Source organism: Balaenoptera ricei, chromosome 12 (genome assembly GCF_028023285.1).
Source record: "Balaenoptera ricei isolate mBalRic1 chromosome 12, mBalRic1.hap2, whole genome shotgun sequence".
In the NCBI taxonomy this organism is placed as follows: domain Eukaryota; kingdom Metazoa; phylum Chordata; class Mammalia; order Artiodactyla; family Balaenopteridae; genus Balaenoptera; species Balaenoptera ricei.
Window position 1 is genome coordinate 7261946 of NC_082650.1, and position 267169 is coordinate 7529114.

Genomic DNA, 267169 nt, shown 5'->3' on the forward strand with positions numbered 1-267169 from the left:
TTTCTACCTCCTTCTACCGCTCACAAGTGGAGTCATAAGCCCACCCAGATTTGAGGGGAGGGGAGGGGAGGGGAAGGAAGCCCTGTCTCTCGATGGGGGATAGGGTGGTAAGTCACACTGCAGAGGAGCATGTGGGGTGGCAGAGGTTGCCATGGGCCATTTTGCAAAATACATCTGTCACATAATATGTAGATACCACTGATGTTAGCATGGTGACCTTGCAAAGCTCATTTATTAATTTGAATGTTATCTTCAGATCCTTCTGGAATTTTATTTACGCACGTTGTCCTCGGTATCCACAGGGGATTGGTTCCAGGACCCCCAAGGATACCAAATTGGAAGATCCTCAAGTCTTTAACGTAAAATGGCACAGTCCACACTCCGGATGGTTGAATCCAAGGATGCGGAAGCCGCATCTACAAGGGCCAACACTATGCAAATTTTAGTTGTCCTTTTCCAATCCTTACGTTTTTTACTTCTTGTTCAATACTTGGTTTCTTCATTGTCCCATAAGTGATTCTGTTACACTGTTGAGTTTGCTCTCTTTCCATTCACAGGCTACAATTGTTTTGAAAAATTTTCTATAAAAAGACAGACAGTGCTAAGGTTACAAAGAAAAGATGGGAGGGAGTGATGAACAGTGATGGGGGTGGGGACAGGGAAGGATTTATTTTCTTCCTATATCTAATTTTTGCAGCCCTTGATTCATTTTTTTTTTTTTAGGCCGAGAAGTATACAACTGGTTTGAAAAAGTTTATTTCACAATTTAACCAAACTTTCTAAGAGGTTCCTCTTAGAAACAAATAACTCAGATCCTCTTTTTCATCTCAGCAAATAGTTGATTTTCAAAGCCTGTGGGATATTTCCCTCCACCTTGCTGTTGGGCCAGCTCAGTTGGGGTCACGGGAAGAGCCACCTCCTGTGTCGTGAGCACTTGAAGTCTGGAGATCAATCCAGAAGAAATGTACAGAGGTAACTGAACACCAGCTCATGGAAAATATGATGTGAGTAAACCACAGGCCACAGATTTTAGGAAAGGGGCATGAGCACGTAGAGACCAGCCCTCCCAATGTATCGTATGCCGTTCAAAGGTGAAACCCAGCCCTCTGAGGGCAAGGACCAAGTTCTATGATTGCTAAGTGGGATGACAGAGCATCACTAAGTCGGTCCCAGGAACTCCAGGGCTTGAGATGCAGATGCCCAAGATGCAGACAGTGGAGGATCCGGAATGAGGGGTAAAGCCGTGCTCCCCGAGTCAATAGAACAACCTTCTGAGTAGGATTTGGAAAATGCCGGGGCGAAGCACAGCAACTAGAGAAAACATCCCAAAGGCCCGCTTCTCAGTGGACAGGCCAGGAAAAACACATCTGGTGGGAGCGTAGCCAAGACTACCAAGGAGGGAAACAGCAACGTCAAGTGTAGGGTCAGATGCCGCCCGTCCTTGTGTCAGTGTGGGAGAGGCCCGGCCACAGCGCTGTGCCCGGGGTGGGCTGGGACGAATGCTGCTCAGCCAGCAGCAGGGCGATGTCGGCAGCAGCGGGACAGACACGCCAAGCGGGCAGCCCCACACCCTCATCTCCCTTCCCCGAGGCATGTTTGTTTCTCTTCTGCGACGGCTGCGTCAGGAGCTACCTGCTTGCCTTTCTCCTCTGGCAAAGGTCCCTGCTCAGCCAGCTGCTTCAGATCTGCCTCTGGTCACGGGCCATGTCCATTGCCCTGGGCCACCAGGTCCTTTGGGAGATGTCTGGCTGGCAAGCAGGTGTCCTGCAGCTTCAACGTGGAGGAAGGCTCATGTCCTCCAGAAGGGGGCGCTCTGGTGTGGGACGCGGGCGGGGCAGGGGGTGCTTCCGTCTTCCTGATTGTCTTGCTGGGTCCCACACCACTGAGCCCTGCAGGTGGAGCAAAGGAGAGGGTGAGCTCTCCTTCCCAGGAAGGGCTGCACCCAGCTACCACAGGATTGATCTCCTCAGCCAGGGTCCTGACCCAGATCTGTTTTCTCCAAAAGCCCACACTCCTTCCATGTCAGCACACTCAAAACAGCGGAAGATTTATTTACTACATGGCAGGAGAGAATGGCAGTTGGCTAATATCTTAAACACCTTACACCATACACGATAGGTGAACTCGAAATAAGCAGTTAAATATGGAATGACAGGACAATGCATGGAGAATAGAATTGAGTGTTGAAGCAGTTGAGATCGTAGAAGAAACAATTGACAAATTAAAATGTACCTGCAGGGAATTCCCTGGCGACCAGTGGTTAGGACTCCACGCTTTCACTGCCGAGGGTCCGGGTTCCATCCCTGGTCGGGGAACTATGATCCCACAAGCCACACGGTATGGCCCCCCCCAAAAAATGTACCTGCAAATGATAAATACCAAGACGATAGCATAAACAGTCAATGCATAAGAAGATATCTCACACAAGAATACATGCAAGTGATAAGAATAAATAAAAGCAAACTCTGAAAGAGATTGAACTTTACACGTAACTTACAAAAATTAAAATTGGTATTATTTAAAATTGTGAAACTCGCCAAACACTTTAAGGTATTAATTAATGACAGTGAAGTGCAGGAACGAGTCACAAAATCCTCTTCTTCCGGGTGGTTATCTTAGGGCGTCACCCATGAGGAGCAAGGCGTGCTTGTCCTAGAGGTCAGTGGACCGCAGAGGTGAACAGTGTGCTCTTGGGAGCTGGGCACACCTCAGGGGAGAGCCTGACTCTGTGCTATTTACCGGCTATGTAACCTTGAGGCAGTGACTTAACCCAGCTAAGCTTCAGGCTCTTCGATTACCAAATGGAAGCTAATAATATCTGATACAAAGTTGCTAAGCGCTCAGTAAGTGGAAGCAAGCGAAACTGAGGACTGACCCACAGTAGGTGAAAGCAGGAAGCAGGCAGCATTCAACAGGAGGACAGTTAGGAAAATGATGTATATACTAAGTAGATAGACTATTTGGAATCCATTAAAAAGACAACTATGAAAACTCTGTTAAGGAAATCTGCTTAGGATGTGTGGAATAAAAATATGGAATTTTCTACGCTACTAGGATTATAGGGAAATAAACTATGCCTGCCTATGAGCAAAGAGTGGAAAAGAACAGGATAAGGGAAAATGAGGGAAGTGATTTCATGGAGAGTTAAAACGTTTTCTTAAGTGTATCTGCAATATATGAAAACCAAGGATAAAAAGGATTCCTGAAAAGAAACTTCTTGAGTTATAAGAGTGGAAACTGAGAGTCCCACCTGCCCCGTGGGAAAAGGTAACACAGAGATCAGGTCCACTGATTCAGTTAGTATTTACGGAGCCCTGTGACATGTCAGATCTTTGAAAACAAAGATCCTATCCTCACAAGCTAGTCGGGAATAAACCTATAAAAAGAACAACCAATTAGATGCCATTGTGGCAAGTGCATTAACACAAATACGCTCAGACCATTTTTCCTTTTAAAGAGTTGAGGGCTTCCTGGAGGAGGTGGTCAGCAAGTCTCAGAGGCTGGGAGAGGTAAGTCAGTTGATGAGAGGTGAAAGAAGGGGGGTCCTTGGAAAAGTATGGAAAGAGGCAAGAGATGAGACTGGAGGGAGAGGTAGGGCCAGATCATAAAGGGCATTGCGTGTTACCCAAAGGAGTTGAAGTTTCATACTACAACAAAAAGTTGAAGAGGGTTTTTTGCAGACAACCAAGAGAAAAGTGATGCGGCCCGGAGCAGCAGCAGTGGTAATCAGAGGAGAGGGCTCTTTATAAATATCTTTGAGAAGAGTATTAACAGGATGGTGTGGGGAGAAAGAGCTGCAAGAGGAACAGGGAAGAATCAAAGATAACTTTGATGTCAACTTTCACCAAAACAGGGAACCAGAAACTTGCAGGATAGGATTGCAGAACGTTGGCTAGGTTGGGGCCAAAAGTTTTTGGACTTGGTCAATTTGAGAAGCCTTTAGGATGTCTCCTTGGAGATATTCATCAGGTAATTAGGTGAACGGGTCTGAGGTTTAGGAGAAGGATGTCAACTAAAAATATCTGAAAGTCATCTGTATTTTAATGAATGGGGTGAGGACAGGAGAAAAGAATGATCATTTTTTTTTGGAGGTTCTACACTATTAAGGGGCTTCACCTACACTGTCTCATTTAAACCTCACAGCCACCCCATGAATTTTATGTAGGAGGAAGCTGAAGCTCCAAAACTTTACATGAAGAATTAGGACTCTATTGCAAGTAACAAAGGTAGCTCAATGAAAGATTTGTTGTCAGGATACAGGGGACTCTCAAGCACTCAAGGGCAGAGATGAGAGAGGGGAGAGTCACATTCTCTTGTTTTTTATTTTACAAAGCTCCCTTTTGCAAAGGCTGCCAGATGAGGAACAAGCAGATTGGAAAGTGGCAAGAGTAGAAACAAGGGGACCTGTGGAGCACATTTTCCTTTCTGTCGCCTCTTGCAAATCAGTCATGAAGCTAAGTTTTATTCGACGAGACTTGGCTTTGGCTTGAAACCAAAATAAAATGAGTGATCATGGAGAAAAGATGTCACCTGCTTTTTGCCAATTTTGGTCTGAAAGTTGCCAAATTCCAAGATTCATTTTCTTTGGGTAAAGCTGACTATGTATAAACTCAAATGCACAGAGTGTAGATTTTAATAGCTACACTTAGAATAATAAACATGAGTTTAAGTAGAAATTCTCTTTTTAACATTTTTATGCCAACAGATTTTCCTTCAGACTTGCTTTTCATCTGAAAGCTGGAGGAATACAGTGGAAAGAATTCCGTAGTAGGAATCATTAAAAACTGTGGTTTTGCTGCAGCTCTATTTCCTGTTTGTTGTGTAACCTAGGACAAGCAGACTCACCCTTCCTGGATTCTGAAGCGTCCTCTGTAAAATGAGAGATTTGGACTCAAGCAAGTTCTTCTCAAACTTTCATGTGCATGTGAATTTCCTGGGGATGTTGTGAAAACAGTTTCTGATTCACTAGGTCTGGGGTGGGGCCCGAGACTCTGCATTTTTTTTTTTAATTAAAAAAAGTTTTTTTTTAAATTTTTTGGCCGCTGCACAGCATTTGGGATCTTAGTTCCTCGACCAGGGATCGAGCCCGTGCCCCCTGCGGTGGAAGCATGGAGTCTTAACCACTGGACCTCCAGGGACGTCCCCTCCGCATTTCTAAGAAGCTCCCATCCTCATGGTCCATGACGACACTTTAAGTAGATCAACCTCCAAAGTGCCACTAGGCTATAAGCTTGCCAAATAAAGAAAAGCATTATGTCAACAATTGAGAACAATAAAGATTTACTTTAAAAAAAATGTTTCACATTTCTGTTTATAAAGGTAATCCATCTGATCAAAAATTTAAAAAAATTACCCAACATATAAAGCACAAGGGCTGAAAATCATCCAGAGTGAAACACCACTTGAAGTGGTGTGCTTTCTTTTTACTTGGTTACAAAGAATGCAAGGGCTAAGTCTCAGTAATCTTTTGTATGACCTTGTCTTTTAAAACCAGATAGTGAAGCTGGAAACTTTTTCCATTTGTCGCCCATCAGTCGGGCATTAATTGATTTGAATTCAGTTCCTCCTATTGGGGTAGATTTCCTCCTGCATTATATGATTTCCAGTTGCTCAGTGCCTGGATGCAAGAGGAGGGAATGAATGACTTTCCAGGGTCATCTCTGCCAGGCTGAATGAACCTGGAGTGGTTTAGAAGAGAAAGGAGCTGAGTGAACACTGAGAACAATTTGTAAGAGGTTTAAAGAAAAATTCTGAGTTAAGATGTGTTGAGAGCTGATCAACGGACATTAATGTTTGGGGAATGACTTATTGTAATCATTATTGATCAAGGAGGAATCTTGCCTAATTCCTCTGTGTTTTCCCCAATGACAGGTAATGTTAAAGCTATTTGAAAGTACTTAGAATGATTGCAATAATAACAATATAACCATAAGAGATTATTGGTCATTAAAAACATATATGTGACACATTTGTAAGGCTCTATTAGAAATGATTGAAATATACAACTATTAAATATAAGATTAAACACTCCAAATATCAAATTGAATTTATTATTTACACTTTTTCTCTGTCACCTCAAAGCAGTAACAATTCCTAATTTAGCATACAGTGAGGTTATTATAATTACAAGTCTGTGATATGTTTATATTTTATAACTTGAGGAAAATTTCAAACTGTGTATATAGATTTATATAGATGTATCTATATTCATGTTCATAAAATAAGCCAAATGAAAAGAAAGCAAAACTATTGTCATTGTGTAGCTAACAATGTGTTAAGAGAAAAGGCTGTTGGAAATAATGTCCTTAATAACTCAGCCATCTAGCATGGCAGTGAAATACATAGTATGTAAGTTAACATTTTAGATAAATGATACTCATCATTCTAAGTACCAGAATTTAGGTTAAAAGAAACTTTTTTGAAACACATAGAATTTTACCTTTAGTAGAGGGTTCTGAAAATATTTCAGTCTTTGGGATTGAACATGTTATAATCTCCATCGATTATTCTTTGCTTCTGTCCTAAATCACCTAAGACTTTAGAAACCTTGAGTCTTTTGTTTTTAAATCATGGTCATTTTCTTTTATACAAGTTACAAATAGTCATTGTAGAAAAAATATCAAAATGCAATAAAATATAAAAAAGCAAATAAAAATCATCCCCAATGTCACTGTTGAGAAAAAACCATTAGCAGACCTAGCCCCAGCCAGGGCTCAATCCTTGGGGGGCGCTGAGGAGCAGCAGGAGGGGGGAGGGAAGGGAGTCAAGGGATGGACATCTTGTCATTTTTTTCTTTTTTTTTTCTTTGAATAAATGTCACTTTTTGAGGCAAAAGAAGGAACCGTGAACATTTTAGACACCCTTTTCTTTGGGGTAGGCGCCGTCTCTTCTCCCAAAAACACTAATCCATTTCCCTAACCTAGTCAACCTCCAAACCCCAGAGGCTCTCCCCACCCCACCTGAAATCCTCTGAAAATGATTCAGTGGGGGCTACAATGTCACTCCACCTCATTTGCTGGACCAAATCTGGAGGGAGAACCCCCAAGTTAGGTGGCCCAGGGGGTTGTCCCCAGGTGGGGGGAGTAGGGGAGAGAAAATGGTAGCCATTTTTACATTGTTTTGTATAGTATTTATTCATTCAGGAAACAAAGACAAAATTCTGAATAAAATGACTTGGAAACTGAAAAAAAAAAAAAAAACATTAGCAGTTTAGTGACCATTTTGCACACTGTGTGAGTTTCCTAGGACACAAGTCATTGGACTTTGGGCCCATCCTAGTCCAGCACAACCACGTTGTAACTAGTCATATCTGCAAAGACGCTGTTTCCAAATAAGGTCACATTCTGAGGTTCTGTGTGGAGGTGAATTTGAGGGGGACACCATTCAACCTACTACACACCTAATATAATATATATAACTATAACAAGAGGTTCATGTTTTATAGATAACTTAGTTTCTTTTTCATTTAATATATCGTCAAGTTTCCCTATGTCTTTCAAATACAGCATTTTAATTTTTATAGTGTCCTGTCATTTGAATATCACGTCATCTACCTAACTTGTTACCTCGGACATTTAGATGGTTTCCAGCCTTCACTATTATGAACAGCTCTGATGAATCTATAGATGCCCGAGTCTTTGAGGTTATCTCTGCTTATTTCTTTGGTATAATTTCTTGTGAGGTGAATTATTGGATAAAGAGTATGAACATTTGAAAAGCTTGTGATATACCTTGTTTAATTAAATTCCAGAAAGAAGGCACCAATTCACTGTCACCAGGAAGAGAGGAGCCAGCCCATCGTACAGCATCCGCTTCACAGTGTACATTATAGTTTTCTGCATGTTTGACAAGCAGACAGGCAAAGAAAGGACATCTCTTCCTTTCTACTTTTATTTTATGTGAGGTTGCATCCTTTTTGTTGTTGTTATTTAATGGCTATTTGCATATCCTTTTTATGAGTTACCAGTTTACGCCTCTTAGCTCCAACTATCAGCATCTATTTCTTGCTGTCTCACTGGTGAGTATCTGATCATTATCATCCCTTTTATAGTTTGCTGTGAATTAAGAAACTATGTAGAGGGGCTTCCCTGGTGGCACAGTGGTTAAGGATCCACCTGCCAATGCAGGGGACACGGGTTCGAGCCCTGGTCTGGGAAGATCCCACATGCCGCGGAGTAACTAAGCCCGTGTGCCACAATTACTGAGCCTGTACTCTAGAGCCCACGAGCCACAACTACTGAGCCCATGCGCCACAACTACTGAAGCCCGTGCGCCTAGAGCCCATGCTCTGCAACAAGGGAAGCCACCGCAATGAGAAGCCCACACACCGCAACGAAGAGTAGCCCCTGCTTGCTGCAAGTAGAGAAAGCCCGCGCGCAGCAACGAAGACCCAATGCAGACAAAAATAAATAAATAAATAAATTAAATAAATTTATTAAAAAAAAAGAAAGAAAGAAACTATGTAGACATACACCCCTACTTCCCTTTTCCCATTCTTTGGATCATCTCTGAACCTTGTACAGACTTCAATTACTGCCTTCATATCTTAATTGCTTACAGGCCTCTTTCTTTCCTAAGACTCTGAGGCCCTTGGGGCAAGGTCCATGTCTTACTTGTGTTTTTGTATCTTCAGCAACCAGCACAGATACTCAATACCTATTTGTTGAACTGAATTGTTAGATTTTGATCTGGAAATTTTCACAGTTCCTTGTTTAGACAGAAATAGCTAAATCAGGATATCTAAAATAAGGAGAGATTCTAAATGGGACTGAGTAAAGTGCATAGGGTTTAATTCTTGAAGGTTGTATTTCCACTTTAAATTTTTAGAAGTAGTGTTTTTTCCTCCCATATTTCTCAGCTGTATTTCTAAGGTAATTGAGACTGTGAGTAACATCATCTAAATAGGTAAAGTGTTACTGTAGCAAAAATAAGCATAATAATAACAATAATCTTAAAAGGGAACCCTCTTGCACCGTTGGTGGGAATGTAAATTGTAAACAGCCATTATGAAGAACAATATGGAGGTTCCTTAAAAAACTAAAAATAGAATTATCATATGACCCAGCAATCCCACTACTGGGCATATACCCAGAGAAAACCATAATTCAAAACGGCACATGCACCCCATTGTTCATTGCAGCACTATTTACAATAGCCAGGTCATGGAAGCAACCTAAATGCCCGTCGACAGACAAATGGATAAAGAAGATGTGGTACACATATACAATGGAATATTACTCAGCCATAAAAAGGAACGAAATTGGGTCATTTGTAGAGACGTGGATGGACCTAGAGACTGTCATACAGAGTGAGGTAAGTCAGAAAAAAAACAAATACGTATATTAACACATATATGTGGAATCTAGAAAAATGGTACAGATGCACTGGTTTGCAAGGCAGAAATAGAGACACAGATGTAGAGAACAAACATATGGACACCAAGGGGGGAAAGCCAGGTGGGGAGTGGGGAGGAGGTGGGATGAACTGGGAGATTGGGATTGACATGTATACACTGATGTGTATAAAATGGATAACTAATAAGAACCTGCTGTATAAAAAAATAAAATAAAATTCAAAAATTCAAAAAAGAACCTGATGTATAAAAAAATTAAATTAAATTAAAAAAATAATGATAATCTTAATGGAATAGACATATAATAGTATTATGATCAGAATAAGACTTGCAATTGTCAAAAATGTTTATTTCATATTGTTTCTGTTGAAATCAGTGGCTCTACTTGTAGTAAATGTAGCACAAATTTATGCAATTTGTAGATTTTGAAATTAATCCCCATTCAAAATTCAAATATGAAAAAGCATCAGTCTAACTCTACTTTAGAAGTGCTTTGAAAAACTGGAAACAAATGAATTTTAAAACATAATTTGAAAAGTTATGAGAACTCTTAAAAATTGCATTGGCTGCAAGAACTTCTTACAAACATCTTTTATAAACATGTTTACATGGTCAAATTTCTTTTCCCATGAATATTAAAATAAACCATTGCCACAAATGGGTTTTCTGTTCTGGTCCTTTTTTATGCCTTAGATGTCTTTTAACTCCATTCATGCTTTTCCCTCTCTGCATCACAGACTATCAAAACGCCGCACACCCTATAGGACCCAGTCCAAACCATGTTTGCTGAATTCTGAATGCCTTTTTTTCGTTCATCGTAACCAAAAAGAGCTCTTTCCATCCTCTCTATTTTCTCATGGCACGCTGTTTTTAGCACTTTTGTAGCTCTTAGTAATTCTGCAATACGGTCTAGTTATTTGTGAACATTTTATTTTTTTCCCTGTGGATTGTAAACATCTAAAGAACGGCGGTGAACACAGGAATCATATGTTAGTACTCAAATATTATTTGTGGCAATGGCTCTAATAAAGAACATTTGAAGGGCATACATCTTAACTGTTTGGAGGTTGAAAGTGGTTTTTAGAAATGTTGGAGACCTGGCATTTCTGGAGGTTCAACAGCCCGCCCTCTTTTAAAATTATGAGGACTCTATCTTATTATAAAGATCTGCCCAGACCCTCTCTAACACTGCGCGTGAATGCCACGTGCATGTGCTTGCGTGCGCGCGCGCGCGCGCGCGCACGGGGAATCAACCCTGATAGCTGCTTTGCTGGGAGAAAATCCATCGACCTCCAAGCCTCTGTTTCCCAGTTCTCAACATCTCAGATCGCTGGAATTTTCAGTAGTATTTTGTCGAAGGTGCTTTGGGGCTCTTCCGAGTGGAATGCAATCTCCTTTCCGCACCGCCTACCAGTGAGAGGTGAGGGGGGATTGCAGAGTGCGGGTATTTTACCAAACAAAATATGAGCCAGTTTAGGGCAATTTCCAGGTCTCAGCACAGACGGGGCTGGATCTGTCCGAGCTGAGGTTGGAGGAGCCATGTCGGCATAGGGATGCAACAGGATTCGGGAGGCGCGGCCGAAAAAGAAAGGCCACCTAGCGGGCTTTGTTTCCGATTCTGGCAGGTTCTCCGGCCAGAGATTTCAAACGTGAAGCCAGCCGAAGCACTTCCTTACACTAATTGGAAGGGGAGGGGGAGGGACTCATGTTACACCAGCTCGTATCTCCCTCCCCATAACCGCTAAATTGTAGCTTTAAAAGGAAGTGACATGGGGTGGGGAGAGACGTCAGCTGAGGACCACTTTTTTTTTTTTTTTTTTCGAAGAGTCCACCCCATGGGTGGAGTCTCGCTTTTTCTTTCCAGTGTTGGCTGACTTACAGCTCCTATAAACTAGTGGCAATTTCTGCACCCCAGCCTGCTCCCTTTCAGTTTCTGATTTCTAAGTCCATGTGTCCAGGGCTGCCAGAAAGGAGGTATGTGCCGTTCGTGCTATTTCCAGGCGACTTCACCTCTGGGCGTGGCGGATGTTTGCGCCCCTCTCTCTATCACCCTTATTCTCTCCTGGGCTGGATTTCATTAAAACCTCTGAAAGGGGTAGGTAAGAAAGAGGAGGCGAGGAAGGCGGAGAAGGAAGTGAGGCGACAGTGGGAACGTGGAGGGGCAGCCGTGGAAGGCGGCGGGGGCTTTGCTGCCGCACAAGGAGCGTTTCTTTGTGCTCAGCTGGGGGGGGAGCTGCCTGTCCGCGCTGTGATTTCGAGCTGCCGCGCTGGGGTTCATTTCCCCCTGCCCAGCCGCCCCCCCCCCCCCCCCCCGCCTCGGGTGAAAGAGTTTTCTCTGCAATAGACGAAGCCGGGGAGAAGGTTCCTGTTACCGATCGGTCTCTTTTGTGTCATGCAACATGTTCTTCCGTCTCTGCCGTTTCTATGGCAACCACAAAAATACTACCCCAAGTGCAGCCCCGATATCCATTGCTTTATTTGTGATTGCTGCGCGTCGGCTGCTTTCCGCGCTGGTTCTCGCCCAGGCTCTTCAGAGGCAACCTGGCTTCGCGGCTACCCCTCCTCACCCCCGCTTTGGTTTTTCCCTATCACCGGAGGGCTGGGGGAGGGGAGTTGTCAAGGAAACGGGCATTTGTAATTACCTCTTTATTTACTGAATTTTCAGCCTATGACTTTCCTCATCATCTCTGGGAATTAGAAAAAGGAATGATTTGATGTTTATGTAGGTCTTCAGTTTCCGGTCTTTTTTGAAAACCTAAACTGTTCTCAAGACGTGATATTAATCCTGTGATCAAACTAAGTGGCGGGGGGGCGGGGAAGAGCACTTCTCTAGAGGAGGTGAGATCCTTGGAAAAAGTTGTAGAGGGTGTTTGAGAATTCACACTGACGTTATTGTCTGCCCAGGTCTGCCTAAAAGTCTGAATGTTTAAAAGAGGGGTCTTTGCTGTAGTCTGAACTTACTTAGCACACAATCCAAGTTCAACAAGTATAAATGAGTAACAAATGGTAACTACGAGCAGGATTCTGTTTTTCGGGCATCTTCCTAATACGGATCAGCTGTCCACTCTCCTTAAGGTGAGGGTCCATAGACCTTCTCTTTTTTAAAACTGGGACGAGATGAACCCAGCTGTGATTGTTAGTCAAGCATCCTCAGTTGGGAAAAAAAAAAAAAAAAGATATCATGAGATAAGGAAGAAAGTGTGTGTCTGCGGTGTGTATGTGTATCTGATGTGTGTGTATGTGTGTGTGATGTGTGGTGTGGGTGTGTGTAGTTGGGCAGGGAAACTACTGAATCTTCTAAGTATCCTCTATGGAGAGAAAAAGAGTTGATATTCAGGAAAAATATAAAACATGAGAGAAAAAAAGTATCATCTACATAGTATTATTAAGCAAAGTTAAATGTAATTAAAATCAAGTGACACATCTGTTGAACAGACATAGTCCAAATGGGCTTATTAGCAGGTAGGAGTCAAATTGATGCTTTTATTCAGTGCATCTGAGGAGATGTTTGACAACAGACACCATTCTTCTAATGGGCATCCTGAATTACCAAATTAGGCTTTATAGGACGGATCGATAGTAATCTCACCCTTGATTCTTAAAATTATCTGTAGTTTTGGATAAAGATTTGTGAAGGTGGCTTAGCCTTCACAATGCCTTTCCCCTATAAAGCCAAAAGCATCACTTAGAAACCTCAGAGTAACCCTTCCACAGGGAAGCAGGAAGAAGGGGTGGTTTAATGAGGTTCTGCTTGCCAAGATCTTTATCTCAACATGCTGTTGTCTATGACTTATAAAACTTTTTATAGTGCAAGAGGTCTTAAGTATTTCAGATACAAAAGTTATCTAAAAAGGGGGCTAAACAGCATGGCACAAAACTAACGGGAGGTTAAGTAAAGACAAGAGAACTAGTTAAAAAAGTCATAAAACACAGAAAAGTGTCATTAAAAAATATGACTATTGTTTTGGAAAGCACATGTTAGTACATATAAACAGTTGTAGGTTTATAGGTTTGCGATGTTTGCAAAGTGTGGAAACTAGTCAGACTAAGTTACTGTTTTTCCAGCCTGAGATGGTCCTCAAGGATGTAGACTTGACTACATGACCCATCTGTGGAGCAGATGGAAAGTGTGGAAGTCAAGTGTGTGGTGCGAATACTCTTGAGTTTCCACATCTAGGAGTTTCACAGCAAAAAGCCTTGTAAGATGGAGTTCAAAGGAAAAGTAGCAAGAATTGTTTGGAATTTCAGCCAAAAAAAGGGAAATCACTGTCCTATGATCGGACCCTGAGTAGAAGTTAAAAACATAATGAACAGTCTTGAGCCGGGGAGGGTCAGTGGAGCTATAGATGCAAAGCAAATTCTGGGTCCAGTGAAAGAGGCTGGATGGAGGTGATGCTGAGGAAATAACTGGTGAAGCTGGAGTCAGTCACCATCGTGTTGGGATTTCATGGCTCTGAACCATGTGCTGTCAAGTTTGTGAAGAAAACAGAAGTGGTGGTCTGTGCTCTCAAGTTTAAAATCCTCCAAACAGGGGTGACAAAGTGTGTAGATGGGCACAGAGCTGGAGAGAAGGAGGCGGGGCAAGAGGGAAATGAGAAGCGAGATGCCGTGAGTCTGGGAAGAAGTAGAGGATGGCGACATTGAAGGTTTGAAGGGGAGGGGACAGACGATTCAAGGGGAAGAGGCAAAGGTGTCTCAGGTAACAGGGACAGATGGTGAGACATGGGTCCTGGTTCATGGTTCTTGTCCAAAGCAGGAAGAAGTCCATCTTTAGTATGGAAATAGCCCAGGAGCAGTCTGTGCTGGTGGAAAGAACTAGTAGGGATTCAGGGACAGAATTTTGTTTAACCCAGAACGAGACTGGTAGAAAAGAAGGACTATGTACGTAGGAGGCAGAATCCTTCGTAATTCAGTTATTCTTGAGTTGAAGCTCTAAGAACTGCAATCAGACTTAAATCAGACTTTAAACAAGTCAGAAATTTGGAAGCGGGAACTCCGCACGCACCCACAACGTCATTCTAATAATACCGACCATTGCTGTTGCTTTAAATTGTGGGGTGCTCAGATGAGCATTTGGCAGACTTACTATGTTTTGTGCAATCTGCTGTGTTCTGAAAAGGAGGTCTAGTGGGTATGGGGAGACACTGTGTTCACAGTTCTGAAAGGTTTTTGATGCCTAAATGTTCATATGTAATCACGCCGGGCTTAAAAACTATCTCACATCACCCAGAACCTGGGCAACTCTAATTCAATAATCTTTGTCCCAGGACAGAATCCATTTGGAAAGTTTTGGAACTCGGAAATTTGGCTTCATGTATGGACCAGGGAGAATCACTGCTAAGGTTCTGGGAAAGAGGAAGCGTAAATCATGAACTTGTTCTTTTAATAGTATTTCTTGTGCGTTTATTATGTGCCGAGTGCTGTGGACACACTGTGAGCAAAACCGCATACAGTGTAAATAGCTAGTTTTCAAATACCCGAAGGGTTTTTAAGGGAGATACTGTGACTGGCTGATCTCCATTCTCTTCTAATGACTGAATAAGAGGAAGTATTTTAAAACAAGAGCAATTTTTTGGTGAACGTTATCATGGAACAATCTATCTAACCTGTCTTTCTTTATTTTTCAAGACGTGTTCCACAAAGATTTTCTACTTGTGTTTGTTTTTGTTCCTCCAGTGTGGTTTGCTTTACTTCTTCCTTTCACCTTTAGTCCTACCTTTCAGTCACCATTCATTCATTCATTCATTCATATATCATCCATCCACCCATTTACTCATTCACTCAACAAATGATATCAGTATCATGTGTCAGGTACTATTTATTATGGATATAGCAATAAATGGGAAACTATTTCTTCCCTAAAAAAGCTCAGGAACTATCAGAGAGACAGATGTAGAAACAGCCCCTTAAACCAGGGCGTATTGTTCTTTTTTTTTTTTTTTAATTAAACTATAGTTGATTTACAATATTGTGTTAGTTTCAGGTGTACAGCTTCAGATTCTTTTCCATTATAGGTTATACAAGGTATTGAACATAGTTCCATGTACTATGCAGGAAATCCTTGTTTATCTGTTTTATATATAGTTGTGTGTATCTATTAATCCCGTGTTTAAAATTTTTTCCTCCCCCTCCCCTTTCCCTTTTGGTAACCATAAATTTGTTTTCTATGTCTGTGAATCTGTTTCTGTTTTGTAAATAAGTTAATTTTTATTATTTTTTTAGATTCCACAAATCAGTGATGTCATATAATGCTTGTCTTTCTCTGCCTGACTTACTTCACTTAGTATGATAATCTCTAGGTCCGTCTGTTTTGCTGCAAATGGCAATATTTCACTCTTTTGAATGGCTGAGTAATATTCCACTGTGTAATATACAGGGGTAATTGTTTTTGATTGAAGCATCTGTTGGCTAATGGCACCAGATGCTTCTTTCATTGAACCATTTTATACATAGATTGTTCTGGGCAGAGAGGGAGAGAGTGCTTAGCAGTTGACTGTTCATCTTATAACTTTCTTGTCTCTTCCTTCATTGGTTGAGCTTATGTTTGATGTCAGTAAACATTTGTTGATTAACGATATGGAAAAAGTGAGGTTTTGACCCTGGGGACACAGAGGCACAGAGGGTAGAAGGCTTGTAAATTCTCTTCCTGAAAAATACAAACTGAGTGAGATAATCTCTCAAAGTTCCCTCAGAGTGAGTTACCTGTAGACTCTGTGGGACTATAGGTCCCTCCAGATGGACTCAAAATATAACATTTTAAAAAGACAGACTCCCAACTGCATCCAAATTATATGCCCATTGGTTTACTAGCTAATCCTCTTGCCATTAGATTTCCCATAAGATGTTGCAAGTCTATGTCTTGTTCGACAAAAGCAAGTGGGTTTCAACACTTTAAATCTAAATACCCCAAATAAATAATGTTAAAACCTTGTTGCAACACTTCCTGTTTGTATTTCCTGCTGTCGTGCAGCTCCTCTCAGCAGCACTGTCTGACCCCACGTGATTTCTACCTTCAGCAGGAAATTATATGGGCAACCTAACCAAGTTCATCCGGAATGCCCCGCCTCCGGTGCCCGCCTGACCTTCAGAGAAAAAACGTTTAGCAAACGTTTGTTTTTTGTTTTTTTGTTTTTTTTAAACATCTTTATTGAAGTATAATTGCTTTACAATGGTGTGTTAGTTTCTGCTTTATAACAAAGTGAATCAGTTATACATATACATATGTTCCCATATCTCTTCCCTCTTGCATCTCCCTCCCTCCCACCCTCCCTATCCCACCCCTCTAGGTGGTCACAAAGCAGCGAGCTGATCTCCCTGTGCTATGTGGCTGCTTCCCACTAGCTATCTATTTTACATTTGGTAGTGTATATATGTCCATGACACTCTCTCACCCTGTCACATCTCACCCCTCCCCCTCCCCATATCCTCAAGTCCATTCTCTAGTAGGTCTGTGTCTTTATTCCCGTCTTGCCACTAGGTTCTTCATGACCTTTTTTTTTTTTCCTTAGATTCCATATATATGTGTTAGCATACAGTATTTGTTTTTCTCTTTCTGACTTACTTCACTCTGTATGACAGATTCTAACTCCATCCACCTCATTACAAATACCTCCATTTCATTTCTTTTTATAGCTGAGTAATATTCCATTGTATATACGTGCCACATCTTCTTTATCCATTCATCTGTCAATGGACACTTAGGTTGCTTCCATGTCCTGGCTATTGTAAATAGAGCTGCAATGAACATTTTGGTACATGACTCTTTTTGAATTATGGTTTTCTCAGGGTATATGCCCAGTAGTGGGATTGCTGGGTCGTGTGGTAGTGTTATTTTGATTGTGGATGAGATCAGCTTCTCCCTTCAGCAGGAAGTTGTTTCAATCTCTCCCCTCTGACCTTGGGTCACACATGATGGCTATTTCATGGTCATTTCTATGTAGGATCCAACAAGAGAAGAGGCACATTGTGTACTTCATGGTAGTTTGAAACCGGACACTGAAATTCCTGCAGGAGATTATTCCTCAGCCTGGGGAATGACAGGTAACTTGTAGAAGCCATCAGGGACGCTGAGGTGACTGGCCAACCTGTAGGATATATATGAGAATGATAGCAGCCCACCTGTGCTGAGGGCACCCTATGGGCAAGTCTATTACACAGACCTCACATTTATTCATTCCCTTTATCCTCATAACAAACGAGCAGGTTAAAACTGTTATCAATTTGCATTTTAGATAAAGAAAGTAAAGTTGAGAGAGAGTAAGTTACTCCCCTAATACCATAATAAGTAACAGAGCTGAGATTGGACCCAAGACCATGGTACCCCACCACTGACCCCCTATTTCCATGGTATCGTATTTATGCATCTATGCCCCGGCCAGCCCAGTGCCTGGGACATAGACACACAGTATTTCTACAGTTGTGAACAGCTCTCTACCGTATGGACCTTCCCTTGCATGCCTTCCATCCTACGTTTTAGGAGCTTCAGAAATTTTGGAAGAGAGAGTAGTATTTTAGAACTTGGGCGGGTGTGGGGGGGAACTAATAGCCATACTTCTAAGACAAGCTACTCTAATAGTTTTCAGGGGGCTTTATTATTTTGTTGTGGTTTAGCCAGAAAGGTGATACGGTGGGGGAAGGGAACAGGTCCTGTGATTAAAACATCTGAGTGACAGTGCAATTCATACATCAAATTAAATATGAACTGTTCGCAAAACCAATTTATAACCAAGGATTGAACTTTGCCTAGAAGTTGCTGTTAAGGATATCTGCTATTGCTGCTCTCAGTGGTTCCCAAGGCCATGGGTAGATGGAGTCAGCGTTTCTTGTCTGTTGTTGATTGTTAACAGATCAATTAGCAAGTTTAAAGGCAGAGTGTTATCTGAAAAGATACCACCAGTGCTTATCTTAGACAGACTTTGAAATGAGAATGGGAGAAATGCATTGAGTGAAGTTTGGTCTTTTTCCCATCTCTGTCAGCTCCCTCCTGAGCTGTCACCTCTCTGTGGGCAGAGGTTAACCCAGGCTGATGAAATTTTAAAGAGTCTGTCCATACCTAGCACTTCTTCCCAGGATGCTGCAGCCGTCAACACACAATCAATGCCATCATCTGAAACCTCCCCTTTCCTCTCTCCTTTGCTGTGGGGCAGGGTAGGTTGAAAGGAGACGTGGTGGGTAGCTTCCTTCCCAAATGTGTGTCACCCTTTGGGCCTGTCTCCCAAATCTCTGGCCTCTGCTGTCTTGACATTCTTCCTCTATCCCGTTCATTCTTCCTAAAAGTCACTCTTTCCAGATGCTATTACATTATAGACAATTCTTTACAGTTCTAGCCTCATGACTGCACTGGGGGCTTCTCATGAAAGTTTCTAGCACAGAGCAGCACACCTGGCACTGAATGGGTGCTGTAGCCTAGACAAAATAAAAGTGTGCACAAGAGATCCAGGGTCAGATATGCCTGATCTGATGCCTTCCAGCCAGGTCCTCCCAGGTTGACATTCCTTTAGGGCAAGTTTTTTTTTTTTTGAATTTTATTTTATTTATTTTTTTATACAGCAGGTTCTTATTAGCCATCAGTTTTATACACATCAGTGTATACATGTCAATCCCAATCTCCCAATTCATCCCACCTCACCCCCACCCCCACCCCCGGCCCCCCCCGTAGGGCAAGTTCTTAATCTCAGCACTGTTGACATTTTGGGCCAGATAAGTCTGTCGTGGGGCCATCCTGTGCGTTCCTGGCCTCCATCGTCTAGATGCCACCACCACCCCAACTGTGACAGCCAAAAATGCCCCAGACTCTGCCAAATGTCCCCTGGAAGGGTGAAGTCACCTGCACTTGAGAACCACTGCTTTGGGGAATTGCCACGTCTGAGCTCACGTGGTCAGCTCCCCCATCCAAGCAAACGCGTCCCTCAGGATTAACCTGTACTCCCCAGGTTTACAGACATGAGTCCAAACCAAAGGTGCAATTCATTCACTGAAATTAATAAATAGACAGGAATTGGAAAATAATAATAAAATAACTGAAAGGCAGACCTGTAACTGGAATGTATTCAAAGTTTAGTGCCCTTTCTCTGGCAAACCTGCTGCAGTCACCTTGTAACCCGAGGCGGCAGGGAGGGAGCTGGGCGGGGCTGGGTGGGCGGACAGTATCTCAGAACTGTTTAGGGAGTCCCTGCCCGTGGGCCTGGCCGGGCACGATGGATTAACATATCTATAGAAAGATTGGGAGCTGCTCAGCATAACTGACGTCACCTTTGCTGGGATTTGCTGATTTACCCCATTTCCTGGGTCTACACAGGGAACCACGTGCTCCATGCCCAGGTCTCACTAGTAATCGCTTGTCTCTGGAGCACAGACCTCCAGCTGTGGTGGGTGTTTCCAGCCTCTCCCTCCTTCTGGTCTCTGGTCTCCAGCGCTTCCCACTGGGTTGGAGGCCAGCTTCCCTGTTCGTCCTGGACCCCCCTGCTTCAGGTAAGGCCCGCTCCCCAGCCCCATGCCTGGGGCTCACGTGGTGTCTAGTCTCTGCCCTGTCCCTTCTTTTTGTCTGCCCTTCTCCCTCCTCCCTTCCAGGACCTGAAAGATGGGAGTGAGTGGGGTGAGTCTGTTATTCCCACGCCCCACACAATTCCAGAATCTTCTTACAGCGTTTCTGAATCCTTGTGTCCAGCCTATTATTGGCTGGGCACTGAGGGTACACGGATGAGCCAGACAGGGTCACTGCCTGGAGGACAGGACAGAAACCTCAGTGGATCATTTTAACGCGCTGGCGGGAGAGCGCAGAGCGCTGTGGGAGCATAGAAAGGGGGGCCCCTGATCCCCCATCCAGTCTGGGGCTTCAGAAGTGCTTCCTAGAAGCCGGGTGCTAATGCTGGGGTGCTCTGTTTACAGAGGGGCAGGATGTGAATCAGGAAGTGATCAGAGACGAGAGTGTGCCAGGTGGTGAAGGGGCCTGGACGGCAGGGACAGTGAGGTGGGGGACACCCCGTTCCTTGGACCCTGTGAACTGATCTGGCTGTCATCGTAGGCAGGGAGAGCCCCGTCAGGCTGGTGCCTTGGTCCAGGAGACCAAGGTGGAGGCCAGGCCTGGGAGGACGTTGCAGAAAGAGCCGGGCTGAGAACTCCGGGAGATGGAGCCCCAGGATTTTGTAATGGGTTGTACAGAGGGCCTCTTTGATGCTCTGGGATAGTAAATACAGAAAGAAACCTTTCCTGTAATACTCTTCCCAAAGGGTCACCTCTATTATGCTTTGTAATGTAGTCATTTATGCACTTTAATAATATCAACCCCCCTTATTCAGCATTTACTACTGTGTTGTGTGCTCTGCCTGGCCGATCCCATTTTGTCCTTATCCAGCCTTGTGGGTTGTGAATTCTTTTCTCTAGACTGACTTGAAACTGAGGCATAGAGTGGTTAGCTAGCTTTCCTGAGTCACAGAGCTAGCAATACCTGTGGGTGGAGCAAAGACTGTGACTTTTGATCAAAGAAAGAATTATAAAAGCATCTTATTTACTTATATAATGTATTCTTTCCCACCGTTTCCCTGGATCTTCTTTTAGGGGGAAAGGATTTCCATAGCTTCAAAATGTTCAGAAATTCATCTTAACCTCCCAACTCATGCGGAAGTTTAAGAAGTTACTTAAGACCAAACAATATAATGAAAGTTTCATGGTGTCTCTAAAATCCTCATTTGACCTCCATTCCTAGAGGAATAATAGAGTTAACATTTAAGGGAAACAGAGAGAGAGGACCACAGAGATATTTTAGGTGTGCCTGATTATTTTAATTATTTATGTTGGTTCCAATTTTAGCCAGATTGGCACTTCCTCCTTTCTCCCACTGGTTCTGTCTTCTGAAACGGCTGAACTGTGATTTGTCTTTAAGACAGTCTGGTTTAAAAAGCTTCCCTCTGGCCTGATTCCCCAGAGAAGACGTACCTTCTGTGCTTTGCAAGGCTGGGAGCTCGCTGTGTCCTGTGGGTGCTGGGCGGGCCCTGAGCTGCAGTTTCCTAATGAGCACGTGACATAACCTTGCCTGCTTCTCTGGGCAGGGAGAGGATTCTCCTGGCGGTCAAGGTGTCCTGCCCTTGTCAAAGGCCACAGGAACGTTTCATTAATGAGAGTCCGGAGACTACCAGGCCCCCTTCTCTAGCCGCTCTCTGCTGTGCCTAGTAGACTGGCAGCCTTTAGGACCACAGCGAGCAGCGTGGCATAAGGGGGAGCAGGACTGTGCCACGGAGCCTGGCTTCGGCCCCAGCTGTGGCCACCTGCTTACTCTCTGTGGGACCTTGGGCTCCTTGAAACCAGGGACTGTCTTAGTCTGTGCTGTCCCCTGGCACTGGCAAGTGGCCTGGCACATCCTGGGTCCTCGTTTCCCGATCCCACTAAGGAGGAGTCCAGGGTGGATGGAAATTCTTCAGCCACCTCATCCTGGGGCCATCTGGGGCATGTGCCAGCTGCAGGGTAAACTGGGCCCAGCTCACTCAAGCATCAGTTTTGCCAGAAGATCCAAGGGAAAAGAATTTTTAAAAAGAAAACAAACATGGACATGCCATGACATAACGCAAAATTTACATGAACTTTTAAGACAATACAGCAGACTTTTCAGGCCGGGTTGTTTGGATGGCTTTAGGCCATAGCTCCAGACCCTTCACAGTTGGTTTCCTCTGCTGAAGGGAATATTTCTGTGGACATTTTTGAGAAGAAAACACTGAGCTGGATAATCTCTAGCTGACTGTGGGAAGGAACAGTCCTTTCCCTTCCCCTGCTTCCTACTCTCTCCAGTGGTGAGTCTTGGGGATGGGATGGGATGGGGCCGGGCCTGAGTAATCCCTGAGAATTTACCCACCTTGACTGTTTTCTTCTCTGTGTCTGTCTGCTCCTGAAGGTCTAACTGATGGAAGGTTGCTTGGATCTTGCCCTTTTCGTCTCTGGTCACCCACCTTTTGTGCCCTCCCTCCCTTGATAATGGAGTAATAGCTTCTCTGGATGAGCCCACCCCTTGTTCTTTTCTTTCTGATCTCTTCCTCTCCCAGTACCTTGACTATCTCTTGGACAAGGAGTCAACTCTTATTGCTGGCTGATATCTGTTATCTTATCGTCTTGGGGTGAGTTATCTCCCTGTTCTCATAAAACCTTCCTGCATGGGGTTATCTTTTGAAATCTGACCGAAACAGTCAGGCAGGTAAAATTTGCCAATTCAGATACTAGCAAGCTATCATAAAGGTACCCCTCACTCGAAGGGTCTCACATTCTCCAGAATAACCTCACCCAAACCTCCTGCGTGAAATGAAAAGCTTGGATAGAGCTCATTGTAAGAGATGGAAAGAGAGCCCAATACCTAACTACCCCAATAAACCACTTTTTTTTTTTTTCCTTTACAGTAAGACGTTGGAGGAAAAAAAATCTGAGCTATGGACTTTGCCCAGGCACAAGCAAACCAAGTGTTTTTTTTAATGTATTAGAGAATAATAAGGAAGAAGGGTGGGCCTCTTTTGTGTGTGTGTGTTTGTGTGTGTGTGTGTGTACATGCTCTTTTTAAAATCATGTTATTAAGTGCATATATGAAGTGTCACTTGACCCAACATTTCATAATAATCTTTTTTTTTACTTTTTGGCCACGCCCCTCGGCATGTGGGATCTTAGTTCCCCAACCAGGGATTGAATCCGTGCTCCCTGCGTTGGAAGTGTGGAGTCTTAACCACTGGACTGCCAGGGAAGTCCCCATAGTAATCATTTGAAAATGGAAATAGTGCTGTCAAATTATCAAGGTGCTATGGGGTCTGTGCATTAGAAGTACTACCATCTATTCCAGGGAAATTCACATTAGAGTATTTGTGTCACACAGGCGATGGGATTGGCATTCTGGGGGGAAAGTGGAGAAGAGGTACTCTCTGACCACAGGAAGTTTATCTAATTCAGATTAAACCAAAAGTCTGCTGAAACATATCCCATTTAAGAGATGGTAACATATCCAGCCATGTGGAACGCAGCCCCAGATCTGAAATACAAAGTGAGAAACATTATTGTCAGAAGCCTGTGTACTTCATTTAGGCTTAATCTGATTTTTCCGGAAACCTACTTAGCACGCAAAACACTGAAATGACTGGCTTAACAAGCTTGGTTCTCTGTTTTCCTGGGTAAATGGTAAAAAAGCAGCAATTGATGGCAGGGCAGGAAAAGAAAGAACGGGGAACTAAAAAGATGACTACTGGTTGAGACTCACGGATGAACAGCAGAGCCATGGTCCTGAGCTGCCCGTGTTGTCCCCAGTGGACTTCATTTCTTAAGGCAGGAGAGTCCAGGTGACACTGGAAAGATTGTCACCAAAACAAAAGTTCTGTCAGTTTTACCTTTTGGCAACTTTAGTTACACATTTTAGCTTTCCAGAAAGTTCCTTCATTCAGAACATGTCTCTGGCTGACCCAGGTGAGGGAGGAGATTGCTGTAGTGGGGGTCACGGTGGCCTGCAGGCTGCTCCCGGCTTGGCCCTCGTTTCAGAAGCTGCGCTCTGAGCTGGCCTTCCAAGCACGAAGTGGAGTCTTTGGCATTAAAACAGAAGCAGGAGGGGGTTTAATCAAAGACAGGAGGAGTGAGCTGACGTGGAGCTGCGGAGCTGCCGGTGGAGGTCTTGGTGACCTGTGCAAACACTTGGTCTTTAACGCAGAGTCAGGGGACCAGCCACGGCTCCTGTGAAGGGAGGAAGCGGCTGCTGTGGCGAAGGGGCCGCGTCTCATTCCCTGAGTCCAGGGCTCGGTGGCAGCGTCTCGGCTGCGGGCTCAGCCTGCCTCTTCGTTAGAATCACCTGCCTTGGACCGGCTGGTCGAGTCACTGGTTCCTCGTTTTTGCTTTTAAGTTTTCTAGGTGTTTCCAATGGGCTGGGAGAACTTGGACCACTGATGGAAGGCGGGTGACTAGCAGGAAAGTGATGGGACAAAAGGAAAGTCAGAGCCATGACAAAGGCAGTGGTGATGGTGATGGTGATGGTGATGGTGATGGTGATGGTGATGGTGATGGTGACGGTGACGATGATGGTGACAGTGATGGTGACGATGATGGTGACGTTGACGGTGATGGTGATGACGGTGACGATGATGGTGACGATGACGGTGACGATGACGGTGATGACGACGGTGATGGTGACGATGACGGTGACGGTGATGGTGACGATGATGGTGACGATGACGGTGATGATGATGGTGATGGGGATGGTGAAGATGATGCCACATTTAAGATTACCATGTACTAGGCAGGGCTCTAGAAACAACTGATCCTCACCACAACCCCATGATGTAGGAACTATTACTGTCTCCAGTTTACAAGTGAAGGAACTGAGGTTAAGTAATTTGCCCAGGGTCAAGTAGCTGATAAAGGCAAACCAGCTCTTGGCTCCTGAGCCCCTGCTCAGGCGTGAAGGTTGCTACCTTTACACGATGGAGCCCTTCAGATACTCAGCATTCAAGGTCCCCTATTATAAGAAGGCAGCAAGAAGCCACAGGCCTCCTTCATAACTAAAGACAAAGACATAAAGAGGATAAAACCAGTGGCAGGGAAACCCCTTCTCTGATTTTGTTTTATTTTTCCCGACATTCTTGGATTTTACTTTAATGAAGTGGTGGAGTGTTAGGGTAGAAAGAGTCTGGAAGTTTCTGTCATCTCTGACCAACATATATTTCTAGAAAAGAGGTAGAGTTAATTAAATTACTGAGTTTTCCCACATCAAATACAGCTTGGAACATTACATTATTAGCTGGATTTAGGGAAAGTAAGATATCCCACCTGCCTGTTTGCTTTGTTTATGATGATGCCCTGATCTGGGCACAGGACAGCAGCCACGTTCCACTGACATGGTCGTCAAGTCACTAATACACCACAAGCTGGGCATTTCTCCGCAACATGTGCTGGACGTGACTGACTGTTCAAGTCGTTCATATTATGAATATTTACTAACTGCCTGTCGTGGCCAGGTCCCTGCTGGACTCTGGATACCAAATGAGAAACACTTTAGTGCCTAAGGAGTTCAGGCTTGTGGGAAGGCAGACATACACAGGAAGGGAAGCATCATTTACGGATGTTATGTGGCCTTGGTACTGTGCTGAGCCTTTCACATCATTAGCCCAGGCAGTAAGTAATCACTACTGCACGTGGTTAAGTTCTGTAATGGTGAACGTAGCAGTGAGGATAGAAGGGGCTGTGACAAGGCTGGGAAGGGTGCATCTAACTGCTCCGGAGGAGGCCGGAGGAGGCCGCAGGATGGTACAGGCGAGGGCAGCTTTGTTTGTTGGTTGGTTTTGGGCCACGCCGCGTGCCATGTGGGATCTTAGCTCCCCGACCAGGGATCGAACCCGCATCCCCTGCATTGGAAGCGCAAAGTCTTAACCTCTGGACCACCAGGGAAGTCCAGCTAGGGCAGGTTTTGAAGGATGAGCATACATTGGGCAAGTCAGTGATGAGAGGGAGGGGGAGGGGGAGAGGAGGGCATCAGGCAGATGGGACAGAAGACATAGGGGCTCAGAAGCATGAAAGTGAACTCTGTTCAGAAGATTCCAAGAGCTGGGTGTGGTGCCCTCTTGCACAAAGCCTGTCCCGACCTCACCAGGTACCTTCATCTCGCTTTTTATTCTGAAGACACGCTGTGCCTTCCAGGAGAGTAGCTCCTAGCCTTCAGCTTTACAATTTGAATTTTCTTACCGTCTGTCCCACAGCATAGAAATCTCCTGAGGACATTCGGTGTCTCCACTCCCCAGGATGGTGCCTCAGTAAATATTTGTTCAAGGAGTGAAAGGCATCCTCTGAGAAGGGGGCTAAGAGAAATAGACACTTAGGTGGGAGTGGCTGCCATCCGCAAGGCTTTAGTGCTTTGAGGTCCGTCACTGTGCTTCTTTTTTCTTTTCTTTCTTTCTTTCTATTTATTTATTTATTTGTGGCTGCATTGTGTCTTCGTTGCTGCGCGCAGGCTTTCTCTAGTTGCGGCGAGCGGGGGCTACTACTTCGTTGCGGTTCACGGGCTTCTCATTGCGGTGGCTTCTCGTTGCGGAGCACCAGCTCTAGGCGCATGAGCTTCGGTAGTTGCAGCACGTGGGCTCAGTAGCTGTGGCGCGTGGGCTTCAGTAGTTGTGGTGCACGGGCTTAGTTGTTCTATGGCATGTGGGATATTCCCGGACCAGGGATTGAACCCATGTCCCCTGCATTGGCAGGCGGATTCTTAACCCCTGTGCTTCCAGGGAAGTCCCTGTCACCGTGTTTCATGGGTTGGTAGTGTGTTCCATTGTTTTGCTGAGCTGTGATCCATTGTATGGATAAACCACGTCTTATTTACTTGCTTAACTGGTAATGGACATTTGGATGGTTTTCAGCTTCCATGTGAATTTAAATTTACTACTTTTATTCCTGATCCAAAGCACAGATTAGAAATAAGTCCCGTTTTCCTTGTCACTTTATCCCTATCCCAGCATCCCATTTGGGGGACACGAATTTCCATAGCAAGAGTTTAGAGGAAAACTGGGGCAACTGCCCCGACCCCTCCCTGGCCACAGGGGCTCAGTGACACTAGCGCAGCGAATGTTTTGAATTTGATGCAGGAGGTTGATCAAATTCACCACTCTGACTTTGGGAAAAGAGAAAGTCTTCTGGAGCTAAAATTGGAGGCCAGGGACATAAATTATTGATTTCTGTCTTCTTGCTTCGTTTGCCTTCCACCATCCAGAAAATGTGAAGACTTCGATGTTGACAGACTGATGGATCCATTTCTTTTCCTTCAATTACTTATCTCCCCACTGATTTCATTAACCCACTTTTGGCAATTCTCCAGACTTCATTCACGAACTCTTTCCGTAATGTCTGCTGTGGTGGTCGGGGTGGGGGCGTGCTAGCTCCTGGGGGGACTGTGTGAGCCCCCAGACACCACACCTGCCTCATGGAGCTCTGCTCCGGGGAAGCTTTGTCAGCATCTGCTCTGCTTGGCATTAAAGGGCAGCTGATCTTATAGCTCTAAGTAGCATTTCTTCTGCATATTTGAGCCTTGAAATTTCATCCGAATTTAATCATGGTGAGTCTGCTATAGCAAATACGGTCTACTTCCAACTTGAGTGGGTTTGACCAGAAGCAGAGTATTCAGTCTCAGGTATTCAGAGCAGCCTTGCATGAAGGGGAAAACACCTTTGATCCACTGAAGCTTTCCTCTGGATCTTAAGCCAAAGCCTAGATTGTGGCAATAGCTGCTGTTGGCCTGAGTGTCTGGGGGTGAGTTCCCTCTCCTCTTTGAGGCTGCCTGGAAAACTCAGAGGTGGTGAAAATCCTTCCAGCCTTTCCCACAGGCTATACTCAGGATCAGAGGTGAGGTCCTCTCCTACCTTATTTGTGGCCCAGCCTCACAGAAGTCATGTCAGTGTCAGAAGACCCGCTCTACACCCCGACAGCGCTCAGGCTGGCACCAACATTGCATCAGCAGACCTGGGCCCCGACATCTTGCTCTGTTCCCTGGGTGAGGGGAGAGCCCCTTTTTCCTGCAGGCTGGAACTCCCCTCGGCCTCATTCACTCCTTCATTCAAACAGTGCCAGGACATGTGCAGTTCTATCACGTGTGGACTGAGAGGTGACTCTGCTTAGGTTTTGTCTTCTGTAGGGCCAGGAGTTTGCTTTGTGTTTTTAAACAACTATGAGACATAATTCACATGCCATAAAGTTCACCCATTTTAAGTGTACAATCAGTGGCTTGTAATATATTGTAATATACGCAGGGTTGTGCAACCATCACCACCACTATCTACTTTTAGAACATTTTCATCACCTCAGAAAGAAACCCCTTACCCATGGGCATTTCCCATCCCCCCCTGCCCTCTGGCCCTGGGCAATCACTAGGCTACTTTTTGTCTCTAGATTTGCCTATTTTGGTCATTTTGTATAAACAGAATCATACAATGTGTGGTCTTCTTTAACTGGTTTCTTTTACTTAGTGTAATGTTTTTGAAGTTCATCCATGTTGTAGCATGTATCAGTAATTCATTCTTTTTTGTGGCTGAATAATATTCCACTGTGGGGCTATCCATGGGTCAGTTTTTTGTTTATCCATGTGTCAGTTGATAGACTTTGGGGCTGTTTCCATCTTTTAGCTATTATGAATAATGCTGCTGTAAACGTTCGTGTACAGGGTTTTGTGAGGACTTATTGTTTTCATTTCTTTTGGGTAGACACCTATGAGTGTTCATTTCTGGGTCATACATATGACAGATCTGTTTAATATCTGAGGAACTAGAGCTAGGTGTTTTTCATTCACTTCTTTCTCCAAGTTTCCTCTGAGGAAGCATAATACTTTGCATAAACGTCTCAGATTTTCAAATCCAATACCCTTTGGTATTCAGACCTATATCAAAATGTTGTTATAGAATTAATGCAGGAGAATTTGATCTGTGAGATACCACAGGAAAGGAATGAAGAAGTGACTGTCAGAAGGGTTGTTGGTTCAACTCATATAGCGGCGATTTTATTGGGTTTTATCAGGGAACCAAGGCTGTGTCCCTTTCAACCTAGAGTATTCTTGGACTGGAAGTGCTGTGCCGGTTAGCTGGCCCTGTACCGCCCGCGGAACAGTACAAATGGTTTGCTGCGTGTGTGCAGCAGTTTGTGCTTTTTCTTAACAGTTTTCGGGCACTAGCTTTTTTGAGTCCAGGCGTTGTATTTCCAGAGCTCTCCACTCTGCCAGGATTTGCTTTCTTAGAAACCAAGAAGGAAGTCGTGTGAAGAGCGTTATCTGAAACCAAAAAGTACTTGCTTTTAGTACTGAATCCATTTTTTTTTGTTCTGTCATTTGAGTCTGTATTTACTCATCTCTAAGAATTAAATTACCGGTAGAATGAAGCTTAGATCAAGGACTAAGGAGTAAATCTCCCGGCGGTAAACCACTGGCTAACGAATACTTCTTTCCTTGGGAAGGAACAGTTGAAATGGTACCCGACGTTTTGTAAGAACGTACTTTTTCCCATATTCCTCAATACTAAGTTATTTCTCACTGTGTACAGAGCAGGGACAGAGATGTAAAGAACATAATCGTGAAAAAAGGTAACCAGTGGATTATATATTTATAAGTCATTTTAAAATTTTTTGGTATTTCAAGTCAGTTGTCTTATTTTTCACCCTCAATAGTTTTGTGAGGTAGGCTGATGGAAATAATAAAGAGGAAACTGAGACTCAGAGAAGGTACAGGACCAGTTTAGTGACCAAACTAAACAAGTCATAGAACTTCCCTAAGCCTCCATTTCCTTATCTGTAACATGGGTACACTAATAAATCAGAGAGCAATATCAAGCAATATATGTTAACATACACAAGTAATCTGAAAAATATAGTGTAAAAATTTGAGCTTTTTTTTTTTAACTTAAATATATTACCAGAGTGGTAAATACTCTTGGTTGAATAATTAGAATATACAGGGAAGCATAAAGAAGAAAAGTATTATTGCCCATTATCTCTCTAACCCAGGGGTCCCCAACCCCCGGGCCACGGACCAGTATTGGTCATGGCCTGTTAGGAACTGGGCCGCACATCAGGAGGCAAGTGGCGGGCAAGCAAAGCTTCATCTGTATTTACAGCCGCTGCCCATCGCTCACATTACCACCTGAGCTCCATCTCCTGTCACCATTATAGTGAGTTGTTGTATAATTGTATACAATTATACAATAGTTGTATAATTGTATAATTATTGTATAGTTGTATAATTATTTCATCATATATTACAATACAATAAATACAGTATTTCTGTTATACAATATAATAATAGAAATTACAATAAATGTAATGTGCTTGAATCATCCCGAAACCATCCCCCCCCCAAATCCATGGAAAAATTGTCTTCCACAAAACCAGTCCCTGGTGCCAAAAGAGTTGGGGATCGCTGCTCTAACCCGAAACATCTTCCGAGTGTGTTAAATTTTGAAAAGAAATTTGTTACTATCTAGTGAAGCTGGAGGATGTCACGTCAGAATGATGCAGCAATTCCAGTCCTCATTAGTGCACTATCTATAATAGAGAAAAAAAGTGGAAATACTCTAAATGTCCATCAGTATGGTAATAGATTAATTTTTGGTGTGGCCATACAAAAGAATACTCTTCCAAAATTAAAACGACTAAACTAGATGCATAAAATTTCAAAAATTTAGTGTTGAGTGTAGAAAGGAAATCCCAAAAGGATTCGAATATTATTTACACACATCTTTACAACATAAAAAGTATATGTTGTTTGTGAATACATATACAGTAAAAGAACAAAAACATTGAAGGAAACTCACCAATTTCAAGCTCAAATAGCAGAAGTGGCTTCAATATCTACATATTTTATTTCCTAAAAAAATGAAGTAAACGTGATTAGATATCATTGTGGTAAAATGTTTTGTGTATTTTAAATATTTTTGATATTAAAAAAAAAGTTTGACTTACCAACCAACTACTTCCTAAGCATAGAGATGCACTGGGGTTTGTTTTTTTTTTTTTGGCTTTAAGATTTGGCTCATATGGTGCGTGTTTTTGTTGACTTTGTATATTGTAAACCTCTTTTTGTCACTAAATATATTTCCTCATTGTTCTTCCTGGCTCTCCCAAGACTTTCTGTTCCAATTGAATTATTTTCTCAGAGAAATTTTTAGAAGAAGTAAATGCTGGGGCTTCCTGTTAATATCTTATAATTATTTATTACTTATTCATTTGTAATTGTTCATAATTATTTCTAGTTCGTTTATGATATATTTGTTCTCTGACACTGGAGGAGCTCATAACCTAAAAGCAGAGGCAAAATTAAAGTCTGGTTTAGTCAACACACAAAGAATCCATTAGGAGTTAGGAACTCCTCAAAGTTTGGGAATTCACATTGTAGCTTTTATATACTATTACGAAAAATACCAATTAAACAAGTGCCTGGCTTGGAAAGGATTCTCTCGTCCCTGTTTCCAGACCTCAGGCATTGGCTGCTGTTCACAGCTCCCTTCATTTTCCCCGTGCCCTGGGCCTCCCTTCATTTTCCCCGTGCCCTGGGCCTCCCTTCATTTTCCCCGTGCCCTGGGCCTCCCTTCATTTTCCCTGTGTCCTGGGCCTCCCTTCAGTGCGTCTGTGTCTCAGGCCTCCCCTCAGTGTCCTTGTGTTCTAGGCTGTTGGTCCCTCAGCAGAAAGTGGTCCAGGGGCCTCGTGAGGCTTTGGCGTCCTCTCTGTTCCTGCGGAATTCTTGTTCTGGGTTCTTGAGATGCACCGTTGAAGAAGACAGCCTAAAATTCCCTGCCTTGCTATGGCTTCCATTCCCTAATCACACATTGGTAAGGAATCCCTTTTAAAAACATGAGGTACTTTTCCTGTCTGCTTTTCTTTTTTCTCCTGCAGAAACCCTCCCATAGGTAGATTGGTACAACATCAGAGAATCCTTCTGGTCTTTGAATGGGAAAAATAAGGCCCAGCAAGTGGCTTCTGCATCCACCTTGGTTTCCCTCATTCCCATCTGAGATTATGTTGGCTCGAATGTAGTTCTAAGGTACAGCTTCCTGATTTCCTGCGGATCTTTAACCAGTGATTGGGGAAGGCTGTAATGCACAGTAATATTTTACTCCCTCTAAGAGAGTAAATGTCAGGTGGGCGGGAACACAAGGGACAAGGGGAAGAAAGAATGCTCAGAGCTTTGTCCCTCCCGTCGGAGGGATCGAGCTGGTCGCTGACTCTGTAGGTACCAGTTTTTCATCTGTTAAATGAGTGGTTAGTGTATTGATCTCTACAGTTCATTTCTTCTCTGTTTATTGGTATTTAATATATGATTATAGTATGAATTAATGGAGCGGGGAAAGATCTTCCAATAAACGCCTTGGATACAGCTCGTTAAATATTTGGAAATAAACCCATTTAGATTCTCGTGGAGCACCATAGCCAAAAAATAAATGTCAGATCTAAGAGTTAAGAATATATAAAATTCATCATGGAAAAAGGAGATGAAATAAGTGAATGTGTACCAGTTTTCTTCAGGACAAGAATTAAGGGTAGAAGGAAGGCCTTTCTAAGCCTAAACTTTCTGAAAGAAATCACAGCTTTTACTCCATAATAATTTAAGGCTTTAATGAGCTAAAAATACTGGAAAAATTGGTCACTCTAAATGGAATAGTTAAGATGTTACTCTATTTAATATATGAAGAGCTCGTGCAAATCAATATACAAGAGATAAGCGGGCAGTAGATAAAATAGACAAGTCGTGACAGAAAGCAGTAGTTTAATAAATGTTAAAAAAAAATCCACTGCACTTATTACCCCCAAAATGCAGATTAAAACAGAGACACAACTTTTACTGTATGAAATGTTAATCGGGTTTTTGTTGCTTTTAGATGAGAATTCTTATTGCCGACAAACGTGGTAGAATGTGTGTTTTTGTAAATTGCTGGTAAGAACATAAATAGCTATAAACTTTTTGGAAATCAATTTGGCAAAAGTCACTAGATGCCTTGAAATGTTTGTTCCTTGAACCCAGAAATCCTGCATGTGGGAATTTATTCCAAAGATATTACCCAAAATTAAGGGGGAAAAAAAGGGCTTTATACCCTGAATTGTTAATTGTTGCATTACTTATTATTATTTTTTAAAAATAAATTTATTTATTTATTTATTTATTTATGGCTGTGTTGGGTTTTTGTTGCTGTGCACGGGCTTTCTCTAGTTGTGGCGAGTGGGGGCTACTCTTCATTGCAGTGTGCGGACTTCTCATTGCGGTGGCTTCTCTTGTGGCATAGCACGGGCTCTAGGCTTGTGGGCTCAGTAGTTGTGGCACGCGGGCTCAGTAGTTGTGGCTTGCGGGCTCTAGAGCGCAGGCTCAGTAGTTGTGGCGCATGCGCTTAGTTGCTCTGCGACATGTGGGATCTTCCCAGACCAGGGATCGAACCCATGTACCCTGCATTGGTAGGTGGATTCTTAACTACTGAGCCACCAGGGAAGTTCCTTGCGTTACTTGTTATTAAAAAGACAAAAGAAGCCTAAATAATACAACGATGAGGCAATAAGATAACAATTATGATATGTCCAGTGTAACTACTAGAGTATTTATATTGGGATAAGGACATTGAAAATGATCTCACTAAAGGTTAAGAAAAGGTCATGTAAAATTGATTTAACAGAAGATAGCAACTATATTTGAAAACGAAAAGCCTCTGCAATGGTTATTTATTTATTTATTTATTTATTTTTGGCTGTGTTGGGTCTTCGTTGCTGCGCGCGGCCTTTCTCTAGTTGCAGCGAGCGGGGGCTACTCTTCATTGCGGTGCCCAGGCTTCTCATTGCGGTGGCTTCTCTTGTTGAAGAGCATGGGCTCTAGGCACACGGTAGTTGTGGCTCACGGGCTTAGCTGCTCCTTAGCATGTGGAATCTTCCTGGACCAAGGCTCAAACCCGTGTCCCCTGCATTGGCAGGCGGATTCTTAACCACTGCACCACCAGGGAAGTCCCTGCAATGGTTTTATCTAGCAAAGAAAAAAAAAAAACAAAAAACAAAATAACCAGTGCCTTCACTGAAGACTAGAAGAAAATAAACCAAAGTGTCAGTGGCCGTATAGGTGGTAAAATTTCTACATTTTAGACTACAAAATTTTTATAATGAATGTGAATTACTGTTATAATGGGGGAAGTTACCTTTAAGAAAATTCATGACTTTGGTTCACTAAGTGACTTACTCTATGAGAGTAATTTCCTTTACTTTTACCAGATTTTATTTGAATAGAAGATTCTTTGTTTAAAGAAAAGTCAACTCTGTTCCCCAACCAACATCTGAACTCCCCTACGGGGGTTTAAGTAGGTAATTTGCTTTCATTTTAGTTATTTTCATGTCAGTTTGATATATTGCCTCATGCAATTTCATGAGGTAGAAGAGGATTCTCTGCTTGGTTACAGGATGTAACGGTTTAGAATGAAATCGTGTGGGTTTATCTGCATGGCTTCTGTAGGGAGAGTAAATTGTTGGGTCATCTGCTCTGTCCTTATTATAATGGGAAAGAAACCTAGGACTTTCTCAGTTCATGTTATCCCTTTGTACATTGGTTTTGACAATTCAGGGTTATTGGTGTGGAGACTAAATTAGGTCGTCTAGAAATTTGGATTCAATCAACATGTATTAAGCATCTATTTATTCTGTAAGAAGTGGAAGGGGTTGGAGGTTCATCCCGGGCCTGGAAATAATCACTCAGTAAATGGTTTAGTTTATTGGGCATGATACTCACCCACATAAAACACAGAGAGGGGCTCTGTAAGAATCCCCTGTGCTTTCTTTCAGAAGTCTAATGCAATGGTATATAAATAGAGCTGTAACAATAAATATGAATCAGTGAATTTTTGACTTCATGGATGAATGGGTAGCTTGGTGGACAGACGACCTAATGAATGAATAAAGTTGTCAGTGGATTAATGAATGTTTGCATGAATCCCAGAATACCTGTTCCAGATTCTACTTAACAGAAATTGGAAGGAACATCACTGCTTTCACCAAGCATCCTCTATTCCTGAGCTTTGTGACTCAGGAAAGTAGAAAAAGAACAGGAGAGAGAGAGAAGGCCCTGTTTTGTGTTTCATCACTGCTGTTCTTAATGAAACTTTTCGAGGAATAGCCAGTCCATAATGACCCCAAAAGCATCGTTCATAGCTGAGTACTTCAATATTCTGTGATCGTATTTCAGATCTATCTAGAAACAAGGATACTGTAAGTCAACTTATTTTGGGCGCCCACAGCCAGCAATTCTGTCTTCAATAAATGATTCATGTCAGGAAAGCATTTAAGTGCATTTGTTTTCTAATAAGTCTCTCTTCGGGTCCATTATGCATGAATCAAGTCGGGGCATTGGCATCCCTTTATGAAAATCAAAAAAATGAAAGATTTGAAATCTAGTCTTATCGATCTCCCACTGTCCCCTACCCTCCTTACCAGAACATGAGGTTGGGCAACAGCAGGGTCTCCAAGAACTCAAGGGTCAAAGGCACTTAACGAGCAGTGAGGACAATGGAGAGGGACCCACCGGAGAGAAAAGAGCCTGGTTACTGGTGTCTGTGATGCAGAAGAAAAAGAAAGATCACTTGCTGGAGCTTCCCCGGTGGCGCAGTGGTTAAGAATCTGCCTGCCAATGCAGGGGACATGGGTTCGAGCCCTGGTCTGGGAAGATCCCACATGCCGCAGAGCAACTAAGCCTGTGCACCACAACTACTGAGCCTGCGCTCTAGAGCCCGCGAGCCACAACTACTGAGCCCGTGTGCCACAACTACTGAGCTTGTGCTCTAGAGCCTGCGAGCCACAACTACTGAAGCCCGCACACCTAGAGCCCATGCTCCACAACAAGAGAAGCCACCGCAATGAGAAGCCCGCACACCGCAGTGAAGAGTAGCCCCCGCTCGCCACAACTACAGAAAGCCCATGCACAGCAACAAAGACCCAATGCAGCCAAAAATAAATTAAAAAAAAAAAAAAAAGATCACTTGCTGTCCCCGCCCAAATTAGCTCCTCTGAGCAGACCCTCAGGGAACCACCCCACCTACAGTGAACTCTTGATCATGACAGAGCCAGCAGGGTGCTTCCTCCAAACTCTACTCCCTGGTAAGTACCCCAGGGTACTAAGGCCATGTTAGTTTCCATGAATCAGAGCATTCTAGTTGAGGACATCTGGACAAGTGGCCCCGTTTTCCATTTTCTGAGCCATAGAATTGAGAGTGGTTACAGGTGCCTAAGCGTCCGCCCAGCAGAGCCTTTGTACATTCTTTTCTTACCTCACTGACCTCTCCCACCACCCTTGTGGGGTCGGTGTATCTGGCAGAGCCTCCCACTGACAGCTGAGGAAGCTGAGATTTCTAGAGGCCAAGTAACCAAGGTGATACGGACACACAGATAGATGATCAATAGTCAAACCCAGCCCCCAACTCAATACTGGTGCCTCCGCTTCTGCATCTATTTCTTCAACCACTAGTAGAGTCACGATTTCTGGGTTCCCAAGGAGGGCCGTAGTCCAGTTGACACGTCCCAGTGCAAAATCAGTTCCCAGTCATAATGCCTCCTGACTTGTATTTGCACCAGTTAGCTGCTATATAGAGCTTCCCATGTCCACGTGGTTTTGTGACATGCTCTTCAAGCTTTGGTTACTGTCAACTTCACATCTGCTTTCTGAGATGGCCTGTCTCTGATGCTTGGAGCCCCCCCAAGACCTGGCAGTTTGGCCATTCGTCCAAGGGTGGTGACCTCTGCTGGTTACGTGCCCTGATCACGTGGCCACAGGCAGTGTGTCGTCCTCTGCACAATGGTGAGAGTCATCGCTCCTGATGGAGCTGGCGACCCAGACAGACTAGGTGGGCTAGGCCGGAAGGAGTGGAGAGATTTGGGCGATCTTCTCAACTTTACTGGAAAACGATGCCGGAGGATGTGCTTGGCTGATTCTGTTTGGTGGTATCCCCACGGTGTCCTGGCTTGGCCATTCACAGACCACGTGCAGTTGTTTGTCCCTAGGGGAGCCTGCTTAAAGGTTAGAGCTCCTCAATACTGAAATGGTTAGGGTTGTACCCCTTCCCCCAATGGGTACTGAAAACGAAAATATTGAATTACAAAATAAGTTTAAGGAAATTTCCAACAATGTTTTGAATTTTGCCATAAGTCTTAATTTTAAAGGCTTTTTATTATTATTGGTTTTCGGTTTATTTTGAAATATTAAAGAGCAGCTTTTATGAAAAAAAATTAGGTGCTGTGATTTGCTGGGGACCCAAGCACATGTCTGTCTGCACTGGTAACCGGCCCCGGCTCCACACTACTCAGAAGTCTGCCCACTCCAGTCTGCTCCCTTGGTGATGCAGACACACCTTTTATCTGCTTATCCTTTACATATAACATCTGGCGAGAATTGTGTCCTCAGCTCCTTATTGTAAGGCTCTGTGAGGTCAGGGAAATACTGGTATATTCACAGGGCACCAAACTGGTGAGGGTCTGGGTCTTGTCAATACCAGTTTTTATTTCTCCTCCATGAAGTCAGAACAAGGTTCATATTTATTGTATTATGTTCAGCTCTTTTCCTTTTTTAAAATTTATTTTGTTGAAGTATAGTTGATCTACAATGAAGTGTTGATTTCTGCTGTATGGCAGCAAAGTGATCCAGTTATACATATATATACATTCTTTTTCATATTCTTTTCCATTATGGTTTATCACAGGATATTGAATAGAGTTCCCTGTGCTATACAGTAGGACCTTGTTGTTTATCCATCCTATATATAATAGTTGGCATCTGCTAACCCCGAACTCCCAATCCATCCCTCCCCTACCCACCACCCTCCTTGGCAACCACAAGTCTGTTCTCTATGTCTGTGAGTCTGTTTCTGTTTCATAGATAAGTTCATTTGTGTCATATTTTAGATTCCACATGTAAATGATATCGTGTGGTATTTGTCTTTCTCTTTCTGACTGACTTCGCTTAGTATGATCATCTCTAGGTCCATCCATGTTGCTGCAAATGGCATTATTTCATTCCTTTTTATGGCTGAATAGTATTCCATTGTATATATGTACCACATCTTCTTTGTTCATTCATCTGTCGATGGACATTTAGGTAGTTTCCATGTCGTGGCTATTGTAAATAGCGCTGCTATGAACATGGGGGTGCATGTATATTTTCAAATTATAGTTTTCTCCGAATATATGCCCAGGAGTGGGATTGCAGGATCATATAGCAACTCTATTTTTAGTGTTTTGTGGCACCTCCATACTGTTTTCTTCAACTCATTTCTTTAATATAATTTATATGGGAACTAACAGGTATTACCCATCATTATAAAGAGGGCCTCAGAACAGATGACTGTGAACTGCCTTCCTTTAGGTTGGGAATGGAGACATAATCCCTTCATTAAAGCTTGTGACTGGACTTCGGGGCGGTCTTACAAGTCACGTTTGGCTCAGAGGCATCCTGGATTGTGCGGATGTCCGAGAAAACGTGTTCCGATGAGGAAAATCTTATGAAAACAAACAAAAGAAGTGGATCATGGGAGCCACAGGCGGAAAGTTTAGTAAAAAAAAGATGGTAGCTGGTTTTGGGGCGGGGCACGTGGGAGAAGCAGCTGCGGGAGGGGCATGCCACAGGCAGTCTGGGAGCCCCGGTGGACACTGGTACCCAGGACTGCCCTCCTGAGGCCTCAGCTGGCTGCTGCATCTAATCAGCACAACACCCCCGGGGACCGGATTATTACCTCCATTAAACAGATGCAGAAACTGAGGCTCAGAGAAGACAAGTTCCTTGCCCAGGGTCACACAGTAGGTAGATGGGCTTGACACCAGTGGCCACCTGCCGAGGTTCCCCTTAGGTGGCGTGCCTTGGCCACGCGGCTTTGTCACGGCCCACGTGGGAAGGAGAGAGGTGGGCAGTGTGAAGAGACCGCTGTCCTGACCATGTTGCCTTGGTGACGGTAGGACTGGAGTAGGAGGTGGTTTCTATACTGAATAAAGCTCTCTTTTTTGTTGCGGGTGCCAGCTGGTGATGCATGTACCTCACGCCTGCTCCTGGAGGCCCGAGCTGGTCGCAGGCCATCTCCCTGCTTGGATGGGAGGGGAGGGGAGGGGAGGGGAGGGGAGAGCGGCCCCTTCCTCTTCCTCAGCCGCCATATATTTTCAGCCTTCACAGGTGTGGGACTGAGTTGATGGCCATGCCACGTGGCAGCAATAATGATGTGAAGATCATAACAATCTCCATGCAACCTCCATCAGTCTTCCATTTTTGAAAAGGTTTCAAGATTAATTGGAATAGACTCATTTAAAGCAGAAATGTGTCTGCTTCCCCACTTGGAAGATTAATTTTCCTTATTTCATTTCAGTTTTGGGTTTCATGATTTCATGATATTCGAGTTTTATCAGGACTTCATAAAATTTTTTGGAAACTTCCAGAGATCGAGCATAATTTAAAAATATATTTTCCACTGAGTATCTTATAAAATAGTTCACTCACTCTTGGTTGTTGGAAATGCAGCTAGGCACCAGCTCGCTCCGACTGCACCAACTCTGTGAGGTTAGAGCCCTCCGATCCCAGGGACCGTGGGAGAGCTGGATTGGGGTTTGGGGATGGCAGACCTTCTACCTGGAAGGAGGGCATGACTGGGTCTCTGCAGGACTGACTGGTGGGGCAGTGGCTCAGAAACTCACGATCACCCCAACAGTCAGACAGAGAACCATGAGGTGAAATATGGAACCAAGTTCATGAAATAAGGCCATGTTCCTGTGGAGTCTAGCTGCCGTGGGCTTCCTGTCTTAAAAGCAGCCTAACCTGAGCTTAGTTTACTCTCTATTTGACTTTTGCATGTTCCCTGGTCTCACTAAACCTCAGTTTCCTCATCTGTAAAATGGGGATAACAATACCTTCCGTAGTAGGTTTCTGTGACAGTTAATGAGACAGTGTGCATGTAAAACATTCAGTGGACTTATTCTGCTGCACTGGGTACCATTCAGAAGACCTGATGTTTAACTCTAGATATTTTAATCTTGTAGCTGTCAGAGCTACAAAAGGCCTTAGAGAATACCTCATTTAATTTCCTTTATCTTTGTTTTTTCTTATGACAGAAAAAGTTACCTGGGTTATCCATCTGGGTTTACCTGATCCTGGTTTCCTTGGATTAGATTTAAAACTCTTTAGAATTTCTTTTTCTTTATAAGCTGCTCAGAAGCAACTGTTAAACATAAACTTAGAAACCTCAGTTTTCTATAGACTTATATTTTTATTATCCTAAAATTAGATTTTGGAGAGAGACTGAGTGAGGGTTATTTATTATCGGATGTAATGAAATAGTTGAGTATGATTTATGACTTCTTTGGAGTTTTCGTTTTAATGGACTTCATGTATGGTACAGGGGTATTAGACAAAGGACTGTTCCATCAAATTTTTTTTTTTTTTTTTAATTTTTTATTTTTATTTTATTTATTTATGGCTATGTTGGGTCTTCATTTCTGTGCGAGGGCTTTCTCGAGTTGTGGCAAGCGGGGGCCACTCTTCATCACGGTGCGCGGGCCTCTCACTATCGCGGCCTCTCTTGTTGAGGAGCACAGGCTCCAGACGCGCAGGCTCCGTAATTGTGGCTCACGGGCCTAGTTGCTCCGCGGCATGTGGGATCTTCCCAGACCAGGGCTCGAACCCGTGTCCCCTGCATTGGCAGGCAGATTCTCAACCACTGCGCCACCAGGGAAGCCCCCCATCAAATTTTAAAATAAGCTAACTTTATAGAGGCTTCTGCCAACCCATTAGACAATGATGATTTTTTAATTGAGGAATATTTTAGTAAGAGATGGTCCCAGAGACAGTTAAATTCAGTCTAGAACACTTTCTCTCATGTTTTGTTTTGGGCCTTGGGCCAGTATAACTCCCGGGAATCCAAAACTAAATTTATCCATGTTTCTCAGGAGGAAGTGCTAAGTGGCTGCCTCGGGCTGCCACAAGTTCGTTGCTGCCCTCTTGGAGATTTTTGCTAAATTTATTTAACCTGAAGTAGAATTCGAGATCTGAAAGTTGGGCCGCCGGAACACCCCGCCGCTCATTTCACCTGGGACGGCACCCGCAGCCCTTTCCTGCAAGGCACCTTTGTGCCTGGGCACTCTCTGCCTTACAGACCAACAGCATTGGTCCAGAGACAAAGTCCACCAGCCAGCGCTACTTGAGGTGTGCGCCCACGCACATAAAGATAACTACTGGTAGTGTTTTTTAGAGTTGTGATTATTCTCTCTCTATATAATTCGGTGACCTTTATCTCCCAATATCATAACGAAAATGTTTCCATCTTCCTACAAACCTTAATTATAGCGATACTTTCTTCATTCGATTTTGTGGGTTTCCCATAATTCACTTGATGGTTTCCTCATGTCAGAAAGGTAAGTGGTTTCTAATTTTGGGTGCTTATAAATAATACTGGTTGAATATCTTGGTGCAGAGAGAATTTTCTAAAAGCTAGTTTTATCCTTGAGAGAGATGGTCAGAGGTTGGCCTACGAAATCAAGTGGTGTGAAGATGTTGAGGTCTTTCTGTGTATGCCACGTTGCTTTCTAAAAAGATTGTGTGGTTGCTCTCACTGTGAGAATGGGTCCGTTTTACCCCAGCTCTTTTAAAATGGCGTATTATCAGTTTTAGTTTGCAATATAAAAAGTAGTATTGTTTCAGTTAGCATTTGTTAGATATCTTTTCTGTTTTGTGAACACTATTCTGGTGTTTGGGATTCAAAGAGCCTAAATAATGGGTTGTATAGATTTCAGTGATGGTTCTAAATTGATCATGGGCATTATCTTAGCAATTCCACTTGGAGTGATTTCTTTGGAAGGAAGCTTTGGCTTCTTCTAAAACCCTGACCTGGAAAAAAACAAACCAAAAAAACCCCCACCAAAACCTTTAAAAACAAGCTAGTGAAAGAGTTCATCCCATTTCAGGTTTAGTCTCTTCCTGAGTGTGTCTGAAGTTCACGCTTATTTAATAGTTGCAGAATATTGACTAGGGCAGAAGACCGAAGTCTTAACTCAGGTCCTCCCGTTTGTTCTCTAATTTGATGCTTTACGTTGAAGCTGCATCTTTAGAGAAGGATGCACCTTGAATTCTCTCATGGGGGTATTCTGAGCTGCTTTTATTTGTTTATGTTTCCGCTGACGGCGGCCGGGTGGCATACGATGCCATCTGCGTTCCCACCCCTCACCCTGCAAGAGTCCCGGGGAGCAAAGCTCCACCGGTGTGTGCACGCCAGCTTCTCTGCATCTGCCCAGTTTCAGGGTAGAAATCTGCATGGGAAACACAAGGCTAATGAAAGCATCCTGCTGGCTGGCACTTTCCCTTATTCCAAAGTCCACTTTGTCATCTCCATGCTTTGCCAAGGCTATTACCTAGTTAAAAGGGTACCGTCCCTGTGAGTTTTGGTGAACACATCACTTCCCATTTCAGAGTCACTAGCAGTAAAGGACAGATTAGAATGGAAACAAATGGGGGAGGAAATGTTTTAACACACTTCAAGGTAAATTAAAGAAAACATCAGGATCTATCAATAGAGAGGGAGTGAGAAGGAAAACTGATTTATATCTCATTGGCTTTCCCAGGGATGCCAAAGTAATACATCTTAGCTGCTCCTTCTTTGCTTCTTTCTTTTCTTGAAATGAGAGAAAAATTCTCCCATTATTGTGTGCTCCCTGTGTTCCAGGCATTGTGTTAAGTGTTTCAGATGCTTTATTATACGTGAGCCTTGCAGCAACCTTGTGTTGGCGGTCTTGTTCTGGTTTTGCAGAGGAGGAAGCTGGGGGCTGTGGAAGTTCAGTAACGGATGGAGCTAGGCAGTGGCTGAGCCTGGATTTCTAGCCAGAACTGCCTGATTCGAATGTTCCTGCAATGACCCTTACCCTCTAGCATCTGGCCTGTATCACCCTCACCATCAGCTGTGCTTGGATTCAAGGTGGTCTCAGGTTGCCTTCACGTTGCAGAATTTCTCTTGTCTGTTGCTGATGGGCTGGATTTCCACCTTTCTGCTCACCTGACAGGGCGAGCCCACCCCGTGGTCCTTCCTCCTCAAGTTTGCAAGCAGCCTGCAGGGACCACCTTCCTCATCCCGTGTGCTCCATCCTCTGACCACATCTAACCAATGGCAGGGATGCTGGGAAACCTGTCCATCCAGCTCTGTGCCCAGGAAGGGGGAGGATCTCATTCTCATTATAGAAAAGAACAATAAAACACGGGGAAGAAAAAAGAAACCACCTGTAATCCTTCCACCAAAAATTAGAGGAAAAGGCAAGAATTTTAAAATGTTTTCTCTCTACCTGTTTTTATCACTGGTCAGATCTTTACACCATCTTTCCTCAGTATGGTACCAAATTGGCAGATCACCACATTAGAGAGAAAGCTTGCCTTTAGTCAAGAAGGGTAGGATGGTCCCCCCAAACTTCTATCTGGAATAAACTTAAGACATGCAACACATATTCACCCACTAGACACCCCCCCCTAAAAAATTTAGCCTGTCTCTCTTTTAATAATCAGTTAAATTGTTTAATAAACTCACAGCACTTCTTACCCTATTCTTCATCATGCATTTCCTTTGCTATTCTTGTGGGTTTTGCTCTTGAATATAAATTTGAGAATCAACTAAAGTTTTGCAAAAAACAATAGCCTCCTTGGAATTTTGATTGCAATCTATTAGCCCTTTTTGTAGATAAAGAATCTGAGATTCAGAAAAGTTAATTTACCTGAGGATACACGACCAGTAAGAGGTATAACAGAGCTTCAAACCCGGACAGTTGAACTCCAAGCCCACACCAGTCTAGGAAGGGGATCTGGGGCAGAACCAAGCCAGCCGAGGCCCGCCTGTCTGTGACCCACCTCGTGACTCCTAAACGTCACCAACGTTGTGTTAGACCCCTGGTTCATGCAGTACTAGCGAGGGTTTTAGTAAAGGGCATGCTGGTCCCTGGACTTATACAAGGAAAAAAAGAAAATCTTACTTTCTCTTCATCATGCCCTACTTCTGACAGGAAACCGAGGAAGGCAGCATTCAATCCCCTGCATTTCCCGTATCAGCTGACTTCCATTTCTTAGTGTTAAATCAGCAAAGCAAAGGATTTGTCAAATACTTTCCAAACACTAGGTCCCAGAAACCTAGTGAAGAATCACACTTCTCCTGGCCCAGATTGTCTGGAAGCTTTTAGAGGCTAATCCAAGGACAAATGAATACAGCACGTGAATATTCCACCTCAAACTATAGCTGCTGCTGAATCGTCACCGACGTACGTCACTTCTATTCATGTAGCTCCTGAAAGTCAAGTGCGTGGAGGTGAGCTGCCAGCTTAATGTCTGTGCCTTCGAGAGAGACTGGGTGTGTTGAAACTAAGTGAAGAGTTTGACAACTTGGAGGTGTCCCAGGGCAGTGCTTTCTGAAAAAGATTGAAGAAGGGCTGCTTCAGCCCCTGCAGCGTCCTGGCTTTGTGCTAGAGAGCTCGGACGTCAGACTGAATCTTTTTAAGCACTTTTTAAATAAATAATTAATTAATTATGGCTGTGTTGGGTCTTCGTTGCTGCGCGCGGGCTTTCTCTAGTTGTGGCGAGCGGGGGCTGCTCTTTGTTGCGGTACGCGGGCTTCTCATTGCCGTGGCTTCTGTTGTTGCGGAGCATGGGCTGTAGGCGAGCGGCCTTCAGTAGTTGTGGCACGCGGGCTTTAGTAGTTGTGGCGCACGGGCTTAGTTGCTCCGTGGCATGTGGGATCTTCCCGGACCAGGGCTCGAACCTGTGTCCCCTGCATTGGCAGGCGGATTCTTAACGATTGCGCCACCGGGGAAGCCCCGTCAGACCGAATCTTAAGGTCAGTTACTGACGGTGGCAGCCTCAGGCAAATCGCCCAACCTATGGGGCATCTCAGTTTCTTACTCCGAAAAATGGGATAATAATAATACTCATGGGATTTATCTGAGGCTTAAAATGAGATCATATATGTGATACTGTCGTACAGATTTTTTGGGGGGGAGTGTTATCCATAAAGGTTGTAATGACGTCTAGGATCTCTTCTCTATTACCGTTAGAAAGTTCGTCCTGCCGTTTGAGCTGCCCCTGAGGTCATTTGCAATGACGTTCTGCTTCTGGGAGAAGCTAGGCTGCTATACATCACGCTGTCAGCCTTAGTTTTTCTCCAGCAGAGTATTTGAACCTCCTGCCTTCAGGCTGTTCCTCAAAGGCTTAATTTGCCAAACTGGACAGTTATTTCATTATTCCATTCTGGGGTTGGAGACTGATGACAGGGCCATGAGTTTGGCTGCTGTGCATGTTTTGAGTTTCTGTTCAATTTTAGAACTCTTAAGCGTGCGCGCGTGTGTGTGTGTGTCTGTGTGTGTGTGTGTCAGGAGTGTGGTGGGGTGTTCCTCTTGCCTTCATAGTTGGTTATTTGTGTTTACTGATATCTCAAAGTTCATCCCTTGTTTCCCTTCGTTAAATCATTCCACAAACATATATGTATTTTTAATTAAGTTCCAACTCTGTGCCAGTGACTGCTTCAAGGCTTGGGGAGACAGGGATGATCTTCAGGATAGTCGTGTGCCCCGGAGAAGTGACAGTCCGGTGTGGGAAGGCGAACAGGCGAACAAGTAACACAGTAACGGCAGAGAGTGCCGCCTGGGCGCCCCCCTCCAAACACCACCCCAGGGGTGGCTCCCAGCCTCCCAAGGGCAGGCTTGCATTCGGGGAGGTCTTGCCAGAAGAAGTGCCATTTGGGCTGAGATCTGGAGATGACGAGTGGAGGGAGGTGTGGAGGGGTCGCTGGGGGCAGTAGGCCGGCAGGAGGGAAGGTCCAGAGATGCGGACTCTGGCCACCAGCCTCTCCTTAGCGGTGAGGCCTGTGGAACCCTGACCAAGTTGCTTAACCTCTGTGGACCTCATTCCCTCCTCTGTAATAACAGTGCCCGCCTCGCAGGCATTAGGGCAGTTAAAGGAACTATTCTTTTTAAAGGACTGAGACTGTGCCGGACCTTAAGGAAGCGCTATATAAATGCTTGCTGGAGTTCCCTGGCGGTCCAGTGGTTAGGACTCCGTGCTGAGGGCCTGGCTTCAGTCCTTGCTTGCGGAGCTAAGATCCCACAAGCTGCATGGCTTGGCCAAAAAAAAAAAAAAAAGTTTTTGAAATAAAAATAAATCAACGAATGTACAACGTGTTTAAATTTTTTTAATTTTTGGCCACTTGGCTTGCGGGGACCTTAGTTTCCTGACCAGGGATCAAACCCGTGCCCCTTGCAGTGAAAGCTTGGAGTCCTAACCACTGGACCACCAGGGAATTCCTTGTAGAATGTGTTTAATTTCGAGAGTATATTTTTCTTCTAAGAGTTTTTTTCCCCTGCCTATAAGAGCAGATAATATTTTTTCTCACATTTGACATGGGTGTGTGTTTCAGGCGTATTCCTGAGTGCCGGCCTTCCTCCCCTCTGTACGTAGTCTGCGGCAGGCGTTTGTTGTTTGGTGGAGGAGCTCCCACCCAGCATGGACCTCATCGCGCTGCTGAAGTCTCAGTTCCTGTGCCATCTCATCTTCTGTTACGTATTTATCGCCTCGGGGCTCATCATCAACACCATTCAGCTCTTCACTCTCCTCCTCTGGCCAATTAACAAGCAACTCTTCCGGAAGATCAACTGCCGGCTCTCCTACTGCATCTCCAGCCGTAAGAGACTTTCTCCTGTTTCTCTATTTGCATCTTCACTGCCAGTGTGTGTGTGTGTCACAAGTAGGACTTCTTACATGGGTTCACTAAGGCTTTAGTGTGTGCTAAGATTCTTTGGTTTGTTTCTGTTTGTTGTAGGTTTGAAATGTCTATTTTGTCCTCACTCTTAAAGAATTATTTTTTGAATGAGTAGTGCCAATAGCACAAAATTCAACAGCCACAGAGGGGTATCCTGTGAAAAGCAAATAAGCATTCTGTTTCTGTTTCTTTAGTTTTCCTCCTCGGAAACAACCAGCATTAGTGATTTCTTAGGTACCCTTATAGAAGTAGCATATATATACACACATATATAGAAAGACATATACACACATACAAAGACATATGTATGTATGGCTCTTATGTTTGTACATGTATGCAGGTAAGTCTGTATATGTATAGATACATAAGACATATACGTATTTTTAAAAACTGAATGGTGATATAATATATTGTTGTCTTCCTTGCTTCTTTTCTTTAAATTTTTGAGATAATTGATGCACATGCAATTGTAAGAAATAATACAGAGAGATCCCATATACCCTTCAGCCAGTTTTCCCCAGTGGTGACCTCTTGCATGACTACAGTGTTATACCCCAATAAGAAAACTGACATTGACACAATCCACCAACCTTTTTCAGATTTCTCCAGTTTTATATACATTCATTTGTGTGCGTGTGTCTGTGTGTGTGTGTGATTATACTAGACTATTTTAAACATGACTAATTCAACTGGCCTGAATTTCAAAAATGAAAATGATACAAGATGAATCTGAGTATTGGGATGTCTAGAGATGAGTTTGGTATTGATTGACCAGAAATCTGTACCTATTCTCAACAGCACAGAATGCAGTGCACGTCATTACCAATTACATATAGGAGTGTGAATATATTTTTAAAAATGAGCTCTTTCAAATTAAGCAATTTAAAAATCTCAGCTACCTTAGATTATGCCAAGAGTCCAAAATTATGGATATCTTTTTGAAACCCTTAAAATGAAGCGATCAGATTTAAATTTGAATTAAAATAATACAAGCTGTATACAGTTATCCAAATGGATTACTACTGATTCAATGAGTTGTTTTTGAAACTTCAAAGTACGATCCTGTGAGGAACAAATGATAAAAACATGCTTATTCGTAATTTCTATCACCAGCTCAGAACTGGCAGATATGTCTGATACTATTTCTCATGTGGTTTGTGTGCTAGACCTACTATGTCTTGGATTGTAGTGTTTTACATAAATGTCTTGAGAATGTTCATAAGATCATAAAGTCACAGTTACAAAAAAATGTATCTTTAATCCATGTATCTGTGGCCTATTGGGTGCAGCCACTCGTTCAACGCAATCGTGGGTAATGCAACTTTCCTTGTCATACATTTTACCATAACATTGTTTCTAGTATTTAGACATCTTCCATGGTATAGAAAAGGAAACAATCTTTCAGCGCAGGGCAGAAGCAGTAGGAGATGGCCAGAACCTGGTTGTAGCTGTTTGAGGAGAAAAGAGTTTGTTTAGTCAAGAGAAGGAGATAATAGCCTGAGACTTACTTTATGATTTTAAGTGTCTTTTTACACTTAAGTGTCTATTTAAAGAAAACTTAAATTTAACAAAGCAATGCTGCTTGCACTTTTCATCAAAACCTGCACTTGTATGATTTGTACACACCTATGGAGATTCCCAATCTGTCAGTTTGCAATCTGAAATCATGTGTATTTGCCCTGTCATAACCCCTATTTAAATCTCAGACAGGTGGTTAAGCACTGACTTTCTCATTTGGAGTCCAGAAATAAGAGACAGGATTTGGGACGAGAGTCCCTAAGAGTACTCTCTTTCGCTTTTGGTAGATGGTGACGACATACCAAGGTTACAGCAAGGCCAAGTCAATATTCTTCTAAGGGCACCGTAGCCTATGTGCCTCTGGTGGAAATTAAGATGGGGAACAGATTCAGAAAGCAAGGTGGATTTTTCAACATGACTAATTAATTAAATTATTTAGAATGGTTCCAAATGAAACATAACCATCCAAGCCACTGGCATTTCCCCACCCAGGGTGAAATGGAGGGCAGGCAGGCAAATTTCACAAAAGATTCAGAAGCACATCTATCCAGGCACATCCTATCTCGGGACGTCCCACAGTGCCGTGTGCCTGCTGCCCCGGACGAAAGCTTCCAGGGGCTTGGGCTGAGCAGAAGCAGAAGCGACCTGAAGAGGGAAGGGAGGGCTTCTCTCTGGAGGAGAAGGGGAAGGCAGTGCATCCTGGGTTTGGCTGTGGCGCTCACTGTGTTGAGGAAAGCTCCCCCATGCCTCCCCCGGCTTCTCCATTTCTGGTATCCCAGCATGTGTTAGATACAAAGCTGTTCTCCTCTCTCTCTCTTTGAACTTGTCCTCTGTAGTTAATAGATTTCCTTATACCCTGAGTGTTTCACAGCAACAACCAAAGACATGTAAGAGACAATGATCAACTAACTGAGCTGTTGATCATCAGAGGCTGCAGTGCGTGGGCTACTGAACAGCTTGGAATAAGAGATGGTCAGACCCCTTCTGTTTGCTTTCACTCTCTTCCTCTTCCCTCTGAGTTAAGATAAAAGCTCTTCATGGGGTTTAATGAATCACTCTAAAGCTTAGAAAATCAGTAGCATTCATCATTTGCAGCTGATTTTTAAGAAAAAAATTGTTTCCTAGAGACTTGGATCCCCTCCATCACCTGCTTACATTTTACTAATAGAGCCGTGTCGTCACCCTTTTTAAAAAAATGTTAAGAGCTTGCTGTTGCACCAGGTGAGTCCAAAGTAGTCACCAGCCCTGGAGTGTAAAAGGCCACTCTGATGTAAATGACAAATAGAGACGGTTTCCAGCTTGACACACACAGCAGAGAATCTTAGTCTGGTGGCCAGGACCACCATCAGGAATAACAATTTGAAAGTTTATTCGATCTAGGTGGCTGACTTTGGGAGGGTTGTTTTATTTCCTTTTCGCCTAGCTTTGTAGGCCCAGGAGGCTAAGACAGGCTGGCTTAGCATGCTGAATGAGGAAGGGGGGATGGAGCGAGCTTTTGCAAGGTGAGGAGAAGGAAGAAAGTTACGAGAAGCTGAGTAGAATTGTATTACCCTTCCCTCGCGCAGGATGTGTCCTTTAATCTCTTGGGAAAGGTGGCCAAGACCAGCTGCCTTGTTTTCCTTCCCCTCTGACACTGTGGGTTTTAAAAAGCAGAGAAGAATTTGGAGAATCTATTAATGGCAGAGTTTTTTTAAAAGGGGAGGGGGTGGGGAGGACTACACTGGACCTTAATGTTCTGTGCAGGACTGGTGACACAGAACCGCATGGAGACACCACTCCCAATCCACCCACCAGCCCTGGTGCCTTGCTTCCAAATTCCGTGCTGTTGCTAACCAGCTCCGTGCATTAAGCCTGCCACTTACTTTTTCTGAACCGTGATGCTCATGGATTCTCTGGCCGTCCAATCCACAGGTCCACTACCTAGTGGACCTCTAATGGGCAAGGCCATGTGGTGGCGAGGAGGGGTCAGATTCTGGAGTGCTGAGACGCGACATAGGACATCCTGCCCTCCTGTTTACAGGCTGTCCCCTTGGACAAGCCGCGCAAACCCTCTGAGTTCGGCATAGAGTAGCGGGACGGGTCACCATGACCGGTTGAAAAAGCAGGATGAGATGCTGTGTACAGAAGCGCCTTGTGAAGAGCTGTTGAAAGCACGTCAGATTTAGGATGAAAACGGGAATTTGTGTCTGTGGAGGGAAGGAGCATTGCGGGGGGTTGGGGGAAGGGATGGGAGGTGGGGGACAGGCAAGGGTGTCTTCCTATTATGGCAGTTAACCTGGTTAGGTAACTTTAAAAAATGAACTACGTTTGAATAAAGGAGAGGGAGTGGAATTGACCAAGATTCCAATATTTTTCTAATAAAGATTTTGGTTCTTTTTGGTTCTGCCCTTGGGAGATTTTTTTTTTTTTTAATTTTTATTTATTTATTTATGGCTGTGTTGGGTCTTCGTTTCTGTGCGAGGGCTTTCTCTAGTTGTGGCAAGCGCGGGCCTCTCACTATCGCGGCCTCTCCTGTTGCGGGAGCACAGGCTCCAGACGCGCAGGCTCAGTAGTTGTGGCTCACGGGCCTAGTTGCTCCGTGGCATGTGGCATCTTCCCAGACCAGGGCTCGAACCCGTGTCCCCTGCATTGGCAGGTAGACTCTCAACCACTGCGCCACCAGGGAAGCCCACCCTTGGAAGATATTTACTTCTCTTTTCAGCACCTCTCTTCCGTGTCCCCCCGCCCTGACTTGAAGGTTATTGGCTACTTTATTTGTAGTAGGTAGTGGTGGAGCACGAACGGAGAAGCAAGCTTTAGTTCACCACCTATAATACCGCCCACGGGTCCTCCCTTGAAACAGATGTCAATTTTCCTGCTGTGACAATAACGGACCCCAGGATGTAGAAGTCCCTTCCGAGTTGTGACCCACGGGCGCGCTCAGTAGCGTGACTGACAGACGCCCTCCCCGGAGCCCCAGTGGGAACCGGATTTCACTGAAGATGCTTCCTCGTCCCTTTTGTCCTTGGGGCACCGCCCTGCTCCCCGCAACTGGGACCACACCATCGATCTGATTCTTCTGGGCTACAGGCTGGTCCCTGGGGCCGTTTGGCCAGGTGTGCTTTAATACAAGGCCATCTCCCATAGTGTGAATTTGGCTGTTCTTGTGCATTTCTTTCTTTTGTCTCACTCGAAATTGAAGAACGCTTCTCCTACCGTAGCCCCTCCTGAAGCAGGATGAGAATTGTTTCTTAAAGGTCCTGATATGAGTTCCCGATTCTTGGCACGTATTAGTTTCCTTTCTTTGAGATTAGCTGGTGCGGGTGTGGCAGGGGAGACTGCAGCTGTTGCGAGGCAGTAGGACAGGGGCCAGGAGCCCTGGATGGGCGACAGAGAGCAGGAGGGGCGAGGTGGGCATCAGGTGTCCTCAGTGCCTCCCCGCCCAGAGTTGGTCCCCGGTCAGTCCCCCTGAAGAGAAGGACAGCACTGGAGCAGCTGAAGTGGAAGTGGAGATGGAAGGGGGCCCCTCCCCGGGGAGGGTGGAGGGAACTCCAGATGAGCGAACACCCCCAGGAGCCCCCCAGGATCTGTTCCTGGACTTCCTCCGTGGGCTGCTTTCCAGATGGAAGTTGTTATTGATCCATTTGGCGGGGGATTTCTCAGAGGCACGTGGGTCCCCTGGGAGCAGGCCCTGGGGAAGCAATCCTCCCCTTTTACCCAGAGGATCCACATAGGTATGGATCCTGGGCGGGGTTGGGGGGAAAGGGGGAGGGGGGTGTCTAAGAGAAGGGAGGAGGGATTGGTGTTCCTGAGGTTTCTGTTTCTGAGCACGACCAGGAGAAGCGGGGAGTAGACACATCGCTGTGTGTGTCATGAGGCGAGGGCCACAGCTGCGTGTACCCCTATGCCAGGAAAATACAAGGCCAGTCTAGGGTGTCTTTGGTAAGAAAGCGATCCATCAAGGAGGGGGTCGCTGTGGCATTTTCTGGCGTGACCTTGGGAGAAATAATACGAGCTGTTCGCTCGGCGGCCGGCTGATCCGTGTCTCTTCCCAGCTTGATTAATGGCACGGCTGCTTTTTCTTATTTTAGTCCAAGCTGACTTTTCACTCTTTTCTGTTACAAGCAGGTTTGACTCCTTCACTTGTCACAACAGTTATCACCCCCAAGATGTCAGAAAAGGTCATTGTTAGATTGTCCCCAGGCCCCTGGCCCTGACCCTTCCCAGCGCTGTCTTTGATCCCGCTGAAGTGTGGACCTCCTGGTACCTTTGCTGGGGAATCGCGACCCAGGACCTGGGTGTTCTCTCTGAAAGTCTGCAGATTCACCCTTATCAGTACCAGGTGGGGATCACCTCCCAGAGGGAGTGCAGGTAACTGGCTGTCAATTGACCAAAGCAGAAACCCCAGGACTTCCCTGGTGGCGCAGTGGTTAAGAATCCGCCTGCCGATGCAGGGGACATGGGTTCGAGCCCTGGTCCAGGAAGATCCCACATGCCGTGGAGCAACTAAGCCTGTGTGCGACAACTGCTGAGCCTGCGCTCTAGAGCCCGTGAGCCACAACTACTGAACCCGTGTGCCACAACTACTGAGCCCGTGTGCCACAACTATTGAAGCCCACGTGCCTAGAGCCCGTGATCCCCAACAAGAGAAGCCATTGCAATGAGAAGCCTGCGCACCGCAACAAAGAGTAGCCCCCACTCACCGCAACTAGAGAAAAACCCGTGCGCAGCAATGAAGACCCAACACAGCCCAAAATAAATAAATAAATAAATATATATATATATATATATATATATATATATATATATATATATATATAAATAAAAATAAGCAGAAACCCCTAACGTTGGCACCGTCACCTTCACTGTATTATGTAAACAGATGGCAGCTTTGCTGAGTAGGGTCAGATTGAAAGGGATTGAAAAGACTTTTTTTTTTAAATTGTAATTTATTTATTTTTATGGCTGTGTTGGGTCTTCGTTTCTGTGCGAGGGCTTTCTCTAGTTGCGGCAAGTGGGGGCCATTCTTCATCGCGGTGCGCGGGCCTCCCATTATCGCGGCCTCTCTTGGTGCGGAGCACAGGCTCCAGATGCGCAGGCTCAGTAGTTGTGGCTCACGCGCCCAGTCGCTCCGCGGCATGTGGGATCTTCCCAGACCAGGGCCCGAACCCGTGTCCCCTGCATTGGCAGGCAGATTCTCAACCACTGCGCCACCAGGGAAGCCCTGAAAAGACTCTTGATAAGTCCCTCGGTGCTGCCCCAGGGCTCCTTTTTCCTGTGGGTTAAGATTCTGATCCAAAGGCGAAGACTTACCCCCTGGACAGAGCATGGGGCACCCAAATTTCTCTACTGGGACAACCTTTTCCTCTTCTCACTCTGTTCCCTGCTGGTACCCTTTCCTTCTCCTGACGTGTGTTGGTCCCCACACCCTCACAGCTCTTAATGAGCAAGCTCCGCTTCACCTGGAGCTACAACTCTGATGGCGTGACCTGGGAGGTTCTGCAGCTTCCACAGGTGATGTTCAGTTGGTGCTCTCAGGAGCTGGTGAAGAGTGCAGGCGTGTACCTCCCTGTAGACCCCAGGTGATGACAGCGGATTCCGTAACTGGCTCCATGAGAGGAGAAGGCCACATTGCATCCGGCAGCAGAGATCGTGCTCTGAGTAGTGTTTTGGTGATTTATTCAACAAGTATCAAGCAACTGCTGTGTGCCGGGCACTGTGTTTGTTTCTGGGGACGTAGTGGTGAGAAAGGCAGCTACGGCCCTGCCCCCAGGGAGCTTGCAGTCTTGTTGCCTGAAGGTCTCATAACAATCTGCAAGAGCATCTTGAATGAGTCATTGTGAACAGACCCAAACCATCCCGTTTGTCCCACGTTTGGGCAAAATGGACCTTGTTTCATTTTGTCCTCACTTAGTGAGGCCTTTTGGGTGGCACAAAAAGCAGCCAACCACCCAAACGAAGAAAAAGCCATAGCTGGTTAGCAACTCAGCATTCCAAAAGGAAGTAGCAGAAGCAATGCAGAAACTGACTTAGGATAGATCTTATTTACAGTTTGTTACAGAGTCAAAAAACTTGAATGTCTGAATTTAAATGTACCGAAATGATAGGAGAAAAAGAAGAGGTTCACAGCGTGGACAAGCTGAGTGGAGTCAGGCTTCTCAAATCTGTCCCCCGCCCCCGACCCATTTCTTCTCCTGATAAATATGCTTTCTTTCTTTTTTTAAAATTTGTTTTATTGAATTATAGTTGATTTATAGTGTGTTAGTTTCTGCTGTACAGCAAAGTGATTCAGTTATACATATATATTCTTTTTCATATTCTTTTCCATTATGGTTTATTACAGGACATTGTATATAGTTCCCTGTGCTAGGCAGTGGGACCTTGTTGTTTATCCATTCTATATATAATAGTTTGCCTCTGAATTCTGCCCCTTTTATCCTGTAGACTTTTAGCCAGCCAATACTTAGTGAGCATTTACCCTTCCAGGAGCTGTTTTGAGTACTAGACACAGAGAGGTTAAGCGACTTGCCCGGGGTCACACAAGAAGCAGAGGAGCCTTGCCCAGGGTCACACAAGAAGCAGAGGAGCCAAGACTGGGGCCATGTGAGAGCAGAGCTTCTCTCTGCAGCACTACCCAGCAGTGGTTGAGGCACCAGGCTCCTGAGCTGAGGCCACGTGTCCACTGGCAGTTGTAGTAGGTGACATTCCACGGGGCTACAGAGAGAGGAAAGGAGACTGTATATTCACAATACGCAGCTATTTTCATTTCTGATCATTGTAATCACTGTAGTGTGTGCTGTTCACAACGTATTAGCCATCATGCTAAACCTTTTGTGTCCTCACCTTGTTTAAGCACATAACCACCCTGAACAGGCAGTCCCCCATTTTGTGGATCAGTTATCTGAGGCTCAGAGAGGTTGGATGACTTGTCTAAGGGCACACAGTAAGAAGGAGAGCTGAGATCCCTAAATCCATTTTTCTACCACATTTTGAAGCGAACAAAATAGAATGCGATTAAGAGTTTTTATTTTAACACCTATGGCTGATGTGGAGCAGACATCTGCTAGGGTCAACCCTGAGCATGTTCCTTCACTGTCTCAGCCCCAGGTGACCATGCAGGATGACTGTCACTGCTCAGCGCTTCTTTAACAAGCGTGCATTTGAGTTCACCCGGGGGCTGGACACTGGGCCGGCACCTGGAGCTCAGAGGTGAAGGGGACGCAGCGGCTGCCCTCGGAGAGGTCCAGTCTAGTGGGGAAGGCGTGTGACACAAACCACCGTAGAGCAGCCAGACAAAAGCCAGGATAGAGGTACGCAGGGAATGTGGAGAGAGACAGTCCATCCTGGGGAGGGGTGGAGCCTTGTTCCGCTGAAGCAAGAAGGGGGAAAGGTGGTCTGATCTGAGGGAAAAGCATATTCTAGCATCACCCAGGGGCTACACTGGTTTATTCAGGCAGCCAGGCATCAAAAGGAGAGGGACCTACCACGTGTTGTCATGACCTTGCTGAGTCAGGAGGCTGAAGTTCAGATGTCCTCCACACTGGGCCTGGAGGATGGGGAGGGCAGTGGCCCCAGCCCGGCTCACAGCCACGGACACTGTCCATGGATGGACCCCGTGTATTCATCCTCAGGAATTCCAAGCACTGTAGCCATCAGTTTACTTCAAGATTTATTTTGTCTTGCCCTGAGCAGCTCTTTTTGAAATGTGCCTTTAGAAACCGTTAATTTGTTTTTTGAAAAGATCTGTTCACACATGATCTTTTATAGGAAGATACCCAGCCGGGTCATTATTTCCTTGAAACATGTTATACCCTAAGTATAATATTAAGTAAAAATAGCATGATGCAAAACTGTACAATATAATACCAATTTTATAAATATAGACTGGAAATGGGTTTATTTATCAGAGTGCTATTTTTAGGAATTATAATTAGAGATGATGATGATGATGATTTTTTTTGCTGCGAGGCTTGCAGAATCTTAGTTCCCCCACCAGGGATTGAACCCGGGCCCCCAGCGGTGAAAGTGCAGAATCCTAACCACTGGACCACCAGGGAATTCCCTAGAGATGATTTTTTTAATTGCCTTTATATTTTCTGAGTGTCTTATATGTCATACGATAAGCATATATTCCACAAACTGAAAATAAAAACCCAAGACAAAATAAAAACCCAAACACCAAAAAGAAGGGAAGGGAGTATAAAGTGGGTCCTTTGCACATTTTGTGTGTGTGTGTGAAAGTCTCCTCCAGGCTGGGTGGGGTGGCCATTCTGGGACCAGGGGCGATAGGATGCTCAGGCCTTGCCTTGCAGGGCCTGTGTAGGGCATATTCAACTCTCATCACCGGTGCCTCAGTGACCGAGGACAAAGGCGGTGAGAGGAAATTGCCCCAGAGCTGCATCCTCGGGGTTCTGGGTTGAATCGTGTCCCCGTCCCCAGAAGATGTTGAAGTCCTCACCGCGTGCCTGTCAACAGGGCTTTGTTTAGAAACAGTCTTTGCTGATCATCAAATTAAGATGAGGTCATGTGGGTGGCCCCGATCCATGGTGACTGTGTCTTTGTAAAAGGGTGGAACGTGGACACAGAGGCAGCAGACACAGAGGAAGATGATGTGAAGACACTGAGACCAGAAACCAGCGGGGGAGGCCAGAGCGGATTCTCCTGCAGCCTCAGAGGCAAGCAGCCCTGCCCACACCGTGATCTCGGGTTCTGGCCTCCAGAACCCTGAGACGTAGTTCCCTTCATAAGCCCCCAGTTTGGGGTACTTTGTTACAGCAGCTCCAGAAAACCAATGCACTCTGCGTTCTAAGTCTTTTTTCTCCCACTGTGCCTGTGAAGTGCAGCGTGAAGGCCGCTGTGTGGCACTGACACGAGGGATGCTCTGTTTATTTCTCCCTTCTCCCTCCTCCCCCCTCGCCTGGCTTTTGCTCCCCTTCTCCCCATTGTTTTACTGGCAATACAGGGAATGAGAGATTATACAGACTGAAGACCTTGCTTTTTATTTATGGACCAAGCCACAGAATCCCCTCTTTCCTGCTTCTTAAAGTCAGGGATCTCCAATGAGTGAAGTGGGGCTGGTGACACTGGACGTGGAGGAAGGTGGCCAAGTGTAGAAGCCTCACCCGGAGGCAGCAGTCACACTGGTCCAGCCAGTGACCAGCACGTGTGTGTCCAGGCTGGCCCGTGGGGCGGATCTTCTGATGAATGGAGACGAAGGCTTGTAGGTTTCTTTCATCCTGGTTTCCTTGTATCTTCAACTGGCCTTTATTTTTCTCTCTCTGAGTACTCTCTCTCTAAGTCCAGAACTGCTTTGGCTAATCACCAAAGCAGTCTGCCTGGGAAAACTGGAATGAAACTGTCCTTCGAACCTGGAAGAAGTTCTCCGAGGTGAATGAATGGGGTAAGGGAATTGCCTGCCCATAATGCAATGCTCAGGTCTGTCTTAGTAACAACCTCTCCTGGCCGTAAAAGGGGCACAAATCTTTTCTTCCTCTCCTTGCTTTGCGTAAAGAAGTAACGGGAATGAAGTCATCTGGCCCAGGCAGTCTGCTTCGCTGGCCCGCGCACACCTGGATCTTTCATTCTGAAGGATCCCGGAAGCCGTCTCCCCAGCTCCCTTCGGATCCCAAGTCTTTTCTTCCGGATCAGTGTTACACTCTGGCTCAGTTCTTAATGGACCGATTTTGTTTAGAACTGGGTGTTTACTTTGCTGACCTTTTCCACGCAAAGCTTGTTACAAAATTAGCCTTTTGTGTCAACACCCTTTTGTTTATATAGGGGAAAAAAATATTGGCATTGAGAGCTGATGATTACATCAGTGTGTTATTAGCTCAATTCATCAATAAATATCACAGCTATGTAGTTGATATGCCTGGCGATTGGAAGCATGGTAAATATACAAATGGCCTCATTTTATGCAACTGATTCTGTGAAAGGAGAGTGATAGGTGAGGATACTGGAATTTTTTAGTTTTAAAAACGAGTAATATGACTATGCTATAGCATGCCTTGTTTATTTTGAGTAACAATCCATTTCTGTATCTTAAATATATGTGTGTGTGTATACATGTAAATATATGTTTTACTCATAGTACGGGATATATATGTGATTCTTCCTAAGAAAAAGTGATCTTGTATTTTAAATAGAGAGCTTAATCACTCAATTTCAAATAGATGTATTAAGACGTATTAAAGAAACAGCAGATTTAGGAATACAAATGTGATACTGAGTTGTGTGAGCAGATGCTTACCTTAGAGCAAGGTGTCTTCGCTGTTGATGTGGTTTATAAATAAATTAATTCTCAGCCAAGGTGCCCATTTGTTTTTGCAGGCATTAAATTGCACTTGTGACTTAGGTTACAGCTTTCAAATTAGGTTATAAGTTTGACTTTGGTGTCTTGTAACTTCATGAGACAGCTGGGTGAGATCTTCAAAGTGGGCTGGGTATTCCCTAGGAGGAAAACAAGATGAGCCATTAGGATATAAAAAGAAAATCTTAGAGCTTCCAATTTATGTTTCTTTATCATATATATAGATAAGATTTTTAAATTGTATATATTTTATAAATTATATAAAACAAAAATTTATTGTGTATAAAATTTGCATATGCTAATTGTGCATATTTTTTAAAAATTTAAACAGTCAAAATCATTTGAAGACCACTGTCTTAGCCTATGGGTTTTGGTGTCAGCATACTGGAGATAGAATTTAAATAGCACAGTTAGAAGCAAGGGGGAAACAGCCTTCATAGAAATAAGCTCCAAAGCAAAGGGAATACTAATAGCCAAAAGAATTTCCATATTTTCCTCTATTTCAGTGTATCTTGGGTCCAGATGGGATTGGAGGCTTTTCAAACATTTTCGAGCATCCCTTCTCTGGTCCTATCCCAGTTCTCCAGAAAGGAGGGCAGATATTAGATTAAAAGTCTTGCCCACTTCCACATTTTGTTTTGAAGAAGAAAATCCTAGAAATGCGTTGGTGTTCTATCACAATATTTTAAAATATATCCTGTCCCACTCTCCCATCTCAGAATACCTGGCTACCTCCTGTGGAAAGCACTGTGCAGAGTAGGTCTTCTCGGACATTCTTAGGCTCCCTGGTGGTGCCCATGTAGCTTTTCTGGAGGTTTGATATGAGCATCCTGTGTCTAGGGCCATGGACGGGTAACCCGCTCAGGTGTCCCCTAACAAAATGGCACTGGCCTAGCCACTTTGGTGACTGCGGCTTCATTTTTTCATTTGTAAAAGGAGGGAAATAAATTTTAATGTGCTATAAAAATCTAAGGTGAAGGTATTCCTGCCTTAATCCCCACTTAGTCAGCCAAGAGTGGGACGGCTGGGGTTGAGCGTGCTTTCAATGGAGCTCTGATACCCGGAATGCGTCAGGAGGATGCGCTTGGGATGCGGGACGATCGTGGGAGGAGACGCTGGGGGCTGCGGGGAGACGGGCCTGAGAGGCCGCGTGGCTGTCGGTGCTTGAAGAGGGCCCAGGTGTATCTCATAACCTGTGAAGGTAGGAGTTGAGCATCTGGGGAAGGTGACCAGAAACACGTGCAAAGACCGCTAATGACAGGAACCATCCAGGAACAGAGCAGGGGTATCGGGAAGCTGGGAGTCCCTCCTGCGAACTCGGTGGAGACTGGGACTGACGTTCAGTGGGGGGAAGGCGCTCAAACCGCTGACCTGCGGGGGGAGCTGCTCAGAGGACCTCTAGGATCCCTTCCAGCCTTAGGACTCGGGCTGGGAACAGTCACGTGGTAGGTAGGGTGCAGGGGGCCTGCCACAGTCTGGGTGCCGAGGGGAGTGTGGCCACGGCTTCCTGATGAGGCCACCCTCAGAGTTTCAAAAAGAATATGAGGATTTGTCTCAGAAAAAATGAGCATAGAGTAGATAAAGCGCTGACCAAGGTGCAGGTGTGCTTAGGCAGGGCTGGAAGGGGAGGCTGGCGTGGCATCACTTAGACGTGGGGGAGGGCATAACACATCGTGTTTAAAACGACAGAATTAAAAACTTTCGGCAATAAAAATGTTCTGAACTGGCCAGAAGGTTAGGAACATGAGTTAGAAACGAGGCCTGCTTTGGCGACCACTTTGCCTGATACATGTCCGTAGAGCAGGGGCTGGGCACAGGGGTGTGGCAGATGAGGGCGCAGCACGTTGGTGAAGCTGTTCCCCATCTGCCTCTTCCTCCTGTGTGGCCCCCGTTGGCCCCAGCTGGTCTGGAGGGTGACCGGCCTTCCCGGTTTGCCTCCCGCTGACAAGATTGGGACGCCCCAGGCAGACTGACAGGTCGGTCACCTTACTGGTCCAAGTGCAGGTGCCCAGACCTAGACCATCCCCAGAACTAGTCACCCAGCTCATGTTCATTTCCTGCTCCTTGTGGGGGATCTTATGCCATGGGCAACACGTATTATGGCGCTGTACACGCCCAGGCATTAGTTTTATACTTAACCTGCCTTTTATCCTAAGAATTCACCACTTTGTGTTTTACAGGGAGCTTTTTTGACAGACACTCTAATGGGACGTTTAGGTGGAATGTTCTCTGGGCAAACACTGCAGCCATTCATCCTGTGTTGTGTAAATACAACGTGTGTGTGTGTGTGTGTGTGTGTGTGTGTGTGTGTGTGTGTTTAGCTCGTAGTCTTTCTCAGGGAAGAAAGGAGCTGCATCAATTCGGCAATAATGAAAAAAAGTGAGGTTTGTTTGGAGGGCTCACCTGTCTGCTGACATTGCGTTTGGGGTCATGTTCACGCTGTTCACGCTCATTTTGGCTACTGCCTGACTGGACAGGACATGTGAAAGGAGAGACTCTCTTTCTTGTCATTTACATCAAAGTAATGCGTGTATGATGCTTATGATTATTTTCTTGGCGTTAAAGGAGGGGTGACCACATTCAGGGAGTAAAGTGACACCCTCCACAGAAGGCCCCTGGCAGGTGTACTTCACTAAAGGACCTGAGGTCTGACTTGATGAAGCCCCATCCAGTCCGGTCACAAAGCTGCCTTCGCTGCTTGTAGAGCCCGTGCCTGCTCCTCCCCTCCAACCCTGGGAAGGTGGGTCCCCCTCTCCCCATGCTTCCTGGCGCTTCCCTCCCTGCTGACGGGAGTGAGGTGGGGTTACGGGTCAGCCCGTGAGCCAGCCGCCCGCACCGTCCCCGCACGGAGCAGGAGCCCCATCGAATGCGCGAGCGAGGTGACCGCTCGGGGCCTGGACTGAGCCATCGTGCCACACCAACTGTCCAACTTGACCCTGGCGAGAAGTTTATGGAACCTGCAGGATGTGGCTGATTGGAAGACCCAGATGGACGTATTGCATTTTTCTAAGTCATAATTAAGTAATGAGCCCAAACCTGTTTATTGAGTACTAACCTCGATTCAGCCATGAAACCGAATTAACACACTTAGGGGAGACACAAGACTGTAGCTCATTCCTAAGTAATATGGTAGAGACCCAAGGACTGCAGGCTATCAGAGGGGAAAGAAGAGTTTACAGGGGCTGGACCAGCCAGGGAGGCTTCAAAAAGGGGGTGTCATCAGCTAGACCTCAGAGCACAGAAGTCCTTGCGTGAAGGGTGAGAGTGGGCGCAGGGGGGACGTCTGCCAGAGCTCTCGGTGCTGTGGTGCTGAGCACAGATCAGGGCCTCATTAGCTCGCGGCGCCAGCCACAGGGAGGGTGATGAGCGCCGGGGTCTCCGCTGGACGCAGGAGCTGGCGCGCTGTGACGCCCCCTCCCCCGCTTAGCGTCTCTATGCTGGTGGCCTGGTTCTTCACTCCCGCTGGTGGGTGTTCTGCACAAAGCACAGCTGCCTGCAGCTTTGAGCTCTCCTTCCCGTCACTTCTGCCACCAAGGAGGACGGGGGCTCCCCCCCACCCCGGCTCCAGCACCTGGCCCAGTCTGAGTCACGATGCTATTGCTACAGCTGGTAGTGTCACCAGAGCCAGCTTCTAGAATGTCAGGACTTCTCCAAGTCAGTTATTAAACACCATGAGAAACTCACAATAAATTATCTTATGAAACAAAGGCAATAGGTGCTCAACACTGGCTTTTCTCTCTCCCTAGTTGGTTTACTGCATTTGACTCTTACTCTGGAGGTTGCATCGATTGTGTGTGTGCAGTAGAAATGCTACACAGCTCCGCAGTCAGTGATCACGAATTGGCAGCCTGACATCAACCTGGTGAGAGTATTTACACCATGGAAATTGGCAAAGCTGTGAATCAGGGCTAGGATTTTCCAGCACACTACTTGGTTCTTCAGCATGAGTGTGTCTCTCACACAGTATGGGTAAAGAATTATATTCTAAACCCATAATAAACGTTTGAACCTCAAACGTTCTAGTCTTTATATCTGGGAGTCAAGCACACACATGATTCCTGAGACACTTGCCAGAGCTAAGAGGCCCACTCACTGGAACCATCAGTACAATGACTAACCCCCCCCCCAAAAAAAAAATGTTCCCAAGGTTCCCACTGGTGGCTCGAACTCTGAAAGTCCCAATATACAGTCACCAATCCACTATAACGTCTCCTTTTTAGGTATATGTGCCCACTCCTTTGTTATTAATACAGCATTACCACTCAATGTGCACCTCAAATTGGATGGAGTAGACAAAAGTGAGTTAATCTATGTCTACAGGTAAAACTTTTCTATGTGCATCCTTCTGAGAAGGGCCGCCAACCTTTCCCTGCCCCCAGAGACGGATGGCTGTTCTGTGTTCTGGTTCAGACCCACTTTCTTCTCTCTTGCTCCATGACCTGTTGACGGGGATTACAGAAAACTAACGAGAAATGACATTCAGCCAAAGCCACATTCGTGAGGCTGCCGAGAGCTCGCTTCCTCCAGATGTGACAAGGGTCCTTCAGAGTCTGACAGAGGCGGCCGGGAGGCATTTGAACCCAAAGACACGTTGGCGCTGCCTCTGTTTGAGAAAGAGTCCTGACCCCACGTTGGGGGTGTGGGCTGAGGTGGGAATAAATTAACAGTTGCCGGGAGCCGGGGCCACGCTGTCAGGGCTCCGGGGGGGGGGGGGGAAGCTGTGAGGAGGAGGAGGGGGACCCGGTGCCCAGTCTCTCCTGCCCTGGGGCAGACAGCTCTCCAGCTGCCTTCCTGCAGCCTTGGGCTCGGTTTCATCCGTGCAGTGCAGTGGCTTTCACACCACCCTCCCCTCCCTGTGCTGCACCGGGGAAAGCTCCAAAAATGCTCAGGCAGCGTCTGGTCCCCCAGCTCTCTTTGAGGAAACCATTCCTCTGTGATTCCATCCTGAGTTCACCTCCCCCCTGACCTTCTAGAGCGGGCTGGTTTGGATCTTCTCCTCCACCTGCTGAAAGCGCTGTTCTCATGTTGTGCTTTCCTCGCCTTCAGGCTTTCCTGTCATAAGTTCCTTGTCACGGTTTCATCTTGGGCATCTCATGGTTGTGGCCTGACTCATAGCATTTCCACCATGAAAGATGGGAAGAGTATAAATCAGGAAAAAGAGGAAGAAAGAAAGAAAGAATAAAGGAAGGAAGGAAAGGGGGGAGGGAGGGTAGAAAGAGAGAAAGAAAGAGAAAAGAAGGAAGGAAAGAAAGGAAGGAAGGAAAGAAAGATGGGAAGGAAGGAAGGGAGAGGGAGGGAAGAAAGAAAGAAAAGGAAGGAAAGAAGGAAAGAAAGAAAGGAAGGAAGGAAAGAAAGACAGGAAGGAAGGAAGGAAAGAAGGAAGGCAGAGGGATGAGCAGAGAGAACAGGGAGGCACAGGGGTGGTGACATGAAAGCACAGGCAGTAAGTCCCCAAGGAGCACGCCGTCCTTCCACCTGGAGCTGAGGGTGGGAAGTGCAGCTGAGGAGGGATATTGGCAGCGGGTGGAGGGGAGGGCGGTACTCAGTGCCTGAGGTCAGAAGCTGGGGCTCCTTGTCACTGTGTGCCCCACCCCAAGAGCACAGCGCCTGGGCTCAACAGAAGGTGCTCAATAAATGCTGAATTGAATGAAAGGGCATTCCACTGTTTGAGTGTGCTTTTAAAAGTGTATCGGGTGTCAGATGGAGGGTGCACTGGGGGAGGGCTGAGGGGGAGACCTGTTAAAAGCTTACTGCAACCTTCCAAACCACATCCAAGCCCAAGATGGAAGCCTTTCCCTGCACCTGTTGCTACGTGAGCATCCAGCCAGGCAGATGCCAACCCAGTGCGAAGGGGCTGGACTTCTTCCCTACGTTTTGTCCCGCTCATCCTGCCCCTAGTGGGAGAAATGGGAATGTCATCTGTTCCTTCCTGCTTGAAGAAGTTGGCTGCTGGGATAAACATTGTACACGAATAATCACGTATTTAGGAGCATCCTAATTATCCTGGTGGGAGTGATTGGGAGGGGCAGCTACCCAATTCGGCACATGAGGGTCTCTAGCGAGAAATGACTCAGCCCTGGAAGAGGATGAAGGAGCCCAGCCAGAAAGCTCCCTTCCAGCCCATGCAGGCTGTTGCCTGGCCAGGGGCTGCACCAGCCCACCTCGAGCGGTCCCCACAGCCAGCTCACAGTCAACGCTGCCCGCTCCCCGCGTGACCCGCGCTCCTACCACGTGGCCCCTTCCTGTCACTCACACAGTCTCTCTCCCACTAAGTTGCGGTTGGGCTTTAGGACACGACTCAGTTAATAATGAGTATTACAGTTGTTACTCAGGTCTGTAGACATGAGAAGACTCTAGAATTCCCTTTGGGGGATTTAGATCAGTATTTAAAATATTATATAAAGGGCATAGTTACAGCTTCACCAAAGAAGCACTTGTTGGCATCAAGCTGGATGTGAACTCTTTTACAAAACTGCAGTGGCCGGTCCTGTTGCCTTTATCATAGTCCTGTCTAAGGAAAGCCAGCAGAATAGGGTTGGGAGGCAACAAGGGCATACTTTTGAAAGACTACAACTAGAAACACAATAGAGTTTGAAATATTGTCCTTTTCGCAGGCACTAACCCAGGAGGGATTCTGACGGCTGAGTGCAGGCACCAGGCACATCACTGCTGGCCTGAGGATTGAATGAGCCCTTGGCAGCTCCTCTGAGGCCAGAAATGATGCTGATGGACTTCTTCCAATGCATAAATAGGGAAACATAGAGTGGACCAAAGAAGTGACTTTCCCCGTATTCAGCTCAGCTCAGGCAGTTGCAAGGCTGGGATTGGTTTCTGCCTTCACAGGATTGCTCCGACGCCCCAGGGCTGTTACCTGGGACTCTGGTCTCATCTTCCCTCAGCGACGGTCTCAGTGCCCTCCTGCCCTGTCTAGTTCTGACTCTTGTTCTCGGTCTCTCCTGGCCTGTGCCTTCAGAGTCCCCCTCTTCTGCTGGTTCCAGCTCCTCATCGTTTGTAAGGTTGGGCGCAGGCTGTCAAGATGAGTAACAAAGGGGACAGCAAAAATCCCCTCCTCTTTCTGCCTTTGTCACCACCACAAACACTTTATAGTTAAATCTGCAAAAACTTTTTCTAGTGGCTCGGCCACACTTTCCTCATAAATGAGTGGCCATTAAACCCTTTTGTCCAGCCCCGTGACACACACTGTATCGCAAGCTGTCGGAGAAACTGTTGTGAACTCGCGGATTAATCCCAGCAGTAGAAGAAGAAGCAGCCAATCCCCTTTGAGCCAGGCTCTGGGATTTCTGGTCTGTCCTCTGGAGGGAGGGGACTCCTTTCACACATCAGGTTTCCACTTTGATGAGGAATCTCCCTCATTCCGGCCCCATTCTGATCTCTTATAACCAGGTTTCAAGCTGATTTATGTGCACCCCAGCTTTGCCCATTTGGTTTGCATTTCTGTTTCCTTGACAAAGCCAGCCTTCCCTGTTGGATGTGATGCGTTTTCCCGGGAATTGACACACAAGGTCATGGTGATGTTTGCAGGGATTTCTTCCAGTGCGTACTCACGCTTTTTATTTTTTTAATTTAACTTTATTTATTTATTATTATTTTTTAACATCTTTATTCGAGTATAATTGCTTTACAGTGGTGTGTTAGTTTCTGCTTTATAACAAAGTGAATCAGTTATACATATGTTCCCATATCCCCTCCCACCCTCCCCATCCCACCCCTCTAGGGGATCACAAAGCACCGAGCTGATCTCCCTGTGCTCTGCGGCTGCTTCCCACTAGCTATCTATTTTACGTTTGGTAGTGTATATATGTCCATGCCACTCTCTCACTTTGTCGCAGCTTACCCTTCCCCCTCCCCGTGTCCTCAAGTCCATTCTCTAGTGGGTCTGTGACTTTATTCCCGTCTTACCCCTAGGTTCTTCATGACCTTTTTTTTTTTTTTCCTTAGATTACATATATATGTGTTAGCATACAGTATTTGTTTTTCTCTTTCTGACTTACTTCACTCTGTATGACAGACTCTACCCGCGGTGGTTCTGGTTATATTGCTTCATCTGATTATTAACAATTTTTTCCTGTTGGTCAGCTATACATTTCATCCAGGCTTCTGTTTGAATTGTTACCAATTATGAATTGATGGAATTCAAGTTAAGTATTTTTGTGCCTTATGTAAATACTTGGGAAAGAATTCTTTATTTAAATCCATCGGCATTCAATAGTTTTCTTTTGAGCATGTCTAATTATTTTCTGTTTCTTCTAATTTTTTTCCTGTAGCTATGAATCTTGAAAATCTGAGTGATGAATGATAGTCACTTTTTCAATCGAGTTGCCCATTGCAAGCATTTTTGTTATTGTTATTTTGAGTGAACTCAAATCGGCCTCTAGAGATAGGAGTTGTTGCATGCCTTACTGGATTCTGTCTTAAATTTTGAGTGTTGTGTGTCGAGGGGAACCCTCAAATCTGCAGATGTTAATACCGTCTGGCATGTGTGTGTGTGTGTGTGTGTGTGCACGTGCGCATTTGTATAAGGGGTGTGTATATGTGTGTTGTGTTGAGCTATTAAGAACAAAGGACTTTAAATGAAATAATGCCATTTGCAGCAACACGAATGGACCTAGAGATGATCATCCTAAGTGAAGTAAGTCAGACAGAGAAAGACAAATATCATTTTTTATCACTTATATGTAGAATCTAAAATATGATACAAATGAACTTATTTACAAAACAGAAACAGACTCACAGACATAGGAAACAAACTTATGGTTACCATAGGGGAAAGGGGGGGGAGGGATAAATTAGGAGTTTGGGATTAACAGATACACAGCACTATTATATGAAACAGACAAACAACAAGGTCCTACTGTATGGCACAGGGAACTGTGTTCAATATCTTGTAATAACCTCTAATGGAAAAGAATATGAAAAAGAATATATACGTATATACTTAACTGAATCACTTTGCCGTACAACAGAAGCTAACAGAACATTGTCAATCAACTATACTTCGATAAAAAAAATTTTTTTAAAGAACAAAGGGCTTTAATGTGTGAATAAAAAAGAAAGGTTGCCAACACTGCAGAGATGACAGACATACAAGCACCTGTTGGGAGGGTAATTCCATGTAGAAACATCTTGAGAGACTTATCTGAATATCGCGTAGCTTACTTTTTAGTACTACAGTGTTTTTCTTGGTAGCTAATTTCATATTAAAAAAAGACTGAAATGTAAAATTGGTTTTCAGAAAAATCTGATGTTTAAACTAACCGACAGTGTCTTTTGTCTTAGAATTTGAACCCAACCCAGCCTCGTTTTGAGCGATACTAACAGGGTGATGAGCTGGGGAAAGTAGTAAGTCCTCAGAAATGATCGCTCCTTCAGTTCTCATTATTCCACCTCTTCTAAGAACACAAAAGATAAAAATCCTCCCGGCATCCCTGGGATCATTCTAAATCTGTACGTCTTAGTGTTGAGCTCTCACTCAAGCCACGGGCCGCGTTTCCCTCTCCTGGCGGGGGCACTGCTGACAGACACCACGTAGTGTGGCGCTCAGAATTCACCCCTGCCCCCTGAACCGCTGCTCACACTTGCCCTGCTCTGCCAAGAGGGTCACCGCGTTTCACCCCCAGCCACCGTCCATCTCCCTGGCCCAGTAACCAACCTCCACCCATCCCCATTCTCCGTACACTATTCTGTCATTTCTTTTTTGTAGCAGGGGAATGTCACGTGCTAATATACTAATTCATTTTTTATATTGATTGTTTATCATCATCTCTCTCCACCCCTCCCTGCCCCCACTTCACTGGAATTTGAGCTTATTTCAGGGATCTCTGCCCCGAGGTCATAGCTGTACCTCAGCCGTGTAGAACAGTGCTTGGCACCCAGCAGCACTAATAAGTATTGAAAGAATGAATTCATTGCAATATACTTGTTTTATCAAATATGTTTACCCAGCTTTATAGCATCTCATAGAATAGCCTGGTGCCCTGAATAACAGTTGGTACCAAAACAAAAAACAAAAAAACCCCCTGGGTACTGATCACGTGACCTGGGAGGTTTGTTTTCCCTGAGAACTGACCTCAGTGCCGGGGGGAGGGGAGAGGTCCTGGTACTCACCAGAGAACAGGTGGGCACAAGCCAGTACATTAGGAGCAGGAGGGGCTCTTAGCTCTTCAGTGATTCCATTGCTACTTTTTTTTTTCCAATAACTTTATTAAGATATAATTCACATACCGTACAAATCAGCCGTTTAAAAGTGTACATTTTTTTTTTTAATTTATTTTATTTATGGCTGTGTTGGGTCTTCGTTTCTGTGCGAGGGCTTTCTCCAGTTGTGGCAAGCGGGGGGCCACTCTTCATCGCGGTGCGCGGGCCTCTCGCTATCGCGGCCTCTCTTGTTGCAGAGCACAGGCTCCAGACGCGCAGGCTCAGCAATTGTGGCTCACGGGCCCAGCCGCTCCGCGGCATGTGGGATCTTCCCAGACCAGGGCTCGAACCCGTGTCCCCTGCATTGGCAGGCGGACTCTCAACCACTGCGCCACCAGGGAAGCCCTAAAAGTGTACATTTTAATGGCTTTTAATACAGTCGCAGAGGTGTGCATCCTTCCCCATAATATGTCAGTGCTACTCTCTCACTTCATCCCAGCTTCCCCTTCCCCTTCCCCCTCCCTGTGTCCTCAAGTCCATTCTCTACGTCTGCGTCTTTATTCCTGCCCTGCCACTAGGTTCATCAGTACCGCTTTTTAAAATCCCTGTATATGCATTAGGATACGGTATTTGTTTTTCTCTTTCTGACTTACTTCACGCTGTATAACAGATTCTAGGTTCATCCACCTCGCTACAAATAACTCAATTTCATTCCTTTTCATGGCTGAGTAATATTCCACTGTATCTATGTGCCACATCTTCTTTATCCATTCATCTGTTGATAGACATTTAGGTTGCTTCCATGTCCTGGCTAGTGTAAATAGTGCTCCATTGCTACTTTTAAAGTGGCAAAAGACGTTTTAGCAATTATACTTCCAGAGGATTAGTAGAATCACTGATTGAGTGCCCACTCTTTTTTGCAGGAGGGATCAACTCAGCCTACAAAGATTTGGGGAAATGTAAGACTCTTAAATTCACATCTGGAAATAGTGCCTAGATAATAGCTTTATACTTTCTAAGAATGCTGGAATTCCTTGGAATATTCCATTGAGTGACTAGAAGGACTATCTTAGTCTGTCTTTAGCCTCATTTCTCTCTGTTGTTCAGACTGGCTACCTTCTACTGTTCCATCTTCGAGTTCACCGATTCTTTCCTCTTTTGAGTCCATCCGTTGTGTTTCTTATTTTGGTTGTTGCTTTTTCAGTTCCTAAATTGCCCTTTGGTTCTTTTTTGTATTTTCTGTTTATTTGCCAAGACTTTCAGCTCTTCATTTACTTCAAGTGTGTTTGTAATTGCTGTTGAAGCATTTTTACGATGGTCCCTTTAAAATTCTTGTTACATAATTCCAGTGTCGGTTTTGTCTGTGTTGCTCTGTGTCAGTTGTCTTTTCTCATTAAAGTTGAGACTTCTTCGGTTCTTGGTATGTACAGAGATTTTTAATTGTATCCTGGATGTTTGGGGCATTATGTTTTGAGACTCTGGATCTTATTTCAATCTTATTTTAGCAGGCTTCCTCAGACACTGTGTTAGAGGGGAAAAGGGGTATTGCCTTGCTACTGCCTGGCAGGGGTGGAAGTCCAGGTTCCCCACTATACCTCCATGGACACCCTGGATGGGTGAAAGGTGCCTCGTTACTGCTGGGCAAAGTGGGCGTCTGGACTCGACGTCAGGCCTCCACTGACACCACCCTGGTGGGGCGGGGCAGAGGGGGTGCCTTATTATGTCTGAGGCAGGGGTACTTGTTCCCACTGGAGGATGGTGAAAGTTCCAGCTCCCCAGTCAGCCTTCTCTGACACCACCCAGCAGGTGGAGGAGTTGGAGGGATGCCTCATTATAGCCTGAAAATGGTTCCCTACTTGGGCCTTTGCTGACGGGGGTCAGGGTGCGGCCACGGTTTTTTTCCATGATGTTTGGTAGGAGTAGGGCAGTTAACATCTAGAAGTTTTCTGTCTTGCTAGACTGCCTTTTCCCTGGTCTTTTAGGTAGAGAGAGCAGGCTTTTCCGGTCATTGGCATTTCCAGCATCTACAGCGCAGCCTGGCATATATGAAGAAGTGTATGTGAATGCCAGGGACTCACCAACGTGTCTTCACTCAGATCCTGAGCTGATCCTCACCGTCTCTCCACCTGCAGAGTCTCCTTATGTTCCTTCTGTGTATAATGCCCTCTAGTTAGCAGAACAGGAAGAAGTGTGTCTACTCCGTCTTGCCCAGGAACTGGACGTGTAGAAGGACTATTTCAATGTCCTGTGTTAGAAGCAGCTACTTTGAAAAGGAGGCCAAAAAAGAATAGAAGGTTTTCTGTTAGCATGTTTGCTGTTGTTTTTGTAACTTCAACTCTTACAATGGCTTTTTTCCTCTACTATTTCTCAAAATTGATTTACCTTAACTTGATGTTTTGTTTTTTGCCAATAGCGAATTTCATGTTGCCTTTTTCTCTTTTTCTTCCTTCCTTCCTCCCTTCCTTCTTCCCTTCCTCCCTCCCTTTCCTTCCTTCTTTCTGTCTTCCTTCCTTTCTTTCTCTCTCTCTTTCTCCCTTCCTTCCTTCCTTTCTTCTTTTTTTTCCCCCCTGAAACTGTTACTGCTTCTTGCTTTAAAACCAGGTATTTATCTAGTTAAACTTCCATGCAAGTTGGGGACATCTTGAGTAGAAATAACTGGATTCCTTTTTACTTGAGATGCACTTCAGGGCCTCTGCCCTCTCTGGCTGGGGAGTGTCGCTCTTTCAGGCTTTTAACCTTGAAGTGTCCCTCTGGGTCATCCTTGATATTGCCTGAGTTATCGCCCAGAGTTGATGCAGGAAGAGAATGCTCGAGCCTCAGCGTCAGGAGATAGAGGTGAAAGGAACTCGGGGCTGGTTCTGGCCATTTGGCTCCACGGCCTCAGTTTCCCTGGCCGAGCCTGGAGAGCAGCTTGCACGGGACCCTGAGGTCAGGGGGGCGTGCATGCCCCCTGTGTGTGTGGGGCAGCCTGGAGGGAGGCGGGGTAGACTAAGGGTGAAAGGTATGCGTTTTGCGATCAGTCGTGCCAGTAAATCATTTATCTGTTTGACCCTGGGCAAGTCAGCATTTCTTCACAACCTAGAGTGTCCACAGAGGGACCGTCAAGCTCTCCTGCTCAGTCGCTGGTGGTGAGGCTGAGGCCTGCTGCATCTTTCGATTCTCCCCAGTGCTTTTTAATCAGCAGTGTCATGTAGGCATTCACAGCAGGTGTATTTTTAAACTTGATAATCTTTCAGATTTGGGGGTGATTCTGCTTTTTTTTTTTTAAACTACAACTGCAATTATCTGACTCTAATATTTCCAAGGTAGTACAATAGGGAGGAAAGGAATGAAAAAATCATTCAAAGCTTTTCTTCACTGCAAACATGCGTTTAATTCGGGGGATAGATTATTCCCGCCTCTTCTGTCAAGCACAGCACAGCATACATCTACTACTATGCTTGACACCAAAGCATATACATCTTTTGAATTTGAGAAAACACTTCTTTTTTTTTAAACAGCTGCTGATGACAAATAACTATAGATCAGTTTTGACTGACATTTTGTTTGCTTTTTTAGATTTAATTAGCATTTGTAAAATTTGGGAGAGTTAAACTTAATCATGAGATAATGCGATGATGCGAGCTGAGTGCAGTTTCTAGATAATTGTCTGTGCCTGTGGGGTAAATACAGATGGAAAGGGAGACTTGGTGGGGGATTAGTAGTAACTGGAGTATTTACCTTCAGGGCTGGAGCTGGTTATAAAATTGGTCATTTAACTATTAAATTGGAGGTATTTGTTGTTATTAAATCCAATAAAATAATTTAAAAAGGCACTGGAGCAAGTGAAAGACATTTTGAAAATGCAGTGGTTGAAACATCCATCCAGACTAACTTCGAGACCATTTTCTCAAACTTCAGGCATGTTTACAATATATCCCCCCCTCAAAAAAAGAAAAAAAATAATAAAATATATTCCACATTTATATAAAGATATACAAAGTGTTAACAAACACGCTATTAATCCCCTTTGTATGCATTTATTAATATGGAGAGTAAATGCATTCAACTCCTGAATGCAACTGAGAAAAATTTTTAATTTTTCAAACACAACTTCCGGCCTGTATATCTAAATATCTAAAATTAAGAAGGTAAAATCAACTCAAGAGTTTGAAATTGTTTTCCAAACATTTAACAACCTAGCATCAAAATTAAACATAAATATCTTTTTGGCTTTGTGGTCACAACCATGTTTGGAATCATGATTTGTTTGTGTATGTTAATGATATGCATCTTTGCATGGAGCAGAGAGAGTCCCTGATTAAATGCTTTCAGGGTGAATTTCAAAGGTCACAAGAAAGGCAAGATGAAACTACAACAAACAACTCTACAAGGGCTGGGAAGATGGGTATCTCAGCTGGACAGGCGCAGTTCTGTTCCAACCGTGGTTCTTCTAAATTCCCGCCAAAGAGAACTATCCTGGCAAAACTCCGCAAACTCTTATTCATTCATCATTCACTTAACAAACATTTGTTTAACACATATTACATGCCAGGCACTATTCTGAGTGCTGGCTTTATAAGAAGGAGTAAGACACAACCCTGTGCCCTAGAAGAACTTGCAGTCTAACGATCTAAGGGGAGAGAGAGAATAAATAGACAGTTTTAAGGCAGTGTGTGTTCCAGTTACTGATTGCTGTGTAACAAATTACCCCAAAATTTAGTGGCTTGAAGCAACCGTTTTATGCCTATGGATTCTGTGGGTCAGGAATCTGAACAGGGCCCAGTGGGAGCGCCTAGACTCTGCTTCAGGACATCTGGTTCTCAGTGGAAAGACCTCAGAGCTGGGAGCCGGAACACTGCGGGTGTCATGATTCTCAGGTCTGGTGGGCTGTTGGCTGGGACCTCAGCTGAGGTTGTTAATTGAACACTCTCTCCATGGGGTCTGGGCTTGCTTACGGTGTGGCAGCCTCAAGGTAGCAGGTTTTCTTAGCTGATAGTTCAGGGCTCCCAGAGCGTGCTAACTCACGGGGTGACGCGTGCTCTGGATTTTATGACCTGGCCTTGAAAGCCAGCCATTTAACTTCCACCACATCCTGTTGCTTACTGCACGTTAGTGGCCCTAGAGGAGCATGCAGGATACAGCTATCTTTGGGAAACACAGTCTGTCCTGGGACGGTAATTCTAAACGTATCTAACAATCCTTCCTGCAAAAAGCAGAGCCTAATTCCTCTAACTCTTGAAAGTGGGCAGGGCTTAGTGACTCTCTTCTAGTGACCTGAGCACGGAGACAGTCTGTGACTTCCAGGGCGAGGCCATGAAAATTGCATCTGCCTGGCTGACCGTCTGTCGCCGCCCAGCCTCCACCCCCGTGGCGGGGGCAGCTCACCACCACGTCGTGAGGACATTCAAGCCGCCCTGCAAGAGGAACGGAGGTCTCCGCCCACAGCAGGTCTCCGCCCACAGCGTCTCCGCCCACAGCGGCACCAGCAGACCAGCCCCTTCAGTGGCTGCCTTGGAGCCAGATCCTCTACCCCAGTCAAATTTCTTTTTGATATTTCTTTCTTTTTTAAAAAGTTGAAGCGTAATTAATATACAGTGTTGCGTTAGTTTCACGTGTGCAGCAAAGTGATTCATACATATGATTTCATGCATACATATAGAGCTATATATTCATTTTCAGATTCTTTTTCATTATAGGTTATTACAAGATATTGAGTCGAGTTCCCTGTGCTATACAATAGGTCCTTGTTGTTTACCTATTTTATTTATTTATTTATTTTTATTTTTGGCTGCGTTGGGTCTTCGTTGCTGCACGCGGGCTTTTCTCTAGTTGTGGCGAGCGGGGGCTGCTCTTCGTTGCGGTGCGCGGGCTTCTCATTGCAGTGGCTTCTCTTGTTGCGGAGCACGGGCTCTAGGCGCACAGGCTTCAGTAGCTGCGGCTCGCGGGCTCTAGAGCGCAGGGTCAGTAGATGTGGCGCACGGGCTTAGTTGCTCCGTGGCATGTGGGACCTTCTCGGACCAGGGATCAAACCCCTGTCCCCTGCGTTGGCAGATGGATTCTTAACCACTGCGCCACCAGGGAAGTCTCCGTTTTATGTATAGTAGTGTGTATCTGTTAATCCCAACCTCCCAATTGATCTCTCCTCTCCACCCGCCCATTCCCTTTGGTAAGCATTAAGTTTGTCTTCTATATCTGTGAGTCTATTTCTGTTTTGTAAACAAGTTCACCTGTATCATTTTTTTTAGATTCCACATATCAGTGATATCGTATGATATTTATCTTTCTCTGTCTGACTTACTTAGTATGATAATCTCTAGATCCATCCATATTGCTGCAAATGGCACTATTTCATTCTTTTTTATGGCTGAGTAATATTCCATTGTGTGTGTGTATGTATATATATATATACACACACACACCCCACATCTTCTTAAACCAGTCGTCTGTTGATGGGCACACCTCCTGAGAGACTCTAAGCCAGAACCGCTCAGCCATGTCAGTCCTGAATTCCTGACCCCAGAAATTGTCAGAAATAATAAATGTTTATTGTTGTTCTGAGGCATTAAGTTTTGGGGTACTTGTTACAAAGTAATAGATAACCATGCATCCAGTACAGGATATAGGAGTGTGTATTGGGCGTATATAGGAAAGCCAGCTTATCCAGGTTTGCCAGGCCTGGAAGGCTTCCTGGAGGAGGAGACACATGTGATGAGCCTTCAAAGACTCAGATAGGGAATGACAGGCTGAGGCATGTGCACTTAGATATGCCACTGAAGAACACTGGAAAAGGCATGAATTATAGGTGAATAGTGACCAAAGTCTAATTGATTACCTGTAAAGTGGAGACATCCCCTTGGACTGTTCAGAGACTGAATACAGCTAATGTATTTACAGAGTTAAGAGCAGGACTGGCGTAGTTGGGGCGCATTAATTCACTTACCCCTGTCCCCCAGGTCAGCCTCAGCATCACCCTGGAGTAGTTAAAAGGCAGATTCAAGCCCCTCAGAGCTAAGAGTCTGCACGGCTAGGTGCGGCCAATGCCTGCGGGAGTTTCAGAAGCTCTGCTTCAGAGTCCAGGCTGGGTGCCCGCTGTGGAATTCCTTGCACCTCTTAGGTAGACAGAGCTCGTGGTGGGGAATTCAGATGACAGCCTTGAAAACCAACCAGTGTGACTAACACAAGAAACAGAAGACCATCTTCCCTGGTTGTTACAAATGACTTTCTAACTGCTGTGTTCTATTTTTAACCCAAAGTACTCTTTGAATAAAAATGAGATGTAAAAAAAAAGTAAATTAATTCCTGTACTTTCCTTTTCTTTTGGTACTTTGACATCTCCCTTGGGACCATGACGCTCATTAATCTCATACGGAGGAAAATGGTCCTTTTTCATTAATGACTTCTTAACCTTCGCCTTATCTGATTAGGTGGAGAATTAAGTCTCCCTTGAAAAGTCTCCAATCCCCACTTCCCTGCCAGCTCATTTTCTCCAGGAAGGACCTGGAAGATCAATATTGCAGAGGAAGCTGAGTTGATCAATGGGGCAAGATTTCCTTTGTAACACTGTTGAATGGGTGATGACTTCCTCGGCTCGGTGGTTATCTCTGCGGTGGGCTAGAGGGCAAGATGCCTCTGCAGGGGGCTGCAGTTCTGCTCCTGTTCTTGGGAAGGGGCGGCTGGTTGGCTCAGCCTTGCCCGTGTCAGCTTCCCAGGCTGGAATGTGTTGTTTCAGCCCGGGCAGTAGGATCTCTCTGCTTACGAGTTTGGGTAGATCAGAAAGTGGGGACACGTAAAGAATACACTTCTTAGAGGCTAGAGCCACGGGATGGCGACACTCCGAAGGGCCCAGGGACAGATGGGTCTTCGTTTGAATGCAAAGTTGCAACTTGCTTGTCCCTGATTTCTTACAGAGGGTGAAGGAGGGACCCCTGGTGTACCCAGTCAGCATAATGGATGTGATTATTGAAGAGGGCAAGTGGCACAGATAATTCCCTCCAAAGTATTCCTGAGCAAACAGAAAATGAGATTATGCTGCACTGTGACATATGCTCAAGGACACACACTTTTTTTTTCTCCTTGTCCAGCCTAGTTGAGGTTAGACTCTGGGCAGAGATGGACAGAGAGAAAGAGAATGCAGCTTTTCCCACAGATCATGAGCGTTTTACTTCAGTTATTAGGGGATGAAACGGAGTATTATTTAAGATAAAGCTCTCTGAATTCAGACAGCCCATACCATTTATTCAGTGGCCTGTAAATCCTTTATGATAGTATTTGGCACATAGACCTAAATTTAAAATATTGATAACACTAATTGAATGCCTTCTAGGTGAGTAGTAAATAGTCCAGTGTTAACTATCATTAGCATTATGCTACTGTGATTTTTTCCGTAGAAGTGATGCACAAGTTTGCATTTTTCACTGGGGTCTAATTGTAGGACTCGTGCAGAATTTAATTTTTTCCTTTTTCCTTCTTTCCTTATTTCTTCCTTCCACTTTATGCCCTGATTCATCCCAATTCAAAGTTGGGTTCCCTAGAAACACTCTTCAGTAGCTTTTCCTCTCCCCCTTTCTTTGTTTCCACGTCACTCTGGTAGCGCTCAAAGGAATCTGTGGCAATTGTACGGGGCAAGCTGGTGTTCTTGGGAGCCAAGAGGCATATCTTCTTTATGCAAGAATTCACATTGTGCAGTGGGGCACGACCCCAGGCGATGTCCCCAGAGATGGTGGTGAACGTGGCCACTGTTCTCTTGCCCTTGGCCAGTCACCATCATCAAGGGGCTGGCGGGCTAGCTGTGTCCATCAGGTTCTCCAGAGGAACAATATACGGATATATATTGATACACGTAGCCACATCTACAAAGTACCTTCACGGCAGCCCCTAGGTTAGTGTTTGATTAAATAAGTGGGTTGGTATCACCTAGCCGAGTTGACACATAAAACTAGCCATCACCCCAGCCATGGCCGGAACCAAGCCAAGGTGCCCACCTATGGTTGGAGCCCTTAACCTTGGCCTCCTTAGGCCCTGAGCTTTGAACAGTGAATGAGTTGTAGGAGAGGCGAGCATGACCCAAAGATGTGTGGAGGAGGTGGTATCCAGATGCCCGCCAAAGATGTCTGCAGTCCTGTAGAAAGGTTTTTATAGGTTTCTGCAAGTCTGATGCACAGTGTTGTAGCGTGCTGTTTATGCAGAAGAGGCTAAGAGGCCAATGAATGATTTTTGTAATTTCTCTATAATTACCAGGCTAGAATCCTTTAAAACCTGCATTGGTAGGCATGTCATATCCAGATGTTCTGTACCAGGCCAGTGAAAAATGTTTAGAACATAGATAGTCTATTCCAAAGGCTTACTGCATCGTGGATTTCAAAAACAAACTCTATGACTTTAGAGAATGAATCAGTGTTAGCAGTAATTCTGGTATAGATTGTTTTGAGGATTTTCTAGAGTTTAAAATATAGAATCTTGGATAATATAAACAAGGGATTTTCCCCTCAACAGGCTGTGTAACCTTGTATTCATTTGAAAACACCTACAAGTTCTAGGTCAGTTTCTCTGTTGGTGTTGACACTTACACACAGCCAAAGTAAAGGGGAAAAGAGCAATAATGCGTAAAATGTTCCCAGCGCTATCCCAAGCTCTTTTCACATGTTAGCTTATTTAAACCTCAGAACGACCATTACAGGTGAGGAAAACCGGGTACAGTGAGGTCGAGTAACTGGGCCAAAGTCTCACAACTAGTAAGGGTTGAGCCAGGATTCAACACAGACTGAGCAAGTCTGTATCTAAATCCAACCCTAAAACTGTGCAAACCTGGTTTATCTTTCTCAGTGTTGGGGGCCATAAAGCAAGTTTCTCAACCTCAACACTATTGACATTTGGGGTTGGAAAGTTCTTTGTTATGGGGGCTGTTCTGTGCATTGTAGAATGTTTAGCTGCATCCTTGGCCCCGACCCTCTGATGCCAGTAGCAGCCCTCCCCCAAGTTGTAACCACTAAAAATGTCTCCAAACATGGAAAAAAGGTCCTGGGGATGGGGGAGGAGACAAAGAACCAACCCCAGCTGAGAACCGTGGCCATGGAGGGAAAAATTATTTAAAGATTACAATTAGGTATAAAATAAGCAGTATAAGTTAGAGGCTTTTATTATATTTTGGAAAGACTGTATAAATCATTTTACTTATCCACTTTAAAAATCAAGAAACATAAAACTTGGGACTTCCCTGGCGGTCCAGTGGTTAAGACTCCGCGCTTCCATTGCAGGGGGCACGGGTTCGATCCCTGGTCGGGGAACTAAGATCCCACATGCTGCGCAGCGCAGCCAAAAAAAATAAATAAAATTAAAAATAAATTAATTAATTTAAAAAAAGAGAAAGAAACACAAAACTCTTCCATAAGCATATCAGTAAGTACAACAGAAGTATATTCCCATTCTTTATTATAGAAGAATTAAGGGAAAGATGTAAAAATATAAAAGAAGAGTGAGGGAAGAAAGAAATATGGGACATTGAGGAAGAGTGCGGGTAAAAACAGACATGACAGTTACGTACACACCAAAAAGAGAAAATATTAAGCTAGAACTAACAAGTTGCTAGCCCTGAGGAGTTTGCGTAAATGCTGTGCATAGTTTATCAATTCTGTTGATGGTGAGGCCAAGACCATATTTCAGTCAATCAACAGTGAGTATTTATTGATTGGGACTTTAGTTTCCTCTAAAGCCCAGATAAGCACTTTTATTCCCAGAACTCGAATGCCCACAGGCACTTAACCCTCCTGGCCCGTGGCCTCTGCCATGACCTCACTGGGAGGAGGAGGGGCTGGTCAGCAGGTCTCCTTCAGAGACTCTTCTCCCCCCCCACCCCCCCATCCTTCTAGGAGCTTCTACAAGATGACGGCTCTGGTTAGGAGCAGCTCAGTCCCTGAGGCAGGAGGGGAGCCAGCCTGGTGCCGATTGCCCGGCTCAGCCCTTGGGAGCATTGGGCTTTGGAAAAGGGAGCCACCGTTGTGGAAGATTTTTCAGAAGAGGGACCGACTAGGCTTAGACTTTGAGAATGTTTACCAAGATTACATGGAAAAAAAGGTCAAGAATAAAGAGAAGCAGGTGCACTTATTTCATCGGGAGCCCCTGACTGTCTCCTGGAAGGCTAGATCCTTATTAACATCCGTGTGTGTAGGGGCAGGAGGTGTAGTGCTGGGGCCCCTCTCGGAAAAGTCTCATCAACACGCTAAACGTTCTGAGAAGTCCAGAGGTGAAGAGATTGGTTGGTGACATTTTTTCCAGAGGACCAATCTCCCAAAACACTTGTTAGCATCACCTAACAGTTTGTTACTGAATCGGCGCTCCGTGGAACAGAGTCTGGGAAAGTGGTTTGGGGGGAATATAGGTAAAGTCTGTGTATGTTTGACCAGCTCTGATAAACTTAAATCCTGCAGACAGGGCTTCCCAGCTCTGATGCTTTCCTCACCCCATTGAAAGAGTCACACACACTCCTTTGCCATTTGCTGGTTCCCACAAAGTACACACCGCTGTCTGCTTGTCTGTCATTGTCTCCTCCATTCGTCTACAAGTTCTTTGAGGACAGAGATTTGTTTCTCTGGTTCACTGAGTTCCCAGCACCTGGAATGGTGCCGGCCACCCAGCGAGTGCCCCCTGAATGTTTGCTCAGGAATCTGTCCTGAGGTAACTCTCCCAGCCATCACGTTGCTGCTCATTCTTCCAAATTTTCTTCTCCTTGTTTCCAGGATTAAACACATTAAGTTGAACAATGACCCTTCAGTCTAGCCTTCACCCTAACTCTGTGGCTTCAGACCTACTTGAGGTGCTAGGTTGCCCCCCACCCAGTCTAGCTCCTCGCTGAGTTAACCCAGTCACGTGCTACTGGATGGGATTTCTCTGTTGCATTTGGCACTGACTACCTGCTTCTTTCTTTCTGAAACATTCTCTTCTCCTAGTTCCAAGACCCTTTCTCCTGATTTTCTCCCACCTCCCAGACTCTCCAGTTCCTGAATTTTTCTTACTGTTGCTTTAAATGTTGGTAAAAGTGCAACATTCAGGATCCCACGTGTAACTTAGCCATGTTACCAACTGCTGCATTTCTTAGTCTCCTGGCAAGAGGGCGCTCTAAGGTGACGAACCCAATCGTTCAAGGAAGAGGTCAACATTATTTTTCTTTCTTGTGACTTATGGTATCCATCAAGCAATGTTCATCCTAAACTTCTGACATCTTTAAGGGCTCTAGAATATCAAGACGTGCAGTAACGTATGAATATGAAAGCTGTGAGACAGAGGGAGTTGCTCGGGTCACTGTGCAAGAGTTGGGGGGAGCTTTAACGAGATCAGAATGCTTTGGAAGGAAATAGGATTGGAGTGGACCTTGAGAACTTTCACATTCAAGACTTGCCTTAAACGCCTGAGCCGAGGGAGTTGGCCTGCCCACCAGCGACCGCAGCTGCCAAAGAGAGTTAGGATAATAGCATGTGTAGCACGAGCCCGGGGGAGTGTTAAGTTTCCCTGTGTAAAGTATCTCTGCACGTAGTTTTGGATCCGAGATAAAGGATGGCTTTGCTAGAATTCTCTCCCGTTCAGAGTAGTTGAAGATGAGTGACGTCTGGCACAGCCTGATGCATTAGACATCTCAAGATTTCTTCTCTCCCTCTGAGTCTTGACTACTTGATGAAGGTCTACTAAGTATGCTTTTACTGCATACACTGTGGACATGCTGAGTGATCTATGACATTAAGTGCCGTCTAGGAAGCTACTTTAGGCTTTTAAAGATGACTGGCTACTGCATGAACTGCCGATTCTAAGGATCATGAAATCCCTTGTTGGCTTTAAGCTTCGAATGACTGTATTCATTGCAGGACCCGCCACACAATAAACGTTCGCTTAAAAAGTGTCTATAATCCAGTTTGTTTTCCAGTTCCATTGTTATCCTACTGTGCTTGTCTCCTCTGAATAATTGCCTTTTTCCCCTTTATTTGGGAAGATTTGCCATTGGAAAGAGAAAGCTGGAAACTCACCCTTAAAATAGTAGCCAATTTCTTGTCTTGAGTTACCCTTCAACTTGATTTGGAGTTCAACGGGACATCTGCTTTAAATTGTGAATAATGTTTCTGAAGTGGTTAAATTAAATTGAATTTTTTTGAGAAAACAGTATATGGAATTTTGGATAATAATTTTGGACATAGATAATACTGACATCTCCAAGAGGACCCCAAAGAATAGTACCCTTCTCGGTTATTTTTCTGAACAATTTGAGAAATTAAGCAAAGGCATGGAAGATGGTGACCAAAATATTTTCTTTACCGCTGATAGAGCCTGTTTCGGAAGTTATAGCTGTGTGTGTGAGAGCCAAATGCGCCTGCTGGCTGGACCCCAAAATTGGGAGATTTACCCAAGTGGCCCAGACAGCCTCCTGAGGTCCAAGAGAGCACCTCCTGGGGAGGGGCAAGATGCACAGCTGGGGAGGAGGTGCAGGGCCAAGAATGCCCGTTTAACCTTCCCAAACTCACCAGTCCTGTGAACTACCCTACCTCCGGGGCAGGTGAGTAAAGGCGTGCTGGGAGGACAGGCATCTCCCTAGAGGAAGGTCTCTACTCATGAAACCAGAAGTAAGGAGAGGTGCTCCCTGCTGACAGGTCAGTGTATCAGACCATCCATGGAAAGTATTTTAGGGTAACTACTTAGAGGGTAGTAAGACTGTATAACCTCTAAACTAGGAAAATGATTTAAAATACTTATTCCAAAAGAAGGCAAGAAGAAGTGTGGGGCAAATAAAATGCACAAAATAAGACAGTGACTATAAATCCGGGAAGGAGAACAATTCATGTCCTCATACACTGTACAGTTCTGGTCATAAAGGGGGGGGGGTGTGAATTAAGAGTTGAAAGCACCATTTCTGTCTTCAAGATTGAAAGAAAAACTATTAAACAACTTGTCAAAGGTCATCACCTAGAAAAACTGGAGTCATTAATCAAACCCAGTCTGTCTTGACTTCAGAGTTTCAGCTTACTAAGGTGACAGTAACGTCCCTCCAGTTTAATTCTGTCCGCATTAACTGTATCTTGTGCAACCACATCTTTACCATCTGGACGCCGTCTCTCAGCTCATATAATCTGTATCTGACAAAATCTTTGTTATTGATATTTTAAAGCTCAATCTACAAAAGTCAAACGGCTGCAATTTAACCTTGATTGTGTTCTTAATTACTCAATCGATGTCTCCAGGACCATGACAGGTGGGAAAAAAATACACACATCTTTATTCTTGTCTGGCTGTAGCTTCATCAGCCATTGGAACTGCTGCGAGTGGAGCATCTCTTCACTTTTATGTAAGATGTTTGGTCCATTTTCTTTCTGCTATTGGCATCCTTGTCTGCTGCATACGTTGTCACTATGCAGAGCCCATAATAAGCACTTAGTAAATATGTCATTATATTTGGAATCTGATTGTTAGCCTTCTTAATATTCTTCCTTTTTTAAAAATAAATACATTTATTTATTATCTTTGGCTGCGTTGGGTCTTCGTTGCTGTGCGTGGGCTTTCTCTAGTTGTGGCGAGCGGGGGCTACTCTTCGTTGCAGTGCACGGGCTTCTCATTGCAGTGGCTTCTCTTGTTGCAGAGCATGGGCTCTAGGCATGCGGGCTTCAGTAGTTGTGGCTCGTGGGCTCAGTAGTTGTGGCTCACGGGCTCTAGAGTGCAGGCTCAGTAGTTGTGGCACACGGGCTTATTTGTTCCTTGGCATATGGGATCTTCCCGGACCAGGGCTCAAACCTGTGTCCCCTGCATTGGCAGGCGGATTCTTAACCACTGCGCCACCAAGGAAGTCCCTTAATATTGTATTCTTAAAGGATTCAGAAACCAGTGGAGAGATGCTTGGGAGATTTGAACACCGTGGGTGGCAGTGAGCCAAAGCCATTGACTTTTCTAATAATTTCCTTTCTGCTTGTCTTTAGAGCTGGGTATTTCAGGTTGTGTTTAAATCGTTCCTCTTCCCTTCAGCCCTCTTGGGACTAGGCACATTGCTGGTCTTCCTTTGTCATCCATGTGATCGGAGAGTGAGATTGGGGTGTTCAGAGGTTGAGGCCCAGCGGGGATCTTTCTACTCCCTTGAACGCTATCTTAAGGCCTGAGGGTCTGATAGCACTTCATTTTACTTTCTTCTAGGTAAAACTCCTGTCACTTCTCTATTGATGGGTCATAGGTAACTGAAACTAGCTGAAAATCTGCCAAAGACAGAAACGTAAAACAAAACTTTATGTGTTTTCTGTAACATTTTTTTATGGAAGAAATATAAAAGGATCAACTCACCTTCTTGTGTTTTCTTAAAATTAATAAACTTTATTTTTTGTGAGCAGTTTTAGGTTTCCAGAAAAATTGTACAGAACGTACAGATAGTTCCCATACACTGGCCACCCCTTGCCTCAACACACACACACACACACACACACACACACACAGAGTTTCCCCTAGTTTAACTTCTTGCACTAGTGTGGTTCCTTTTTTACAATTGATGAACCATTGTTGATACACTGATATTCTTAAAGTCCATAGTTTACAACAGGGTTCCCTCTTTGTGTTGTACATTCTGTGAGTCTTGATCAATGCATAGTATCATGTATCCACCGTGACAGTGTCTTACGGAATAGTTACCTGCCCTAAAAATCCCACGTGTTCCACCTATTCATCCTTCCTTTCCAACTCCCAACTCCTGTCCCTTTCCAAACACATGACCACATACAGGATACATCCCATCTAAGACCCGGCTTGATAAGGTCACCCTGTTTTTTAAATTTCTGTATTTCATAGAATCTAAGATGTCATTGATTGTAAGGTGCATCCTTATTTTATATATCTCTAAGAAAAAGAAATTAAACTAGGCACACTGTGGATAGTAAGATGCGCTCGACTTCAGGCATGTTAACGTGAGAACAGTATGCATTCAGAACTGGGAAAATGTTACCTAGAGCACAGGGCCTGCCCAAGTACAGCACTTTATTGAAACTAAAACAAATAGTCAAAAGAACTGCACCACAGTTCCTGTTTGGCCTCTTCTGGGGTGGCAGTGAGGGGGCTGGGGGATGGTAGGTGAAGAAGGGGTGATGGAAAGAGTAAAGCGGAAGGAAGTTGAGCGACAGTGCAAGGCTGGGCCCTCCCACTGACCCCAGTGGCCTGGGTCCTGGGGGTGCACAAACCAGAGAGAAATCTTTACTCTCTTTGTGACCCTGGGCAAGTTACTAGAACTTTCTGAGCCTCAGTCTCTGCATCTGTATGGAGTTCTACTTTTCCTGCCACGTGACTCTGGGGTCAGATAAATGAGTTGTAGCAGGTGACAGGCTCACTGCCTGCCTACAGTATGTGCTCAGTAGATACTGGTTCTCCCTTCCTGCCTGGATCCTTGACTCCCCCTCTCCCTTACTTCCACCTCCATCTCAGTTATGTCCTTCCACCGTCCCCCCAGCAGTCAGCCTGGGCTGGGTGACCCCGCCCTCGTTCTCGCTGCCTTGCAAGCACTCTGGGTGCTGGAGACCTTGCATCAGCCTTGGGCTCGGCCCGCATTAATTTGCCTTGGTAACGAGACGGGATGGGGATTACCTAGGACAGTTCACAGATGGCAGAGCCTCGTAATTCTTGGCCTTGGTGTTCCCAGGGCTGCCAAGCAATTAGGGTTTAGTAACTGGTTGTTGTGCCCACTCACTGGCTTCACGACTCGATTAGACGCAGCTCAGACAAACCCCAGTAAAATGATTTCCCAGGGACCTTTGAGAGTTAGACTGAGATATAATTGAAACACAGGTTTATTTGAAAATTGCTAAGATTCTCAGAAACACGCATTCTGCATGTTCATGAGGCTGCAGGACGACAGAAATGTGCCATCGGCTTCCGGGAATTCCAGGTCGCAGCCGTCAAGTGCAGTGGTCCTGCTCCCCCAAATCTGTGTGACCTTGGGAAAGCCATGTGGCTTCCATTTTGTCATTTGTCAAATGGGGAGTAAACGCCCATGTGACCGGACGGCCGTTCGGGGTGTACGAGGTGGTGCTGGTGAGAGCCCCGTGGGGCTATGGATGGCTGTTGAACGCTGACCGTTGGTTTCCAGCTTGTTCCTAGAGCCCAGCAGTGCTTGTTGCCATGGTTACTGCTGGGTTGATAACGACTCCGACTGCCAGATTCAGCAAATAAAAATTCAGGACTCCTGGTTCAATTAGAATTTCAGATAAACAACGAATAATTTTCATTGAGTTATGTTCCAGACATTGCACGGCTCATACACTAGTATATCTTTCACCTAGTATTGCAGGAGACATACTTATGCTAAAAAACAATTTGAAGTTTATCTGATATTCAAATTTCACTGGGCACTTTGCATTCTATCTGGCAACCTTTAATAGGATAGGACAGAATATTACCTTACTGAAAACAAGAAGTTTCTCAGGAAATAACTGATGTTAGGATAGATCCAGAACTCTCTGGTGACCTCATTTATTACAAGTCAAGGAAGAGTAAACAATCTGCACATTATCCTCAATAATGAAAAGTTACTCTGGCAAAGAAGTTGGTCCTGTACTGGAAAAGGCCAAAGGGGCAAAGTCTCCATGGCCTCCTAGGCTGAGAGAAGGAAGCAAAGTCTCACGTGGAGAAAAAGTTTTTTAAGAAACAATTCCAGCAGAGTGTCTCTTTCACACTTCTGGCCCTAAAATTTATTTTGTGAACTGTGTGTATTTCAGCATCTCAATTCCTTTTTATCCTGTTAAAAAATCACAATATATGTATTTCTCTGAGTAATGAATGTGAATTATGAACATAAGTCTCACCATATTTCGATGAGGGGAAGGTGAGAGAGGACATTAAATGGATGAAAACTTAGAGTAGGTATTTATCTTCAGTAGATTTTAAACTCTGCTTAAAGTGTTCCTAAGGAGATTAGTCATTTCTTAATGTTGCTTTAAAAAAATTGTTTTTAAGTGTTTAAATGGGTCCGAGGACTCTACCGTCCTTAACTGATTCTTGACATGATTTGGATCTTTGTGAAGTTTCTCTTAGCTGCAAGTCATGCCATCACCAGCTATGAAATGACAAATATTCGTGGATATCTGTGCCAGTCCTATTCTGCATTCTGTGGGCAGCATGACAACAAATTGGAGGAGACAAAACCCTCCCCGAGGGATGATATGGTCCATGTAGAAGAAACACCAACCCAAAGCAAACAGCACTGAACGTGTGAGAAAGAACATAAGATCCAAGGAAGGAAGGTGATTGCCCATCACCGCTGTTGGCTGTAGTTCTTATGCAGACGTTGGTCAAACATTAGTCTCATTCAGTGTTCATGATAATTTTGTGAGTGATATTTTATTATTCCTTTTTTATAGATAAAATTGAAGGTCAGAGAGGTTAAGGAATATGCCCATGTCATGGAGCTAGTAAGTGATGGAATGGGAATTCAGATCAGATCTGTCTGACTTTAAAGTGCCATCGGCACAGTGTCCCTAAGGGGGGATTTAGAAGAAAGACAAATTACTTCTAATGGAGGTTGGGGGGGGTGGTCAAGAGAAACTCCATGGGCAAGATCTCGTTTGAGCTGAAGCTTGGAAGACAGATATGGTTTGGAAGTTCTATGGTTTGGAAAAGAAGAGCCTTTCCAGCCAAGAGAAGGGCTTGGCAAGAGGCCAAGGGTAGGTACACAGAGTTCTGTCTAGCTAGTTCGGGGAGCAGCATGTAGTTCAACTTGACCTTAGCTCAAGGTATGTGGCAGAAAGAGGGCGCGCCAAGCAGTAGGGGCTGGGTAAGGAGTCTCACTTCCTGTGTAGATGGTGAGGGCTCAGTGAGGGCGCGGACGGGGTTAAGCTGGCACTGGGCACAGACTGGACGAGAGGAGCACGTGACACTGGAGGCAGAGAGACCACATAGAAGGTCATCAAGGGATGACGGAGACAACTGTGAAAATGGAAAAGGGATGACGGCCCTAGACACGGAACCGGTGGCACTGGTGGACTGACGGGCTGGTGTAGTGGCAGTGGATGGCAGGGGACACTAGTGGTGTGAGCAGATGACCTGTGAGTTTGCTATAAGTTAAAATTTTGGCAACGTGCACCATGGCTGTTTGTAGAGGAGCTCCAAGCCATAGCGGGGAGGTGGACGGAGTCCCCCAAAGCTGCTTGTACCCTTAAAAGTACCACATTCCAGAGTCTGAGCCCCAGATTTTTAGGCATTTGCTCTACTATTATTTTAATCAGTTTCTGTTGAACTCATACTAAGCAATCTTATGAAACACTGAGGTATAAAAATGAGAATGCAGGTAATAATCTGCTTCTCAGTGGAGAGAATGAGATGGAGTGAATGCTCCTATTTGCTGATCAACACACTTTTGCCCCGAGGGCTGATCTGCATGTGAGTTCGGGTCACATCCAGGAGGTGGGTGAGTAACTTTGCACTGGGTGACTGTGCAGTGACCCCGCCAGGGACTGGTGTGCAGTGTGAGAAGCGTGTCGGGCCGTCATTGCTCCCGGCGGTGAGCACAGCCTTTCCTCCTGAAGTACCAGTGTGCCCTCCGGTTGCTTTTTTTCTCTCCACCACGTGCCCATTTCTAGAAATAAAGCTGGTGCCTGAGTCTTGGCCTGGAATCCACGTGTTCTCTTTAAGGTGCCTCTTGCATATCTCTGGTCCGTGCCTTGGTGTTTGTTTTTACAGTTTTACTTTGAGAAAACCATCTTACACATCATTTCCAGGTTCACTGCCGGAGTGTGCGTTCGCCCACGCAGCTGTAGCGCACACCCTGGCCTCAGAAGGGTGACTCGCATTCCATGACGTAGGGAAGGGCCTTCCATCTTCAAGTGGAACATTCGGACCCGAGGCTTCACCAGGTTGTAACATCCTTGTGCGCACGGGAAGGGAAACAGCGCAGAATACGCCCACGGCCTTCATACTTCTTGGCTTCGAGAGGTCTTTCTTTCCTTAAAACAACTTAGCAAGTAATCCTGGGTGGACCACTCTGACTGGGGCCTTAGGGGGAGGGAGGTAGTAGAAGTCTAAGCTTCCAGAAGCTTCTGGGAATTGGAACGACCCCACATTTCAGTCACCGCTCAAGAGTGTGGACAAGTCCTGAGGCCTATACCCGCCCTCGCTAAGTAGAAGGCACCAATGAGACCAGAAGGCAAGGACCCTGCAGAACTTGGGGTCTGGGGCCGCTTTCCAAAGGAGGACCTTTGATGTGTGTCTTGAGGGGCCCTAGGATTTGGACCAGAACAACAGGAGCGGTGTCGGTGTGTGAAGGGTTGGAGGGAGGAGAGGGGTAGGGGTCCCTCGAGTGTCTGCTCTCAGCCAGATCCTTCGCAATGTGTTGAAAAATTCCACCTTAGCGTGGATGTTGCTGTTGTCAAGTCCTGTAGGAGCCCCACAGCTTACACGTGCTCCATCTCTCCCCTGGGATGCTGAGACCCGGCGGAGAACGCGCTAAGTACTGGCTCATCTGACTGAGGTCAGAGACATCACCCAAAGGCAGTAACTGTCAAAGAGCAGTCACCTGGCTTCCCTGCGCCCCCCACCGGGCACTGACTCAGCGCCTCAGCACAGCCTACGCGTGGGCACTGGCCCCCCTTAGCCCTCAGGATGCTGAGGCAGGGGGAGGTGCAGTTCCTCGCAGTCACTCTGAGAAGGGCTGAGCTCCGGGGTCCAAGCCCTGCGGCCTGAGTCCTCTGTGGCCTGGACTTTACCTGGTGACCCTGGGGACAATGGAACAATGCCAGCTTTCGAGAATTTCTCACTACTCCGCATGGCGAGCAGAGGAGAGCAGAGAAGTGAATACCTTCACACCCTGGGGACTTTAGACCTTTTAACTGCTTAATAGAGTGGCATTGAAATGTAAGGCATTTTCAAGTTGTATTGTAGTCTTCATCTCAAAAATTTCAGAAACGGAAATCCCCGTGTGGCCTTGGTCTGCATTTTACACACGGGTATATTCTTAGGGTTTCCGTCTTTGTCTCGCCCATGGTTGCCCCTAGAGACGTGGCAGCGAGTGGTTGAGGCAGGACTGAGGTGTCTGGGGGCTGCCTTTGACCCTGGACGTACTCTTCTGAGTAAGAGGAAACTTGCCTCCTTTCACTTTCTTTTTACGAAGCATTTAAATACATGTAAGGGTAAAGAGAATAGCAGAGGGATTCCCCATATTCACAGCACTTGGATTTAAATATTGTACATACTTTGTTATACGGAATTCTTATTCATTGATCAATTGCTGAAAATTTATAAAGCGAATCCCAGATATTTTATGTTATGAATTACCACCCCAAATTATCATGAGGTGTGTTTTACAGAGAATAAGGACATCTTCAAAACAACCACATTGTTATCACAACTATCAAAGTTAGTAATTTTTTTTAGTATCATGTAATACTGTCTATCTTCAGATTTCTCCAGTTGTTTCCAAACTTTTTTTTTTTTTTTTAAGCATTTGGAGTGTTAAGTTCAGATTTCAGTAGGGTCCATACATTGCATTTGGTTGTTTCGTCTTTTAAGTCTTTCTTAGCTTAGGGTACCCCGACCTGTAGAGTGTCCCACCTTCTGGGTATGTGTGGGCGCTCACTGGAGTGGCCTTTAACCTGGTCCTCCCCCCCCGGATGATAAACTGTGAGTTAGACATAAATGCTGGGTGGGTCCAGGTTCAGGTTGGTCCACAAGAACAGTCTATGCACTGCTGCTTCACCTCATGGTGGGTAGTGTGCCCTGGGCAGGCAACACGGTGGGGAAGTGGATTTTATAGAACAAAATCTGGGCCCTGATGGTGCTTGCTACTCCCAAGCTTCGGGTGCCTCTAGGCATGGTGACGCCGGATTTCTCGTCTTGCCAAGGGCTGGACGGCGTGGGAGCCTGACCAGTAACTCTCACTGGTGACGAGTGAGTGGGAAGGTGTTGTGAGGAGAATGATTGGCCGGGTCTGGGGGAGAAATAGAAGTGGCCACAGATAAGGGGAGTGGTGACAGGGAAGGAACAGTCAAAGGCTGGGGCAGAGCGAGGCTAGGGCAGGGCCGAACCGGTCCCCGTGCACCTCCTCTGAGCCAGGATGCTGGCCCCGCGCTAGGCTCACGTGTCCCAACCCAAACCCAGTTCCTCTGCCGCCTGCCCCTCCCTCCCACTGCTTCCCAACTCTCTCAACAGCAGGTCCATCCCCAGCTGTTCAGTGCAAACATCTTAGAATCACCCCTCAACCTTCTCTCCTACCACATCCAGCCCAACAGCCAATCCTGTGCTCCCCGCTTTCAACATCACCCTGGACCTGACTCCTCTTCCACACGGCCACCACCACCAAGCCCAGGTCCCCTCTCTCCTGGCTGATTGCAGCAGCTCACCCCCTGTGGCCAGCCTCTCCACCCGAGCCCGCTGACGTCACCCTCTATGCAGCAGCCGAAGCCACCCTCTCAGTGGGTCCCCAGCTCTCAGCCCTGGAAACACACCCGTGAACAAAACAAGTCCCGTATTTGGGAAAGGTTCCCTTCTAGCAGGTCACATTTCAAGTAGATCACGGCAGCTTCATGCTAAACTTCAGAGACTTCTGGGAGGCACCCTCTGGGCCATCTGTGAAAGATCAGCCCTCCCCGCAGACCCTGTCCCCCAGCCCTTCCCCTTCCCTTTGCCCTCACAGCACTTGTAGCCGTCCAGCTACCACGTTATACATCTGTGTGCTGTTTGCTTCTTTACTGCCTGTCTCCCCTGCTAGAGTGTGTCTGTTCACTGCCACGTCCAGGCCCCTGCACTGGTGCTGGGCATCTGGTGGACTCTGCCTTGATATATTTCTTTAAGTGTTTTTTTATTGTGGTAAAAGTCACATATTATAAAACACACTATTTTAACCATATTTAACTGTACAGTTCAGTGGCACTAGGTACATTCACATTGTTGTGCAACTCTCACCATCATCCATCTCCCCAATTTTTCACCTTCCTAAACTGAACTCTGTCCCCTTTAAACACTAACTCCCCATTCTCCCTCCCCACCACCCCCCTACCCTCCAGCCCCTGGCATCTACCAACATTACTGCCTCGATATTTGATTACTGGATGAACAAGGACACTGATGCTTGGGGATTGGAAGATCAGATGGCACAGGTGTCAGGGCTCAGAGATTTCTGAGCTGCTTTCTTGGAAGGGAATTTTGAGAAGCCAGACTATCGGGGCACCAGAGTGGGGGGGTGGAGGTGGGGTTCTAGACCCTTCCTTTCCCTGTCCTCCCACCTCGGGGTTTTGATTGAGAGTGGGAAGCAAAGGGCTTCAACCTGGCTTTTTTAAACATCACTCAGGACAGTCGTACTTCTTGATGTTTTGCCTGGTCCTGAAAGTGAGACCCAATAATTGGCAGCCGAGTGTCGGCTCCACTTGGTGGAAAGCTGCTTTTCTGTTCCTAACGTTACTCACTCCCTGTGCATAATGTAAACGCCTGTAGCATTTATACCGGCTGCTCTCGGTCCAATTCTATCTCAGCACCAGTTACCCGGTTCCTGTCTCCTTCACTGCAGGATGTAAGTCGGGATAGAAGCAGCACTTCATCCCCTTTCAGGCAAGTGTTCTCACGGCCCCTCATCACCCTGACCTGCCATCTCAAGGCTCAGAGAGAAAGGTTACAATGTGGCAGCATTAGCTCTTTAAGATTTGAACTCCAAGAACATAGCCAGCAGGTCAAGTCCATTGCCTCCATGCCCTGCCAAGGGCAAAGCCTGCATGGAAACAGGCACTTCCCCTGGGCTGCGAGGACGTGTTGGAGATGCTGCAGGGTCCACAGGAGTTGGCTTGTTGCGTTGCCAGCTTGTAGCGGGTCCGTCTCTATCAGAGAGGTCCTGCAGGGCTTCCCAAACTTCCCTTCATTCTAAGGAGACTTTTCAGACATTGTTTTTCTAATCACCCTATGAAAAGTTAATAGCCCTATAGATATACTGTGCATCTGTTTGTAGGCTTCTTGCCTCAGCATCAGTCAATGACCTGGGCACCTAAGTGGGAAAAGCAGATGCTTGGATGACTGGGATGTGGGTTGAAATGTTGCAAGTACAATTGGGTCCCTAGTTCGGTGTCATGGAAAGAAAGTGCTGAAATCTGGTTGCGGCCAAAACGTATATGCTGGGGAATTAACGAGAAATAATTCAAAACAAAATACAAGTAAGTGCCCAACTGCGTGGAGCCCAGATAGAGGCAGGAAGTTAGGAAGACCTGTGTCTGGGTGGCCCGGGGCCTGCGGTTTCGTGGAAATACGGGCATGTGTTGAGCCTAGAAGGATGGGTAAGGCGAGGCAGGGAAAACAGACATGAGGAAAAGAGAGGAAGGGATGAGCATGGTCCACGGGGCATAGCTAGGCAGGGAGGAACCGACTTCACCCGCGTTTGGAGCCGGTTATGGGGCTGTGAGTGGGGTGCTAAGGCTGGGCGGCTCCACCATAGACCTGGTGGGCAGACGGGGGGACCAGGCGGCAGCTGGTCTCGCATCAGAAGTCCCGGATTCTGTATCGAGCGCCATAGTGTGAATGTGCGTTTGTTTACTGAACTCCATCCTCTTTTCAGGGTCTCCGTGGGCTCCCTCGGGGCTGGCGAGGTCAGAGCTGGCCCCAAACCTCCCTGTTGACTCAGCTCCCACTAACCACTCAAGTTCACGTTTTTATCCCCACTTTTGAACGTGGCCCAGAGAGTGCAGAAACCAAGGCCAGGGCAGGGCGTGTTCCTCCCCGGGGGTGTAGGAGGGGGCGGTCTCACGTCAAACCCCAGAAACTTCTTTGATTTTGCATTTTGGAAGCGTTTGAGGTAGAGAGGTTTCATGTTTAACCTAAATTATTATCAGCTAAATTATAAAAAAACTATTATGAGTACATAATTATATATACTTAGTTTATAGATTACATATAATTACGCATGTGATTATGTAATTATTAAAGTAGGATAAAATTGATTATAAAAATACCATTTTCCTTGGTCACGTGTCCCCCGCATCTCCAACGCGGGGGATTCTGGCTGTTTGAACAGTGAACTCTGATAAACAGTCTGGATTTCGCGGCCTTTTCTGCAGGAACTTTGCCTCCTTGTGTTATTAGAATTCTCGGCACTTCTTCCAGAGAGGGCTGGAGAGAGGAGAAATGTCATTCGTGGCAGGTGCGAGCAGGAAGCTGGGGGAGAGGTTTGGTGGAGAAGGAGGGAGCCCTCACCCCTCCACCCACGTGGGCTGCAGAAGGATTCGGCTGTGGGTCTGGAGGATCGTTGGGTTTCCAGGGTGCGTGTCGACCCCTGGGAGCCGGGTCTCACAGCTGCTCAGCATCTGGACTGCAGTGAAAGGAGAGACATCAGAGCTGAGGCCAGGGAGGTCTGGGGGTGACAGCAGGGCCGCCCAGAAGTCGGCGCTCGCCCGTGTGCTGCTCGTTCTTTCCTGGCTGTTCTCTCTGTCCCTTCATTATTTCTTTTATCGTTATTGCTGTATTACCCTTGGTGGTCACAGTATTCAGGAGAAGAAAAGCACTGGTTCTAGGGCGGGCAAGCGTTAAATGCTTTAATCACTTTAGCATGTTTAACCTTCACAGCAGCCTTTGATTTGGGCGTCTCCCTCTCACAGAGAAGGGCTGCCCGAGGTCAAAGGTGTGATCCTTGTACTCTGAGTACATCCTCTGATCTCTTCCCTCCCTAAATGCTCTTTCTCTCCCCTCCGCCGTATAATCGTGGCTTTCGGTGTCCTCGTGGACCCTCTAAATCCCCCTGTCTGGGTTTAGGGCCCAGCACTCCCACCTCCTAGCGGTGGGAGCTGGACCGGCTCCCTGGCCTCAGTGTTTCATGCCGTCAGCTGTGAAATGGGGACAGTGATGTGTGAGCTGACGCAGCGAATGTTAGTTGTTGCCATTTCCTCCTTCTTTACAAGTGTGAACCAGGTGCCTCTCCGCTCTCCCCCCCTTTCCCTTTTGTCCATCTACCTCTTTTTTCCTGTCTGTAATCGAGCTGCGCAGCACAATAGCAAATAGAACAAAAACAAATCTGTCCTTCAGACCGTGTGCCCTTACAGCCCCCTGGGTCTGGTCCTTCCATCAGCCCCTGAAATTGGAGGCAGCAGATTGGGACTTTACAGTGACTTCCTGTGCTCCACACCCCTCCCGGGCCATTACCTCGCTGGCCCCGCCTGTCTCCAAGTGGAGTTCGCCAAACCCGCGGCAGTAACTGGCCAGAGCCAGGCGTGGCCCCAGATCGCAGGGTCCAGAGGCGGCTGAGCTGCGGGAAGACGCCTGCGCTGGGCTCCTGCCAGCGCCTCCGGCCACCCTGCCCTCGGGGAGTAGCAAAAATAAAGACTGCAAAATCTAACAAACTGAACATCTTTAAATGGGACAAGAGGCTTCAAAATTGCTGCGTTATATGGAAGAAACCTTGGCTGCAGATCTCGGCTGTAACGAGGGTTTGACAGCCATTGGGGCCCTGCTGGCTCAGCCCACACCTCTGGCGAGAATGGGGTGACCAGGGTGTGTCCTCCCTCCTACGAGGCCCAGGAATTAACGGGCAGGTTGAGATCGCGGTGGGCAGGAGGACCGTGATGATATGAGGTGCCGGCTCCTATCAGGGCCTCAGGAGGGGAGGGGGAGGGGAGGGAACAGGAGGGGAGGGAGAGGGGGGGAGGGGAGGAAGGAGAGGGAGGGGAGGGAGGGGTGGGGAGGGGAGGGCAGGGAGGCTGGAGGAGCTGCTTTCCGTGAGGAGGCAATGCGACCCTGGGGCCCAGAGGTCCTCCCTCTTGAACTAGGATTTCACGTCTGTGTGCGGCAGCCCCTCCCTTTCCCTCCTGTATCCCTGCCTCTGCTCAAGCTTCTGCTTTGAACAAATACTGACATTTCCATTTAGAGCTTTTTGGAAGACAATTTAGAAATATACATAAAATTTTAAAATATGCATACTCTTCAATCCATAATTCTACTTTTTGGTATACTTATAGTGGAGAAATACTTTCACAATTTTTTTTTAAACATGCGTTTTCAAGGATGTTTACCACAGTATTTGTAACAATAAAAAACAAGGGGAAAAAATGCTAATCGATGGCAGAATGGCTGAATAAATCATAGTATAACTGTAGCAGGAACTGCCACGCTGCTAGTTACCCCTCATGAAATTGCCATTCTGGCTATTTTTGACCTAGAAAATGGCAATTTCGTAGAATGAGAGATATCCCTGTGCCTCTATTTCTTCATCTTTAAAATGGGGACAATCATCGTGCCTCTCACAGGGTTAATGTGAGGATTTAATGCAATACCGTGTGGCCTTGGAACAGTGCCCAGCCCATGGCCAGAGCCCGGTAAATATTTGCTGATACTTCTGTGTATCTGCTGTACTTCTGTGTAACATGGAAAGAGCCCAAAATACACCATTTGGAGAAAATAGCTATATGTATATGCTTTCAAATATCGATGAAGTATGAACCCACTCATGGGGGGAAAACGTGTGTGTGTGTGTGTGTGTGTGTGTAAACTCCTAAGAACAGGACTAGAAGGCCACTGTCCACGCTGTTCCTAATGGTTCACCCTGGAGAAGGGAGCTGGGATTGGGGGAGGGTGGGGGGTGGGCAGAGGACGTGGCCCTCAGAGCTCACCCAGAGGCGCAGAGCTGCTGGCAGAGGCACACACCTATAAAGGGAGCCGTCCTTAGCCCTGCAGGGCTCTTGTCTCTGCAGCTCCTGCTGGAGCTTGAAGTCCCAGGGAGAGTCGTCAGGAAGGGGGTGATGGATGTAAATGGATGGATGATCAAGAGGTCAGGACCCCCAAGCAATATCTGCAGCCCTGTGAGGACAGACCGAAACCTCTGTGGGTTCTTACTGCACCTGGCGTGGATGATGTGGGTCACGTGGGTGACCTGGGGTCCTGCAGCAGCCGAACCCTCCCAGGAGCAGACACAGCCAGGCCCAGGAGTCAGAGGGGCTGGAGGGGCTGGAGATGGAGGGGCAGTTGCAGGTCTCGCTTCTGCTTCTCACCAAGGAGGTGAATCAGCATGTCAGCCGCGATGCGTGTGACCTGCAAAACCCGTCAAACCTCCCAAGAGTGTCCCTTGTGGTCCCTTAACTGGAAACAAACAAGAAAGAGGATTCTGATGGGCACGCTGCAAGGCCGTCAAGGGGAATTACACGTTTTCCTCTAAATACTTCTGGATTAATTGAACTGTTTTACATTGTGACTATAAATGTAAATACTTCTTGTGAATTAAAAAGAAAAAAACGAAACCCTTGGTGAAAAAGATAAGGGGGGAAAAAGGAAAGAAAACTCTTTTACCCAGTGAGATTCAGTGTTCAGTTGCGTAGCTAACAGCCTGTTGAGATGAGGGAGGAATCAGGCCTCTCCGCACTGTCACCACCTGGTCCCGCCGCCGGCACCTGTCACTGGGCTGCTGCCGTCACCCCCTGACGGGCCTCCCTGCCTCTGATCTGTTCCCACTTCAGCCAGAGTGATCATTTCAAAATGCAAATCAGGTGCTGCTGTGGCCTCTTTAAAAATGCTCCAGTGACTTCTCACTGCCTTTACTGTGAAATCATAAATCATAACTGCTTACTCTGGCGCTGAAGTTGCTGTAACACTGTCTCTCTCTCTCTCTCTCTCTCTCTCTCTCTCCCCTCCCCTGGTCACAGAGCCAGGCCTGCTACAGAATTACCGTGTGTATAATAGTAGTAAGAAGCTTACTGATCCCCTACTATGTGCAACATCATGCTAGGTGCCTTGACTACATGATCTGATACCCACAGCATCTCTAGAAGCTTTTCCTGTCTTTATTCACAGACAAGGATGCTGAGATTTAGGGGACATTGAGAAACAGACCAGAAGCCTTACAACCATTGCGTGGCATCCGCAGGACTGGAGCCTGACTGGGTCTGGCCCCAAATCCACGAGCATGGTATTCGGCAGCCATCCATCCTGTGAAGAGCCTCTGCTCTCCTGGTCATACCACCTGTTGAGGGCGCGACTGTCTTCCCTCTGGGCTGTAGGCTCTGGGAGGGTAGGAGCCCGGGAGCAGCTGTGGGTCTGCTACTACACCTCCAGCCCCTCGCATCCTGCTTGCACACATCAGGTCACCAAACAGTGTTTGTGGGAAGCATAGATGTGCCGGCACGGTGCTGGGTTCTGGAGTGATGGCTGGGGTCAGGGTGAACCAAGCAAGGTGGTGTGTGCCTGGCGGGGCCTGTGGTCTGTAGGGGCCGGGGTGTCATATGTCACTGTGTCACAAGCTGTGATAAGTGCCACGAAGGGCGCTGGGGAAAGTGGAAGGGGGGCCCGGCCTGCCCTGGGCAGGGAGCAGCGGGGCACAGAGAGGCATTCAGGAGGTGTTTGCACGATGAGTCACAGGGAACAACAGTTCAGCTTGATCTCGCTGCTTCCACGCGGCTCTGCTTAGGGCTTCTCCGGGCTCCGTGACCAGTAATGGGATAGGTGGGTCCCGCCCGGTCCCGCCCACCCATCTCTCGGAACAAATCAGTGCAGCAGTAGAAGCGTCTTTCTACACGGCGGGAACTGTCCCGCCCGGCCAGGCTGCCCTGGGCGCCTCCCCTCCCTGACGGCCACCTCCAGGTCCCACCAGTGTCGCTGCCCGTGGGACAGCTGCCTGGGGGCTCAGCGTTTTCTCAACTCCTAGGAATAGGCGGACTCTTCATTGTCAAGTAAGGGGTGTGTTTTGGTTTGTTTCTGATGACACTGGTAGATGCTGAAGCCCGGGTTTGTTGGGAGCTTGGCATGTACTTTGCACAGAGTGCCTGTTACGTGTCATGCCCGTTGCTTCTCACAAAAGCCAGTGAGGCCGTCCCTCCAAAGATTAGGAGGCTGCGGTGCCATGCGGTTCATCTGTCCAAAGCCCCACAGTGCTCGTGCTTAGAAACTAGACTGTAGTGCCTTCTAGAGAGTTCCGGCTCCAGTACCTAAGCACCAGTCTCCAGCCTCAAGGAGAGAGGTTTCCAAGGGCTCAAGCCTTTCACACATGAGACTTGGCTGGAGTCGAGACCACACCTGCTGGGCTGTGTGCGTGTGTGTAGGGGCGGGTGACGAGTGAGTCCTCTGCCTAACGTGCACCCCTCTAAGTGGTGATAAAAAGGGGCGCGTCCTTTGCAGAGGGCTCACCCACCTGCCCACCCATCTGCTGAGCAGGCTTAGCTCTAAAATTCCATTTCAAAGCTGTAGTTCTAATCACCAAGGTTCGGCTGTTTTCCTGGACAATTTCTACCATAAAGGCTTGTCCTGAGGCCACTGGGTTGGGTATTGGTGCCCTAGATTAGAGGTATCACTGAAGAATAAAGGCAAGTTGGTCACTGTTGCCCAAAAAAGGACTTTCCTATTTCACAAGCTCCTACAAGAGTGTTTTAATAGTTGTGTTGAGGCCCGCAAGGTAATGGACCTAATTTATCCTTGCCCTTCAGGTGCTGGTGTTTCACCGCCGTGCTCCATTATTCCTGGTGCATTCCAGTGTCGTAAATGGGAGAGAAAAATTGGGTATTTAGTGTTCTTTGATGGCGTTTATAAGTATCCCAATTAGTCATTTCCCGGGACGTTAAGAATTCTGTACATCACCTCATGCTGCCTTTCGGGGCTCTGAAAACACAAGGGCGTGGATTCTTGATGGATTCAGGCTTTCTGATTTATTTTCTCCCAAGGTACTTAATCAAGGAATGCAAGTCATTTGCCTTCTCGAAGCTTCCTCTCCTCCCCTGGAGACTGATGGAGTTTTCTCGATCTTTTTTTCCTTCTGCTTCGAAACCCTTTCAAGAACTGGGGTCTGGGCTGAAACAATCCAGAACCTGACCCCTCAAAGTTGCTTACCGTTCCAGCCAGGGCGGCAGAGCCTTGCTGCCCCCTGGCCCAGCAGACCAGACCCCTGGTCACAGAGGGTGCGTGAAATAAAGGTCCATCTGTTGTGGTGGTTTGTTCCAGAGCTGGTGATGTTGCTGGAATGGTGGTCGGGCACGGAGTGCGTCATCCACACGGACCCCCAGGCCTACCGCAAGTACGGGAAGGAAAACGCCATCGTTGTTCTGAACCACAAGTTTGAGATCGACTTTCTCTGCGGTTGGAGCCTGGCCGAGCGCTTCGGGGTCTTAGGGGTAAGTCGGACGTGCATTTCCCATCTCACACATCTCTCTCCTTCAACCCTGTAACTTGTCTTTTCGCTCTCGGTCGTTCAGAATTTGCAGAAGCATTAACAGGACTTGTTGAAATGTTCTTAACCAACTGCTTTTCCTTCTTGCTCAGAATCAAGATGAATATCTGCTTATGGGTAAGGATCATGTTTATTCAGCAGTTATGATGCACTGGGCATTTGACATACGATTAATGTATTTAATCCTTACAGAAACATTTGGGAGTCAGGAACTGACACCTGCCCTTTTTTAAAAGCTGCGGTTAAATACCCTGCTCGGGGTCACACAGCTGTTACGCAGATTTGCATTTGAACTTGTCCAGCTTGTATTCTTAATCTCTATGCTCTGCTCCCTCCCTGGCTGACCGCAGAATTCACCTCTGAATGTTCATCCTCATGGACGTGAGAAAGCTGAATGCCTAGGCGAGGGCGTTTGACCTGCAGAATTCAGAATAAATACAAAATCCTGTTTTTCTCCAACTAGTTTGACTTCTTGCATACCTGGAGGGCGTGAGGCCAGGGGAGCTGCCTGACCCCTTCCTAAAGCGGCCCATCCATTCCTACTACCCTTGAAAGGAACCAAGCAGCATCTTGTTGTATGAATTGTTTAGCAGTACTTTTGTCTTAATTGACCTTCAAAAAAACTCACCTGATTCATTTCTTTTATTTATTTATTTATTTACTTACTTATTTATTTATTATTTGTGGCTGCGTTGAGTCTTCATTACTGCGCGTGGGCTTTCTCTAGTTGCGGCGAGCGGGGGCTACTCTTGGCTGCGGTGCGCGGGCTTCTCATTGCAGTGGCTTCTCTTGTTGCAGAGCACGGGCTCTAGGCGTGCGGGCTTCAGTAGTTGTGGCACGTGGGATCAGCAGTTGTGGCTCACGGGCTCTGGAGCACAGGCTCAACAGTTGTGGCACACGGGCTTAGTTGCTCCGTAGAATGTGGGATCTTCCCGGACCAGGGCTCAAACCCGTGTTCCCTGCATTGGCAGGCGGATTCTTAACCACTGCTCCACCAGGGAAGCCCCCATCTCTTTTTTTTAAGTAACACATGACGTTGAGATCCTTCTGGAGTCTGAGGAGTTTGCTTTTTAGAGAAGAAGAGTTATAAAGAAGGTTCCTGAGGGGGCATTTTTCATCTTAACATGTAACAACCCAAGAGGAAATGAGTTGAAATTGAAGCAAGTGAAATTTGCAGAAATCCTTGAGAGGAGGGTTATTAAATGTGAAATTGGATTTGTGGAGAAAGTGATGGGATTCTTTTAAAAAGAAAAAAGGGGGAGGGCTTTTAGTCTTTTATAAGCTTTTACCCTGTGTGGTCATTCTGGTGGCCTGTCCCCCAGGCTCTGGTTCCCTCGGAGCTGGCCTTGCCTGGCATGGGCCAGGCACCAAAGGCTCTGGTTATGGTCTTTAAGGGATTCACTGACTCATTCCTCCTTGGGGCGAGTGTGACCAGTGGACAGGCCAAGGCATGCAATGCAAAGGGTCACGGCTTCCGAAGCTTCGAGTCTGTTTACTTTTCTCTCTGCCCCAGTAAAATGCGCATGTCCTCCTTCACAGTGGCCCCGAAAGGTTACCGAAGATCACGTTTGTTGGGTCTTTGAGCAGTGTCAGGGCCTGGTAAGCACTCCGTAACAGCAGCTGTTCTTGTCCATTTTTATCTGCTGGGTACGTGTGTCTTGGCAGTTACCCCGGAGGCCAACTGGGATGTTCTCTTTGGGTCTTTAAAGAAGCCCTATGTGTTAGTTATCTACGGCAGGTGACAAGCCCCAAACACAGTGGCTCCATTTGTGTGGTCTGAGATCAAAGCTCAGCTCCGCGGGGGTCCTGGCAGGGGTCCCTCCGAGGCTGGATGGTGGTCTCATCTGAAGGCTCGCCGCGCAGTGATCTGCCTCCAGGCTCACCCCTGTTTGTTGCCAGCCTGATTCTCACGCCTGGGCCTCTGCTCGGGTGTCAGCTGATCCCCACGGGGAGCAATGCAAGAGTGAGTGGGAGAAAGCACCTGAAGCAGAAGCCACAGCCTCACTGTACCTGAAACTTCTGCTGTACTCCATTTGTTGGAGATGAGTTGAGGGGCCCACCCCATACTCCAGGAAGCAGGGAGGTACCAAGAGGAGAGGAGCGCTGGGGCCAGCGCGGAGGCTGCCTGCCACCCCACAGCGTGACATTCAGCCTCAGACCTCACGTTTCCATTTAGTTAACGTTATTTAGGGGATCCATCACAGCTCTGCCTGAAAATAGATTGAATTCCTGTCGCATGTCTGCGTACATCGAGGTGCAGAAGGAGGAGAATAGAATTCTGATTCCTAAGCAGCGGGCACTCACAAAGCTCCCTTGTGCCTTCTAGACACGAGGCCTCAGATGATGACGAGGGCAGTTGATGCGTCTTCATAATATTTATCCAGCAAGCGTGTTGCGTGTATTTTCTGTAGGAGACATTGCTGGGTGCTGTGGAGATACAAGGATGGGCTGAAAGGTCCAGTCGTCGCTCTCAGTGACTTTATAACATAGAGAGAGAGGCAACGAAGGGGCATATAAGCCAGTCACACAACACAGGGCTTGAACAATAATGGGAGGTGGGGAACGTGTCCACTGGGGGCACCCTGTGTGTGTCCACAGACCACTCAGCCTCACAGCAGCTTCCTGGGGGTCCTTTGTTTGCTGGGGAGGGCCCAGAGGTCCCGGGTAGGAGCTGGGGCCACCGTGGTAAAGGTAGAATATGCGGGGGTGAGTTTTGGTGTTTGGGGCGGCTCTGTTTACCAACCTGTGGGGAAGGACTTCGGTATTTCAACAACTGGAAAATAATGTTTCGGTGCTATTAGCACACTGACTGCTGCACCCAGCGATGGAGAAATTTCCCAGAAGGTGTTGACACGGGGCTGAGGCCTTGAAGAACGGGGGTGGTTTTAGGAGGGGATGAGAGGTGTAGTAGGTAAAGGGAGAATTATGAGGCAAGGGATGGGGGTGCCTGGAGGGAGATCATGAGTGATGTGGCCACCCAGCAAGGATGGGGCCAGCTGCCGTGGTCCTGGGCTCTGCTGACCAGTTCTTCTCCATTTGCCAAGCGTACATTTCAGCCCTCCCACTGCCTCGTTCGCTGGCTGCCAGCTCGAGGTCACTGTGGGGTGATTTTGGACTTATTAATCAGAAAGAAGATGTCATAAAACCCAAGAAAATCAAGAACTGAACCCAAACCTGTTAATGTTCCGGTTTAATTTTGCCAGGATGCTTCTGGTTATGAACAGGAAATGTGGTTCTTTCTGTGCAAGATCACACATATCTAAAAACCAACATTTCTTAAAGTTTGATTATAAAAGGACCGGTTTTCTAACTACAGATTTCTGAAAGGGATGTTGAGGCAGATTTGTTTACAAAGGCTGGGCAAATGTTATTTCCTGTAAACCTCCCATGGATGATCACATTCTCCCAAATTGTAGGTTTCCTGTGTTTTATTTTCAAACGTGTAAAACTAAGCAATGAAGTGGATTCCCTGAAAGATGAATGTGTGCTCAGGTCTCCAGAACAGATATTTCTGTTTCCCTCTGAGGGTGGCAGGGGAGGGACAGATGTGGAGGCAAAACTCCCCAGTGGTTTCAAGACCCACACATGTGACTTGTACCCTGGCTCCTGCATTTACCAGCTCTGGGACCTTGGGGAGGTTATCTGACTTTTCTGAACCTCAGTTAACCTTTCCCATTTCGTGCTGTTTAAGGGTTTCATGAATATAAGTAAAATACCTCATCAATTGCCTAGCACAAAGTAGGCGTGCCATAATTATTAGCTCCTTCGACCCTAATTCATTTCCCTTCATTCAGTGTTTTCTCATGAAAAGTAGAATAAAGTGTGGAGGATGGAAGAGAGATGGAATGTTCTCAAAATGCGATTTGGCCAGCTGTTCTGGCACTGGATCCCGTGCGGCTGAAATCCCCCATCACTTTTATGAACTGCAAGGTATCATGGTATTTGTTTGCCTTCATCCCGGCTTCTTCATAGGCGCTTGTCAGGCTCTCTCTTTGGCTACAGAGAGACTAGAAGCTTCTAGTTGTGGAGAAGTGTTGTTTTCCCTACCAGTGGCTACACCTGCAGCCATGGTTTTGTCAGCCCCGTTAAGCTGGATTCCGGCCTCCTCAGGTGGGTCTGTAGAAGACTTCTCCACCTCCCACTCCCACCTGGTCAGTCGGTTAACGGTTAATCCGCAGCCCTGTCGGCATTGCTTCCAGGCACCACCAGCTCGGGGAGGAAGCAGGGGGGCCACCGTTTGCCTCTGTGTGTTCACCACTTGGGCCAGGCAGGCTCTGGCACGACACAGGTAAGAACCCCGAGAGAATGGAGATGAGGTGAAAGCCCTTACAACCCCGGGAGCTGGGAGAAGCGTTGGCCACGGAAAGGAGTCTCTGGAAGTACAGATGCATCTTGAGTTCATAACCAAGTGTATTCCTGGAAGTGGTAGCGTGCACTTTATTTTTAAAAGTGTAGCCCTGAGTTAGACACGCCAAGTCTTCTTTTTTATTGTACAAGATCCTCTGGCTTGTCTTTTTTTTTTTTTTTTTAATTATTTTTATTTTATGGCTGTGTTGGGTTCTTCATTTCTGTGCGAGGGCTTTCTCTAGTTGTGGCAAGTGGGGGCCACTCTTCATCGCGGTGTGCGGGCCTCTCACTATCGCGGCCTCTCTTGTTGCGGAGCACAGGCTCCAGACGCACAGGCTCAGCAGTTGTGGCTCACGGGCCCAGTCGCTCCGCGGCATGTGGGATCTTCCCAGACCAGGGCTCGAACCCGTGTCCCTTGCATTGGCAGGCAGATTCTCAACCGCTGCACCACCAGGGAAGCCCTGGCTTGTCTTTAACACGCCGAAGTCGGCTCACACTGACCGGCGGTAAATTCAGGCTGGCGTACGGCAGTGACGCTGCTGGTGTCCTCCCTCCTCTTCCTGCAACTTGGCAGAGGCCTGTGACGTTTGCTCTGGGAGCCGACTCTGCACCCATCGCCCCGTCCGCTGCTGCCTCTGTTGCACCCGTCTGCCACCTGCCCAGGGCCCCCCGTGCCCCCGTGTTCCTGAGCTTCCGTTGACTGTTCCTCAAACACCCACTGGCTCTAGGTACTGAGCACAAGGAAGCAACTCCATGATCTTCTGCCCCCTCCCTGGAAGGCTCTGTCCCCCTGTCTGCCCCGGCCCAGGCCCACCCAGGACGGATCGGGCTGGCCATTCGGATCAGAGGCCAGGCGGCACCGCGAGACCCGTGCCCAGGGAGCGGGGCAGAGCATCCTGCCGGGAATTCCTCTGGAGCCCTGATCCCGCAGACCAGTCAGCTGTGACTTACTCTGAACCTAAGAACTGCCTAGTTTGCCCCCAGATGCCCTGCTTTTTCACTCCACGTCTGCACTCTGGTCAAACCAAGAGCAGTTTGGGGCTTGGAGGCCTGTAAGCTGGGGTCAGGGGGAGACGTTATCGAGATCCAAAGAGCTGCAAGCATTTTGCTGGACTTTGACATGTTTATTTATTTATTTCCAGCAGATGAGTTCTCAGGCTGCTTTTGCTCCATGTTTGTTTTATGCCTTTCCCCTGTGGCTGTGACTAATTGTGGGAGAGTGTTCATTTTTCTTTGGGACTCTCTTGAGATTTTTCTGGTAGTGTAAGGTCCCCAGCATTTTCCTCCTTAGCCTCAGAGAAGGGAGAAAGCAAGACAAAGAAATGCAGTGTAAGTGAGTTAGGTCACATGTGGTATCCTAGTTGGCACAGATTGAGTCTCTCACCTTTCCTCTCTCTCTCTCACACACACACACACACACACACACACACACACACACACACCCCTCCGGTTTATTATTTTGAGCTCCAGTCTTTTCCTCTGTGTTTTACTATGGCCAGGGACTTACATCTCAGAGACATATTCTAATCTCATCTTTTCCTGCACCCGTTTCTTTTGCTGGGGAGCATGTCTGTCCAACAACTTATTTGCAGAATTTAGTGGCAGAAATAACACTGAAATTGCTAGATTTCTTTTTCTTTTTCTAAATTAATTAATTTATTTATTTACTTTTGGCTGCGTTGGGTCTTCGTTGCTGCGTGTGGGCTTCTCCCTAGTTGCGGCGAGCGGGGGCTACTCTTCGTTGAGGTGTGCAGGCTTCTCATTGCAGTGGCCTCTCTTGTTGGGGAGCGCAGGCTCTAGGTGCATGGGCTTCAGTAGTTGTGGCACGTGGGCTCAGTAGTTGTGGCTCGTGGGCTCTAGAGTGCAGGCTCAGTAGTTGTGGTGCACGGGCTTAGTTGCTCCGCAGCATGTGGGATCTTCCCAGACCAGGGATCGAACCTGTGACCCTTGCATTGGCAGGTGGATTCTTAACCACTGCGCCACCAGGGAAGTCCAATTGCTAGATTTCTGTTTCTCTTTTCCCACTATACTTTGAACACCTGAAGGCCATGAACAATCCTAGCCATCTTTGTGTTCCCAGCACCAAGGAGGTTTTTGGCAAATAACCTGCTGCACGACCAGAGTGGCTTTGAGGTTCAAGTTCAGATATCACACCTCATGACAGCGGCTGAGCTGTTGGTTGACTTGCTGGTCCTCTATGGTGACGGGCCTACACAGCTTGGCTGGTCTCCACTAATCTTAAACATTTGCGACTGTGTTTTTAGCTGACAGTCAAGAAAAAGTTCAGAGTGTTAAAGTGTGGATGCCCTAGCCTGTTTGTTATTGAAGTCTTACCTGTTTTCAACATTCCACTTAAGATACCCCGTTCAGGTATTTTATATATTTAGTGGAAATAAGTGACCTTGGGTGAACCCAAGTGGTAACCATGATGGTGGACCTTCAGGAGGGAAGCCAGGAAGAGATATTTATGCAAACAACCCCTTGACCAGGTGCCATCTTGCTGGCTAGTCTCAGTCCTTACTCGTGTTCTCTGCTGGTCCCTGCAGAGTGGTTGGAGGAGGAGGGGACATTATGGAAAGGTGACTGCAAAGGATGCCCTACTGTTCCCAGCTATCCTACAAACCCAGCATCAACACTTAACATTTTCATCTTATCAATTGGCATGTGGCCGTGTTGGAGAAAAACCTGAACTAGGAAGTTCTGACTCTGCTCATTTTTTTTCTTTTTTTTAAAATAAATTTATGTATTTTATTTATTTATTTTTGGCTGTGTTGTGTCTGTTGCTGTGTGCATGTTTTCTCTAGTTGCGGTGAGCGAGGGCTACTCTTCATTGCGGTGTGTGGGTGTCTCATTGCAGTGGCTTCTCTTGTTGTGGAGCACGGGCTCTAGGCACGCGGGCTTCAGTAGTTGTGGCACACGGGCTCAGTAGTTGTGGCTCCCAGGCTCTAGAGCTCGGGCTCAGTAGTTGTGGCGCACGGGCTTAGTTGCTCCGCAACATGTGGGATCTTCCCTGATCAGGGCTCAAACCCATGTCCCTTGCATTGGCAGGCAGATTCTTAACCTCTGCACCACCAGGGAAGCCCCTCTGCTCATTTTTTAACCACAGAGGCTGTAGAGCTGAGAGAAGTGAGGCGAGAGCCACATAATCTCAGGTTGGAATGCACCAGATCTTACTGCATCCTTAGAACAGGTTTTTGTAGCACCTTGTGGTCTCTGCCCAGGGGTCGACCAGTTGGCTGGAGGTGCTGAATTTCGGACTTGTGGGGGTGGCTGCTTCCCTGAGCAACTGGGTGGTCCTGAAAATGGTTATGGGCTGCTTAACTAGATTCATTGGGCAGCTGTGGTAAGACAGTTCTCATCTCTCTCTCTCTCACACACACACACAGGCTAGAAAGTTTCATAAACTTTTCACCATAGGATGTGATAGGATGACGGTGACTCCCTACAGCATCTAGAAAGTGGCCAGGGGTACATTTCAGCCCCTGTAGTTGTGGATTGCTCTGTGCTGCCTGGGAACATTTTTTGTTTTTTAGATATGCTTGTGCCTAGATGGCTCTATTGATAAATCTAACTCATCAGTAAATCCTCTCAGATCTACCTTCAAAATTAATCTAGAATCAATGAAACTGGTATATTTTCTTGTACGTTCTCTCTTAAAGGCACTACCATCCACACACAGAGACCTTTGCTTGACCTGGGGGAGTCATGGCATTGTTGGCATATTAAGTTTCCTGGAGAACTGTATGCATATTTGAATAGTACGTTTCTAGTTTTTGGTCATAAATGAGTTAACTCCTGTAAATCTCCTAGCCCAGTGCCTATCAGGGAGTGCTTTACTACGTGTAACTATTGTTATTACTACATTGTAAAGCTGGCTTAGGAAATGGGTTGAATTAAAAGGGACATTCAGCTGCTGTGGCTACTTTGTGGTAATAATAATAGCTACACATTATTGAACACCTGTGTGTCCTGTTCTCAGCTAGGAGCTTTGGTTTATGTTTCCATGTGTTCCTAGATCTTTACAGCAACACTTTCAGCTAAGTATTACTTTGCTCATAATAATACAGACAGGAAAGTTGAGGCTCACCATGTAAACATAATCAACATCAAGGCCTAGGCCTAATCATAACATCCAGAATTTTAAGGTTGAAAGATGGAATAATTCAACATAAAAACAGAAATGGCTCCTCTGTTCCTTTTCCTCATTAAAAACAAATAGGCTGTTTTTGACTCAGAGCCTCATGTTCCAGAAGCAAATGGTTGAAAATGTGCTGATGTCAACCACTTCTTAAAAAGGGCATTGTTAGAGGGACGCTAGCAAAATAGTTTTCTGAAAAGTTCAGAGTTAAAGTGTGGGTGCCCTAGCCTGTTTGTTATTGAAATCTTACCTGTTCTCAAAGTTCCACTTAAGATACCCCATTCAGGTAAAAAAAAAAAAACCAGGAAAATCTAACAAAATTAAAAAATCACTTCTAATCTCACCATCCAGCTATAGCTACTGTAATTTTTCTCTGTTTTACCATTTTCCATATAATCATAGTCATACTATAAACTCAGCTTTGACTACAGATTAAAAAAACAAATTTAGCCTTAATATAAAGCATTTCCCCAGCCATTAAATATTCATAGAAAACAAATTTTAGTGGCTGTAAATCAAGGGGTTGACAAAGTTTGTGTGTAATTGTCCAAATAGTGAATATTTTAGGCTTCATGGACCATATAGCCTCTGTCACGACTTTTCAACTTGACTGTTGGAGCACGGACGCCGCCATGCTACTAGCAGCCTACTAGCAGCAGGCAACGTGCATGTAAAAGAGAGCGGCTGTGTCCCAGTAAAACTTTATTTATAAAAACAGGTGGCAGAGCAGATTTGGCCTACCAGCTACGTTTGTATGATATCGTATATGACATAATTCATAGAACTCTTTTTTTAATTTAATTTTTAAAAATTGACGTATAGTTAATTTACAATGTTGTGGTAATTCATAGAGCTCTTCCACTGTGGGACATTTAGATGGTTTTCAGTGCTGTAACACAGTATGACAGGAATGACATACAGACTGTTGCGGTCACATCTTCTGGTTTACATGTACATCCCACATCAGTGTCAGAGTCGCCATTTCCTTTTAGCAGCAGGTCATCAGGGGCCAACCACTAAGACCCACTTGGGTCTCGTGGGATGCATCCATTAATAGGAAATACCCCTGAGAGTACTTTCCCCAGCAGACAGCCGTGATTGACTGCATTGGACCGTTCACCTTCCAGACCCAACAGCTGCTACTTTGGAGTATATGATCCTTCTCTTGGCTATACAACTGATCACCATTCATAGCTCCTTCAAATTGCCACAAATTATTTTTGGAAAGAGTTCAGGAGTAGGTAATTTTTTAAATAATCCTAACCTGCCGAGAAAGTAAGTTTAGTTCTTTGGTGAAGATTTTTTGTTTTGTTTTCATCCTCAAGGCTGTGATCAGGGAGGTGACTGAAGGGCAGGGAGCAGGGACCATGAAAACATCCCTGCTGACAGGAGGGGACGGCTGAGGAGAGGGCCAGGAGGCCTCCCACAGCCTGAAACCCACCCGTGGACTCAGCGGATGGCCTTTAGATGGCTCCTGTGGGGGAGTGGTGATGCGTAGAAAGTGTACCTGTGCCTGGCACACGTGGGCCCTCACCCCTCACTTGGCGAGTACTCTGATCTTTGGGGACTTGCCTCTGGGCCCTCTGGGGCAGGTCCTCAGATTTTATGGCTTTGGTTCTTTTCTTTCTTTTTTGTTTTGTTTTTTGTTTGGGGTTTTTTGTTTGTTTGTTGGGTTTTTTTGGCCATGCTGCACGGCATGTGGGATCTTGGTTCCCTGACCGGGGATCGAACCCGTGTCCCCTGCAGTGGAAGCTCGGTATCCTAACTAATGGACCAGCAGGGAATTCCCCGGGCTTGGTTCTTTTTGAGGGAATTTGCATGTTGGAAATTTGTGTGTGGGAAAAACAAAACCAAAACCCGCCAAAACGTGGAGAGGCTACTCCTGAAAGGTATCTATGCTTTTCCTTCTCCCAGTGGGGAAGATGCTTGTGGTTTTTTTAAGGTCAAGGGGACAAGTGGCTGTTTACACCTTTCTCTGGCCTGCGTTGGGGGAGTTGGGGGATATGGCCTGTTGCCCCTCTGCTGAGCTTTGTAGTTTTGTGGGAGTGACAGGGAAAAGAGACAGGGCAATGCTGAAGTATGGCTCTTGCTTCCGGGCCTCGTGGGTTCAGGGGCGTGACCAGACAGTTGTCACCAGGAGCACAGATGAGGCCGCCACTCGTCTACATCACTGCCTCCATCATCTGTGCCACTGATGGATGACGGCTATTTCTAGGAGCATCTTGGCCAATTCCAAAATTAGGGGCGAAACATGTAGAACCCAATCCACTAGATCAGAAGCTGTTCTTGTGTCTCCCCTGCTCCCTCCACCCCACTGGACCCCTGCTTGTCCCCCGCCCGTCAGGGGCCTGCAGCACCTGCAGCCTTGGGGCTGCGCCGGCCAGCAGACGGGTGGAGCTCCCCCAGCACCTCTGCTGATTCCGGTTCACCCCTCGGCTCCACTGTTTCCTAGCTGTTGAACCCAGAGAACCCGCCGGGCCACGTTTCCTGGTCTGTAAGGAGGGTAGGGTCCGCCCACCCGCAGAGCCAGCAGGGTTGCTGCGGCCCGGGTGAGGTCTGCGTGGTGGGCTTTGCGAGCACTCCGGGGTGGGCCCCTACCTGTGTGAGCTGGCGGAGGACGATGCAGCACCCCATGGCCCCCAGAGGTTCCCGACTGCTCCCGCTGCCTGCGCTCCCCTCGGAGAGCCAGGCCCCCTTGCTGCCTGCCCCGTGGGGCAGGGTTCGCACGACCTTGACCTCCAACTGACCGGTGTCGGAGGCTCCCTGCCTCCACATGCTCGGGAACCGTCCCCGTGCCTGGAGTGCGCGTTCACTCCTCCTAGAGAGACCTCCGGCGGCCGTCGGGGAGGACCCCACGCCCCTTTCACGGACGCCCCGGGCCCCCTCTGTTTCAGGGCTCCAAGGTCCTGGCCAAGAAGGAGCTGGCCTACGTCCCCATAATCGGCTGGATGTGGTACTTCACGGAGATGGTCTTCTGCACGCGCAAGTGGGAGCAGGACCGCAAGACCGTCTCTGAGAGCCTGCTGCACCTGCGGGACTACCCCGAGAAGTACTTCGTACGTGCGCCCGGCCCGCGGGGCGCCCCGCCACACTCACACTCGGGGGGCCCCGGCGCATATGAACTCGGGGTGCCCCGGTCACACACTCAGGGTGCCCCGGTCACACACTCACACTCGTGGTGCCCCGGTCACACTCACACGCTCGCTCACCCCTCTGCTTCCTGAGCCTCCTCAAATGTAGACCCTCTCTCCGAAGCTCACAGACCCTGAACACCGTAGACCGGGGGCTGGAGGTCCTGCCTGCGGGGAGGGCAGGCACAGCTGCCAGGCCATCCCTGCTCGGGCCACTTCCTGACGCTCCCGTGGGACCGCGTGCGGCGTTTGACGGGGGATGGTGCGCGGGACCCCGGGACCTCGTGTGACCCCTGGCCTGTGTGTGTGACCTCGGAGCTGTCTGAGTGACCTCGGGGCTGTGTGTGTGACCTCGGAGCTGTCTGAGTGACCTCGGGGCTGTGTGTGTGACCTCGGGGCTGTGTGTGTGACCTCGGAGCTGTCTGAGTGACCTCAGGACTGTGTGTGTGACCTCGGAGCTGTCTGAGTGACCATGCGGCGTGTAAGTGGCCTCGGGGACGTGTGTGACGGCCACCTTGTCCCTTCCAGTTCCTGATTCACTGCGAGGGCACGCGGTTCACGGAGAAGAAGCACCAGATAAGCATGCAGGTGGCCCAGGCCAAGGGGCTGCCCAGCCTCAAGCACCACCTGCTGCCTCGCACCAAGGGCTTCGCCATCACCGTGAGGAGTTTGAGAAATGTAGGTAAGGACGACCCTACGGGGCCCCATGCAGTGAGGGAAGGGGACCCTGGCACCCACAGGAGTAGCTTCCTTCGCATGCCTCCCCCCCACACCCCCGACGGAGGAGAGCCAGGGACGGAGGCTGGGACATCACCCCTGCTTAGCCTGGGTCCCGGCACCCAGCGGTGGAGGAGCGGCCACTGCCTGCACAAGTGCGCACACGCACCACGCCCACACGTGTACGCACACGCACGCTAGGCCAACACTGCCCTCTGCTGCTCGGCGCCGGTACTGCAGGCGGCGGGCGGTGCTGCGTGCCTGGGGCCCACGCCCGGTCAGCCCAGGTTTTTGTTGCGGTTTTGCTTTATTTGGCATTTCTTGCCCGTCTTTGGCACCAGCTGCCTCCAGACGATGATCTCTGTGACCTTGCCGTCTGTCCGGCTGGCCTTGAGTCCGGAGCCCTAAATTACTGTAGGTAAGGACAAGAAGCAAGTAGCAACAAGACCAGCTTGCTCCAGTCTCTGTCTCCTGTTGAATTCTTGTCCCTTTAGTTTGGAAACACGTGCTTTACCCTTTCCTGCCCTGCGGGTGTCGGAAGCCCCACTGCCCTGTCCCTGTCTCCCAGGAGGCGAGAGGGCGGAGCTGGGGGACCTCCCCGCGTCCCCGGCGCCGGCTCTGCGCCCGCCGAGGCCGAGCATTCTGCGGGGAGAGCCGGCGGGGGCCCAACGCGGTCTCCGCGCCCCCGGCCCCCGGTCCTCTCTGCCCCGTGAGGCCGAGGCCCCCAGCTCCTTCCCGGCCTGCACCGGGGATTGGGGTCGGTGGACGTGGGTGTGGACCGTGTGGCGTTTCCGGTGCCGTCCGCACGCCTGGGGGCGGCGGCTCCACCAGGAGCTTTGTGATCGCGCAGACCGGCCACCCGGCTCCTGTAGATGGAGCGAAGGCAGCACTGAGTCTGACTTTAACACGTGGGGACCCTGAAGGTCCCTGACTGCTCCAGGCGGCTCTGGGTCCCTGCCGCAGAGTCTTCCCCCTGCCTGAGCTTTGCCTACAGGCCGAAGGGGCGAAGGGGCGAAGGCTGCCCAGCTCTGCACGCTGCCCCACCCCCGCGAATAGTGACGATGATGATGGTGATGATGATGATGGTGATGATGATGGCCGGGCAATTCTAACACGCCAGGCAGCACAAGCACCTCACACATAGCGCGGCCGCAGCACGTGCCCGCCAGATGCAGTGAAGGAAACAGTGTTTTTACTTCCAATTTACAGATGAGGAAGTTGGGCCTGAAGGGTGAGGAACTTATCCCAAGTGACTCTACTATTACACAGCAGGCTGGGGTCACACCCAGGCTTCCTGGCTGGCGGGGCTGGCAGGGGCGTACCCGTCCTTCTGCTGGGCTTTGCAGGCAGATGGATCTAGTGCCAGGCCCAGTTCTATCACTTCAAGACCTTGGGGCTTCTTCTCTGGAAAAGGAGGGAACTGTGCAAATTCAGGCTGTTCTCTGGGGAAGCCCCATCCTTGATTAATCGAAGTAACACCACCTCTGCTGGAAGCATCAGGCTCCTGTGTAAGGGCAGGCTGAAGAAAGGAGATGTGAAACCCATTGACGGACATGAGCTCTCACACCCTGGGGCTCTACAGCCGGACCCCATGCAGCCTGAGGCCTTTCACTCTACGTAATTCTATGCTTAAAATGGCTGGACGATGTACTAAGCTATTCTCCACCAGCCTTACTCTTCCTAGGGAGGGGGACACCTCTCTCCGCCGGGGAGGACCAGGGGAGTGGTCTCGGTCGCTTGGGTGGAGGGATGGGAAGCTACCTGCCGGCACTCCTGCAGGTCAGCGGGAGGGACCCTCTCCCTTTGGCTGAGACGTGCTCTAGCTGCCAGAGCACCTGCTGTGGACCCCACGTGGTGGGCAGGCGGCAGGTAGAAGCAAATGGACAGTGGTTTTGAACCGTGGTTCTTCACGTTCCCATCCAGACAAGTGACTTTCTACCCGCCCATCACCCCACTCACTCAATTGGTAGTAATTGCAGGTACGCAGAACTCTCGGTGAAGTCTGCTGAGCACAAACGATGCGCTGGGGCCTTTGGGAAGGGCTGACACTCAGCATCCTGTGTCCCATTCCCCGGGAGAACTAGGCTCAGGGAGGCTAAGTGGGCTGTTCAAGAGAAGATCCCGCCTCTGGGAAAAGGTGGCCCTGGGGTTCGCACCCAGACTGACCGCAAAACTCCTGTTCTTTCCACTGGCCAGTCCTGCCTGACTGACTCTGCAGGAAGGGCCATCTGTTTCCACTGCATATTTGTACCCTGCTCTTCCCTCCCTGTTCCTTCACACATCCTGTCCTCCTGCCATCCTCCCATCCTGCCATCTTGCCATCCTGCCATCCTGCCATCCAAGAAGCATTCATGGAGCCTGGGCCAGGCCCTGGGGCTGCAGCAGCGAATGTTGACATAACTTTCGATATGCTGACAGGTTAACTCACCAGCTGGTAGACCAGTTAAAAATCACACATTCTTGTTTCTTTCTCAGCTACGTGTCAACTGACTAAACCATGTTTCAGTCCCTTAGGAAGTTTCCAGTATCTTATTCTAGTTTTATAGCTATCTTATTTTTCTAGGGGAAAAATGCACATAGAATGGTTATGCTGCCGTAACTCAGAAACCTCCTTAGATAGTATTCTTTGGATTGATGTACCTTGCTATTGATATTTGTTTAAATATTGATATCTGTTGTAGTACATCATCTAGATGGGCCATTGCAGTATTGCTTTACATTGATCTGACCTCAGTAGTAACTGTTTTCTGTTACTAAACTGTGTGCTTTTCTGATGACAGAATGTGGTATGTACTCAACGTAGAACATTTGGACAATATAGAAAAGCATGAAGAAGAAATTAGTAGTCCCTTCATTCCAAGATAATCAGCTAGCAACTCAATTATTGTTTTTCCAATATGTATATCTACAAAATGAAATTGGGTTCACACGCTATATACTGCTTTGTATTTGTTTTATTTTTTTATAGTTTCAGCTGTATATGACTGTACACTCAATTTCAGAAATAATGAAAATCCAACACTGCTGGGAGTCCTAAATGGAAAGAAATACCACGCAGATTTATACGTTAGGTAAGCTGGCTTCGTTTCCTTTCCAGAAAATAGGGCGCCCATCCCAAAATAGATAAATCACAAATGACCCGCAGACCTTCTTCCAGGGGAATGTATGAATGTATTAATAATGTCTTGTCTGCAGTCTGTACTAAATGGAATGTGTTCACAGTCTTGTGTATATTAATAGAGACTCGTGCACTGATGTAAATAATTAGGTGAAGCCTCTTGTCTTCCCAGACACTTCGTGGCTCTCTCTCACCAACTCATTCTCATCAAAGAGCTCAGGTCCGACAAATGAAAGACAGTATTTTACAGCCATTTTTGAGACCGAGTGTGAGAGTTTTATTTTACTGACCCCCTTTCTTGGAGGATGTGTCTACTCCATAGAAACAGACACAGATAAGAGCATCTGTAATTTACAAAGAGGCCTCGAAACAAATGGAGAACATTTCAGCAGCATCTCACGTATGTGTTATATTCCAAGCTAGGGAGCACAGAGAGGCAGGTGTCCTCCTTGACAGGTCTCTGTCTGAGTCATTGAATCAGGCTCTGAGCCATTCCCTCGTGGGCCGTGACTGCATTTGGGCCTGTATTTCCCCCCATATTGATGTGGATTTCCCCTCTTTTCAATCAACTGAATTACCCTCTCACTTCCACATTACCTAGGCTACTACCTAAATAGAAGCCGAAGGATGGCAAGCATTGTTAGTTTGAACCTGTGTTCGGGGCACCCGGCATGGGCCTCCTCCTTGCTAGCTGCTCTCTGCTTGGCAGGCGGATCCCTTTAGGAGAAGTCCCAGAAGACGAGGACAGGTGCGCGGCCTGGCTGCACAAGCTCTACCAGGAGAAGGTCGGTGCTGCGGGGTGGGCTCTGCACCAGCTAGGGGTCCTTTTCAAGCGGCAGCTGTGGTGCTTTGGGACCTCCGGGAGTGGATGGTGGAGCGTGAGCCTTTGCCACTGGGCGAGACCTCACGCCCTGGATGTTAATGACCCCAGAGCCGACACGCTACTTGGCGACAGGGGGAAAAAAACGTCACAAAATGTTTTTAAAGGGGCCTTCACAGAAAGAATGGAAGACTATTTCATGGGTGTAGTGGACAAAAGAGGAAGTTATGGCCCCAAGAGCCCTTTGTCCATTTTCCCGCCGCTGGTCTGAAGGCAAAATATTCTTGCGGGGTGTGGGTGCTCTCTTTGGCAATGATGGCTCTGGTTCCACAGTGTGGTTGCCTGTCTGGTCTCTAAAACATCACCAGCGTAAGCAGGACGGCGGCCCACAGGGGTGCACCTGGGCCGCGTTTGACTCCTTCAGGAATCGGAATTAGGTTTTCAAGCTGGCGGTGGGATTTCCGCTTACACTGAGGGAAAAGTGTAACACTTACACTCCTTGGAAGAGTGGTGGGCTTGGCCCCAAGGCACGGTCCTCTTCAAACAACACACTCCCAGGCCTGAGCCCTGGCTGATGCCTGGGAGGGCTGTTCCCAGAAGGCTCCCCCTGCCTGGATTTGTTGACACAAAGAGGCGCCAGCCCTTTCTCTCTGTCCCCCCCCCTTTTTTTTTTTTTTTTTTTAAATCTTATTATTTATTTATATTTTGGCTGCATTGGGTCTTCGTTGCTGTGCGCGGGCTTTCTCTAGTTGCGGCGAGCGGGGGCTACTCTTCATTGCGGTGCGTGGGCTTCTCATTGCGGTGGCTTCTCTTGTTGCGGAGCACGGGCTCTAGGGGCGCGGGCTTCAGTAGTTGCGGCACGTGGGCTCAGTAATTGTCGCTCGCGGGCTCTAGAGCGCAGACTCAGTAGTTGTGGCGCACGGGCTTAGTTGCTCTGTGGCATGTGGGATCTTCCGGGACCAGGGCTCGAACCCGTGTCCCCTGAATTGGCAGGTGGCTTCTTAAGCACTGTGCCACCAGGGAAGTCCCTGTCCCCCCTTGCTTTTTCCTCTCCTTTTCTTCCCTTTCTACCCAGGGTCATAAGAGAAATTTTATTGTGCTGAGCTGAACGCTGGGAAAGCCCGGTCGATCTAGCTGCATGTGGGTCGCCCGGCCTCCGTGCCCTCCTGCCCAGTGCATTGGTGGCAGCGGCACACAGTGTGGACTCAGGGTACTTGTCCTCTGTCAACAGGTTCTCCTCCTGTAGACTTTTGGGGTGATGTTTCTTTCTAGGAAATACAGTTCCTAGTTCCAATGTATAACATGCCACAGGATGATAACACGTGGAGACCAAAAAATGGAGGCATCATTAACAAAGTCCCCTCCCTGCCAGGCGGACTTTATTACAAAAGAAATAACACAGCCCAGAGAGGCCATACACATTCTGCTGCTGGAGCTGACGTCTGGCCCTGAGCCAGGCGCCTGTGTCCCACCCGGCAAAGTCACAAAGTCACAGGGATGGAGCCCGCGAGGCTGGCAAGAGTCACAGTGGCCACCACGTCACTGGGGAGCAGTGGGGGGTCTTGGGTGGGGTTTAGTTTTCTAATCAAACCAGAGAAAAAGAAAACTCTGGAGGGAATACAAAGTTCAGAATCCTGCTGACTCCTAGAAAAGGGAGTACTTTTTCCTCTTGTTAGAGGTTACAGATAAAAAATCTTGGCTTAGCAAATCTCTCACTGGAAACGAGACAGAAAAAGCATCCTCAGTTCCCCATTGTAACATTACCATAGAAAAGCACTATCAAGGCTATTTATTAAGGAAAAGAATTCAAGAAAACTTGCCCATTTTTTAAATGGGTGAATTTTATGGTATGTAAATGACACCCCAATGAAGCTGGTGTTTTTTTTTTAAGGCACAAAAGTATCGCCTCCTGTTTTAGTCCAATCAGGCTTCTGTAACAAAGTGCCACCCACAGGCATAGTGGCTTATAAACCACAGAAACTTACTTCTGACATTTCTGGAGGCTGGATGATCAGGAATCAGAGACGAGGGTGCCAGCATGGTCAGTCAGATTCTGGTCCCAGCCTGCCATGTTGCTCTGTCCTCATGGTGGGAGGGCTGAGAGAGCTCTCTGGGGTCCCTTTTATAAGGGCACTAATCCCATTCATGGGGGCTCCACCATCATGACCTAATTACCCCCCCAAAGGCACCTCCTCCTAATACCACCATCTTCGGGGGTTAAGATTTCAGTGTAGGAATTCAGGGAGGCAGGTGCAAATATCCAGTCCACCGCACCCCAGTTACCTAGTTATCAGGCCTGGGATGAGAAAAATCACCCGAGTTCTGGCCAGGAGGCTGAATGGGAGGCCTTGGCAGGTTAGGTGCCATCTCTCTGGGCATCCACACGTCCCTGTCACTTCCTGGGAAGTCCCCCGTTTGGCCGACTGGCTGTGTCTCCCTCACCTCTTGAGGCTGGGAGCACCCCGCACATGGTACCTTGTCCTACAATTGCTTGATCGTGTGATTTCCCTGAGACCCGCCAGGCTGGAGGGGCAGCCGGGAAGGGGCCGCAGGGCAGAGCCCCTGAAGTGCCCAGGAAGGGCCAGGGGCTCTCCTTCCAAAGAGGCCGTTTGAGGACTCATTTTAATCATGACCTTGAGTGGTCAGAAAATCGTATCATTTAGTACATCCTGCTTGGGAAAGAAGACAAGTAAGACAAGTACTTTAGACATCTCTAGGTCAAGTTGTTAAAGGGAAAATTAAGCACTTAAGGTATAAAGTTTGGGTGTGTGGACGCTTGTTTTCCGGAAAACTCGGCTCCCTGGAGAACTGGGCCACGACGGGGCGAGCCAGCCAAGCAGGGCCGCAGATGCTCTTTGCTCGGCGAGCGCACTGTCGGCCCTGGGAGGATGTTAGTGTATTTGAGTCGAGCTGGGAGATGCCCCCCCCTTGGCCGTTTACCGGGTTCAGGAGGTTCCGGCCCAGCGGGCCGCCCGACCTCATCGCGGGGAGGGCCGAGGCGCCGGGGAAGGGGTGGGGGGCCCGGGGGCGGGAGGTCAGGCGGCCCTCTGCCCGCAGGACGCCCTCCAGGAGGAGTACTCCCGCACGGGCACCTTCCCCGGGACGCCCATGGTGCCCCCGCGGCGGCCCTGGACGCTCATCAACTGGCTGTTCTGGGCCTCGCTGCTGCTCTACCCGTTCTTCCGCTTCCTCGTCAACATGGTCAGCAGCGGCTCCTCCCTGACGCTGGCCAGCTTCGTCCTCGTCTTCTTTGTGGGTGAGTTCGGGGCCAGCGGGGCCAGTGGGGCGCATCTGCGGGAGGGCCAGGGAGGAGGAGGGCACCGCGCTGCCTGTGAGGACAAGGCCCGGCTGCAGATCCCGCAGGTCGACAGGCAGAAGCTCGAGCCGGGCCCAGAAACCCCAGCCTGGAGGGCTTCCGCCCGGGCGCCCCCTCCCCGTGCGCATGCGCCCGTTGCGCCTGCAAGCCCCGCCAGGGACCAGGGACCAGGGACCAGGGACCAGGGACGAGCTCCGTCCTCCCCGGGCTCTGCTCATCAGCAAGAAAACTATTTCCTGGGTCCTAGCAGGAACCGACAAAGGCTCTTTGCTATTCAAAGTGGGTGCAGGCCTTTTTGGGGAAGTAAGTGTGGGTGCGTCTCCTCGGTTGCCACCTGCACTGAGTGGAGATGTTGGGTAGCTCAGTCTTTTCACTCGTCCCTAGGGGCTTTATTTGACCCGTATGTGGTTTCAAACGACTGACGTTCCTCCACAGCCTCAAGCTTCCCTGGGCACTGCCACTTGTTCTTGAAGTGGGGCAGCCAGTTAGCACTGTACACGGCCAGTGTGCAGCTTGGCTGGCCGGGTGTCCGGGGGAGCTGTGGTGGCCAGGCCCCCAGTGGGATGGGGATGGAGGTTGGACCCAGCCTTTCTGCCTGCACTAGCAGGAAGGCGAAGGCGCAGACCACGCCCTCTGCAGGAAGCTGGGGCTCCTTGCAGATGACGGCTGGGGAGGGCTGCCCGGGTGTGGGGTGAGCAGAGGCCCAGCACTCTCCCTGGGAGACACGGGGCGTCTCCAGCTTTGGAGGAACTGACTGCTGTCTCCCCAAGACCTCATCACCCGTGAGCCCGAGCCTTGCTACGCTTTGCCCGGAATTACTCTGTGTCTTGGTCCTCTCACGAAGCCTTTCTGCACTGGAGTCCGAGGTTCACTCTCCACAATGTCATCAACTCCACTGCACAGAAGTTCTAATGCTGGGGCAGGGGCTCATGTCCCAGCCTGTTTGGAGTTGGCCCCAGGCTGAAGGCAGCCCACTGTAGCTGACCCATGGGCTCCATGAGCCTCATACGCAGGGCGGACTCTCCATCCCAGTCAGCTCCCTGGTCTTGACAGTTCACAGACACGATACTAACGCTCTGTAAACATGAGCCTCACGACTTGAAGGTTTCAGCCACTCCCCATCTATCCACTTTTACATGCATACTGTAAACAGACTGTTGCCAGGCCCCGTGTTCGGTGCTGGGCACACCAAGGTGATTGAGATAGATGTGGTCCCTGCGCCCGAGGAGCTCACCGTGTCTGTCGTCTCCAGAGGGAGTGCTTAAACTGCAGCTTCTGTGCTCTAGACCGTGTTTTCCAGCCTCCTAGTGGTTAAACCGGGCTCTGGTGTGCGTCCTACACTTTCTCTGTTCGGGCCAAATCCCGCTGTCGGAGAAAAGGCAGGCAGGGACTTTGCTTGTCTGCTGCTCTGAAACTTGCACCAAAAGCAATGTTGGGACATGCTGGGCGCTAAACGGGAATTTGAGCTGCTGCACTGTCCAGGGCCTGGTATGTCCTTCATTAAGCCTTGCGGAAGGGTGCTTGTAAGTTACTGCACTGCGTTCACCAAAGAATCCTCTTTGCCTTAGGGATGGGCACAGGGAGAAGAGGAATTGTGCAAGCCCCCGGGTGCAGCGGGGTACGGCTCACCACGCTCTGTTCACCTCCAGGGCCGAAGGATTAAAACTTGCCACCAGAACAGCCTTGCTCTGTTTTAATGTCTCCTAGTCCAGTTAGACCCCGGCGCCCATGCTCAAGGCTAACTGAGGCAGGGACTGTGAAGTGCACCCAAGTCAGCCAGCTCTCAGCTGATGCTTGAGGTTTACAAAGCTCCCTTCTTTGGTTCCCGTCGGGCAAGTCACAGCGGCGTCCCTGCGGGCGTCTCCTAACCTGCCCTTCCTGTTTCTGCAGCTTCCGTGGGGGTCCGATGGATGATTGGCGTCACAGAAATTGACAAGGGCTCCGCCTACGGCAACATGGACAGCAAACTGAAACACAGCAGCTGAGCCAGGACGCACCGCCATCCAGAGGGGGCCTTGCAGGACTGGCGGACGCCGCCATCGTCCTCGGAGGGACCCAGTGGTGCAGCTGGGTGAGCCCCTGCATGGCCTCAGCGCCAGATGGGGAGGAAGATGTGCTTAAATCCTTTCCCCCCGTGCTTTAGTGGGCTTCGGTTCTCCTTCTTTCCGTGTGAGTCTGTGTGAGCGTGCGTATGTGCGATGAGAAAGAACACGTGTGAGTGAGAATGAGGTGCGGGTGAGTGTGATCATTCAGAGGGTACTTGAGGTGCAGGGGGAGGGCAGAAGTGGGGAACACTGGGGGAGTTCCCTTCCATCCTTTGGTGCTGAGTTTTCTGTAACCCTGGATTGCCACAGAGTGAAAGTCACTTTAGGTAAGATGACTAAATTATGCCTCCAAAAAAAAAAAAATTAAAGTGTTTGGCTCCTCTGTGGTGTGTTCTCACACAGCCCGCGCCCTCCTTCCATTCAGCCCCTGCCTTGCGTTTTGGAGTCTGGACCACGGTGCTCTGGAGGGTGCTCACAAGGAGGGGTCTGGGGGGAAGAGGGCCCGTGGGCCGGGGTGGCTAGAGGAGGTGGGTTTGCAAACGCAGGAGCCTGCGAGTGTCTGCGTGGAGACGGCAGGCCAGGAGGCTAGCTGAGCCGTGTCCGCGGGACACGGTGACGGGGCCCCTGGGAGGCGGCTCTGGTTCCCCAGGCTCCCTGCAGTGGAGTCTCTGGCCTAAGTCTTGAAGATGTGCCCAACTTCCTGAAGACCCGCATCTTGACGCTGAACATTAAAATAAAGCCTGGGCGTTCTGCAGCGATTTGAACGCTGAACATTAAAATAAAGCCTGGGCGTTCTGCAGCGATTTGAGACATGACTTTACAACCTCTCCTCATCTCGGTAGCAAGCAGAAATTGGTCCCCAAACAAATGCAGGCTCACTTTAACAGAGGACCACACCGGAGCCCAGGAGCTCCTCTGAGCAGGGTCAGGCTGAGCACACATTGTGGTACGTGGTCCCCCTGGGCTTTTGCTTTCCTTCTGGAAGCCCAGACTGCCACGACGCGGAAGAGCTCTCTGCTCCTTGGCACCTAGGACCGTCTTTGGAGTAATGGTCCACGTGCAGGATTTCGGCAAACTGCTGCCAGTCAACAGACGCCAGATGCAAAACCAGAACAAAGAAAAGCAGTAATATTTCCGGAGGAGAACAATTAGATACCAGACAGACACCATGGGATCTCAGGCCAAGACGCCGCAGCACTGGGTGGGCCTGATGGGTACGTGCGCTGAGCTGGAGAAGCCTTTCTCCCTGGACTGCCCCATGCCACCCGGTACTTACCTCCTATTTTGCTGCGATTATGTAAGAAGGGATGAACGGTCCCATATAAAAGTTGGCCAGATACTATTTAAAGGCTTATTCTAGTCCGAATCATGTCCCACATTTGCTTTTAGTCACTGAGTGCTTACTAAGCACAAGTGCAGTTACGAGAGGGTTTAAGAGAAGCTCTCTGCTTACGGGACCAATGATACAAATCAGCAGAAGTGAAAAGGGGAACATCCTGGCGTAGTTGTGGGAAGAGAGTGTCGGTGAGGCTGGGGTGAGTGGACTCTTACTGGAGTCCCCGAGGGCAGGGTGGGGCCTTTCCGGCCCTGCCTAAGGCCACGTGCCAGTTCCAAACGCCGCCTCCCCTCAAGAGCAGAGGTCTGTGGGCAGCAGCCCGGGGATAAGCGCCTCAGGTGTGCACCCGTGTTCCCGCGTGTCGGCTCACACCTGGGCCGTTCTACCCTGGGGTCTCCTAGCTCCGTGGGAGAAGACAGAGTAGAGCAGTCAGAAGCACTGGCCGTGCTCCGAGCTACAAGGTTCACCCTTATGGAACCCTGCAGCTAAGTCCCTGTAAGACCTTGTGCGAGCCATTTTACCTGTGTTTTCCCAACTGTAAAATGGGGATGATAACACCTACCTCTTGAGTTGTCTCCAGGGTGAAATGAAGCAGTATATGTGATCACATTTTAAGACTCCTAAAGCATTAAATAAATAAGGGGGAAAGCTTAGAAAGTTGCCTCCACGCTGCTACTTCTCAAAAATGCTCAGAAATTACCTTGGAGTGTCCAAAAATGTGTCCTTTTTCTCAGTGTCGTCTTCCCATTCAACAGCAGTAATCTAAGTTCTAATAACACATACCACTCCTTCTGCCTGGAACATAAAAGGGACCCATAGACATTTAACCGGAATTGGCTCTGGGACCAAACACAAAACATAACAAGCAAACAAACAAAGCTGCTCACCAGTGCAGACCTAAGGGTCCAGGTCGGAGGAAGGTGGGCAAAACATTCTCCTTAGGAAACCAGAGAGCGTGGGCTGCCGGGGAGAGATCCTAACGGCGTTTCAGTTGTTCGGCTCCTCCATGAAAAAACATTTTGTTTGGCGGTACAGGGACATGGTGTTCCTCTTGCCCGTTACCGTAACGGCAGAGACAAACACCCCTCCCCGAATCCCTTCACCCTGTCCAGGTCTTGCCGATGCCACAATCTCTTCAGCAGAGAACGGTGCTGGTTCCCAGGGCGTTTACTTTTCTAAGAATTAAAAACCTGTGGATGTGAAGCCAGCTCTCCGTCCCCGAGCAGTGCGGGATGAAGTACGAGCGTCACATCCTGTCTTGTCTGACATCTCCATCCCATGGCGGCTTAGGTCAGCCCTGCTCAGAGGCTGCTCTGAAACCCAATGATGTGGAAGAGAAAAATGCAAAGTTTCCTGCAGACTGGAGATCAGTGCAGGGTCCTCCCAGGTGTTAAGGGCCATGTCCGAGACCTGCAGCTTTGAGGCAGGGAGTTGTTTAATGCACTTCTTCTAGGAACCAAGCCCATAAAGGGACTTGCTTATTTAAAAAACACCAACCATCTGAGATGAGTTTAAGGAAGGTGGACTGATTCTGTGACTGACATGCAGGAAAAGCGGATGCACGTTCTGAGCTAGTCGGCCACCTTGTTTACGTTTTGTAGAGAGACCACAGTTTGCCTTTTCCCTAGGATCACACAGTCGTACTGGAATATCTCCTGAGTGCTGTATTCTCTAAAGAAACCCTTGTTTAAAAAAAAAAAAAAAAAAGTAGCTACTGATGAACGTGTTTTTCTAACATATGCTAAGTGGGTCTGAAAGACAGAGATTTAGATGTAATATCCAGTAACTGTGCAGCCAAAACGTAGAAATAGCTGATGTGACAGACACAGACCGACCCCACTGGTTTCCGCTTTCTCTCCTGGGGAAGTGGAACAGTGCCCTGGCTGGTCCCCAAGCCAAACAGATTAGGCTTTCAGAGGCTTTAAGAACTTACTCGTAAACATGGACAGAAGCGAGAAGGCATCCGTGGAGGGACCTGTTCAAAACAAGAGGTTTCATCCAGCACTGTCTAAAGCGCTAGCTAGTCAGGCTTTGCTCAGGGTTGCCGGGTTAGAGCGGGAAGAACAAACCCTCTGGCGACCGCCCGTCTGCTGGGCGACACAGGAGGGCTGCCAATGCCGCTCTTTCCTGCCACGGAAGCAGCACGGGCCACGACTGCGCCTGCCTGTGCCTGCAGCTGGCCGTGTACCGCCCCTGCTGCCCCAGAGCTGCTCGGAAGGGCACCCACCAGCGTGACCCTCCTGTCTACTCCGGGACACGTCACTCAGGTTGTCCTGTTCAGTGTCACCTCCTTCAGCAACTGTGTTTCCAACGCCTTAACCGTGCAATTCCAGCGCGCTGTTTACAGAGCACAAGATAAAGAAGCTGCAACGCATGTGTTCACTGACGCGCTGGCCCTGCCTTCTACGGTGGGTGGGATGGGGCTGAGCTGCCAGGAGCTGCAGATCGGGCAGCCGGTCTTTCTCCAAACAAACAAGCAAGCAGTCTTCCCAGGGCCAGTCCCTCTGCCCTCCGAAACGACCCCGACCCCCTACAGAAGGCTGAGGGGCTCGGCTCTCACCGGGTCACCCGAGCCGCAGCGCCGGACCCGGCAACTACGAACGAGCGGGTGCCCTGAGCTCTCGGAGGCTGCATCTCACGCTCCTGCATCCCTGGCCTGGGTTTTGAGTATTTCCAGAGCTTCCAATAAACTTAAATGAAAACCAAGCACTTCGGATGCCCCGAGGCTTCCTGTGCTGCTACACTGGCATCCAAAGCACCGGGCAGACACCTGACAGGAGGCAACTAAGCACGTACTCCTGGTTCTCTTGATCTGTGACATCTGAGACCATTCACAGCATTTGCCACCAACTGTATCTGTTTATGACATTCAGCTGTTGGAAATTACCATTATTTTGGTCAGAAAGAGCAGAATATCAGAACCTCACCTCAATAGCTAGTGTATGTCTCCTCAGAGTGTGACCTCCGCGGGGGCAGGGTGGGCTCCTGGGCCCCTCACACAGGGTCACAGGGAGCAGTCATGAAGGGACACTGATTTAGAGGCTTTAATAACTGAATTTCAATTGTCTTCTTTTGACTCCCTTTCCTAAAGTAAAAATAAAAATCTTTCTCAAGCACAATTAGGCCAAAGTAAAATTGGTCAACACTCTGAACTTCAGTTACCTGTGAAAAAAGCAAAGCGTTTCTCCAGTGAAGGATAAGCATTTCCAAAGCAGGCATTCCTCAGCCCCTGCACCCTTGTCCTATTTGAATATTAAGGTTATGAATTGATTAAAAAAACAACAGTAAGCCCTTACTTAGATCTTCTCAGTATCTAGAAAGTATCTCCTGGGGCTGTACTGGTGAAGCTTTTCACTGAGCGAGACTCATACAATTTTTACCTTTAATATATTTTTTATACAGTCTTGTTTCACATGTTGGAGTGACTAAAGAGTTTTGAAATTTCTGGCATCTATGTTCTTTTGAATTTTAAGGAGGTAAAGCAGTACGAACAAAAAGTTAGGGTTGCTGAATGATAATAATTTCCTTTGGAAGGTGGGTAGGAAACCACTGAAGCTGCACATGTGTTAGGAAGAAGTCACTCTCAAACAGGAATGATTTAAATGGATAAGAAAAAAATCACCTAATATATGAAAAGAGCCGTGCCTCTAGAATTTATAATAGTTGACTCAAGAAGAAAAAAAGTGATGTGATGAAATGGCAGGCTGCTGGAGCATGTGACTAGAGGACCCATCCCAGAGTAGAAGACTGGTGACCCTTTTGATGTTAAATCAGGATGAGGCTGGGAATTTAAGAGGCTGTTGGGCTACAGGGAGGGTGAAACATTCCAAGTAGCACAGAAGTTTCTATCACGCCATGAAACGAGTGATTTGCAAGGCAGTGACTTTAGACATTGCAACTAATAAGCTTCAACACGCTGGGAGGAACAAGCTCACTGATTTTAGAAAAATACGCGATCCTCCACTTACTAGGGGATAAAAAGGCATGCTTCAAGGGACAGAGCTGCCCTTGTGTAAGCAGACGTGCACTGTTGAGCAGCCAGCTCAGACTCCTCTTGGAGCTGCCTTCAGCACCTTTGTATAAGCGCACAGGAGCCAGCCTTGTTAGCTCACAGCCACCCGACCTCAGTTTTGACCTGATGAGTGAATAATTCACCTTTTCATGGCAGTATATATAGACATATGAATAAGGTAGCATTACACATGGCCTTTGAAAGCTAATACTCTTTAGTATAAGTTCTACTGGCCTAGGAAAATGATGTTTCTTAATTTTGCTTAGTGATCTAGAGCAGCATGAAGCAAACTAAGACCCACTTGCTGCTTGTTTTGTAAATAAAGTTTTATTGGAACACAGCCACATCTAGTCATGTACGTGTTGCTATGGCTGCTTTTATGCTACATCAGCAGGGTTGAGGAGTTGCAACCAAGATCCTATAGCCTGCAAAGCCAAGAATATTCAGTCTCTGGCCCTTTACAGAAAAGGTTTGCTGACCTCACTCTAGAGAATATAATGTCAGTAGTTGAGGCTGCTATTTTAGAATAAAAAAGAAAATCTACCCCCTGCTTTTACATTACATTTTTTTAACTTACTGAGAAACTTTCCTTACAATATGTTCAAGATATATGCTCTATTTGTAAACAATATATATAAAAGGAAATGGTCTTGTGGATTATTTTTACAATAATTTTTACCTTCACCATCTTCTATCTTAAGAAACGAAACAAAACGAAACAAAAGGCAAATTAAACCCAAAGCATGCAGAAAGAAGGAAATAATAAAGATTAGTGTGAGGGAAAAAAATGAAATGGAACCCAGAAAAACAATAAAGAATATTAATGAAACAAGAATTGATTCTTTGAAAAGATCTGAGTAAGAAAACATAAATACTAAAATCAGGAATAAAAAAGTAGACATCACTACCAACCTTACAGAACTTAAAAGTATTACTGAATTATTAATTAATTCCCACAAAGAGAAAGCCAGGCACAGTTGGTTTCACTAGTGAATTCTACCATTTAAAGAAGTATGGTAAATAATACCAGTTCTTCACAATCTCTAAGAGGAGGAAAACTTCCCGACTCATTGTATGAGGCCAGCATTATCCTGATACCAAAGCCAGACAATCACAAGAAACGAAAACTACACAGCAATATCCCTCATGTAATACAGAGGCAAAAGTCCTCAACAAAACATTACAAATTGCAATAGCAATACACAGACGGGATTATAAAGAATGATCAACTAGGATGTATCCCAGGAATGCAAGGTTGGTTTAATATCCAAAAATCAACTGATGTAGTATACCATATTAATAAAGCACAAAAATCATCTGATCATCTCAATAGATGCAGAAAGAACATTTGACAAAATCAAACATCTAGTCATGATAAAAACTCTCAGTAAACCAGGAAAAGAAGGAAACATCTTCAACCTGATAAAGGGCATTTACCAAAACCCCACAACTAACACCATAAATTAAAAGAATAAATGTTGCCACCTAAGGTCAAAATCATGACAAGAATGTCATTCTCACCAGTGCTGTTCAACATTGCACTGGACAGAGGATCTAGCCAGTGCAATTAGTCAAGAAAAAATATATAAGGCATCCAGATTGTAAAGGAAGAAGAAACACTGTCTTTATTCTTGAATGACATGATTTTATATGTAGAGAATTCTATGGAGTCTACAAAACAACTACTAGAGCAATTAAGCAAGTTCAGCAAGGCCATGGGATAAAAGACCAATATACAAAAATCAACTGTACTGATATACTAGCAATGAACAATCTGAAAAGAAATTCAGAAAATACTTTCATTCACAATAGCATGAAAAGAGTAAAATACTTAGAAACAGACTTTAAAAGTTCAAGAATTGTACACTGAATTACAAAGCGCTGCTGAGAGAAATTAAAGATCCAGATAAATGGAGAGCTATCCTGTTCATGAATTGGGAAACGTAATATTGTTAAGATAACAATACTCCCCACATGGTTCTATATTTTCAGTGCAATCTATCAAAATCCCAGCTGATTTTTTTTTTTTGGTGGGGGTTGGGGGGGAGAACAGAAATTGACAAGCTGATCCTAAAGTACATAGGGAAATACAAATGACCCAGAATAGCCAAAACAGTCTTGAAAAAGCAGAACCAAGTTGAAGAACTCACACTTCCCAACTTCAAAACTTCCTATAAAGCTACGTTAGTCAAGGCAGTGTGGTTCTACATAAGACAGCCATATAGATCAATGGAACAGAAGTGAGAGTCCAGAAATAAAGCCCTAGATTTACAGTCAACTGATTTCAACAAGGATGCCAAAACAATTCAATGGAGAAAGAACAGTCTTTTCAACAAATGAATGCTGGGTCTAATAAATATCAACATGCAAAAGTATGAACATGGACCCTTATCTGATGTGATACACAAACATTAACTAAAAATAGATGATAGACCTAAATATGAGAGCTAAAACTATAAAACTCTTAGAAGAAAATATAGGTGTAAATCTTCATGATCTTGAGTCAAGTCATGATTTCTTAGATAGGGTATCAAGAGCACATGCAATAAAGAACAAGTTGATAAACCAGACTTCAAAATTTAAAACTTCTGTACTTCAGAAGAAACCATTAAAAATGTGAAAAGACAAGCCACAGACTGGGGGGAAATAAAACATTTGCAAATCAAATATCTGGTAAAGGACTTGTATCCAGAATATATAAAAATCTCTCACAACTCAATAAGAAGACAAATAACCCAATATAAAAATGGGCAAAAGATTCATATAGACACTTCACCAAAGAAGATATATGAATGGCTAACAAGCACAAGAAATGCTCACCATGGTCAGAGAAATGCAGATCAAAACCACAATGAGATAACACTTGACATCTACTAGAATGGCTATTACAAAAAGAAAGACAATATCAAGTGTTGGCAAAGGTATGGAGAAGCTAGAACTCTCTTGCGTTGCTGGTTGGGAATTAAGACAACACAGCCACTTTGGAAGCAGTTTGACAGTTTGTTAAAAAATTGAACATGGATTTACCATATAAGCCAGCAGTTCCACTCTCAAGAGAAAGGAAAATATAGGTCCACACAAAGACTTGTATGCAAGTGTTCAGAGCAGCATCATTCATAATAACCAAAAAGTGGAAGTAGTAAATGAATAACTAAATCATGTGGCATATTCATACAGTGGAATAATATTCAGCAATAAAAAGGAATGAAGAATTAACACAATGCTGTAACAAGCATAAACCTTAGAATTATCATACTAAGTGAAAGAAGCCAGACACAAAAGACCATTATATTAAATGTCCAGAACAGGCAAATCTATAGAGACAGTAAGTGGCTTAGTGGCTGCCTAAGGCTGGGGATAGGGGTGAGGAGTGACTGCAAATGGACATGAGCTTCCTTTTTGGGGTAATGGAATTGTTCTAAGGTGGATTATGATGATGGCTGTACACTATATAACTATCCTAAAAATCATTGAACTGTATACTTTAAATATTACATATTGGTAAATTATACCTCAAAAAGCTATTTTAAAAAACTGAAAAAAAAAATTCTAAGTGTCTGTACAAATCCTTCCATGATGCGAGCTTTCTCAAGGACATTAATTTCTATGCGAGGGGATCTACTACCCTGGAGGGAAGGTGAATACAGAACCTGCTTGAGCAATGACTTGTCCAGAGTCAGCTGCTACGTGTAAGGAATGAGTCAGATATCTTCTAAAAAGATTTCAGGAAGCTTTAAGGTCAATCTTTAAAAAAAATTTAATAGCAGAAAGAAATAAAAGAACACCATCAATGACATATAATTTGGGCTATTTTAGAAAACTAACTGCTGAAATATTTACATTCTGAAAAAGATGCTTTCTTGTCAAGAGATTATTCAGCAGTATTTACATTGACCCAGTTCCTATACATCTTGATATGAAAATAAACTGAGCCCCCAACATGTGATAACAAGGCTTCAACTTTTATCTGTTATAAACTTGCAGTTAATATACAAAGATTTAAAAGGGCCTCTTACATCCTTAGTGTTGTTTCATTTATGTCTTTCCCTTTGCAGTGAGGAGATTCTAGACCCTGAAGGAACTCCTAACCCAGCGCCCACCTTCAGCACACTTGATTGTACCCCTTCTGTTGAGGAACACATGAGTGACAAGGACAGACCTCTGTATCAGATAATGTGTTGGCTCTGAAGCTGATAACCATTAAAAGACAATATAACTGAGCTTTCCTAAAATAAACCATTTATTGAAAAAAGAACCTTTTTCTTAAATTTCATTAATCAGCCTTTTGCATAACAAACCTGCGGCTTGCCAACAACAACAAAAGGTAAGGTTTCACAGTCAGTGCACTCGACAAACAAGAAATTAACAAGGCCCAGGACGCCTGATAACACTACAACTGCTTTTGAACCTAGAAAGGTCAAAAATACTACACTGATGTCACGGTTCTCAGTCACCCGAGAAACAGAGGGGACGGAGGCGATGGTCCGTGTACAGTAGTAATGGCACTTAACATGCAGCTTCTTTACCTCGTGGACACCATCACTCAGGAGGGCCCCGTGCCACATCGAACAAACAGGAGCAGCAGGAGAAGTGACGCTTGTCACCTGTGCAGTCTTCAGTCTTGGAAGGTTAAAAAGGCTTATACTGCTTCTCAGCACAGTCTTTATGTAAATATTACATACAGTAGTGATTACGAGAATTTTCCGAGTACACACACTACTAGGCCACAGACTGATCAGCTTCATTCTTCATCTGTGCAAACCTGTGAGGAAGGCAGGAGAGAGCTGAACCCTATTCATGCCACATGTAAGGTTCATAGGTAAGTCATAATCAGTGCATCTTGAAGCTCCCAGCACCGTGCCTGGCACAGAGCAAAGGCGTAATCAATGCAATGAAATGTCAGTGCTAAGTTACTGCTCTACGAATTGACTATTGAAAGCATTTTTAAGAACGTATTTGTACAATATCAAGTCAATAAAAATTGCTTATATACTTTATAAAGAATAAATACGTTTTTATTTAATTACAAATCCCTAATATCTATGCAGCAAATCCAGCTATTGATTACTTAATTTCACTCACCCAGGAATAATGTGACCCCTCTCTTGCATCTTCCTTTCCTGTATCAGGAGCTCCTCTGCAGGACCCTGTAAACGTTTTCTCCAGGTTTCCACTCTCATTCCATGTCTCCTCTAAATGCTCTCCCAGCAATATTTCTCTCTCTCAAATCCGTATCCTATCACAGTTCTCTCGAGTGCCAGTCCAAAATATCCAAATGCCTGTCTAAAATCCCCCAGCAGATATTCCAAATACACCTCGAACTCAATCTACCAAAGAGACCATCATCTCCTGACCCAACCCTCCACCAGCTGCCCTCTTTACCTATCTTGGCGAATGGAATGTGGATAACCTGGTGACACAAGCCGGAGCCTGCGAGCCGTCCTGGACTCCTCCCCGTCACGCACCTTTCACATCCCATCAGTTACTCACTCACGGCCATTCTAACTCCTGTATACGGCTGGTACTTCACCCCTGACCTCCCACTCCCAACCCAGCAGCTGTGTCAGCAGCTTCCCAACTAGTCTCTCACCTCCAGAGTGACTGTTCTGAAACACAATTTAATCATGTCATGCTTACTATAAAACTGAAATCCCTTCATGTGGTCCCTGCTTACTTTCCCAGTCTTATGTTTTGCCACTTTCCACATCCTGTGCTCCATCAGTATGTACCTATACACAGTTCTTTGGCTGCTTTACCCCCTTAGCAGTGAGCCTTTCCATGTCTCTTCCATTCTGTCCGCCATACTTCTCCCTGCGTTTCCCGACCTGGCTAAACCCTCCCAAACAGCTCAGGCATCTCACTCTAAAGAAAGTAATAGGGACTTTCTTAACCACTGCGCCACCAGGGAAGAATCCGCCTGCCAATGCAGGGGACCCGGGTTCGAGCCCTGGTCCGAGAAGATCCCACATGTCCAGGGGCAACTAAGCCTGTGCGCCACAACTACTGAAGCCCACGCGCCTAGAGCCCATGCTCTGCAACAAGAGAAGCCACCGCAATGAGAAGCCCGCGCACCTCAACAAAGAGTAGCCCCTGCTCACCACAACGAAGAACCAACACAGCCAAAAATAAATAAAATAAATAAAAAGAGTAAAAAAAAAAAAGAAAAAAGAAAAAAAACAGTAATAGCTGGGATTACCCGACTGGATTAAATTCCTCTTTTCAGTGACCCTACAACATGGCATATATACCATTATCACAGCTCTTAACATAATACTTAGTCATTACTCCCCTGTCTCTACTCTCCCAGCAGAGATTAGTTGTTACTAACCTGTACTCAAGGAGACTGCGTACTCTAAAAGAGGGAAAATTGTGTCTTTCATCCAGTCCCATTTAAAATTCCATTTAACAGTCCCAAGTACACCTCAAACCATCCACATGGATCAAGGAGGAGAACCTCGACGAACATTTTCCAAAAGAAAAAACATACAAAATTCCCCAGCATAATACATTTAGTTCCTTTCCGTTTCAGATATAGATATTTTATATTTAAGTTTCCAAATTTCCTTAAGTGCCAGATGCGAACAGAACTCAAATATTTAAACAAGGAGAGGACTATACAGCAATCTGCCAAACCTTGACGAAGGAATGGTCGAGGAGCTGGCTGGCCGTCCACCTCATCCTGGGCTCACTTTCTAGGCAGTGAGAAAGGAATTCCTTTCCTTCTGGGCTTAATCTTTCAGGGATTGGTGGCTTATGCCCCATTCCCACTTTGTACATAATCTGAAAGTTGTGTTCATATTCATGCCAAGGTCTCTAAAAACAGAAAAAAAAAATCAGGTTTCACTACTACACGGCCACACAGAAATGCAACTGCCCAATCTCTTTTTAGGCATCTCAATGTTGATACATATTGAGGCTGGCAAACTTTTACTTAAAGGGCCAAACAGTAACTATTTTAGGCTTGCACGCCATATGGTCTCTGTCACACCTATTCAATTCTCCCACTGTAGCGTGAAAGCAGCCTTAGGCTATAATATAATAAATGAATGGGTGTGACCATGTGCCAATAAAACTTTATTTACAAAACCAGGTGGTGAGCATAGTCTGCCTACCCCATTTAGGTGTCCAATTAGTCCAGCATTATCTAGATGCCATCATCATGTAAATAAAAAATGTAACATATAAAATAATATAAAAATGTCAATCAAACAAAATTCAACAGTTATCATACAGGGATGTATAATATGCTACCTTGTTGAATAATCGGCATCAAATTATTGATAATTTGTAAAGCTTAGATTATTTTATTATGATTACAGGGAAATGAGATTCATGGGGGAAAGAACTGAGTTTGTATGGCATTCTAATTTGTGTACCATCGTTTAGTTGTTGAGATATATGTTCTTCAGTGTGAGAACTTGTTCTTTCTCTGATGCATGGCTTGACTGAAATAACAGATATCATGGGCATCTTTCTATGTTAATGCTAATAGAAATAATATTAGCTAATAGTTACTAAGCACTTATTTTCAGCAGCTGTGAGGTATAGCTGTATAATAATTTCCTACTAGTAACACTTAAGAGGTTTCTAACTTTTTTGCTTTATAAGTAATGGCTACACCCACATACACACTGTGCCTCTATATATTTGTATAATTGTTCATTACTGGTATCTTCATCAGAAGATCAATTTTCAGATACTATGTCATACACAACAGTTTGCAAATGCTTGTGCTCTACCTATTTGTCCTTCCCTCCCTCTCCCAGAGCCCCTGTCAACCACTGATCTTTTACTGCCTTTATTGTTTCGCCTCTTCTGGAATGTCATATAGTTGGAATCATACAGTACGTGGTGTTTTCAGATTGGCTTGTTTCTTTTTTTGGCCATGCCTCCAGTCTTGCAGGATCTTAGTTCCCCGACCAGGTATCGAACCTGCGCCCTCAGCAGTGAAAGTGCCAAGTCCTAACCACTGGACCACCAGGGAATTCTCCAGATTGGTTTCTTTCACTTAGCAATATGCTTTTAAGGTTTCTCCATGTCGTTTCATGGCCCAATTTCTTTTTGTTGCTGTACAATATTCCATCATGTAGATTACCACAGTTTATCCATTTGAAAGATATCTTGGTTGCTTCCAAGTTTTGGCAATTATGAATAAAGCTGATATGGGCATTCTTGTGCCAGTCTTTGTGCAGACGTAAGTTTTCAACTTCATGTTTCTCTTCACAGCTGCTTACTTCTCTGTGTTTTAATTTGAGCTTTATGCTTTTTTTGTTCCTCTGAGGAATTCTCTAAGTCATGTATCTTACAAATATTTGGTTCCCAGTTTGTCACTTGTCTTAACTTACTTATCTTTTGACAGGTCATGTTCTCTATTTTGCAGGAAATGCGTCCACAGTATTCATAATGATAGTAAAACCACAATTACTGCTCTGTTAATGTAAAGTGCCCTCCTCAAGTCCCCCTCCCCCGGTGCAGGCTCTGCTCACCTTGCCAGTCACCATCTCTATGACAACACACCCTAGACTCCAGATGTCGGCTGCACGTCCATGGCCTTCTCCTTTTGCGCGAGTGATGACTTCTGGAGCCATGTATGCTTTAAAAGTCACAGATATGGTGATAAGAATGGGTTATAAATATAGCACCATGTAGTACTAGAGCCAAGCAATACACTAATATCGCCTAATATTCCATATAGAAGAAACAACTAATTTGTTCGGGGGTTGGGGGGGGGTCTTTCTCTGAATTACATACTAAAAAACATCAAAACTTGAAAATAAATATTTCAAATCAATTTCTTGGATGGACATTTTAGAAGCCAAATTATCTTCTGAAAGACAATTCTGAATGTGCAAATATTCAGATAAATTGTATTTGCAATGAGAATATGAAATTTAACCTGCAAAGGAGGATGTAAAATTTTATGCCGTGTTTCTAAACAATCAAAACAAATAATCACCATTTAAACATGTTGTTTTGACTAGAATAGTTTTAATAAACCCAACGTGAATGACAAGGTTTTTCTGGGAAGAAAAGAGGGCTTCTTCCCTCCTTTAAGTCTAAGGGAGAAATGTGATTTCCCAATCTGACAAGCGCTTTCGGGGGTGGTCCCTCCCCCACCTGGTTAGAAACCCTCACCTGCTCTCCACGTCCGCTGACCAGGAAGAAAAGGGAAAGCCGGGGTCCCAGCACACTGGAGTGAGCCCCAATGCAAAGACAAATCTAGCTGGACCCACCTGCTGTCCCCAGCGTGCTATTCACTTCACCAGGCATGGTCTGAGCATTGTTTTTAAGCTTTACTGAGCATCCAAAATCTCCCAGCTTGATTAGTCCAGATGAGGTAAGGAAGATGTTGGCACCTAACAAGAAAGAAGCAGTTGTGAGCCTCTAAAACACAATGCAGGCATTTTAAAGTTTACATGGTAACCTAAACTATCAGGAACTTGATTTACAAAAGTTATAAAGACTTATGAAACTTCACTTGCAAAGTGTAATCATAGAAAGATTTTAAGCCTTATTCACAAATGTTAATACACAGCAAAGAAATTTTAGTATCAGTGCAGACAGCTCTGACCAATAAATTCTGAACTGAAATACATGCATAAATTCTAACATTAAAAACCCAGGGAGATACTTAAAGAGAAAGTACACATAAAACACAAATGCTTGTGGCGGCAGTCCCTGAAAATTAAGAGTCCGTATACGGTCAGCAGCTCCTGCAACAGAAAGCAACGTGTAGACAAGACCTGGCACACAGGCTGCTGGTCTGCAGAGCTGTATCCGAGGCCACCATTAGACTGATTTCAGACTGCCTGAAAAGAATGTTCTGTGACTGCTCTCATCTCCGCAAGCAGTACACAGGCCCGGCCTGTACTCCAGCTGGAACCCGGGGTTACCGTTCATCTCCCAGGGCGGCTCTGCCTCCTCCAGAGGCTACCGGCCGCGGCCACTCCAACCGGGCCACACAGCTCAGCGCTACATGTCGACGGCACCTCCTTCCAAAAGTGACCCAGAGCCCCTCACGCTAGACAACCAGCCACACGATGAGCTGCAATCTGTCGGTCCTCGCAGCCCGAGTGCTCCCAAGGCAGGTGGTCCCCCCGGGAGCACACGGGCGCTAACTGCATGATTCTGCAGCTAGCTCACAGGCCCACACTCTCAGACACGATGAGCTACAAAGAAGATCCCAAGGATGCACATGGACGGACTTGACTCAAGGACTCTCGGGGATTCTCTTTACGGCCGTGGCCAACGACATGAAGGTACCATTTCATGAGTGTGGAATTTGTGTCAGAACAACCGGAAACAGGCAATGCCATGGCCTGACCCAGAGCCATTTAAGCAAATGCCCAGAATGATCCCAGACAGCAAAGCAATGCGGTGGACGGGCGGGCGGGCGGCAAGACTGGGGTACACTGGGGATTCAGGAGGAGCCGCCTCAGAGAGTGCGGACAATTCTTCCACCCAGCAAAGCAGGTGATGGGTAACCCAGCCCCCTCTGAGGCGAATGCCTGGTCTGAAGTCCGGCCATTCTAAAGTCAACCTGTTTAGGCTGGCCTCAGACTATGGGACAGAATGGAATCCTTCAGTCTAGGGCCATTAGAGACAAAGCTAATTTGTCACTCTAATTATCCCCGAGACTCCCAAATACAGAGGTCAGGGGCACGGTGTGGTTAAGGTAAACGCAAGAGGGACAGTTCTGGGACAGAAGCATGGCCACTCACCACACATGAGAAGGGAACAGCACTTTTAGTCAGTCAGCATGACCAAATCGATCTTTAGCAGAACTCTACACTGGAGGAGGGTGGTGTAAATAAACCCTCCCCAAGCTCAGCTGCACATCATAACTTACACCGGCATTCCTGATTCACCGTCACTTTACCTATTCACGACGTTCATATATAACTACACGAGGTTCTTGACACAAGGAAAAGAAAGGATGCTCTGATCACGAATGTCTAGTAAATACACAGGGCAGGCGAAATCAGCCTCTAAAATAGCAAGTTTCATTTTGGGGGTAATAGATTTGGCTAAAAGCAGTGCTGAACAGAACAGCGGACTTATACACTCCTAGACAGAGACATGTGTCCAGCAGTTTCTTAATGCTGGGTTCTTTACAGAAGACTACTTCAAGTAAAGGTATTTCTTTGTAGAGACGTGATGTGCGGGCGCCGGAAGAAGCGACGTGGGGGCAGCTACCGTGTGCTGGGCACAGCTGGCTCCGGCGGGGAGCTGAGTGTGGGCATTACCTTTAACGTCACGGTGAACTATGCCATGCTCGTGGAGGACATTGATTGCAACGGTGATCTGCTTAGAATACAGCCTGATGACGTGCTCCTGAAGTCCCAGCCTCGACACTTCCTCTAAGGTACCCTCGTCACAGTACTCCATGAAGATGTACATTTCTTCCTGCGGGAGGAATCAAATGCAGCCTTGTGTTTACGTGGACACTAAGTGAAGAACCTGGAACGCTTCGCTGGCCACACCCCAGAGGACTCCTCTTTCTAATGGTATGCTACACTTGCCATCCTGAATACTGAATTCGTCTCAAAACGGTCATTTCTAACTCCCCTACAGCCGTGTCTCTGCCTGCCTCCTCTGTCTGGAATTATACAGCTAGTTGGGATAAGAACATCTCCAACTCACAGGTGATAAACGTCTATAATCCTCTGAAATTCAGTCCGCTATATAATCTCAGACAGGGACCAACAGGGCTGTCCCTATAAATATATTATTAAGTACTGAAACACATCCTTTTCAGATATGAATTTATCTGTGAAAAACGTAAAAAATCACCAATATCCAAATTCCCCAGAAGCTCATATTCCACCAAGATGCTCCAAGTTGTCCTCTTTCCCTCAAAGTGTTTATCTCTAAACACAAGGGGGAAAATAATCTGAGGTCTTAATTTTCTTTCATTTCACAATGGTTCCTTAAATACATATAAAAGAAAAAATGTTACCGAACAATGTACTCAACAGTGGTTCAGCAAAAAATGGAAGAAAAAAAAAGCGACACACAGCTGTGTAAGGGGCATTAGAGAAATCTTCTGGTTGGCAGGATGGGTTTCAGTGCTTTATAATGTCGGGTTAAATGACTACAGTCTACAACTTACATTTTAGGAAGAACTCCTCTAGTTTCAGAGAGAAGGCAGAAATGATGTAACTCATGGAGATTTCCTGATAATTAGGCAAAGTTACTGTGCTCTGAAATGAGAAGACCTGTGATGTAGGACAGGACTCCATCTGTGCCCTCACTGACCGCTCACACCAAACAGTGTGATCAAAGCTGGCTTACCCTATGCAGCTCCACACCAAAATACCGAACCAGATTGGGGTGCTTGATGCCTTCGAAGATTTTCAGTTCGTCTGCCGTTTCCTTGATAGTTTTGTGGTCATTAGGTTGAAATCGAATCTGGAAAAGGAAAACTGTTGATTACTGTTGGCAACGTCACCAGCTAGAAAGACGCCGACTTTGAATGCAAGGGCCCGGATGCTGACATGCCCACTGTCCAGCCCCATGGCACCAAGGTCAGTGTGTCTGTGACTTCACTGCCAGACTTTCTTCTCCTTGTCGAATTAAACACGCCTGCTTTAGAATATGTGGTCAGATAACAGCTAATGGGATCATTTTCGTAACTACAGACTGAATTAACCAAAACATGAAACATTCAGGAAGCAATCACAGGTGTTTAGGTTCTGGGCAAGATCAAAAGAGGAGATAAGATTCTGCCCTCACGAAGTTTACAGCCATGCGGGAATGAGGTCATAAAGCAGCACGGGTTAAGTGCCACACAGGGGAGATGGAGAGATGCCGCAGGGGTTGAGGAGGGGGCCACATGTGCCCGCTGCCCCCTCACAGCCACTCGGGGACCAACGGTCCCGCGGCTCTAGCCTCACCCCCCACGGCCCTCCGTGCCTCCCGCCGGGGCCTTCTTCAGGCGCTCCCTGCTCCTGCTTTCTACCTCCAGCAGATAAAAAGCTGTTCATTTCTGAACCTTACCACAAATCCCCCCCCACCCCAAGTCCCCTCTTGGTCCCAGTGGTGTAAATGCTAAGAAGCAGACCTCAGGCCTAGACGACTCACTGTGGAAGCACTTAGGCCAGCTCTAACCTCATAAACACAAGTTTCGTTTCCAAATCTCTACCACACAGAGGCCTCAGACAAAAAGGCCCCCAGAGGGCCGGAGCACCCACCTCCTTCATAGCCATCAGTTCACCGGTGTCCACGTTGATACAGGTATAGACCTTCCCATACTGCCCTTCCCCTGTGAACGGGAACAAATGAGCTGCTCTCAGCCAACAAAGCCAGGCCATTGTAACTCATTCAAACGTACAATAATCTCTTCCAATTCCAAATCTGTATTCATATATCTATGACCATGCTTACTATAGTCTACTACAGCAAGATCTAAACTATTTCTGAATGTTCCCTAATAACCGTAATAACTGAAGTCTTAGGCGATCTTTTCACTATGTCTTACCTGTAAATGCCTGTGGATAGAGTAGAACTGACCGGCAAATCCCAGAAGAGGCATGAAGGTGAGTACTAAGCCCCCTAGTGCACACCTCTGAGCCCCTGTGGCCCTCAAGGAGGTCTGGGTGAGGTGGGTGGGCAAGGCTAGTGGCCAGGAGTAAGCCTGACTGTCGTCTCAATGCACCTCATTGCTGTACATCCAGATGTGCGGGATATTAGTGGGATATTCTACTAACACACCTTTTGGGACATTAAACTAAGGGGATATATGGCTGAATAAGACTGATAACAAGAATTAATACAATTTATAAAGGACTTGATTCTTTTCAGTGTTTTCTTCCGATAGCTCTATGAAAACTTCAATGTCCTGAGGCTCCCAGAGTCCTGTATTACAACTTTGTTTGCTTCTTCAGACCTAAATGCTCAACAGATAAATGCATTTATTTATTTACTTATTTTTAAATGAGAGTTTTGTTTTTTTTTTTTAATTTATTTTTGGCTGTGTTGGGTCTCCGTGGCTGCACGCAGACTTTCTCTAGTTGCGGCGAGCAGGGGCTACTCTTCGTTGCAGTGCACGGGCTTCTCTTGTTGCGGAGCACGGGCTCTAGGCAAGCAGGCTTCAGTAGTTGTGGCACGCAGGCTCAGTAGTTGTGGTGCATGGGCTTAGTTGCTCCGCGGCATGTGGGATCTTCCCAGACCTGGGCTCAAATCCATGTCCCCTGCATTGGCAGGTGGATTCTTAACCACTGCGCCACCAGGGAAGTCCAGATAAATGCATTTAAATAGGGGAAAGATCTGAAACATAATCAGCTCCTTCTCTCACACAATCTTATCGCTAATTATTTTACAAGAAACTGTTTCACTTGGAAATTAATTAATGTTTTAGAAAAGACTGTCCCCTCTTAATTTGTATCCAGTCTCACTTCAATAATGATCTTGTGGGAATAAGATAAAAAGAATACAGACTAGAACAAATGGGTAAAAGTTAAGTAGTTCTCCACTAGCAACTTCTGGAGTTATCAGGCAAAACCATTCCATTTAATGAACCACTGAAAACTCTCTTTCTAAAGTCTCTTTTGTATTGTTCTTAGAAAACACTTTACAAATGAAACAAAAACCAAACCCCTCTGCAAAAGATACACTGTATATTTGCCACCTCCCTAAGAGAAAAGGACCAACCATGTAAGATTTAATCTAAAGAAGTGTAACTATTGCTATTTCTAACAGAGACAATCTTTGTGTCCTGTTCTTTAGTTTCCTTACCAATTTTGTTTCCTCTTTGCCACTTAAAGGTCACCTTCCTCAAGCCAACGTGCATAACATTGTCATAAGACTTAGGGGTGTCACAAACTTGACCAATGATATTCTTTCTCCTCATTTCTCGATACCTCTTTTCTTCAAACAGTCGGACTGACTTCTGAATAGCTTCTATGGGTCCTTGCCTAGAAGCGGTATCTGCAGGGAGAAGTGCAAACTCAGTCGTCCCAACCACTATAATCAAGTCAATTTCCAGCAAATAATAATAAAAACAGAGCATCAGACATTAGCACTCCAGCACAGCATTATCTATTCAGATACACAGCAGGTGAATTAAAGTCCATCAAAACCTAGCAACTTCAGAGTATATCACCCACTACAGAAATATGCACATAAAACAGAAGCTACTCAGACAGAATCAATGATTTCCTGTGGCAAGAGCAATGGTTAGACTCTGCAGGAACAACCCGCCTTGTCTCCTCTCTCCAATCCGCTCTCAGTGACCAGGATTCTCTTACTAAAACATAAAATCTGATTGTGTTCTTTTCCTGCATAATTTATTTCACGGTTCATCATGACCTGTTTACCGGAAGTCCGAGGCCATTGTGCATGCAGGCTCCTTCCCGGTTCACTTCTCCTACAACAGGCTCTGGACCAGCCCAGCTGAAAAGCCTCTGTGGGTCACCCCAAACCGCTTCTCACCCCATCCCCTTGCTCACACTCTCCTGTCTTCTCGCTGTCAGAGCTCTGCAGAAGTACTACACCTCTTCCAGGAAGCGTCTCTGTTAGGAAGGAAATTAAGTTTTCCTTTCTCTAGAGTAAGGGCTCTGGAATCAGAATGCCTGGAATAAAACCCTGGCTTCACCATTTTCTAGGTGTTTGACAATCAGCAAGTTAGTTGACTTCTTTATACATCAAATTCCTAATCCGTGAAATGAAGGTAATAATACCTCATTCAGAGATACTGTGAGAATTTAATGAAATCACACACATAAAGCATTTAGCCCATTTAATGTTTAGGAACATTAAAATACTTAGTAAATTTTAGCTATTGTTATTATTATTCCTTATTTTCCCATCAAGCTATCTCTATTTCTCCAACATATTTTATCATGATTTACAGTAAGAAATATCTTTTACACATATAGATATCTAAAACTACAGTTTCATGAAACACTATTACTCTTTCTACATGTGACTAGGACTCCGTCCAGTTTTTTTTTAGTGTTGATTTTACAACCCACTAGAGGGTCAAAACCCATAATGTGAAAAGCACTGCTTTCTTTATATACATCTCTACTACCGTATTTCTCATACTGTACCCTCACTAGCCATCTAAGAGCCTGAATGTTCTAAGAGATCACTGAGGACTGGGATGATTGAAAGGTTACTCTGAGAAGAGAAATCCCCAGGATTTCTAATGGTCCCACTACAGCGTCTGACTACTAATGGTCCCACTACAGCGTCTGACTACTAATGGTCCCACTACAGCGTCTGACTATAATCATTTCTTAAACACATGGGTCCTTGTTTCCCTTACCTCAATACATGACACATCGAGTCTACTCAGCACTGAATAAGATTTCATAGCTGTGAGGTCATGGACTCCACTGTCAAATATTTCTGGGAAAGGCCTACTTTTTTTTTTTTTTAACAGGAAACATTTCTCAAGATTTCCCGGTCTTTAATACGTCAGTGTCAACTGTAACTCTCCCAAGAGTTCCCAAGTTTACTTGACTACAAAGTATTTGTTTTGAAAATTATCACAAAGACCTGGTATCCGTGGGAACTACTGGTTATGTGAGAGCCCCTGGAGAAGACCCTCTTTCCTGTCACCAGGCTCAAGCTGAGGAAATCTCCGCCGAACTCCAAACCCTCTACCACACCTAACCTGCCCAGGCCTGTCAAATGTGGCATCACACTTGTTTTTGCTTCCATGGCTTTTAAAAAATCCCACCTTAGTCCAGTACCTTGTTTTACACCGTATGACTACAACGGCATTTCTAGCCCTTCTCCCTATTTTCCTCCCCAGTTCAGGCCGGCAGGTCAAGCTTCCTCAGTGCCCTCCTTACCCCCACCCTCGCACTCCCTGAACATAAGAGGCTTTCCAGCTCAAGAGGCTTCAGGGGCTGCCCACCATCTCTGGGTAAGGCCTTAATCACCTAGCCCATCGCTGAAGAGTGGCCGTGATCGGGTCTCCCCTACCCTTTCAGTTCCACCTCCATTTACATCTACGCTATCCAGGCCGGGTCGGGCCAGGCCAGGCCGGCTGGTCTATTCTTCAGTCACTGGGCCTCCAGATGGGTTTCTCCTTGGGTACTTTTCCTCTTGGCCTGAGGTAGACCTCTTTCCTTCAGGGGCCAGCCCAAGCCTCACCCCTCCCTGGAATCCCTCCTGACTGCTCCAGGCCCGGTGATGGCTCTTCTGCTGCCCAGTCTCACACTTTTCGAAGGGGAGCTGTGGTGGGAAGAGCATGGCCGGAAGGCAGAAGGAGTGCAGTCTGGTCCCAGCTCTCATTTACGACGACCTCGGCCAAATTATCTAGCCCCTCAGAAACTTTTATCATTTACAGAAAGAGAACAGGTTCTATTCTGCCCATGACTCAAGACTGTTGTGACGAAGAATATGTGAAAGCATCTTGTGCTAGACCACGGATTTTTCCGCTGTTTATTCTTCGGGTTTATATTGATGACTTCTGGTTCATACTGATTGACTGCTTTATAAGATGAATGCTTTCTCTCAGCTTCTTAGCATAAGACATACATGGCTATTCATTCCGCAAATATTTATTATATTCCTACCATGTATAAAGAATTATGCTAAGGGCCCACCCAGGTGACATATAAAATGAACCATCACACTGCTTAAAGAATACAAAACTGAGTAAGACATGTTCCTGCTCCAAAGGAGTTTATAAAAAATAGGAAATGGACACAAACACAGCACAGACAGAAAGTGATGTCAGAGGTATAAAAAAGATCACAAAACATTAACGTAGAAGGTCTAATAATTCAGAAGCTAAAGCATATTTTAGCGGAAACTGCTCACCTTATGCTTAAACGTGTTAAGTTCAACATTCTTTCTCTTACCCTTAGTCTGACTGATAAGTGTCCGAAGTTCCCAACTTCTTCGAGTTGACCCACTTGAATCACCTTTTGGATATGCTGGTTCTGCAGAAAGTATTTTTTCATACAAATTAAGACTTATAAAACAAATAAGCTTATTTAATTCAGAGCAAGACTGAAATGGTGAGTAGCGATGATTAGTTACCATCAACCTGTCATTCCTGGTGGTTAATTTCTGTTTGAGGTGAGTGTGAAAAGCTGTCTCTACAATCATTTATAGCAAATTGCACCAAGCTAAAAAGTTGTTAATGGAGTTACAGGACTTTAACCACAAAAACTTTCCACAAGTAACAGACCTTAGAATACTGAGCAGAAACTGGATTCTTTGGGGGCCCCCCTCCCGAGGCCCTGCCCAGGAGCCCAGCAGAGCTACAGCAGGAGCAACCATGTGGTTTCTGAGCAAAGACTCCTAGTTCTGCATTATAATAAAACTTCAGCATATCATCAACAAGCACAGTGCCACTTTATATTTTTAAAGTGAATAAGCGTGCTCAACAATTAAAATATCAGGAATAATAACTTTTTAAAATTATTTAGCAACAAAAAGAAAAGATGCAAATATAGCTAAAAAGGCATCTATTAAAAAGCCGATGTGTTCAGCACTAATCCTTCTCACAAGGCTCTGTCACTCCTTTTCGTCATTTCTTTTAAAAAGCCTTAACAGCAGAAACTGGTGGACTGAGACAAACGGTTAGGCTGACTGGAGATGCAGGTGACACCTTACACACTCACCATCTCGCTCCTCGGTGGGGCTCGAGTGACGACTCAGGGACCTAAACTGCAATTCGGCCGCTATGGAAGCCAATCGATCATTCTCAGGGACGCTGGAACCCCTGTTTTAATATTTTTGAAAATTAAGCTATCAATTCAATGGAACTCAAAATGAAAGATCTGTGAGATTCTTCCAGAGCAGGGATTCTCAACTGGGGGTAACTTTCCCCCCCAAGAACACCTGACATCTAGTGGGTAAAGGACAACACAAAGGACAGTCCCAAACAAAGAATTATTCTCCCAGAGTAGCAGTGCTCCTACGGAGACACCTGTCCCTGGAGTTTGGAAGGAGAACGCGTGAGAACCTGACTGCATCATGTATCGCTTTATGTTAAAAACAGCAACAACAAAAAAAATAAAACAGTATTTACTGAAGTGTCATTGACATGTGCTGAAAGCGCCATACTTTAAGCCCAGGATGGATAAAAAGTATGAGCCAAATCTGGCTAATATTTAAAATCATCACATTATATTTATGTACTTAATTCTATTTGAAGTGCTAAAATCATTACATGATTCAAAGAGCTCAAATCTCTTAATGAGCAAATGTAAGGGAATACCTATCAATTTCTCAAGCAGTAGCCAAGCAAAAGTGCAGAAGAGCAGGAAGCTTAACGTATAAAGGGCAAAGTTAATTTGCTGCTTTTCCAGAATAAAGTGTTCAGCCATCCAGAATGAATCCATAAAGATTAAAGCCCAGAATTAAATAAGGGAAAGTGTTAAAATTATAATTCAAATCATCCAAAATAAATACAGTGTTAGTTTATTAACAAGTTTAGTGCATATTTTTTTAAATGAATGATATAATGAAGTATGGTAGCATTTATGCTCTTTTTTATTATAGACTGAGTAGGTTTAAAGCAACATTGTCTACTGGACAGACATTCACAAATTATGAAGTATGCACTGCTCCTCTATTTCCCTAAACTCTCATATCTGGTATAGTACTTGTTAAGTCTGAAGTGACGGGGACACCTTCCACTGCCATTAGTTCATCAAAGAGTCTTGGCACTGTTTCCTGGAAAAATCACTGATGCTGAAGTGAAGAAACACACCCCACTCCTAAGCTGTGCCAAAGCCTGGGACCACAGAGAAGCCACGCGACATTTCTAATTTCCTGATTTCCCAGAGAGAAGATTAGCCAATTCGACATCCTCACATTTTTGCCAGTGTAACAGGCAAGAAAACACACTTAGATGAAGTGATGCACGGGTGGAACGTTTAACAACCATTTGCAGGGGGAGCGGCAGGGTATAGACTTCAACAATTTCCGTGGCGTAACAACTGGCTTGCAGGATTCCTGAAAAATGAACAATCAGCTCTTGCAGACCAGTAAGAGGCAGCAGCGAGAAACTGCAAAAATGTTTTCTGAACAACGGTAAAATAACTGAAGCCCAGACTATTTCCTAAGTCAAACTGTATCGAATCAAAATATTTATCAGAAGCTGTGGGGCAAAGTAAAATTTCACCGTGGCTGACGTATCTCTAAGACAGGCAAGGGCTGCACACACGCCTGCCGACGTCAGAAAGCGCAGGTACCACCCTGCCTCCTCACAGCCTGTTCACGGCCCAGGGCTGCTCGGAGACCCCGGCTGAGGGGCACGTGTGGTCCCTGCACAGGCGCGGGAGGCTGGGCCACGGGGTTAAGGCTGGAGGCGGCCGGGAGGCTGGCGACCCGCGGCTCTGCACGCCCTCACGGCTCTGCTGTTCTGCACCTACGGCCACACACACCGCCACGAAGGACAGATCACTTTATTCCTCTGTGAACGAAGGCCTTCAAGATGGCATGTTACAATGGAAGTAAAATTTCTAAATCTCAAGGATCGTCCTAAAGCATAAACGAAGAACACTTCTGAAACGCTGCTCAAAACATGCTGAGAAACTACTTAATGCAAAGCCTGGGGGACAAAACCCGGGGAGAGGCCGACTGCACGTATTTTAACTTCTGTACTCAAGTACATTCAACGCACACACCACCAACTTATAAAAGCCTCAACCAGAGTTCACGAAACCTCCAGTTCTGGAGAAGTTGCGTGTGAACCACAGTTCTGGCTGAGTGTTCCCCTCAACTATGACTGCGTTTTAGGGCACATCGCTTCCCTTACTGCGTTAATAAAAAAGACAGTTTTAACCCCCCGCAGGGACATGAAGCACGTGTGGAAATGTCTGCCATGAAATGTTCTAAACATGAGAAAAAGAGGGTAAATGGGGATTTGTTCAATGTTAATTGTTAATTTTTTTAGTTGACTGCTTAAGCTGTAAAGTACTTCGGCATTTTTTTTTAGGTTATAGACAGTTGTCGCTAAAAATTAGGAATATTAATTATTTTAGTGAATGAGCAAAATGGAAATATCTGTAGAAATTTTAGACTGTTATAAACTAAGTCTAAAAATATTTTAGTCTACTTTAAATTCTAAAAGCATGTGCCATGTTTCTGCCAACATACTAATATTTTTTCTTAGGAGCAGGATACAGAGCACTGAGTTCTTTCAAAATTTCATCTTTTTTGGTCAATTTTGTTCGACTCTATCATCATCCTTATGGGAATATGAGAATAGTGACGGTGTCCATTCTACCAGGCACAAGGGGGGAATTAAGAGCCACCAAATGTCCTTTCTCCATTAAGCATATGAGACCTTGATGAAATCCTCTACCCTCCCTGCCCACTCCCCCCCCCCTCAAAAAAACCCAGCTAGAATGGGAAAAACTGCCACAGCCTCAGTACTTCTACAAAAGACTTCATGCAAGAGACTTAAATTTTTCTGGAGCCTGCCAAACATCTGACAGCTCTCTCCAGTAATGATCTAGTCTCTATATGAGACACAAACCACATGAACTCATTTTTCCACTACTATAAACTACTTCTAATCAACAACTGCATAAATTAGGAAACCGAGTGAGAAAAGTAATCCTCTTAGAAAAACAAATCACCACCTAATGGTATTACCTAGAAGTCATCTTTGAGTGACTCCTCAGAAACTCCTCAGGAAAGGCACTATTTGCCAAAACTCTCCTATCAGTGGACCGGGTTCTTTCCTCTGACACTCTTTTCATAGTTATTATGAGCAGAGACTCCGGTCATTTTGGTTAACATTTGTGCCAAAGGAATGTAAACATCAGGCAGATTACCGACTTGTGCTGGAGCCTTGGGACCACGACCCCCCACGGAGGGCCCCTGAGCGTCACACACCGCGGGGAAGCAGGCCCCACGTGTCCCGGGACACATCCCCAAAGCTGAGGTCGCGGCGGCCGCGCACCAGGGGCGGGGGGAGGAGACGTGACGCTGGTCGGGGGGCTACCTGGTCTCATGGGCACTGCTGATGGGTTTGGGCGGCGCAGAGTCGCTGCCGGAGGGGCCAGGGCGACCGCTGGCGGCGGTGGCAGTGACAGTGGCAGCGGCGGGGCTGCTGAGGCTCCGCGTGTCCGCAGGCACGCTCCGGGTGCTGGGAGGAGAAGAAGAGCTTCAGGAACACAGGTGACACAGGGGATGGGCTCTCACGTGGTTTCCATTAAGAATAAAGTCGGGTGAGGAAGCCAAAAATAATTGTCAAATATAAAATGCAAACTGTTCTTTGAGATTCTGGTCTAGGTACAAAAAAGAAAAATAACTAATTTCGAACTAATTATTTTTAACAATAACTGTGGTCCTTTCCTAGCAAGTAATGTAAAAAAATAAACTTTAAAAAACTGATTATACAGGGGAGAAAAAATGCTCACTACTTCAAGATGCAGAAATGCCACCACATTCCAAGTAAGTATTTTGAATGTACTAGAGTTTCCGAACTCACTTTAGAATTTAAGTTGCTTCGTAGTTACGTACACACATAAAAGTCAAGAGTGGAAGGATCACTCCAGTTTTTTCTCCACTTTTAAAATGACATTTAGTTCCGTTTTTCAAATGTTTACCATGCTATGCACACTCAAATTTGTTTTCCTAAAGTTATTTTTCAAAGAAAGGAAAGGAAAGAATTATTCCAAAGCTGGAAAGCATTTAGTAGCTTGAGGTTGTAAATAAGCTGAGAAACTAAGTTATCTTGAAAGGTACAAGTCTGTTTCAAACTTGCAAGTCTTCTTTTGTAACTAAGGCACTGTGGTATGTCTTCAAGATAACGAAAATAAGAGCTTTTTAAAATGTATAAACAAGAACACAGAAAACAGTATTTGGTATCAGAGCAAAAGCATGAGCAGCTCCTGGAGCGTCAGAACGCACATCAGAGAAGAATCCATAAAGCGAGCAACTAGACAAGCACCAAATACCTGAATCCCTCTGGAGTTGGGATAATCAGATGCGGGTTAGGAGGGTCGCTATGGCATCGTGGTACCTTCACAGGACGGGGGCTGTTCCGATGAATGGCTGCCAGTGAAAAGAGCGACAAACGCAACTTGTTAAGGGGTCAGCAGAAAACTGTCAAACCAGGCAATTCAGTGGAAATGGGAGGTGGCTTGCTTTTGCTGGTGATCAAAATAAAACCATTTATATAAGTAAGAAAATCGTACTACATACACAAGTGCTGGGAAAATGTCACTTTCTGAAAGTTAATAAAATTATATTACACATTTTAGAGACAGATGAAAATGTGGTTTATGTGGCATTTCTCCACTAAAAAGGAGTTCTTTATGTTGTCTGAACTTTTAAAAAGATTCTGGTCAGGGGTGATACTTCAATAGGTCCTGAGCTGGGGAGAGGTCACTGTCATTTTCGTGAGTACTGGGAGTTTTATTTAGTTCCTTTAAACCAAATCAGGAGGATGGACACTGGTTTAAATTGATTATTCTTTTCAGAACATGTTTTCTTCTCTTCTTCTTTTAAATATTCTGGTAGAAGGTAAATATGGATACGATTTAAAACAAAGTTTAAAAACTAGATAAAATTTTAACGAAAATTTAAAAAGAGACCTTACCTAGCAATTACAAAAATGCTGACAATTCTACTTCCCCAATGACTAAATGTAACTAGTCCTGAATATGATATATTTTGTCTATTTCTCCCTAACATGTTTTCCTCTGATTTTTAACTTTGTTTTAACCCTCCCTAGTTATTTTAAAAATGTTATATTTTCTCTTCACATGTTAATAATTTTAGTCTACATATGTTTTACTCTAAATATGTTTATCCTAAATGAAAATACTTCCTTCTTCATGGCTTTTGTTTACTTTTAATAACACTACACAGGAGAGAGAGGAGTAGCAAAAACGGAGAGATCTGAAGGGAAAACTTGCAAAACAAAAATCAAGTAATTGTTATGAAGAAATCCAGGCAATCTGTATCTCTGGCTCATTATATCAACTATTACAACCCTAAATGGAAGTAATTCAATAGGCAAATTCAAAGGCAAAAAGAAAAAACAAAAATGATTTGGTGAGAATGCTTATGTCTTTAATTCAGCAAACGTACTGAGAACTACTGAGTCAAAAATTACTACAAAATTTTCCCATGAAGGTATAAAAATAAAGACATCCTGTTAAAACACACACACATATGGGGCTTCCCTGGTGGCGCAGTGGTTGAGAATCTGCCTGCCAATGCAGGGGACACGGGTTCGAGCCCTGGTCTGGGAAGATCCCACGTGCCGCGGAGCAGCTGGGCCCGTGAGCCACAATTACTGAGCCTGCGCGTCTGGAGCCTGTGCTCCGCAACGGGAGAGGCCGCGATAGTGAGAGGCCTGCACGCCGCGATGAAGAGTGGCCCCCGCTTGCCACAACTAGAGAAAGCCCTTGCACGGAAACAAAGACCCAACACAGCCATAAATAAATAAATAAATACTTTTAAAACACACACACACACACACACACACAAGTTTAACATTCTTCATTCATGAAACAGAACATTTCGTTTAAGAGTATGTATATCTGTTACAAAACTGTGCTACTTCATTGAAAAGAAAATCCAAATGGCCAATAAACATAAAATAGATGCTCAAATTTCACTAGTGGTGAACATTTATCATAGAGATGTTTTTCATGGCAAAACTAACCAAACAAATAAGGAAATGGTGGAAAGAATTGTAGAATATCCACAATGGACACAACGTAGCCAATAAAGAGAATGAATTGGATCTATACTTGTTGACATGGAGGGATTTCTACAATTGTCAGAGATTAATATCCAATGTGATCCAATTTTTATACAGTAAATGGCAGGAAAAAAAACAATGACATCTGTACTTGTGTGATTATATGGGCATAAAAAAAGGTGTGGTAAAATGCATCCGTGTAATTATATGAGTATACAGAAAATATAGAAGGTTCTATACCAGACTGTCACCATCTGCTTACAATGACAGAGTGTCTATCTACCCATCCATACGAGGGTAGAGCAGAGGGAGAGAAAACAGTAAGCAGCAACAACGACAATGTGCTCTCACTTTCATTAATTCCTCTCGTAAGGAAAGAGCACAGAACCAAATGATGACTCCTGCCATGTGCAGAGCGCTACAATTCACAAAATGTCATTACATTATTGAACCCTCATTAGCATCTGATTTTAAGCATTAGTAGGGGAGGCTCAAAGATGTTCAATGAGCAGCCCCAGGTCACTCAACTGCCAGGCAATCTGGCTCTCCGTCCAGGGCAGTTTCCACCATCCCAGTGGCTGAGAGGACGAAGGCCAACTCGTGCCCACAGGGAGTGCTGCGAACCGACTGTCCCACCCGCAGTGTGGGGCGAGGCAGGGTCAGCGGCTCACATGCCAGCAGTGACTACCTGTGAACTATGTGGGTATGAGGTTTTTTTCCCTTTGTAATATTTTTCCACATGTATGTTTACTACATACATTTTCTACATTGTAATTTTTTTCTACAATGAAAATGATTCCTTATGTAATAAAATACTTTAAAGAAGTAATTTTTACTGAATTATTTATCATGTATTCTTAGAGAAACATTTTGGGAAATCAGAAACAAAGTATTTATGATTATATGCTTAATCAAAAGATTGATGAGAATATAGCACGTTTTATATAAAGGGTTCAAATAGTTTTATAAATGATAACTTTCATTTCACAGCAGCCTTGGGAGAAAAAGAGGTATAAACTGGGTGAATTTTAAAGATAAAGAAATCGAGCATTAAGACCTGGTCTACTAAACTTTGAGTAGCTAGCAAGTACCCTTTAAGATACAGCTGCTGCTCAATAAATTTACCATTTCTGAATTATTTTCTTTTGTGTAAATGAAATGTTTAAAATTTCTAAGTTTTCATTTTTGGTTGTTTATTACATATAAATATAGTTTTGCTTTGGTTTACTATCTCAAGAATAGGGTAAGACAGCCGTTTTCTGATACATATTTTGTTTTAAAGTTTCAACATACACTGTAAAGCTACATGTCAACTGGAACTGAAAACTGTAATATAAGTACATTATAGCAGAACTTAACTTTTTTCTTTTTTTAAGTAACACCAAATAGGAATGGGGGGGGGGTACCAATTAGGATTTTCTACATTAGTGAGGAATGGGTACTTGGGAAAGCTGTGAAGAAAACAAACTCATTCTCTTTCAAAAGGTGAGGAAGGAAGGGCAGAACAATTATACTCACCCACCTGCAGCAAGAAAGGCCTTGCTTCTTACCAGACAGCTATTTCTACAAGTCTCTCCTCCCCAGAGGAAAAGAATTTAGGGGGGAGAACAGAATGAGAGTGTTGGTGTAAAAAGAAAAAAACCTGCAGTTTAATGCTGTGGACAAGCACAGACCACCTTGTGCTTGCATTTTAATCTTCCTGTTAAATTCAGAAAGACTACTGTGGAGTTCTCTTCGTATACACCTCATTCCTGTAACTTTCATTGTCATTTTCCTGAATATTCTTAAAGAACCTCTGTAGCATTTTAAATAACTGCAATGATGAGACAATGTGCTCACCCAAACCAGTAGGTTCTAGGAGAGGCGCTCTAACTGTTTTCTTACCAAGGTACAAACCTGTAATAGGACTGTGCGGCTTTCCTATTACATGGCCAATGCATTCATTCATCAGGGCTTGTAAACTCTAGAAACCAAAGGAAATGGAAAAGGAAAAGAGAAAAAATGTACACTCAATTATATAAGTCGCACAAATTAGGCTTTCGGTATATTTAAGAGAAACAGGCTATCCTTAAGTAAATATTTTCAAAGTTAGTTTAAAAGAAAATAGGTATAAACATAAATCGTACATAATTTAAGATAATATACAATTCCATTTTTTATCAGCTCCCCACAGTGCAATGATGTACACAAACAAAGGACTTCTGTAATCACCTCTACTATTTGGAGGCTAAAATGAATGAATTCACATTTGAACAACATCTTTCTGATCTGATGGAATTTATCTGGATACTGGTGATAATATTTAACATTTGCCATTATGCTCTATATTGACGCACACTGGACTTCCCTGGCGGTCCAGTGGTTAAAACTCCGTGCTTCCACTGCAGCAGGCGTGGGTTCAACTCCTGGTTGGGGAACTAAGATCCCGCATGCTGCACGGTGACTAACACCGAAGTGAAACAGCTATTCCTTGTTCTTCATTAAGCTGCTAAAAAGCAGCAGCACTTTATAAAATACAAAACTGACACGTATTTTGTAAGTGCCAGGCTGCACAAACAACTGTACGCTGACTTGGTAAGCTGAACAATATTGTTATAAAAAGAGCACTGAATGTCCTACTCTGCTATTAGTGCTTTAACCTCTCAGCATTATCATTACAACTATGTGAAAATATTTAAGAACCGCTTTTAAATTAATAAAAAGATACACAATCAGAACTAGAGAGTGATCAACTTATTTGTGTTTTTTAAGGAAAAACACTTTAGAATATCCCATACCAGGAAGTCATCTTCTGGTAAAGCTGAAATGAAACCAGGTTCAATGGCTTGCAGAAAGTCAAAACCTTGAGTTGCCCACCTGTCATGAAGGAAAAGTTCAAGAGTCACAAAACAATCAAGAAGATGCCATAGCTGTTTTAGTCTATACAATACTGAAAAGTAATCTGATTGGAAAATTACCATCTAGGACAAAACACATTTGTGTCTCTATCATCTGCCTCGTGTTGAGTAAGTTTACAGCATGTTTTGAGAAAGACAAATAGCTTTTTAGTAAAGGAACAGGTTACCAATTTCTTTTCCATTTACACTAAATAACGGGCGTAAATTTCATGAAGGAGAAAAGAAGATTAGCAATCAGGAAGACCTGTCCAGGGAGAATGTGAACTGCTTAAAGATAACTCATTTTGGAACAATTACAAAAGAAAAAGTTTTCCAAGACTTACGGGGGTTTCTATGTAAATAGGTTCGTTTTTAAAAAAGGAAGAAAAAAACTGATCACCAAAGAGTTCAAAATGCTTTTTGTGTCATCTGCTCAGAAATCCCACATAAAATATAAGAATGAAGTATCAGCAACCCCACATGGCTCATGAAGGAGCCATCCTACATGGTCATTACCTGGGTCTTGTCCCTCTACCACTCTCACATTTAGTCAGGACGTAATTCATCCATTTCCGGGCAAAGCTTATATACTTGTCTCCTATCTTCTGTCTAAACTCGCCAGACATCAAACGAACGACTTCTTTATGATACTGTAAGAAGATTTCACGTATATCAAAATTAAGAAGAAAACGATTACACAAATACCTAAACACTATAATGCTGTTTAAATGTCATTTTTCTAAAAACAAAAAGCAAAAGCCAATGAACTTCACATATTCTAAAAAGAGTGCGAAGAGTTATAGAGAAAATAAGGTCTTAAAATGCAATTTCACAAATGTCTTCCTCATAAGTTGAAATTAAGAATATGCTTTTTTATGATATTAAACATCTCTTAAAGAAGGTTTTTAAATGTAAGTGGATAGCTGTTAACACAAAATAAAAACTGGGTAAATATCTGACAGTTTAAAAGTAACCCAGCATTTCTGATATTCAATAGGGATGTAAGATGCCATTCTTGACTAAGCTGTGATTACAATAATGAGATCATGAGATTTGCTGTACAAGATTCCTAATGCTTTCTGTAAGTAAGTTACAAAGCAATTGCAAAATTGTACTGGGTTTTTCCTCTTGTTTTGTACCTACCTCGAACCCAAAATTGTACCCTTGAATCATGGCTTCTCGGTAATACTGCTGCAACGTAGCAGATTCAGATTCATCAACTTCAGCGTCAAATTCTGAAGTGAACATGTGGTCCACTCGGTCAATGGCGTCACTTATTCTGTTGCAAAGCTCTAATGCATCATTCTAAAGAATCCCAAACCATAATTAATCCAAAGTGCAACAAATCACACAATACTTATTGTATTTTAGAGGAAGATTTCTTTCATCATCACACAGACATTGACCATTGTAATATATTCCAGTCATATTTATTTTGGTTATTCAAAAGGAATGACCAAAAATAGAAAAAAATTTAGTATTTTCATTTTTATTTGTATTAGGTATTCTTAAAAACTTATGAAATACAAGAGGAAAACAGTCCATTTAAAATATAATGCCTAATTACAAGGTGGTCTTTGAATAGAGGCTTACAGCTTCGATATTTCTGCCTGTCAACCACCAGTTGTTTTCTCCCCTCGGTGGGTGCTCAAGTGTAAGTAAGGTTTCAATTCCACAGAGTGAACTATGATTTCCAAATGACCTCCACAGTGTTATTAGTCGTACTGCCCTTCTTATCTCCCTGCTCAGGGGTTCTCAACCGGGGCCAATGTTACCACCCCAGGGGATACTGGCAACGTCTGGAGATATTTCTGGTTGTCCAAACATGGGGTGGGGGGGGGGGGTGTTGTGAAATCTACTGGCATCTACTGTGCAGAGGCCAGGGATGCTGCCAGACATCTTACAACACACAGGGCAGCTCCCCCAAACTAAGAATTATGGACTGACCTAAAATGTCACCAGTATGGGGGTTGAGAAACCCTGCCCTAGCTCAAGCTTTGTTGTCTTCCCTAATTAATAGTACAACAGCTCCAAATTGGGTTCCCTTTCCACCCACCCTTAAACACACACGTATGTACACATGTCTCTATCAGGTAGTTCCTCTACATAGTATTTCAAAATATTCTTCCAAAATCTTCGACAATTCTCTGGGGCTTAGAAGATGAAATCCAAAATCTCTCAACAGCCTGATTTTTGCCCACCTGATTTTACTAGCCTCATCTCTCACTACTTTCCACTGTATACACCAAGATCCAACCAAATCAGACTGCTTGATATTCAGTGAGCGTTCCCATAACCCTGGCCCACAGATACCAATGCCCAAATGTTTCTCTTACTGGTCCCTTCCCAATTTGCATCTTTTGAAATACTCCCAAGCTGAAATGCCTCCATGGCAGGAAGTCCCAGATGCTACCAGGAGGGTCTAATCTCTCCCTCCTCTGTACTTTAGTGTGACAGTTCAGATCCTTAAGGCTACAAATTCCTTAAGCTCAAGGAGAATCAATATCTTATATACTTTTGTACTCTCCAGAATTCATTAACTCAAACTAAAAGAAAAAACAAAAGTCCCCTGCCCTGGTATCTGAGTGGGGTGACAATCTATAAGAAAGAATGTTTATAGATAAATAAGACAAATCAGATTGACAAAAGGGAAACAAACGTTTATCAAAACTACTTGTAATTTCAAGAAGTCCTTCTTCTTCAAGAAGTCAAGCCTTAAGGTGACTGAGAAGACTGACGGGCTGCGGGAAAGTGTGAATGAGACCAAGACTGATAAATGGAGTGCAAAATAGGAAGCAGGTGAAAACGGGAAATAATGGCAGAGAAGGCAAGGCTCTGCCTTGTCATGAACTTGAAGGCCTTTCTGCCTGTCTGCAACTAGCTTTCTCAATTAATTTGACTGAATCATCTGTTAAATGAAAGAATAAATAACTCTTCTTTTAAATTACACATTTTTGACTTAAGGTGCCTCTAGTAAATACTGGTAATTGCTAAAGGAGAAATAAACTTGGATTAGGAATGAGGAGACCTAAAAGTCCAATACTGACCAACCACGTGACCATTAAGAAGTCATGTAACGATTCAAATGTTTATCCTCTCCAATTCTAATGTTACACAGTTCCAAGAAAGATCGAGGAAATTTTTAATTTAGACATGGGAAAAATGGGAAGAGAGGGAGAATGGGGAGGACAATTTAAGAGTTCAAGTCCCTGGAGTGACTTAAATTATAACAAACTGATTCTTCCCTAGCATTACACCAAACGTAAATAAATTAGCTACAGTAGAGCTGATGGTGAAATACCTTCAGCTGCTGCAAAGCTTTGGCGATGACGGGCTGACTGGATGTCTGCTCCTGGCGTAGAGTCATGAGTCCTTCAGTGGACTGCTGGAAAGTTTTTCTATGAATTATGAGATGGGCAGACTCCATGACAACTAGTAAAAGATTATCCACCTGGGAGGAAAAGCAAGCACAGGGCTTAAACACAGACCCACTTAGCTTTCCACTCTAGTTCAACCCCCAGTCCCAAAACAACACCAACCTCAGGGCCACCAGGCCAGCAACCATCTGATCAGAAAGTAGTTGTCAAGCACAGTTGCTCCCATGGGGCAGCACACTGCAGTGGGCACTGACGGTTCCGCTCTCCAGCGCAATGGGGAGGAGTCCCGTGGAATTAAGTGGGCATGAAGTCTTTGAAGTATGCTAGAACTCCAAGAAATTCATTACTCCTGGAGCAGAGTGTGTGTGTGTGTGTGTGTGTGTGTGTGTGTGTGTGTGTGTGTGTGTTGAAGCAGCATGTGGAGATAGAAAATGCAGGAGTAAGAGTGGGATGAGATGAGGGGCCTTGCATGAAACAGAAATCAAGACTTTATGATTTGTATTCTTTAAGTGATGGTCATTGCAGTATTTTGAGTAGACCTGTGATGAGATGTACGAATTTTAAGGATCATTCTGGAAGTACCAAAACAAGCAAACAAATACAGAATTGGAGGGAGGGAAGGCGAGGGTTGAAGCAAGGAGGGCCCTGCAACAGTCCAGGAAAGGGCTGGTAAAGTCTGACCATGGCAGCTGCTCTGGGGATGCAGAGAAAGGCTCATGTACTAGAAAGGCTTCGGTGCTGGGGCTTGTGACTAAGTGGGAAGGGGGGGAGGCTGAAATTGTATGAACTGTCACATCCTGGTTTAAACAACTGAGTGGACAGAGCACCAGTCACTGAGACAGAGAATACAGAGAAAAGGCAGATTCGTAGAGCTGAGGGGACAGTTGGCCAGGGTGCCCAGCTCTGGTCAGGCTGAGTTCAAGGTGCACAGGTGCACTCACCACTGCTGTTCCAGAGCTGAACACAGAGGCATGAGGAGGCTTCTTACAGTTTTAATTACTGAGTTACACAGATTGTCATGGGATCCCTGTTAGGTAGGCAGGTGACAACCTTGACTACAAAAATGAACACTTAAGTAGCCAACAAATCAGAGTACTTGGAGAACTGGGCTTTCTGGAACTACAAATTAAAGGAGTAGATAACTCCTTTCAGATCAGGGGTGGTTGGCTCTAACTACATACATGGCTGGAGTAAGGAAAGATATAAAGAAAACATTTCAAATATTTTGGTATAATTGAACATACTTAAAGAATTTGGCCGAATATTTTAGTACAATAATGCTACAAAACTATCTATCAAAACATCAAGGTCTATTTTGGGGAAGTGGATACTTGAGACTGCTTAAACCGATCATTCATGAGCTGCTAACAATTCCTTTTCCTAAAAGTATTTTACGTAAGCAATGCTGCTTCCAGGCAGCGGGGGAACGGTGGGGCAGGGACTGGGAGTGAGACAGACCTGCATGCTTCTCAAGGTATCAACAGTCTCCACCTGAGGCACAATTTTGACAGGCTGTGCCTCCCACGTGGCCCAGCTGCCATCTGAGTCCTGAGCGCGGTCACTATGTTTGGTTAGAAGCAGATAGGCGTCAATTAGTAGTTCATATGAGTCTTTCGAGCAGTCCTTTCCTGCGGCTGCATTGAGTAACTGCAAAATAATACTCTTCTCCTCAGCAATGGTGTCTGGAACAAACACCTGCAAGTTTTCTAAGCCAGGAATTTGTACCTGGAAAAGAAACAATCCAAAATCTTGAATTAAAGAACATAGTATATTATAGAAAAAAAAAAAAAAAAAAACTAGAAAAGAACAAGTGGGTTTGGGCAAGGAGATGTGGGAAAGGCATTAATTAGAGCTATGAGGGGAGCGGCAAGTCCCGTCGACCCTGGGCATCCACAGAGGCCTAGTTCCGAGATCCCCTCGGATACCAAAATATAAATATATACGCCCTTATATAAAGTGGCATAGTATTTGCATGTAACCTATACACAACCTCCCGTACACTTCAAATCATCTCTAGATTACTTATAATACCAAATACAATGTGAATGCTATGTAAAAGGTTGTAAATACAATGTAAATGCTATGTAAATAGTTGCCAGCATGTTGCAAATTCAAGTTTTGCTTTTTGAAACTTTCAGGAATGTTTTTTCCCTAACTATTTTCAATTTGCAGTTAGTTGAATCAGCGACTGCAGAACCCGCAGATACGGAGAGCCGACTGCAACTCAGTTCAATGGGACCGGAGGAGGGAGAGTGTGACTGTACTGGGGGAGAGGCTTGGTAAAGTTTGTCCACGTACAGGGCATCCTTCAATTTCTTTATTGTCAACAACAAAGAGAACACTCATCAGGGGAAGCATGTCAGCCTGAAACAACCTGAGTGAATGCCACTTTGCAGTGCAGTTTTTAGGCAAAGCTGTCCCCACAGAGCAATGCACTGCAGTGGGCACTGGTGGCTAGGGTCTTCAGCACCAGGAGCGGAATCCCAGGGGAGTATGCCGGCACCATGTCTTTTTTTTTTTTAATTTATTTATTTATTATTTATGGCTGTGTTGGGTCTTCGTCTCCGTGCGAGGGCCCCCCCCCCCAGCTGCGGCAAGTGGGGGCCACTCCTCATCGCGGTGAGCGGGCCTCTCACTATCGCGGCCTCTCTTGTTGCGGAGCACAGGCTCCAGACGTGCAGGCTCAGTAATTGTGGCTCACGGGCTTTGTCGCTCCGCGGCACGTGGGATCCTCCCAGACCAGGGCTCGAACCCGTGTCCCCTGCATCAGCAGGCAGACTCCCAACCACTGCGCCACCAGGGAAGCCCCCGGCACCATGTCTTTGAAACAGAAAGTCACCTGACTCAGTGAAAGGCAATAAATGTTAATACAGATCCACTAATTATTCTTGACAGGGGCACCATAAAAAGCCTTTTAAAGATCACTTTAACAAGGGGTACATATGTGATTACGTTGTGCAAGTCACACATAAACACACGTGGGATAAAACTTCCAGTGACATCATACACAGATTCTAAAAGTACTAAGCTCAAACAGCTTAAATGGGAGCAAAGATGGTGACTCAAAAAGTGGGTCTAGGGCTTCCCCGGTGGCGCAGTGGTTGAGAATCTGCCTGCCAATGCAGGGGACACGGGTTCGAGCCCTGGTCTGGGAAGATCCCACATGCCGCGGAGCAGCTGGGCCCGTGAGCCACAATCGCTGAGCCTGCGCGTCTGGAGCCTGTGGTCCGCAACAAGAGAGGCCGCGATAGTGAGAGGCCCGCGCACCGCGATGAAGAGTGGCCCCCACTCGCCGCAACTAGAGAAAGCCCTCGCACAGAAACGAAGACCCAACACAGCCATAAATAAATAAATAAATAAATAAATAAATAAATAAAAATTAAAGAAAAAAAAAAAGTGGGTCTAGTGATGGCCAGGACACTGACATCAAAGATTCATGTAGAAAGTTTGAATTGTTTCAGGAAATGTGAGGGTGAGAAAACAATTACTTAAAAGCAACACATTACTTTATAGACATTATTTTAAATATATATGTGTAACTAATTTGATAAATTATATTGTATGAGTAAATGTTTGGGGTTTTTCTTCTGCATTCTTAAAACAAGTTAGTTAAGTCAAGTATGAAAAACTTTGTTTTTCTAATTGTTGCATTGGGAAATTATGGGACAGTCTTAAAACTGGGGTCCACATATGGCCTGCAAAGCCTAAAATATTTACTATCTAGACCTTTAAGAAAAAGTTTGCCTGTTTAGAGTAAAGTAAGAAAGGTAAAATAATTATGCCACCTTAAATACATACCTTAACGTACTGTTTTGATTTCAGGACATCCAGGAGGTCTCTAACTGGGGCTGAAAGGATGAACTCTGCAGCTATTTCCAGGTCCTAGGATCACAGTTACAAAGAAACTTCTTTAGGGTTAGCTTTTTAAAAAATAAGACAAGAAAAAAATAATAATTAATCAGGATTGTTAACTCACCTTTCTCAGCATTTTAGCAAATCCAAGTGCTTTGGAGGCTCTTTCTCTAGCCTCGTGAAAGAGCTCCTTCAGTGCTCGACTGATCTCTATAACAGATCTCCTGCCAAGTTGATTGAAATCCAGTTAGAATACATTACGGTATGCCAAGAAATACACAACAATACAGATGAAGCAAATTCCAAATCACGTTAATGAAGACCGAGGATTTTAGAAGCAAGCAATTATTGGGAATGGATTCATAATATTCAAAAGCTTGCTCCCTTACAGCTTTCTAGAAAGTACTTGTATTTTTTAAATAAGTAAGGCACACTTAATAACCTCCAAATAAGAGTATGCTCAATCTTCTAAAGGCTTCATTAAGATAATTCTTGGAGTGTGAAATAAGTTCTTGACTCCCAGCTCATAATCTAACTAAAAAGGAATATATACATAATAGTAGTGAACCAGTAAACGTTTAACAACCTGCTCTCCCAAAAATACTGTCTTGTGTGGTGCTTGCCAATTTTCATGGTGTGAATACTCCCATCACAGGTGTTTTCCATCCACCAACAGGACATCACTGAGCTGTAACTTGGGAAGAGATGTGCACAAGGCACGTGGCCTCTCTGGGGCCAGGACAAGAGTCAGCCCCACAAATCACTGCCCATGAACCCACGTCTAGTAAACAACCAGAGCATTATCAGAGCCATTCTCTAGTTCACCATCTTAATTCTTGAATTCTCACATTTTGAATCTTCCATGTGAGTGTTCAAAACTGCAAGACCTTCTACAAACTAATTCACCCCATTTCTCAGCTATTAGGTATTTTCCCAGGTGAGAGCCTATGTGGTCAACTTCTTTCTCTAATCCTGGCACAAAGACATCCCAGTGTTCTGAAACCCAAAAATGCGTTTTTTATCAAATTTTGGAAAGTGAGAGAAAACATCTCTAGAGAAGTTAGTTCTGCCTGAGCACTTCCTAATGTTGACTCATAGGATATTGCTGATAATTGGCCACTAAATAGCTATATGAGTATTACATATGCCACAAAAACAGCACTTTAACGTGGTTCATCCTCAATGCCATCTGCACAGAATTGGAGGAAATGCAGTAGATGTGCAAGCCGTGGTTTCAGGTACTCAAGCTTAAAGTTCAACAGAAGGGATAAGCTTAGTATAAAAACAATAAAAATGTACCAAATATCAATTAGATGTATTCATGGACTGCTACAGAGTCTTTAAAGGACAGAAACAATTATTTAATTAAAGACATTCCAGAACATGTGAATGAATTCTACTCTACTCATTTTTAGTCAACTTAAACAACATTTTCTCTAAGGACACTGTTTTTATTAGGTTAAATAAAAATCACCTTCAAAGACAATTTGACATAAAACCATAACTAAGAGATCATATAAAAAGACAATACAGTAGTAAGAAATAAATCCCTTTATGTCTACTACCCAAATTCTTCAAGTCTAACATGATTTGGTTTCAACAAGGCTCATTTCAGGCTCATTACCAAGACTAAAACTACATGAAATAAAAAATGGGAGAGGAAAGAAAATGCAACTTCAACCTTATTTCATCTGAAGCACTACTATCATCAGCACTGGTCCAAAATTCTGCACAGCTCTCCTGTAAGCCAAATTCTAGAAAACTTCCTGTAGATTTCAGCAGCATTCCTGCAATGTCACTAAGGGAACAAAAACAATAAAAGTAAACCAGAGAAGAAAAACTGTCCTCACTCACTCTAATTCTTGAATGAGAAACTCAAAGATTCAGCTATTATTTTAACAGTTTAAAAATCAATGACAGTGAGAATTTTCTTTTAATATAAAATCATGATTAATGTGAAAAAAGTAGAAATCTCTATTATGGAATGTATGTACCTTTGTTCCACAACCAGTTTTTCATTATAAACCTTAAAATCTTAAATTACATTCACAGTAGCTATGTAATTATCACACATATTATTTTCATCTTAAACAAATGTTCAAAATGGTATAAAATGGCCTCAAACATATATCTACAACAAAATATTTTTTAAAAGCTTAATGAACTAAATGTTGGAGTAAGAAATAAAGTGAATTCCTTAAATGCAATTGTTTTTAAAAACTTCCCTCACAATTAGCTTTCATAGTCAATAAACATGAACTACTCTAATCAGCTGATGCTTCTCATCAAGTATACAATCTAAATACTAGGGTTAAAATGCAAACCCAATCGTATAAAATAAATCTAAATGAGCTTAGTAAAAATTCAACGGCAGCTTACTGGTTTCTATGATGAAAAGGAGCTTATAACCTAGTAAAACAGAGCAGGTAAGTCTACAACCAACATCGGATGGGGCAGAAGGTAACTGCTAGGGGAGCTGTCTGAGGAGCGAGATGAAACCCAGCTGAAGGTATGAGTTCAATGGGCCCTGCGGGCAATGCAGAACTGCAGCAACTACAACAGTGGGAAGAGTGGCTCTGACAGGAAGAGAATGGAGGAGGGGGAAGGAAAGTCCAGGAAGAACAATAAATATGATCAAAGGGCATGACGATGTGTTAAGCAAGACGCATGTTTGTGAAAAGAAACTGTCAACCTGGAAAGAGCAGAGGAGGGGGGGATAAGACCAGGAAGGTAACCGGGCCGTGCTGTGGAAGGCCCTGGATGTCATGGAACTGTGTGATCTTCCTTTGGTAGGCAAAGAGGGTGGCCTTTAAAAATAACCGACTGGGAAAATGTCCTGATTGGAAACATGCTTTTAAGAGCAGTAGTATACAAGGATATTCAGGATCAATTTATTCAACAAATATTCAGTAGCTGTTATGGAGTAAGCAGTACAGAACAAAACAGATAAAATCCCTCCAGTGAATGGAGAAAAATAAATAAATAAAATTTAAAAATATATATACAGTATTTCAGATACGGATAAGTTCTATGGAGAGAAATAAAATAGGGAAGAAAGCTAAGGTGTACTTGCAGGTAGGAATTTCAACTTTTAATATGCAGAAGGTAACACTTGGCCAAAGACCTACAGGAAGTGGGGAAATGAGTCATGGAAATAACTGGTGAAGAGCAGTCCAAGTAGAGGGACCAGCAAGTGCAAAGAGCCTGAGGCCAGAGCAGGCCCAGCCTGTGAAACACAGGAAGGAATCTCCTGTGGCCACAGAGTAAGCACAGGAGAACCCAGGAGACGAGGACAAAGACTGAATGAAAAGCCAGACCGTACCAGGCCTTATGCGCCATTGTTTAGGCATTCTCACTTTTATCTGAGTAAGGAGGAGAGCCACTGGCATGTTTGGAGCAGAGGTAAAAATGGCCTGATGTACATTTTAACAAGATCACTGAGAATAAACCATAGAAGATGAAGGGCAGAAGCAGAGAGACTACTTAAGAGAGCTACTACAGCAATACAAGTAAGAAATAACAGGCTGGCAAGAGGGGAAATAGGCAGCGGTGAGCAGAGGTCAGATTCTGGATGTATTCTGAAGGGACAGCCGCATGGAGTTAGAGGTGGTGTGTGAGAGAAAGAAAGGAGTCAGGGTTAATGCCGAGACTGACCGAACCTGGGACAAATAGTGTATGAAGCAGAATGTTGCACTAACACAACAAACGCCCAGAACTAGAACAGTGCAGGTGGACAGTCCCACAGCAGAGGCAATGAAAAAGCTCTGGAGCTTCTCAGAACACGAATATGAAGTTGAAGGCCAGAGACTGCACTGAACGGAACCTGAAGGACAAGCAAAAGATAAAAACAAAAAGACTGACAGGGTACAAAGTGAGGGTACAAAGAAATTATATAACAAGAAATGGTAGTGAAATGAAACAGTAACCTTTAAAAAAAATTTCCTTAACAAAGCCTGACAGCCTGAGAACAGAAGATGCAAACAGAAGAAATTACAGGCAAAGCAGAACAATGGAAAATTAAGAGGGGGAGAGATGCTGAAAATGGTAGTGAATGCATTTTTTCATAAGGCTGACTATGAGAGCCAATCTGAATAGGAAAACAGGACAGACTGGGAACCTCGGCCTGAAGGACTGGATGAGTCCTGAGACAAGAGCAAGTTCACTGTTCACTCAAAATAAAGATAGAGGAAAACATAAAAAGAACTGGTGGTTAGGGCAGAAAAGTGAATACAACATCCTGAGATACTGAGCATGGAACAAAGACCGTCAGGGTGAGGACAATGAGTTTCTGAAGTGAGAAGGAAACTCTGTAAAAGCTGAAGTCCTAAAGAGTGCACATAAATGGAGGGGAAGGAAACATGAGCTGGGTGTAAAAGAACTCATAAAAAGGAAATGAAGAAATAAAATGGCTGATGGGGCAAGTGAGAGAAGGTAGCACCAAAGAACTGCAGCAGAGTTTAGAGCCAAGGAGAGGCCTGGTCCTCAGTCAGTCAGCAGGGGAGTGGCCCCCAGCAAACACCACACACCCCACATTCAACACTCAGGTGCCTGTACTCAAGAAGATACATTCATTTCCTAGAACAGACAGACCAGTGAGCACTCCCCCCCTCCCTAATGCTTTTCCTTGGTTTACGTTTCAATTCTTTCACCATATATAAATACCCAGTTTATAAAGAGATTCTGTGATTAGTATTACATTCCCAAAACATTATCAGTGAAAATACGTACTTGTTAGGCTTTGGAAGTGCCCACCAAGACTGATACAAAAGGTCTCCAGGTCTACTCCACTTGTCAGAGGCCTTAAATTCTCCTCCTTTTGTATAACCAAGAGGGTGTACTCTAAGGCAGGATGTCTCAACTTCAAAATTGACATTTTGGGTGGATAATTTTTGTTTGGGGGGCTGTCCTGTGTCCTGTGCATTGTGGGATGTTTAGCAGCATCCCTGGCCTGTTCCCACTAGATGCCAGTAGCCCCTCCCAGTCAGTACAATCAGAACTGTTTCCAGACACTGCCACACGTCCCCAGGGGGCGAATCACCCCTGGCTGAGAACCACTGCTCTAAGGATAACAAAGCTTCGGCACACAAAAGATATGAATGATTGTCATTTTCATGTAACTAAACACTCACACATGTAGAATAGAACTGGTGAGCAAGCCAGGAGTACAAGTGAGAAAGGAAGACAGGCGTATAAGGATTCCTACCAGAAAAGTTTTCCAGCCTGTGCTTCGCCTCCCCGGATGTAATGGATTATTTCTTTGGTGAAATTCCATTCTTCTTCTAACAGATTCTTTAAACTATGAGACGCTTGAGGTAATTGCTGTAGCATTTGGATCCAGCTTCTCATGTAATCAAAATATACCTTAAAATACAAAAATGTAAAAGGAGATATCTGAGAATAGAATTCAACAACCCACAACTTTCATCTCTGTTAACATGAAAGCTATAAATCAGAAGGGCGAGTGGAAGAGGGACCACTGAGGCATGAAGCTCTGAGAAAAGCGAGATTCTGCATCACTGTTAACTGATGTCTAAATAGCATTTTTCTTTTAATTGTATAACTCAACTCCTCAGCAATTTAACACATTATTCACAACTGCTGCAAGTTACTAAGAAAGTAACTACAATATTTGTACTGTATAGAAAAGTACGATCAAGTTAAAAAAAATCAAAATAGCATACAGAAATTTTCATTATTAATATATTGTGAATAACATTCCTTTAAGAGGTTGGGACCTTTATTTCTTTAATTACTTTAGATGGTATCTTACGTGTTAAGAGGAGGAAATGAGCACACTTCTTCCCACTATACCTTCCCAACATCCAGATTTTCGTGATATAATTTTTCAAGGTTTATGACATATAGATTATGATCTATAACCAAAATACCCAATCTTTCTGGTGGGTTTATGCCCACCACAAGTCCTCTACAACAGCTTTCCCAGTCCTCAATTCTTATCTTGATTTATCTGTTGCTTAGCAGGGTTTTACTATCAAGTAGATTTTCTCAAGACAGGTTAACAATTGTTATATTATGAAACATCACTGTTTGTGGATTCTTTTACTGAAAGGATAACTTGACTGGGTATAAAACATTTAAGTTACACATTCTCTCCCTCAGAACCTTGAAGACATTACTCCACTACCTTCTAACGCAATGTGTCCTGTTAGTATAAAGAAAACTGATGCCAGACTAATCACCACTCTCCCTGCTCCCTGAAGGTGGCTTCCTTTCCCTGCTTAGATGTTTACGGGACCCTTTCTCTAGTCTTGGATTTCAGTTATTTCACCAGGCTACATCTTAGGGTTCACCGAAATGAATATTTTCTGAGATCCAACAATAACTTTCAGTAGGCAAAAATCTGGGGTCTTCATTTCAAGAAAACTGCCTTCTCTTGTATCTTTGGATAATTCTGGGTCCTCCTCCACCCAGGCTGTGCAGCAGGAATCTCCAGTCCTGGGTCCACTATGAATACAGCTGTGTGTGTGGAACCTGCAACTTACGGGTCTATGACCTTCTCATCCAAATGAAACAAGTCTTTTGTACAGCGGGCCCAGGACCTCCCTTTCCATTCCTGGAATGCTCCTTCACCTCCTTGGCTTCCCTGAAACCTGGCTGTCCTGAGAGCTGCACTTCTCCCTGACAACCCTCTCAAGGGGCAACTATCTTACAGTATATCTCAAGGGCTGCAAACAGTCAGCAGCCTCGTGCACCCCACTGCTACTTTCAAACCATCACTCTTACACAGTCTTACTTAAAAACAAAACAAAAGACATATCCTACCCCTTTAAGATTGATGTCATCAGATATACCATCGACGCCCCCTCTGCACACCATCATCTACTGATTTTCAACTACCCGTCAGTCGTCAGACTCCAGCCTGTGACTCAGTCTTCTCTCCATCCCAGGCTCAGCCACCAGCTGTGTGACTTAACATCAGGTGCACGACGCCCCGACACCATTTCAGTTCCGTTCCCCCATGGCCTCCAGTTCCAACCACCTTTTCTCCTCTCTGACAAGGTTTCGTTTCTGATCCTGCCAATACCAGAACCGCTCGAAGCCCAATTCAAACACACTGATGTTAACACCTCCTCTCCTCGCTCCAGTTTGTTTGCCCAACTCCCCCCTCTACACTGTTCTCTTCACTTTATCTGGAACTCCGGTCCACGGGTTCCTCTTCTTCCTCCAACTCACTCCTCTCTTCCTTGGGTCCCTGTCCTCCTTATTCAGCGCTCCTGTCAGTACGATCATGTCCCTGCCACCGTCCTACACCCTGCCATGCCTGGAATGCTCACGCTGCCTTTTCTCACCTGCCTTTTCTCACCTGCCTGTCAAGACAAGCCCAGCTCCCTTCCCCATCCGCACGGTCCAGAAGCTGAGGGCCACGAGTCCCACGGCAGGGGGGAGTCACTCTTCTACACAGTCACATTCACCAACCACACGGCACACATTTCTGGTAATACTTGTACCTCTGCTCAGCTCACTTTCCTTCTCTCTACAACCACAAGTTTGAAACGTCTCCATTTTCCTCAAACTGCCAAAACCCATCCTAACCCACTCTCAGCCGATGATCTCGTCTCTCTTCACAAAAAAACTTTAAGTCATTAGATATAAAAGCTCTCATCGTCGTGAAACAAATAACAGAAACCTACATGCTGTTACCTACCATCCTTCCCTTTTTCATAGTAGAGGAGCTGTGCTTCCTGCTAAGCCCAGCACTTGTGTTTTGAGACCCGTTTCCTTGTGATACCTGAGGAAACTGACACCATCGGTCTTCTCCTTTCTCTTACATATATATATATATGAGATTTTCTTTCATCTCTTTCCCTTAACAAAATCAACGCCGAAGGCTTTCCAATGGTCTCAGGTATCTTCGATTTTAAAAACTCTCACTGGACCTACCATCTTCACTATTCATCTTGCTGCACAAACTGGACAGCCAGCAATCACTCTCGATACCTCCCCCATATCCAATCCATCCCTGAGTCCTGCCAACTTCACTTCCTTCGTTTCTTTCGAAGCCTTATGCTTTTTCCTAAATTTATGCTATTCCACTGTAATCCAGGGACTAGCGTGTGCACCTCTAGACTAGTCTCTGCCTGGTCTTCTCCCATTGACTCTGGGTCCCCCCAGGCTGTTCCTCTAACTGCAGCCACAGTGGTCCCTTCCCAAGGCTTTCCTGGGAACCTTCGTTCCAAAGCTGCTTCCCTTATCCTGCATCATCACAGAGACTTTGCATCTGCTTCCTTCTCTGTCAGCAAAGTGTTCCTTTCAATCTCTCTCTCTCTCTTTTTTTTTTAACTAAAAAGTAAAGTGGCTTTACAATATTTTTACAAATAATACCCAGAATGAACAAATGTTAATATTTGGTCATATTGGCTTTGGATATTTTTTCGATGAGAAATAATACATCACAAAGTTAATTTCTCCTTGGGTTCTTTCTTCACTTCTCTCTTTCCTCTCTCCTCAGAGGTAACAATTACGCATTTAGTATGTCCCCTTCTGGTTTATATGTTTTTTAAAATAATCTGTTATTACACAAATTACAAGATACAGTATTGTTTTGTGTAAGCTTTCAAATTATTACTACATAAATTGGATTATAATACACACAGCAACTTTCAGATAAATTCCAACTGCCCCTTCCTGAAAGACTTGTCTCACCGCCACATGAACTCAGATCTTACTGTGAGAGTGCATAAAAGACCCGTGTCTCTCCTTTGCTGTTTTTCACCGTTGTAATGTTATGTCTGTACAATTATTTAATAGTCATTTTCCCCATCGTTCTTAAACTCCAAGAGGGAGTTTATGCTCCTTACTGAGCCTTCAGTACCAGGCACGATGCCTACCTGGCACACAGCAGACACCCAATAATATCTCTAGAATGGAAAATTGAGTCTTTTCTGCTCCTTTGTCCTTTATTCTTCTATAGGAACACTAACTGTGCAAGTCTGAGCTCTCCCTTGTGTGTCTCCTACAACTATCACATCTTGTTCATCATTTTCATATTTTCACTCCTTTTAAGTTCTTTTTATGTGAGTTCCTTCAATCTGTCTATCACATGTTCCTACATCACATATTACGTTTATTGTTTTAGTTATTTCTAAAGGCCAGGGCCAGGGAAATGAGCTAAGAAAGCTCACAGCTTCAATTTGGTTTTGCTGGCTCAAACAAATACTCACCAGTTACTTCCTTGGAAGTAACTGCATGCATAAGTTCCTCAGTTTTTCGAGTCAGAAGGCTGATGCAGCACAGAGTAAAGACCCCTCAGTCACAGATATCCTGCATCATAATTTGCTGATCACTGCTTCCCCTCGCCCTCTTAACCCATCTCTCACTCGGCGGTCTTCCCTGGCTTACAGGATAGGATACTGTCTGGCAGTATGTCCTCTACGGGGGCATGCCCTGCTGCCTCCTGACCATTCACACCCCAAGAGGCCACAGCTCTCACTCGCCGTGGACGGGCCCTCCGCATCTAAAGGAGGGCAGGCGGAGCAGTAAACGGCGTGACCACCTCTCCGAAGGCCACGCTCTCCTGCCTTCCTGACAAAAACACTGACTTTGTTTGGGCTCCACCAGTTCGCAAAATATGCCCCTGCACTAATCCATCTAGCACACTTTGGGGCACAATTTTAAAACTATTGATAATTTCTAGTTCTTCATCTGTGAAATTATGGAGGTGAACTAAGGCAGATGATGCCTCACACAGAAAATTGGTAGCAGAGTCAAAACTAAATCCTAAGCATTTCTAGCTCTAACTAGCTGAGAATTTTGGTACGTACTTCCCTTAACTGAGCTTTCCGACATCTCACAGGCACACCGAGGGCACTAGAGGTGGATGACCTGGAAGGCACAGCCTAATTCTCACCCTTCCTGCCTAATCTCACCCTTCCTGCCTCAGTGATTACATGGTAAAAGGTGTGGCGTGCGCCTCTGTAAAGCCATCTAAGACAGTTTGGAAAGCAAAGCACATTTTGTCCTTTTAAACTTCTGGTTTAATCATCCACAGAGAGAAAAATTAATTTCCTTGCTGTTTTTTACCATAACTCTTCAATGATAAAGACTTTCCTGACATAAGCAATATATACAGTATTTCAAAATGTAGCCACATTTTACACATTCTGGTCTTTTATGTATTCTCCCAAACGATTAGGAAATCATTTCAGACTCAAAATTATTTCTCGTAAGATGCCAGATATAAGTCCCTCCCCAGCGACACTCTTCTTTCTCTCCTTCTACTACAGAGGCTGAAAAGCTAAATCTTTGCATTCCCAGCCTCCATTTCAGTGAAGAGGCCACACAAAGGTCTGGTCAGTAGGATGTAGGGGACATCTGTTGGGTGGGGCTTCCAGGAGAGCTTTCGCTGCTCTGGACTTAGCTGGCAAGGAGACTTTTCCCCTCTGCCTTTCTCTTTAGAAAGTGAGGGTGGTGTCTGGAGGTGCTGCAGCCATCCTGAGGCAGGACGCAATGAGATGTCAAGCAAGGGTGAAAGCATTCCAAAAAACAATATGCCTACAAGCTTTGCTGTTTTCTATATTATTTCATCAACCTGCCACACTAAGTAATCGTCTGTGCATATACCCTAATGCCTCTAACATGGATTTACTAACGCTCTACCAAACCTTACAGAAGACAAAAGCACTTCAATCACAGCCCCTGGCTTGTGCAGCTTTCAGCCTAATTAGGGAAACCTGAGGACAGACAGGTGGTACATCGCTAAGTATGAAATAGTGTGGTTATAATTAGAACCCTGTAAGAGTTCAGAGAAGGTATAGATAGGTGCACATGAAAGGTGAAAACTGTCAGACAAAACTCGAAAGTAAATCTTCAGTGGGCAGATAAGGAGGAGAGAAGACATTGTGAGCAGGAAGGAATAACAGCAGCAGAAGTACAGAGGCCAGAAGAGCACAGGCAAGCACGGCGTGTGCGAGAAGACACGCAAGTCAGACGTCTCTCCCCACTCTCCTGACCATCAGCATCTTGTGCAGATCCTCCTCGAAGGCGTCGATGTTGCAGTCGGTCTCCTCCAGGTGGTCCAGGACCTCGTGCAGCATGAACTGGTAGTACTGCTTCATCAGAAGGCCACCCTTCAGCACCTCCTTACACTCTCTCACCAGCTGCAAGACAACAGGCACAAGTTCTACCATTTCACACATTCTCACCAGATTATTTGTCGGTTTTCACACATTTTCCACGTAAATCCTCAAAAAGCTCAGGAAAAGAGAACCTTGCCTCTGAAAACCCTAAAATATTTTCCAGAGTCTTTGTCAGTTCATTTCACATAAATATCTCAGTAATCTCAACTGAATCATTAAAATAAATCAGTGAAGACAAAAGTATTTAACAGTAAAAAAAAAAAAAAAAAAAAAGTATTTAACAGTATAGCATGAATACACAAAGAAAAATATACAGGCAGAAAACTGATTTGCTAAAATACATTGTTCTACACATAAATTTTTATAGAAAATAAATTCTACAGAAAAAGATCTATTTTTCTACTAGTTTACATTATAAGACAAGGGATACAAGAGAAAAATTTCCTCATGAGACTGGTCATTTTTAACCAAAAACATAATAAAGATTCAAATATACTTACACACCACAGAGTCTGGTGGCCTTTGTAATAATTTAGCAAAGTTTACCTACCGTGATTTGTGGCTTTTACCATCAAAACACTCAATCACAAAAACAAACAAACCTAAGATTAACCTGATAAAATTAAATAGAAGTCAAGGGGGGAAAAAAATGAAAGAAAACAAAAGGATGAGTGAAACCGCCATGTGTAGGCCCAGGAGGTACTGTGAGAAGGGAGGGAAGGTGCAATGAGAGGACCTTTACTGTCCTTCCATCAATAACACGCTGGTCTCATGCCCTCAAATTCTAACCAGCAGGGACTGTGAAACAAGATCACAGTTGTACTAGTTTTAAGATACATTATCAAGACACAAAAGGAACCACAGTGCTGCTACAGGGAAAGTAAACTGGTACAAACTTTCTAGAATCTAAAAATGTATGACTCACTAGTTAATTTTTACGTTTTATACTCAAGCAATAATCAGAGATGCAGACTAAAACTTACATACAAATATATTTATCACAATATTATTCAAAACAACAATGGGGATTAAATAAGTTATGATGCACTTATATGGTAGAACACTAATGCAGCCATTTAAAATCTTATTTCTGAAAAAAATTTAAGGATGAAAACTCATATTCTTTTCTTTCTTTTTTATTTTAAATTATATGTGCAGAAAGTATGTACATACAGAAAAATAAATGGATAGAAATACACCAAAATGTTACAGTGGTTATCTCTGAATGGCAGAATAATAGGATAACTTCCATTTTTGTCTATCATTTTCCGTACTTTTCAAATTTTCTAAAATAAACATGGATTGCTTTTACAAGAAGATCCCCTTCAAAATGTTTTTAAAATAATTACCCACAGTAAGAGAGCGATGGCTAGAGTTAAATCCATTAAAAAGTGTTAACATAAATTTCCGTTAAAGATGTCACTTAGGTGCTTACAACTCAATCTGAATGCATTAAAGCCAAAATTTCTATTTTATTTTTACTCTAGTAATGCTATCTTAATCTAAGTATTGGTTTTTTACTTTTCAAAATGTTTTAACATAAATTACTGTTTAATCCTCACAACAGCCCCGTTAGTAAAAGGTACACTTCCCCTTGTTTCAGCAGCTTATATTCCTGAAGTATGTATTTGTTTTGTGGGGAGGGGAGGTAAGTATTTCACCAAAACTTCCTAAATAACCGCTGCAACATGGAGGACAAGTGAAAAGTGTGGCCCAAGTGGATAGTAGGCGAGTAACAAGAACCAAGCTGGTGAGAAGGAAGTAGAGCAAAGGTGGACGCAGAGCTTGGGCTGTGCTGGATGGGAACCGAAGCGATAATGGTGAGGCGCAGGACTCCACCTCCAGTTCCATTAGTCGCCCGGCTCCTCACCTAATTACACAAACAACGTCAAGTCCTATTTCGTACCTCTCGCACCGCCTGTCCTCCAGCTTGCACTCATCCCCTCTGCCCATCCTGCCATTCAGAGCCTAGGAGCCCCCAGCCCTTCAAACTCCATGCGGACGGACAAGCACAGTCCACAAAAAACACAGTAACTGTTTTTCACCAAAATTTGAAATGGTTATTTTATATAGTGAATGTCAATACGGTCGTATCATAAGGCATAAATATAAACGCTCTTCAGCACACACTCTGGTAGGTACAACTGCTTCTAACCATTCCTCTGTTACCCTTGGAGTAGCAAACTCACTAGAAAATCCCGCCCAAAATTAATAATAATTAAGAAAGCAGAAGTTGTCATTGTTGCTTAAACCATACAAGTGCCTGAGCAAGCAAAATGTCCAAACACATCCCACCCCTACATACTGCAGGCATTTACCTGCTTACATAACAACAAAAAAAAAAATTTAAGAATTTAAGCTATCTCTTATGAATGAATTTTAAGCTTCCAGTCTTCAAAGACTGATGGTAATAGGACATAGAGGGTCATATCAGCACCACACTTTCATAACCTTTTAGAATGAGGAAGTGGAAGATAGAGAGGTGGAATCATCATCTCATCTTTGAAGAATGCATGGAAAAAAGAACATTTTAAATTACCCTAAACAGAGCAGCTTAAAAACACTAGCATACACTCATTTTCACTATTTGCAACAATTAGGGGGAAAATCCTAAAAATAAAAATGCTGAGCCTGTAGAAAAATATAATAAATGTTCAATATTTTTAAACAGTCTTTGAAACAAACCTGCTTAATACTCAAGAGAGATGGTTCTCCAGCAGGTCTCTGTTCCAACCTTAACTTGAGACATTCATGTATGACGTTCAGAAGGACTCGACAGAGGACTAAGAAGGCAGGTTCGAATGAGGGTAAATCCATGGACTTCAGTTCATCCCAAGAGACAGTGCTGCACTTCTGCTCTGAGGAAGGCGGCGTCCTGGACAACTGCACATAATCAGAACCCCACATGGGATCCGGAAATTCAGAAAACTGTAACACAAATTCAACAAAGCTTAAAAGAGCATCCAGGAGAACTTCCTACAGTTGTAGTTATAAACTATTATTCTCTATAGTTTGCTGACAAACCTATAAAAATCATAATTTTACAGGAAAAATAATCTTTAGAATAATTCATCATTTTCAACTGAGACCTAAAAAGCTCTAAAAGTATTAGAAAACCATAACAAGAACTAAAATGAAATTGTAATATTTTTATCAAAAAAGTATAGTAGAAAAAGAACCAAGTTCACCTTTTTCATCATACATTTTGTTCATCATACTTAAAATAATCGGAGCATTTAGTTTTAAGGCTATACACAGTATTATTCACAACTATCTCTAGACGGACAAAACCAGAGAATTATTAAATTTGAGAAAAGATTACAAAACCAGGTAGCCATTTGTGTAAGCATAAAAACTAGTGGGTTTAACCAAGTGTTTTGTCCATTTGTTTTCCTGAGCTATACCAAAGGAGGCTGAAAGAGAAAAATTCATAAAATTAACCTGGCTGGTCCCACTCAAATATATGTTTTTTGATGTTTTCTAGGAATTCTACTGTTGCTCACACAGTCATCCCCATCAAACTCCTTATGCTTTTCCCCATAAAACGGCAGATTTGGAGATTTCTCAGTGTTCTTAAACCTCTGGCAACATCATCCTGACCAATCATTCAAAGGTCTTGCCTTCTCCTTCTACTGAGAAAACTGAAGCCATCAAAATTTGAAAATCTCAACTTTTCTTCAGTTTAAAACATCACCAATTTAGTTATTGTGCCTCCAAATGTCACTCATATCTGTGCTCCCTGTCATTGAGTGAACTCTTAACTGGTCTCCCCCACTCACATTCTTTTATGTTCAACACATATTTCTGCATTTAAATTAATACATACTTTAGTTTCCCATAACAGGCAAGAATTTCTAAAATAGCTGCATAATTTTTAAAATGGTTACTTGTGATAAATGTGGTCAGGGTTAAGACATGTCTGTTTAAAAGCTTTAGGCAGTATAAATGCTTGTTTCTTCTGGTGTGGAGAACGACATCAGATAAACTATTTATTTAGAGCTCTACAGAATTCAGCAAGCTTTCTAGGATAAAATTCTAAAGAATTCTTTCGGCATTCTCTGTAGTTCCAGCCTGTTGACCCACCTGCTTCAGGCTCACTGGGAAGGGACAATCCCTCCTTCTCAACAACTGCAAGACAACACTGCCTGGGGAACCAGCAGCTACGCCGGCCTACACAGCTGCTGAGGAGACACATTCCTGCTGGTGTTGCCTGGGGCGTCAATCCCCATCCGGACAAAGAGGAACAGACATTAAAAAACTCCTGAGCATGGAAGAGGGGACAGCAGTTTTAACTAGGGACACCAACGTGAAGAATCAGAAAAGCTGACGGTGATTGAATGTAGGACACAGGAGACAACGACAAAAATACTCTAATGCAAGATCTCATTAAAGTCCTCTGGAAAAAAAAAAAAAAAAGACCAAGATTTCTGAAATAAATTCCATAAAGGGAGTGAAAATAGAATGAATGCTGTCAAAGTCTGAATAATAATTTAGAAATTAACTGCAGAAATGATCACTATAACCCAGAGCAAAAGAAATAGAAATTTTGAGTGAAAAATAAGAGAAATGGAGAGCAGACCTAGGAGCTGTAACAGAAGAATAATAGGAGTTCCAGAAAGAACAAAAGGAAGAGGTGGAAGAGAGCTTTTTGCACAGTCAAGATATCACTAATGTGTAAAGAAGAAGGGGAAAAAACCTCTTTGAATGGGGAAGAACCCAAAGTACAATTCATTTACCTTCTCTAAAAAACTACCTGAGGAAGAACAGGAGAGTCTGGTCAAATGAAAATTGGATCAGAATAAAGATCTCAAGATAGAAAACGAAAAATGCCCAAGGAAATGAGAAGCCATGAATCTCGAAGAACGTATACAGGCAGATACAACTCCATGGTGATAACTTGGTTAAGGACTATAATTCAAGTTTTAGCAAGGAATACTGGAAACTGAAAAAAATAAAAAAGCATACTGTGAGGAAAAACCTGGATCCTAAACTCCCAATTATTTTAATAAAACACAGGGAGAGAGGAAAGGGGTAATAAGGTGCAAGAATGGCCTATTTGTTATTCTTTCATTCCAGTGAGAAATATAGTATTAAATGTAGTATAAAATCCCTGAACAATCCAATCAAACTGAAAAGACTCCATAATGTAGGGACATTAATAAAAACTCAATGTAATTACAATCATAATCGCAATGGCATTTTGTGTGGGTTAATAAATTCATTAAATAAAGTTCAGGTGTAAGAAAGTAATGTACAAAAATAAAAACAGCCCAGAAACTTTTGAAAAGAAAGAATGTATGGGAAGAACTGCCCTACACAATGCCAAACCTTACTAATAAACCTACTGTATTTAAAACAGAAAAGTTCTGGCACAGTAATAAACAGAGCAACAGAGCAGAGAAATATATCCAATTACCTACGATAATTCAGAATATAAAAAAGGCAGGCAGTTCAAGAAGTTGAAAAATAAGAGATAATCCAATGAGCATTTTAGGGAATTAAATAAAGAATAAATACATCCTTCCCTTACCCTACACACTTATGCCTCACATTATTTTTTTAATTAATTAATTAATTAATTTTTGGCTGCATTGGGTCTTCGTTGCTGCGTGTGGGCTTTCTCTAGTTGCGGCGAGTGGGGGGCTACTCTTCATTGCAGTGTGCAGGCTTCTCATTGCGGTGGCTTCTCTTGTTGCGGAGCACGGGCTCTAGGCACGTGGGCTTCAGTAGTTGTGGCACATGGGCTCAGCAGTTGTAGCTTGTGGGCTCTACAGCGCAGGCTCAGTAGTTGTGGCGCATGGGCTTAGTTACTCCGCACACGTGGGATCTTCCCGGACCAGGGCTCGAACCCGTGTCCCCTGCATTGGCAGGCGGATTCTTAACCACTGTGCCACCAGGGAATCCCAACCTCACATTATTGCAATTAATCATTTTTTTAATTACATGGCTCTTTTAGAAATTTTTGCCTGTTATGAGCAACTAAAAGTACAGTCATACCTCAACGTCCATGGGGGATTAGTTTCGGGACCCCCTGCTGATACTAAAACCCCTTACATAAAATGGCACAGTATAGCCGGCCCTCAGTATCTGCGGGGTCGCATCCATGGATTTCAATTTGATCTGTGGTTGACTGAATCCACAAATGAGGAGCCAGTGGATATGGAGGGCCGACTCTAAGTATTAATGTAAATACAAAAATATATGTTGAACCTATATATTTTGAAAAAGAGATTCTAAATGTTTTAGAACCTAAACACAGAGCTATACCTTAGGTTAAACCATATAAAATTACCATTTTAGTCAATCAAAAATGATCAAGTAGTGGCAATTTGACAGGTCAACATGATAAAAAGATTTCTGAAAAGACAGTGATGACAGTAGGATTTCAATTTCCCTTAGTTTCCCCACAAGGACAGAACGACTAAGACAACAAAATCAAAACTCCATGAGACAACTAGGTGAAAGGTAACTTCATGAACCCCAAAATAGAAAGGGGGAGGGAAACAGATAGTCCCTGGACCCATGTGATACCTCATACCCACACGCCACACCCAACCAGTACCCCAGATCCCTATCAGCATTTGTACAGGGGAAACAGAGGGGATTAACGGAGTGTCTGATGGGGCTAAAGGGACAAATTCCAAAATTACCAATGAATACTCAATAGAAAGCTCACTGCTTCTATTTGAGGGCTTCCTGACATTGGGAATGATTGTGGCACCAATTCCTAAGTGAAGTCAATGGGTGGGCAATAAGGTCTGAAGGGGCTGAAGTGGTTTACACCCCCAAAACTCTTGAAACTCTCAGCCAAAATTTCCTTCCAGGACAAAGCTCCATACCCAGAAGAAACTGCTGGGGGTGAAATCCAACTGACCAGTAAAGGACAACAGAGGTAAAGGAAAGAGAAGGGCCAGAAACAGGGGGAGAGGAACACAGCCAGGAGACCTCAAAAAAGAAGAGATGTATTACTTACCAATTCAGAAGAGAGAGCTTAAAGCATAAACTTAAACGCTTTCCTAACTCTCTCTTTTCTTAAAGTTCATAAAAACAAATATCATGTTTAAAAATGAACAAGAAAAAAGGATTGTGTTAGAATCCAATACATGGTTATTTTAAGGAAATAACTGTGAGAGAGAATTGAGAGAGAATAAGGAGCAGAATAACCCTACAGACAATGAACGCATGCCAGAAAGACATGCCCACTAAGCAGATGAGTGACCTGATTCTCAAAACATGCTAAAAGAAATTTTTAAAATCTTAGAAAATATAAAAGAATGACACAAATTTGAATTAGAAACACTCACAAACCAAGTGAAAGAACTCAGAAAATAATTCTTCAAAAATTGTAAATCATTTCAAAAATAAAAAACTAGATGGAACACAGAGCAAATAAACAAAAGAGATAATGCCTTCACAGAAATATGAGGAGGAAAATTTTATTTAAAAAAAAGAAAAGATTTGAAATGAAGTGAAAGAGAAGATAGGCAAAGTAGATCCAGAATACATACAGTAGGGGTTCCCAGAGAAGAAAACCAAACCAATGAAACAGAAAAAATTAAAACATAAAGAAATTCACTTGAATCAAAAAAAAAAAAAAAGATAAAAACAAAACCAAACCCTGAAACTATATATTGAAAGGACATCATGTATTCAAAAATATCAATGTGGAAAAACCAGCACCAAGTAAAACTACTGGAATTTAAAGAAAGACAATCTTTTAGGTATCCAGGTTATAAGTAAATTAATTAAATAAATAAACCAAGGTTCTTTTAAGTGGAAACACAAAAATCATATTGTCATCAGACTTTGCAATCTCAATGCTTCATGGCAAAAGACAGTGGATAACATATACTAAATTTATTCGGGGAAAAAAATATAAGCCAAATATTTTATGGCCAGCCAAACAGACTTTCAGGTATATATGTTGCAACTGTTAGGAAAATCCAAGAACTCATGAAACACAGTTTTCATGAGCCCTTACTGAGGAATCTGCTAGGGAACTAGTGTCACCCAACCACAATGACTCAAGGGACTCTGATATGAGATCTAAAAAGGAGCCTTAAAACAAAAGACCAAAACTATGTATCTAAATCTAAATCTCTATCTATCCATCCACCCATCCATCCACCATCCACCCATCCATCCACCATCCACCCACCCACCCACTACTGTAGAACTAAGACTAGGTTAAGTGATAACTGTAAGGGAGAAAGTACTGTCAATAACGGTTACATGACCTAACGAGGTAGATATACCACAATTATCAAAATCTGGGGAGGAAGGGAGGGCATATGAAACGTCTTAGCATTTCATTGGAAATAAAAGAAAATTACTTCAAATGAGAACCTGAGTTAAAAAAAGAAAAGGATAATTATAATATACCTCACAGCGGGGAACCAACAAATAACCAAAAAATGGGGGGGGGTGGGAGAGACACTAAGTGCATTACATAAAGACAATGAAACAATGATAACCTTAAGGGATAAAAATAAGCCTGTCATATATTAAAAATAAATAAGGAAAGAAAATTGCATACACAAGCTTTATATTAAAAACATGTTAGAATAAAACAATTTTTTTACAGCTTAACTATCCCTATCAGAGAAACCAGGCTTCTTTAAAAATATATTATTCCACAGATTTTTCTCTTAAAACCAAGTATTTTACATAATTTTTGCAAAAATTAAATTTAAAAAGCAACACCTAAAAATAAAAAATTAAATTAAAAAAATCTATGAGTGGATAAACAAAATGTATGGTATTTCCATACAATGTAATATTATTCAGCCATAAAAAGGAATGAAGCACTAATACATATGATAATAAAGATGAACCTTGAATACATTATGCTAAATGAAAGAAGCCAGTCACAAAAGACCACATGTATGATTCCATTTATATGAAATGTCCAGAATAGGCAAATACAAAGAAACAGAAAGTAGATAAGCAGTTGCTTAGGGCTGAAGGTGATAGAGGGATTGTGGAGGTGACAGCTAAAGGGTACAGGGCTTATTTTAGGGGTTATGAAAATGTTCTAAAATGAGACACCAGTAATGGTTGCACAACTCTGAATACAGTGTAAAAACTTCTGAACCGAACACTTTAAAAATCATGAATTTCATGGTATGTGAATTGTCTCATAAAGCTGTTATTTCAAATATACAACAACAAAAAAGAAGAGGATCTAACTGTATGTCTAATTAGTGGCATAACCATGAGAAGAATCATTCGAGTGTCTTTAAAACACTGTAATTTGATGTTATATCCCTAAAGGGTTGTACCACCTTAAGGATGGGGGAAAAAATCTTAAACTGTTTTTCAGTAACCACATTGTTGATGGTGTTATTCTGAGATTACTGTGAGTGTACTTTGGAATGTGTATGACACTCGAATGCTATCATTCCTGGTAATTTTCAGTGTAAAAGAAAAGTCAGAAGAGATTAAGTAAAAATCTGAAATCCTGAATTTGAACTGTTACTATCAGTATGCACTTATTATATATATTGTGCGCGTGTTCTTCTGACGACTGAAAAGAACTAAAACAAGGACCATTTCAGTTCCAGTGAGCAATGCTGGTGCCCAGATTGTGGTCCTGAAATACTATTTCCCAATAAAAGGAATGAGGGTTCCTTGAAGATACACCAGATTCCCAACCTGGAGTAAATGTACAATATAAGCCTAAAACAGCTTGTTATATCAGATATCAAAGACTATTCACTAGGGTCGTGAAATAAGGACTTAAGCCAACTTGAATACGTTCCCATTGGCCAAAGATGGGACAATGTGAATATCAGTTACCATAATTACTTCAATGGATTACAATAATGAAGTCAGTGAATTGAAACATAAATATGTTTCAATTCATGAGTTCAAATATTAATAAAAAAACATTAGTTGGTCACCAATAAATCAACTCATTTACTTTGAAAGATGATAAGTAAAAGGGAAAGAATCAAGCATATTCATCCTGCCATTTCTGTTCAGTTATTTCACTGGGTTACCAAATAATGGATGAGGACAGTTTCTCTTTAAAGCAATATCTAATTAATAAAGCTACTAGTAAAGAAGAAGAAATGAGAGAATTAGAATATCATCGCTTTTCAATCTTTAATGAATTAAGAGATCTAGGCAATGATCATCAACCACTACTGTCTCAAATAGACAGTCAGACATTACATGTGTCCTAATGAAGTAGTGTTAACCAATTAACAAATCAATCAAGATCCTGACTCTGATTAGGCCACCAGATCATACAGTTAATTCACAGAGAACACAGAGAAAAAAGAAACATTGTAAAAGATCAACTGGAGGTACAATCATCAAAATTCAGACTGGGGGAGACTCTACAGAATGAAGGACCCAACTTCTTCAATAAATATCAATATATGGCAAAAAAGGGAGGGGGACCTACAGATTTAAAAAGACTTAAAAAATATAATGAACAATTACCATGTGTAGACATTACTTGCAAACTGATTCAAGCTGTAAAATATTTTTTTAAAAAACCATGACAGTAATGTACAGTAGAAATATGAACATGAGCCTGAAATCTGATGATATCAAGAAGTTTTTGCTATTTCTTTAGGTGTGATAATGGTATCGTGGTATATTTATAAAACTTGCCCTCGTCTTTCAGAGAAATATACTGAAATATTTAAGGATAAAATATGATGATATCTGAGATTTTCTTCAAAGTGATAGAGGAAGGTGTCAAATGGTAGTAGGTACTAGCCACGGTTTAATAACCATGATGCTGGAATACAGATTTGAGTAGGTTCATAGTGTTATTGTTTGTTTGGCATACGTTTAATATTTTCCGTAACAAAATTGTTTTAACTATGTAAAAAGAATAAGCAAAATATATAGGAGAAATTTTTTATAATCTTGGAGTACACATAAAATAAGGTGACCATAAAACAGTATGACTACATAAAAAGTTTTTAAATTCTTTCCAGTGAAAAGCATCATGAAGTTAAAAGACAGTTCGGAAGAAAATATTTACAGCCATAATAGAAAAATGAATAATATACATAAAACATAAATAGTTCCAACAGATCAATAATTTTAAAAAACAGAAAATGAACACAACAAATTAAAGAAAATTCAAAGAAACGTCAGTGGGCAATAAACATGACAACAAACTCAATGTCACTAAAAATGAGGGAAGTTAAAGATAAAAATGAAATTATAGATTTCCCTGATTATGGCTGCAAAAATGAGGGAAAATGGGATTTCTCCTACACTGTGGGGGAAAGCACACATTAGTACCACAACCTTTTTGGGGAGCAATCTGGCACTGTCTAGGAAAGATTTAAATGTGCATATCCTATAACCTAACAATTCCATTTTAACTAACCGTTCTTACAAGAAGAACAGACTATGTTCATAAAGGGGTATGTACAAGAATATTTGTGGTTTTATTTTTTATAACCATATAAGTGTCCATTCAGAGTGAAATGGTTATAATCATGGGGGAAATGCAAATCAAAACCACAATGACATATCACCTCACACCTGTTAAAATGGTTATGATCAAAAAAACAAGAAATAACAAGTGTTAAAGAGGATACAGAGAAAAAGGAACCCTTGTGCACTGTTGGTAGGAATGTAAACTGGTACTGCCACTATGGAAAATAGTATGGCAGTTCCTTAAAAAATTAAAAATAGAATTACCATATGATCTAGCAATCCCACTCCTGGTTATTTATCTCAAAGAAATGGTTATTTATCTGAAGGAAATGAAAACACTAACTCAAAAAGTTATGTGCACCCCCATGTTGACTGCAGCACTATTTACAACAGCCAAGACATGGAAGCAACCTAAGTGCCCAATGAGGAATGAATGGATAAAGAAAATGTGGTATGTACACACACACACACACACACACACACACACACACACACACACACACGAATATTATTCAGCCATAAAAAAGAAGGAAATCTTGCCATTTGTGACAACATGGATGGACCTGAAGGGTGTCATGCTAAGTGAAATAAGTCAGAAAGAGAAGGATAAATACTGTATGATCTCACTTATATATGAAATAAAAAATAAACAAAAAATGAACTCACAGATACAGAAAACAGATTGATGGTTGCCAGAGGCAGAGGGTAGAATTAAAAAAAAGAGTGAAATAGTTAAATAAGTGATGTTAACACTCACGTAATGGAATAGCATGTAGTTCTCAAACGGAATTGAGGTAGAGTGACACACACCAATATGGACAGATCCAAAGCAGAGAATATATGGGGGGAGGGGGGTACCCACCAGTCATGGAATAAATACAGCATTATCACATGGGGGTTTTTTGGAAAAAAAATTATCTGCATTATATACCAAAGATATATATTTACATAAGCACAAAAAGGTTTAGAAGATATAAACCAAATGATTACTCTGAGCAGAGGTACAGGATAAACAGCAACTTTGTTTCCTTATATACTTCAAGAAATGAGTAAAACAAAAGAAAGCAAATTGTTTTATAAAATGACGGATGAGATCAAAACAGTCTTTATGTTACCCTTCAAAAGTTAGTTTCTATACTTCTATACTGGGGGTCATATCACCTACAGGGCCTGGTGGGGCTGTAAATGAGTGCGCAAGGGCGGGTGACGGGAAGAGAGTAAGACATCACGGGCACCGTGCAAAGCTGGAGCGAGCACACCAGGTGCTACCACGTGGGGATGGGGCCCACTGTGAACAGACCTCCCAGTATCTCAAGGAAAACAAAAATCAGGATTTTCATGTGAAATCTTCTATTTTTTTTAATGTTAGCTACTAAGTCAAAAAATATTTAAAGCACTGTGTGGGACAAAATATAACTTGGGGAGGCAGAATACTGTAATGATGAAGGGCAGGCTTTACAGAGAGTTCTGGTTTCACATCCTGGCCCTGCCACTTACTGGATGTGCGACCTTGACAAAGTTACCTGACCAACCCCACTCCATATATGAGTATTCAAGACCAGCTACTAGTCTTGTTGTTGCTGTCGTCATGGGATCCAGTTCCCCGCTGCAAGCTGAAGAGTTCTGCTCTACCTTTCATCTTTTTCATCTTACATCAAGTTTGATTCAGCTGGCTCACTGCAGTCAAAAATAATATGGTACAACTTCCTATTTTCCCTCGCGTTAAGTATGCTTCCTTCAAGAAAACAAAAAACCTATAGGCAAATGAGGAAGCATGTGCTTGTTATCTTGCCACTTATTCAATTAAAAAGTTCATGTATGTTGGTGGGAATGTAAACTGGTACAGCTACCATGGAAAACAGCATGGAGTTTTCTCAAAAAACTAAAAATAGAACCACCATATGACCCAGCAATATATATTGTATATATATACAATACATCTGAAACAAAAACAAAAACACTAATTCGAAAGATACATGCACCCCAATGTTCATAGCAGCATTATTTACAATTGCCAAGATATGGAAGCAACCTAAGCGTCCATCAACAGGTGAACGGATAAAAAAGATGTGGTATATATATATACAATGGAATACTATCCAGCCACCAAAAAAGTGAAATGTTGCCATTTGCAGCAACATGGATGGACTTGGAAGGTATTATGCTAAGTGAAATAAGTCAGACAGAGAAAGACAAATACTGTATGATATCACTTATATAAGAATCTAAAAAATACAACAAACTAGTGAATATAACAAAAAAGCAGACTCACAGATATGGAGAACAAACTATGTAGTAGCTACCAGTGGGGAGAATGGAGGGGGGAAGGACAACATGGGGGAAGGGGATTAAGAGATACAAACTACTATGTATAAAATAAATAAGCTACAAGGATATATTGTATAACACAGGGAATACAGTCAATATTTTATAATAACTATAAATGGAGTATAACCTTTAAAAATTGTGAATCACTATACTGTACATGTGTAACAAATAATATTAGACATCAGCTATACTTCAATAAAAAATAATTCCCTCTACATACTGTAAAAAATAAATAATAAATAAAAATGAGTTAGGGCAGCTTTTTAAAAAAAGTTTATATAACTTTACTAATGAAATCAGACAGGTGATGATTGAAGCAAATAAAAATTAACTATGACAACTGTATTAATGAACACTGACCTTGAAGAGGAGGTACGGGAGTACTGTAGCCTACTTAAGGTGTTTCCAATGGGCTGACTCTCAACTGCACTGGTGCTGGTCTGGATTCATATAAAGCACACTGGAGGTTAAAAATGTCAGTACTTATGTCCTACCTTGAGAGATTCTGACCTGCCCTATATCCAAGAAGGGCGAAGGTATGTGTATTTTTAAAAGCTCCCTGAGTAATTCTGATGTGCAGCCAGGTTTGGAAACCATTCGCATAAAGTCTGGTATCCCCAAATACTGGGTTTGAATCCCTCCAACAATCTACAGTTTCTGTGATTTGGGGCAAGTTATCTACTCTCCTTATCTGTAAAATATCGAAATAACAACAATGCCACTTCATTTGGTTGTTGTATCTAGCACATGGTAAGACAATAAATGATAGTTGTTATTATATATATATATATATATATCTCCTAGTTTCTACATGCTTTACCAATTCTGAACATAAAAGACAACCTCTTCAAGGTTTCTTGTGCTTATGGGAAAAAATAGCATAATTATTGTTAGATCCAAAGACAAACAATATTTCATTGGCCGTTAAACTTATAATAATTACATGATCATTCTTAATTCAAAAAAAGTATTTAATAAAGCAAGCAAAAATCTTCCTAGAATTTGGAGTAATATGCATGGTAATATGTAATCAGTCAGACAGTTAATTTTTTTTGTATACTACATTAAAATATAATTTTTCATTTTATCTTTCTCTTCCTCTAAAGATATATAAATTTCATGAGGTAAAGCAAAAAGGGAGGAGCATAAAATAACCATATCACAATCTATGGCTCAGATATTTTATGGGTATTTAACATTTTAAATGCACAAAACCCAAAGAACTAACAACACAAAAAGTGACCTTTATAGTATACAAATTTTAAAATATCAACTAGGACACCAGGAGACCCCAGGACAGAATGTAGACTGAGATAAATGAACCTAACTATATTACAAATGCATGTTATAACCTCACTGAAGAGGGTGAAGGAAAAGGTGCTGGCCTAACTAACTGTGGAAACCTGTGTTCTGTCTACATACTCTAAGGCTAAAGACAAAAAGAACTGTACTTAACAATTTAACACTGTATTCTAGTTGGTAAATTTAGTCCTCACAGGGGTACTGGTTAGCAATTCTGAAACTACTTTACATGTCAATTAGGGTTGCACAAATATATAAATACACTGTGGGAATGGGAGCCAGGTTTCTCACTGCCAGAGAAATAAGTTACAATCAAGGCTAGGATGAAACCTGTGGTGCTGGATTAGCGCCAGAGACCTCAGTATGAACTCACATTTATTTTTAACAGACAGGTAGAAAGACAGATATAGAAGTAACTACAGGTCTGTGTGTATACATGGGTTAGAAGACATACCTGTATTTTCTAACTCTATCACTGAGAAGGCCTAGAAGCAATTGACACCCCAAGGGTAATGAACACATTCCGTGCCCATATCTCCATTCCCAAAAACGATTCTCCAATAAAAGGTACCAGAACTCCTTAGAGAAACGGCTGATTTCAGGATTGGAACAGGGGAAATACAAGATGATGCCAAAAAGTAAGAAATTGCTCAAAAAGCAAAACCACACACACACACACACACACACACACACAGAATGCGAGCATATCACAAGGATAAAGAAGTCACCTGAAAGAGCTCCAATGGCTAAAGCAGGAACAATTTGAGCAACAACAAAAAACAACAATAGCATTGGACTATAATCCCAAATAAAAAATAAACATTTATGAGTCCATACTGAGATAAACAATTGAATAAAAAAATGGGAAAGAAGACGCAAATCTTCACAGAAGAATTCCAAGTAATATATGCAGATACTCCCCACTCCCGGAGGTGGAGATTAATTCCTGTCTCCTTGAATGTGACTCACTTCTGAAGAACAGAGCGTGGACAGGGAAAACTAGTCACTTGTGGAAGAACCTGGCAGACACCACGTTAACCAAGTGATCAAGGTTAACATCAGCAGTGATAATATAAAGCCATGAGGGCGCTTTAACTCTGTGATTCTCATAACCAAGGCCAGTATTCCAGTCTGATCATGAGAAAACATCAGACAAATCCAAATTCAGGAACATTCTACAAGCCATCCAGGTCATGAAAAATAAGGAAAAACAGAAACTATCACAGATCAGAGGAGACTAGGAAGACACGTCGATCCTGGAACAGAAAAGGGACATTAGTAGAAAAACAGAAACCCAAATAACATCTATAGTTTAGTTAACAGTATTTTGTACCAATGTTAGTATATTAATTTTGACAAATGGATCAGAGTCGAGTAAGATGTCAATATTAGAGGAAGCTGGATGAAGAGCATATGAAAACGCTGTACTATCTTTGCAAGTTCCCTAAAAAATCTAAAATTATTCATGATTACAAGTGTACTAAAAAAAAAAGAATGCAATTGCATGGAGGTAGTTTTGACACGAAGGATAAATCTTTTATATATGTTTACGTGGTTTCTTGTTTTAATCTTTAACCTAAAATAGAACTGTAAATAACATAACTAAACCCACAGCTACAGTAACTGTTGGGAAGGACATCTAGAAACTACTGGACTGAGATGATTCTTACTAATTTTTAAGGAAGGTTGGGAAAGGTACTCTACAAGTAGTATCTGATGGAGAAGGAGTAGAAATCGGAGGCTAGAAAATCTCTATCATAGAGGGACACCAGCACAAACTATTATGAAATGGCTATCAGACACATTCATTCCTAAGACTTGAGATCAATCATGCTTAGATTAGAGGAATGTATATTATAGCCAAGTGGGAGAAATAAGTAGGAACAACAAGATCCTGGGATGCTCTAAGTATCAAGGAAATAAGAAAACCAGGAAATAAATGAGTAAGCATGAGAAAGAACCAGGATCTTCTCTGGGTCCAAAAACAAAGAGGGAAAAAGAAAAAAACAAAAAACAAAAAACGCTTTCTCTCATTTTTGACTCTTACATTATGTTGTCCTTGCTGCCACGAATAAAATTTTGGCTGGCCTTGTCAGTTCAGTTGCTTAGATCTTCCTAAGTTTTATTTGATGGCCTGAGATTCATTTACAGCAGTTTCTCTAGATAATTATTTTCGAGATCAAAACAACTGTCTTAAAAAGTGAACTTCAGAAACCAACCCATTTGTTATTCAGACTGTGTATGTAATTAGAAACATGTCCTGGGACTTCCCTGGTGGTGCACTAGATAAGAATCTCAAGAAAAATCTCAAATAAACAATCCAACCTTACACCTAAAGGAACTAGAGAAAGAAGAACAAACAAAACCCAAAGTTAGTAGAAGGAAAGAAATCATAAAGACCAGAGCAGAAATAAATGAAATAGAAACAAAGAAAACAATAGCAAAGATCAATAAAACTAAAAGCTGGTTCTTTGAGAAGATAAACAAAATTGATAAACCTTTAGCCAGACTCATCAAGAAAAAAGAGGGAGAGGACTCAAATCAATAAAATTAGAAATGAAAAAGGAGAAGTTACAACAGACACTGCAGAAATACAAAGCATCCTAAGAGACTACTACAAGCAACTCTATGCCAATAAAATGGACAACCTGGAAGAAATGGACAAATTCTTAGAAAGGTATAACCTTCCAAGACTGAAGCAGGAAGAAATAGAAAATATGAACAGACCAATCACAAGTAATGAAATTGAAACTCTGATTAAAAATCTTCCAACAAAAGCCCAGGACCAGATGGCTTCACAGGTGAATTCTATCAAATATTTAGAGAAGAGCTAACACCCATCCTTCTCAAACTCTTCCAAAAAATTACAGAGGAAGGAACACGCCCAAACTCATTCTACAAGGCCACCATCACCCTGATACCCAAACCAGACAAAGATACTACAAAAAAAGAAAATTACACACGAATACCACTCATGAATATAGGTGCAAAAATCCTCAACAAAATACTAGCAAACAGAATCCAACAACACATTAAAAGGATCATACGCCATGATCAAGTGAAATTTATCCCAGGGATGCAAGGATTCTTCAATATATGTGAATCATCAACGTGATACACCATATTAACAAACTGAAGAATAAAAACCATATGATCATCTCAACAGATGCAGAAAAAGCTTTTGACAAAATTCAACACCCATTTATGATAAAAACTCTCCAGAAAGTGGGCATAGAGGGAACCTACCTCAACATAATAAAGGCCGTATATGACAAACTCACAGCAAACATCATTCTCTCAATAGTGAAAAACTGAAAGCATTTCCTCTAAGATCAGGAACAAGGATGCCCACGCTTGCCACTATTATTCAACATAGTTCTGGAAGTCCTAGCCACGGCTATCAGAGAAGAGAAAGAAATAAAAGGAATACAAATTGGAAAAGAAGAAGTAAAACTGTCACTGTTCACAGATGACATGATACTATACATAGATAATCCTAAAGATGTCACCAGAAAACTACTAGAGCCAATCAATGAATTTGGTAAAGTTGCAGGATACAAAATTAACGCACAGAAATCTCTTGCATTCCTATACACTGACAACAAAAGATCAGAAAGAGAAATTAAGGAAACAATCCTATTCACCACCGCAACAAAAAGAAAAAATACCTAGGAATAAACCTACCTAAGGAGGTAAAAGACCTGTACACTCAGAAAACTATAAGACACTGATGAAAGAAATCAAAGATGACACAAACAAATAGAGAGATATACCATGTTCTTGGATTGGAAGAATCAATATTGTGAAAATGACTGTACTACCCAAAGCAATCTACAGATTCAGTGCAATCCCTATCAAATTACTAATGGCATTTTTTACAGAACTAGAACAAAAAATCTTAACATTTGTATATGGAGACACAAAAGACCCCGAATAGCCAAAGCAATCTTGAGAGAAAAAAACGGAGCTGGAGGAATCATACTCCCTGACTTCACACTATACTACAAAGCTACAGTAATCAACACAGTATGGTACTGGCACAAAAAGAGAAATACAGATCAATGAAACAGGGTAGAAAGCCCAGAGATAAACCCACATATCTATGGTCAACTAATCTATAACAAAGGAGGCAAGGATGTACAATGGAGAAAAGACAGTCTCTTCAATAAGTGGTGCTGGGAAAACTGGACAGCTACATGTAAAAGAATGAAATTAGAATACTCCCTAATACCATACACAAAAATAAACTCAAAGTGGATTAAAGACCTAAACGTAAAACCAGACAGTATAAAACTCTTAGAGGAAAACACAGGAAGAACACTCTTTGACATAAATCACAGCAAGATCTTCTTTGACCCACTTCCTAGAGTAATGGAAATAAAAACAAAAATAAACAAATGGGACCTAACGAAACTTAAAAGCTTTTGCACAGCAAAGGAAACTATAAACAAGATGAAAAGACAACCCTCAGAATGGGAGAAAATATTTCCAAACAAGTTAATGGACAAAGGATTAATCTCCAAAATCTATAAACAGCTCATGCAGCTCAATATTAAAGAGACAAAAAACCCATTTGAAAAATGGGCAGAAGACCTAAATAGACATTTCTCCAAAGAAGACATACAGATGGCCAACAGGCACATGAAAAGCTGCTCAACATCACTAATTATTAGAGAAATGCAAATCAAAACTACAATGAGGTATCACCTCACACCGGTTAGAATGGGCATCATCAGAAATCTACAAACAACAAATGCTGGAGAGGGTGTGGAGAAAAGGGAACCCTCTTGCACTGTTGGTGGGAATGTACATTGATACAGCCACTATGGAGAACAGCATGGAGGTTCCTTAAAAAACTAAAAATAGAATTACCCTATGACCCAGCAATCCCACTACTGGGCATATACCCAGAGAAAACCATAATTCAAAAAGACACATGCACCCCAATGTTCACTGCAGCACTATATACAATAGCCAGGTCATGGAAGCAACCTAAATGCCCAGTGACAGACGAATAGATAAAGAAGATGTGGTACATATCTACAATGGAATATTACTCAGCCATAAAAAGAAATGAAATTGAGTTATTTGTAGTGAGGTGGATGGACCTAGAGTCTGTCATACAGAGTGAATTAAGTCAGAAAGAGAAAAACAAATGTTGTATATTAACGCATATATGTGGAATCTAGAAAAATGGTACAGATGAACTGGTTTGCAAGGCGGAAATAGAGACAGATGTAGAGAACAAACGTATGGACACTAGCGGGGAAAGCAGTGGGTGGCGGGGTATGAACTGGGAGATTGGGATTGACATTATACACTAATATGTATAAAATAGATAACTAATAAACCTGCTGTATAAAAAAATTAAATTAGAAAAGAATCCACCTGCCAATGCAGGGGACACAGGTTCAATCCCTGGTCCAGGAAGATCCCACATGCCACGGAGCAACTAAGCCTGTGTGCCACAACTACTGAGCCTGCGCTCTAGAGTCTGTGAGCCACAACTACTGAGCCCGCATGCCACAACTACTGACGACAGTGCGCTCTGGAGCCTGCATGCCAGAACTACTGAGCCCGCGTGCTCCAACTACTGAAGCCTGCGCACCTAGAGCCCGTGCTCCGCAACAAGAGAAGCCACCGCAATGAGAAGCCCGCGCACTGCAACGAAGAGTAGCCCCCGCTCGCTGCAACTAGAGAAAGCCCGCGCGCAGCAACGAAAACCCAATGCAGCCAAAAAAAAAAAAAAAAAAAAGAAACACGTCCTGAGAAAATGAATTTACAGAAGTTAGGGAGCTATAAGATTATCTAATTTTTAACAAACTATTAAGGCTGTTTATGATATTCATATTATTAAAACAATCTGCAAACAGAATTTTTTTAGTATCACTAGTTGCACTTTTAAATTTAAAGATATTGAAATATAATAATAATTTTTAGAGGAAAATTGTTTTATAAAGCATGTTTACAAGCCAAGGAGAATTAAATATTAGATATGTTAGTTATAAACACAAGTTGTAAGTAACTTAATCATAAGAAATAAAAATATAATCATAGATAAGAGCAATCAAATATCACGAGTATAATTCTTCTTTTCTACAAAATCCTTCAACTATATTCATTCATATTATCACATAAGCCATAAAAACTGTGCAAAACAGAAGATATGTAGTGGGCACAATCTACAGTACCAGCTGGTCAAGATGTTTCTAACAATTAAGAATGAAAATTGTCCTCAAACCTAAAAGGTTATCCACTGCTTAAAATGTATGCCCTTAAAAATGTACGATTATTTGGCAGAGATTAAAAAGTAAAATACATTTAAAAAATAAAAATACAGACTTGTCTAGCCCCTACTGACTTACAGTTAAGTTTCAAGGGGGGAAAAAAAAGTGTAACAACACTTCTTAAAAAAAATAGTTTATATTTGACTTCTATAGCATTTTACTATTTATACAAGTATCTTTTCAAGCCTCACAACAACCCTGTGAGGTAGGTAGGGAAGTATTATTATACCCATTTTACAGATGTGAAGACTTACGGTCAGAAAGATTAAGTCATTGACATTAAGATATGTGGTGAGAAAGAGCAGCATCAAGGAATGGAATCCAGTTATTTGACTTCAAAATTGTGGCTCTTTCCCAGACATACTTAGTAAAAAGACTAAAACAAAACAAAACAAACCCAGAAGGGGAGTGTACATACATTCATTTACATTTGTATACATACACTTCGCCTTATAGAAATTATGTCCCTGAAATAGGAATAAAAATAAAGTCTTACTTTCCCATTGAGTTAATTATAATTTTGGAGGCTTATTTTTATTAGTTTGGATTAATCTCCAATACAGAAGAATTTTAGCTCTTGGTTATTCTTTCATTATTTTACAAACACAACATTTTATAAACCAAAATCTGAAACAAGAGGGGCTTCTGTACTGCATTTTTTTTTTAAAGTAAACAATCTCAAATAATTCTAATAAACATCTTTAATTCACACACTTCGAATGTGTATGTATTTCTTTTTTTTCTATAACAAGGATAATTTTCTCATTCAGTTAAATCTCAACTGGTCAAACCAAAGGCATTCAACTTTGATAGGAATGCAAAGCTATGGGCTACCTCATCATCTTTTTTCAGCAAGGGTTCTAATAGAAAATGCAGTGCGCTCATTCTCAATCTCTTTCTTGTTCCAACACATCTAATGGATGCAAAGCTCAGCAGCGGTGATTCACTGCCACAGAGGGTCCTCAGGGGAGAGGAAGACAGTCTGGGAGAGCGAGCGTTAACGCAGTTTTAAGAAGCCCTGACACGTCTCCCTGAGCCCTCACCATAAGCCCCTCTCTCCTAGGAGAACCAGTGAACCAAAGATGAGGTAATAATGCCAGGACTTTTTCACTGCTATTACTTCAAAAACAGTGCTTCATAATAACAATTAATCAACCCCGTCCTGTCCATAGGTGTCCTTGTTAGAACCTAACCACTCTCTAGCCAAAAACCTAAACTAAAGTAAGCTATTCACCTTCTGAAGCATATGCCAAATCTTTACTACATATCTAGTTCTGCTCTACTGACTTTGAAACTTGCACTATAATAAATTCTTATTATAAAATAGTCATTCATGGACTAAGAGGGAAAAACATTATTTGCCCTAATAAAAAGATGTACATAAAAAATCATTCACAGAGTCAAAATACTGCTCAAAGAAAATTCATTTTTGAGATTTCTAATCAAAATAATACTCAAAGTAAACTAACCTCTTAACAGCTACAAAGTATTGATTCATTCTGCAAACATCCGGCTATATTATATGAACACCTGACCCCTTCTCCTAAGGGTTCATAATCTGGCCATCAGATTAAAACTTCAAATTCTGCAAATTCCAGTTCTCTTCCAATGTTTCCCATCTTAAGGAATACCTTCAGTTTTATCATCTGACTCCACAGCAAGCCAGATTGTGTAATAAACCAAAGTTTAAAAAAAGTAAAAGTATATACGATATGTATGTGTTTAGCTATTAAAATTTAGAATCACAGCCCTACTCACATAATTAGGGATCTCAAAGATCTGGGTGCTTTTGGTTTTAGCCAGATGAACATGCAAACTCACCACAACAGAAAAATTGCTTATACTCTTTCACTCTCAAGAACAATATCCAACAGTATGCCCCTTTCTAGTTTTACCACCCTTAATGGTAAAGAATTTCTGAGATATAAAGCTATTAAAACCAAGTCTGTACTATTTTCAAATCAACTCCTCTACTAGACATACTCCTCTCACAAAAACCTTCTCATATCGAAACATGTCTTTGATAATAATACTTCCCTTAAACTTGCAGCAACTACACTAAACACTGTAACCTTACCAAATAGTGTATACTTTTCCCATTTGATCATTCTTGGCCTTCTCTGTAATTCATCTCTCTTTAAAATCCAGTGACCAAAACTGGACATGCAACTCAAAAGGAAGTAAGCTATTGCAAAGAATAGAGAAAGAACTATATCCATGACCTTGGATGCCATACTCATTTAAAAATATTTTAGCATCATGTTGACTTTTTTACTGACTCATATTCAGCTTGTGGTCACCCATGATTATGGCTTTCTTCCCTCTTTATTTATACCTAGCCTGTCCTTCTCCATCCTATATTTAATCGTTGGATTTTTTTCCCTCCACACACTTAATTCACTCAGTATCATACAGTTTTCACAGATCCACTTTCCCTTTTATCACAGTGCTTTATAGAAACGTTTAAATCTGCAATTTATAATAACTACAATTTATGCCTTAAAAATATCAAGACTATGAACACAACTTTGTAAATCCACTATACTTCAATGAAAAAAAAATCAAGACCATGAAAGTACATATTATATATAACACAACATACATTGTAATTTACAAGTAATAGTGGAACTAAGGACAAGATCATACTATTGCCTACCGGAAACCTACCTCCACTGGATGGTCACTCTTTACCAGTGCTATACGTGCCCTTTGCAAGGAACCATCCATCAGCTTGTGAAGTCTTAAAATTAACTTTCTTAACCCCATCTGCTTCAGTGCTTTGTCTACAAATGGTCTATAAATAGAAGTCAGACAATGTCTACTAAAGCCTGCTTCTGTGCTGCAGTCTGGTGTTCCCCAGCCAACAGAATCGTCCTCAGATTCAAGCCTCTCGAGCTTCTTCGTTACGCAATCCGGTGACTGGATGTTGAAACTGTTGTCAATGGGCTGCCTGGTTTCTGGTCCCCTTGGATCAGAGATTCGCTCTTCTTCACTCTCATCCGTACTGCTTTCCAACTCTTTCAATTCTCCTTCTGTGTCATCACCCTCATCTTCGGGCTCATTGCCTTTGGATGATCGTGGGGAAGGGATCTCAAACACTGGCCAGCCAATGTCTGATAAATTCTTGATGCCCAAAACAGTGCCCATAATCCTTAATTTCTGATTTAAGTCTTTTGTGATGTTTAACCACAAACAGAGTGCCTGCACCCTGTCCTGGAAGTCTTTTGCAGCGTATTTCTCGTAGTCCTTTTGAAGAGCCTGCAACGATGGATAAAGTGCCTCTATGTACTCCAGCAGCTCCATTATCCGTTTGACCTGCTCAAATGACACCCTCTGGCGTTGGAGATGCTCATGATATGTTGAGTAACCCACAACCTTTGTCCCATGAGGGGCTCTGCACTGCCCTTCTACCGAAGTACCATCAACACTAGCTCCATTTCTAACAAAGGCAAAGCTCCCATAATTAACTTTGAAAGTAAGGATTTCATTGATAATATCTGGGATGGCTTGACGGGCTGTATATAAAAAGAGGTCCTGGTCGTTAATGGTCCGTCCTGCGTGCCAGGCTTGTAGCTCTAACCAGATCAGTTCATTAGATCGGTTAAACCAGAAAGCAGACGTATTTTCCTGTCCTCTTTGCTCCCTGTCCTTCTTCTTTGAGACTGAGGTAAGCTTTAGCAGAAGTCGTAGAGTTTCAAAAAATTTTAAGCGATCTGCTGGACAGTCAGTCCTAGAAGTCTGGCGTGCAGTTCTGGCTATCGGCATGGGCACAGACACTGGAAGCTTAGCATTGCTGCAGCCAAGACTGAGGTAAGGCTTATTGAGATCCACATCTGGCATTGATTTTTTGGGCAAAGACCCACCCACTGGGTCCAACATGAACGAGCACTGGACGTTCTTCTTATGATCCGGCTCTGTCGTTCTAAGAGCTGCTCGGACCTTTTTCTCCTGCTTATAGCTGTATTCTTCCACATTCTCCACAGTTTTTCCAGTGTCTTTATGTGGAGGTTGGTTTGGTGCATTCATTTTTTCTATTAAAAAAATAAGCAGAACATTATGTTACTCTAAAATATAAAGTTATTCTCAATGTTTCAATGACTGATATTCACAGGTACTTATATTTTCAGACTGTTATTGAAGAAAATAATCATACCATATGCTGAAAATTAAGAGAATACACACACACACACACAAAACACTTCTCTCTAAATCTTTAAAAAGGTTTTACCCGTTTTCCCTGTTACATAATACTTGCTATATTCTCTAATATTCTCCATTACTAACCTAAAACCATCTGCTTACCTCTCTACTACAAAGTGCAGTCATCCAGCTAGTCAAATCTTCACAAGTTATCACCTTAAACTTAAGAAGGGAGAAACAGTATGGCAGATCCGACAGAAACCTGATTTAGAGAACACATCCAATTCCTGCCTTTGCCATGAACTGAAGTATCAACTTAGAGCAAATCAGTTAAGTTTTCTGGGTTACTTTTCTCATTCGTAAAATCAAGTAGATTGAGGAAAGACCACTTAAGGCACCTTAAGATTATTCTCATAAAACACTGAAAGACAGATAAGCAAAAATGTTTACCTTAATTTATTCTATTCCTTGATTTCTTCTTCGCCACAAACAGGTGAACAATAACATTTTAAATTTAACATTAAGAAAACTGAAGACATATAGCCTAATTTAGTATAATTTGCCTAGTTTATTATACTGGCACATAAAGTCATTCAAAATTAATGCAAAGGAAGTAAACATCACACTTTCCCTTCACGTAACTGTAAGAAGTTCTATTAACTTAATTCCCAGGCTTTGAGATGAACACACATCTTCCTTCCTGTTTGGCATTTCTGACACTAGGAACCACCCTACCTCACTTAAACCCCTTCAGTCTCTTGCTTTCTACACACAGCACTCTCAGGGTTCTCTTCTACCTTCTGAGTCCCTCCTCTTCAAATTCTCTCCTGGGAACTTGGCTCACTCCATTAAAAAGTTAATGCTTCTCAAAGCCCTTCTCTTAGGTCTCTTCTGTCTCACCTTCCCTCTCCCTGGGTGACCTCCTTCACACCCACGTCACACACTGATGATGCCCAAGCCTACAGCATTGTCCCCATGTCCCCTCTACACTCAAGGTAAACTGTCTCATTGAATCTAGGACACACATTTTGTATTTTAACTTCTCTGAAATTAGAATATGTTTTATAATTATGGTGATATAAATAACTTTTAGGAATATATTCACTAATATATTTCATTTACATTTTCCTTTATATATAGGCACCATAGTAATAAATGGTTTTTAAAAATCTATTACCTAAATATCAAGAAGTATAAAAGAGTTCTTTAAATAAAAATTAAAAATTCTAAGTGTAAGAACACACTGTGTCTGTTGGTGGGAATGTAAATTGATACAGCCACTATGGAGAACAATATGGAGGTTCCTTAAAAAACTAAAAATAGAATTACCATATGACCCAGCAATCCCACTACTGGGCATATACCCAGAGAAAACCGTACTTCAAAAAGACACATGCACCCGAATGTTCATTGCAGCACTATTTACAATAGCCAGGTCATGGAAGCAACCTAAATGCCCATCAACAGACGAATGGATAAAGAAGTTGTGGTACATATATACAATGGAATATTACTCAGCCATAAAAAGGAACGAAATTGAGTCATTTGTTGAGACGTGGATGGATCTAGAGACTGTCATACAGAGTGAAGTAAGTCAGAAAGAGAAAAACAAATATCGTATATTAATGCATGTATGCGGAACCTAGAAAAATGGTACAGATGAGCCAGTTTGCAGGGCAGAAGTTGAGACACAGATGTAGAGAATGGACATATGGACACCAAGGGGGGAAAACTGCGGTGAGGTGGGGATGGTGGTGTGCTGAATTGGGCGATTGGGATTGACATGTATACACTGATATGTATAAAACTGATGCCTAATAAGAACCTGCAGTATAAAAAAACAAACAAAACAACTAAAAAAAAAAAAAAGAACACACTGTGTCATCAATTATAAGCATTTTTTTCTTAGTATATAATATTATAGTATGCCTTTAGATTTGATGAAATAGAGTATATTTATATGGTTACAGACTAACATACCCAAAATCAATTCACCAAAGAAAATTTGTTTAAAACCAATGTATTTCCAAATCAATTTAAATTAAATTAGTTTTAAAATAAGGACTTTAAAACAAGTATTTCCAAGAGCATTTCCAACCTGATTTACATTATGTTCAATTTCTTTTATGATCCATCAAAAAGGATTTTACTGTCTGTAAGGATTTGTGTTATATTTTAATATAAAACTATTATTACTATTATCTTTTAAATTAGCAACACTTTTTAAACAATAGAACTTTTATCTGTAGTTTTAATCTACTTTACTTCTAAATGTCTTAAAACGTTTTATACAGTCCATTCAAGAAATTTCTTCACTCAGAATTGCTATCATCAGAAACAAGACAAATAACAAGTGTTGGCAAGGAGGTGGAGAAAAAGGAATCCTCATACACTGCTGGTGGGAATGTAAATTGGTACAGCCACTATAGAAGGTTTCTCAAAAAACTAAAAATAGAACTACCATTTGACCCAATAATTCCACTCCTGGATATACATATCCAAAAAAAACCCCAAAACACTAATTCAAAATGATACACGCACCCTGATATTCACAGCAGCATTATTTACAATTGCTGAGATACAGAATCAACCTCACTGTCCTTCAACAGATAAATGGATAAAGAAGATGTAGAGATGTGCGTGTGTGTATGTGTGTGTGTGTGTATACATACATATCAACACATACAATGGAATACTACTCAGCCATAAAAAAGAATGAAATTTAACCATTTGCAGTAACATGGATAGAGTTGAAGGGTATTATGCTAAGTGAAATAAGTCAGACAGAGAAAGACAAATACTGTGTGATATCACTTACATGTGGAATCTAAAAAATACAACAAACTAGTGAATATAACAAAAAAGAAGCAGACTCACAGATATAGAGAACTAATGGTTACCAGTGGGGAGAAGGAAGTGGGGAGGGACAAGATAGGGTTAGGGGATGAGATACAAATAACTAGGTATAAAATAAATAAGCTACAACAATATACTATACGACACAGAGAATATAGCCAATATTTTACAATAACTATAAATGAAATGTAACCTTTAAAAATTGTGAATCACTATGTCATACATCTGAAACTTATATAATATTGTACATAAATTATACCTCAATAAAAATTTTTTTTAATTTTTTAAAAAGTCGAGTTTTTTAAAAAAGAAATTTCTTCACAGTTTTATTGTTTCTAGCTACAAATACTTATCAATCCTCATTTATAAAAAATGTGTCCAGGCCAGCCCTTTGCCTCCTCTTTGCTGTTTTGTTTAACTGTGTTCTTTACACTTTTATTAATATAGCACATATATATCACTCATTTCTACTTGGTAAAGCAATGGTTATTTGAAAGCAAAGCTAACAAGTACTTCCAAATTTAACTCCATTATATTTTATGTTTCAAGATATCAAATCATACTATACTTTCTTACTATGAAACGCAAAATGATATATACATGGTATCAGGGAGTAAGATTGGAGATAAAGATAATGAGTTTGTTTTGTAATATATTGAATTGGAGGTGCCTATGGGACATTCATGTAGAGATGTCTGTGGGTAACTAATATATGAGTCTTGAGCTCAGGAGAGAAATCCAGAGATACCAATTTGGAAATTATCAGTATATACAGATGTTGTTTAATACCAGGAGAGTACACAAGAATATCCAAGAAAAGTGTGCAGAAGAGAGGCAATGCAGGCCTAGGAAAGAATGTTATATTAACTAATACGTGCATCCACATGGTTTTGAGTCAGAGAAATCAAAAACTTATGTAACAAAAAACTATTTTGTTAGCTTGGGGTTTAGGATTCTAAGAAGACTTTACAAAATGAATGTAGGGTAGCATTGGTGACCAAGGCCAGAGAACGTCTGCATATAATGTATAACTTAAAAGTAAGTGAACAGTGAAAAAGTATTACTTTCCTTATATAAATTATAAATGTTCTTCTAACCCATGATTTAAAGGTCCTAAGGGAAACAAAGGGTGAACTGAGAGGAGCTGGGATGACCTGAACAACACAGAAGACTGAGCTACGGACTTTAAGTCCAAATCTACGCTAAATTTACCACGCAGCTAATAGTCAAAGCATGAAAATATCAAGAGATGAAGCTTCTGAGCCTTGATCTTTATTCCAACAATTAAAAGGACTTCAGGGGGGAAATGCCACAATCCCATTTTTCTGTATAAACAGAATCCAATTTTAGCAAGCTTAGAAACCTAATTTTTGTAGATTATACACAAATATTGTGAAGCCTATCTTACAGCATAAAAAATGGTATATTACACAATTTTTTGAAATTCTGTATGCAAAATTTTGGTTCAGCCTTTGGACCTACAATGTGTATAAAGGAAAGCAAATGGGGAAAGGAGGAAGACGGGACAAAGAAGCTATTTTTTTTTTTTCCAAAACAAAAAACCAAGTTGGTTTTTTAAAAAAAAAAACACACAAATGGAAATAGGTACATCATTAAAATGACATAATTTAAATTTAAAATAGACTTAAGCCCCAGTCTAGCTACTGTGCAAAAAGAAAATACCAATCTTTGTTTGTTTAGTTTTCTGTTAATACTAAATCCCTCTGCAATGAACAGAAAGTCAAATACAGAGTTTCTGTAAAGGAGAATGGATCAAAAGTATATAGAATGTTTTATACAAGTTCTAATTACCGTACTACGAAACTAGTTCATAATGACTTAAGTAAGACTAATGAACATCTGAGCTCCCAAGTGGCTATAAATTAAGTGGTATGACTTTGTAGTACTGTTAAAACAAACCTTCCAAGAAGTTACTGTTTCCTTTGGCCAATCACCAATAACTCCTGCCAAATCAGAGAAACATGAAAGGAAAAGAACAAAAAAATGTATAATGAAACTGAACGCAAACAAATGACAAGCAATATTGGTTCACTTGTTTAAACAGAGTAAGACCGTCAACTGAATTCCCCACAATTCACACCTAGAAACAGCTCTTTAGAATATGTATAAAATGTATTTTTCATCAAGTCCTTGCAATCCGTACGTTCTTCCATACATGTATGTCAAATTCAAAACACTGGCCCTCCTCGATCTCTCAAATGAGAAAGCAGAAACAGGTATCTGCGCTTTACTTTAAATGTGAGATGATCTTTAGAGCAGTGATGTGCCAGGCTATCAATGTCAACAATCTGAAGGGATTTAGAGATCTTCTAATTCAAGGTTCTCAAGCTTTAGTAAACATTAAGAATCACTCAGATTCTTGCTACAATGCAGATTCCTGGGCCCACTCCCAGTGTCTCGGATTCAACCTGGCTAGAATGACACCACATTTGGGAAAACACTGCTCTATACAAACACTGCTTTACCCATTTATGAGGTAAGGGCTTACAGAAATTGTCATCATCTTTACAACAACACTGTGACAGAGATTCCCGCAGAACATGGATGGTCAGACAGATGAGACATGTCGGGACCGGGACCCTAACCCATGTTTGTGTCATCAACCACCTTTACGCCTGTCCAGCTGCTCACAGGGCAGGGCTGTCTGACTAAGGAAAGGTTAAGATGCTGAGTGCCATAAAAGACAGATTAGAGTGGGCTAACTGATACGTGGAAGCTTCAAATAAGACCAGGTACTTGACTGAATGCCTTGAAGAATGGATTCATCTTAAATAAGGGTAGCAAGGAAGGCAAGAGAATATTTTAAGCCACAGAATAAACATACAAAAAGACACAAAAGCAGAAAAGAAGAGAGTCTGGCTGGCACAGTGAGTCTACATGTAGATGGGTAGACTGGAAATATAAATTAGAACCTTGAAAGTCAGGCTGAGTTTGGATTAAAGAGCTGAAATATAGATTTAAGTCCACTCTAGTTCACAAAGAACATTTCTCTTACTATACAGATAGAATCTGATTTATAACCATTTTACCAGATCAATTTTATAGCAGTATTATATTAAAAAAATAAAACTTGCTAATCTCACTATGTTAGCAAAAAATCACACACATTTACATACACACACACACCTTGAGATATTTGCTAATGATAAGGAGATTAATGTGTGTACATGTATATGCATACATGTGTGTATATGCACACATGTATATGCCAGATTACAGATTACTATCTCTGTAATCTGGCTCTTACAGTATTACATTACTCCTGCAAAATGGGGCTGATAATGATTACGAGGCAGATTCACCCTGAAAAGGGCTTTGGCCTGGGTGTCTTCATTCTTATTTAACCTACTTAAAACTATGAGATGAACTGGATTTACTTCCTTCTGCTAATTAAAAAGAACAAAAATTTAAGGATGAGATAGTTTGTCTCTTCTTAAACCAGCCTTAAGGAGAAACAGCTACACATGGGTAGCTACACATTATGGTCCAAAATTTATCAAAATCTTAATTGCTGTAGTTTGGTAGTTATTTACCATTATCCAAAAAATATGATCTGAAGTAACACCACAGTTAAATTCTGTTACTCATCAAAGTATGAAATCAATCCTGGTCAGTGAGTTAATTCAAGAGCTGAACTGGTACGTTACATCTGTCAGGATGTCACATAGCTGGTATTTTTTGGGTAATAAAGAGCTAACCATCTTTACCTAGATATCATAACATTGTTATATATTTAATATTTAGCACAGCTTCTAAAAGCAGAAGTTAACATTTTGAAAACAAAAATAACTTTTAACATTCCCAGGGAAACAAAATCAGGAAAACGCAAGAGTCGAATAAAATAATTTTAAACACATCTAAAGTCCATCAGTACAAAGAAATAAAACACTGCGGGCAGTGGTGACCTCACCGTTGTCCTACATCCCTAGGCCCCCTCCTCAGGCCTCCCCTCTCGCAGACAACCACTACGATACATATTGTTTTGAACTTCCCCGTCTGTGGTTACCCGCTTGCGTATTATGAGAAGAAATCACAATGAGTGACACGAGTCTTTCTGCAGATTCTCGTGTTTATTTGCAGGAACTTCTCTAAAGTCTACTCCCAAAAGTGCGTTTGCTTGGGTCAAGGATATAACCAACCTCAGTCTGACTGTATTAACAGATTACTTCCATACTGGGGTTGAGACAATTTACACTCACACCAGCCTTGTAAGAAAGCTGCCATCTTGGGCTTCCCTGGTGGTGCAGTGGTTGAGAATCTGCCTGCTAATGCAGGGGACACGGGTTCGAGCCCTGGTCTGGGAAGATCCCACGTGCCGCGGAGCGACTGGGCCTGTGAGCCACAATTACTGAGCCTGCGCGTCTGGAGCCTGTGCTCCACAACAAGAGAGGCCGCGATAGTGAGAGGCCCGCGCACCGCGATGAAGAGTGGCCCCCGCTTGCCGCAACTAGAGGAAGCCCTCGCACAGAAACAAAGATCCAACACACCCATAGATAAATAAATAAATAAATTAAAAAAAAAAAAAAAAAAAGAAAGCTGCCATCTCCTCATATCTTTGCCAGTATTTGATAATGCTCATCAGGGTGTAGTAAGTATTAGAAAGAAAACCACAGGCCCCAAATGGTGTCAGTCGCATGCTAAAAGCCCATGATGGCAAACCTATATTTTATACGTTACTTCACTGCAGTTCCAACCTCTCCCAGAAATGTAGTTTTAATTGAACAGTCTAGAATTTTCTGGTCAATACCAATAAAGTAACCCATCAAGTAGGCCCTCTACAGTCCCCCAGAGGAAGAGGTAATCTGCATGATAAAACCCCTGTCATCCCTCCCCACTCCCATAAAAAAAGATGTCTGGTCAAAAAATAATCCTTTCTTTTTTTTTGCTAATAGCTCCCTTACTCCACCCTTTTTCCTATAAAATCCCTTCCATTTTTGCACAACCACTCAGAGCACCCTTCTAGTTGCTAGATGTAATGCTGCCTGATTCATGAATAAAGCCAATCAAATCTTCAAATTTACTTGGCTGAATTTTGCTTTTTAACATAAGAAATATATTTGGGTTTTGTCCAGGTTCCTGACACAGAGCTCCTAAAACCCTTGGAATTTTCTGATAGAAGTGTCTTTTTTATTCATAAGGAGCCCCTATCAATCACACCTCAATTTACACTAATGAGGCAACTTAAGTGATAAACATAAGTAAAGTGTGTTCCTGAGTTCTGTGAGCAGTTCTCTCACGGGAACCCTCAATTTATTACCAGTTGGTCAGAAGGTTGCCTGGTACTAAATTTCCAATTATAAAAAATAAGCCTATAACAACAGTAGTTGGTTATTTTGAGCCTAGGATAATAAGAATATTTAAAGAATCATATCCATATAATAGCTCATGACAATGGCTACCATCACTAAAGACAACAGTGTTAGTGGTCACTCTACCCACAGAACCGTGAGCACAATAAAATGGACGCTTTCATAACACTAAGCTTTGGGGTGGTTGTCACACAGCAACAGATAAGCAGAAAAACGAAAATATTATTGGTGATGTTAATTAAAAAGATGAGTTCAACTTTCACTGCAGTTCTAAAGTGAATCGTATGATTCAGGCAGCCTTTGCTTGTTGCAGAGAGAAAGAAATAATGCGTCAGTTCATATTTCCTTGGAAAGCTTTTAAAATAAATCTGACCAATCTAATTAATTTTAAAAATCTCTTGAAAATACTGAGAGACCAATACACTATTATGATTGACAAATGAGTTTGAAATACTGGTCTCCCTGACTCAGCCTTCAGGCCGTAGCACAAATGTCACTTGTTCCAGAAGTCTTCCCAAGCCCAGGTCTGCTCAATCCCCTCCTGTGGGCACCCACAGAAGCCCCCCCTCTCTCCCCTCCACCCCAGCTCTACCACACAAGATGGGACTGCCTGCTCATCTCTGTGATTCCTACTGGAGATGAGCAAGGGCTTATCGATCATCTAACGCAATACCCGCCTATGGAGTCACTGAAGTTCCGTGTCAATGGAAAGAATGAAGGAGAAATAAGGGAGGAATGGCAGGGAGGAACAAAAAAGGGGATGCGAAGAGGAGGTAGAAGAAAGGAAAGAGAGGTAAAGGCAAAAAGAAAGGGAGGGAGGTGAGGAAAGAAAGACCCGGAGAAAAAGTAACTATGATGGCAACATACAGAGTGAGAAGAAGGAAGGGAGCTAGGAAGGGCTACAAGAAACGGAAAAGCCAGACAGGACTGACCCAGGCTGCAGTCCCAGCTCCATACCTCGGTAACTATGTGACTCAAGACTCAGTGTCCTGAAAGTAGGGGCACCAATTAATAAGGGTACCGTCAATGATATAATTATTTAATTCTACTTTGAAATTTAAGGCAAGTAGTGAGAAAGAAACCTTTAGCTCACAATAATAATAACGACAGCTAGTAGTTACTGAACGTAAAACCCTCACAACACCGTAAGGCAGATTACCTCACAGATGAAGAAAACGAGACACGGAGGTGGCATATACAGAAGGCGGCAGAACCAGGATCGGAATCCAGGCAACCTGGCAACCAAGCCTGTGCTCCGGTCCACCACGCTCTGCTGCTGCAGCCAGCGAGTTCTCAAGCACTGTTTGTTCTACCAGCTCAACACAAACACGCCATCACCAGAACAGTAACATGGCCCACCTGCCCAACATGGTTGCTTCCTTTCCATCTTTTTTTGGTGTTCATGAACAAGAATGTTGACAAAAACAGTTCACCGGACAGCAAACATACTGCTTTCTAGTATATGCATGACTGGGACAGTTAAAACTACACGCCCTAGAAACTCTCTGTGTCACGTCCTCAACCATAAATTGAATAATGATATATAGAACCTACATCTCATTGGGTTATTACGATATTTAAAAGATAACTCTTTTGAGCAGCTAAGCGCAGTGCTTAGGTAAGCGCTCAAGAACTGTGAGTGATAACCGGGCAAACGTTGCTACAAATGATTCGACAGCCATTAAAATGAACAGCACAGGTTATTCTATGGCACAGAAAGTTCATGAATCATTAAACGAAAAAGGAAGCCAGCTATAAAATAGTAAATATAGTATGCTATCGTATCACAACACAAATATATGCACGTAAAGAGACTACAAGGCAAAGATGGTAAAAGCTGTTATTTCTGCATATTGGGTTTATGGGTATTTTTCTTTCTTTTTGTCAGTATTTTCTAAACTCCCTATGACAAACATGTAATCTTTTGCAATAAGAGAAAACATAAGTTATTAAGAACTTTGGTGCCCTAGGTCTGCTATTAGATAGCTACAAATCAAAAGGTTTATGAGCATTCTTTCTTCACCTGCAAAACGGCAGGAATTCACGTGGTCTCTGAGACCCCTTCCAGATCTAAAATTCTGTAATTTTATGCAATGAACAACTGAAAGAAGTTGAGGAGGAAAAGAAACAACCTTCCCTCTTCCTTCTATCTCTGACACAGCCCAGAAGGACAGCAGAGCTCAACAAGTATCCAGTGACGGGTTTTCTGACTGATTACTAAAGACGTACAGTCATGTCAAGTACCGCATTCAGAGACGCTTAACCCCTGCTGCTTGTACTGGGGAAAAAGTCCAAACTGAGGGCCAGGAGAACTAGTTCTAAAATTAGTCCTGGGAGTTCCCTGGTGGTCCAGTGGTTAGGACTCTGCGTTCTCACTGCCGAGGGCCCAAGTTCAATCCCTGGTCAGGGAACTAAGATCCCACAAGCTGTGTGGCATGGCCAAAAAATAAAAATAAAAATAAAAATAGTACCTAAAATTAGTCCTGCCACTATCTCAAGCCTTCTGGCCTTAAGAAGTTGCTTTAAAACCCTGGGCCTCACTTTCTCAATCTATAAAATGGGGGGACTGTGTTCTCAACTCTGGTTCTAAAATAGTATGAACAAGTGAAGACAAAGCAGATGTCCCATTGGCATCATCGCATTTCACCACCACGAAGCAAATATGTATTAACTAATATTGGTTCAGTAGATACTGCTTCAAAAGGAACTTCTGTAGGCATTTGAGAAATTTATTTGAGAAAATGGAAAAGGACTGATTTTAAAGATAATATATTGCAATGGAAAGCTATTACTTTCCAAAGGGGGTAAATGCAGACCATAGGTTAACATCCTACTACAAATATAGCTTTAAAAGAAAGTAAAAAAAAAATCATCTTCCCTGTGGGAAAGAAAGACTATTTATTACTTAGGAATTCCTCCTTGGATAAGACTTCACTCAAGCAAATAAGTACAATAAAGTCCATTTCTCTTACCCTTCTTCTTTCTTGAGGAAGGGCTATGATAGGGACACAGAATGAACTTGCCGGCATTAACCATGAGCGATCAATGTGTGGAGGAAATGTGTGGGAAAGGGAAAGAGAGGAAGAAAATGAGCTAAAGAAAGGGAGAAATGGAAATGAGTCTCTTTTCAGTAGGGAGAACATGTGATAAGGGGAAATTTCTCAGAGCAGATAAAGAATGATACCCCTATCTTGCACAGTAATAGGTAGATGAATTCTAGGAAACTATGAGATCAGTTTTAGGACAAGTGGTTTGTTGAATTTAACAGAGAAATTCTAAAACCGTAAGGCTTGAGTGACCTGAGGTTCCATGCCAGAAAGCAGGTACAAGGAAGCAGGTCAGCATGATTCAACTCCTCTGCCTCAGAACAGAACAGCTGTGACGTGCTCAGAGGAAGGAAGAAATGGAAACAGAGAACAGTCTGAGGAGCAGGAACAGTTTCTAGGAGCAGAACACTATCTGGGCTTTGGGATTCCAAACAGAAAGAAAAGTAAAACACAGATTCTGTGCGTGATTATAAGGTGGGACACCACCCAGGCCCTGTGCTTAGTGGGAACGAGGGCCCCGTACATGAGGGCAGCATCATGATCACCGGCAGAGCACAGGTCTCAGGCCGCCTAGGGAATCCTGGGGAAGAAAGCCTGGCCCTGCCTTTCCCAAACTGCCCAATACATCATGTCAGGAAGACAGAATCTAGAAGTTTCAGCCTAAGAGATTCAAAGAATAAAAGAAGGGCATCGATCCCGTACACCAGCAGCCATCCTGGACAGGCACGCTGATTCATCCACGTGTGTCCTCTTCCACGTCCTAAAAGGAATGCAAATGCCTCACACACTGACTTTAACAACTACTCAGGACAAACCTTTCTATCTCTGGAGAATTATTTTCTCTTTGATTAACAATATTGCTAATGGTGATAATTCAAAAATTTAAAAATAAAACTTTAAGGCAGCATAAAATCAAATTTAAAATAAGAGGGATAACTAACATTACTGTAGAAAAAGCATCTATCAATCGTTACATGTTACATAAAGATTATAAACCAAACATGCCACGCCCTCTCAAATATATCTTTTTAAGTACAAGACTTACCTTTCAAATTAGCTCGACAGGTGGGCCTCCCTACATTATTCCTCTGGTGTTTGGTTGACAGGCGCTTCATCTGCCGAGGTGTGCTGGGGGGAGAGGTACCATAAAGGTTCTCTGTATTTGTTTCATCTGAAAAGTCCTCAGGATCAGACTCAGAATTCTTACAAGCTGAATCTCCCGATGTGTACTCTTGTCTATGGAGGACAACAAGTAGAGAAAATATTCAGTCATGTATGAAGGGAATTCAAATTTCAATTACTTAAAATTCCTTTTAAAAACTCTCCATAACACTCTTCTGTGGATATGTCTCTTCCTCAGCCTTGTAATCTTTCTCCTCTATCTGTACTGGGAGAAACTCACGAAGAGAACATAACGACCATGCTCCCGCTCTCACCACGAATAAAGAGAACTGATGTGCAGTTCCTGTTGCTTAGAGAATTCTTTCTAACATAAATGAGGTTTAAAACTAAACACTTTAGGATCAGGGAGAAAAAAGCAAAGGACCAGAAGATACAAATCAGCAGAACTAAGCATCACTTACGTGCTAGTTGGTGACAAGCTTAACTGCTGAGTGGGCAACTCTTGCCCTGACTTCGGAGTCCCACTGCTTTTGCTTTGCGAAGCACACAGAACAGAAAGCACAACCTGAGCAGCAAAGCAGAGAGCACTGATGACATGTGGTAGATCAGGGATTCTGTGTTCTCTGATAAACACTACAGTGCAGCACTCAGGTTAGGCAAGTTGAAAACTTCCCTAATATGGGAAAGGAAATAGTCAATCAAGTCCAGGAAGCATAGAGAGTCCCATACAGGATAAATCCAAGGAGAAACATGCCAAGACACATATTAATCAAACTATCAAAAATTAAATTCAAAGAAAAAATGTTAAAAGCAGCAAGGGAAAAGTAACAAATAACATGCAAGGGAATCGCCATAAGGTTAACAGCTGATCTTTCAGCAGAAACTCTGCAAGCCAGAAGCAAGTGGCAGGACATATTTAAAGTGATGAAAGGGAAAAACCTACAACCAAGATTACTCTACCCAGCAAGAATCTCATTCAGATTCAACAGAGAAATTACAACCTTTACAGACAAGCAAAAGCTAAGAGAATTCAGCACCACCAAACCAGCTTTACAACAAATGCTAAAGGAACTTCTCTAGGCAGGAAACACAAGAGAAGGAAAATACCTACAATAACAAACCCAAACAATTAAGAAAACGGTAATAGTAACACACATATTGATAACTACCTTAAATGCAAATGGATTAAATGCTCCAACCTAAAAACATAGACTGGCTGAATGGATAAAAAAACAAGACTCGTATATATGCTGTCTACAAGAGACCCACTTCAGACCTAGGGACACATACAGACAGAAAGTGAGGGGATGCAAAAAATATTCCATGCAAATGGAAATCAAAAGAAAGCTGAGTAGCAATTCTCATATCAGACAAAATAGACTTTAAAATAAAGACTGTTACAAGAGACAAAGAAGGATGCTACATAATGATCAATCCAAAAAGAAGATATAACAACTGTGAATATTTATGCACCCAACATAGGAGCACCTCAATACATAAGGCAAATGCTAACAGCCATAAAAGGGGAAATCGACAGTAACACAATCATAGTAGGGGACTTTAACACCCCACTTTCACCAATGGACAGATCATCCAAAATGAAAATAAATAAGGAAACACAAGCTTTAAATGATACATTAAACAAGATGAACTTAACTGATATTTATAGGACTTTCCACCCAAAAACAACAGAATACACTTTCTTCTCAAGTGCTCATGGAACATTCTCCAGGACAGATCATATCTTGGGTCACAAATCAAGCCTTGGTAAATTTAAGAAAACTGAAATCGTATCAAGTATCTTTTCCGACCACAACACTATGAGACTAGATATCAATTACAGGAAAAAATCTGTAAAAAATACAAACACATGGAGGCTAAACAATACACTACTAAATAACCAAGAGATCACTGAAGAAATCAAAGAGGAAATCAAAAAGTACCTAGAAACAAATGACAATGAAAACACAACGACCCAAAACCTATGGGATGCAGCAAAAGCAGTTCTAAGAGGGAAGTTTACAGCAATACAATCCTACCTCAAGAAACAGGAAACATCTCAAATAAACAACCTAACCTTACACTTAAAGCAATTAGAGAAAGAAGAACAAAAAACCCCCAAAGTTAGCAGAAGGAAAGAAATCATAAAGATCAGATCAGAAATAAATGAAAAAGAAATGAAGGAAATGATAGTAAAGATCAATAAAACTAAAAGCTGGTTTTTTGAGAAGATAAACAAAATTGATAAACCTTTAGCCAGACTCATCAAGAGGGAGAAGACTCAAATCAATAGAATTAGAAATGAAAAAGGAGAAGTAACAACTGACACTGAAGAAATACAAATGCTCATGAGAGATCACTACAAGCAGCTATATATCAATAAAATGGACAACCTGGAAGAAATGGACAAATTCTTAGAAAAGCACAACCTTCCGAGACTGAACCAGGAAGAAATAGAAAGTATAAACAGACCAATCACAAGCAATGAAATTGAAACTCTGATTAAAAATCTTCCAACAAACAAAAGTCCAGGACCAGATGGCTTCACAGGTGAATTCTATCAAACATTTAAAGAAGAGCTAACACCCATCCTCTCAAACTCTTCCAAAATATAGCAGAGGGAGGAACACTCCCAAACTCATTCTACAAGGCTACCATCACCCTGATACCAAAACCAGACAAAGATATCACAAAAAAAGAAAACTACAGGCCAATATCACTGACGAACATAGATGCAAAAATCCTCAACAAAATACTAGCAAACAGAATCCAACAGCACATTAAAAGGATCATACACCATGATCAAGTGGGGTTTATCCCAGGAATGCAAGGATTCTTCAATATACACAAATCAATCAATGTGATGCACCATATTAACAAATTGAAGAATAAAAACCATATGATCAACTCAATAGATACAGAAAAAGCTTTTGACAAAATTCAACACCCATGTATGATTAAAAACCCTCCAGAAATTAGGCATAGAGGGAACCTACCTCAACATAATAAAGGCTATATATGACAAACCCACAGCCAACATCATTCTCAATGGTGAAAAACTGAAATCATTTCCACTAAAATCAGGAAAAAGACAAGGTTGCCCGCTCTCACCAGTATTATACAACATAGTTTTGGAAGTTTTAGCCACAGCAATCAGAGAAGAAAAAGAAATAAAAGGAATCCAAATCAGAAAAGAAGAAGTAAAACTGTCACTGTTTGCAGATGACATGATACTATACATAAAGAATCCTAAAGATGCTACCGGAAAACTACTAGAGCTAATCAATGAATTTGTTAAAGTAGCAGGATACAAAATTAATGCACAGAAATCTCTTGCATTCCTATACACTAATGACGAAAAATCTGAAACAGAAATTAAGGAAACTCTCCCATTTACCATTGCAACAAGAAGAATAAAATACCTAGGAATAAACCTACCTAAGGAGACAAAAGACCTGTATGCAGAAACTATAAGACACTGATGAAAAAAATCAAAGCTGACACAAACAGATGGAGAGATATACCATGTTCTTGGATTGGAAGAATCAACATTGTGAAAATGACTGCACTACCCAAAGCAATCTACAGATTCAATGCAATCACTATCAAACTACCAATGGCATTTTTCACAGAACTAGAACAAAAAATTTCACTATTTGTATGGAAACACAAAAGACCCTGAGTAGCCAAAGCAATGTGGAGAAGGAAAAATGGAGCTGGAGGAATCAGGCTCCCAGACTTCAGACTATACTACAAAGCTACAGTAATCAAGACAGTGTGGTACTGGCACAAAAACAGAAAGACAGATCAATGGAACAGGATAGAAAGCCCAGAGGTAAACCCATGCACATATGGTCACCTCATTTTTGACAAAAGGAGGCAAGAATATACAATGGAGAAAAGACAGCCTCTTCAATAAGTGATGCTGGGAAAACTGGACAGCTACATGTAAAAGAATGAAATTAGAACACTCCTTAACACCACACACAAAAATAACTCAAAATGGGTTAAAGACCGAAATGTAAGGCCAGACACTATAAAACTTAGAGGAAAACATAGGAAGAACACTCCATGACATAAATCACAGCAATATCCTTTTTGACCCACCTCCTAGAGAAATGGAAATAAAAACAAAAATAAACAAATGGAACCTAATGAAACTTAAAAGCTTTTGCACAGCAAAGGAAACCATAAACAAGACGAAACAACAACCCTCAGAATGTGAGAAAATATTTGCAAACGAAGCAACTGACAAAGGATTAATCTCCAAAATATATAAGCAGCTCATGCAGCTCAATGTCAAAAAACAAACAACCCAATCCAAAAATGGGTGGAAGACGTAAACAGACATTTCTCCAAAGAAGATATACAGATTGCCAACAAACACATGAAAGGATGCTCAACATCACTAATCATTAGAGAAATGCAAATCAAAACTACAATGAGGTATCACCTCACACTGGTCAGAATGGCCATCATCAAAAAATCTACAAACAATAAATGCTGGAGAGGGTGTAGAGAAAAGGGAACCCTCTTGCACTGTTGGTGGGAATGTAAATTGATACACCCACTATGGAGAACAGGATGGAAGTTCCTTAAAAAACTAAAAATAGAACTACCATACGACCCAGCAATCCCACTATTGGGCATATACCCTGAGAAAACCATAATTCAAAAAGAGTCATGTACCACAATGTTCACTGAAGCTCTATTTACAATAGCCAGGACATGGAAGCAACCTAAGTGTCCATCGACAGATGAATGGATAAAGAAGATGTGGCACATATATACAATGGAATATTACTCAGCCATAAAAAGAAACGAAATTGAGTTATCTGTAGTGAGGTGGATGGACCTAGAGACTGTCATACAGAGTGAAGTAAGTCAGAAAGAGAAAAACAAATACCATATGCTAGCACATATATATGGAATCTAAAAAAAAAAAAAAAAAAAAAGATTCTGAAGAACCTAGGGGCAGGACAGGAATAAAGACGCAGACGTGGAGAATGGACTTGAGGACATGGGGAGGGGGAAGGGTAAGCTGGGATGAAGTGAGAGAGTGTCATGGACACATATACACTACCAAATGTAAAATAGATAGCTAGTGGGAAGCAGCAGCATAGCACAGGGAGATCAGCTCGGTGCTTTGTGACCACCTAGAGGGGTGGGATAGGGAGGGTGGGAGGGAGACGCAGGAGGGAGGGGATATGGGGATATATGTATACATACAGCTGATTTACTTTGTTATACAGCAGAAACTAACACAACATTGTAAAGCAAATATACTCCAATAAAGTTGTTTAAAAAAAAAAAAAAAAGCAGCCTGAGAAAAACAACTTAGTTTGGAAGCTTTAGCTAAGAAACAATACATAATGGGGGGGAGGGGTAGGAAGAGAAATCAAGCTAAAGTTTATTTCTGTTTTTCCTTTTAAAAAAAACCATTTAGACACAAAATCTAGGAAAATAAATACTAGTGGTCAGCTCAAGAGAACTTGCATCATTTCAGTTAACTAACCGAAAGTATCCAAAACCTCATTCTGTATCAGCTCATGTGAGATGAGCTAATGTGGTCAGTTGACTGGTTCAGAATGTTCCCATGGATACCAATTATTTTGGATGGGGAAAGTAGTACAAGGTCTACATCAGCTGCCCTGAAACATTTTTCTTACTTGTGTTTGAAAACATACAAATGTGAAATGTCTTTCTGGTACTAAACTTCTGACAGTCACAGAAAACAATGTTGCATTCTTTTAACATAAAACTTTGCTCAAGTACCCTTCACTTGACATAGAATCCGGTCTAAGAAAAGCATGTCTTAAACTCAACCCAAGGGGGTTTAGTGTAGTTTTTATATGAAACATGTGAAAGACAAAAATTCAAATAACTTGGGGTTAAATAGTTCTGCTCTGACATAGTAGGTAAAACCACATGGTGCCTGAAATAGCTCATCTATAAAATGATGAAGTTGCATTAGATGAGCTTGAGAACATCGGTGGTTTTGCAAAAGCCCTAAAAAACAAACAAAATACTTCATTAAAAGTTCTTTAGCAAAGTCCTTAAACATAAAATATTTTATTCCGTATGAGTACAGTTGTCACCTGTATGAAGCTGTCTCCTCCACCTCCACCTCCCCATTAACCTATTCTCTATTAAGTAATAATTAAAGGGAGGCTTTTGCTACTGTGGGAAAGGGAGGAGGGGTAGGCAGAGGGGTTGGATTTTCTAAGTTTCTTTTTTAAAGAACTTATACACAATAGTTTGCTTGGCCTGCAGTATAAATTAAAAGGAGCTAAGCTAAGTCTGAGGTGGCACGGTTGGTGTGTACTGTAAGAGCCAATTAATACTTAGCTGATCTTTACTATCGCCGGTAGTTGAACATTTATCAGCCTACCTCCAGGTAAGCTGTTATCAAATCTCAAGTTTATCCAACATTCACTATGTAACTTTTGCATTGATTCAGAGTGTAGGGTCTTTACAAACCTAGCATGTCTTCATTATTTTTCAGTATGGACACTCAAACTTTTTTTTTTAACTAAAATTCTTTTTTTTAAACGGAAGTAGACATTTTAAAACAAGATTTTCTATGGAAATGAACAGGAAACTATCCCCCCAACTAGACCTGAAGCTCCATGAAGGCAGGGACCTCATCTGTCTTCTTTACCACTGTTTCTCCAGTGTCCAGAACAGTGCCTGGTGCAGATGACATGCCCAATAACTGTCTGCTGAATAAATGGATTTGTAAGGTTAACAATTTTATCTTTGATACTTCAGATGTAATTATTATCTAAATTCTATTTTAATAAAATCACATTTAATAATTTGAAGAATGTAAATTTTTAAAGGCTACAAGAATTAAAGATAGACTTCTGACAATAATGTTGTTTAAGTGATATTGTAACCCTAGGTGGTAACATGACTATTTACTGACCAAAACAATAGCAATGGAGTATGGTATAAGGAATAATGGTTCTGGAATCAGAATAACACGGGCTGAAATCCCTTCGTTCCCACACTTAATAGTAAGAATACAAGTTTTAATCAAATTATTATGTTTGCTTACAAACACTTTCATTTATTGGAAGCCTTATCCAATATCACTGGGACTTACGGTCAGGCAGTTAATTTTTCAAATACATATTAAAAGCATTAAAAATGAGACATGCAAATAAAAAATTTGAAACATCTGTGTTGGCTGTTACTTTGCTGGCCTCCCAGCATTCACATCCTTGTATAATCACCTCCTCTTGAATGTGGGTTGACCCTGTGACCTGCTTTAACCAATGCAATGCAGCAAAAGTGACTCTGGGTCAGTTCTGGGCCTAAGCCTTAAGAAGGCCACCTTTGTACTCCAGGGCATGCGAGCCACCATGTAAGAAATCCAACTACCCTGAGACTGCCATGGTCTTCAAAGCCTAACTAGCCAGGTGGAGAGGCTGCATGAAGGAGAAACCAGATAGGTCAAAGTCTTGCTAAGCTCCCATCCCAGCTGACAGCCAGTGCCAACTTGCTGGTGTGCGAGTGAGGCTATTTTGGACCTTACAGCTGTCCCTGAGCCCAAGCCAACACCATGAAAAGCAGAAGAACCACTCAATACCGTAACAGATAATAAATGGTTTTTACTTTAAGCCATTAAGCTTTGGTGTGGTTTGTTAAATTACAATAGATAACTGACACACAAACAAAACTTAAACATTTTATTTTTCCTTTAAGCCCACGAATGGGTTTAAATCTGCTGCGACTCTGATGAGGCCACAGACTTGTCTTTTGGTGGGAGTCCCTGAGAAGAGTCACGAGTCAACTTTGTCACATACACCACAACCAAAGCGCTGCATCTGCCATCCCCACTCTCTAGTTCTTTAAAACGGAACAAGAATTTAAAGATTTTCAGAGGGTAATTTTTCTGGATTACCTAAACGTCAACAGTTCTCTCCTATCCCTAATTTGATGGTAAGTTTCTTTTCATGACCTATCTTGAGACTTTCCAAAGCATTCCAAATTAGTTTATACAGAAACTACAATTCTCTTTTGCATTCACATCTCATATGTCTGCATAACAGTTTACTAAATTCTGCAATTACAATTAAAGCATACAATAGACCTAAAAAGATTTAGGAACAAACCAGGAACTCTTGATAAGCATATAGTTCAATTGATGGGAACAGAAAATCACAGGCATTCTAGAGAGAGCCTATCAGTCATAAGCATTCATGATGCTGTGAGCGTCAGTCAATATGTCTTACAGAAGAAATGGATAGGGTTAGGTCTTGGAAAGGGTTAGATAGATGAGTGTATAAGGCCTGCCTGGCTTAGATCTTCTAGAAGTCTTTTGTTTCACACAAAGATTTATACACGGTATACTTTAGCAGTCCTGACGTAGGTCGAACAAAATAGAACACAAAGATAGAAAACATATATATGTATATATGAAGAAAAATTATCCCATATGGATAAACTTTACTCATCATTAGAAATAAAAATAATTATAAGCTATTTTAAAAATATTTTCAGATGAAGGCTTTCAGAAAATAAAATCATAAAATCATATAAACAAATATTACAAAATGCTTTAAAGACTTCATATTATTATTCTTCACTTCTGGTTAACCAGAAGATATCCAAAAAGAACTAGAACAAAAAAAAGAGAGAGAGAAAAGTTCTAGGTATTTAAAAACATATGAGTCATGCTATAGATAAAAGACAAATGTGATTATTTCTATTATTTCTGCAATTTTACTGCCAACAGTTGAGTACTTAAAAACAAGGGGACAGGGCTTCCCTGGTGGCACAGTGGTTAAGAATCCTCCTGCCAATGCAGGGGACAAGGGTTCGAGCCCTGGTCTGGGAAGATCCCACATGCCGCGGAGCAACTAAGCCCGTGTGCCACAACTACTGAGCCTGCGCTCTAGAGCCCGCGAGCCACAACTACTGAAGCCCACGCACCTAGAGCCTGTGCTCCTCAACAAGAGAAGCCACTGCAATGAGAAGCCCACGTACCACAACGAAGAGTACCCCCACGTGCCGCAACTAGAGAAAGCCCGCGCGCAGCAACAAAGGCCCAACGCAGCCAAAAATTTTAAAAAAATTTAAAAAACAATAAAAAAAAAAAAGGGGACAAAGAAAGACATTTTTAAGTGTGCTTTCTTATTTTTGCCAGTTCTAATGCCTCCAAAAACTGTGAGTATATCTATTGATATATGTTTATCAAAGCTTTGCAAATCAATACTAGATTGTATGTGTACAGATTAGCAAGGAGACAATCGAAAGGGAATAGAAACTCTTCTTAGGTGCACCTGGTTGTTCAGGAGTGGATACAGGGAGCGCTTCTTTCAATACAGGAAGTGAACATAAGCGCCACTTCTGTCTCAGTGCGGACACGAGTTACAATGAAATGCCAACAAAAAAATATTTAAAGAAAAGCAACATAAAATGATGATTCATTCAAAGGTGTTTTTAGGCTTAAGTAAAGAGAACTCTGGGACTAAGGCAGGGACATGTGAAAGATGAAAACCTGCGTCAAAGCTGGGAGGAAAAACAAACAAAGAGGCTTATCCCTATGCCAAGTGCACCTAAAACATTTACGAGTTTAAAGAGAAACAAGACGAATGTTTAAAACTTTAAAGATAGCAAAAAAGAATTATGATCTCCCTCTACTTTCTCTCTTATAAGTGAGAACATTTTTTAAAAATCCCCTTATTCTAATTTGAATTTATATCTGGAAAAAGTATTTTATGTCATTACTTCCCATGTAATTCTCAGAAATCGAGTAACTGAAGAGCCACTTTCTGTAGGAAACAGATGAGTTGTCTGAATCGCCTTAACTTATCTTTTTTCTAATTTAAATTTTAAAAAGTTCCTATAAATATGCTCTATGACACACAAATACTTCCAAAAGATGAACTCCAACTGTTGAGGGATAAATCGAGGAAAAAATACAAGCATATGAGATACTCTCCCAGGGTTTTCAGTGAAGAAAAATGGAAAGAAAAGTGGGAAAAGCAATTAGGACAATTTGGACATTAAATGTCTCACCTCTGCTTTGACACTAGCACAGAAAGAGCTCATTTATCTGGAGACCAGATCTTGGTTTCCAATACCATGCATCAACAAAAGAACAAGGACTTCTTGGAGAAATGGCTGATTCCAGGACTGGGGCAAGGAAGATGTAATACGAGCTTGAAGTATCTTGTAAGTGCAGCAAGTGAGGAAGTGTTCAAAAAACAAAAAACCAATGGGATCATGTTAAAAGGACACAGGAGCAACCGAAAGAGCTCCCACTGGCCAAAGCTGGAACAATCTGAGCAAGAAAATAAATGACAAAGCACTGGATTCTAATCATGAATCCATGAGTCCATATGGATATAAATAATTACTATACAAATAACCAGGAGAAGAGACAAATCTGTACAGAAAAAACCAAACAATTTATGTAGCCAAGTGACCAAAGTTAACATCATCAGTGACAAGTCATGTTGAGAGCATGAGCTCCTGATCTGATGAGAAGGGCACTTCACCTCTATGGTCATCTTCCCAAAACCCATAACTCCAGCCAAACCATGATAAAAACACCAGACAAACCCACACTGAGGAACAGTGTGTAAAATACCTGACTGGCACTCCTTAAAACTGTTCAAGTCATCAAAAACAAACAGAGTCTGAGAAACTGTAACAGCCAAGACACGGATAAGGAGACATGATGACTAAATATAATGTGGTGTCCTGGATGGGATCTGGGAAGAAGAAAAGAACATTAGGAAAAATGAATGAAATTGGAATAAAGTACAGAGTTTAAGTAAATAATAATGTGCCAATATTGGATCATTGGTTATAACAAATATACACTGTAATGTAAAATTTAACAATAGAAGAAACTGGACACAGGATATATGGGAATTCTCTGTACTATCTCCAACTGTCGCTAAATCTAAACTATTCTAAAATAAAAAATTTATTTAAAAATTAATTAATATAATGACATTATATGGAACAGTTCCATGACAATGCTGAAGAAATTTGGGTTACTATACAGGTATAAAAGACTAAGAGCCAGGACTAAATGAAAAATGTAACGTTAATTATAAAATTAAGCCATTCTTTATCAGTATAACCAAGATTGTGGTTGTAAAACAATTTTTAAATGGTAGGTGAGGAAATGCCATTTAAAACAGTGACTTCTTAAACTGGGATATGCATCAGATTTCTATTTACGTTTTTCATCAGCTATATAATTTGTCACACAGTAATGAACAATTTTCACTGTAACAGTGTAACTACTACCTTACATACCGAATACCAATCTGCCAGACACTAAATATCCTACATAATCTAATTTACTCCTTATGGATTAAGGACTATGGCACCATTTTAGGAAAGGACACTTTGCCCAGAAGGCCCATCCTCATTGATTATGAGAATTATCATAGTCTCATTATCAAATACCTATCGCTCAATTAGGCAATCTACAAATGCTATGCCATTTGGTCTTCCCAACACCACTGCAAGTACTATCACAATCCCTATGTTGCAGAATAGGAAAAGGAGTTGCAAAGGTAACTTGTCTGCTCCCTGCGAGGTGTCTGCGCAGAACTGGAGCCCTGGTCTGACCCCAAGGCCCAGGACCCTCCCAACTTCAGCCCACCCCTCACTCCTAGGTCACTGGGATGTCTGCCTTCTCCCAAAGGCAGGCACAGAGGAGTACCTCCCCTGTGGAAGGAGGTCCCTACTGGCTGGAGAAAAAGCCTGGGGACAGTTCAGGGACAGAGTTCTCTGGTCAGCTCTGGGGCTCCCTTCTTTGGTGAAGTCTTTTAGCCACTCTAGGTCTATACTTCCTCACCTGTCAGCCTAGGTAAGACGTTGAGTCTAAACTCCAGCCTAGGGAGACATAGCGTGCTTACGATACAAATAAGAGGGGGAAAAGTGAGAGTTTTGTTTGGCCTGCTTATGTCTGCATATCAAATAAAAGGTGTAACTCAACTCCACTCTCCCTCAGGTAGCTTCCTACTGCCCCTAACAAGTATAGGAACTACAGCCTGTCTTCCCTGGAACACCAAAGTACTATTCCTCTAACAGAGGACTCAACAGACCAGGCTGGTGTTTCTGTTTCATGTAAATCTGTGTGTGTTTAAGACTAAAAAAGTGTAAAACTACCCACTAGAGGGAAAGAAAAACAGGCCTTTTACATTAGAGGCCAGTTACTTGGAATTAACAACAATTAACTTTGTTTGAGAATGGATTTTGTGTAAGAGATAGAAAACAATATAAAATTTTTATATATATGTTATTTCATTCCCTTTCAGTTTTTTGTTTCTTGGGTCTCTATTCCAATGATTTATTTACAGTTGAAAACACATATTAACTGTTTCATACTGCACTATGTGTGCATGTGTGTCAACTACACCATTAGACCTTCACTTCATTCACCATCGGCCCTACTGGGCAAGCGCTGTGCTAGGAGTTGAGAAAACATACAACAGTGAACAAGAGAATCACCACTCCTTCCCTCTTGAAGTTTTCGACCTATAGAAAGAACTAGGTATTTAGCACATAAGTACACACACAAAAGCCTTTAAAGTGCAGTTCTTCATTATGCCGTGAAGGAAGATTACAAAGCATACAAGCAGACAGGATCTAGCCTGGAGAACCCACAGGGTGATAACAAGGACTACATCTCCAAAGAAGGAACACCTAAACGGAAACTCAGAAGCTCTGAAGGCACCGACCAGAAGAGGGAGGGGGAAAGTGGCTGAGACAGAAGAGCCCACAGCTCATTTGAGAAACAAAAAGGCCATGATGGCCTAGAGTAAAGGGCAGACCAAACAAGAGCACCCAAAGGGGCAGGCAGTCATTAGATTACGCTAAATCAGATTCATCCTAAAAGAAAGGTGCAGCCACAAAGAGCATTAAGTAGGGGAAGAGCATGAGTGAACTGACCTTTCTCATCAAAGTATTTCCCATATCACCTTACACTAGCAGACAGGCATAAAGATATAACACACAAGGCTTCTCAACTATTCAATCTTAAAGTCAATCTAAACAACTATTCTGTCTACACTAGTCCAACAAGCAAGGCCAATTCACCTGCCAGGAGCCAACAGAGGAGGAAAAAAAAAAAAGGACTGTTCACTTGAGAGGAGTTATGAAATCCTTAAAAACGGCAAGTTAACATCTAAGAAATAAAACACTATTCAACATCAAAGATGTAATTAAAGACACAGACAAAAAGTTTGTCTCATGAAAAATATAACTTTCTTCTAACTAAAAACTATATAAACTGGGGGAAATAATTTTAACAGACCTAAAAATATTTTAGAAAAAAGCTCCTATTTTTAATTTTATAGTTTTCTTCACTAAGAAGAACATAATTGGTAACTGCGGTTGAATACATAAGGCTAATGTGAAATTAACTGGAAATGTCAGGCCTGAAGGCCCATGAGTATATAAATACCACTCACAGTTTCCGAAAAGAAGTATCTCACAGTATATAATTAAATGCAACATGTACAAAATATAGGGAATGTAAAAAATAAAGTATCAAAACTATATTACTTTATATCTCCATCATAGAGACTATGAGTCCTTTGAAACTGAATGTAAATTTTAATCACATACATTTTTGGAGTCAAGAGTCCATAGCTTTTTCAGATTCTCAAATGTAGTCTACGACCCAAAAAGGGTTAAGAAGCATGGACCTAGACAATATTTACCACACATTCAGCAGGGTTCTCCTTTCAAAATATCTCATCCTGACATATACTAAACAGACATTCAAAGGATAAAGGTATCAGATGCATAAGTAATTCAAATCAATACTCAAGCTACAAGGTTGCTTCCACCCGCACTAGGCAAGAATAACAGCCCCCCTCCAGACCACATACACTGGCTTTGCCCAAAGCTGACTTCTATATCACATCAATGTCAAGTTAACCAAATAAGACAGCAATTTTCAATCTTTTGTGACACTCTGTTGTTTTACATTTGGAATGACACTGTCCTTCATGCTTCTTGTAAAAGTGGTTAATTAAAATAAATTAACATTTAATTTAACAGCCCAATTAATTTAGGAATAATTAGAAAAATCCTTAAATAAATGGTTCATAATCAAGGCTACAACTAAATACAATAAAGGCAAAGCCTCTAGGAAAAAAAATTTAAGCAAACATGGAACACAATGGTTTGGTGAATGAGGTAAAAGGAGAATGTTTTATATAATACAATACTAGAGACATGAACGCAGAAGAAAAAAATTACAAGAATAAAGTTATTGGGACTTCCTTGGTGGCACAGCAGTTAAGAATCCACCTGCCAATGCAGGGGACACGGGTTCGAGCCCCGGTCCGGGAAGATCCCATATGCCACAGAGCAACTAAGCCCGTGCACCACGACTACTGAGCCTGCACTCTAGAGCCCGCGAGCCACAACTACTGGAGCCTGCGATCCACAACTACTGAAGCCCATGCACTTAGAGCCCGTGCTCCACAACGAGAAGCCACTGCAATGAGAAGTCCGCGCACCGCAACAAAGGGCAGCCCCTACTCGCCTCAACTAGAGAAAGCCCGTGCGCAGCAATGAAGACCCAACGCAGCCAAAAATAAAGAAATAAATTTATTTTAACAAAAAAAGAATAAAGTTATTTATAAAACTGGCATACAAGGGTAGAAACCATGGAAGAACAAGAGATTTAAGCAGTGATTTTCCACTGATAATTTTGGGTTTATCTTTCTTGAGGTTCATTGAACTGTTTGAATCTATAGGTGTATAGTTTGTTCATCAAATGTGAAACATTTACAGCCATATTTCTTAAAATATTTTTTTCCGTTTCCCCCCCTTGCTTTCCTCTTTCAGGAACTCCAGTTACAGATATGCTGAGGGCCTGATATTATCCCATATGTCGCTGATGTTCTATACATTTTTTTCTGGTCGGTGTACTCTCTGTACTACATTTTGCATAGTTTCTGTTGCTATGTCAACAAGTTCAAAATTTTTTCTACAGTGTCTACTCTGTTGATAATCCCAACCAGTGTATTTGTCATTTCAGATACTGTATTTTTCATCTTCGGACATTCCATTTGGGGTTTTTTAAATATCTTTTATTTTTCTCCAATGTTCATGTTCTCCTTTAAATATACCTGAACATAATTCAATAATAAAAAGACAAATAAACCAATTAAAAATGGGGAAAGGATCTGAATACACACTTCCCCGAAGAAGATATACAAATGGCCAACAAGCACCTGAAAAGACGCTCACCACCAGTAGGAAAATGCAAATCAAAACCATGAGATAGTACTTTACATCCATTAGGATGGTTATAATCAAAAAGTCAGAAAGGGACTTCCCTGGCAGTCCAGTGGTTAAGACTCCGCACTTCCAATGTAGGGGGCACGGGCTCGATCCCTGGCCAGGGAACTAAGATTTCACGTGCCCTGCAGTGCGGCCAAAAATAAATAAATAAATAAATAAATTTTTTAAAGTCTGATAATAACAAGCATGGGCAAGGATGTGAAGAAGTCAGAACTCTCATACGCTGCTGGTGGGAACGTCAAGTGGTGCAGCCAGTTTGAAAAACCTATGACCCAGCAATTAGACTCCTAGGTATATATATGCAAGAAAAATGAAAACATATGCCCACACAAACAACTGTATAAACACTTGAATGTTTATAGCAGCATCACTCATACTAGCCAAAAGGTGGAAACAACCCAATGTCTATCGAGTGAAGAATGGGTAAGCAAAATGTAGCATATGCATTTAGTGGAATATTATTCAGCCAAATAAAGGAATGAAGGACTCATACATGGTACAACATGGATGAAACTTGCAAACGTTAGGCTAAATAAAAGCAGTCATAAAAGACCATATATTATATGATTCAATTTATATAACATATTCAGAACAGGCAAATATACAGACACAGAAAGTAGACTAATGGTTGCTTAGGACTGGGAGGGATGGGGGTTGGGAGGCAGCAGTAGCTAAAGGGTACCAGGTCTCTTTCTGAGGTAATTAAAACACTCTAAAATTGACCAGGTGATGTTTGCACATACTTTCAAGCACACTAAAACAACTCATCTGGACACTTTAAATGGGCGAACTGTATGCCATATGAATTATATCTCAATAAATTTATTTTACTTCTTTTTTTTTTTCCCTTCCCTTTTTTTTTTTTTTCGTGGGGACACCTCGGATATGAACCAGGGACCTCTTGATTGGCAGAAAGCAATTTTTAAAAAAATAAATACGTAAAGGGAAGATACGTACTCCTATAGTTCTCTTACTCTCCATGTAAAACCCAGTTTCAGTTAGAGTACTTTCTGATAGCCTAGAAATGGAATGCTGAAGAATTCAAATATATATACTTTAAGGTCAGTACAAGCTTTTAGCCCCCCAAAAAAAGGGCTATCTCACTTGTTCATGTCTTGAAGAAATTCTGAACAGCAAAAAATTTGGGAAACTGTATGGTACAGATCTCTACATAACCAAATTACCTTATTTTAATCACCTATTATTCAAATTCTAACAAAATAATTTGAAGAAGCGCTAGCAAATGAGCAGGATTTGAACAGAAGGCAATCCTATTTCTACTAAAACAAGGGGAATTAGGGATCTTATGACAGGTTCTACATCAACTCTCACCCAGAGAGCAATTCTAAGAGGAGAGCTCTTACCAGGTATGTAAGATGTAGTATCCAGCGATGCAAAAAGGAATAGAAATCTTGCATACGGAGCCTTAAAAAAAGACACTCCTTTGTCTTTTATTAGTTCACAAATTCTCAGAAAATGAGAACAGAAAGAGAATACAAAGGAAGAGGTGCCAAGAACCAGTAAAATTAAAGTCTTGTCAGTGATAATTCATTGAATTAACTCATTCGTTCCATCAACAGATACTTATGCAGTATCTACCATGTGCATAGCTATTAGAACAAGATTTACAGTGATATAAAAATACATAAAACCTACATTATAAGCTCTTTTATGGCTTACAGTTTACATAAGCTATGGTATTTTTCCATAAAATATAGAAAATAGTACTTATGGTATTTTTCCAGAAAAAAATGGGTCTGAAATGATTTTCCCTTAATTACATGTGTTGGACTTCCTAGCTTTAAAGAAATGGAAGAAAATTTAAAAGAAAATATTTAACTATGTAAACATTTAAAACTTCAAAATATAAAAAAATAATAACTAAACATATTAAAAGTTAACCTGGAAAAAAAATTGTCCTTAATTTATAAAAGAGTCATTATTATTATAAAGCAATTATACTCCAATAAAGATGTTTAAAAAAAACTCATTAAAACTGGCAAGAAAAACCCTAAGATACCAACAGGAAAATAAGCAAAGAATACAAAAAGATAATTCACAAAATAAATTTAAGTAGCAATAAAACATGAAAATAGTTCCACCTATTTAGTAACCAGACACTCAAATTAAAACAAGGTAACTCTTTCTGGGCTATTAAATTAGCAAAAACTTTTTATAATAATACTCAAAGCTAGAAATCTAGTAAGGTAGGCACTATTTGTGGCCTATACATTCATATAATCTTTTCAGAAGAAAATGTTTAACAGTGGATATTAAAACTCTTAAATGTGTTCAAACTCCTTTCAAATTCTACATTCAGGAAATGATTTTACAAGAGCAGCCAGAAGAGCAGAAAGAGCTGTGTATCAGTAGGTTCACTGCCGTGCTATCGAGGACATCAAGAAACTGGTCATAACTTAAAAGGTTTATAGCATAACCATAAAATGGAATTATAGAGCCATTTTTAAATGATGTTTTAATATTTTTACTAACATGGCAAACGCTCACTATATGTTCAGATAATATATCATGCCCACCTCAGTCTAGAGGGACCTCTTCTCACCCCTGTATAATTTACTTGGTAATTAATCATTCTTTTGATATCTTTTACTGCTATAATAAACTATTATTTAAATCATTCACCACATCCTTTCACATTTATGCCTAAGGAGATAGCATATAAAATAGAGGACCACAGACTCTGAAGCATAACATGGATGAATGTGTCCTGACTCCAGGTATTCTAAACTAATACATCTCTCCCTCTCTCCCTCTCTCTCCCTCTCTCTCCCTCTCTCCCTCTCTCTCCCTCTCTCTCCCTCTCTCCCTCTCTCTCCCTCTCTCCCTCTCTCTCCCTCTCTCCCTCTCTCCCTCTCTCTCCCTCTCTCTCCCTCTCTCTCCCTCTCTCCCTCTCTCTCCCTCTCTCCCTCTCTCCCTCTCTCTCCCTCTCTCCCTCTCTCTCCCTCTCTCCCTCTCTCTCCCGCTCTCCCTCTTTCTCCCTCTCTCTCCCTCCCTCTCTCTCCCTCTCTCCCTCTCTCTCCCTCTCTCCCTCTCTCCCTCTCTCTCCCTCTCTCCCTCTCTCTCCCTCTCTCTCCCTCTCTCTCCCTCTCTCTCCCTCTCTCCCTCTCTCTCCCTCTCTCCCTCTCTCTCCCTCTCTCCCTCTCTCCCTCTCTCTCCCTCTCTCTCCCTCTCTCTCCCGCTCTCCCTCTTTCTCCCTCTCTCTCTCTCTCCCTCTCTCTCCCTCTCTCTCCCTCTCTCTCCCTCTCTCTCCCGCTCTCCCTCTCTCCCTCTCTCTCCCTCTCTCTCCCTCTCTCTCCCTCTCTCTCCCTCTCTCTCTCTCTCTGTCTGTCTCATTTATTTATTTTTTTGGCCGCACTGCAGAACACGCAGGATCCTAGTTCCCAGACCAGGGATTGAAACTGCGCCTCCTGCAGTGGAAGCGAGGAGTCCCAACCAGTAGACCGCCAGGGAAGTCCCCTGAACTAATACATCTCTGAAAGACTCACTTTCTCCATCTGAAAAATGCACACCTATTTTACAAGTTCATTGTAATCATTATATAAAACATGTTATACTATTTGAATGATGGTACACAGGTAGATGATAGATGTATATTTATCACCACTTCTGCACCAGACCAAGAATTATAAAGCTTCCATTTACCTTATCTCTTTTCCTTAACTAAATTATAAATTCCTTGAAGACAGGGCATGTTTTATGCTACACTTACACATAATACAAGTATTATGTATCCGCCTAGGAGAGTGTGAGAATATTCAGAAGACAAGTGCCATTTGAAATGACTGCAGTAGAAAAGAGAGGAAAGGGCAGTTGATACACAGGAACCAATCTACTCAAAGGCAAGAAGTTGAGAAAAAAGATGCCATGTTCAAGAATGGGAAAGATGTTCAGTGTGGATGAGGTCTATTTGGCCTGGACCTGAAGCTTAAAGGAGTTTCAAATTTAGCTACCGTTGAGTGGCAAATTTGTGTAGGGATGTACTGAAAGGTCTGCTCACAAACAGACTTTAAGTGAAATTCACGGCCTCCCTACTTCTAGCTAAATCTAAGGGTAGGGAGATCTCCAACCCAGAAAGCTCCCTGGACCAGGGGGTAGGGGAGAGGGGAGGGGAGTTGTTATTTACTGGGCACAGTCTCCGTTTTGCAAGATGAAGTTCTGGAGACCTGCCACAGTGTGAATGAATATACTTAAACACTACTAAGCTGAACACCTAAAAATGATTACAATGGTAAAAAACAAACCCCCGCAAAACCCTGAGTGAATAAAAACACCCTGTGATACATTTACACAATGAAATACTTTATAGTAACAAAAATAAAAGAACCACTATCACCCAAAACAACATAGGTGAATCTCATGAACATCATGTTGCATGAAAGATGTGAAATATCACTAAGTGTCAGGGCAATGAGGAGAGGAGGGTAGTGACCGTGCGGGGGGCAGAAGGGGTCTCTAGGATGCTGCTTTCTTCACACAGGTGATCTTTACAAGAGCAAGTTCACTTCTAGATAATTTATCATGCTACACATTTCATATATATATTATAAATGTCTGTGTTATATTATACAACAGCAAATATTACACAAAAATTTAAAATAAAAAAACCTGAGGGAACCTACCAGGTCCCACCTAATTGGTCAATTGGCCTCTCTTTCTCTTTCATCTTTGTATTATCAAATTCTGTGAATTGCCTATATAGTTGCCTCTATTATATATAATTCAATATGTAAAATTCTGTACTTACAGAGGAACAGATTATACCTAAAATATATATAGGTATACTCTTCAATATTGCAATTCCATTTCCAGGATTTTATTCTAATAAAATATCTTGGATATACATAAAGACTGAGCCAAAAAGAATGTTCATAACATTGTTGTTTATAACAGCTAGAGAAATGGAAACACCCTAAAAGTCCAACAAAGGACTAGTTAAATTAATTAAGATCACAAGCAGCTTCCTGGAATGGAAACATCAGAAAACACTCAATGGGAGTCAGGAGGCAGTTGCTACACAACAGAGGCTCCCACTGGCAGACACAGATTACCCCCAATACTATGTAATAAGAATCACTCCATCCCACTTTAAGGTTTCCATCACCTATGGATAGGTGCTTGTTTTACTCGGCTGCTTCCCTGAAAGCATCTAGCAACAGCTACAGTCCAGGGTGCCTGTCTTCAACACAGAAGGGCCACCTCAGGGCCTGTGGAAAAGGACTCTCCCATGTATTATACTTTCAGGTACAGGCTTCCGATGGCCTCTTTAAGCAACTCTGAGATCACACCAGTGGAATGAGTCAGGATTTATAACACTCTCGTCAAAGTAATTCAAAAACAGTTAAATTACAGTATTCCAATAAAGAGGAATACTGTTTGTCATTAAATATGTTTAAAACATGGGAAAGTGCTCATGATATGGTAGCTTCTAAAGATAAAATGTATGGAGGGGAAATTTATATATATATATATATATAAACATATATATAATATATGTAATATATATATTGGATTGGCCAAAAAGTTCCTTCAGTTTTTAAGTAAAAATAAAAGACACATTCTTCATTTTCACCAAGAACTCTATTGAACAGCATATTCACCCTTTTGTCCCACTACCTTCTGCCATTTTTCAGGCAACTTCATAATTCCATCTTCCCAAAACTTTTTACCTTTTTGAGCAAAGAACTGTTCCAGGTGCCTCTTACAGTCTTCCAGGGAACTGAAATTTTTTCCATTAAGAGAATTTTGTAAAGACAGAAATAAATGGAAATCCGAAGGTGCAATGTCTGGTGAAAATGGCAGATGAATCAGAACTTCCCAGTCAAGCTGTAACAGTTTTTGCCTGGTCATCAAAGAAACACACGGTCTTGCATTATCCTGATGGAAGATTATGCATTTTCTGTTGACTAATTCTGGACGCTTTTTGATGAGTGCTGCTTTTAGTTGGTCTAATTAGGAGCAGTACTTGTTGGAATTAATCGTTTGGTTTTCCGGAAGGAGCTCATAATAGAGGACTCCCTTCCAATCCCACCATATACACAACATCACATTCTTTGGATGAAGACCGGCCTTTGCTGTGGTTGGTGGTGGTTCATTTCACTTGCCCCACGATCTCTTCCGTTCCACATTATTGTACAGTATCCACTTTTCATCACCCGTCACAATTTGTTTTATAAACGGAACGTTTTCCTTACGTTTCAGTAGAGAATCGCATGCGGAAATACACTTAACTTATGTGGAACCCGAACATCAAAGCAATTAATGTAACCAAGCTGGTGCAAATGATTTTCAATGCTTGATTCAGGTATTTTGAGAATTCGGTTATCTCCCTCGTGGTATAACACTGATTGTTCTCAATTAATGAGAACAATCAACTTCAGCTGGTCTACCTGACCATGGAGCATCGTCCACCGAGAAATCTCCAACACGAAATTTTGCAAACCACTTTTGACACATTCAATCAGTTACAGCACCTTCTCCACACACCGTACAAATCTTTTTTTTGTGTGTCAGCTGCGTTTCTACCTTTCTTGAAATAATAAAGTATAATATGCTGAATATGCTGCTTTTTTCCTTCCACCTGCAATATTAAAATGGCTACACAAAAATCCACCAATTTTGATAAGTTTTTTCTTTAAATGCATGCTGATATGTTAGGGTATACGTCACAGTACAACCTAACAAAATTGTCTGGAATGAAATTAAAGACAACTAAGCACTGCTAGAGCCATCTTAACAGGAAAAAAAACGAACGAACTCTTTGGCCAAACCAATATATAAATCTCACACACACACACACATACACATACACACACACACACACACACAGAGGTAAAGAGGTAAAGCCCAGGAAAGAAATATGCCAAAATGTTAATGGTGACTATTTTTAGATGGTAGGATTATGACTGGCTATTTTCTTCTTTATACTTTTCAGATTTTTCTACAATTGACACGTGTTACTTTTATAATCAGAGAGATTTCTAACTGATTTAGAAAAGTGATTTCATTCACTTTTCTAAGGCAACAGCTAGACCAATTTGGAAAATATTACTCTTAAACATAATGCATAACATTTAAAAAAATGAAAACAGTAGTAATCTAAGTTGTAAAGACATGTCAAGTTAAACAAACAACTAAAAAGAAGTTCCAGAGAAAAAAGACTGAGCTGTGCCTAATGACCTAAAGGAGTCATTCAACCTGTAGTGTTAACACTTCTGATTTTAGTGGCATGATTTATGACCCTCGCGCCAAAATTCCAAACACCTTTAGGAACAATATGCAAAGTAATCACAGTTGAAGCAAAAGAGGGAATTTGGAAAAGCCAGGTCCCCAAATCCTCTTTCTCCTATGACTTCAACATAGAAAAAACAAATGTTTCTTGAATAAAGATTACTGCAGCTATTTTAAAATGTACCTAGCCTCAAAACATACTTGATGGCTTTTTATGAAAATTAATTATGATGGACTTCCTCCCTTTTCACTTTAAATGAAAAAAGAAAAAGAAAAGAAATTAATAAAGAGAGCTAACAATTACTGAGCCCTTTATATAAAAGGCCATTATCTCATTTAATTTAGTAACAACCTACGAAGGAGGTGCTATTACTATTTGATTTTCAAATGAGCAAACTGACTCTGAGAGAAGTTAAGTAACTTTCCCCAAATCAGAGGCTACTAATTAAAAGGTAAGATTCAAAGCCTGTCTGTCTAGTACCAACACCTCTGTGCCCTCCAATATATCCACTGCCTCCTCCATCCAACAAGTACCTGTGGAGAGCCTACCAATCATTAGACACTGTGCCAGGAACTGAGACCTAAAAGTGAGCCAAACAACCATGTCCCTGCCCTCCTGGAGTCTGATGGCTATTGAGGCCAAACCACCGGAACTAGGAAGACTCAGAACAGAAGGACTTAATCTAACTTATAGTGAAGGGGTATGAGGTCAAGGGAAGGCTGACCCTGAAGTAAGCAATGCTTAAAAGAAGACCAGGAGGAGGAGGAAGAATTAACAAGGCAAAGAAGGAGAGCAAAATATAACACCCAGGTCATCCTTTTCTTAAAAATATACTTGGGGACTTCCCTGGTGGCGCAGTGGTTAAGAATCCACCTGCCAATGCAGGGGACACGGGTTCCAGCCCTGGTCCGTGAAGATCCCACATGTTGCAGAGCAACTAAGCCCATGCACCACAGCTACTGAGACTGCACTCTAGAGCCCATGAGCCACAACTACTGAAGCCCGCGAGCCACAACTACTGAAGCCTGCGCACTGCAACGAAGAGTAGCCCCCGCTCGCCGCAACTAGAGAAAGCCCGCGCGCAGCAACGAAGACCCAACGCAGCCAAAAATAAATAAATTTATTAAAAAAATAAAAATAAATTTAATTTTATGACAAATCCAGAAAAACCACATACCATCATGATCTTTTTTGAACACAGTGCTCACAAGAGTCAAAAAACATTTTATGAAAGCACCAACCACTGACATCTTTGCCACACCTTTTTCAGAAACTACGCCAAAGGATTCTTTGTCCGGGGCAGGGTCAGAGGAGTGGATTATGAGGAGGGTGAAGACAGGTGATCCTCTGAGACTTAACATTAGTCAAAATCTACCACTGAGGGTTTTTTAAACAGATGTCTTTAAGGGACAAGGATACAATATACCTCAAAGTAAAGCAGGAAAAGCAAGGTTTGTCATAATCTAATTAAAGTAAGACTGAAGATTAAAATCAAACACACTATAACCTAACAAATTGAGGGAGGTTAGTGACCAGAGGAAAAAAAACAACAACAGCCTGTGTGAAGTCTAGGGAAATGAAAACCTAAGAGTAAGACTCTTGTCACCTGCCTCTCATCCTAGAAGCAGGGGGTACGCCTGTTAGGGATGCACGCCAATCTGGTCTGTTAACATTAGTCACTAAGATCATTCAACTAACTTCCCTAGCTGATGTCATGCTTACCAATCAATCTTTTAATTATACTTTGGCTTTCTACAGGCAAGAGAATACACTGACCCACCAGGTACAGACAAAGCCAAGTAGGAGCTGAAGCACAGTACCTGGACCTTGCTTACCTTATGCTGCCCAGGGAATGCCAGCTTATAAAGACCCACAGCAGTCACTGGCCAAACTCTTTTTCTAACATTTCCCCCATTTTCTCTTTAAAAGAAATTATTTCCTATGGCCTACTGACTGGAGGCATCAAAGTGTCTTTATAAACGATACATACCACCCGGTCAAATGCGAAGGCTACAACAACAGCATGCTAGGAGTAAAAATGATAATCACTGAAGAGTGAGGAATTATTAAGTAACAGGAAGTTATTAAGGCAATGTATCCAGTAAACAATCAAGACTTTATAGCCCCTTATTTCAGTAGGGCTCAGCACAAGATTTACAAGACATTAAGAGAACGCACGTGAAAGAAGTAGACGCAACTTCTAACAATATGACAACTAAAGGGAACCACAAAGTCCTTCTTGAAAGACGAGCTGTCCCCATTTCAGAACATGAAGGAGCTTCTGCTATCACTGGAGCCCTTTGTTACTGCTGTGTGGTCACTGCTTCTCTGCCTAAAGCCACCCCTGCCAACGGTATCTGCCCCAGTAAGGGTCTCAAGCCACGCCCATCACTGATGCTGCCGGGAGAGACTGCAGCTGCACCGTAAGGTGGGTTTCGCTAAGGAGAATAGATAAGTGACAGCCAATGGCATGACTGAAACAAGCAGGCTCCAAGGGGACATTCAAGGAGAGGGAGAGATCAAGTCACCTAGGAGGGACAGAATATTGAAGTACTTTTTTAGTAGTGAAACCCATTTTTTCAAATGAACTTATAAGAACCATATTATAAAAAGTAAATAAAGTCACTGGTTTAAAAAAGTTATTTCAGGTAACAAGTACTTTACACGGGCCAATAAATGAGAACAAGGAGGCTATTTTTTTTAATAAATTTATTTATTTTTATTTATTTTTGGCTGCACTGGGTTTTCGTTGCTGCGCGCGGGCTTTCTCTAGTTGTGGCGAGCGGGGGCTACTCTTGGTTGCGGTGCGTGGGCTTCTCATTGCGGTGGCTTCTCTTGTTGCGGAGCACGGGCTCTAGGCACGCAGGCTTCAGTAGTTGCAGCACGCAGGCTCAGTAGTCGTGGCTCACAGGCTCTAGAGTGCAGGCTCAGTAGTTGTGGCGCACGGGTTTAGTTGCTCCGCGGCATGTGGGATCTTCCCGGACCAGGGCTTGAACCTGTGTCCCCTGCATTTGGCAGGCGGATTCTTAACCACTGCGCCACCAGGGAAGCCCAAGGAGACTATTTTTAACATAAACATTTTTATGAAAGCTTACAGGAGATAGGAGGAGTCTCCTATCAGCCTTAATAGACAAGATCTGTGTTTTTTTTAAGTGCAGATTCAAGAAATCACAAAAGTAAATTGTTCCAAATTAGTTTTAAAAGCTCTCCTTATAATCTCAGGATCCTCCTACAACTGACCCAGAAGCTTAAAAAAGAAATTATAAGGAATGCTTATTTCTAAGTTTAATCACTAACAATAACACCTGCTATCCTTATCATGAATTATTTATCAAAAACAAGGACAAGAAGTATCCACCACTGACAACAGGCAGTAAAACCATAAGAGCACTATCACTTCTCAACCTGTTTTGTGTTCCCCTGTCATTGCATAACTCTCACGTCAGCACGCGCTGAGCAGATGTACTGGGCTGGCACCTGCCGCACTGCTGCACTGGCCAACGTGTGCCGGCCTGCTTTCCACAAAAGACCTGTGCATCAGATCAGCCTTCCTAATCAATGACACATCGACATGAAGTGCATGAACAAAGATGGCAGATGGAGCTTTATTCTGGTCTGTCCCCAAACCAGTTAACCTAGTAGCACAAGTCACATTATTGGTCTCCTATGCGTTAAATGTGGCATCTAGCATTATTTGAAAATGCATGTTGAGCTTCTTTAAAATGGTTAAAAACATAAGTAAAAGAAATTCAAATAAACAACTGCAGAACTCCTGAAGCATCTTTTACTAATGATCTACAGTAAGTTGGTCAGAGGTCAGCTCTGTGTATTAAAAAGGTGGTGGTGACAATGAGGGCATATAAAAGAAAAAATAACAGCTTTGTCAAGTCATGTTTTACAGATTTGCTATTGTAAAATTAACTGCAATGTTGCTAAGAAAAATACTTCTAAGATCTTCTTGTTCGTACACTGCTGTTCACTTAAAGTTGGATGAAGCCGATTATCCTGACCTATTTCTACTATAACAAAGACAGAAACCTGGCTGAAAACTCAAGGTTTCTTTTTATCATTAGAGAAACAGTCATTTTTTACAGCACATTTGCAGTTCTCTCTGTTCCTTTTACCTAAGGATGTTCACATCCATTTTTTCCCAAATTATAGTTATACAGAATTATAACTTCTGATCTGCCCGTTTGTATAATGAAATCAACTCTCTTCTTCATGGCGGTTAAGAGCAGGGAATGTGCAGCCAGACCTGAGTTCAGCACTAACTGTGAAACCTTGGACAAAACACTTAACTTTGTGACTCAGTTTCCTCATCTTAAAAAGAGACAGTAATAGTATGTTCCTCATAAGGTTGTTGGTCAAGATTAAATGGGTTAATAGAAGCAAAGGAAATGGCACATTTTAAACGATTAGTAAGTGTTCGCTATTATTATTTTTAAAGAAAAACTTAAAGGAGTCAAAATACTCAAAGTATGAATCTACTAACAAATTTATATGATAAACTTTCTGACAAAAGTTCTAAAAATGTGAGATGTATTCCAAAGGACCAAAATGAATTCTCATTGCACCATGTACCATTATTTAGAGAAGGTGTTCCCTAAAAGTTCACAAGAGTATCTCAGAAGTACCTCAGAGTTAAGGAAAATGAAGAACGACTTTCTTCACAGCTTATAAAAACAAAACAAATCTGTTTGGGCCGACTGGGTCATAACAAGCACGAATGTAGTTCCTGTACTCAGTTCTAACTACAGCTGCAGACTTTGTTTAAAATTTCTTTAAGGAGGAAAAAGAAAGAGGACACTTAACTCCCTTATTCCTGCAACTACAGAGCAAGACAGCAAGATGCAAGAGGAGACGTGGAAATATTTTCATTACAGGGGACAGGGGGCAGCAGTTTGCAAGTTTACACTGGGATGCAAAAGACAGGGGTAAGAGGGCATTTGAACATACAAACGGAGGCATATAAGAGGGAAATTCTTAGTTATGGTGAATTTCATCTCCCGATCAGAAAAATGACATAAGAATTCATTAATAGAGCCCCTAGGGAACAGAATGCAACGAATGCTTTGGGTACCAAAGTTCCATATTAGGGCTCCCTGTGGGAGCAAAGTTTTGGACAAATCAATCCTTCACTTGATGTGCACGTGTGAGCAACAATCTGCACAACGCTACTACTCACGGCCGGTAAAGGGCCCTCAGAAAGAGAAACCAACCTGCTTGCACAGCCTAGATGCAGTGTCTCACAGGAGAGACAGCAGGCACACTCGGGGGGAGACAAACGGAGGGCAGGAGGAGAACGAAGGGGAAACAGCCAGTGTGCATCTGCTTCACGAGCGTCTACCTCTTTACTCGAGCGGGGGCGAAGGGGAGGTAGCATTTTCGCTTAGTAACGAGGGGCGTAGTTTCAGCGCGGCGCCGGTTCGGAAGCCTTGGAGGGGGAAGGGGAAGGGGGAGGGGGAGAGGGGGGTCCCAGTCCCGGCAGGACCAGGGGCGCCCCCGCTACGCTCCCGCCCCGCCGCATTCCCGGCGCGCGGCGAAGCTGCAGGGAGGGCCGGCCGGCTGAGCGCTCGGCCGGACCCGCGGCGCCCCGGCAGAGGTCCCTGGGCCGACCCGGCCGCCGTGCCCTGCGTCCAGGGCTGCACCCCGCCCCTCCGGCCCGGCAGCCTGGACGCTCCCGCACCACCTGGCGGGAAGCAGAGGCCCCCACGCCCCCTCGGGCCCCCGACCGAGCTCGGGCCAGGACGAGACCCGCTTTCTGCGCCGGGCCCGCCGCGGCAGCCCCACTCACTTCGCCGCCCGGCAGCGCTCCGGCTCGGGTTCGGGTTCCGCCGGCGGCGGCGGCGGCGGCGGCTCCTCCATGGCGGCGGCGGGAGTGGCGGCGAAGGCGGGCGGCGGGACCAGCTCGGCGGCGGCGGCGGCTTCTCTCATCCGTGCACGGAGCCCCGCATGGCCGCGGCGGGCAGTAAGCTGCAGCCTGGCGCGGGGCACCGGAGCCCCGGAGTGCAGGAGTGACTCGGCTCCGCCTCCGCCTCTAGCCCGCCGCAGGAGCCGCTCGCGCCGCGGCCATCTTGGAGACGGCGACCGGGCAGCGCCGGGCTACGGCGGGCGGCGAGGGACAAGCTTCCCAGGGAGGCGGCGGCGGGCGCCGGGATGGACCGGCGGGGAAGGGAGGGGAGGGGAGGGGAGGAGTGGAGGCGTGGGAGACCGGGCGGCAGACAGCTAGCAGGTTGGGGTAGCGGCGCTCTGCCCCGGGGGCCGGGCCTCGCCGCCGCCGCCGTCTGGCTCCGCTCGCGGGGAGTGTGCGGTGGGCTGTGCGCGCCGGTGCTCCCAGGTGGTCGGCGTGGGGCGTGCACCGAGGGCCCCGGGAAGGGCATCGCGGCCTGGCTTAGGCGGCGACTCCTGACTTTTAAGTGCTTTGTGAACTTTAGCAAGAGGATCGTCGCCAAACGTAGATGCCATCCTCAGAAACAGGGGTGGATGTAACGCTCACAGCTCACACGCGGGCGTGGAGGCTTTGGGAGACCTGTGAGTCCTGGGGGCCCGGGGGTGCACTCCGATGAAAGAGCAATCTTCAACACACACACAAGACTCAGGGTTCTGAGACTGTGTAAACAGAGACTCTGGAAACGCAGAACATTAAAGTTACCCTGCTATCAACAGGGCGGGAAAGAACACTGATCTAACCTTCTAACCTCTGGATCACAAGAGGGGGTATTGATCTTCCAGAAACTCGGGCTGGAGTGCTCCTACACTAAAGGAAAAGAAAAAAGAAAACAGTTCTAAAGATTATTTCAGAGTTATAAAAATACTGTTGAAATATCACCGCCTCATTTACTCAGAGAGCATCTGAGACTTCACAGTTTTAATTTGCAAATATTTACAAATTTTCCCTTAAGGTGAAGTCCAGAGTTAATTCAAAAACAGTATCATTTAAAATTAAGTACATTTCTATTCATTCAAATGCACTGGTTTTCAAAAGCTCGTTTGGTGGAGCTTGAATATGTAAAATACACGTTTTGATTAAACGTTGGTAAGAAAAGTGGCCAAGATGGAAAAGTTTAAATATGATTATATTTAAAGGCCAGTTAGCTATGTCGCATTCATAAGTACATTATACTGTATATACATATTCGTGTATTTCACATATATGTGTGAAATTAGCTATAGTGCATTCAAAGTACGTTACAGAAATTTCTCTGTAGTTTAAGAACTTTTTCAGTCTATTTTCTTTATTAAGATAGTCTATCATTATATGACCTGATAGAGCTGAATTTCCAAATTGACATTCATTTTATTTACTCAAAAAGAGTTATTCAACAAATACTTACTAAATGCATATATGTGCCGGGAACTAAGCTAGACGCTGGGGATATAGTAGTAAGCAAAACAAAGTCTTTTCCTGGTAGAGATAACATCCTAGATGAGTAAGGGGAAGAGAGAGGACAGAAGAAAAACAAACAAGTAAATACTTAGCATATCAGTGGGTGATAACTGCTATGGAGAAAAGTAAGCTGGGAAGAGGCTGGAGGGGACAATGCTATTTTACACAGATTGGTCAGAATAAAGTTAAATGATTTGGTCATAGCACTATTTCAAAAGAAAATTGTGATAACTTCTTACTTACTGAATTTCAAATTTTCTTTTGAAACAGTGGTATGACCAAATCACTTAACTTTATCCTCACTAACACATCTTTAAGTATTGTAATAGTTTGAATCGGTTATAGCTCACAAATAACTCCTGAAGACAGTCAACCTGGGGCCTGTCCTCAGGTCTCCCCGCTTGTAAATATATAATATTTGATGTATAGACCAGCATTTGAGAGATGTATGGTTTGCTGTTGTTTTAATTGCCACTTGAGGGTACTGTTTTAACAGAAATCAAACAAATTTACACTTAACTAATCATGTAAGGCCTGTAGAGACCCACGTTAACTAGTACTAAGTGTTCAATTTAAGTGCTGTGAATTTTGTCTTCATTCAAGTTAATTTTGTGTCCTGTATCAGCCTTTTTTGTTTTTGCTCTCCTCCTATTCTATGCCACTTCGTTTCTGCAATTCAGTATTCCAGATTTCAAGATCTGAATTTATTTCCTTCTTACGCACACCAACCTCACACCCACTCCTTCCCTGTGTTCTCTGACTTGATGAGCTACGGCACCTTCACCCAGTCAGAACTCTGAACAACCACCACTCAGCCCCTGACTGATGGGTCCAAGTCCCATCAAACTCTCCCTCCCTCTGGAATCCATTCACTTCTCTCCAACCTCGCTAGCTAGCTCAGACCACTGTCGCATCTCCCTGGATAATCGTGACAGTCTCCATCTCTCCCTGCCTGTTGGAGTGCTCACTCCCCAACCAACCTCTTCTCACGCTGCAGGCCACAATAGCCTTTCTGAATCTGATCTAAACATGTCACTCTTATCTAATTTATTTTACTGACATCTCATTGCTGTCACAATAAAGTCCTTACCGGACTTTTTGAGTTCTTCACATGCTCCATACCTGGTCCTGCTACTCGGATTGTGCAAAAGGAGGTTCTGTTCCATCACACTACCTTTCCACTTGGTCCTACCTTTCCACTTGGCCCGCCCTTTCCAGTCTAAGCCGTGCCTGCTTCTTCGGAGGCCACCTCTCACTTGGTGACGCGCTCTCCCTAGGGCAGGAACAAGATGCGGGCACTCCTGCAGGCTAAGAATTGGCATCCATTCAAATGGTGATTTAAAAATAGTTGTTCAAAAGGGAAAAACTGATTTCATCTTAATAAAAACTATTCTTTACACACTAATTCAAGGCCACTGTGTGAAGAAAACTCCGCAAAGTATTTCCCAGCTTTCTGTAATTCTAGTTTTCCTAATGTTCCTTTGTAATCCTCTGAGCCAGAATCCTTCTTGGAAGACATATTAGAAGCTTTACATGTTACAGAATCAAACAGATCCCTCTCCTCTAAATAACACTATACCATGTATTCGTCGATGTTGGTATTCAACCAGCTTTGACCACTGACTTTGAGGGGACAGACACACACATGCACCTGCCACAGAAACACTCAGCAACACAGACCAGCGTCAGGGAGACTTGTTTTCATTTCCACCTGAGGGTACTGTCTATTTCAGCAGGAACCAAACAAATTTACAGCTAGCTGATCAGGTAAGGCTTCATGTGTAGGAACCCTACTTAACTGGTACTAAATGTTCAATTAAAGTGCATGACTTTTTGCCCCCCCCCAGGCCCTCACAGCCCTCACTCCCTCCAGCCCCCAGATTCCTTCTCTGCTGGGGTGTCCACTCCTTCGGGACAGACACCTTCTGTCATCCACCACTGACCTCTGACCACCACGGGAACAGTCCTGGAGGGAGGGGACCAAGGCTTCATTGGGTGCCCCAAACATCGGAGGAACTCAGTAAATATTATTGCTTTCAGAAAGTAGGATTTTTTTTTAACATTAATGAACTACTATTATAATTAGATTTTTGTCTCTAAATTTATCACCGTTTAGCATGTGGCTGATCTCATTGCCTTTAATCATGTTCTTAAAAACAATGGCAAAAAGATCTTCAGAGGATTGCCTCTCACTCTGTCCTCGAGACTGAATTCACATAGCCCTTATTAACTTTCTTTACTTTAAAATGAGTTACAAAAGCCAGATTAAAGTTTTACCAAAGGTCCAGTTTAGGTTAAGCTACAGAACATTCTTAACTTTGCTTACCACTAGTTTCAGGCCCAATTTTGACACATCCTACCACTATGATAAAGCCTTAAACCAACATAGGTATAGATATCCATCTGTCTGTGTATCTATATCTACATATGTATCCGTGTTAAGGGCATCATTATAATGCCTTAGCATCTTATCAAGGCTAGTGTATTAGCAGAAAGTTAATTTTATGGTTCTGTGACAAGATAATTCAAAAAGAGTGTGCTCAAGCTATGCTGTAAATAGGGTTATGTCTTTGTTTAAAAAAAACAAAACAAAACAACAAAACCTCTAAGGCTGTAGGTTTTTAATTATTATGAGCATGGGGCTGTACTTTACCTAGAATAAGTGTCTCCCTTCCCTATGGTATCCGTGAGCTTTCCACCTAGATTCTTCGCCAGCCCTGCCCTCTCCTCTCTGGTGGTTCCTTAGCAGCTCTGCAGAGAGAGAAAGACACGAGTACAAACCTCCCAATCTGCCCGTGACCAGAGGGGATTGATTCCTGTTCACTGCAGCACACACGGAGAAAGGCCAACTCAGTGACAGAGCAATAAAAACCTCACTCCAAGAAAGGAAAAACTAAACTGGGCATTTCATACATGGATTTTTTTTTTTTTTCCAAAATGATACTATGGCATCTATTTTTACCTACTAGTAAAGCACACAAAAAACTGGATACATACAAAGGATAATTAGTTGCCACACTTTTAAATAGTCCTTGTAACATTTAAGTTTAGTCTTTCTCTTTTGAATAGTGGCAAGTTAGATAAAATCTCCCTTGGTTTTTTTCTGAGAGGTGATTTGACCGTTTTTCTTATTTCTCCACCAGGACCCAAATCATCCCTTATTTCAGAGGTGCTTCTCTGTGCAAACAAAGGATCTAAAGAGAGTGCATCACCCCGCCAGCTCTGATTCATTAAACAAAGGACAAAACATTAGTCTCGCTATTTTTTTCAATGGTTAGAATACTGTGAATGAAACTAATTAAGGGAAAGGAAGTGGCCTCCAACAAAGAACAAGTCGGACTCTAAAGGGTGAGAGATGCATTAGCGGAAATCCACACGGTGAAGAGCCCTCCTCCTGGAAGCTTCCAGAAGGAAGCGCAGGCAGCAGACGTCAGGAGTGCCCACGTCTCATCTCTGCTCTGACTTCTCATTCCACCTCTCCAGGATCCTGTGAGGAATGGGTGGCTTTAAAAAAATGAAATCTCTGAGAGAGCCCGCTCTTCTTGCTGGCCAAACATTTCAGTCATTTCCCCACCAAAACGGCCACAGAACTTGCCTGATTCTCATCCTTTCTCTTCTCTTTCAGACATCCAGGTGTGACTTTTAGAGAATTGTGAAGCTGCAGTTCCTAAATTATTTTCAGATCCCTTCAAATCAAGAGGCGTAGACTTTGCACACAGCCCGGAACCAGCGCTCGGAGCTTGTGTGGAACAAGCGCCAAGCTCCCGCACCCTCTACCAGGGGCTCCTGCTCCCCATTGCCATGTGGCGGTCTCACCTCTCCTTCCAAATGAAGTTCAGGGGCCTCCCACCCGCTCTGGGAAGACTTCTCTGAGCTCCACCACCAGCCTGCCCTACCCTGACAGTGAGGCGCTCCCCTGAAGGCCCCCATAACATCTCGGGCAAACCCTTAGTTTAGCACTACCTACATCTCCTATTTGGTTGATGACGTGTATTTCTTACCCTGTGACGTTCTCCAGAGCAGGCAATATTTCTTGCTATCACTGTATCTTCAGCACCTAGAATAACATCCTACACATAGTACATGTTCAGTAAAATGTCTGTTGAAAAAATAAACTGGATGGATGGATGGATGGATCTAATTGGGGAAATAAGCCTAAGGTAACAATTACTGTGGTATAAATAGACTCTAAGAAGCATCAAAAGGCAGATTTTTTAAAGGGTAACAGATGTTGTGAAGAGAGACAACCAAAGTAGACACAAGTAAGGAAGAAAAACTATATAAAATAGACATTCAGTATGAGGCATAAAAGCAATGTTAACTCACATCATGTGAGGTTTTAAGTGACAAAAAGTATTAGAAAGAAAAGAAATAACCTGTATTCTTATATTGACAGCGGACCATCTTAATGGCGCTTTGGGCTATTTGCGTCTATACACTTACACACCAACAAATAAAAAGCTCTTACATTATTCTGGTTGAAGTAAGATAGTAGTCAGGATAAATACTGAAATGGAGCTTAAAACACAGATTTTTATTGAGCTATGACTCTGATGCACATTAGAAATATTTCAAGGCAGTGGACTCATAACCAAAGGCCAGAAATAAGTTCCAAAAAGTAAAGAGCCATCCTTCTGAAGTTTACAGTTTCAGAGTAGTTTTGCAACAACATGAAATCTTGAGTTGGAAACATCCTTGGAAGCTACCTAATCTGTCTTTTCAGAGCAAGATTTTTCTCATCATCAATCACAAGTGTCCCAGTTTCATAAGGCACTCTATCCTGTATTTTAACAACTCATTCTTAGGAAATCACTGTTTATAATACTTCCCAAAGTGCCTCCCTAATACATCTATACAGTGTTCTAGCTAGGGCTACATAAAATAAACGTTTGACATTTGAGAACAGCTATTTTGCGGTTCTCCTCCAAAATGGTAACAAAATTTTTAAAAAAAATTTCCAGAGTAATCATCCTCTTCCCTCACTCCATCCAGACTTGGGTGATACAGGCTGGAGATAATTCCATTGGAAGATTTTTCTTAACAATGATTCACTTGATAATTCAGATTTGGTTAGTTTTGATTAAACTAATCAGAGAACTTGAAATCATAACTTCAGAACATTTTTACTTCAAATACATTTCAAAATATAATTAGAAGGTATTTAAGAAAAGAATGTTTAATGGTTCATTCCTATTTAAACAAAGGACACTATGTGTTCATAGCAATCAGAATCATTCAACAGTATAAAAGGAAGGTGAGTCTTTGGTTTTTAGAGCACTTTCAAAATGTGACGTGTATATGCATCACCTGGAGATCTTGTTAAACTGCAGATTCCCAAATCAGTGAGTTTAAGGTGGGACCTGAGAATCTGCATTTCAAACAAACTCCCAGGTGCTGTGGATGCTGCCTGAAGGTGGACCACACTTTGAACTGCAAGGATAGAGTGCTCTGCTTGGATAGCCAACAGACCTGTGCTGAAAGAAAATGACCAAGAGAAAAGATGGAGGTGTTAATTTCAAGCAAAGATAACTAAGCCTCACTGGCCAGGTGCAATCAGCACGCATGTGGTAATCCTGGTGTTGAGGGTTAATTGTGTCCTTCAAAAAGATTATGGTGAAGTACTAACCCTGGCACTTGTGAATGTGACCTTATTTGGAATGGGATCTTTGCAGATGCATTTAAGATGATGTAAATTACGATGAGGTCCTACCAGAGTAGGATTGGCCTTAATTCAATGCAAGTGGCATCCTTATAAGAAGAGTAGAATCGACACAAAGATAGACACACACAGGGGTAAGGCGACGTGGAGAAACAGGGGGAAGGCCATGTGATGATAGAGGCAAAGATTGGAGTGATGTATCTACAAGCCAACGATGGCGGGCAAATACCAGAAGCCAGGAAGAGGCAGGGAAGGATCCTCACCTAGAGCCTTCAGAGAGAACATGGCCCTGCAGACACCTTGATTTTGGACTTCTGGCCTTCAGAACTGTGAGAGCATAAATGTCTATTGCTTGAAGCCACTCGGTCTTGGTGCTTTGTCATGCAGCCCTGGGAAACTAATACACCAGATTGCACATAGTGGCCAGGAGGACCTACAGCCACTCCAGGAAATCACTGCTGGGGCATCAGGAAGCTGTGTTTCCTCTAAGGAAAAGTGACCAGAGTGGGCTGGGAGGACACCCACACAACAACAGCCATGAAACAAAACATCCACCTGCTTGGGCGAATTCGAGGATGAATGCACTTACATTACGGTAGAGGAATAACTTATAAGATGCCTACACGAAGAAGCATCTGTTTACATTCGGTTTTAGGAGGGTTGTTCAAAACAGTTTGGGAAGTAAGATACAGATCAGTGGGTCTCCTCTTTGGCTGCATGACAGAATTTCCTGGGGAGGTTTTAAAAAACCTTAATGCTAGGGTCCCACCCCTCTCCTACACCTGAGTTGAACTGGTCTGGGATGGGGCCCCAGCATCGATACACTGAGAAGATTCCTCAGGTAATTCTAAATTCCAGCCAGGGTTAGAACCACTGTTACAGCTCCAAACTTTCAGCTGCAGGATGAGCTTGGGAAACATGGTCCAGGAGGATGCCTCACTTATTTACCAAGGGCTCAGTCGGAACAACACTGCATGGGCTAGAGGTGGGAAGACGGAAGTCTAGATGACCAGCTGCCGACTCCACGGGAGGTGCCGTCCAGTAGGGATCCAGGCGCCCAAACACAGAACTTTCCAGCTTAGCCTTGACTGCACTGGTTGTCCACATGGGTGCCGCCCTACTCCATTTATGTACCTTTCCCCATGGATAGTAGGTCTGTGCTGCCAGTTATCCAATATCTGCAAACAACTGTTTGATATGTTTTGTCCAATTTTCTAGTCGTTTGTAGTGGGTGGGTGTATTAGTTTCCTAGGGCCACTATAACAAAGTACCACCAGCTGGGTGACTTAAGACAACAGAAATTTATTCTTTCACAGGTCTGATGGCCAGGAGTCCAAAGTCAAGGTGTCAGCAGGGTTGGCTCCTTCTGGGGGGCTCAGGGGAAGAATCCGTTCCACGGCTCCCTCCTGGGTTGTGGTGGCAGCCAGCAGTCCTTGGCCTTCCTTGGCTTCCAGCAGCATCACTCCAATCTCTGCCTCTGACATCGCATGGCCGTCTTCTGTCTGTCTGTCTCTGTGTCTCTTCTTATAAGGACACCAGTTATATTGGATAAAGGGCCCACCCTATTCCACGATGACCTCATCTTAACTAATTACACTGGCAACCATCCTATTCCCAAATATCGTCACATTCTGAGGTTCCCAGGAAGGACGTGAATTTTAGGGTGACACTATTCAATCCAGTACAGTGGGTCAGTGTGGTTCCTGTCACTCCCCAAATATTCCAGAATCGAAGTCCTCACTTGAATTGCAAACTCCCTGCCAGAAGGATTGGTTCTTATGTCCTTTTGTGTCATTCACCACGCTCTCCACTAGTGCAACTCACATTTTGAAATGAGTTTGAGTCCTATGCTTAAAAAATAACCAAGTATTCTGTAAGTGCAGATTTCAGGGCCCACCCAGCCCCTGCTGGGTCAGTGTCTCTAGGGATGCAGACTGGGAACCTGCATTTTCTAGGGCTCCTGGGTGGTTCTGGTGGGGTCGGGCCTTGTTCTCTACACCGAGAGACTCTGACGTGGGGTTCGACGGCATATGCTTTGCAGTAAAAAGGAGGTGAGTTCAGATTCTCACAGGGTGTATTAGTCAGGGTTCAAGAGAAACAGAACCAATAGGATACATATATATTTATGTATAAATATATATATTATAAGAGATTCATTTTAAGGAATTGGCTCACAAGATTACAGAGGCTGTGGGCTAGCAAGCTGGAGACAAGGGGAGAGCCAATGTGCAGACGAAATCCAAAGGCCATCTGCTGGCAGGGTTCTGTCTTGCTCAGGGGAGGGCAGGCTTTTGTTCCTTGCAGGGTGTCAACTGATTGGACGAGGCCCACCTACATTACGGAGGGCAATCTGCTTTACTCAGCATCCACCACTTTTCATGTTCATCTCATCCCAAAAAACCTCACAGAAACATCCAGAATAATGTTTGACCACGTATGTGGACAGTGCAGCCCAGCCAAGTTGACACAAAATTAACCATCACACAGGGACTCACCAAGTCCAGCCCTGAGAGCTAAATAAGAGACAAGCAGGAGGAAGGAGGGGGGTAGCAGCAGGTTGGCACATCCTAGCTTTGTGTTTCTCCAAGCAGGATCCTTAGGCCACTGGCATTGCAAGCTCTATACGGAAGCGCAAATCACTAGTTCCCACCCAGGAATCAGTGAATTAGACCCCTGGGTTAGGACTCAGGCATCTTTTCAACAAATTCCTGGGTTATATTTGTTACTAAATATAAGTAATACAAGTATATTATAAATATTATAAAATATACTGTATATTTATTATACATATTAATATCTCTATACTATAATAAAATTAATATTTACATATAAATGTGATATAAACCTATTGTATAAATATTATGTTATGATGTATTTATATTAGATATCATATAAATCAGTGTGAGAACAAGAGCCAGTTGTCACATTAGATCTTTGGTTTTCTTTGCATCTTTCTTCTAATTTTGCACCTGGTGCAGCAGAAGAAGTTTAAGACATTGTATTGACCAACTGACTGCAGAGCTAGAATCGTCTGTGTCTCAAACATGACTGTCATAAAGCAACATATGTGGGCCCTTCTGGAAGGAGGCTGATGAGAGACAACTTCAGGCGGGAGGTGGCATTTGAGCAGGGCCTCAAGAGACCAGTGGGCTGTCACAGGTAGAAGGTTGGGAGGGCACTGAGGGAGAGAGAAGGACAGACAGCAAAGGCGCAGGCAGTTCAAGATGATGTGGTGATAAGGGTGGGACGGGTGGGGCTTAGGAAGTGAAGCCTTTCAAATGTCATTCTCTACTTTGTGTGCAACCCGCACTGGCTCCCGGATGGCCCCCAAGTTATGCTTCTCAGTTTACAGTGGTTTTTATTTTTTCATATTGTGATTTTTATTGATTTTGGAATGTTTCTTTTTTTTAAGGTATTACATTTTATATTTTATATGTGCTTATTCTTAGCATAGTTTAGATTTAACTTCATGTACAATTGGAGGGTTTGGGGAGGGGTTATGGTTTTTAACTTTTTATTTTTACACAATTTTTAAAGACTGCTTTCCGTTTGGTTACGACAAAATATTGGCTATATCCCCCGTGTTGTACAATACAGCCTTGAGCCTGTCTTACACCCAGTAGTTTGTGTCTCCTGCCCCCCAACCCCTATGTTGCCCCTCTCCCCCGCCACTGGTCACTAGTTTTTTCTCTATATACCAGTTTAGAGTCTTAATTTTGGATTCTTAGTGCAATACAAACTGTCACAACGAGGGGGCAGGTTAAAATGCACGTGGGAGTTGCCGTGGTTCTCCAGCAGCAGCCCCGGGGCCTGAGCCTGAGGTGCTTGGGCCGCTTCAGCAGAGACTGTTAGCCCCCATCCACGTCTAAACCCACAGAGGGCTGAGGCCTAGGGCCTGCGAATCTCCCTCTCCGCTGGCAGCCTGGTGAGATTCATTCATCCCAGATCCCCAGTCCGTCAGAGCAGCCCCAGGTCCCGTTTCGCTGGGCGCTGGGGAGCTGTGTGAAAGCAGAAGCCAGGCAGGTGGCTTGGACATGTCAGAGCGCTTCCGGCCCAACTTCTCCTGTCCCCACTCCCTGCCAGGCCTGACGCTTCTGTTAGGATTAGGCCTTCACTGTGGGTGTTTGCAAAGTGACCAGACACCTTGGCCACATGAGGGCGGATGTGTGGGAGAGCATTCTGGTTACTTTATCTGGGTTCTGGGTTTGCTCCCATTTCCTCTTTGAAAGTGAAAAAGAAGGAATAACGCCTGAGTGTGGAGACAGTCCTTGTCCTCCAAATACAGGCTTGGTCCCCTTCCTTGTCTCTCCTCTATTCCCTGAGTCCAACACAGTAGGTGGGACAGCGAGTCTGTCCCCTGCATACTCCCTGCTTGAATGGACACTATGTACCCATTATAACCCCACCCAGGGGCGTCCTTACATCTGCGGTCCAGAGTCCACTGCCACAGCTCTCAGGCTTCCAAATTCAACTGTCTCATCTCCTGATTATTAACATTAAAAAAATAAAAATCATGGGACTTCCCTGGTGGCGCTGTGGTTAGGAATCCACCTGCCAGTGCAGGGGACACGGGTTCGAGCCCTGGTCCGGGAAGATCCCACATGCCGCGGAGCAACTAAGCCCGTGCACCACAACTACTGAGCCTGCGCTCTAGAGCCCGTGTGCCACAACTACTGAAGCCCGCATGCCTAGAGCCCATGCTCCACAACAAGAGAAGCCACCGCAATGAGAAGCCCTCGCACTGCAACGAAGAGTAGCCCCCGCTCGCCGCAACTAGAGAAAGCCCGCACACAGCAACGAAGACCCAACGCAGCCAAAAAAAAAAAAAAAACTTCCTCAGCCAGTTCCTCTAGGATGTGGCTTGCAAATCAGTCTCCCTTTCCTAGAAGTGGCTCTTAGACACTTTAGATTGAGATGAAAGTTGGTTTTTAAAAAATACTCGTGTTGCGTTTAAGAAAGAACACTGTCAACATCAGAGCATAAAACAAAAGATAAGTGTTAGAGACCTCTGGCTTTATCGTGATCCTAGGCATTAAAATGTTTAGAGGAGAAAAACAATAGATCTTAAAAGATGCTTCATTATCAACATTAACAATTTCAATAATTGCAAATTAATTGCCCCCCCCCTTTATTTCTGAGCACTTTCAGGACACCCTCATTTCAGGCGAGATTATTATTCACCTACTGTATGTAGGCTCTGTGCTAGTCATGGAGGAAAAGGTCAAGCTCACCTGGGAGTGTGGGATCTGGTTGGGAGATAAGGTAACATTTAAGTAACAATGTCAGGCAGTTAAGTGTCTGCCCTGCTCTCTGCCCATCCTTCTGGATCTAGACCGTTACCTCCTCTGTGACAAAGTCTTCAGCCTCGCCAGGTCTCTCCCTACCAGGGCCCAGCATTCTCAGCCCACCTGGCCACTTCCGGGAGCACAGCCTTCACTTGTGAATTGCTTGTCTTGTGTGTGCTGCATTTGTCCCTGAGCTGGATGGCAATCTTTTGGGAGACAAAGATCTACATTTTTTCTGCATTCTTCTCAGCAACGAGCACATCGACAAGACTCAATAAACAGTCAAGTGATAAAGCACAGGGCTCAGACTCATGAGGGCCCACTCCCTGGCATCTCAGAGAGGAGAACGACCAGGAAGTAATCAATGTCAATAATTGTGATCAGTTATGAGCTGGAGGCTCCAAAGGCCAAGGTCAGTGGGTTATCTATTTTCACATCAAAACCAATCATAACCAGCTTTGTGTGTTCTGAACTAATTTCTGACAAATAAACAAAAAGCACCCCAATTACTAATCCCAGGGCGCCCAGACTATCCAGTGAAACAATGCAGGAAGGGGACATGAGGGATCTTTGAAATCTTTGTTATTCTCCAGGAAACATTTCAGTGAATATAATCATGACAAAACCGGGCCTCTAATGCTTATCTTTGTTACTTGTTCTATGCTCTGATGTTGACAATGTGCTTTCCTTAATTCAACATGTGTGTTTTAAAAATCAACTTTTACCTCAGTTGAAAGTACCTAAGAGCCATTTCTACTTTCATGAATCAAAGTTGAGTCATGGGTATGAGGTGTTAGTAGCGGTTCATTATGTCTGCTGGAAATGGGTTTCTAAATTCTACCAATCTTCCCCATAAGCAGCTATTAAAACCCACCAATGTCTGAGTGGTAAATGCTTCAGTTCTTCATAGTTTTAAAATTTTGAGCAGTAGTGGCTTTACTGAGATATCTGTAGTGGATTAAGATATTGTAGTTTGTTGAAAGGAATCAACCGTGGCAGCTCTCAAGCTGCAGAACCTGGCCACTGTGATCAGAAGAATTCAGGTTCTGATCTGCATTAGGGTGTGGGTGTCTTCTGGGCTCTAGACCTCATGACCCAACACAGTGCATTCCTGCCCCTCCATCAGCTGCTGAAAAGTGGCCACGTGGACATTTGAAACACCGCCACATCACTACAGGTGCTTTTATACTAGTTAAGTGAAAGGAGTTTTGAATTAGAATACAAACACCTCAATTCAGAAAGCTTGCCATTCAAATGTAGCCCTGCAAATAGCCTCATGGTCTGGAGGAAAAGCTTTGGATTTAATGTGAGGGGTTTTCTTTGTAAGCCTGGATCCACTTATGCAACCAAGAACCAGTCTCTGAACTTGGGTATTTCATTTTCTCAATGTATGGGTTCCTCTGAGAATGACGAAGCTATGAATGACGTGTCTGATTTGAGAAAGCTGTTGTCTAAATACCTGGTGCAGATCACTTTTTCTAAGGTGAACGTAGCAACTATGTGGATTATTCTGCTCCACAGTCAGCAAATCCAGGACACCCCCAAACTATCACAGGTAGCCAAGAGATCAGCCTATCGAAGGACCTCCAGAAAGATTCTTTACCTCTCCCTGCTGGCTAGACCATTGGTTTACAGCTCTGACCGTGAAGAAATTCTTTCAGCTTTAAACTGAAATCTACACTTGTGCGCGTCAGTACAGCTGGGAGCCTACTGTGTACTAGTGCCTGTACAACAACGCTGTCCCTGGGTTCTCAATCACGACGAACCTCCTCTCTTCTCCTTGGGAAAAATAACACCAACTACTATATTCTTTGCTCATTAGACCTATTTTCCAAACCTGTCATGACCCCTGACACTCTTTTTCTAACGATTTCCAAGTTTCCCTTCTCCGTATGTTGTGAAACAGTAAAGACAGTTTTTTCTTGGCCCTTGGCCCTTCGCAGAGCTGGGCACATCTTTCTATTACTTGCAGTTACATTTAACAATCCTAAATTCCAGTTCCTTTCTCCTGGTCTCAGTGGGGTATACAGGGTTGGATTTAAGAGATAAGATTCATTTCCTCTTTTTTACACTTTTGCCTCTTGTAAAAACCATATATTCTTTGAAATATTTGGTTTTTTAATAGACTCGGGTTCCAAAAAAGCTAAATAAATTTCTTCAAAATATACAAGAATTTTGGAAAGTTTAGAGATGATTTGTACCCGCAGGAAACAGCTAATTCTTTAGTTATTGTAACTCGGTTTACGTCCAGGCTCCGACCAGAGCACAGCAGAGCCCGGGGGTCTATCAATGGACTCATGTCACTTCTGTTGCCAAGTTCTTCCTGCAGACTTCAAGCGACAAGACGATTTCGGGTGACAGATAATTCCCAAATTTTATAGACTTTTAAATGTCCTGCTGTTACTGAGATTTAAAAGAACTAGATCTCACAGAGAAGCTGAATGACACAGGGAGAGAAAAGACACCATTTAGGTATTTATTTATATACACCGATTTACTGAGCACCATTTGCTGCCGAGCACCTGTCTGCAGCTGTGAATGACACCAAAGAGGAAGGAAAGAAGAGAAGACGGGTGTCTTTATATCTTATACCAGTTACTAAGGTATAATTTCCTGGCGTAATGCAAGAATGATCATACCACTTATGAATTTTTAAAGGACTGATATCTGAAAAGAAATTAGGACTGTGCCTAGTACGTATGCAAGCGTTCAGGAAACGGTAGCCACTACAATTATCATTACGTCTCTCCTTCATGTAATTATCATAACATCGCTCCTTTAGGATCTATCAAATTTTCTTTAAAATTGTAGGTGACGATGTTACCTATATGGATATCAAAAGCCTCTTTTATAAATAATATAAAGTATATAATAATATATTAATATATAACATATTGTTTTATATTTCTATTATTTATTAATAATTATATTGTATGTAATTATATATTTATAATATATTAATATTACATATTTTATTATATTGTATGTCTACAATATGTTGATGTTATATCACATTTATATTTTTATATTTTTATAATTATATATGATATAATTATATATCATATGGCGTTATATCATAATTATAATTATAATGTATCATAATTATCAATGTCATAATTATTATAATTATGCTATAGAATTATATTGATATTTTATACAAATAAAATATAAGTAATATAAGTTCCATTTAGAATAATGAGAGTTTTAAAGAGTTGTATTGTCCAATAGGGACAAAACGGAAGTCAAAAATGTGAGCCATGTATGGAATTTTTAACTTTCTAGTTGCCACACCAAAAAAGTAAAAAGAAATAGGTGGAATTAATTTTAATAGTATATCTTATTCAATCCAAATAACCAAAATACCATAATTTCGACATGTAGCAAATACAAAACTTTTTTAATGCGATATTTTACTTTTTCACACTAAGTCTTCAAAATCCAGTGCATTTTAGTCCTACGGCACATCTCAGTTCAGATGAGCTACATTTCAAAGACTCAGTAATAGCCACACGTGGCTACTGGTTAGCATATTGGACAGAGCAGCTCTAGTTGACTAATTATAACTGATAATAATAATTATATAAACTGTTGTGATTCTTTTTATTACCCTGGTTGCCAGGAAACCCAAGGCTAAATTTGGTGCTCAATTACAGAGATTTTCTCATCCAGAGTGCCTCTAAAATTTATTTCTCTTCCTTCTAAATGGATTTGAAACTCTTTGTTTTGTGTGTCCTTTTAGGGGAATAATTTAATAGTAATACAACCATAAGTATAATTGCCTTCTATTGTTAATAATAATAATAATTCATCAATCACTCACCGTGGACCAAGCAGGGTGCCATATGATTTACATGTGTCACACAGCAAGGCAATGCTACAGCTGAGACCAGAGCTGAGGTCTGATTCTAAAGCCCTCATTCTCAACCATTTAACTCTTATGCTGCTCACAGCAATGGCCATGGCACTTTGTGCCATGAACTGCACACATACTCCATCTTCTAACCCTCAGAAGAAACTTGCGGGGCAGTTATGTTGTTCCCATTGTACAGGTGAGAATCAAGGCTCAGCAGCCAGGTTTGCTAGTTAAGGTACAGCTAATAAGTACCAGAGCCAGCATATAAACTCAGGTTCTAAGCCCATTCACTTTCTAAGTGCTCTCTGCTTCAATTATGTAAAGCCACAGTTTTTAAGGGATCAAGTCCCTTTTGGAGCTCAACACATCACAAAGTTATTCATGCAATAGCTATATTTTGAACTCATTTCATGAGCCAGTCACTGTCTCCCTCCGTGACCCCAATGCTGGGGATTCACAAATGGAAAATCTCTAACCTTACAGAGTTTGTCATGGAAGAGATGCAAAGTGAAGAAAACTGTCACAATTGAAAATTCTCTACTGGATTTTGCATGGCAAGTGCTAAGCAAATATTTGCAAATAAACACATCTAGCTAAAGCTAAATGAGTAAAATAATAAATTAGTAAAAATAGTTCAAAGCCCTTAGAGTGGACGCATGAATGTGTCACCGCTGACTGCCACCCACCCAGCTCTCCTAAAATGCCCTGGATGTCCTCCATAGTCTTTATGTGTGTTCCCACAAGCTGTCCAAAAGGCAAAGTGCCCACGAGAGGAGATAGCCCACACCCTGTCTCAGCATAAACTGATACTCAGCGCCATCAGCTAAATCGCTTTGGTGGCTTGTAGGTTTCAAGGGATGAGAACTCACAGCTGCTTTCTTTGACGTCTGGCAGGGGCTTGTAAGTGCATTTCATCAAGTTTGACACATACAGGCTGTCAGCAAACACACCAGCAAAAGGTACTCTTGTTTTGTTTGGTGCTGTCATTTTCACTTTCTCCCCAACATCTGGGCTTGACACAGACTTTGCTAGGAAATTAGTGGATGAGACTCATTGCCATTTAAAATCATTATACTTCCCCTGGGAGCATCCTTTAGCCCAGGTTCTTAATGTTCTCTTCCATGGCCACACAAGCAGGAACGTAGAGAAATGATTTACTAAAGATCATTGCTCAGGAACCAGTGGGCTGTTGTTGGTACTCCAATGCCCTATTCCTCATTCTGAGATTATATCTAATTCTATAAATATCACTGTTTTAAGCCTACCCTTTAAATGACATCTTATTTTTCATGCTATTGTGTCAAGTAACCCTCCAAAGCCAATGATTTTGAAGGCATTCCTTCCCATGAGACATTGGCATGAGTGAGTCATGGTTTTCATCAGACCGTTATATGTTTTCTGTTCGCCTAAGTAGAAACAGTTGCTCTTCAGGCCATTTGGGCTGCAAGGAACAGAAGCCAGCTCTACTCAACTCAGGAAAATGGGACTTATCATAAGGACGCAAGAGACATGGAAATGGAAGCTGAGCTGGAAGGCAGGTCTGTGGGCTGACGCAAGGCTTCCCACAGGCTTTGCCGCCTCCTGCACTCCCTTGGCTGGTCCCTCCTGGCCAGATTCCTCTGAGCTGGGATGTGAAGGTGTGGGAGGGGTTTCCAGGTTTCGTTTCTTGATATGAGTCCTAATAAGGATCGGTTCACTCTGTGAAAATGAATCGAACTGTGCTCTTATGATCTGTGAGGTGTTATGTATACATGTTTTTTTTCAACAAACAGTTTTACATAAAGAACACTGTGTAGCTTCAGTACTGCTAGGAGGGCTGGAGAACCAGGCTGGGAACAAAGTATGCTGCGGAACTGATTGGCCCAGCACGGCTGATAGGACTCCACTGCCTGACAGTAGACCCCCCGAAGCTTGCAGGCACCTTCCACTAGCCCCTGCGCCTCCCCCATCACCCCCCAACACACCGCTGTCCCCTGGGAAGATTCCCCCCCACCTCGCCTCCTGATCCTAAGGTTGCCATGGGTGCATCTGATGAATGTAGCAGAGGACACAGTCTTGGGGCCATTGTCTGGAATTTTCAACTCCTGTAGTGAGAAACCACACGGAGACTCAAAAAGCAGGAAAGAGTCAAACACTGGATGGGTAACGAGAAGGCAAATGTCTTCCACCACATGTGCGCGGGATTTCATTCTGGGGCAGACACTGATGCAGATGACTCCAGGAAACTTCAGCCCTGGTGCCAGATGTGTGGAACGACTTATAAAAGATGCTTTAGGAGATGTTTTGATGCTAGAGAAGGGCCACAGACAGGTCACCAGGTAGGGGGTCTCTGAGCACAGAAGCAGGGGTGTCCTGGAATCAGGTTGTAGAGAGAACCCTATTGGCCCAGTTGGAGGGTCTGTTAATAGTCTTTTTTAAAAATAAACTTTTATTTCTTTTAGAATAGTTTTAAGCTTACAGAACAGTTGCGAAGATAGTACAGTGAGTTCCCATAACCACCACACCCAGGTTCCCCGCTAGTGAACATCTTCCCTTGTATGTGACATTTGTCCCAAGTAATGAATCAACATCGATGCATTTCATTAACTAAAGCCCACACTTTATTTGGATTTCCGAATGTCCTTTTTCTGTTCCAGAGTCCCATCCTGGACACCATATTACATTTAGTCATCACATCTTCTTAGGTACCTCTTGGCTGGAATAACTCCTCAGACTTAATTGTTTTTGTTTATTTGTTTTAAAAAATATTGGTATTGACGTACAGTTGATTCACAGTATCTTGTATTTCAGGTGTACAACATAGTGATTCACAATCTTTAAAGGTTATAAGATTTTCCTTGTTCTTGATGACAGTTTTGAGGAGTAGTGATCAGGTATTTTGCAGAAAAGTCCAACAACTGGGTTTGATGTTTTTCTCATGGTTAGACGAAGGTTATGGGTTTTGGGGAAGACGACCACAGAGGTGAACAGGACAGCAAGGGTGCTTATCACTGTTGACGTTGTGGCCTTGATCACTGGCTGACTGGGGCTTGTCAGGTTTCTCCACTGGGAAGTTTCTCTTCCCGCCTCCATCCTCTACTGTTTGGAAGGAAGTCCCTGTGGGAGCCCACATCTAAGGTGAGGGGGTTATGCCCCCCTTCTTGAGTTGGGGGGGTGTATCTAACTAAGTTATTTGGAATTCTTGAGCAAGGAAAATTGATCATTTTTTTATCATCTTCTAGCAGGTAGAAAGTTTTGTATCACAAATAACCAATCAGTTACAAAGTTTTGATTTTTTAAAAATTAGTTATGTAGGGCTTCCCTGGTGGCGCAGTGGTTGAGAATCTGCCTGCCAATGCAGGGGACACGGGTTTGAGCCCTGGTCTGGGAAGATCCCACATGCCGCGGAGCAACTGGGCCCGTGAGCCACAACTACTGAGCCTGCGCGTCTGAAGCCTGTGCTCCGCGACAAGAGAGGCCGCGATAGTGAGAGGCCTGCGCACCGCGATGAAGAGTGGCCCCCGCTTGCTGCAACTAGAGAAAGCCCTCGCACAGAAACGAAGACCCAACACAGCCATAAATAAATAAATAAATAAATAATTAATTAAAAAAAAATTAGTTATGTAGCTGGTATTTATCTAAAAAATAGCCCATGAATCCAGAGAAGACCAGAGTTGACTGCTCTCCTGTGGTACTTTGAATCCAGATCTTATAATGCTAAACTCAGACACAGCTCTACAATTGTTTATTAGATGTCAAGGGAGGGGAACCATGTATTTAGCAAATACTGAAGACAGGTTTCAATTATATCAACATTTTAGATGTTTCACACATTTTGATGGTTGGCTTTTATGGAAATTTTTTAGTTTGTAGACTTTTAATTGTGGCAAGATGAACACAGTCCTTACCAGATTTAACACTGCTAGGGAGAAATGAATGTAAGAGACAACTTTGCGGGGGGGCGTTGGGGGGATTAGGTTACTTTTTAAAAATTTATAGGTTTGTAGTGTATGTATCTTCCCAGCCTCCAGTCTATTTGATATCTGGGCTTTTTGCTGTGCTACAAAAAATAAGCAAACAGACAAAAATGCTATGCAGGGGCCACTGTCATTACAAAATTCTGTTATTATTTTTACATATTGTGAATTTGCATGCAAAGGTTTACTAACTTATCTATTTCTGAATAAATTTCAGTTTTTTTTAACTTGAAACTATGCTCTTCTTGAAATATATTCAAACCAGATTCAATCATATCATAAACATATTGTATCTGGATTTTTCTCTGCAATGTTCCTGAGTGATGAGAACAAGCATTTTAAATCTGGGGAGCATAGCTCTACAGACCCCGACTGAGGGACAGGGGCCTAGGGTCTGAGGATAGAAGGTTCAGAGGTGGGAAACGGGGAAGCAAAGCTACAGTTATGAAGATTCTAACCTATAAATCTGAGGGCCAAGGAAATAGGAACTAAAATTGCAGTCAAGGGAATGGACTAAAAACCAAGCTCCAGTAAGGATCAAGCAACCAGGGGCTAAGCCTCAAACAGTGGATGTGCATGGACGCTTCTTTCTTTTCTAGGTTTCACATGAGCTCCCAGTGGCCCTGAACTTGACTGTGAGGCCAGGTGAAACAAATACCCTATTCTTGGGTTAAGAACTTGACCTTTACTCTTTCAATCCCTAACCCCTCGCCATTGCAGGTAACTACGGATAACAGAAGGCATCCCCTGGACACGACAGAATAAGCCGGAATTCTCAGAGTCTAGTTGGCATCCTAGACATGAGGGAATTCTTAAGGAAGATTGAAAAGAAGGTTAATACAGTCTTCTGGCCATTTTCCAGTCCCAAAACTGTAAAACCAACATAGCTGAATTTGAAAACAAGAGCTCCCATTCTTTTACACACTACGATCTCTGGACACTAACCTTTGATATTTCAGACTTGGCTGGAAATTAGTTAATTGTGAGGCCTACTCACATTACTTGGAACAAGAACGTGTTTTGGAAATAATGTTTGAAAATACCTTTAGGGTAGCACATGGAATTGTCAGGTTATTAAGATGTGCTTACTGCGCATTTAATGAGTGGCAGTTTGACATGAGTCTGGCTCTACTGGTTTCAAAAGAGGCTTCGTGGTATTCTCACTCTGGAAAAACAGACTCCTAGTATTCAATTATGATAGTGAAGGAAGTCGGGAGATGGTGGTAGCTGAATGGGTATTTGGAAACTATTAGGTAGGTTAAAGGGCATGTTTAAGCTTAAGCTTTAATATACCTGATATACCTGAGTGTCCCAATAAAAGTTTGAATCTCGACTGTTAGAAGAAACAGCATCTCTGGGTCCACACAAGGATTTAATATACATGTATGACTGGCTCTCACACACATGACGCTATCATACGCACAACTGGCTATCACACGATGACCCAGCTCTTTCAGCTTCGCATTTGAAATGGGTTTTGAACACAAACAAGGCCTAGATGATGAGTAATGCAGAAGTCAACTTTACATTGCCCAGTAAACCTTCTCAAATGTCACCTCGGCTAGTTTTCTTGGTAGAAGCATTGTAAGAGGTCTAGCCCTTATAGACTCTTCAGGCCTGTTGTCACCATCTGACTCCATGGGACAATGAAGTACCCTCAGGGGAAGGGGGAGGGTGGCAAAGCCTTTTTGTTCAAGAAGTACAACATCGATCAAGGTAAATTTTCTGATCTAAAAATAATATGAGCAGTTGGAGAATAGGGCTATCAAAAGTCCCTCCCTCTTCCTCATTCTAAGTCAGCAGAGACTTGAAGAGCTTCACACTCATTATCAGTTCAGTGACATTGTTTTCCTAGGCTGTCTACTGTCTCAAACGCCAGTGGTTCGTCCACACCCAATGGGAAAATGTAGCAGATGGAAGCCCTGAAAAGCTGAAGCACAGAAACTGGATGTGATTTATGGCTTGAGCACATTATATCAGAAACCATATATATATATTAATGAACTGATGACAGGTCATGGCTTTAGGATATGGCTTCTTGAACTGGTTAGCCTCATGATCCTAGGTCAATGGAAACTACAGGTGTACAATCCATTTGGCAAACCGGGTAGCTACGAGCCAAGCCTTATGCTGGTAGGATAGGAAAGTGTCGCGAGCAGGGAACATCAAGCAGAGGGGGATGAAGGCTCTGCTTCAGGAATATAAGACCGGAAGTTAATGACACGGAAAATAAATCTCTGTTTAAATCACAAGACATTTTGGGTATTAACAACTGATATTAATGAGTGGTAATGCGGGCTTCCCTGGTGGCGCAGTGGTTGAGAATCTGCCTGCCAATGCAGGGGACACGGGTTTGAGCCCTGGCCTGGGAAGATCCCACATGCCGCGGAGCAACTAGGCCCGTGAGCCACAACTACTGAGCCTGCGCGTCTGGAGCCTGTGCTCCGCAACAAGGGAGGCCGCGATAGTGAGAGGCCCGTGCACCGCGATGAAGAGTGGCCCCCGCTTGCCACAACTAGAGAAAGCCCTCGCACAAAAACAAAGACCCAACACAGCCATAACAAATAAATAAATAAAATAAAATAAAATAAATTAAAAAATAATAATAATAAGTGGTAACGCATCCAGAAAAGGGTTTCCAGGACGGCAACGGGATAAGAAACTAAGTTAGATCGGACTTCCCTGGTGGTCCAGTGGTTAAGACTCCGCGCTTCCAATGCAGGGGGCACGGGTTCGATGCCTGGTCAGGGAACTAAGATCCCTCATGCCTTGTGGCGCAGCCAAAAAAGAAAAAGAAAAGAAAGAAAGAAACTAAGAGAAAAAATGATCAAAAGAGTGAGGCTTCTTCTGAAAACCAGAAGACTATGAGGGGCACAGGGAGTGTGCATATGGGAATGTGTATATGGGGGGGAGTGGAATGTGACTGCTCTTTTCAATTATTTGAAGGCATATGTGGAAAAGTCTTACTCTGCGTTCCTGAGGCCAATGCTAGATAGAATATGTGGCAGGAATCTACGGCAGATGGAGGGGTACTCCCAAAACATTCCATTTGCTTCCCATCTTCTCCAACCCCTGCAGTTAGGTAGGATCATGTGACTAGCTCTGGCCAATGGGGTTTGGAGGGAAGTGACAGGTTTCCCTTCTGGACAAGGCAGAGAAGAAATGTGGGCTGTTTATTACAGCAGCACAGCCTATCATGTTCTCACTGATATAGGAATTACATGGCAGCAGGTTTTGAGACCAAATGAAGCCTAAACTATTAGAACTGTTTAACGGGTTGTTTACTAATTATGTTGCCTTGTTCTACAAGCGTTCAATGAGAGGCTGAATTTGGAACATAGAGTAGAAATTCTTGACCTGGGTGAGTAGATTTGATTACTTCTGGGGAAAAAAAAAAGGCTGGTTAGGGCCTTACCTTTAACTATACATAAAAATAAATAACTTTAAAACTTAGAAATCTTGCAACTATATGCATATATATTACTTTCAAAATTGCAAAGAATTTTCTAAATTTAATGTTAAAATTTATAAATCATATAATGTCATTATAAAACCAAAGTGCAAACAGCCGGGAAAAATATTTACCCCAGTTATGGGAAAATATCAATATCCTTACTGCATGAGTGGCTTTACCAAGTAACTAAGAAAAATACATGATTCCAACAGATACATTGACAAGAGACAGGTACAAAAGATACACGAAGCCATAATAAGCTCATGAAAAAAAAAAAAATGCAAACATCATTGACAAACCATTTTTACTCTATTGTCAAAAAAACTGAAAAGAACTGATACACAATATTGGTGAAGCCCACAGTAAAATAAGCACTCCTCTTTTACAAAGTTGGTAAAAGCAAACATTGGTACAGTCTTTCTGGATGGATATTTATAATAAATATTCACTTCTGATTGGGTTGTATTGTGTTGGCCTAAAAGTTCGTTCGGGTTTTTCTGTAAGATGTTACAGAATGAACTTTATGGCCATCCCAATAATTCCAGTTCTAGGAGTTTATATCGAAGAATCAAAAGATGTACAGCATGATGTATACATAAGCATTATTTATGATACTGAAAAATTGATACAAACATCCAACAGTCAGAGAATGGTAAATAAATTATAGCGCATCCATGACATGAAATACTATGGGGTCATTAAAAGCCATGCGTGGAAATTATATTTAATGACATGGAAAATGCTTCATGAAGCAATGTCAAGTTAAGAAGGCATATACTGTACTACATATATATATTTTTGTACATATGTACATATATATTTTGTACATATTTTGTACATATCTATCTGTCTATCTATCTACACATTTGACCTAGTGGCACCACCTGACAGAGGTGATCTCACCCTCCACTTTATTCCCCGGCTTCCTGGACCGAATCTCTCTCCACTCCCCTCCCTGTGGGTCACACCTTCCCAGCCTCCTTTGCTGGTTCCTTGGCATCCCCTAAATGGCAAATGTTGCAGTGCTACAGGTCTCTGACCTCGGATGCTTCCTGGTTTACACCCACTTTCCAGATGATTCCATCTACTTGCACGGGTTTAAACAGCGTCTCTGCATTGATGTATCTGCATTCACGTCTCCAGCCCAGACAGGTCCTGCTCTCCTATCAGACGTATGCCTGTCAACGTGCCTATGGGACATCTTCGCTTGGATGTTTAATAAACTTCACATGCCCAAAATTGAACCCCTGATTTCAACTGCATCCTTAAAAAAAAATCAGACACAGCTAAACCAACACAAGCTTGCTCTACCTGTAATCTCTCCCTTTTGGGGAAATGGCAACCCCATTCTTCCAGAGGTTTGAGCCAAAAGATTGGAGTTCATTGTCAACGCCTCTATTTCCCTCAAACCCCACTTGCAATCTTTTCGCAAAATCTTCCAGGTCTACCTGCAAGATAATATCCATCATCGAACTACTTCTCAGCACCTCCACTGGTACAACTCTGGTCTCAGCTGCCAGCACCTCCCAGCTGGATCTGCTGCAACATCTGCTCTCCCTGGCTCCCCTCGTGTCCTTTCAACGCAACACAGCAGCAGAGGGATCACTCTTCCCCTCAAAACCCTCAAGCCTTCCCATCTCACCTGGAGTAAAAATCAAAGTCCTACAATGGCCTGACCTCCGCCCACTCTCTCTGACCATCTCTCCCACACTCTCCCACCTGCTCACCGAGCTCCAGCCACTCTGGCCTCCTTGTCATGCTTCGAGTAGCCAAACGTGGTCCTGCCTCAGGGCCTTTGCCCTTGCTGCTCCCTCATTGCAACACTCTCCAGGTATCTGCAAGGCCTGCTCCAGTCTCTGTCCAAATGTAACCTTCTCGGTGAGGTTTTACCTGATTTCCTGATATTGAATAGCAACATCCGATGCCTCTCACCTAGCTTCATGTTCCTGTGTAGCAAAAATCTCTACCTGGCACATTGCACATTTACTTGCCATTTGTTTACTGTCTTTTTTCCTCCACTGGAATGTATGCTCCATGAAATTAGAGACATTGCTGTATTCCCAGTGCCTGGAACAGTGCCTGGCATATAAGGAGCAGTCCAATAATTGTTGCATAAATTTTAAAAAGGCAACAAATGGTAGAAAGAACCCTTACCTGGAGTTCAGGCCACCTTGTAGCCACAAACAAGTCATTTGGAATTTGGTACTGAGAGTGAGCGTAGCTGCCCTACCTATTCCATGGGCCCACTGTGAAGCATCAATAAACATGCAAGACACTAAGACATCAAAGGCACGAGGCTGGAAGTATAAAGTCAACAGGAGGAAGCGTGCGCTTTATCCTGGGAAAGGGACAAATGGATTCCTTTCTTCATTTTTCATTCTTAAGAGCAGTAGGTTGCATAGCTTTCCTGCTGTGCGTTGCTCCAATCTCCAAAGGGGCCCTGACGGGATGCAGTGGGCCACGGGTTTCCAGCAGGAAATCCTCTTGTTTGGTGGCTTTCTTAGAAGTCTTAAGTCATTGGGACAGCGGAGGCAATCTCCAGGATGGTTCCAAATAATGACAGAAAGCTCATGATTATTCCATTTGTGCAGTAAACGTCAATGTGGGTCAGGCAGTTTACATATATTATCTCAAATCCTTACAACAATGCACATGTTCCTGAGGCCAGATCTGAGAACAAAAGCTCAGGCTAAGCCTTAAGTCCTGCTCCCCACCCCGCCTTTTAAAAATTTTTATTTTATATTGGAGTATAGTTAATTAACAATGTTGTGTTAATTTCAGGTGTACAGCAAAGTGATTCAGTTATACATATACATGTATCTATTCTTTTTCAAATTCTTTTCCCATTTAGGTTATTACAGAATAGTGAGTAGAGTTCCCTGTGCTACACAGTAGGTCCTTGTTGGTTATGTATTTTAAATATAGCAGTGGGTGCATGTCAATCCCAAACTCCCAATCTATCCCTCCCTCCATCCTCCCAGTAACCATAATTTCATTCTCTAAGTCTGTGAGCCTGTTTCTGTTTTGGAAATAAGTTCATTTGTATCTTTTTTTTTTAGATTCCATGTATGAGTGATATTATATGATATTTGTCTTTGCCTGACTTACTTCACTAAGTGTGATAATCTCCAGCTCCATCCATGCTGCTGCAAATGGCATTATTTCATTCTTTTTAGTGGCTGAGTAATATTCCATTGTGTATATGTACCACATCTTCAGTCCTGCTCCCTTTTGACCACCTCTGTGCCTCCCTAAGTTTAGTCCTTGTCATCATGATGCCTTATGTTATAAAGAATGTCCTTGTCAGCTAGTTACAAACAAGTTTAAAAATATAGGCTTTGATAGACTTTACCCTTACTCTACAGGCTTAAACTATATAGAAAATAAAAATTTGACTTTGTTTAGATTACACCTGAGAAACACCCAATTATTCATTCACTCATTGATTCAACAAGTTTTCAGAGCCCCTACTCTATGTGGGCACCACACCAGGCACTGGGGATACAGCAGCTAACAAAACAGAAAACAACTCTGCCTTCACTCAGCTACCTTCTACTGATGAAGACAATAGCATAATAAATAAGTACATATAGGGAATGTCAGAAGGTGGTAAGGGCGGAACCAGAGCAGGGAAGGGGGATGAGATGTGCAGGGTGGGAGTCAAGACCACGGTCTTCAATTGAGTGGTGTCCCTCGGCCACACTGAGGTCTGAGTGGAGGAAGATCTTGAAGGAGAGAGGGCGGCGGCCACACGGTGTGTCTGGCAGGAGATTCCAGGTGCGGGGACCAGGCAGCACGGAGTCCCGGGGCAGGAGCATGCTTGGCGTATTTAGAAAGGTGAGTGTGATGGTAGGGACTTGGGGTTCTACTCGGAGAGCAACGGGAGCTGTTGGACTGTTCTGAATGCGGACGTTAAGTTTTAAAACATATTTACATTTTAAAAGGATCGCCCTGACTGCTGTGTTGGGAACTAGGGTGGAACTGAGGGGCCAGTTAGATCATATCAATAGCCCAGATGGAGAAAGAGCTTGGCTTGGATCAGGGTCAGCGTGGGGAGAAGCAGTTATTCTGATGTAATAACAAATAGAATTAGCAAATAGGTAAGTTAGGAGACTGCCCTCTATAAAGCAGACTTTTCAATGCAAAAAAGAGCATGGTAAGTTCCTTTAATTTACCATGTAGGTTTCAATTCACAGAAACTTAACCTGTGCACGTCATTCAGCACACATTTTTATGTAAGCAAGGGAGACCCATCGTTGTCTTAAGAAGGTTATTGCTAAGGGGTGGGTGGGGGAGGGATGGACTGAGAGTTTGGGATTAGCAGATATAAACTACTGTATAGAGAATGGATAAACAAGGTCCTACTGCATAGCACAGGGAACTAGATTCAATATCCTGATAAACTATAATGGAAAAGAATATGAAAAATAATGTATATATATGTATAACTGAATAACTTCGCTGTACACCTGAAACTAATGCAACATTGTAAATCAACTATACTTCAATAAAATAAATTTTTGAAAAAAGAAGGTTATTATCAATCAGTGTAAAACAAACGGGTTTCTCATCCTTGCTTAAAACCCAGCAAGAGTAATGCAAACTTTCTTTTCTAGTTAAATTTTCAACAGGGAAATGTCCCTAGGAAGTCACAATAAACAGAACTGAGGGAAAACATGTCAAAGGTTCCTGCCAGCGTTAAACACATGCACCCACGAGGAAAGGAGCTACTGTCTGCTGAATGTCTCAGAAGTTCAAGGAATTTGCCTT

At 43.3% G+C, this 267169-nt stretch overlaps 2 protein-coding genes across 8 annotated transcripts; one reads left to right on the plus strand and one right to left on the minus strand.

Moving 5' to 3' along the window:
* Window positions 1-10716: 10716 nt before the first annotated feature.
* On the plus strand, window positions 10717-121626 carry AGPAT4 (1-acylglycerol-3-phosphate O-acyltransferase 4). Of its 3 annotated transcripts, none has more exons than XM_059940868.1 (9): window positions 10717-10772; window positions 46234-46497; window positions 99392-99561; window positions 110997-111158; window positions 111762-111915; window positions 114919-115021; window positions 115778-115853; window positions 118946-119144; window positions 121095-121626. In XM_059940868.1, the coding sequence occupies exons 2-9, from the start codon at window positions 46320-46322 to the stop codon at window positions 121187-121189; spliced, it is 1137 nt and encodes a 378-aa protein (XP_059796851.1). In that variant the 5' UTR covers window positions 10717-10772; window positions 46234-46319; the 3' UTR covers window positions 121190-121626. The 3 variants fall into 3 exon arrangements, with proteins under 3 accessions (XP_059796851.1, XP_059796850.1, XP_059796852.1); XM_059940867.1 differs by lacking the exon at window positions 10717-10772 and adding an exon at window positions 11200-11326; XM_059940869.1 differs by lacking the exons at window positions 10717-10772; window positions 46234-46497 and adding an exon at window positions 97988-98130.
* A 9193-nt stretch (window positions 121627-130819) lies between these two features.
* Window positions 130820-238884, minus strand: MAP3K4 (mitogen-activated protein kinase kinase kinase 4). 5 transcript variants are annotated; one of them, XM_059940871.1, is made up of 27 exons: window positions 238600-238884; window positions 210183-210373; window positions 196432-197795; window positions 175124-175366; window positions 172313-172459; window positions 166546-166703; window positions 163024-163140; window positions 161467-161566; window positions 161289-161372; window positions 158949-159215; window positions 157415-157564; window positions 155257-155418; window positions 154630-154763; window positions 154015-154093; window positions 153134-153200; window positions 149481-149577; window positions 148523-148666; window positions 145185-145285; window positions 144417-144497; window positions 141334-141525; window positions 139791-139861; window positions 138892-139008; window positions 137844-138003; window positions 135831-135953; window positions 135084-135190; window positions 133231-133410; window positions 130820-131359 (listed from the first exon to the last, which is right to left on the minus strand). In XM_059940871.1, exons 1-27 carry the CDS (start codon window positions 238737-238739, stop codon window positions 131339-131341), a joined length of 4797 nt encoding a protein of 1598 aa, XP_059796854.1. In that variant the 5' UTR covers window positions 238740-238884; the 3' UTR covers window positions 130820-131338. The 5 variants fall into 5 exon arrangements, with proteins under 5 accessions (XP_059796854.1, XP_059796853.1, XP_059796856.1 ...); XM_059940870.1 differs by having other exon boundaries at window positions 153122-153200; XM_059940873.1 differs by lacking the exon at window positions 148523-148666.
* Between the last annotated feature and the right edge of the window lie 28285 nt (window positions 238885-267169).

What these genes read in the sequence shown, in the direction of transcription:
- AGPAT4 (XM_059940868.1), top strand. Translation starts at nt 46,320, where the DNA reads ATGGACCTCATCGCGCTGCTGAAGTCTCAGTTCCTGTGCCATCTCATC. An exon ending in GAGGAGTTTGAGAAATGTAG is followed by an intron (nt 111,916 to 114,918) that starts GTAAGGACGACC and finishes ATTTTTTTATAG; the next exon opens with TTTCAGCTGTATATGACTGT. An exon ending in CGTCCTCGTCTTCTTTGTGG is followed by an intron (nt 119,145 to 121,094) that starts GTGAGTTCGGGG and finishes CTGTTTCTGCAG; the next exon opens with CTTCCGTGGGGGTCCGATGG.
- MAP3K4 (XM_059940870.1), bottom strand. Translation starts at nt 238,739, where the DNA reads ATGAGAGAAGCCGCCGCCGCCGCCGAGCTGGTCCCGCCGCCCGCCTTC. An exon ending in AGCAGTGCCCATGAGACCAG is followed by an intron (nt 145,286 to 148,522) that starts GTAGCCCCCCGA and finishes ATATTAAAACAG; the next exon opens with GGGTTCCAGCGTCCCTGAGA. An exon ending in ACTTATCAGTCAGACTAAGG is followed by an intron (nt 141,526 to 144,416) that starts GTAAGAGAAAGA and finishes TTCTCCCTGCAG; the next exon opens with ATACCGCTTCTAGGCAAGGA.